Source organism: Mustela lutreola, chromosome 14 (assembly GCF_030435805.1).
Source record: "Mustela lutreola isolate mMusLut2 chromosome 14, mMusLut2.pri, whole genome shotgun sequence".
Lineage (NCBI taxonomy): Eukaryota > Metazoa > Chordata > Mammalia > Carnivora > Mustelidae > Mustela > Mustela lutreola.
In genome coordinates this window covers 16,497,898-16,740,881 of record NC_081303.1, presented here as the reverse complement: position 1 = coordinate 16,740,881, position 242,984 = coordinate 16,497,898, and the positions used below count along the sequence as shown (strand labels likewise).

Sequence of the window (242,984 nt, the reverse complement as noted above, 5' to 3'; positions counted from 1 at the left end):
GCCTAATTGGCTGGTTCTGCCTGATGGGGAAGTGCACCTGTCCCCTGGCCTCCCCCCAACTCCCACCCCACAGCTGGTGGGCTCACCTCATACCTTGCTTCTAGCTTCTTCCCTCCCTAAAGTAGCCTCTTCTCTCCCCTCCCCGTCGGTCCCAGTGTGTCTGTTTTGTCTCTTTAATTCATTTTCACTGAAAATGATTGTTACTTTGTTGTTTTTTCAACAAAGATGACTGAAATGCCAGTGATAAGCACCACACTAGACTCTCTGTGACAGTTACTCCCTCCTGCAGCCAAGCCCAGGAGGTGACAACAGGAATAGGGAGAACGATTTACGCAACAGGCTGTGGCAGTTGTGCTGACCCCAAGCAAATGGACGTGGGTCACCAGAGCGTCCCTCATTTCTCACTGTGAGTGTTTTTTAATGCCAGTAGAGATGATTATTCATAATTTATTATCTAATTGACTTGACCAAAAGGCCATGAGGGAAATAACAAGCATATCCAGAAGGACCCCCCTTCCCTCCCATCCCGTGTCTTCCTTCCTTCCTCCCTTCCTTTTTTTTTTGTTTTTTATCAAAATGCATTCAAAATGGGTTTGCCCTTTATCTATAACTCCAAGTCCTTACCTCACGATCTCATTCTTTGTGGCGCAACCCTTCCCAAACTGCTTCTCCGATCTTGTCTGAGTCAAGGGGAGCTCCTGGGCCACAGATGGTTCTGCACAGTATTTATTTCAATTGCAAGCAGTTTTGTCAGCAAAGTATCATTAGTGAGGAGGAAGCCTCTTTGCCAGGGAACCTGGAGTGGTGTCTGTGCACCTAGACAGTGACACCTTTCCTGGGGCCTTCACTCTGCTTTCAAAATGTTGTGTGTACAAGCTTTCTGTATTCCTGCCCCTCCCCCACCCCGCCATTTTCCTCCCAGGTCTCCACGACCAGTATCCTTTCCCCTGAATGTACTCTTTTGTTTCACTCATTGTACTTCTCCTCACCTTGATACTCTCAGAACTATCTCTTTAGAATCTTCTGGTCGTTCTTCACCGTCAACTCCACAATAGGCACAGCTGTTCCAGGAGGTGAGAGGAGCCGTCCCATCTCATATTTTGGAGATAATTTCGAGATTTTACCCAAGAAGAGGTATTGAGGAAGGTCTTGAGATGGACCACGTGGTGAAGATGAGATGGAAGAGATAAAACATTTGGGCATGAGGAGCACCTTTGTGTCCTAGGACTGCTGTAACAAAGTGCCACAGACTGGGGGACTGAAAACAACAGAAATTTATGGCCTCAGCCCTGGAGGTTATAAGTCCAGAGTCTACTTAGTAGGGCCCTGCTCTCTTTCTGAAACCTGTAAGGGAGGATCTTCCTTGCCTCTTCCAGCTTGCGCTGGTTTGCAGGCCGTATTCAGCATTCCTGGGGGAGCCCTCCCATCTCTCCCGTTCTCTGCCTTCCTTCGTTGTCACACCACATTCTATTTGTGTGTCTCTGTGTCCATGTGACTATCTTACAAGGACACCAGTCATATTGGAGTAAGGGTCGGCCCTACTCCAGTATGACCCCATCTTAACCAATGATATCTGCCATGACCCTAATTCTAAATTGGGTTACATTCTGAGATACTGGGGGCTAGGACCCCAACATATCTTTTGGGGCAGGGGACAAAAATTCAACAAGGAGCAGGACCATTTAGAAAAAAGTCGGTGGTTCAGCTTGGCTGAGAAGTTGACTTGATTAGGGAGTAATGGGAGATGAAGACAACCTAGCCACTAAAATCATTGGAGAGCAAAACTAGGGCTTGTTAGTTTCATTTAATAAGAGAAGTTTTCTCCATCTCTCATTCCAGTCCAGCACCTTACAGTTTTTGCCATTGGTCAAAAGAATCATAGAGAACTACCGTGTAGGTAAGCCAATAATGTCTTCTCTATCTATTGGTCATTCCCTTGTTTATTAATCCAATAGTATTTTGGGGGCATCATGTGCCAGGAGCCATCCCAGGCAATGGGGATTCAGTGGCCACCAAGACAAACCTAACTTTTGCTCTTCTGGAAAAACAACTCAAAGTGGGATCTTACTAGTCTTCCCCTATGACACTTTTCCATCAACATGTAATCATGTTTCAAGGGAATTCCAAGGAGAGAAATTAAAAATGGGCAGGCGGCAAAGTGCAAAACGAAATAGGAAATCAATTAAAAAATAGAAAATAAGTAAATATAGTTGAGATAGGTAACAAGCATGTGCAAAGCTCTTTCTACGCCAAGGCCAATGCCCTTAACATACTATAAGGTATCAGATAACTAATTCTTCCAAACTGCTAAGGCATGCTTGTCACTGAAAACAGAGAACTTTCCACTGACCCTCCTGGATGGTGATGGTGTAACACATTGACCAGTACTTAGCCAACTATTGAAGTCTGAGAGGCACAGTGGAAAATACACAGCTATTTCTTCTATGCATTAGGGATAATTGGGCCGTGCCTTGACAAACACAATGAGTTGGAAGCAAGCCTTCAGTACTAATCTGGCAACACACTTGTTGATAAGTTGCAAAATGTCTCCCGGTTTCCATGGAAAAAAGGAAGATACTGCAGACATGTGATTCAGTGCAATTATGTTCACTACAGCTAATAGTTTCCATAAACTTACAGATGGTCTCTGAATTGGGCAGTATTTGCAGAAATTGTATTCTAATACTGTAAAATACTACATAGAATGTATTTTCAAAGGTATAATGTGCATGAGGTAGCAAATCTCTTATTCAGTGAGTGACCCTACACTAGCGGGGAGTTTTTCATTAAATAATATGTTGTCACAAAAGGTAGGGAAGAAGAAAGGAAAAAAAAAGAGTAAGGTGGTGAAAGTCATTGGGACATTCATGAATAGTCTAGCATTCATCTCTTTCCAAGAACATAGTAGGATTGTACCTCTGCCCCCTTTGAAGTTAGGTTATGACCACGTAACTTTGGCTGATGAAATGGGTTAGAAGTGATTTGTCACTCCTGAGTGAAACCTTTCAGAACCAGGGCACAATTTTGTAACTTTCTCCTTTATTGCTGCTTTAGAAATTGTGGAAGAAGCTGTCAAAATGGGTCCTGTCAGAATGGGTCTCTGATGACTCTGCTGAGCAGAGAAACAGAGTGTGGGTAGAATCACAGATTTATGGGATAAAGTCATTGAAGTTTAGGGGGTTTTGGTACTGCCATATAACCTATCCTGTTCTAATTGATATCAGCAGTAAGTTCTCCATGTCCAGTCCTACTAACAGACTAGCTAACACCTTTAGTGTTAATGGGGCAGAGTTCTCTGATGGATGAATGGTGCCCCCTAAGGGGAATTCTTTTGGGGGTGCACCTGCCAGGGTAGATCTGTCAGGAAGGCCAAGATTGGGCTCCAGATAGATTGTAAAGGCTTTCGTAGGAAGCTACTAAAATACATTTATTTTAATTACTCAGTTGTAATAGATGCTTTGGATAACTATGAAATACTTCAATATATTTTAGGTTAATATGATTTTATCCTAGTCAATAGTTAGCCGTGAAGTCCCAAGAATATTATGATGAACAAAAGGAAAAGAGAGGAAAAGGAGGGAAAACCATGGTCAGCAGAATGCCACGTCAATAAACCGGTTATAGCCATTGACTTAATTTCAACTTCATCCATTTCTCTCTACTCTCAACTCCCTTCATTAAGCCAATCTAACCACCCATTTTTGATTCAGAATTCCAGTCTTACATTTCTACAGTGATTGTCATATCTACCTAAGATTAGTTCTGGAACAAAGCAGGGTACAAATCGAAGAAGAGACCCTTTACCCTAGGGAACTATGAGGTTTGTTTTACCCCTCACTTTCTTTCTTTTTTTTTTTTTTTAAGATTTTTATTTATTTATTTGACAGACCGAGATCACAAGCAGGCAGAGAGGCAGGCAGAGAGAGAAAGAGGGGAAGCAGGCACCCTCCTGAGCAGAGAGCCCAAAGGTGCAGATGCGGGGCTCGATCCCAGGACCCTGGGATCATGACCTGAGCTGAAGGTAGAGCTTTAACCCACGAGCCACCCAGGCGCCCCACCCCTAACTTTCTTTCTCCCTCCCTGCTTCTCAATCAATTTCCTTTACCCAAACCACTGTCTTCCAAGTGTGCCATATGGCTTTCCTCACATGGTTTCACTCACCAGTAGAGCCCTTCTTGCTGTTTCCTATTCAAATCTGACCATCCCTTAAGGCTCAACTCCCATCTTCAGGAAGCTCTGGCAGCTTCTGATGTCTTTGCTGACCTTTCTCTTTTCTGAATTCCTCAGTATATTATTTAGTGCTCTATTATATAATGGTTCACCTCTCTTTTGTGTGCACCTTTCTTGTCCTCCAGTCCATGTTTGGGGTTGTGTGCAACTCAAGACTTCTCTCTCTCTCATCCCTTCTTTCTCTGTCTTATGTCTATCCATAAACAACTCACCCTGTACCATGCACAGAAACACAAAATGAAACAGACCTTATTATTAAAAGCAAAAGAGCATGACAACTTAATGTAACCAAAATAATTCAAATATTATCTTTACTTATGACTGATAATATGCCCTTGCAAAAAAATTATGGTCTATGCAAGGTAACTATTACATGAAAGCTATTTTATGGTTTAGAAGTCAGAAAAGAACAAATTACATATTTAGGATAAAATATCACAAATAGACTTTATTTTTACCTTCTTGATATTTTATATGAAATTGAAGTTCTTTGAATCATTTACAAAGCCTGTCAATTAAAAAGAAAATTGCAGGAAACTTCTGCTGATATGTTATGCTTTTGCTTATACTCAGCACAAATATAGGCTCAACGCCTTTGATGCTTCTATATAGCCTTACACTCAGAAAATCAGAAATGGTAATTAGCATGTGATCAGTTGTCAATAAATTCTTGCTGATTGTTCACCTTCACTATAAAGTGCTCTGATTTTTTTTGACCGAACCTTTCGGACCTGAGCTCTGGATTTCATATGCCAATATATGTATAATACATATATATCCGTGTATTTTAGCTTTTTTAAAAAAGATTTTATTTATTTATTTGAGAGAGAGAGAGCATGGGTGGTGGGGGGAGGCAGAGGGAGAGGGAGAAGCAGACTCCCTGCTGAGCAAGGAGCCGGGTGTAGGACTCAATCCCAGGACCCTGGCATCATGAGCTGGGCTGAAGGCCAATGTTTGACTGACTGAGACACCCAGGTGCCCCAGGTGTTTTAGTTTTAAGTAATTTGAGCATATGTGTGTTTAAAGCCTTTTTGGAAAAAAATGGGAAATTTTGAATACAAAGGACTACATGATTATTGATATTTCTTCATTTTCTTAACTATGATAGTGGCATTATGGTTTTATACTGGAATTTTCTTATTTTTACAAGATTCATACTATAATACTTAGGTTTTGAAGTACCACAATGTCTGTGACTTATTCTCAAATGGTTCATCAAAAAATCATAGATCATAAATAGATAAAGCAAATTTGGAAAACTTTTAATAATTGTTGAATCCAGGGGATAGAAAGTTCGGTGATTATTTACTATTCTTTCAATTTTCTGTACATTTCAAAATGTTAATAATAACAATTATTATAATTGTCAATAATAAACAATTGATTTAAACAATCAATAAACAATTGATTTAAAAAACTTTTGCCATCATGAAAAAAAAATCAGAAGCAGGAACATCAATATTCAGACCAACTATAAGCTCCAGTGACATGTCTGTACATACACAAGTGTATGATGGAATCTTGTTAGTAAGGTTTACAGTGCTGCTATTTCTGAGCAACACGGATGCACTTTAATAAATAAAGATTGCGGGGTGCCTGGGTGGCTCAATGGGTTAAAGCCTCTGCCTTGGGCTTAGGTCATGGTCTCAGGGTCCTGGGAAGGAGTCCTGCATCGGGCTCTCTGCTCAGCAGGGAGTCGGCTTCCTCCTCTCTCCCTGCCTGCCTCTCTGCCTAGTTGTGATCTCTGTCAAATAAATACATAAAATCTTAAAAGTAAATAAATAAAGATTGTTATTTGCTTGACTCATTTTGGGGATCAGGAAGAGAGGTTTAATTCTATTGTCAGAATAATGGCCTAAAGGTATACACGGTCATTTGACATTTCAAGAGCTGGAAATTAAAAACTTACAATCTTGGAGCATCTGATGGCTCTGTCAGTTAAGCATCTGACTCAATTTTGGCTCAGACCCATGACCTCAGGGTAGTGGGACCAATGTCAAGGTAGAGAGCAGAGTCTGCTTGAGATTCCCCCTCTTCCTTAGTCCCTTCCCACCGACTTCCCACCACTCACAAATAAATAAATAAATTGTAAAAGAAAAGAAAAAAAGAGAACCTACTTGAATGTTATTCTCTATTTTAAGGTAATATAAACAAAACTGTTTAATGTGATTGTGTCTGCCTGACCAGATTTTCTTGATGATGAAACTCATTCTTGGTTTTTGATTACTAACGTCTTACCAACTCTTTCAAGCATAAATGGCATAGAATTCATCAAAGTCACAGTTTCTTTCAAAGTGATGCTCAGCTGTGAACACTAAGATCAGCAACAGTGGGATCTATTGATAAATGTAAATGTAAAGAAAATGTAGCGTATGAAAATTCTGATTTTGGTACATTTTCACTTCCTGAGTCTTTTAAACTGTAATAAACATATACTAAATATTTATCTTTTATTGTGTATTTTAGAATGTCAATTTTTTAAAAAAGATTTTATTTATTTATTTGACAGAGAGATCACAAGTAGGCAGAGAGGCAGGCAAAGAGAGAGGGAAGCAGACTCCCTGCGGGGCAGAGAGCCTGATGTGGGGCTCGATCCCAGGATCCTGGTGTCATGACCTGAGCTGAAGGCAGAGGCTTTAACCCACTGAGCCACCCAGTCACCCCAAGATTTTTAGAATGTCAATTTTTAAAGGTTCTATTTATTTATTTGACAGAGATTACAAGCAGACAGAGCTTATTTATTTGACAGAGATCACAAGCAGGCAGAGCAGCAGGCAGAGAGAGGAGGAAGCAGGCTCCCCACTGAGCAGAGAACCTGATGCGGGGCTCAATCCAAGACCCTGAGATCATGACCTGAGCCAAAGGCAGAGGAATTAACCCACTGAGCCACCCAGGCGCCCCATAGAATGTCAATTTTTAAAAGGAGTTTGGCCTCTCTTTTTTATTTTTTAAATTTTGAGAGAGAGAGAGAGAGAGAGAGGGAGAGAGAGAGCAGAAGGGAGGGGCCAGAGAGAGAGGGAGAGTGAGACTCTTAAGCCCGCTCCAAGGCTTGTCCAACAAGGGGTTCGAGCTCAGGATCCTGAGCTCATGACCTGAGCTGAAATCAAGAGTCTGATGCTGAACTGACTGAGCCACCCACGTGCCCTTAGAATGTCAATTTTAACCTTAAAGTTCCTCCAAATATTTGGAAGAACAGGGTGAGGTGCAAAAAATTTTTTCTTCAAGAAAAGAAAATTCAACAAAAGCAATAACAACAACCAACAACAATCAAGAGGGGGTAGTGACATAGATTCAGAGCTAAATTTATCTTGCTCTACACTCTATAACCTCTATTTCTTTTTTTTTTTTTTTTTTTTTTTTTATTAAAGTTTTTTTTTTTTTTTTCAAGATTTTATTTATTTATTTGTAAGAGACAGAGAGAGAGTGAGAGCAAGCACAGGCAGACAGAGTGGAAGGCAGAGTCAGAGGGAGAAGCAGGCTCCCTGCGGAGCAAGGAGCCCGATGTGGGACTCGATCCCAGGACGCTGGGATCATGACCTGAGCCAAAGGCAGCTGCTTAACCAACTGAGCCACCCAGGCGTCCCAGTATAACCTCTATTTCTTATTGTGACATTCAGAATAGCAAGTGTACTTGTTAGAACATTTTTTCTAACCAAGCACATCTTAACAAAGCCTGTTTTCCTCTTCACTCTCAGTTCTTGAGTTCTAAGTTCAAAGAAGAAACAAAATTAGGATTTAGCTTCTGTTTAAAATAAAGATATAATTATATAAACAGTTGTTTCATTCTTTGTGCAAGATGCATGTCTTTCCTAAACAGGAAGACCCAAAAGACAAAGGTAATCAGCAAATTTGTCACGCTGGCTGTAAAGAAACCTGGCTCTGTATTGCCATCATGTGGTCAATGTGTATATTACACCTCCACTCCACCGGTGCCCTGCAAGATGACTGCCACCTGGAATCTTACACCACCTACGGATTGGTCTAAGTAGTTCAAACCCACAGGCCACATCCATCCATCCATCCATTTCCTTCCTTCTTTTCTTCTTTCCTTCCTTGCCCCTCCCTCTCCCTCCCTCCCTTTCTTTCTGATATATTTATTTATTTTAGAGAGAGATCATGATGGGGGCGGGTGAGGAGCAGAGGGAAAGGAGAGAGAAACTTTTTTTTTTTTTTAAGATTTTATTTATTTTAAAGAGAGAGAGATCACAAGTAGAGAGGCAGGCAGAGAGAGAAGGGGAAGCAGGCTCCCCGCCGAGCAGAGAGCCCAACGCGGGGCTCGATCCCAGGACCCTGAGATCATGACCTGAGCTGAAGGCAGCGACTTAACCCACTGAGCCACCCAGGCGCCCCGAAGAGAGAGAAACTTAAGCAGACTTTGCAGTGAGCTTGGAAACCGTCTTGGGTTCCATCCCATGACCCTGAACCGGAGCTAAGGCCCAAATCAAGAGTCAGAGGTTTAACCCACTGCGCCCCCAGGTCCCCCAGGCCTCATTTTTCATATAAAGAAGTTACATTCTATGAAGGCACAATGTGTTAGTTATGTTTTTACTTTCTGGACCCTTTATTCTTCAACCCAGTAACTGCGCCCAGGAAAAGATTATGGAGATGAATAAGAAAATTTCCAGTTTTTTAATTTCAAGTTCAGGGATCCTTTCCAAAAAACGATCTCACTCAAATAGTACAAATTAGTTTCTGCCAATTGACTAATAGCTCCCTTTTCATTTAAAGAATACTGAGCGCTGTGTGTTTTAGTAGATAGAAAAGCCCCAGACTACAGCATTGTGTGTCAGTTAAACCTTAATAAAAATAAACAGGTGATACATACATCCGTATTGGGAGACCTGTGTGATGGAGCCACTTGGACACCCACCTGAATATACAAGGTTTCACACAAGTCATTCAGTGTTTAAAAGGCTCCTTCTGGAAAATAACAGAGCTCAACTAAAGACTTTTATGGAAAGGATATCTAGCTAAAAAAATCCCATTGTTATTGCGTACCACAAGATTTAGTACTTAATTTTCCTGTGTTATTTAATTTTCTAATTTTTCTCATGAGTCCTAATCCTATTTCTCCAACTAAAATTTAAATTATTTGATTGTAAGAATGATAGCAGACTCCCTGGCCTGTGGACTTTTTCTTGTATTACATGACCTAAAATGTTAATAAGTCAGCATTTAATAGTTCATTGTTGATTAATTTTCAGCAAGTCAAAATAACAATATGACTTTTAAAACTTCTTCGTATTTACTAATATATAATCTGCAGCACCATTAATGTATTTGCTAATAAGTTAACAAAAACAACAACCAAAATGTTTCACCTGTGGGGCAGAAGTGAGCCATTACTGCCTGCTTACTTGAGTCTGCTGATTTTTTATACTGGTCTTTGGTTCGTTTTATCAAGCACAGTGGAATCTCTTCAGGACTAATAACTAAGAGTATACTAGGCTTTAATTATTTAATCCTATTTTGCTTTATGGCATGTGATTTGCCCTTGTATTTGAATCCGTATAATGATAAGCAGCATTACACAAGATTCTACCATTAAATCAATTTCTAAACCCACAAACATTTCCCCAGAAATCTGTTACTTAGATAAAGTTAAGTCCATACAAACAGCCTCTACAAAGGTGGGGGTGGGAGGTGTCTCAAAATTAATCACATCTTTCTTAATTTTTAGTTGGAAATATCTAACTTCTCAAGAACTTGAGGACGTGGGGCTTTTTTTCCATTAAATTTCACTCGTTATATAGATTTCATAAAGACTCCAAAGTCAGGGTTCTGATTTCTCTGTCCTTCTTTTGGTGTGTGTGTTCAGTATAATTCTGCTAGTTATTGTATTTGAAGGTGGGCAAATGAACTTCAAGATTATGCAAATTAGATAATATAGTCTAATATCTCTCTCTACATGCTTATCTGCTTATGTGTCAGGATCCCACTAATGGGCTTAAGGAGTTGGATTAAAGACCATAGGTTGCCTAGAAGATTATGTCCTAGGTAAATACTACCAATTTGATTAGTGACATACAAATAAGCCGCTGAGCTATAAGAGCTCTCTTCTTTTAAATATTTGCAAAATAATGCAGTCTTTGTTAAGCAAGGTATTCCATTCAGGAGTGGGTTAACATATGTTCCAACTTTTAGCTTGTGTTGGTGAGAAAAAACAGCTAATTACCCTCTGGTGTTTGTTTATTGAACCTTACTTATTATCAAGTGAAAACAAGCAATATTGCTTGCTATTTTTATACCCCTGTGCCTTTACTCATGCTACTTCTTCTGTCTAGCATGACCTTTCCATATCACTCATCCATAGTAATGTATTATCGCCTTTATTCATTTACTCCCTAAGGCCTTAAAGAACAATGAATGGGTCTTTTATGCATTCACTAACTTATCTATTCAATAAAGATTTCACTACAAGCCAGCTCTGGGGAATACAGCAGTGATAAAAACACACAAAAATCCCTGCTTTCCTGGGACTTATATAGAAATGATATAACAAATGAGTAAAATATATTGCCAGTTAGCAATAAGTGCCAAAGAAGTGGGGTAGAGGGGTGCCTGGGTGGCTCAGTGAGTTAAAGCCTCTGCCTTCGGCTCAGGTCATGGTCCCAGGGTCCCACATCAGGATCTCTGCCTGGTGGGGAGGGATCAAGCCCCACATCAGGCTCTCTGCCTGGTGGGGAGCCTGCTTCTTCTTCTCTCTCTGCCTGCCTCCCTGCCTGCTTGTGATCTCTGTCTGTCAAATAAATAAATAAAATCTTCGGAAAAAAAAAAAATGAAGTGGGGTAGAGAGTGTTGGGAGGATGAAATTGTAATTTTTAATAAGGCTGCCAAGGAAAGTTCAGCTAATGCAGTGATTGAGCAAAGACCTAAAGGAGGTAAGGACAAACCGTATAGAAATCTGGGGATAGAGTGTTCCAGAAAGAAGGACTAGTAAGCACAAAGGTACTGAAGTGGGAGGGTGCTGGGTTGGAAGAAGAGCCGCAAGGGGGTCCACAAGGCTGGAGTAGAGGTAGAGGAATGATATTCTTGTTTATCCATAGGATTTATTCCTGTGTCTGAAACATATCAGGACTTCATATCTTTGATGAATTAATGAATATTTTGATGGTAATGTAAAAAAAGGCCAATATTTCACAAAACTTGATTTGTGCTAAATCCAGTTACTTTTTTAACAAAAATATTTTCTTTGCATGTCCTGACTTTAGCTTTGTCGTCGAAACAGGTATGACTTTCATTAATTCAGATTTTAGGTCTGTTCAGGATGTCGTGTTGCAGTATATTACAATCTTCTCTTTGCATTTTTTTTTGTTAAAATCCTTACAAAGAACTGTAACCTGCAGTGAATATAAACACTGGAAAATACCAGCAAATACTGTTGGGTAGTATTTTCATAACCTTCAGATCTCTTAGCAAAGTCAGCAGCATTACTTAGAATCACTTAAAGAAATTGCCAGTTTAAGGACTTACTCTGCCTCCAAAACTTATTTCTCAGAACATCACTTGTAGAATTTGTGTAAAGTGTACTATGCATATAATCTTATTACTATTTATTTATTTTTTAAAAATATTTTATTTATTTGACAGACAGAGATCAGAAGTAGGCAGAGAGGCAGGCAGAGAGAGAGGAGGAAGCAGGCTCCCTGCGGAGCAGAGAGCCTGATGTGATGCGGTTCATGATCCAAGCTGAAGGCAAAGGCTTTAACCCACTGAGCCACCCAGGCGCCCCTACTATTTATTTATTTGCAAGAATGATTCATGGTTAGCAGCAGGTGGGGCCACGAGCACATGTACACCGAGGCAACCACCACCAGCAAGACTGATTAGTTCTTAACAATTTTCTCCTGACTGCTCCTTCCCTGCCTCACTTTGGAGTCCAGGTGTTAGCATTCCCAGTCTTGCTTTTGACTTGTCAGTGTATCCCTTTGAATCAGTAACCTCTCCATATTCGTTGTTAATCTTTAATACTGATTGTTATACTTTCATTCTAATATTTTCTCCTCTCTTCCTGATATCTTGGCTGATTTTTTTTCTTGAGATTCAGAAAAACATATCCAGTTCCCTACAGTACCCAAGAAATGCTTGAACGGAAACACCCCTTGTAAAAGATTTATTTTCTCAAAGTTGCCATATCCTGGTAGTTTTGGAGTTTTGATAGAATCTTGGAGAAATCAAACCTTCTCAAGTATTAACCCCTTTAGCTAGAGACCTCCAAGAAGTCAGCTGTAGTCAACTCAGTTGTATTTAATTCTTGTTGCAGCAAGGAAAAATACCACATGGAACTATGGGCTTCCTCAGTAAGAAGGCGTTCAGAGAGACCTGTTACAGGATTTGGGCTTCCGTTGGTGGTTGGTGCTTGGTGCTTGAGGGAGAGTCTAAGGTAGCAGGGATCTGTTTTCAATTGGTTGCAGTCAGAAAGCCAGAGCAATTCCATGACTGGGCATCTCAATAAATCTTATCTATAGGGAGAGAAGACTAATAGGAGAATAAAGTTGTAATTTGTAAAGAAGTAGTAACCATTCATTTTGGCCAAGAGAAAGGGTGTTTAGTATTTTGTAGGCCAGAGTGATCTTGTTTTTGTCTGTGTTTAGACAAATTCATGAAGTGATTTGCCTTGTCTTGTCTTATCATGGTTTTACAACGACCTTGTCCGAGGTTGGGATTTCCTGAGATTATTTCTAACGGGACAATAATATGGCTTAGCTGTGAGTGCCAGGCCAGCTTCCCAATGTCGGGGGGCTCTTCTTGTTTTTCTTTTTCGTGTGTTTTTAATCCTTTCATCCAAGTATAATGTACATACAGAAAAGTATAATTTTTTAAAAAAATTTATTTGAGAGAGAAAGGGAGATAGTGCGAGAAAGCACAAGCAGGGTCATGGTGGGGAAGGGGGACGCAGGCTCCCTGATGAGCCCGCTAAGCCGAGAGACCAACTCGGGGCTCCATCCCATGACCCAGGACATCCTAGAATCTCAAGGAAGGTTTCTTGAATCCCGACCCAAACTTTGACCCTTCTCGCCTTTCTTCTCTCCCCTGTCCACCCGGAGACAGGTCTAACCCCACAGGGTCAGGAACCGCTTCTGAGAACACTTTCTTTGCACCCATCTGATGGTGCTCGTTACTCTGCTTTGAGTACTAAATGAACACCGTGTATTTTGTCTACACCACCCGGGACATAATCATCGCTAAGTGAAACTTAATGGTTACAATCGCGCCGCAGTTCTCGGGTAGTTCGGGCAGAACTGTGTCAGACTTTTCGGCCTCACTTGTGTCGTCAACACACAGTGGCAGCGGCCCTGTCAGAGGAGAGTCGCGCTAAAGGCCGGGGCCCGGCGGCGGCCCCGCACAGCCCGGACGTGGGGGCTCCACAGGCGCCCAAAGCCAGACCCGGGCTGAAGCGGCTCGACCAATCACAGGGCTCGGGCGGTGCAGGCCCCACCTCCCAAACGTTCACCCATTACTCAAGTTAAAGCAGGGATCCGGGGCCAGTCTGGGGGCGCCGCGGACACAGCATCCGCGGAGGGGGCGCAGGCGGAACCTTCGTCCTCAGCTCGGTGTTTCCCGCGACTCCGCTCCTATCGCTACACTACCAAACCCACGGCCTCCTTTCCCGCCCCGAAGACCTATTCCGAGAACATGTTCCAGACTTAGGGATTGGTAATTCCAGCGAAACGATTCGTGGACATCCCAACGACTGAGTACAGTTTCTCCGTGCGACATCTCCCTAAAGGGACCCCGCGGGTTCTCCTAGAGGAGGGCGCCCCACGTACGGCCGCCCACGCTCGCCCGCCCACCGCGCAGCTTCCGCCCGGCCTCGCCTCGTGCGCGTGCTCGGACGCGTGCTCAGGCGCGTACGCCGCCCCGCCCCGCGAGCACGCCGCCTCCGCCCCGCCCCGCGCGCACACCGCCCCCTCCCCGTCCCGCCCCGGCCGCTCTCCCTTCCGGATCTCTCGGCTGCGCATCCCCGAGGACCGACCGCCGACCCACCGCCTCGCGGGTGGAGGAACCTGGGTCGGGCCCGAGCGCTCTGTTAGCCAGAGGCAGGCGGAGGACCGGCTCGGCCGGGGGCGAGCCGCCGCGGGTGCCCTGCGCGCCCGGGAGAGAGGAGGGAGGGAGGCACAGTTACGCGAGGCCGCGCGGAGTAAGTGAGCTTGGGTCCGACTCGAGGTCGGGCTCCCGATCGAGATTGGTGGGCCAGGCCCGGGAGCCGGCGGTACCCTCGCTCCGAGGAGCACTGAGCGGACACAAGAGGGACGGGCCGAGCGAGGACACATGGCCTCGCCATTCCTGCCCGCGGGGGCTACCACGGGCGACAGCGGCGGAGAGCTGAGCTCGGGGGACGACTCCGGTGATGTGGAATCCCTCCAGAGTCCCGAGACCGAGGCGTCCGGGAGTCTGACAGAGCTCTTTGAGAAGGCTGCGGCGCACCTCCAAGGCCTGGTGCAGGTGGCCAGCAGGGAGCAGCTCTTGTACCTGTATGCCAGGTACAAGCAGGTAAAATCCTGGGGAAGGGGTGGATGCGGGAGAGCGGCAGGAGACCTTCTGTGTCCTCCAGAATGGAATAGTTACCGTGCTGGGTTGATGGCTAGATGCAATGAAGTTTGCCTGTGTGTGTGTGTGTGTGTGTGTGTGTATAATCATCTGCTAAGAATTAGAATCCTGAATATGCAAAGGGCCTGTCTGCTATCCTGGAAGTGATATTTGGCTGGACACCGAATGACAGCTTTCCATGTCTTCTTTGACTTGCACAGTGACCTTGCACTTATGGTTTTACCAGCTTCAGAACCTTTACAAAATGAGGATGATAAAATAGGGTTTTTCATTCAGTCTTGCTGAAGGGTCATATGGAGGTAATTATGGAAGTAATATGGTCATATGGAAGTAATGTTAAAGAAAATTGTGAGATCTGGGAGAATTATATGATCGTAATAAAAACGTGATGCAATGCAAAATAAGGTATTATAATTTTGTCATTGTATTTTTAAAATCCTAAGCATGTTAGACTTATGTTTTGATTGGATGGGCTTCTGACTGTTAGATGCTATTATAAAGATGCTGCTTAGAGCTAGTAAACACCAGGTGAAATAATCCCCTTCTTTGGCTGGAAAGAAAAGGGAAACCCAAAGAGAGTAGATAACTTCCTAGGGTCATACAGACAAATCAGTCAGAACTGGAACTAGATTGTAACTCCTGACTCTAAAGCTCTGAATTTCATAATCGTAATGTCATTTAAGACATGTTTAATTTATCATTCAAAGAGTCGAAGGTACCAGAAGGAGAAATAATTGCTTTATTTTAATATACCAGTATTGTATAACATCTTTTCTGTGCAAAACACTTGGGTGTTATGCCTGCTGCGAGTGGAAAGAAGAAAAAGCATCATGGTATTTGTCTTCGAGAGTCTTGGAAAGTTTCTTGAGGAGTCTAGATTTAAACACGTGAAAAATTGCTAACAAGGGTTAAATAACATTTTAGGAAAACTCCAGCTCTTTGGAACACTGGAAACAAAGATGTTCTGGGGAATAGCCCATTTTATTTTACCAAAAAATTTTAACCTTTCTTTTGCTTCTTGGTATCTGTTTCCTCCTGTATTCTTTTTTTTTTTTTTTTTTTTTTTTAAGATTTTATTTATTTGACAGAAAGAGATCACAGGTAGGCAGAGAGGCAGGCGGGGGTGTGGGGGGAGAAGGAGGCTCCCCGCCGAGCAGAGAGCCTGATATGGGGCTCGATCCCAGAATCCTGGGATCACGACCTGAGCTGAAGGCAGAGGCTTGACCCACTGAGCCACCCAGGCGCCCCTCCTCCTGAATTCTTTAAAACAAAACAAAACAAAAGTTGTAGGGTCCCTCTGTATTCTTCAACTGAATATACTGAATAGAGATGAACCTTCTTTTGAAGACTGATGAATTTCAGTTATGAATACTGGTTAAAGTGACTTGAGAGACATAGCTATAGATATATAGGGTGCAAATTACAGTGTTGAATGAAAACTGCCCCTAAATTGGCCTTGGAATTTGCTTTCTTGCAGAAGTTCTGGATATCTTTTTTTCTCTTTGGTTATTTATCCTGTCCCCATAACATTAAAATGAAACTTTCAGGTATTTAACAAGAGTTTATTGAACATTGTGCTAGGACCTTTAACATGTCTGAGTAATAATTCTCTGGGCAGCGCTAGACCGTTTGTCTCCCAAATTCCCTCGAGAACATTCTTTTTCTTTCGAGGACATAATTTTACTTACTGATAATAGTGTCATCATTATTAATATCTGATTTCTGAGTTATCAGTGAACTCTAGTCACTGTCAACTGGTAACCATTCTGTCTCATGAGGCCTCACTTCATCCAGATATTCTGGAAGAGGTATGTCCCTCATCCTTTCAAGAACTCGTTAAGGTATTTAGAAATAGTCTGTATCTGGAAATAAAATTCTTTGTTGTTACAGAATAAGATTATGCTTACTTAGATAAGATATTAGGACACAATTTTTATCAATCTCTTCTAATTTTTTCTTTTTCTTTTTTTTTTGAGAGTGAGAGAGAATCCTAATCAGGCTCTATGTCCGGTGTGGAGCCTAAGGCGGGGCTCCATCTCATGACCTCGCTGACCCTCATCATGACCTGAGCTGAAACTGAGTTGGATACTCAACTGATTGATCCATCCAGGCCCTCCTCAATATTTTATTTATTTATTTTTTTAAAAAGATTTTATTTATTCGTTTGACAGAGATCACAAGCAGTCAGAGAGGCAGGCAGAGAGAGGGGGAAACAGGCTCCCTGCCGAGCACAGGGCCTGATATGGGGCTCGATCCCAGGACCCTGAGATCATGACCGGAGCCGAAGGCAGAGGCTTAACCCATTGAGCCACCCATGCACCCCTCGATATTTTATTTTTAGAAGAATTCTGAGGGACGCCTGGGTGGCTCAGTTGGTTAAGCAGCTGCCTTCGTCTCAGGTCATGATCCCAGCATCCTGGGTTCGAGTCCCACATCGGGCTCCTTGCTCGGCAGGGAGCCTGCTTCTCCCTCTGTCTCTGCCTGCCATTCTGTCTGCCTGTGCTCGCTCTCACTTCCTCTCTCTCTCTGACAAATAAATAAAATCTTTAAAAAAAAAAAAAGAAGAAGAAGAAGAAGAAGAAGAATTCTGAGATAGTGTTAAAAATAGCGTCTTTGGGGCACCTGGGTGGCTTAGTCCATTAAACATCTGCCTTCAGCTTGAGTCATGATCCCAGGGTCCTGGGATCGAGCCCTGCATTAGGCTTCCTGCATAGTGGGGATCCTGCTTCTCCTCCTTCTGCCGCTCCCCCTGCTTGTACTTGCGCTCTCTCTCTGTCAAATACATAAATAAAATTTTAAAAAATAGCATCTTTGAGAGGATGATAAGGTTGAAATTCCAATATAATTGATGCATGGTAGACCAGAATTTCTCATGAAACAATCACATTTTGTATTCAGAGTAGCACTGTATTTTGGAGGCTGAATGAAATAAAGTTGTCCCCAGGAAGATAATAAAAATAAGGTAAGCTGTGGACTTTCTTTTCTTAGGCAGAGCCCTAAATTTACCTAACATCATAGCTCTTTCAGTCTCCGAAAGCCTATGGCTCCAAAATCATCTTTTAGTGAGGTTTCAAAAACATCACACCCGTGAACAGTTTTTTGGTCCTCTGCATTAACCTACACTTTCCCAGCAAAAGATAACTATTTGACACCTGTGAAAACTCTAGGACAATGAACATTTCAAACCCCTGTTAGCTTCATTTTACAGGAGCCTTCAGCACCAGCACAGCAAGGATACCCAATATGTTCTCCTACTTTAACCTGGCCACACATGATTCACTGGCATTTGCCATTGGCCCTCTTTGCTAAAACATTCTGTTTGAAGGGTGTTGGCTATATCATATATATATCAGAACAGGGTTTAAGTGTTTTGTTAAAGTGGCACATTTTAGAACTCTGCTTTATAGCTTATGATTTGGAAACTATTACTCATCATGTCCTAAAGTCCTGTAGTTGTATTTATCCAGTCTTTGCTGATCCAGAACTATTGTTTGAATTTGGGAATGCAGAAGCTTCTGTGTCAGTTAGAATACAGGGTCAGCTGCTGAGCTTTTATTTTCATCACATATAATGGTCTGGAGGTAGGTGACCTAAGGCTGGTCCAGTGATTCTGCTTCATGAGATCTCCCGGGGCTCAGTCTTTTTCTGTCCTGTAGTTCGGCCATTCCCCAAAGGCAGCAGTTCTCAAACTGTGGTCTAGAGATCCCTGAGAATCCCTGAGACTGCCTTAGGAGATCTATAAGATCAAATAATAATACTAGACATAATAATACTGGGACAGTATTTGCCTTTTTTCTCTTTGATAAAACTGCTGATGCATCAGCATAAATCTAGACAGCGGCAAGCAAACTACTAGTCGTCATATATTTCACCACCATATACTCAGAGTAAAAAAAAAAAACCAAAAAACCAATTTAACTTAAAAATGTCTTTGATAAAGTGGTAAAAATTATTGATTTCTATTAAATATTAACTCTTGAGTACAAGTCTTTTTAATGTTGTGTGTGATGAAATGGGGAGTGCACACCAGGCCGTTATCCACACTGAGTTATGTTGGCTCTACTGAGGACAAGCACTTGTGTAATTTTTGAGTTGCAAACTGAGCTATCCACATTTTTCATGAAACATCATTTTTCCTTAATAAAACAACTCACAGATTAACTATGCTTATTCAAATTTGAGTATTTGGCAGATGGTCTCTTCAAAGTGAATGAAGTGAGCCTATATAAGAGATCTTTCCTTTTAAGGAAACAGCTGACAGTACTTGTTTCCAGTGGTCACATTTGAGCCTTCAAGTGAAAATGAGAGGTTTGGAAAATCTGTGTCTGTCACATGAACCTGACAGCTGCCTAATATTTAAGAACTTTTTTGATGAGATTGGTGGTGATTTTAATGATTGTAAACTTCAGCTCTTGTGTCAACATTTAGGAGGAATGCCTAACTCAGTGAACCCTATTTTCCAAATGTTGTGTGGAATGTTACAGATTCTGTCTGAGTAAAAGAGCCATTCACATTGCAAGTCAGACCAATGGATTTTAGTGTAGCAGTAGGAAAAACTCATATGACATCAGAGTCCATATTGCATCCAGTGTTAAACTGCTACTTGTGGTATCAGAGAAGACTATCCACAGTTATCTGAAAAGGCTACTAAAATACCTCTTTCTTTTGTAATAGCACGTCTGTGTGAGCATTTTCTTCATATACTTCAACCAAAGCAACATATTGCAATAGATTGAATACAGAAGTAGATATGAGAATATAACTGCCTTCTGTTAAGGCAGACATTAAAGAGATCTGGAGAGTGTACAACAATGTCACTTTTCTCACTAAGTTTTTTGTGCTTTAGAATATACATTTATTTTTATAAAATTGTTACTTATATTAACTTGATGAGTTATTGTTTTTATTTTACTTTTTATTGAGCGGTAGTGAACTTTATTGAGTGATAGTACAAAGCTCCGGAAGAGGGAGGGGACTGAGAGGGTTGCCCAAGTTTATTATTTTTAAATGAGTTAATACATATTTTAAAATGTCTTTTAATTTTTAATATGGTACATATTGATAGATATAATCCACATAAACAAAGCTCCTTGGGGGTCCTCATTTTTTAAGAATGTAAAGGGATCATGAGACCAGAAAGTTTGAGAACTGTTCCCTTCGGATCCTCTTTGCGTGCCCAGAGATGGCTGATCATCACTGCATGCATGTGCTAGTCAGGGCTCAGGGAAAGGGAAATACAAGTCCCCCAATTCTCCCCCCCTTTTAAAAAAAGATTTTATTTATTAATATGAGAGCAAGAGAGAGCACAAGCAGGGTGAATGGCAGAGGGAGAAGTAGACTCCCCACTGAGCAGGGAGCCCCACGTGGGGTTTAATCCTGGGACTCTGGGATCATGACCTGAGTTGAAGGCAGACACATAACTTAGCCACCCACGTACCCCCCTTTTCTTTTTTTTTCTTTTTTAAAGATTTTATTTATTTGCCAGAGATAGAGAGAGAGAGTACACACAAGCAGGCAGAGAGGCAGGCAGAGGCAGCGAGAGAAGCAGGCTCCCCGCCGAGCAAGGAGCCCGATGTGGGACTCGATCTCAGGACCTTGGAATCATGACCTGAGCCAAAGGCAGTGGCTTAACCAACCGAGCCACCCAGGCGTCCCCCCCCCCCCTTTTCTTTTTAAGGAAGATGTTTATACCACCTTCACACATATCCAGTCCCCTGAACCTGGGCGGAAGTTGCATAGTCACATATAAAGTTTAGCTGGAGGACCATGTGTCTCGCTGAGACTTCCATTACTGTAGGAGAAATGGAGAATAGGTATTGGTATTTGTTTCTGCCACTGGCTGGTGTCTGGATAAAAAACAAAAATAGTAATGACTGCTGTTTTTATGATATATCATGGTTTCATCTTTCTTTTTATTATTTTTTAATTTTTTTTAATTTTATTTTTTTTTAAGATTTTATTTATTTGACAGAGAGAGAAAGATCACAAGTAGGCAGAGAGGCAGGCAGAGAGTGAGAAAGGAGGAAGCAGGCTCCCCGCAGAGCAGAGAGCCCGACTCAGGGCTCAATCCCAGAACCCTGGGATCATGACCTGAGCCGAGGGCAGAGGCTTTAACCCACTGAGCCACCCAGGCGCCCTTTTCCTTCTTTTTAAAGATTTTATTTATTTGAGAGAGAAAGAGCGAGAGCACAAGGGGGCAGGGAGAGGCAGACTCCCTGATGAGCTGGGAACCCAACATGGTGCTCAGTCCCAGGACCCTGAGATCATGACCTGAGCCAAAAGCAGATGCTTAACTGACAACCACCCAGGCACCCTTTCTTTCATGTTTCTAGCAGTCTAGTAATTGAAGTGATTTTGGAGATGCCAGAACTGAAGCCTAGATTCAATGTGGCATGTAAAACAGTGCTATGGAAAAGGAATATTGGGCTTTGGAGTCAGATAGTCCTAAATTCACATCCTGACTATTAATTCGGGATATGCTAATGTGTGAGCTCAGGCAACCCTCCTCAGGTTCTCTGTACTCATTTGTAAAATAAGTTTGGAATAGCAGACCTGACAGGATTGTTGTGTGGCTCATTTGCCATAGCATATATGAAGCTTTTGGTTTATGTTGATCAAGAAATGCAATTTCTGCTCTTTCACTGTTTCTTCCCTTGGTCCCCTTATAATAGGGCTGCTCCTGTATAAGTGAACATTTTAATATTCATCAGAGGGCCATGTGATTAATAGCTAAGCAGTTGATGGAGATGATACTTGTAATGAATTCAGAGATGGATGAGATCATTGTAGACTGAAAGGATTTTTACAGTCTGAACCTTGAGTGAGACTGAAAGGTGTGAAAAGCTGAAGGAAGAGGAAAGGGCATTTCAGGCGAGGAGGGTAACAGAAGTGAAACTCAGGGTGAAAATCCTTAAAGCAGTGTGTAGATCAGTCTAGTTAGCAAGTAGATCATCAGTTTGATTTTAGCAAAATTCAAGTGTATGAAATGAGTAGATGGCGAGAGGGTCTCTGAGAAGTAGATGGGGCTTGGATTGTGGTATTAGGAAAAGTAAGTATTTGGTTGAACATATGCCTAACATATTCATTCCACATTCAAAAAACATTTCTACTGTAGGATAGGCACTATATAAGGTGCAGTGAGTGAGTTAAGAATGATTTCCTAGAGGCTGTGTTCTGATAGAAAGAAGAGACTTTACAAAAAACTTTGTAACACCCGGTAAAAGTGGAAAGTGCTGTCAGAGGTATAGGAGTAAATGCTGTGAGAGTTTATCAGAAAGAGATTATTTTTGGCATTGGGAATCGGGGGCTGTATAGTGAATTCTGCACTTATGTGAATTTCATTTATGTTTACTCACAATGAAAATATATAGCTTCACTACAAATGTTATTTGAGGGTTACAAATAAGTATTGACAAACAAGAAAAGATTATTGTGGAGTAGATAGAATTTATATTGTTGAAAAACCCTTGAAAGTTTTTTGCAAGGCTGTCAGCATCAATATTTATGTCAATTAGTTTCATAATAGGATACTTTACTAAGAGTATGCATTTTCCTGGAATTTGGGAGAGGTAAAATGCTGATAGTGTAATTAGAATGAGGCTAAATAAACAATATTATGAATTCTGATAAACTACTTTAAAGCTTGTTTGTTGCATGTTTGAAAATTCTTTTATATGATAATTGGTAATAAGGATTACATAATTTATATTTATAATTTGCCTTTTATATATAATTTGCCTACTAGTTTAGGAGTGCAAGTGTTTTCACTCATATTTTTTTATGTATCACAGAATTAGAAACTGATTTTATACAGTAAGTCAAAGCAGCTTGTATTTAAAATTTGTTCTTTTGTTTGCTTTTGCAAAGAATGTTAAATTTTGTTATTCTATATAGATGCAAATATTTTCTAACCTGTAGTTACTGAGTATACATAATAAATTTGAAAAAAAAAAAGTTTCTCTGGCAATTCTTTGAAAAATAAGTTCTTGATGTATTTTTTCCCCTCCCTTCAATTAGGTCAAAGTTGGAAATTGCAATACTCCTAAACCAAGCTTCTTTGATTTTGAAGGAAAGCAAAAATGGTAAGAAATTCTTGGAATCTAATAAGGTTGTTGGAAATGGTTTAGGTGTTTAGGAATTAGAAAGTAGTGAGCAGATTAAAGAATTATTTTTATATTAATCTCTCTGCTGAAGACTGTGCTAACAATGTGCAGTTGGGAGAGAGATTAAAAGAATCCGCTTTCAGCTAAGTCTACTAAAGGATTCTCATGCCATGATGTTGGTATACACATAGTTCATGACAGACATACACTCCTTCCATATGACTAGCTTCTTAGAGAGTGATGGTAGGAGCTATTGCTTGAGATCTTCCTGTCCTGTCATTCAGCCCCTAATGGATCACCACTTCTGCCCTGCGGAGGAATCTTGAAAGGATAGGAGGATGGGAAGGGAGAAGAACAGGATCAATCCCGTTACTATTCTGTGTGTATACATATGTGTACGTATGTGTGTGGATGTATATATATTTTATATATATTTTAAGATTTTATTTATTTACTTGACAGAGAGAGATCACAAGTAGGCAGAGAGGCAGGCAGAGAGAGAAAGGGAAGCAGGCTCCCCGCTGAGCTGAGTGAGATCCTGATGCAGGGCTTGATCCCAGGACCCTGAGATCATGACCTGAGCCAAAGGCAGAGGCTTAACCCACTGAGCCACCCAGTATTATTCTTCTCCCCTGCCCCAATTTTATCTTCTTATCTCTTGTGCTCTTCGGTACCTTGCCCCACCCACACCACAGTGAAGTGCTTATAATAACTGCTTGGGAAGAAAGGTGGGAGGGGGGAGATTCTGAGTCCTGCTTCTTTTCTGAATCCATAAAAAGATTATCCCCTTCCCAGTTTTTTTACTCCGAATTCAGAGGTTCGTCATCATGACAATTGGTAATTGGTCTTATTTACTCTTACCCTAAGTGAAAAAAAGAAAATGCATATAATAGAGACCCTTAGTTATAGGAGGAAGAACTTTGCAAGCATCAACCCTGAATTAAAAGTATAAAGGGTGGGGTTTAAAAAAAAATGAAATATGGTTGAAGAGAAGAGCGCCAAAAATGGATTCTAACTTTACATTCTAAAGCAGTGCTACTCAAGGTGTAGTCCCCTGACAAGTTGCCTGTCTACAAACTGTTTGCTACCCAGCTGCAAAGAGATGCACATTTTAAACTTGAGTGTAAATCAGTTACGTCATTAAGCCCATGTTTAGTTCAGCCGCCTTTTTTTGTGTGTAGGACCTTCTCGGTGAAGGAAGCAGTGCTTTGAGTTCCGTTCTGGCAGAGCTCTCTGCTGATGATAACCAATAGGTCTCTGACACTTTATTACTGTTGTGGAGAACACCTGATGCAACTTTTATTGTGTTTTGTTTTGTTTTGTTTTAATTTCTGAAATTTCATAACTTCAGCATTACTTTTTCCACTGTGCTTGCCTGTTTTAACATTGTTTCTTAGCAATTTTGAAGTTTTGATTTTACAACCACTATAATAATTCAGGAATATATAATATATATATAATATATAATAATTCAGGAATGATTCAGGAATCATCAGGGGATGCTAAAACCATTAGATGAAAAACTACTGAGGAGCATATACACAATCTGATCCTCAGTTAACTTTTTAATTACAGGGAAGATGACAGGAGAAACTGCTTCTACCAAGTCCTTAATCTTATCTTTGGTGATGGGTGGGACAAAGTGATGTCCTGTGCTGCCAATGGGATACATTGTGAAGGACTTCTCACTTGTATATTGCTTTTTTTTTTTTTTCTCACTTGTATATTGCTTTTGCCAAAACCTTTAACCTGACTCTAATCATGATTATTCATTTTTGGGGAGGAACACCGTGTAGGTGAGGAAACAGTCAGACAAATCCAAATTGAGAGATATCTTATAAAATTGGTGTGGACTCTTAAAAAATATCAGTATCATGGAAGACAAAAAAGGCTAAAGATACACAAAACTCAACGCTATGTGTGAATCTTGATTGGCTCCTGGTCTGGGAGAAGAAATCTACAAAGGACATTAGTGGGAAATCAGGGAAACGTGAAGGTCATCTATGTTTATATAATAATATTAATGTTAAATTTCCCATTTGATATATGCTGATATATTTAGGTGTAGATGTTAGGATGTACACAGGTAACTCTCAAGAGGATCAGTAAAAATAAACTTGGAAAATTTCAAAAAGATGTTATATTCATTGTGGGAGCAGGATGGTAGTGAAAAACCTTGGCACTGAATTATATTTTACAGTGAATCAGTGGATCTACTTCCTGGGTGAAAGTAGAAAGAATTGGCAGGGCAAGACCAAGAAGGAGCCTATCTAGGCAGCTGGCAGAAAGAAGGAAAGGATGACTCCGAAGGGGCACAGGACTAGAATATTACTCTTGATATTTATCCTGCAGAGTAGTCCCTACCTTCTTACTAATTAGAATTCTTACCTCTGTCCTTAACACCCCTCACTTTTTGAAGTCCCTGTGTGGGACTTGAGAGAACAACAAGAGGGGAAGGCATATTTCTCCCAGCTTAAATTCGAAGTTCAAAGTATTTTCCCAAGGGATATTGATTTGTGTGATTCGTTCCCATGTTACCAAAATACTGTAGAAGGTGGAAACTACTTTTATTGGTCTGTAGATCAGTAGGGATGAAAGGTGGGTTTGGGGGAGTTATAAAATCTTGGATATTACAGTTGTTTGTGGTCTTCTAAAATTCATTCAATATGCAACATATCTGTGTTATAAAATTTCATGGGGGAGGGTGATTAGGGAAAAAAATGTCTAAAAAGTCTCCTTAGGTCGTGGAGTGTAATCTGTGTTGGTATAGGCCATTGTGAATGCAAAAAAAGAGCTACTCATCTATGGCTTCTTCTGTCTATATCTCACATCCTTAAAATGTGCATGCCAGTTTTTGCTTTTTGGATTTTTCAATTTTTTTAATAACATATAATGTACTATTAGTTCCAGGGGTACAGGTCTGTGAATCGCCAGGTTTACACACTTCACAGCATTCACCATAGCACATACCTTCCCCAGTGTCCATAACCCCACCACCCTCCCTCTACCCTCTCACCCCTGGCAACCCTCAGTTTGTTTTGTGAGATTAAGAGTCTCTTATGGTTTATCTCCCTCCCGATCCCATCTTGTTTCATTTATTCCTTTCCTACCTCCCCAAACCCCCCTTTCTCTGATTGATTTATTTTGCTCAGCATAATACCTTCTAGTTCCATCCACGTTGTCACAAATGGCAAGATTTTATTTCTTTTGATGGCTGCATACTATTCTGTTGTGTGTGTATGTATGTATGTATATATATATATACATACATATATCTCACATCTTCTTTATCCATTCATCTGTTGATGGACATCTAGGTTCTTTCCATAGTTTGGCTATTGTGGACATTTGCATGCCAGTTTTTGTTGTTGTTGTTGTTGTTGTTGTTTTGCATGCCAGTTTTTAATACTAAAAAGGAATATGCCATTTATGTTACTTCCATAGATAATGATACATCATTTTGGATATTCTTTACTGTAGGGAAGCATGGAAAGCACTTGGTGATTCAAGCCCCAGTCAAGCAATGCGGGAGTATATTGCAGTAGTTAAGAAATTAGATCCAGGTTGGAATCCTCAGGTAAGATTTGATGATTGGTAAATAATATTTTCCAAAATCATAGCATCTTCCTCTCAAATAAAGGCTTAAAACTAAGCCTAAGCTTAAGTATCTTTTTTTTTTTTTTTTTTTTTTTTTTTAAGATTTTATTTATTTGAGGAGAAAGCATGGCGGGGTGGAGAGTGGGGAGGGGCTGAGGGAGAGGGAGAGTTATTGTAATATTTATCTACCTCAAAATTTGCTTAAATATTGCTTAAATATTAGCCAGCTACAGATATTGAGAACTTCTCTGAATTTTGTAAAAAAAAAAGTTCATTTCAGATTTTGAAAGAGCTTAACTTGAGATCATCATTTTCTTGAGAAATGGTAGGTTTCTCTTGGATTTTTTTTTTTTAATGAGCACTTCTGTACAAGTACTAAATGCTTTTTGATGCGGATAAAATATAAAGATAGGCTTTCTGCCATTACATAATTTAAAGCATATTAGAGAAGATAAAATATACAAAATATGATTATAATATAAAATGGTGATGCAAGTGCTAGGGAATCCAGTGGAAAAGAGAGATTACTTTGGACCTTGGAGATACTGGGTATTGTTCACTTAAATGTACCTTCTTTTCCTAGTATACTTACTGGAGAACATCTAAAAGACTTTATTAAAGGTGGGATTGGAATTTTATTTCAAAAAACTTTTTTAAAACATTGGTGACAGGTATTTAAATGGGATAAAGTGTCAGTACCATGTCCAAAATGCAAATTAAGTATTAATTTTCATTAAAAATATTTAGGCCAAACATTTCAGGGATGAATGAATATAGCAATTTTCAGATGTTTTGGTAGTAATTAAATTATTTCATAGGTATGCATGTTTCACCAGCTGGAAGGAATTTTGTTTAATAATCGTGGTATCATAAAATGTCAGTTGTAAGGTACCTTAAAGATTATGTATTATGACGTATGAAAGTGTATCTGAATTGTGAGCACAAAGAGGGAGAGGTAACCCATTTAGGATATCTTTAAAGATAAAACTGCCTTTCTGAAGTCATTGAAACATTTCGTGATGTTTTTGATGTGCATGAATATTTTCAGAAATAATCCATTTTGTTAGTATCTTTTATGAGACATCAAGTTTGCATTGTATCATAAAGGTCCTAAGGACTTTGTATCTGAAATTAAGTGGTGAAAACAGCCTGAACACATATGCCACAATGTTTAAAAAACCAAACAAAACTTGAGTTTGAATGCGTTTTGGTGAGTACTTTGCTCTTCAGTCTCTGTGGGTCTTAGTTCTTCCTTATTGATTTTACGTGATTGTTTCTGATGCCTGGCCTATGTAGGCATTTGAGTTTATAAGTTCTGATAAATGACATAATTTATTATTCTCCTTCAGTATCTTAATTACTAAATAAAATTCCATTAACCACCATTCTTTTTTTTTTTTAAAGATTTATTTATTTTTCCTAGAGAGAGAGAGAGAGAGAGAGAGAATGTGTGTGTGTGTGTACTTGTGTGTGCGTATGTAGGAGGAGGGGAGGGGCAGAGGGAGAGAATCTTCAAACAGACTCCTCGTCAAGCCTGGAGCCCAATTTTGGGCTCGATCTCACAACCGACACATGAGATCATGACCTGAGCTGAAACCAAGAGTGGATGCTCAACTGACTGAGACACCCAAGTGCCCCTGTTAACTGGAACTCTTACAAATGGTTGCAGAGTCCATGTGGTCAAGTAGTTCTCCCTTTTAGAAATTTAAACAGGTGGTAAGGATGCTTTTAAAAGAAATAGTTTAAAAAAAAAAAACCTGTAAATCTCACCTATTGAATATAAATTTGAGTAAACTAAGCAGAATCAAAGGAACTTTCAAATAAAGATAATTTTCTCAGGGTTGTGAGATCAGCCCCCTGTGGGACTCCGTACTGGATGTGGAGTCTGCTTAAGATTCTCTCTCCTTCTGCTTTCCCCCCAACACCTGTGTCCTGCACATGCTCTCTTTCTTTCTCTTAAAAAAAAACGAAGATCATTCTTAATACATTGTTCTCAAAATGTTTTGACATCTGTAATCTAGTTGTAAAGAGGAATTTTATGTTTTGTTTAAATTTTTAATTTTTTATTATGTTTAATTTTTTATTTTTGTTTAAATTTTAATTTAAACACTCTGGTCTGGTCCCCTTTGACTCCGCTTTTTTTCCCCTTTCTTTCAGACTGGTATGAAGTAGTTTGTAACTGCAATCTCAAGCCATTTGGTATTTCATTAATTATCTTTTAGGTAGAGAATCATTTTCTTTTGGTACTAGTTTTGGAAACCAGTGAAATAATAATAACTCTTATTGCTGAATGTGCTAAGGTCTTTACATGTGTTGTCCTTTGAAATCTTCACACGAATTTTAAGATTTTTTTTTATTTTTAAGTAGTCTCTAAACCCAGTGTGGGGCTCAAACTCATGACCCCAAAATCAAGAGTTGCATGCCCTACTGACTGTGCCACCCAAGGGCCCCCATAAGAATCTTAGATTAGAAACATTATTGTCTACATTTTAAAGGGAATCTTTTAAAAAAAATTTTTTTTTAGAATTATTTATTGAAAAGAAAGAGAGCACGAGGAGGGGGAAGGAAGGGAGGAAGGGCAGAGGGAGAAGCAGACTCTTAGCTGATCAGGAAGCCTGATGTGGGCTCCCTCCCAGGACCCCGAGATCATGACCTGAGCCGAGGGCAGATGCTTAACGAGCTGAGCCACTCAGGTGCCCCTATTGTCTGCATTTTAAAAATGAGGAGATTCAGGCACAGAGCGGTTTATTGTCTTGCCCAAGATTAGCCAGGTTATCAGTGATGGTACTGGGATTTAGACTTGCCTGTATAGGAGTTCAGAGCCCCACTCTTAATCTCTCTGTTTTTCTTTTCTATATCTGACATTTTATATTTACATGTATTTACACACATATACATCTATATATGTATAAAACATATGTATAGCATCCATCTAAACTTATGGGTGTGTATGTGTATGAAAAATTCAAGTAAATGTAGTTTACTGTTTTAATCAAAGCTCCATGGAGTATGAAGTAAAGTATAAAATGAACAATAACTTAAAATGTAAACCCTTGTCTGTGTTTTCTCTTATGTTTCATCTTATTTCAAGAATGTGCTGTCCAGTATCTAATCAAGGCAATTCTTTTGCCTTATTTGTTTTTTTTTGCCAGGGAGAGGTGTTAAGTTTTTATTTTGGTATAACTTATTTTCATGATTTTTGACAAATAAAAATTGTATCCATGTAAGATGTACAGCATGATGTTTTACTCTTTGATACATGTATACATTGTGAAATGATTCTCACAGTCAAACTTATGAACATTTTCATTACCTTTCATGGTTACCATTTTTTTTTAAAGATTTTATTTATTTATTTGACAGACAGAGATCACAAGTAGGCAGAGAGAGAGGCAGAGAGAGGAGGAAGCAGGCTCCCCGCTGAGCAGAGAGCCCGATGTGGGGCTCGATCCCAGGACTCTGAGATCATGACCTGAGCTGAAGGCAGAGGCTTAACCCACTGAGCCACCCAGGCGCCCCTCATGGTTACCATTTTTTACTGGAGCTGAGAACCCTTGGTATCTACTCTCTTAGCAGATTTTAAATAATAAATAATATTTAATAAGTAATTATGAATTAAATAAGAATATTAAGTAATGTATTAATATAATATATTATATAATATATTATATATTATATAATGTATAATTAATGTAATGTATTATTTTAATATATATATTATATATAATATATATTATATAATGTATTAATAATAATAATAATGGTACATTATTAACTAATTATACATGATATAATTTTTTTCAAGTTTCAGAAATAGTGCAAGGAACTTCTGGATAGTCTTTATTTAAGATATACCAATCGTTTATTTTTATTTTTATTTTTTTAAAGGTTTTATTTATTTGAGAGAAGAGTAAGAGAGAGTACCAGTGGGGGGCAGGAGGCAGGTGGGTGGGGAAAGGGAGCAGCAGGCTCCTCACTGAGCAGGGAGCCCCATGTGGGGGCTCGATCCCAGGACCCAGAGATCATGACCTGAACTGAAGGCAGCCGCTCAACCGACTGAGCCACCCAATTGCCCCTAGATATACCAGTTGTCTATATTTGCTTTAGCATTCTCCCTATTTATATGCACACTCAAATTTTTTCTGAACCATTTTACATAAGTTGCAGACTATTTTAGATAAGTCACAGATATTGTGTCCCCTACTCACTAAATACTTCATTATTTCTTAGAACAAAGACTTTGTTATTCTACCATCATTATAAAAATTTAGACTTTTTTTGGTGTCATGAGTTCTTTTGAAATTTCTTTTCTCTTTTTTTTTAAGACCCTCTGGGCTCAGAGTTCCTGCAGGGCATTCTGTATACACACACACATCAGTTGTGTACATATAGATAGATGTACATATAGTGAAATGGTAACTATAGTCTAACTAATATATCTTCTTCTCGTATAGTTATCTTTTTTTTGTGATGAGATTACCTGATTTACTCTCTCAGCATATTTTCAGTATTCAGTACAGCATTATTTATTATAGTCATCATGCCTGTATATTATTTTTTTTAAATTTTATTTATTTATTTGACAGAGATGAGAGGCAGGCAGAGAGAGAGAGGAGGAAGCAGGCTCCCCGCTGAGCAGAGAGCCTGATGTGGGACTCGATCCCAGGACCCTGGGATCATGAACCAAACCGAAGGCAGAGGCTTCAACCCACCTAGCCATCCAGGCACCCCTATTATTATTTTTTTTTAATTTTTAAGAATTTTTTTTTAAAGTAAACTCCATGCCCAGTGTGGAGCTTGAACTTGTGACCTGGAGATCAAGAGCGGTTGCTCTACCAACTGAGCAAGTCAGATGCCCCTATCATGCCTGTATATTAGATCTCTAGATTTATTTATCCTGCATAACTGCAATTTTGTACCCTTTGACCAACATCTCCCTATCTCCCATTCCCCACCAGCCCCTAGTAATCACCTACTCTATTTGCTGCTGCTGTGAGTTTGACTTTTTAATTTCATTAAATTCTACATCAAAGTGAGATCATTTAATATTTGTCTGGTTTATTTCACTTAGCATAATGTCCTCCAGGTTCATCTGTGTTGTCAGGATTTGCTTCTTTCTCATGGCTGAATAATATTCCATTGTGTGTGTATGTATATATGTGTGTATATATACACATACCACATCTTCTTTATCCATTCATCCTTAGGTAAACACTTAGATTATTTCCATATCTTAGTTATTGTGAATAATGCTGCTGTGAACATGGGAGTGCAGATATCTCTTTAAGATCCTGATTTCATTTCCTTTAGATATATACCCAAAACTGGCATTACTGGATCACATGAGAGTTCTAATTTTTAATTTTTTTGGAAGATTTTATTTATTTATTTGAGAGAAAGAGAGTGCACACACGGGTGTGTGCCCATGTCTGGAGGATGGGGCAGAAAGAGAGGGAGAAGCTGACTTCCTGCTGAGTGTAGAGCCTGATGCAGGGCTGGATCCCAGGAGCCTGAGATCATGACCTGAGCCAAAGTCAGACACTTAACTGACTAAGCCTCCCAAGAACCCCCCCCATTTTTAATTTTTTTGAAGAACCTCCATGCTGTTTCCTATAATGGCTGTACCAATTTATATTCTAACCAACAGTGTACAATAGTTCTTTTTTCTTAAAATCAGAAATTTTAATATTGATTCAATATTCTTGAATCTATGATCCATATTCAAATTGATCATTTATTTAAAAAATCTTCATAGTCTTTGAAACATTCTGATCTATCATCCAGTCCAGGATCATGCACTGTATTTAGTTGTTTCTTTAGCCTCCTTTAGTCTGGAACAGTTGCTTAGCCTTTGTTTTTCTTTCTATACTATGTATGATAGGTTTGAAGAATATAGGCCAGCTCTTTTGTAGAATGTCCCAGTTTGGGCTGTTCTGATGTTTCCTCATAATTAGATTCAGATTATACATTTTTAGGAGAAATACCACAGGATTATGCCCTTCTCAGTGCATTATACCAGGAGATACATGATGTCTATTTGTCCCAGTGTTGATTATGTTAACTTTGATCACTTTCTTAATGTGGTGTCTGCCAGATTTCTCTACTGTAAAATTTCTGTTTTTCCCTTTGTAATTAGTAATTTGTGAGGAGATACTTTGAGACTATGTAAATATCCTTTTCCTCATCAAATTTTATTGACTAGTTTTGTTTTTAAGATTTTATTTATTTATTTGACAGAGGGATAGAGAGCACAAGTAGGCGGAGCGGCAGGCAGAGGGAGGAGAGGCAGGCTGTCCGCTGACCAGGGAGCCTGATGTAGGGTTAATCCCAGGACCTCAGGATCATGACCCCAAGCTGAATTTCACCACTTAACTGAATGAGCCACCCAGGTGCCCCTACCCACTAGTTTTAATATCTATTAATGATTTTCCAACTCCCATCAATTCTTCTACATTTATTATTTGGCATTCTTCTATAAACATGGGCTTTCCCTTCTCCCCTGTTTATTTATTTATTTATTCATTGTCAAGAACTATGAAAGATCTAGGATTGTACCCTACTTGTAAGCTAATAAGTTAGTCTGTTACTGTTTCTTAGATACTGGCAGAGGTTTGACTCCTGGATCCGGGCCAAAGGCCTTTATTATTCATGGTATGCCAAACTGCATGAGATTTATTTGATTTGCATTGGTTTCTCGAATCCCCCAAGTCCCAGAGGGATGATGCAGGTGGGCCTGGATGGATTCCTGCATATGCAGTGGGTTGTGTTACAGCGAAGGAGCTTTGGAGATTCACCACTTTCATAGCACATGGAAGCAAGCTTGCTCTTTGTCAGGGTTTGGGAAAATATCCCTCATCCCTGAGGTGCTTGCTATACACACAACCCTGAGAAATGGCCCAGGTAGAGAGTAGTCAGAGCCGGACATACCCAAGGAGAATGCGTAGAGATGCTCAGGGTCCATGGCTGATTGCTTCTCCCAGCATCCATGTCTGTGTATCTGTACTGTATATACTCACAGATTTCTGTTTTTTTCAATGGGCTACAGTCCATTACTATCATTATTTGGTCACTGGGAGCTCCTTCAAAATGGCTCTTGTCTTCTTTTGATATGTCCCCATCAATCTTTGAGCCGTTTCTTACTTTTTGTCACAAAATGTTATAGGCTATATCAGTTTCCTAGAATTGCCATAGCAAAATATCACAAACTGGTACTTTGTAGTATAAAACACAGAAATTTATTCTTTCACAGTTCTGTAGGCTCAAGGTCCAAAATCAAGTGTTAGCAAAGCCTTGTTCTCATTGAAGGCTGTAGGGTAGAATCCTCTCTTGCTGCTACCAGCTTCTGGTGGCCCCGGGTATTCTTTGACTTGTGTCAGCGTAACTCCAGTTTCTGCCTCTGTCTACATGGCCTTCTTCCCGGCATGTCTGTATCCAAATCTTCCTTTCCTTTTTCTCACATAGACACTAGTTATTGGATTTGGGACCCACCTCAAACTCCATTTTATCTCTTCCCCACTCTGATTTTTTTAGGTCAGTTGATATAGAACAACATGTAAATTTAAGATATAAAAAGTGTTGACAAATGTTGGGGAGATGGTGGCAGAGTACAAGGACCCTAGGCACACTTCCTGCCACTAATACAACTAGACAACTATATCCTAAATACCCCAGAACTGACCTGAGGACTGTCACAACAAACTCAACAACTAAAGGCAGGAAAGAGGCCACATCCAAGAAGATAGGAAGTACAGAGACTCATTTTGGGAGAGAAACAGAATGTGGCTGCTGTAATGGGGGAGGAAGCCATGATTGTAGAGAGAGGTGAGATACAGATTAGCACACAGGAGAGCGCATGGGGAAAACGAATCTGCATAGCTGTTGGCTTAGAAAGGGCTTCAACAGGGGCTGAATTTCATGAACTCTCGAAACCAGCAGGGTTTAACATCTGGCCTTAAAGGTCAGTCGGCTTGGCTTAGGAGAGCCCATAGGCATTGAGACTGCCCTTGGAGAGAAGGCAGGACAAACATCCTGCAAACATATAGGTTAGACACAATGATCTAAAGAGCATCTGTGGCACATAGTGGGAAGGTTTTTTGCTTATCTCTGAGTGTGTCCCAGAAAATCAGAGTTCACAGAGCGATCGCTTCCGGAACAGGGAGCTGGCAGGTGCCGTTTCCCTCCCACGCACCACAGCATAAGCAGTACTGTGGGAAACAGTACAGGGCCAACACTTGCTACCTAACTTGCTTATAGCAAACCCTGCCCTGTGCTTTGATGGAGTTGTTCTTCCCAGTAAGACTTGCCTTGGTCCCAGCATGGCAGGGCCCCTCCCTTAGGAGACCAGCCCAAACCCATCTGTACCATGTCTCCTGACTGGGAGTTTTGCAGAACCTTGGTTCTGGTGGTAGTGGTGACAGGTGTCATTTCACAAGCAGACCAGAGCACGCCTATTTAATACCACATTTGGGCCAAGGACCAAACATTGCTCACAATAGGCAAGGAGAGCCTCTGCAGACAACTGGCCTGAAAGATAAAGTGGCCAAACACAACAGCAGAGCACATGCAGCACATTTTGGAGTCACTCCCTGGGTCCTGGGAAACACACTGGGGAACTATAGTACAGCACACTATAGGACCTCTTCATAAAGCCATTCCATGGAATAGGAGACATAGTTGACTTTTTTTTTTTTTTAAAGATTTTATTTATTTATTTGACAGAGAGATCACAAGTAAGCAGAGAGGCAGGCAGAGAGAGAGGGGGAACGCAGGCTCCCCGCTGAGCAGAGAGCCCAGTGTGGGGCTCGATCCCAGGACCCTGTGATCATGACCTGAGTCAAAGGCAGTGGCTTAACCCACCATTCCACCCAGGCGCCCCTATAGTTGACTTTCTTAACACACAGAAACAGGTATAAAAACTTAGACAAAATGAGATGGCAGAGGAATTTGTCCCATATGAAAGAACAGGACAAGGCCATGGCCAGAGATCTAAGTGAAATTGGTATAAGTAACATGCTTGATAGACAATTTAACATGATGGTCATAAAGATACTCATTGGACTTGAGAAAAGAGTGGAAGACATGAGTGATAGGATTACGAGATAAGGAATATCAGAATATTTGAATAAATGGAATGAGCAACATGCTTGATGGAATGAATAGGAGGGTGTAAGAACTAGAGGAATGGATTAATGACCTCAGAAGACGGAGTAATGGAAAGTAATCAGGTCAAATGAGAGAAAAGAGAGTTATGTGGAAGGAGAATAGATTTAGGGAACTCAGTGACTCCGTCAGATATAATAACATTCCTATTACAGGGGTCCTAGAAGCAGAGAGAAAAGAGGGTAGAAAAATTATTTAGAGAAATAGTAGCTGAAAACTTCCCTAATCTGGGGAAAGAAACAGATACCCAGATCCAGGACTCACACAGAACCTCCAACAAAATCAACAAAAGCAGATCAATACCAAGACATATTGTAATTAAGATGGCAAAATGTGATAAAAAAAAATTAAAGCATTGAGACAAAAGAAGGAATTTACATACAAGGGAAACCAAATTAAGCTAACAGGGGACTTTTTAATTTAATTTTTATTTATTTATTTGACAGCAGGAGCGTATAAGCGGGGGAGCGGCAGGAAGAGGGAGAAGCAGACTCCCTGTAGAGCAGGGAGACTGATGTGGGACTCGATCCCAGGACTCTGGGATCATGACCTGAGCTAAAGGCAGACGCTTAACCAGCTGAGCCACCTAAGTTCCCCTGACAGTGGACTTTTAAAACAGAAACCTTGCAGGCCAGAAGAAAGAGGCATGATATGTTCAAAGTGCCAGATGGGAAAAATCTGGAGCTAAGAATACTCTCTCTGGGAAGGCTGTTATTCATAATGGAGAGATAAAGGATTTTCCAGAAAAAAACTAAAGGAGTTCATGACCACTAAACCAGCTCTACAAGAAATACTAAAGGGGACTCAGAGGAAAGGAGAGACCAGAAGTGACGGTATGAAAGTATGAAGCACAAAAGCAATAAAAATAAATGTTTCTCTATAAAAGTCAAGGAAATCACAAAAGGATATAAAATTAGACATCATATACCTAAAATATGGGAAGGAGAGAAGAATGGGTTCAAGCTTAAATGACCATCAACTTAATATAGAGACTGCTATATGCAGAAGATGTTATATACAAGCTTAATGGTAACCACAAATCAAAACCACTAGTAGGTATGCAAAGAACAAAGAGGAAGTCAAACGTATCAATAAAGAAAACCAGCAAACCATGAAAGAGAAAAAGAAAGGATCAGAGAAAAACTTGAGAAACAACCACAAGACAAGTAACAAAATGGCAATAAATACATATTTATTGATAACTACTTTGAATGTCAAAGGACAAAAATACCACAATCAAAAGAGAGGTGACGTGGATAAAAAACAGGACCTATCTGTAGGCTGCCTACAAGAGACTCATTTCAGATACTGGATTGAAAGTGAGGGGATGGAGAAACATTTTCCATGCAAATGGATTTTAAAGCTGGAGTAAAAATACTTAATAATGCACAAAATAAACTTTAAAACAAAGTCTGTAAAAAGAGACAAGGACACTATATAATAATAAAGGAGACAGTCCAACAAGAAAATATAACAATTATACATGTACCCAACATGGGAGCACCCAAATGCATAAAACTGTTAATAACAAACATCAAGGAAATAGTTGATAGTAATACAATGATAGTAGGGGACTTTAATACCACACTTACATCAAAAGACGGACGATCCAAAGAAGAAATCAATAAGAAAACAGTGGCTTTGGGGCATCTGGGTGGCTCAGTGGGTTAAAGCCTCTGCCTTCGGCTCGGGTCATGATCTTAGGGTCCTGGGATTGAGCCCCGAGTCAGGTTCTCTGCTAAGCGGGGGGCCTGCTTCCCCTTCTCTCTCTTTGCCTGCCTCTCTGACTACTTGTGATCTCTGAATGTCAAATAAAAAAAAGAAAGAAAGAAAACAGTGACTTTGATTGATGCCCTGAACCAGATGGATTTAATAGATACATTCAGAACATTCCATGCCAAATCAGAATACACATTCTTTTCAAGTGCATATAGAATATTCTCCAGATTAGATGACATATTAGATCACCAAACAAGTCTCAAAAATTTCAGAAAGATTGAAGTCATATCATGCATCTTTTCTGACCACAATGCTATGAAATTGGAAATCAACCATAAGAAAAAAAAGCTAGAAAGACCACAGATACATGGAAATTAAATAACATTTTCCTAAACAATGGATCAACTAATTAGGAGAAATCAAAAAGTACTAGGAAACGAAAATGAAAACACAACAATCCAAAACCTTTGGGATGCTCCAAAGTAGATCCAAGGGGGAAGTTTACGGCAATACAGGCCTACTTCAAAAAGCAAGATAAAATTCAAATAGCCTGATCTTAAACCAAAAGGAGTTAGAAAAGACAGGAAACAAAGCCCTTCTGCTGAAGGAAGGAAATAATAAAGATTGAGCAGAAATAAATGATACAGGAACTAAACGAATAGATAAATGAAACCAGGAGCTGGTTCTTTGAAAAGATAAAATTCATAAACCTCTAGCCAGACTCATCAAAAAATAAAGAGGAGAAATAACAACCAACACCACAGAAATACAGTTGTAAGAGAATGTTATGAAAAACTATGCCAACAAATTGGACAACCTAGACGGAGTGGATCAATTCCTAGAAACATAACCTACCAAAGCTGAAGCAGGAAGAAATGGAAAACATGAGTAAATTGATTACTAGCAAGGAGGTGAATCAGTATGCAAAACAAACAAACAAAAAAACCCCACTCCTAGTGAACACAGAAGTTAGGACAGGATGGCTTCATTCTATCAAATATTTATTCATTGATTGATTTTACTTTTTTGAGAGAGAGCACACAGGCGCATGATCAGAGGGAGAATCAGGCTCCCCTGTGAGCAAGAAGCCCAACCAGGGCTCCGTTCCAAAATCCCAAGATTATGAGCCAAAGACAGGCACGTAATTGACTGAGCCACCCAGATGCCCCTCTGTCAAACATTTAAAGAAGAATTACTACCTATTCTCAAATACTACCTATTCTCAATACTATTTCAAAAAATAGAAGAAGGAAGCTTCCAAATTCATTCTGTGAGGCCAGCATTTCCTTAATACTAAAACTGATAAAGACACCACAAATGAAGAGAATTACAAGCCAGTATTTTTGATGAATACAGATGCAACAAAATGCTAGCAAAAAGAATCCAACAGTACATTTAAATCATTCACTGTGATCAAATGGGATTTATTCTCAGTGTGCAAGAGTGGTTCCATATTTGCACATCAGTCAGCATCAGTAAGATAAAGGATAAAAACCCTATGATCATTTCAGGAGACACAGATAAAGCATTTGACAAAGTACATGATAAAAGCCCTTGACAAAGTAGGTTTAGAGGGAATATACCTCAACATTATTAAGGCTGTATTTGAAAAGCCCACAGTGAACATCATACGTAATTAGAGAAAAGCTTTTCTCCTAAGAGCAGGAACAAGACAAGGATGGCCACTCTCACCACTTTTATTTAACAGTACTGAAAGTCCTAGCCATAAAAATTAGGCAACAAAAGAAATAAAAGGCATCCAGATTGGTAAGGAAGAGGCAAAACTTACATTATTTGTAGATCACGTGATACTCTATATCAAAAACCTGAAAGACTCCACCAAAAAACTTGAATTCAGAAGTAAAAAATGAATTCAGTAAAGTCACAGGATATAGAAATCATTGTGCAAAAACCTGTTGCATGTCTATACACTAATAACGAAGCTTCAGAAAGAGAAATTGGGAAAACAGTCTTATTTCAATTGCCCTCAAAATAGAATACCTGGGAATAAACCTAACCAAAAAAGTGAAAGACCTGTGCTCTGAAAACTATAAAACTCTGGTGAAACAAATTGGAAGAGACAAGGAAATGGAAAGACACTCCATGCTAATGGATTGGAAGAACAAATATTGTTAAAATGTTTATTCTACCCAAAGCAGACTATACTTAAATTGCAGTCCCCATCAAAATGCCAACAGCATTTTTTGCAGAACTAGAACAACAACAACAAAAAAATCCTACAAATTATGTGGAGGCACAAAAGACCCCAAATTGCCAAAGCAGTTTTGAGAATGGAAGACAAAGCTGGAGGTGTTACAATTCCAGAGTTCAGGTTAAATTGTAAAACCATAGTCATCAAAGCAGTGTGGTACCAGCATAAAAATAGACACATCAATGGGAATGGAATAAAAACCCCAGAAATCCACAATTATATGATCCATTAATCTTTGACAAAGCAGGAAAGAATACCCAACGGGAAAAAGACAGTCACTTCAATAAATGGTGTTGGGAAAACTAGACAGCTACTTGCAAAAGAATGAAACTAAATCATTTTCTTACACCATACCCAAAAATAAATTCAGAATGGATTAAAGACCTAAATGTGAGACGTGAAACCATAAAAATACTAGAAGAGAACACAGGCAGTAATTTTTCTGACATTGACAGCAGCAACATTTTTCTAGCTATGTCTCCTGAGGAAAAGGAAATAAAACCAAAAATAAACTCTTGGGATTATATTAAAATAAAAATCTTCTACAGAGGAAAGGAGATAATCAACAAAACTAAAGAACGATCTATAGAATGAGAGAAGATATTTGTAAGTGATATCCTGTAAAGTGTTAGTGTCCAAAATATATTTGGACAATATATTTGGGGTCAAACCCCCCAAAATAAATAATCTATTTAAAAAATGGGCAGAAGTAATGAACAGACATTTTCTCCAAAGAAGACATCCAGATGTCCAACAGATACATGAAAAGATGCTGAACATTACTCATCATCAGGGAATTGCAAATCAAAACTAGAGTATCTCATGTGTCAGAATGGCTAAAATAAAAAACACAAGAAACAGCAAGTATTAGCAAGAATGTGTAGAAAAAGGAACCCTCGTGTACTCTTGGTGGGAATTAAAACTTTGTAGCCACTGTGAAAAACAGTATGGAGGTTCTTCAAAAAAATTAATAATAGAACTACCCTATAATCCAGTAATAACAGTACTGGATATTTGCCTTCCAAATACAAAAACAGTGATTTAGAACACTGATTTAGATACATGCACTCCTGTGTTTATAGCAACATTATTTATAATAGCCAAGATAGGGAAGCAACCCAAGTGTCCACCAATAAATGAATAGATAAAGAAGATACGGAATGTATACACAAAGGAGTATTTTCAACCATAAAGAGAATGAAATCTTGCCATATACAATGACATGAATGGAGCTATAGAGTATAATGCTAGTGAAATAAGTCAGAGAAAGACAAATACCTATGATTTCACTCATGAGGAATTTGAGAAACAAAATAAATGAGCAAAGGAATAAAAAAGTGAGAGACAAACCAAGACAAACTATAAACTGAGGGTTGTCCGGGGGAAGCAGGATGGAGGGATGGGGGAGATCGGTGATGGGGATTAAGGAGCGCCCTTGTCATCATGAGCACTGGGTGACGTCTGGAATTGTTGAATCACTGTATTGTACACCTGAAACTAATTCTGTGTGTTTATTGGAATTTTTTAAAAATGTAAAATGTATTAATTTGGTTTGATACACTTATATTTTGAAAATGATTACCACCATAGCTAACACCTTCATCACATCACATAATTACTATTTCTTTTTGTGGTGAGAACAGTAAGATCGACTCTCTCAGCAACTTTCAAGTATATAATGTGATATTATTATCTTTTCTTACTAGAGAGGGAGGGGTAGAGGGAGAGAGAGGGAGAGAGAATCCACGCCCAGTGCAGAGCTTGATTCCACAACCCTGAGATCATGACCTGAGCCAAAATCAAGAGCTGGACACTAACTGACTGAGCCGGCATCCCAGTATGATATTAACTATAATCACCATGCTGTACATTAGATCCCTAACACTTACTTGTCTTTTAACTAAAGGTTTGTGCCCTTTGACCAACATTTTCCCCCAACCCCCAAGTTCCTGGTAACCGCATTCTACTCTGTTTCTGTGAGTTTGGTTTTCTTTGATTTCACAAATAAGTGATATTTGTCTTCCTTTTTTTTTTCCCTAAGATTTTATTTATTTATTTGATAGAGAGGTGGGGAGCACAAGTAGGCAGAGTGGCAGGCAGAGGGAGAGAAGAAACAGGTTCTCCACCAAGCAGGGAGCCCGATTCGGGGCTCGATCCCAGGACCCTGGGATCTTGACCTGAGCCGAAGGCAGCTGCTTCACCAACTGAGCTACCCAGAAACCCCGATATTTGTCTTCTTTCTCCGGTTTTTTGTTTTGTTTTGTTTTGTTTTTGTTTTTACTTAGCATTAAGCTCTCAAGGTCCATTCATGTTATTGCAAGTGGTGGGTTTCCTTTCTCATGGTTGAATAATATTCCATTGTGTATGTATATCACATCTGTATTCCTCTGTTGACAGACACTCAGGTTGTTTCCGTATCTTGGCTATTGTGAATAACTCTTCAGTGAACATGGGAGTGCAGATACTTCTTCAGGATACTGTTTCCATTTTCTTTGGATGTAAAACTAGATGTGGGATTGCTGGATTATATGGGAGCTCTATTTTTAGTTTTTGAGGAACCTTTAAACCATTTTCCATAGTGGCTGTACCAGTTTACATCCACCAACGGTACATAAGGGTCCCCTTTTTCCACATTCTTGCCAAAGCTTGCCATCTGTCTTTTAGATAACTATTCTAACAGGAGTGAGATGATACCTCATGGTGGTTGTGATTTGCATTCTGCTGGTGATTAGTGATGTCAAGAACCTTTTTGTGTACTTGTTGACTATTTGTATGTCTTCTCTGGGAAAATGGCTATTCAGTTTTGCTGCCCATTTTTAAATTGGATTGTTTGGGAGTTTTGCTGTTAAATTGTGTGAATTCTCTATATATTTTAGATATCAGCCCCTTGTCAGAAATATGATCTCCAGGTATTTTCTCCTGTCCTGTAGGTTAACCTTTTCATTTTGAACTTTGTTTTGCTGTATGTAAACTTGTTAGTTTGCTGAGTTCCACTTACTAATTTTTGCTTTTGTTGCTTGTGCTTTTGGTGTCAAATACAAAAAAAGTCATTGCCAGGACCAGTGTCAAGGAGTTTTTTCCCTATGGTTTCTTCTAGGAGTTCTACCGTTTCCTTTTTTTTTTTTTTTTTTTTTTAATAACGATTTTATCTATTTATTTGCCCTAGAAAGTACATACATGCACTTGCTGGGGGAGCACGAGGCAGGGGTAGAAGCAGGCAGAAGGAGAAGCAGGCTCCTCTCTGAGCAAGGAGCCTGATTCAGGACTTTATCCCAGCACTCTAGGATCATGACTTGAGCTGAAAGCAGACATTTAACTGACTGAGCCTCCCTGGCATCCCGAGAGTTTTACAGTTTAAAGTCTTATGCTTAAATCCTTACTCTATTCCAAGTTAATTTTTGTTATGAGTGTAACTTAAGATAGGGGTCCACATTCATTCTTTTGCATGTGGTTTTCCTGTTTCCTCAGCACCATTTACTGAAGAGACTGTTTTTTTCCCACCAAGGGCTCTCTTGTCAGATATCAGTTGACCATCTAGCTCATCTTAACTTGATTATATCTGCAAAAACCATATTTCCAAATAAGGTCTCATTTGCAGGTATCTGGGGTTAAGACTTGGACATATTTGTGGGGGGGACAAAATTTAACCCACTAAGCAGACTTATCCTTTTTTTTTTTTTTTTTTTTTTAAAGTAATTTCTGTGTCCAATGTGGGTCTCGAACTCATGACCCTGAGATCAAGAGTCACATGCTCAGGGCACCTGGGTGGCTTAGTCCATTAGGCATCTCTTTGGCTCACGGTCCTGGGACCTAGCCCCTCATTGGGCTTCCTGCTCACTGGGGAGTCTGCTTCTCCCTCTTCCTCTGCTCCTCCCCGGCTCTCTCTCTCCCTGATAAATAAATAAAATCTTAAAGAAAAAGAACCTGGAAGGAGGACCGAATGGGTATATGGCAATGGCAGTTGGGGGGGGGGGCATGTGCAGAGAAATAGGAAGAAGTAGAGTGGGGCACATGGAATAGTCTATTATAAGAATTATAGCTTTTACTCCAAATAAGGGGAATAGACTCGTTGATTAAAACTTGTAAAAAAAAATTAGGTATTTTTCTTGTTTTGTCCAGAAAACAATATATATGTTTTTTGTTTAAATTCAGTTAGCCAACATATAGTACATTGTAACTCTCAGATGTAGTGTTCAACAATTTATCAGTTCCATATAACACCCAGTGCTCATCCCCTAATTACCCCATCCCCCAGCCCATCTCCCCAAATAATATATATATATATATTTTTTTAAAGACTTTTTTAAAATATATTTTTTAAAGATTTTATTTATTTATTTGACAGAGATCACAAGTAGGCAGAGAGGCAGGCAGAGAGAGAGAGGAGGAAGGAGGAAGCAGGCTCTCCGCTGATCAGAGAGCCCGATGCTGGGCTCGATCCCACCACCCTGGGATCATGACCTGAGCCGAAGGCAGAGGCTTTAACCCACTGAGCCACCCAGATGCCCCCAAATAATATATTTTTAAAGATTTATTTATTTTAGAGAGAGAATGAGCACAACAGGGGTGGAGGGAAGCAGGGAGAGAATCTCAAGCAGATGCCCCACTGAACATGGTGCCCCACTGTTACTGAATTCGAGGACCCTGAAGTCATGGCTTGAGCGTAAGTCAGGAGCTGGGCACTTAACCAACTGAGCCACCCAGGCTCAATATTAAAATAATATTTGAATTAAAGTAATATAGGCACATGGATTGGGGCGCCTGGGTGGCTCAGTGGGTTAAAGCCTCTGCCTTCGGCTCAGTTCATGATCCCAGAGTCCTGGGATCGAGCCCCACATCGGGCTCTCTGATCAGCGGGGAGCTTGCTTCCTCCTCTTTCTGCCTGCCTCTCTGCCTACTTGTGATCTGTCTGTCAAATAAACGATAAAAAAAAATAAATAAAATATCTTAAAATAAATAAATACATAAAGTAATATAGGCATATGGAAATAAAAATTCAAACTGGAAGACCCTAAAATGAAATTCTATAAAGTTCTTTGCCCACATGTCATATACTCATTCAGTTGTATTTCCCAGAAGTATCTATCCACTTGTGACTGTGATTATGCATGACTGCCTTTATGACACTCAACTCTAAATTCTTTCTTTGAAGAAAGTGGCCTTCGTAAGTTCAACATTTATTTGTCTGACATGTAGATGAAGGTTAATCTGGGTAGTTTCTGCAGTTGTATTTCTGTTTGCCATCTACCTTGTCTCCTCTAGCAAAGCCTCTAGTGGCCACCAGAGGGAGCAAAGTTCATTATAAATAAGATGGTGATTCCACTCTTAGAAATTTCTAAGGCTTTCAGTCTGTTTCATGGTATTGTTAATACCTTGCTTCTCACTAACCATCTAGTCTCTTGCCATTTTTTTTTTTTTGAATCCTTAAACTTCTTAAACTTTTATGTTTACTTGGAATCTTATTAATAACCGTACTTCTCTTTGCTTTCCTAGTCTGATGACTTTTGGACTAGCATCTGTTGTGTTATATTTGTGTATTGTCCAAGAGGATGAATCTCATAGGTGGGAGAACTGACATGCTCTTTTGTTTGGATAGGTAAATAAGTGGTTATCTAACTGTCCAGTAACCATATAGCCTTTTGTAAAACTTGCTATTATTCATCTGTGGTTTTTATAGCATTATCGTACTTCTCAGTTAATTGAACATCAGAGTACCTAAACTCATATGTGTTAAGTACACTTACCTGTAAAGGTAATCATAACTTTTGAAATTTAAATTTGAAAAATTACTGGGCAGTTATGTTCATTTTTGCCAAAAATTTATCTTCTTTCATCTTGTCATTCAGATTTAGTTTTCGTTGACTACCAGTTATTGGTATTGAATTGGATTTCCTTTCTTTAGTTGCCTTATGCTAGATAATTGTGCTTTAAGCCACAGTTTCTCTTATATTAAAACTCTCATCTTAGAACCTCATCTAACCTTTTTTTTTTTTTTAAAGATTTTATTTATTTGATAGAGACACGGGGGGAGAGGAAACACAAGCAGGGGGAGTGGGAAGGGGAGAAGCAAGCTTTCTGCTGAGTAGGGAGCCTTATGCAGGGCTTGATCCCAGGACTCTGGGATCATGACTTGAGCCGAAGGCAGACGCCCAGTGACTGAGCCATAGTACTACATCAAAGCCTGGGATCCTGTTGGGTTCATCTTTGTATCCTGGTCATACTGCCTACAAGGTGCTGCCATAGCAAGGAACCTAGTAAATAGTTTTTAGATCATTTTAATTTTCTTCTCAAATAACACTAATCTCTGTACATGCTTAACCCACTGAGCCACCAGCCGCCCTGGAGGATTACTTTATTTAAGTAAAGCGTTTATAGAGCATGAGATATGCATGTTGTTATTTTAACTCCTGAGGAAAAAAATCTACCTGGAAATAAATAGAAAACTGAACGTTTATGTTTAAGATTAAGTGTTGCTGAAGAAATTAAAATATGCACACACAGGTAAGTGAATTTTTTTAAAAAACTCTATTCATTTATTTGAGAGAGAGCATGAGCATGGGGAGGAGCAGAGGGAGAGGGAGAAGCAGACTCCCCACTGAGCAGGGAGCCCCAGTCTTGGGGCTCAGTCCCAGAACCCTGCGATCATGACCTGAGCTGAAGGCAGACGTCTAACCTGCTGAGCCACCCAGGTGCCCCAGGGAAAGTGAATTTTGAATTAAGGTGTGAATGTGGTAAAGGCCATTTTTGAGTTGATAGGACTATCATAAAGCACGAAGTCTGTATGATTAAATATCATTTTGCCCAAGGATTCGGCTTTATGTTGATGTTTCTCCCTACTGTTCTTGTAGTTTTTAATTATGACCTGTGTTGAATATAAATTTGTTTTTTAGCCCTAATCTTTTCTGTGTTCCTGATTAGAGCTTTTTAGCCACAGGTCATAAAAAGGAAAAGGAAAAGGGAAAAAAAGAAAAATGCCTAAAGAGACAATGCCATTAGCATAAGAGAATAAAAGAAGGAAGTGGAATTGAAATTTATATGTAGTTGTGGGATTATGGTTTACAGAGGTGTGCAGGCTTTATTTAAACAGGGAAATTGGACCTGAGCTTCATCCAGTTTTTGCTGTGAGTGCCAGATGGGGTATGAAATCTAGGTTTTTATGTGTCATCTTTTGATTTTTAAAATAAATCTTAAGAAAAAGTAAGCACAATGTGAACCAAATCAACACGTCTACAGGCCACATTCCACTTGAGGGGCTCTACCTTTTTACTTAATTTTAGTTTCACATGTTGAAAATCTTGCTGAGCATTTCTAGAAATGTTCCAGTGTTGCAGTAGGGCTTCAAACTCAGTGAATCCAAGGTAGAACTCATTAACTAGCCACTCACCTGCCTTCAGCTGTTGTCTTCTCTTTTATTCCCTTTCTTACTTAATGGTGTTGCCATATACCTAGTTAATTCACATGAAAAACCTAGGAGTAACCCTGTATCTTTCTTACTACTTCTTAGTGGCCCATTACCAAGTCTCACTAATTTAATCTTCTAAATAGTTCTAAATATTTCACACCTAGCATTTTCCTTCCTAGTTTATGCTCATCCTTTGAGACTAAGTTCGGCGTGTTTTCACCTCTAGGAATCTTTTCCTCATTCCTTGAACCTTAGTTAGATAGACAGAGTCCCTGTTCTCTGTGGCCCATACTTTCATTGTACTTGGCTCTTTGCATTTAAATTTTCTTTCTCTTCTATGGTACTGTAAATTCACCCCAAATTAAGATTATATTTTACTTATACCAGGACTGTGTCTGAAATAGAAGAGGATCAGTTCAACAGAACAAATGTTATGAACTGAAATGATCTGGCAGTTGTGTCATGTGTAGTGATGGGGAAGGGTTGTTTTTCCTTTATAAAGCTTTCCCGGTCGTGATTGTGCCAAGTTAGTAGAAAGTCAACTTAAGGCCCTGTATGCCTTGAGTTTTGAATGCAGTGTTCTTTATTCCTTTTTTGTATGGCTTATGTCCTTGTTTTCTCAGATATGTTATATATGGATTAATTGAGTTAGATGTTAATTGGGTTAAGTACTGTATTCTTTATGCAGGAACATGAAAGTTAATATCTAATTAACTGCACATTGGAGTTTTGGGTGGGTCAGAGAGGAGGAGAAACTCTAGTAAGAGGTTGAAATATATTTGAAATAGGCATTTACGTAGGATAAGCCTGCTTTTAAAAAGAGCATTAGGTAGTGCGGAAGACACTTGCTTTAAAACAAGTCAGGAGGGGTGTCTGGGTGGCTCAGGTCATGATCTCAGGGTCCTGGGTTCCTTGCTCAGCTGGGGGCCTGCTTCTCTTCTCCTTCTGCCTGTCACTCCCTCAGCTTATGCGTTCTTTCTCTCTCTGGCAAGTAAATTAATAAAATCTTCCACCTCTTCCCCCCCACCCCAAAAGGGGCAGGAAAATCCAAAATTCCTTGGCTGAACTATGTTGTGGTTTAGAGAAAGTGAATTGTCTTTTAATTCAGTGGACTGTAGAGGGCAGTGTTTGACAGTTTAAAATTAACGGTGACTGTCTGAAAGTAAATACACTGACATTGTGCTTATTTTGTGTTTTTGTTTCTCTTATAGAAACACATTACAGTAATTGTAGGGTTAGAAATTTTTAAAAAATTTTAGCTGTATTTAATATATCAAAATGTAATGTTTCATGAAAAGTAAAGATAGAGTTTCAATAAAGAACATTCTAGCCTTGGAATAATAGATGAGAACTAAAAATGAGAAAAGATTTTGTTGTCCTATTTAATTCATATGAGAAAAATAAGCAATATAAATTTCATTTGGTAATCTAAATTTGTTGGAAAATTAGTATCTTGTGTAACTAAAACTTTTTTTTATAAAAGAATTCTTAAGACTTTCCTTTGTGCAATAGATTGGGATGTATTTCTTTGTGAGTAAAGCAATTATGCATTTGAGTAGACTAATTCAATTATGATATTACTTACATGAAATAGTCTAGAATAGCTCCTTTTGGAATGAGTTATTTCAGATTTATTTTAATTAAAAAACAACTTATATGTATTAATTAGGAATTAGTAATTGAAACTGCACTTTATCTAGTTTTCAGATTATGAAAAGATTATTTTTTCTACTGAAAAACCATTTGTTCTAAAAGCAGAACTCTATTGTAACACGTTTTGTTATTAGGAACAAATATTGAATATATTTTTTTGTTTCTATATACAGGTAATTTCTGATACAGAAAAGCATGATGTATTAGTAAAAATGTAAAATGCTCTACCCTACTGATTTGTAAAGGGTTGCGCAGTATGGAACTGTAGAATTCTACATGCTTGTGTGAGTGTGTGTGCTTGCATTTGCCAATTTAATCTAGTGGTCCATAGATTTGTGGTTAAAAAATGTATAATGTTTTGGTTAGTTTTGGGGGAATTGACAAATAGAATAATCATCTGAGGTATTCATTGGGTATTTTCACATTGCTTCATGCATTTACTTGTCCTCTCCTATTATATTTGCCAATTGAAGAAAGGAGGCAGTATGTGTCTATATGCCTGTATGTGTGTGTATGCAAAAACTTTGAGTGACGTGTTCATTCTTCATTAAAAAAATAATTTAGTGGTATAACTTACACATTAACTTACACATTAAGTTATTTCATAACTTAAATGAAACATGTGAGTGCTTTTAGGACTCACATTCTGTCTTTAAATAGCACTGTAGTTTTGCATCATAGGTCTCTTATAAAATTACCTTGGGATAAAATTCTAATGTTTTTATTGATATTAGTGGGATTGGATTGCATTGGAACCAGATTCTGAAATATAAAGGGTATTAGTTTTGGTATTTCTTCTTGCAGTACCTGGACATAATAAATAAATGTTGTCATCCTCCACAGTTTTCCAATTTCTCCTTATGTTCAGTATTTCATATATTTGAAGAAAACTTTAGTGGAATGCCTAGTCATTTATAATTTTAAATTAGATAAAATGGAAATATACTTAAGGAAGAGAAGTTTTGGGGATTTTTTTGTTTTTTTTTTTTTTTTTTTTTTTTTTTTTTTTTTTTTTTTTTTTTTTATTTACTTGAGAGAGAGACAGTGAGAGAGAGCATGAACGAGGAGAAGGTCAGAGAGAGAAGCAGACTCCCCATGGAGCTGGGAGCCCGATGCGGGACTCGATCCCGGGACTCCAGGATCATGACCTGAGCCGAAGGCAGTCGTCCAACCAACTGAGCCACCCAGGCGTCCCTGTTTTTGTTTTTTTAATGAGATATATCCCACTTATTCTTTCTAACATATAATTAAATTTTACCATATAGCATTTTCCCGTCAAATACATGGGCTATTTTACATTTAAGGCTTGAAAAATGTATTAATTTGGATTTGGAACCCAGTGAAGGAAGATAATTTTTTCTTCCCCTTTTGTTTTAAAAATAAAGTGACAAAAAATTCAGTGAAATTATATTCTGCAAACTTAATCAATGTTTTATTACTATCCTAATATATTCTATGCCAAAACAGTATTTATATTTCATAAAAATTTATTTGCATATGCATATATATATATATGTATTTATATATGTAAGATTAAAAGATTTGGGGCGCCTGGATGGCTCAGTGGGTTGGGCCTCTGCCTTTGGCTCAGGTCATGATCTAAGGGTCCTGGGATTGAGCCCTCGCATTGGGCTCTGCACTCAGTAGGGAGCCTGCTTCCTTCTCTCTCTCTGCCTGCCTCTCTGCCTACTTGTGATCTCTCTCTGTGCCAAATAAAGAAATAAATAAAATCTTTTAAAAAAAAAGATTAAAATATTTTATTAGTCTCAGTCTTTTTATTTTTAGTTCCGTAGGCTAGTTATTATTCTCCTCTCACAGACAAGGAATCTAGGGCTCACAGAGATTAAGTCATGTAACCAAGACATTGACCTGCTGAGAGCTAGAAAGTGCAAAAGCAAGAGTTGCAGACCTAGGTTTCCTTAACTTAGATAGATGGCATGCACTATTTTGTCCATAGACCGTGTTGCTCTTTTTTGAAGACTTTAGCTTTTTGTGGGTATATTTCATTCTATGTTGTCTTTTCCTTAAATATTCATCGGATATTTGACCCTGTTATCTTAGAGCCTGATGCTCTTTTCTAGGACTGTCTACCCTTTTAAAAGCAAGTTTAGATTTCAGCCATATTTTAAGCCAGTTTAATAACTCCATTTTTTTTTTTTTTACTTTTAAAAGAGAAATACACACACTAGATTTGTTTCAAGAGGCCTTTATAGCTTTGTACTCTTTTTTGACAATATAGTGTTACTTCTTGTATTTCACACTGAATATAAGTGAATCTGAACAGAATCATTAGTAAATTGGAAATTGTAAAATAATTGAAAAGTGATCTTTCTCTTTGTTCTGAAGCTGAAGTCTTTGTAATGTTTTTGGTAACAACTTACAGCATTTGAAAGTATTTAGAAGTATTCTATGTTAGATTTACAGTGAGGAGAAATCTTAACATGGACAGAATATTACAGTTTCAGAGTTTTAACCTTATGTGTTAGAACTGTATATGTGCTTATAAACTGATATCAACATAGACATAATTAATCTCATAATACAGTTATAAAATTATGAGTATTTTGATCAAGTGAATCTAGAACTTCTATTTTGGTGGTGATGGTTTGTTTGTTAGTTTTTTCCGTGTAGATATACAGGTCTTATATGTGTTGTTTAAATTTCCTTCATACCACATGCTGTCATTTAGCATTCAATATCAGTAATGATAGCAAAGGAGTTTGGTGGTATTACTAAGAAATGAGATACATTACAGGCTCAAAAATAGCAACATTGTGTTTACATATGGTATTAACATTGCATCCCAAATAACTATTTATATTAGGAACTTAAAAAAAAAAGCTTAGAACTGTCCCCTATCTAAAGTTTTTTTTTTTTAATTCTGAACATTGTGTTGGTTATTAAAATTTTTTTAAACTAGAAGGATAATTTTTTAAATTTAATTTTAATTCCAGTGGGGTTAACATGCAGTGTTTTATTAGTTTCAGGTGTACAGTGTAGTGATGCAGCAGGTCTGTCTATTACTCAGTGCTCATCAAGATACGGGTATTTCCCATCCCTTCCACCTACCTCATGCATCCCCTCTGGTAACCCAGATGGATAAACTCTAAGGTTGGTTTCCCTTCTCATTCCCCCCAAATTTGGATCATGTGCAGAAGGTTTATATATTAAGAGATTGAATTTTTAAAATGTCTAGTATTTGTACAATAGCTGACAATCATTTTTATCACTATTTTAATCTTTGTGTTCCTTCTACATATTAATTTTTATAGTTCACAGAGGGTTTCTCTTGTGTCTTTTATTCTGTGGAATTATTATTCTGGAATAATTACTCTGGTACTGTACTAGATTTCTGTATTTGTAAGCTCTATAGTCTTTGTTTTCTTTTCAGATCTATTTGTGTTGTAAAACTAGGGGTGACTGTGTTAATTTGTCCTTTGAGATTCAGTTTAGCAACGATTTATTGAGCCTTTTCAGGCTGCATTACTTAGCATAAACTAATGCTGTAATCCTGCTGAAATCTTATAATAATAATGATTAATTATATGTCATCTTCTGAAATTTTTGAAGAATTGACGCACTTTGGAATGTGATTTTCTCAGTAAACTCAAGATCATTTATTCTACCTCCTTCCTCTAGGATTTCTGTAATCTGTGTAAATTCATGAAATCATCAAATTCAGTTACTGTGGCATTGGGTATGACTTAAAAAAAAAAAAAGAAAATAGAAGATTTTATGATTACACACACCCATACATATATACACACACCTTTGTGTCCATATTATCTCCCAGGGAAATTTAAATGGGGGATGCTTCCTGTTGGACCACCAGCTAATCTCTTTTGGCTTTATCCTGAGTTTCCAGGGATGCCCGATGGGGTGCTTCAGCTGAGTCTGCACTAAGTCATTTGCTGTCACCTTCTGATACAGTCATTCCTGTCTATCTGTAAGGTGTGAGCATTCTTCCAAGTATAGCTTTTTGCCAGCTGTCACCTTACCATATGAATCAACCCTGAGTAATTAAGTAATGGAAGACTTAACATATTTTGTACACAATCCTAGTGGTGGATATGTTAACTTAAAGGTTTGACTCTAGTTGGAACCCCTCGGATCAGGCCTTGTCCTATTTTTATATAATTTCCTAAAATTTCAGCACATCAGATACAATTAAGTGCATAATTTTAGTACTTGGAGATATAAACATTTTTCTTTGTTTACAGATGTGTGTATATGTGTGTGTGCGTGCGCGCGCCCGTGTGCACATGTGAAGGAAAATTGATATGAATCTCTGCTGAGGCTGAAAACCATATATCTTGAATAATTTGAATAATTTGCTATACCAACCTCAACTGCTTTTTTCTTTGATCATTTTTATGCTTAGGAAAAATCTGCAGTCTTTTAATTACCTTATGCTAGTTGGAAAAGAATGAAGTGTCAATTATCTCTTTCCTTCCAGGGTGACAGATTAATTTTTAATTATTTGTATCATTTAAGAACAAGAAAATATCTATTGTAAAATAAGCAGGACAGTAGCTCTTAAGTTGCAAATTTCTGTTTAAGTTATTTTCACAGGTTAATGCAAAAAGCTCTGAAATTTGGGAAAACTTAGAATATACTTCATTCAGTTAACACTTGTAAGAAATGGGTTTAATAAAAAACTGAATAGTTAAGTAATTTTATCCATCTCCACACAATGGTAGTTGGTTTTAATGCTGCTTCAGTCATGTACTTAAAAATCAGTTCAACTTCAGGGTACCTGGGTGGCTCAGTCATTGGGCGTCTGCCTTTGGCTCAGGTCATGGTCCCAGGGTCCTGGGACCTGCTCTACAGGGAGCCTGCTTCTCCCTCTCCCACTCCCTCTACTATGTTCCCTCTCTTGCTTTGTCTCTCTCTGCCAAATAAATAAGTATAATCTTTTTAAAAAATCAATTCAACTTAACTTTATATATTTTTACATATTTTATATTGAGCACAAGCAACATGGCCTCCTAATGCCTGGATATGGTAAGATGTTATAGATGTAGCATTTGTTTGTATGAAAATAGTAAAAGGTGTGTTCTTGCCTTTTCTAGGCCTTTTTTGGTTTGTTTTAATTTCTGTATACTGGTGTTCTTCATCAGCTGTATAAATATAGAATCATAAGAGGCTCAAGATCTTCTAGGTTTTTAAAATATTGTAATATATACTGTAGTTTAAGTGTGTGCTGTTTTACAGATAGCCCTCATTTCAGGGAGAGTCCTGTATTTAAATAATTCATATCATTGCTATTCTAAGAAGTGCTTTTGCAGTCCAACATCTGAAAGGTGATTGACTTTTTTCCCATAGCTCCATAATTTATAAGAAAACATAAAAGACTAGACCAAGATGATTTGGTGCATGGTTATAATTTTAATATTAGTACAAAGAATAAAAACTAAGTCTGTTTGGAATAGACTAGATAACTAACTGATCAACTTGAATTTTATATAACTCCTTTTCATTGTGTTTTTGCATTTAATTTGTAGGTGGTGGGTGTCTTTGATTTTATGTCTTTTGAGAAATTTATGATCGGGTGCTTTATTTATGACATTGTAGTCTCAGCTTAGGCAATTGATTGAAATACAATATAGGGAAATTTAGTATTTTTTAAAAGCTTAAATTGGGAAAATGAACCAACAGTGCTAATGTGGAGTTGTTTTGGAGTAAGGTAAGAAGGGAATGGTAGGTTATTTTCTTTATATATCTATTTGTCTTTTATTGTTAAAATCTTATTTATAATATTTGATATGATTTACTTTTGGAGCTTTGTAGTATATTGTCATGTTTTAAAGTATAGGAAAATGATAATTCATTCAGATTATATATGTAGAAAAGTGTTTGTAAACCCTAGAGTGTAAGGCAAATATAAATTATTATTTATACCAGCTATAATATTTAACAGAGGCAAGAATTATATTAATATGCTACCAAAAAATAAATGTGTTGCAGTGTCCGTGTTGCTGGGGAAATTAGTGAAAATGTAGCGCATGGTAGGCTATGTTGAATAGATGGCTGGGTTGAAATTATGGAGGAATTATTCAGAGGGAAAAGTTAATTCATTTCCTCTTTGTGACTGCAAACCTTGAATCATATAGGACTGGTTTAGTTAAGTCTAAGTCATATTCCTTTTATGTGGAATTGGAACATACACTTTTTCTCCATATATATCCAATCTGTCAGCTGTGTGAATTAAATTTTATTAATCAAGTTGAAAATAAATACCTTCATTTTAAAGAAAATATTACAAAGACAAAAGATGTATGTGATCTGAAGAGAAGCAATAGATAAATGGATAAGGAAGATAAGGTGTGTATGTAGACACACACACACACACACACACACGCATGTGCAATGGAATACTACCCAGCCTTGAAAAAGAATAAGATCTTCACATTTGCAACAATGTGAATGGATCTAGAGGGTATTATACTAAGTAAAATAAGTTAGAGAAAGATAAGTATCATATGATTTTACTTATATGGGGAATCTAAAAAACAAGATGAACAAAACAGAAACAAACTCATACAAAGAACAAATTTGTGGTTGCTAGAAAGGAGGGTATTGGGGGTTGTGAAAGAGGTGAAGGGGATTAAGAGGTACAGACTTCCATTTATGCAATAAATAAGTCATGGGGATGAAAAGTACAGCATAAGGACTACAGTAATATTGTAATAATGTATGGTGACCGTTGGTGACTACACGTAACAGTGAGTGTTGAGTAACATATAGGATTATTGAAAGACTATGTTGTATACCTTAAACTAATATAACATTATACATCAACTATAGTGTAAAAAAAAAAAGGAAAATATTACAAAGGCTTGGATTTGAAACACTGCCTGAAAACTGCATTATTTTCAGCCTCACTATAGAGTCATCCTCTTCTGGAGACAGTGCTGTTTATTCATACTGCAGTGTATGAGAAGTCAGACTTCTAGCTATTTGACACAATTTCTAACTTGAAAGCAAAAATACTACTAACTTTTGGGTTTATAGTCAAAGCTACCATATGTTTGTTGGTTTTTCAGTTTTTAGAATATGGCAGAGGTGAAAAGGGATAAAGTGAGGTCATGGATTGACCCTTAGATACAATGCAGAAGTAAATTAAAAAAACAAACAAACAAAAAAACCCCAAAACCCAAACCAGGATAATTCTTGAAAGGGAAAATGATCATAAGAGGAAACAGATGTTATCACAAATTGGGATCTGAATTTCTTGGTAGCTGTGCTTGTATGGGAAAAGTTTCTGTATTGCAGATGATTATCTTCTGGTCAGAACCCTATGGTGATAAAAGGACATTTAAACTGGAGACTGGCAAGAAGTTTGATTGGTTGTGAAACAGCAATGATGGCAGCTGAGGTTGTTGTCCTGACTGACAACTAGAGCATTTCTGGCCTCAGGACAAACTCAAGGCTATATGGAAACTGAATGGAAATGCAAACTTTTCTTAAATGCCAAGGTTTCCCTAAATGGTGCAAAATGTAATTATGGAAAGGGGGAATAAGGGAGTGGTGTTCTTGCCTTGTCCTCTTCTGTTAAGGCTATGGACAGAATAACCTACAAAGATTTTTTATGGTACTGATAGTCTAGCTGCAGTCTATCTGATAGTCTAGCTGCAGTCTTAAGTGTCTGATTTATAGGTAATCTGAACTAATTTTAGGGAATAGGGTAGCACTGAGAAACAGAATTTTACAGTCTAATTATAGTCTCATAATGGAAGGGTGAGAAATGGCACCTGAAATTTATAAGAATAAGCCATCCCCATACAAATATCAATAAATAGTGAAATATGAAAGATGCTCAACCTCACTAATAATCAGGAAATGTAGGATAAAACAGTGCATGATACTTTTCTGTTGATAGATTTAATTAGAAGACTCTGGCAGGGCACGAAGCAGTCAGCACAGGCTTGCACTTGTAGTGAGTGTAAATTGGCAGCAGTTTTCTAGGAGATAGTTTCTTTGCCTCCTAAAACCACCCGCCTGCCTACTTAACCTTCTTTGGGATGAGGACCACCTGATGTAGCAGGACCTCCTACCCAACCAGACTCAAAGAGACTCTGCTTCCTTCTGCTTCTTCTGGATGCAGGTGATGGGGTGGGGTGTGTGTGGCAGAAACTCTATCCCAGCAGCTGTTTGGAGGGCTATGTAGCAAGTCCAGAAGTTCAGGAGACAAAATCTGACCAAGTAGAAACAGGAAATGGGAGGGAATGGACAGTTAAATTGCTTTTCTTTTCTCACTTTCTTTTTTGCCTGTTGCAAGACAGGATGTGCATTTAGCCTGACAAGAAGACATCTTCTCTTACCTAGGTCAGCGAACCCAGCTCAGTAACAGTATCGTGTTTTATTTGCTTTTCTTCCTTACCTGTCTCCCCTCCTTTTCCTTCTCATTCTTCATATCCTGGGATTTTACCTCCTAAGAATTCCTTAGTTTGGATGCCTCAGGTTGTGTTCTTGAAGGAATATAGGCCAAGAAGCTAACAAACCACTTCCGAGACTCAATTTCATAAAAATTCTGCAGTTTCTAGAAGATACAAGTTTGTGGATGTACATTACAGTGTTGTTTGCCTTACTGAAAAGTTGGAAACAATATTAATGGTCATCAGTACAGAAATGGTTAAATAACGATATATAAAGGGATACTATCCAGCAATAAAAAATGATACGGAAATATGTCCATGATATATGAGATAAAGTACCGGTCAGTTTGATCAGTATGTTCAGTTTGATCCCATTTGGGAAAGCTCAGCCCCCAAATGAATCTGGCACAGGCATATTGAAAGAAATGATGTCAGATTAGGGAAGAAAGTAAGGAAAGGAAAGTATTTTAACTTTTCCTTGATATACTTACGCAAAACTGAATTTTTTCCACATGAAACATGTAATAAAACACTGGAAGAAGAATTTGCCTCTTAAATTATTTAGACACTGGGGTAATTATTAGGAGATAGAAAATGTATCAGTGCTTAGTTCATCAAACTTAATGTTTGGGGACATGTAGAAACTAACTTCTAAACTTTATTGTATAGGGGTGTGTGTGTATGTGTGTGTGTGTTTGCTTAATATAAACTGGAGCATTTTTCTAAATGCTTTGTAGATACTGTCTTACTGGTCACAACAACTGTATGAGCTAGGTGCTAATATTACTTCCGTTTTACAGATGAGGAATCCAAGATGTAGAAAACTAAAAAAAAGAAAAAACCCACTTAAAACAGAACCTTGCTTGATGTTATGTAGATTTAACCGTGGTGGTTAGGAAATTAATCTTGTTTTGCCTGACTCTAGAGTCTGATGTTTTGACTATATTGTTTCTGTCGAATTCAGTCTGATAGCACCAAATAAATTATCACAGCCCTTATATGATCTGATTGTAAAGTTGCCTGCAAACTGCTTGACATAGATAGCCAGGTTTTATTGTCTTTGCTGGATAAGAACAGATTTTTTTTTTTTTTAAGTCAAAGTGGAAATAGCTTTATTTTTTCTAGTTGTAAAAAATTTTATAGAAACTTGGAGGCAGCACAGAAGTTTTTGGATGAAAATAAGAATTGTTTTGAAGAGAATCATTGTTAATATATGGCATTTGTTTTTTGAAAAAAAAATTTTAAAGATTTTACTTATTTATTTGACAGAGATCACAAGTAGGCAGAGAAGCAGGTGTGGGGTGGGGTGGGGGGGAAGCAGGCTCACCACTGAGCAGAGAGTCCAATGTGGGGCTCGATCCCAGGACTCTGAGATTATGACCTGAGCCAAAGGCAGAGACTCAACCCACTGAATCACCCAGGCACCCTTTTTGAAATTTTTATGTGTACATTTACATACACATATAGTTAGAATTTTAAAATTTTTATTTTTTCCCAAATGGGATCATACTATTCAAATGAGTTTTAAAAATCTACTTTACTTGCCAATTATAGTGATCTTTCCTTGTGTGTGTGTGTGTGTGTGTGTGTGTGTGTAAATTTCTAATGACTCCATTGTATTGTATGGATAAATCTAATTAACTTAGGCAGTAATCTATGATTCTGTGTTTGACTCTTCAGCTGTTTCCTTTCCTTTTTTTTTTTTTTTACTTTTATTATAGATAATGCTGCAATAAACATTTTTCTACTTTTACACACTTATCTAATTATTTCTTTAGAATGAATTCCTAGAAGTCAGTAGCCAAGTTTTATAGTTTCAGTTTCTGATTAATGTCTTAGAATCATTGAACAACACATTATTTGTCTAGGAAGAAATACAGTCTCATGTTTTAGTCACTTGTGACTTTTCATTAATGGTTCATAATCACTGAGTACTCACCATGCATATTGAGTACCCGCTGTGAACATGGCTCCACATTACTGGGTGTTATTCTTCTCTGGGGAAATCTGTGACTACAAACTGTGAGGCAGAGTTGCTTAAGAGTGAAGAGTGGAAGCAATTTATGAGAATATTATTCCATAGGATTTGGAGGAAAAAGAACGAGATATAACTTTAAAATCTTAATGTAGATTATGCTTTTCCTTTACCTAGCATATGTCTACTTATATTGTCATTGACTGTTAATACTTGTCTCTTCTGTTCTCTCAACTTTAAGCTCCAAGAGGTAAAGAAAACATTTATCTATTTAGGTCACCATTGTACTCCCAGTTAGGGGTAACTGTAAGTTGAATTAATGAATAAATGTGAAATAATGTATTTATACAGTGAAATATGACATCTATTTCCTAGGTTATTTGTAGAATTGTGGCTACTAAGCTTTTAGAATATATATTATGACTGCTAAATATAATGTTTTAAAGCTCTATAGGTAAAACCAGCATTCTCAATTCATTTAATTAAATCATTCCATTTTATATGTCCATACCCTTTCATAAAGTGAGATGGTGAACCACCATTCTGTATCCACATTATGCAGCCTAATTATAAACTCAGGGTCAGACCAATACTGGGAGGCAGCAGACTAATAAATCACTATTACAAATGATATGCCCCAAAGGAGTGTTTACTGGTTACTTTAGCCAACTTATAAATGAATAGCTTCAGACCACAAGTAATTAGATAGGGTCTAGAGTGAAGAATCCTATAAAATGAATGGCAAGTTTCTTGGTATTTGAGAGTGTTACCTCCTTTATGCTGATTTTTATTCTCAGTTATCACTGGTGTTCTCTATATAGGTTTTTCAACTTTCTCTTATAAATAGTGAAAGCTAGATAATCTTTAACAACTAGAAGATACGAGTAAATCACTTAGAAGCAGCACATTTTCTAGACCAATTAGTATTTCTTAAGAGCTCTTGGCATTCAGTCTGTTGTTTTTGTGAATCGGCAAACTACTAATTAAAGGTAAATTTTAATGAAGATTCATCATTATCATTTTAATAGTTAAAACAGTATTTTGTTTACCTTTAAATATGTCCAATAATATATCTTTTAAAGATTTTATTTATTTATTTGACAGAGAGAGCACAAGGGGGGGAGTGGCAGAGGGAGAAGGAGAAGCAGCCTCCTCACTGAGCAGGAAGCCCGATGCCAGGCTTGATCCCAGAACCCTGGGATCATGGCCCAAGCTAAAGGCAGATGCTTAACCAACTGAGCCACCCAGGTGCCTCTTAATTTCTTTCTTTTTTTTTTTTTTAACAAGTGGAGAAACCCAGCAAGTGTTGGGGAAGTGTCAGGCTCTTATTGAATGAGCATTATAATCAAACCGCTAACCTACAGATCACTTTATAGATTGCCAGTAACTGCCAAAAGCCTATGAACCTTAAAAATTTTGATTTAGAAATCAAATACTGTCTTTATTATAATACTGTCTATAAAATACTGTCTAAATTAACCCAAATTAGGTAGTAAAACTATCATCTGCGATAGACTTAGATAAAAGAGTATTTAGGAAAATTAGGTTGGTATTTTTGTTACTGTATAAAATAAAATGATGCCTCAACTTTGAAAAGTTTGAAAATGGCTCAGTTGGTTAAGCATCCAGCTTGGGTTTCAGCTCAGGTCATGATCTCGTGGTCCTGAGATCGAGCCCTGCACGGAGTCCCCCTGAGATTCTTTCCCTCTTCCTCTTCCTTCCCTTCTGCCCCTCCCCATGTGTGTGCTCTTCCCCCGCCCAAAATAAGTGAGTATAAATAAAATCCTTTTAAAAAATGAAATGTTTGAAAATGGTTAAATGTAGAGACATGGTATAAACTGTGTATTAATCAGTGTTTCACTTTTATTATTTACTCTTTATTCATTATGTTAATAGTTTTTTTCTAAATATTCTTCTAAATCATGAGATTATTTAATTCAGTGGATTTCCTGATTTAGATTGCATAGGAAAATTACAGAGCAGTAAATGGGTCTAAGACCCTTAAACTTAAAATATTTTAAAATTCTGAATGTGATATGTGAATGTCACGTTCTAATAAAATTCTGATATATACTCTGATAGTAACAGTGTAAGTAAAAAATGCATCCTTAAATAATCATAAAATATTTAAAATGTTTATTTTTTATCCCACTGATTTAGTACCCTTATCAAGATATAAAAATAGAAACAGTTCTGTCAAGGATGTTTTCTTTTAAACTTATAATTTCAACTGTGTTATTTTTATTTTACCAGTTTCTTAAGGATTCTCATTCCTCAACTTTTGGCATCCAATACAGTCTATTGCCTCAGCTCTGTTTTGAGATAGACCTTATTTACTAGATTCTTCTAGAGCTTCTATTAGCCAGGATAGAATGTCAGAAGGAACAAGTATCACTGTAGTGATAGGAATAATTGTTGGCAAATTCAGGAAAAGGGAAAACCCACTTAGGTGAAGATATTCTGAAGTACTTGGTACTTTAGTTTACCAGTTTTACCTTAAGTGTTGAATGTTGACTATACTAGCTAGACAAAATTCTTCCATAGTAATGTTGTGTTTTTTTTTTAATTAGTGTTTTTAAAAAAATTTATTTATTTGACAGAGATCACAAGCAGACAGAGAGGCAAGTAGAGAGAGAGGAGGAAGCAGGCTCCCTGCTGAGCAGAGAGCCCGATGCGGGGCTCCATCCCAGGACACTTAGATCATGACCTCAGCCAAAGGCAGAGGCTTAACCCACTGAGACACTCAGGCGCCCCATTAATTACTGTTTTTTGTTTGTTTGTTTGTTTGTTTGTTTGTTTTTTAGGATTGTAGAACTCTTGGACATTATTTGCTATAGCTTTTAAGTATCCTTCCTTCTGACAGTTTGGAAGTGATAAAATAGACCCAGATTAGGCTTGCTATTAATAATAACTTAAGAAATAACCTAATAAGTTGCCTTTTGCAATTACGATGTTTTGGCCAATGCAGTTTAAAAATCACTATTTTATAATACCATGCTTCTGGGGCACCTGGGTGGCTCAGTGGGTTAAGCCACTGCCTTCAGCTCAGGTCATGATCTCAGGGTCCTGGGATCGAGTCCCGCATCGGGCTCTCTGCTCAGCGGGGAACCTGCTTCCCTCTCTCTCTCTCTCTGCCTGCCTCTCTGTCTACTTGTGATTTCTCTCTGTCAAATAAATAAATAAATCTTAAAAAAAAAAAATAATACCATGCTTCTTATTTATATTTAACTACATTCTCTCTGAAAGTTTTTTAAAAAAATCACCAAGTAATATAAGTACTTTGAAAATAAATGACTCCAAATTTATTAATTGCTATGGTGGTTACAACTCCTGTTGTGAGAGACTGCTTCCAAGTCACACGTGTAGTAAATATTTTTATAGAAATACGGTCATAAATAGTCCCAGGAAATCCCTCTTGAATATGCTGTATTTACATTTCAATTTTATGTTGTTGGTTCATTACTTTAAAATTGAATATAATTAGAATAAATAACATGCTAATGGCTTCATTTTACATTTTGAGTCAAAGCTTACTATATTAAACCTTTAGCCCCCCAAATAACATCTTGAGTAAAGACATGCAGTTTACCACATTTAAATGTTTTGAGATCATGTGTGTTTGATTTTTTCCTTTTAAAATTTAAGAGTGTTGTATAAATACAACTAGATGTGTAGCAGTCTTTTCCTTGAACAAGCATCCCTCATTTAAAAGAATTCTGAAGAAGAGCAATTCACGAATTAAATAACAAGTTGGCTTAAATTTTTCCTTTTCCCCATGGAACTTGAGGATCTTAGCATTGCATGTATATTTTCAGATGGAGTGTCAAAGTCCTCTTACTGTGTATGTTATCGTTAAACTAAAATGAATGAATGAGAACACTTTTTAAAAAAATGTAGTAACAGCTATTAGCGAGATCCTAGTCCCTGGTAAAGAGACCTTTATATTGGGAATGGAATAGTCACAAGGACCAGTCTTCTTATTTACTTATCATCGTCAGGATATCTGGTGCTAAACTGTGCATCGGCTGTGAGTCCTAGCTCATTCAAGCTGAGTCTCCTTAGCTAAACTGGGGTTGAACAGTTTAATCTCTGGCTTTATGAGCTGCCATTTCCTCACAGCCAGGAATATCCTTAACAAACTGTAGGGATATAATTGAGGCAAAATATTAGGAAATGGAACAGTAAGTTATACTTATAATGGAGAAAGTACAAGTAAGTTACGTTATTGATCATGGTTTCAAAATCAGAAATGTTTAAAGCAGGGGTGCCTGGGTAGCTCAGTTGATTGAGCATGGACTCTTGGTTTCAGCTCAGGTAATGATCTCAGGGCCTTGCTCTGAGCTCAGTAGGGAGTCTGCTTCTCTTTCTCTTCCTCTCCCTCCATGTGCCACACCCCCCCACCCTTGCTTGCTCTCTAATAAATAAATAATTATTTAAAAAAGAAAATTTATTTACTTATTTGACAGAGAGAGGGAACATAATGAGGAGGAGTGGGAGAGGGAGAAGGAGGCTACTTAATGTAGGGCTCAATCCCAGGACCCTGGGATCATGACCTGAGCCAGAGGCAGACCCTTAACAACTGAGCCACCCAGGTACCCTGAAATAAATAATTATTTTAAAAAAAAAGAAGAAGAAGAAGAAGTTGTTTAAGGCAAACTTGAGCCAGATTGCTGAAATACTAGAGATTTCTCTTGAAAAATTGGAATATTTTAAGCTCTCTCTTATATTACCAAATTGTCTGATAAGGTTGTCACTTTCAGTATATTAATACTATAAATGATTTTAAGGGTTATAATATAATTATTTATAGTGGTTTATACTACTGAGGTCCTGAAAAAATCATTACCTTTATTAGGACATTTAAAACTGTATGTTTTTTAAAAATAAAAAATTATAAAATGAAAAAAAATAACTGTATGTTTTAAAATTTCATTATGTTCTTTTTTTTTTTTTTAAAGATTTTATTTATTTATTTGACAGAGAGAAATCACAAGTAGGCAGAGAGGCAGGCAGAGAGAGAAAGGAGGAAGCAGGGGCTCCCCGCTGAGCAGAGAGCCCGATGCGGGACTCGATCCCAGGACCCTGAGATCATGACCCGAGCCGAAGGTAGCGGCTTAACCACTGAGCCACCCAGGCGCCCAAAATTTCATTATGTTCTAAGTGTGATTGTATTGAGTGTGGAGAGGAACAGTTTTATACTGGAACATGTGTTCGTCTTTATAATGCAGGTTAACAGGAAAATGACAAAAATTTGTTTTAAACTAAAGTTCTGAGGGACCATTAACTCAAATATAAGTTATTCTTTTTTTTTTTTTTTAAAGTTATGTTTTTTGTTTTTGTTTTTTTTTTAAGAGTTTATTTATTTATTTGACAGAGAGAGATCACAAGGAGGCAGAGAGACAGGCAGAGAGAGAGTGAGGAGGAAGCAGGCTCCCTGCCGAGCAGAGAGCCCGATGCGGGACTCGATCCCAGAACCCTGAGATCATGACCTGAGCTGAAGGCAGCGGCCTAACCCACTGAGCCACCCAGGCACCCTCAAATATAAGTTATTCTTAATTTTCAAGTCCTCTGTAACCTATCCGTGGCATTGTGAATCCAGACTTAGCTTTAACTTTATGTACTGTAAATTTGCTTCCATCTGTCGTGCCTTCTCATCGTCCCTCAAATAACAGTTCATTTAGTATGCCTTTCTTTACTCATACTGTTTTCTGAAATGCCTTATGTTCTGTTTCTACTACGTGTGTGTGTGGTTTTTTTTACCCCCTGATCAGTAAGTACTTTTTAGCCCTCCACAAGCTTCTAGTTCAAACTAATTTTCCCCTCTCTGTGAGTGTTACATTTATTGTTATAGTGTACATTTTAATATTTGATCTTATTTGTCTTATTTTGTTTCTTACCTGTGGCAACATATCTGCTTCTTACGGGGCAGTGTATCCTAAATCCCTGGTAGTACTAAATGTCTTGATAGCAGGTACCTTGACTAACATGCCTTTCAATGATAAGCTTAGTTTTTAAGAGAGGGACTGCTTCAAAGTTCTTACTGTGCTGTAGAAGAGATATTTAAACTAGAATGTATATTACCAACATTGAAAAAAGTGTTTACAGTAGACTTTTATGGAATGATACATTTAGTGTCCATGTGTGTCTGTATGTAACATTTTATTGCATCCAAGTTTTCTTTATTCCTTTAATTTTGCCTCCCTCAAAAGAAGCTACTCATTCTGATTCAACTTAGCCTCTTTCTCAAACGATTGTAATTTTTGTCTGACTACAGATCATAGTTTTCCATAGCACCTGTGTGTGTGATTATTCAGGTCTTGTGAGCAGTAATGGACTGACAGGCAAAGGCAGCTGTAATCTTTTTTCAAGTCTGGTGGGCCAGTGAGCTAGCAACCTCTGATCTCTCACTGAGATGAAGTGAAATGCGGTCATTGAGACCTTTTTTTCTGATAGGACTCTGCAGGTGAATGCTGAAAATAGGTAGGTCCTTCTTAGCAAAGGAATTGAGGGTTCAGCCAACCAGGATATTTAGGACTTCCCAGAGTAAGCATATGTAGGACCATATATAGCATGTGGTGGGTATGACCCCTTCTGCTTGCTAAGAGAATCTTTTTTTTGGGCGCCCTGAACATTCAGGTTTTACCACCAGATTTTATTCTACCATCTTCCTATTATTTTTCAGATAAGTTTGCTGTTCCTGCTGTCCAGAGTCTCCAGAATTCCAAGGCTCTCTATTTAATGTAATTTCTAAATACCGAGTAGGCTTTTGTTACAGTGTGGTATTATGCATTTATCTGGACTGTGCTAAAGATCAACATTTAGTCATACTCACTGTGTGTGAGTTTTTCTGGTATTCTTCATAGTTAATTGTAAGATAAAGGTAGAAGTATCTTTTAGAATTGCATGTTGTTCCTGTTTCATGCTTTATCAGTTTCTTATCAATGGAACGTTCTGCATTCTTGCTGTGCCTATAACCAGTGTATTCATACTCTTCATGTGCGTTCTTAGGGCGGAATTCCTGGACCAAATGTATCCAAGGTGAAGTTTGCCATGAATTTTCTGAGCTGACCCTCAATAGTAACAGAAAATACCAGAGCAATTACTGCACACACATTAATGGTCCTCTAATCTCCAACCTTGCATGTAATTGCTGCTGTCAAATACAATTACTGTCTGCCCAAGTTTCTTCCCCTGGGGGCAGTCGTGCTGTACCTTGTTATAGAGTTAGAAAATGAGAATAGAGTTTCTGAAACTTTTTGAAGGTTTTGCTTATAAACTGATCTACTTTGAAATATGAAAACTATAAAATTACCTTTAAAATTTTTTTATTTTGACTTGAATAAATCTGACAGTAATAAGAGAATAACAAAAGAAGATTTGAAGGTTCATCGAGTGTAATTATATTTCTGAAGAATTAATTATGAATACATTTCCTTTATGGATTAGGACCATGTTGGCCACAGTTCAGGAAATGTAATTCTAAGCTGGTGTTACTTTTTTTTTAACAATATATATACTAGCTAAAACCCTACATAATCTAGAGTTCCTCAATTTTGTGATTGCAGCAGTAGGACAAGCTGATAATGTAGTAGTTCTAGATTGGAGATTGCCTCCTTGATTGTAGGTTTGGGGAATGAACTATGCAAGTGAGCTTTTCAGCTAACTAAATGTATTCTTTTAGTTAAGCTTTTTTATTTTTAGGTGAAAATTCTTTTCATGTGGTCATAAGTTTCCTAGCTTCTTTAATCATAATTTACTAAACACATTTTATCACTTTCCTTACCTCCCAGGTTATCATTGTTTGAGTAATCATTGTGACAATGTAATGAGCTTGTAGGTTAGTTAGGTTATAGATGGTTTATTCCTTCCCCTACTGTCTCAAAAATTTATGCTCTTTTAGGTGCTTTTTTTTTTTTTTAAATTGTGGCACCATAATTCACACACTCTACAGTTCACCCATTTGAATTGTTCAATTTAGTGGTTTTTAGTATGTTCACAGAGTTGTATAGCCATTACCACAGTCAGGTATGAACCTGCTAAAAACCCTAATGTCCAATAATAGATGAACAGATACACAAAATGTGGTATATCCATACAACAGAATATTATTTGGCTGTAAAAAAAGAATGCAGTACTGATTCATGATGCAATTTGGAAGAATCCTTGTTGTTCCTTGCTAAACTATGCTAAATGAAAGAAGCCATCCACAAAAGACCACATATATTATGACTCCATCTATTTGAGGTGTCCAGAATAGACAAATCTATAGAGACACAGATTAGTGGTTGCTTGGAGCTGGGGGAAATGAAGAGATTGAAACTGATGGCTAAAGAGTATGGAGTTTCTTTCTGAGGTTTTGAAATAACCCTTTAGCTGTCAATTTCAGTCTCCCCATTTTTATTGCCAAGTAATAATCTGTTGTATGGATACACCACATTTTGTGTATCCATTCATTCACTGGTGGACAATCATGCATTGATGACATCATTGATGGATATTTGTGTATCATTCATCCATTGATTGACATTAATGGACATTTTTTCCACCTTTTGGCTATTACAAATAACGCCGCTATGAACAGTGGTGTGCAGGATTTTGTGTGGACATATATCTTCATTCCTCAAGGTATATGCCTAAGAGTAGAATTGCTGGGTCAAATACTAACTCTGTTTTTAACTTTCTGAGGCACTGCCAGGCTATTTTCCAAAGTGGGTACAAATTCTGCATTCCCATCAACAGTGTATGAGGTTCTGATTTCTCTTCATCTTTGCCAACACTGGTTATTTTCTGATTATAGTCATCCTAGCAGGTATGAAGTAGTATCTTATTGTGGTTTTCATTGGCATTTCCCTGATGTGTAATGATGTTAAGCATTTTTTCGTGTGCTTTTTGGCCATTTATATATCTCTTTTAAAAATCATACTTCTATTCCTGTAGGACTGCAATCTTGTATTTAGAACTTTAGTGGTTGTCTGTACTAATTTTCTGTCTCCAAGTTGTTCCAACACAGACTTTTAGCTTCTATTAGAAGATTCCTAATGATGCAAATATACAATTTGTGAAGTCAGCCCAACTTTTTTACTCTGGTTATTAGAAGCTTCTTTCTATATGAGGTCAAAATCTATTTCAATGTTTTATTTTTATTATTGTTGTTTTCTCCTTTGTTCTGTTTTGTAGCCTTCTAGGCCTAAATCTCAATTCTTTACCTACACAAGAGTCCTTTATTAATAGTTTTAAAACAGCTTTTAGGTTTCCTCTTCTTCAGGCTAGGTATCTGAAATTTCTAAAATTGTTTTCCATTCCCATTGCCATCAAGCCTTACCACTATTCCAGTCATTCTGGTGTGAACAAGTTTCGGTTTCTTAGCATCTCTTACAGAATGTCTCTTGGAATTAAACAGACTATTTGAGATATAGCGTTACCACTATAGAATAGAACTTTTCTCTCATTTGAGTTCTGTATTTCTGTGATGTAGCTTAAAATTACTTTAACTTTTTGGCAGCCACATTAAAATGTTAATTTTTTTTTTTTTTTTTACACTTTCAGAGAACTACAATCTCGTCTTTTTTTTTTTTTAACAGATTCTGTTATGCAGTGTCTATTGTGTTATGTTCAGTATTTTATGTGTCTTCATATTAAATTACATTTATTTGTTTCATTATATTCAACATTAGGTTTTTTTCAGATCATGAGTGTGTCATTTATTTATGATGTCTTTTTCATTGATCCTGTCGTCAGGAAATTTGATTAGCATTCTTTTTTGTATCTTGAGTCAACTATTGATGAAGGTGGTATATAGGATAGGGTCAAAGACTGACTTTGCCTGGAGAAACTTAACTGGAGATTGATATTGATCCATTTATACATGCCTCTTGGTTAAGACACTCATTAGTGATAAAAATAATAATTAGCTATATTTACTCTGACTGTGCTGTGAATTATGTTAAGTGCTTTAGATATTTTATTTATTTTTTAAAAAGATACTATTTATTTATTTATTTATTTGACCGAGAGAGAGAGAGAAGGAGCAGGAACACAAGCAGTGGGAGTGGGAGATGGAAAGCAGGCTCGCCGCAGAGCAGGAAGCCCGATGTGGGGCTCGATTCCAGGACCCTGGGATCGTGACCTGAGCCGAAGGCAGAGGTCTAATGACTGAACCATCCAGGAGCCCCAGATTTTATTTAGAGAGAGGGAGAGAGAGCATGTGAGCAGGAGGAGGGGCTGAGGAAGACCTGAGCTAAAGGCAGATAGATGCTTAACAGCTGAGCCACCCAGGTGCCCCGAGAGTGAATTTTAGTTATATATTAATTTTAGAGTGAGACATATTGTATTGAAATACTACTCTGCCACTTCTTAGTTATGTAACTTAAGGAAAAATTATTAACTTCCTACCTTTCAGGGGTTTTTCTTCCAGAAAATGGAAATAATAATCTTTGCTTTATAGGGTTATGGTGAGAACTAAATAAAATATCTGAAGGAGGGTGCCCTGCCTGTGTGGCTCAGTTGGTTGGGGAATCCAACTTTTGATTTTGGTTCAGATCATGGTCCCAGTGTCATAGCATCAAGTCCTGTGTCAGGCTCCAGGCTTAGTGTGGAGTCTACTTCTCCCTCTCCCAGTACTCCGTTTGTATTCCCTCTCTCACTGTCTCTCTTTATGCTAATTAAATAAATTTAAAAATCACTCTCATGTAAAAATCCACCTTCTTTGAAGCTGTGGCTTGTTTTTCTTATCCATTTATTCATGTACCCAGCAAATATTTATTAAGTGTCTTCTGAGTACCAGACACTGTTCTAAGTTCCTCGGATACATCAGTAAGTAAAAGTAGACAAAAACTTTTACCCTTGTGGGGCTTAAATTCTACACAGGAAGACAAGGGATTGAAGTATAATATAGAGCATTGGGTTATAGCTCTAAGTAGGATGGTCAGGGTACGATGAATTGAGAAGGACAATACTTGAATAAGGATGTTAAATTGGTAAGGGAGTGAAGTACGTGGGTAATTGGTAAAAAAGATTCCTACTCATTCCTCCTTGAAGCTGTTCTGCAATATAGTAGGACCAAAGACAGTTACTTAAGATGCTTTTTGATTATTCTAGAGGATCTAAAATACAGAGTCTGGGGAGATGCTTGTGGAAGTGCTTCTTTATTAATCTTTCTATACCGCAGGTACTACAGCTTTACCTAGATGTCTGTCTTTAGCTTATATCTGAGTAAGAGGAAGGGCCTTTTAGAGGCCAAGGAAATTTTTATTTTTAGCCTTTTCTTACCATTCATCAGTTTTTCTACTTTTTTTTTTTCAAATGGGAAGCCAGAGAATCCACTAAAAGTTAAGAATATTTCTAGATATTTATCCTCAATAAGTTTCTTTGAATGAATTGTAATTCCCAAGAGGACATAATGCTTTAAGTTTGCATTTCAAGAAGCTACGGAAAGAACAAAAAATCAAATTTTTTTTTTAAAGATTTTATTTATTTATTTGACAGAGAGAAATCACAAGTAGATGGAGAGGCAGGCAGAGAGAGAGAGAGGGAAGCAGGCTCTCTGCTGAGCAGAGAGCCCGATGCGGGACTCGATCCCAGGACTCTGAGATCATGACCTGAGCCGAAGGCAGCGGCTTAACCCATTGAGCCACCCAGGCGCCCAAAAAATCAAATTTTAAAAAGTAGATAAGTGGAGAAGCCAATAAAGTAGAAAACAGATGTGTGCAGGAAAAAGATCCTTAAAGCCAAGAGTTGGTTCTTTGAAAAGATTGATAAAACCCTAGTAAGAATGATCAAGAAAGAAGAGAAAAAAGACAGATGGTCAGTGTTAGGAATGCAGAATGGACACCACATATGTCGAGGAATCAAAAAATAAGTAGATCTTATGAACAGCTTTAGGCAAATGAATTGATGATTTAGAAAAAATGGACACATTTTTTAAAACATCTCAAGTAAACCACTAACTTACCAAAGCTGACTAACTATGAAATGGAACATCTGAATAGTTCTGTATCTGTTAAGACATGGAAACATTCCGGGCTCATGGACTGGGAGAACAAATACTGTTAAAGAAGGTGAGTTTTAAAGAACTTACTGCAATGAAAACCTCTGGCCCGGATAGCTTAGCTGGTACATTCTTTCAGTTGTTTAAGAAAGAAATAACTGCCAGTCTTATATAAATTCATCTAGGAAATAGAAAAAGGGGAAACACTTCTCATTTCATTCTTTAAGACCAGAATAAACTTGACACCTGGCAAGAACGATACAAAAAAGGAACAATACAGATCAGTTATTCACATTAACATGGGTGAAAAAAAAATTAAAAATATATTAGCAAATCAGATCTAGCAGCGAATAAAAAGAATAACACAGCGTCATAGTAGAGTTAATTCTAGGGATATAAGAGTGGTTTATCTTTTGAAAAGCAGTGTATTTTGTCATACTGGCAGAAGAAAAGAAATCATACGATCATCTCGACAGAAAAAAGAAGAGTCAACAAAATTTAATACACATTTAGGATAAAAACCATTAATAGCTGTTAATAGAAGGGAACTTTCTTAATCTCATAAAGGATATTTATAAAAGCCTATAGCAAACATCAAACTCCAATACTTCTAATGTTTGGATGTTTGTTAAAGGTTTTCAGTCTGTAAGTTTGCGCATCTGATGAGTTCATAAATATGTGTTTTAAAAGTAACAATCACAAAACAATAGATGCCATATTTCTTGAGAGCTATCCATCCATAAGGTAACATTAATTCAGGGCTCCTGGGTGGCTCAGTGGGTTAAAGCCTCTGCCTTCGGCTCAGGTCATGGTCCCAGGGTCATGGGATCAAGCCCCACATCGGGCTCATCAGGCTCTCTGCTCAGCAGAGGGCCTGCTTCCCTTTCTTTCTCTCTGCCTGCCTCTCTGCCTACCTGTGATCTCTGTCTATCAAATAAATAAAATCTTAAAAAAAAAAAAAAAGTAACATTGATTTCTACTTGTGAATTTCCTGATAACATTAATTAATATTTTCCTATGTACTTAAAATTAAAATATGAATTAATATAAGTTGATTTAATTACTTGAATTCTGCTTGTATCAAACATACTACTTTGGTTGATGGGATCATATCAACTAGATTTTGAGCTGTAAATCAAGAAGTATAATTTGTAGCAGTCAGTGACATGTAACTCCATTTTATATCCAACTGGCTTGTTTGTGCATTTGAGTAATGGAATCTAGGTCATAGGCCTGCATATGGTTGCTACAAGGTAGTCTTGAGAAATGAGGTTTTTCAGGTTTCTGCTTTGGAAAGTTGAGATCCACAACATGGAAAGTTACTAAAATGTTGAGATAGTGTTCAAAAGACTTTGGTAAGCCACAAATAGCAGATGTTCGCTAAACTTGTCTTGCTTTGGGATGCCTCACTGGCTCAGTTAATAGAACATCTGACTCTTGACCTTGGGGTCATGAGTTCAAGTTCCACATTGGGGCTAGAAATTAGTAAAATAAACTGGTCTTGCCTTATCAATCTCTGTACTTCTCTTTCAGATATCATCCATTCATCCTATTAAGATAGTTGGTTGAATAGAGGTAGAAGTAATGGAAAAGAGAATGGAATAGAAATACACCCAGTTTAAACTTTAAAAAAGGGGAAATAACCTAGTTTAGTACTAGTAACCTATCTGTTTGTATATTCCCATTCATGTATTCCATAAAAAATCACTTGCGGCTTTTGGAATCCTGGGAAGAATGGCAGTGGCTGTAGCATAGTTTTTGAATATTCCCGAATGCTGCCTTAACAGAATAACCAGAATAGCATAACCAAAAGCTCTTAGGCAATATCTCTCTCTAAGAACTAGTTGATTAGATAAAATTAGAACAAACCATCAAGATTAGTGTAGCATTGGGATCTCCATAGGAGGAAGCAGTAGGGAGTCTGACCTGAGAATGGCGTGATCCTAAAATTGCCAGCAGGTAGTTTATTTTACTTTTTTGCTAACAGGTAGTTTAGAGGATTTTGCACACTTCATTTCTGAGTTTAAAAGGTTCATGGTAAGGTTCTTTAGAGCTGTCTGGGCACTGTTCCAAAATTGCCAGCCAAATTTCCCTTCCAGTATAAAACCCTACACTGAGAGTAATCTACTGGGAATTTAATCACAACCAAGCAGGATAATGATAATAAAAACAAAAGGGAAAAAAACCAAAAAAACAGATAAAAGGGGGAAAGGGGACCGGAGCCAAGTACTCTTGAAAGTATCTCAATGGCCAGATTTTTAAGTACTTTTTGAAAATAACAGAAAGGAGTGGTATAGCCTCCCCAAATCTTATCCCAATCCACATTTCAGTGTTAAAAATTCAAGAACATTAATTTCAAGTAAAGATGAGTAACAGGATTGTGCTTGAATTCTACAAATCCTACAAAGGTACTGTAATTCAGGATTGTCCTTTTTGTTTTATTAGAAGTTGTATTAGTGGTGGAATAAATGAAAGTACGCTAATATTTTTATGGGCCCTAGGAAGATTGCAGTATTGCATTCCAAAGAGTAATACCGTATTACAAGGTCGAGTGCTATTAGTAGTATGAGTACCTGTTTCACTATAGCTTTACCAAATTGGATGATTGGTTATCCTAATGCAATTAGTTTAAAATTCATTGCTCATTGTTTTAATTTGCAATTTTAATTATTTAAAATATTTATTTTAATTCAAGTATAATTAAGATGCAGTATTCTATTGATTTCAGGTGTACAGTGATTCAACAATTCTATGTATTACTCAGTGCTCATCATAACAAGTGTACTTTTTACTCCCTTTACCTATTTCACCTACCTGCCCTCTGGCAACTACCAGTTTGTTCTCTATATTTAATAGTCTGGGGATTTTTTGGTCTCTTTTTTCTTGTTTTGTTTCTTAAGTTCTACATATGAGTGAAGTTATATGGTATTTGTCTTTTTCTGACCTACTTACTTCACTGAAAACACTATTTAAGAAAGGTAGATGCACCCATGTTTATTGCAGCATTATTTACAATAGCCAAGAAATGGAAGCAACCCAAGTATGCATCCACACAATGGAATATTAGTCAGCCATAAACAAGAATGAAATATTGCCATTTACAACAAATGGATGGATCTAGAGGGCTTAGTTTGTATTTTTTTTTTTAAATGGTAAGACGTGTTGAACATTTCTCCAAGTGTTGGTATAACATGGTCTGTTTAACCTTTGGGTCCTAATGTTTTTCTTACATTTGTGATCATTTGGTTATATTGCTTATCATATTATAGAAATAGTAACCATTTGCTTAAAATACAGTTTCTTCTAACTTATTTTTACTACATTATTACAGAAATGTTAGTTTAAATATTTTAATGTTGATCTTTTATTATTTTCTTTGATGCTTAAATTCTAAAAAAGCTCTAATTTCTGAACAGATATGATATGATATGATATTCAGAATAATTTTCCAAAGAACATTTAAATATTGATCATTGTTACATTTCTATAAACTCATAATACCCTGAGGTTAGTTTTCTATGAGAGACCTTTTAAAGTAGCATTATTTTGAGTAAAAATACTTCATAAAGATAAGTGTTTCACATATAGTGCTTTATATACACTGGAAAGTGGGCATGTGTACAAGGAAAAATCTTTTGTACCCTTATTATTGTTTGTCTTAGAGAGGGAGAAGGGGTAGAGGGAAGAAGCAGAGAGAAAATCTTGAACAGGATCTCATGACTGTGAGATCATGACCTGAGTGGAAATCAAGAGTTGGACACTTAACTGACTGAGCCCACCCAGGTGTCCCTGTCCTTTGTTTTAAAGTTCCCTAGAACCGAACAGTTGACAATAGCCAGGAAATTAAGAAGACAAAATTAATATATTTATTCTTAAATTCCATTATAGAGTGGTAAAAGAACAACTTATTTTTTGTTTTGCTATACAGTGATGAAATTTGTTTGGTGAATCATAAGGATTCTCTAAGAGTCCTATTGACCATATTAATTATCTGGAAAAATTATCTCCTATATTTTGGTGGTAAAAAATACTTGGTTAAAAAAGTTTATTTTTAAGTTTTTTAATATTTAAAAAATCTGCATCACTTTTTAAGCTATTATATGTAGTCTATAAGCAAAAAATTGTAGGGAATGCTGAAATTTGGAGGCTTGGCTAGAATATCTACTTACACATATTATTTCTGCTTTCTTTGGTCTAAAAATTATTTTCTAATTATACTTTAAGCATTTATGTAACAGTTCTAGATTATTAAATTGACATCCTTATTAAGTGTCCATTGTAGTTAAGGGTTTAGGAGTTGATTTTTTTTTTTTTACTATACTGTTTGTAGTTTTAAGAGGGACTAAGGTTAATAGATTCGGGCATCTGGTAACTCAGTTGGTTAAATGACTGCCTTCAGCTCAGTTAATGATCTTGGAATCCCTGGATCAAGTCCCATATCAGGCTCTCTGCTCCTTGGGGAGTCTACTCCCTCTGACTTTCGCCCTTCTCATGCTCTCTCTCTCAAATAAATAAATAAAAATCTTTAGAAAAAATATATGTATTTATGAAGTTTATCTTTCTTGTGAAAATTTTTAAAGTAATTATTTATTTTTAAAAGAGATTCACTTGTTTATTTTAAAGAGAGACAGAGCATGAGCCCTACTGGGAGGGGCAGAGGGAGAAGGAGAAAGAATCTCTGGCAGACTCTGTGCTGAGCATAGAGCCCAGCACAGTTCTGGATCTCTTGATCATGACCTGAGCCAAAACCAAGAGTCAGACGCTTAACCAACTGTGCCACCTTGGCACCCCTCTTGTGAAATGTTTATCTATTTTTAAAGATTTTATTTACTTATTTGACACAGAGAGAGAGATCACAAGCAGGCAGGGAGAGAGGGGGAAGCAGGCTCCCTGCCAAGCGGAGAGCCCGATGCGGGGCTTAATCCCAGGACCCTGAGATCATGACCTGTGCTGAAGGCAAAGGCTTAACCCACTGAGCGACCCAGGCACCCCCCACCCCCAATCTTGTGAAATTTTAGAATTAGTACTGTTACAAATAACATTTTCATGGTAGGTTTTTTGGTTTTTTTTTTTTAAGATTTTATTTATTTGTGGGAGAGAGAGAGAGTACAAGCAGGGAGAGGGAGAAGCAGACTCAGCGCTGAATGTGGAGCCTGATGCAGGGCTCTATCTTACCCCTTGGAGATCATGACCTGAGTTGAAATTGAGAGTTGGATGTTCAACTGACTGAACCACCCAGGAGCTCCTCGGTTTTTGTTGTTATTGTTGTTTTTAACACTCATGACAGATACTAACTGAGATGAGATTAATATTCTTATTCTGGTATGTGGAAATGAATATTCATGTTTCAGGAAAAAATTACAGTGAGTATTTGTGAAGAATTATTAGAATAGTATTCTTTTTTAAGGACTATAGTATTAGTCTGTATAATTGATTAAATTTTCATAATTTATCATAAATCAGCCTCAAAAAATCTGTTACATGTTTACTCTTGAAGTTTGCTTCTGAACCAAGTACTTAAATTTTTTTTTACATTACACTTAAGAAACTGAACAAAATTTTAATTCAGAGTATTGTCAGTGTATAATAATGGTTTCTGAAGTTGCTTGAAGAAGTAGCATAGTTTAACAAAGAACACAGGCTTTGGACATCAGAAGAGCTTGATTTGAATCTTGATTTTGCCACTTACTATGTGGCAGTGGGTACTTCATATTTCTTATCTTCAGCTTTCTAATCTATAAAATGGAGATATATTTCATCAAATATAAGACAGTTATTAAGTTCTTGAGATTTTTGAAAAATTCTGGATGTGTCTTAAAATTGATAGTGTATTGATAGTGTATATGTTTTTTGTTTCTTAGCATTACAGAAAATAATGGTACTTTTTATAGTTGATGTTAAGTGAAATGTAGTAAAAATGCCAACTTTCCAGAATTGTTTTGAAGTTGGAATTGGATAGTATATATAAAGTGCAGAGCACTTAAGTTTTATTTTTATTTTCTTTTTTCTTAATGACAAGAGTTCTGGTAAGTTTCTTGTTTGGTTTTGGGATTGGTTGCTTTAGCAAGAGATTCTGAAATTTAAGTGTCTTAGATAAAGACTTATTGTTCATTATTATAAGTCCCCACATCAAAGCATCTTGCTATCTTTATTACTGAAGCACTTTTGCTTTGGAGAAATGGCTGTGTTTTTGGCTCATAATTATTATTACATTAATTAACCCTTATATAGTGTCCTCTTTGGGCTGGGCACTATTCTGTTTTACGTACATATTGTATATCTTCAAACACCCACATAGGATGGGTAATAATATTCTATTTTTACAAAGGAGGAAAGAGGGGCAGAGAGTTTAATTTACCCAAATGTCTACAGCTAGACCTATAAGCAAATTAAGCAAACAAACTAATAAAAGAGAAGCCAAAAAAGGTAGCACATGGAAGCAAGAAACCCCCTCCATGCATATATTAGCCTGATAATCTTTGGAATAGTTATTTTTCAGCTGGAAAAGAATGCTTCACAAGGTTTTAAATCTTGACTCTGCAACTGGCTAAGGTAGAATCTGAATCAAGTGATAAAGACTCAGCCAACAACTTATCCTTTCCCCTTTGAGTGAAGGAGCATTTCACTGCCTCAAATAATACAGTCTGAGGCAATGTAAGAATTGGCAAATTTTATCCTGTTGGCTGCCAAATTGGAGGCTCTTTCTTTAACTGCTGATGTAACATAAAAATAACCTAATGGATTTTGAGTAGAGAGAAATGGAATAAACTTTTTAAGCCTCTATGAGAAACCTCTCATTGGAGTGGAAATGGGAGGGTAAGGTAGCCAAAGTTTACCGTTCTTGTAGATGAAGTACATGGAGAGCAAAACTAATGCATCTTTGGCAGCTTTATTCTGAATTCAATCTGATAATGGCAGATTATTTTTTAAATATTATTTCTGCTTAAGACATAATCTCTCCCCTCCTCCTCCAAAAAAGTTGTTACCAGCATTCTACCATGCACAAAGCTTTAGAAAGAGAAATTAATCCCAGGAAGAGGAGATATTGTTAAAATACACTATCAATCAGATTATGGAGCCATTTTTTGCTAAAGATTTTAATTAAAGCTATAGTATGCTTTATATACAAAGATATTCATCATCTTTGTTTATGAGTGAAAAATTGAAAATAACCTAGACAACTATTAGATAATAGTTAAGTAAATTATGCATGGAATATTATACTAGTTTTTTAATTAATGTTTATGGGACTTCTCCTGGGTGCTGTGGAGTAATGGGGGTGAGATTTACTCTTTTGCCTGAAACTATAAGAATTCCAGGCACAATAGATGAAAAATAGTGATTTTTCAGACATAATAAAAGTAGTATACAACTTGTAAAGAAGGGAAACAAAATGAGCCCTATATATTGCCTCAGCTTATGGCCTGGAAATAATTTCCAGGCTACAGTGCAGGGAAGAGGCACCCAGAAGAGTCTGGCTTTCTCAGTAATTTGAGCTGGAAAATGGAAGCAGACTACTAGAGAGCAACTTCTTGCACAAAAAGAGAGAGCGTTCCATAGATGTGCAGAGGGGTCCCTTTGCCTGAATGCTAATACTGTGTGAGAGAGGGAACTAACAAGCCGAGGAAAGAAATGCAGGGAAGCAGTAAGCCAAACAATTCCTGGAATTGAGGTAGGACTGAGAATATCTCATTTGCTACTAGTCAGAGTGGGGAGAACATGTGGTACATAGAACATAATACTGTAGAGGCCTCAGAAGGATTTCACTTTAGTAGTGAGGTTAAGTGAAGCTCTGGACCAAAGGCTGTTCTGTCCCCATCTTAACAGAACTCTGAAAGTGAGTCTTGAAAGGATCAAATTGATTCCGTGTAACTGAATTCATGCCAAAACAAAGTCTAACATAATTTAAAGAATACAAAATAGCAAGTGAGCCTAATAAAAATGAAGGACAGAGCATAAAAAGACTATAAAAAAAGAACAGAGCCCCTGTCAACTGTGGGAAAATATCAAGCAATATGGTATGTATATAACTGGAGCCCCAATAAGAAGAGGAAAAGTAGGAAACAAAGGAAAAGATAGAAAAAAATTAATATATTGTTGGCTGAAATTTTAAACATTTGATGAAAACTATAAACCAAAGTTTTTCAGCCTTTGCACCATTGATATTTAGGGCTGGGCAATTCTTTGTTATAGAGGGCTGTCCTGTGCTTTGTAAGATGTCTAGCAGCATCTCTGGACACTACTCACTAGACCACCGACTTGTGACAAGTAAAAATTGCCCCAGATGGTTGCCAGATATCTTTGAGCAAGGATGGGAGGCAAAAAACATCTCCCCTAATTGAGAATCACTGCCATAAATTCATAGATCCAAGAAGTTCAATGAGTCCTAAGCAGGAGAAACAGAAAACCTTAGTAAGATGTAAGATAATCAAATTGTTGAAAACTGGGGGAACAAAGAAAATCTTAAAGCATCCAGGCAAAAAACAAACAAACATGATACAGAAGAGCAAAGGTAAGAACTACCCCAGACTTTTTCAGAAGTCTGAAGCCAGTAGGGACAATATCAGAAGGAAAAAAAAATCTATCAACTTTTAATTCTATACCACTTAAAATAGGTTTCAAAAATGAAGGTGAAATTTACTGACCATGTTAATGGGCATTAGAAAAAACCCACTGGTAACATTACACTCAATGGTAAAAGACAAAAAGCTTTCTTCTTCAGATGAGGAATAAGATAAAGATGTTTGTTGTTACCACTGCTACTCAACATTGTACTGTAAATTCTAGCCAGAGCAATTAGACAAGAAAAAGATGAGTAGCATCCAAATTGAAAGTGAAAAAGGAAAACTCTTTCTGTTGATGAATAGCATGATTCAATGTATAGAAAATTTACAAGAGTTCACAAAAAACCTGCTAGAGTTAATAGACAAATTCAGCAAAGTTACAAGATACAAGAGTGACATATACCATCAATGAACCCCCCAAAATGGAAACTAAGGAAACAGTTCCATTTATAATAGCATCCAAAAGAATAGATACCTGGGAATAATTTTAACCAAGAATGGGAAAGATCTTACACTGAAAACCAAAAAACATTGCTGAAACAAATTAGCAAAGAGCTAAATAAATGGGGAGATATCCCATGTTCACAGCTTGTGAGATTTTATTGTGTTAAGATGGCAGTACTACCCAAAATACCTGCAGAATCAGTGTGACCTTTATCAAAATTCTAACTTCCATTTTTGCAGAAATGAAAGAACCAATTCTCAGATTCGTATGGAATTGCAGAGGGCTCCAAATGAACAAAACAGTATTGAAAAAGAACAGAATTGGAGGATTCACACTTGAATTTCAAAACTTGATAAAAAGCTACAGTAATTAAAACAGTTTGGTATTGGCACAAGAATTGAGTGTGTAAATAAACCCTCATATTTATGATCAATTGATTTTCAGTAAGGATTCCAAGACCATTCAATGAAGAAGGAATAATCTCTTAAACAAAAATTGCTTGAGACACTGGATATCCACACGCAAGAACATGACGGTGCGTTTCTTTCTCACACTATGTACGAGAATTACCTGAAATGGGATCAGTGATCTGAGTAACAAGTTAATAAAACTCTTTAAAGTAAACATAGGGATATATCTTCATGATTTTGGATTTGCCTATGGGTTCTTAGACACAACAACAAAAACACAACCAGAGAAAAAATAGGAAAGTAGAACTTGATCAATATTTAAAACTTTACTGCTTCAGAAGTACTCAAGAACCTGAAAAGACATCCTATAGAATGGGAGAAAATATTTGCAAATCATATATCTGATCAAGAGCTAGTATCCAGAATACATAAATAACTTCTACAATTCAGCAACAGAAGATAATAACTAATAAATGGGCAAAGGACTTTTATAGACATTTCTCTGAAAAGAAGAGTCCACAATCACATGAAATTAGTTATTAGGGAAATGCACATCAAAAGACCAGGATAACTACTTCACATAGACTAAGATAACCATAATGAAAAGATAGTGACAAGTGTTGGCAAGTATGTGGAGATATTAGAAGCATCCTACGCTGCTAGCGGGAATGTAAAGTAGTGCAGCTGCTGTTGAAATAGTTTTGATCGCTTCTCAAAAACCAAAAAAACAAGTTGGGGTTGCCTTTTGGGGAGAAGGAACAACGGAGTGACTGCATGGGGTTTATGATTTTCTTTTGGGATCATAAAAGTGTTTGCAGACTAAATAGAGGTAGTAGTTGTACAGCATTGTCAATGTACTAAATCCCACTCACTTGTACACTTTAAAATGGTTAATTTTGTTCTGTGCATCTATCTGATAATACAAAAAAAAAAGGGTAAAATAAACACTTTCACACAAATAAAAGATAATTCATTGCTGACTATAATAAATACTATAATAAATAAATACTATAATAAATAAATACTGTGTTCTTGCCTCTAGTCTTCCCCCCTGAAATATTTTAATGAGCCTTCAGCAGAGACCACTTAAATTTTCTAACATTCTAAGCATACATTTCTAATATTCTAACCATACCCTCACCACAGGGCCTTTGTATATTTTATATTATTTATATTATATTATACGCTCACTTCTTTATTTCCCTTATGTCTTTATCCGAATGACCTTCTCTGTGAGGCCCTAAAATTGTAATTCTCTTCCCCACATTTTTTCCATAATACTGATCACTTTTTAATATTAGAAAACTTACTTATTTCTCTTTCTCTCAGGCATTACATGATTTCAGTGTGTATCCTACAAATTTGCTCTACTTGTTCATTAGTTGTGTCAGTTTCTTGTATGTCTGTATGTGTGTATGTAGAGTGGATCTTTAGGTATAAGATCATGTCATATGTGAATGGAGATCTTTTTACTTCTTCCTTTCCAATTTGGATACCTTTTTTTTTTTTTTTTTCTTGCCTGATTGGTCTGGCTAGGACTTTTTTTTTTCAGTGTTCCAAGATTCATTGTTTATGTACCACACCCAGTGCTCCCTGCACTAGGCTAGGACTTTCAATACTGTGTTGAATAGAAGTGTTAGGAGTAGGCATCCTTGCATTGTTCCTGATCTTTAAGGAAAAGCTTTCAGGTTTTTTTTTACTATTGAGTATGAGGTTACTATGGGCTTTTCACACTTGGCCTTAGTTATGTTGAAATAGCTTCCTTCTATTTCTAGATTATTTAATGGGTTGTTTGTTTGTCTGTTTTTTCCTTAATCATGAAAGGGTGTTGAGTTTTGTCAAATACTTTTTTTCTGTACTAATTGAGATGATCACACAATTTTTCTCCATTTTGTTAATGTGGTATATTCCACTGATCAGTTTTCATGTGTTGAACCATACTGTCCGTAAGTTCACAGGAATAAATCCCACTTGGTCATGGTATGGTATATAATCCTTTTAATGTACTGCTGTATTCAATTTGCTAGTATTTAGTTGAGGATTTTTTCATCAGTATTCCTCAGATATTGCTCTATAGTTTTCTTCTAGTTTCTGTGTCTGCCTTCGGTATTGAGGTAATGCTGGCCTTATAAAATGAGGTTAGGCATGTTGCCTCCTCTTAGTTTTTTGGAAGAGTTTAAGAAGGGAGGGAAAAATGAAACAAGATGAAAGCAGAGAGGGAGACAGACCAAAAGAGACTCTTAATCTCAGGAAAAGACTGAGGGTTGCTGGGTGGGGGGGCGGCGGAAGGAGAGGGTGGCTGGGTGAGGGACATTGGGGAGGGTATGTGCTATGGTGAGAAAAAAATATATATTTGATTTTATTCTAATTTACTAAAAAATACACATAGGAAATTTTTAAAAAAGAAGGATTGATGTTAATTCTTTAAATGTTTGGTAAAATTCTTTAGTGAAGTCTTCTGGTCCTGGGCTTTTCTTTTTTGGGAGATTTTAAGTTTCTGATTCTGTTATGCCCAAGTTTTTGTGTCCGAGAGACCACCAAGGAGCCATCACTGATGCAGTCACACGAGGGTTTATTCGACAAGCTAAAGCTCGGGCCCAAGTATACCTGACACAGCGGAATATGGACTTGGACCCTGAGCTTAGTTAAGGCAGAGTTATTTATGGGTCATTACAAGAGGTTTGGGGTGGGGGGAGGTAAAATTTCAAACTTTCCTGTAGCAAGCTGATTAGCTTTTGCCAGGCTGTTCACAAATTTCAGATTTTCCTGCAGCAAGCTGATTAGCTGATTCGGGGCTGTTTACAGGGTTGGGTACTTTCCTGGAACTAAAGCAGGGTGGGGTTCTAGAACTAAGGTAAAGTAGGGGAAAGTTCAGCCTTTGGTCGCAGGGGCCTAAGATGGCTGCCAAAGCTAAAACGGCTGTACTTGTGCTAATGCTAAACTCGAGGTGGGATGCCTTAATTTTCTTGGCCTCCACAATTCAATCTCTTTAATGGTTATAGGTTTCTTCAGATTTTTTTATTCATAATTTAATCATGGTAGGTTATTAATGTGTAGGAATTTATGCATTTCTTCTAGGTTATCCAACTTGTTGGTGTATAATTATTCATAGTATCTTAAAAATACTTTTTTAATCCTATGTTACCAGTTGTAAAATCTCCTTTTTAATTAATGATTTTAGTTGCTTACTGTCATTTTTCTTCGTTAATGTAGAAGAGTTTATTTCATTTTTTCAGAGAATAATATTCTGTTGTACAGATGTTCTGCATTTTATTTGTTCACCTATTGAAAGACATCTTGTTTGCCTCTAGGCTTTGCCAGTTATAAAAAGAACAACAACTGCTTTAAACATTGATGTTTTGTGGATATGAATTTTCAGTTTTGGTGGGGTAAATACATAGAAGCAAGATTGCTCAATCGTGTATGCATAAGACCGTGTTTAGTTTTAGAAGAACTGCCAAACCACCTTCCAAAGTAGCTGTTCCATTTTGCATTTCCTCCAGCAATGAATCAGAGTCCCTGGTGGTTTCATGTTTTTACCAGCATTAGGTGTTTGTATTTTAGCCGTTCTGAGAGTTTTTTAGTGGTATCTCATCATTGTTTTAATTTGCACTTCCCTAACAATGTATGATGTTGGACATCTTTTCATTTGCTTATTTGCCATCTGTATCTTCTTTGGTAAGTTGTCTGTTCAGATCTTTTGCTAATCTTAATTTTCTGCTTTTGGGGAATATTGAGAGTCAGGGCCTCTTGAATATTTGATTTTGGAAAGTCTTCCAATAACAATTTGTTTCTTTTTTCATTTATTTTAGATCATAACCTCCTTTCTTCTCTCTCTTCCACCTTCTCTCCTTCCTTCTTGCCACCTAAAAATATTTATTTTTATTTTTTTTCTATTATTTACTTATTTAACTTACTTTTCTTTATGGTTGAGTTTGAAGTTTTAACTATAGTTTAATTTTTTTCTTGGAAGTTTTAGTTTGCTAACTAGATTTTCATGATTACATTTTTATCTGGTATGTATAAGTCATATTTCTTTTTAATTTTTCTACACTGATCATCATTATTTTCCACAGTGAACAAAGCTGACATCTTATAAGCAGCTAAGGGAATGGTGGACTTGAGGTGGCTCCAGAGCGCAGTAGTGAAATGACTTCGGTTTGCTAGTGGGGACTCATTCCATTAGTCTGATGACCTGAGGGTCATCTTGCCTTTTGGATACCATCTTGAAATTGTTACTAGGGCCTTAGAAAAATGGTGGACCTCAAATCTTTAGTATTCATTAGAAAAGTAGTATTTTGTAACTATTTAAAATACACAGTGCCTTACCCCATGTGTCTTTTTTTTCAACTTCTGTCCTCCTGCAGTCGCCAGAGAAGAAAGGAAAAGAAGCAAATACTGGTTTTGGTGGGCCTGTTGTTAGTTCTCTGTATCATGAAGAAATCATCAGGTAATTTCTCTTCTAGTTTTTGATAATAGAGATACATACATCTAAATGTGTGTATGTGTGTGTGTGTGTGTGTGTGTGTGTGTGTGTAATTCTGAAAACTTCCATCTGTGAAGAACTTTTTTTTAATATGAAACTAATTTGTTTGTATCTCTAGTTATATAATAAGTAGCAGGAAAAAATTTTAGATTTGAAGTCAATAAGCGTCTAAATCAGTGCCAGATAGTAACTTTCCCCACCACATAAGTAGTTGGTTGGTAAGGCAAGGTTTTGTGTCTCACACAATCTGAAACCATGGGGTTTTGTTGGTGGTGTTAGTTTTCCTCAGAATACCTTATTTCTTTGTGTGTGTGAGTGTGTGTATGTATATGTCTAGGTTTATTCACAGTACTGATAAAAATACCATTTTTTTTTTAAAGTATGGCTTCAGTCTGAGCTGAAGTATGTAAGGGGAAGTATTGATTCAGTCCCATGAAGCTTATACCATTTCTAGAAAATATTTATGTTCTTTTTTAGAAAAAAAGTTTTAAATTTGTTGTTGTCATTGTGAAATTAGCATTATTTCTTTTAAAGATTAAAAATCATGTTGAGTATAAAATGGTACAGTAAAGAGAATATTGCAGAGGATTCTCAAAAAAATTAAACAAAGTATTACTGTATGATCCAGCAGTTAAGCTTTTGGTTTTATATACACAAGAATTGAAAACAGGATCTCAGAGACCTATTTGCACACCCATGTTCATAGCAGCACTATATTCATAATAGCCAAGAGGTGGAAGCTACCAAAATGTCCATCGACAGAAGAATGGATAAACAAAATGTGATATATATACACCTAATAGAATCTTATTCAACCTTAGAAAGGAAGGACATTCTGACATAGACTGTAGAACATGGAGGAACCTTAAAGATATTATGCTAAGTGAAATAAGCCATTCATAAAAAGATAAATACAGTATGATTCTTCTTAAATGGGGGTATCAAGAGTATCAAATTCACAGAAACAAAAAAATAGTGTGGGAGTTGTCAGGGGCTGGAGGAAGTGGAAAAGGAGGAGTTGTTATTTAATGGGTGAAGAGTTTTAGTTTTGCAAGATAAAAATTTCTGGGGATTGGTTGTTGGACAATTGGTTGTTGGACAATACCATTACTGAACTGTACACTTAGAACTGGTTAAGATGGTAAATTTTATGTTATGTGGGGTTTTTTTTTAACCACAATTAAAAAAATTCTTAATGGTCATCTTGTATTATTTAACAAGGATCTTACATTTTATATGTTATATATAAAATTTCTTGGATAATTTTTTTTCTTGCAGCACTATGTGGAAATCAGGAAAAGGATTTTGTTCTTCTCTAAAGTCATGTGACACATTCTTCTAAGATTTTTAGTCTTGGCCTTTTTTTTTTAAGTCATTTAAATTTTAGTCTTCTTATATATTCTGGAACATATTTTAAGATATGAAACAGTAGGAAACATGAATGTGAACCACTGAAAGCCTTTTAACTATTACAGACATTAATTTTGTCATTGCTAATAGCAGAGCAGAAATAACAGCACTTAGTTATTTTCTTATATTTGAGAAATTATTTTGTAATTAAACTGAATTCCACTATAATAAACTAGGTCATGATAAAAATTACTGTAAACTGAAATGTTGGATTGTTTCAATAAAGGATCATATGTGGCCCCGTTGTTTCTAAAGTATAAGAATGCAGTTGCAACAAAGAATATAGGCTATTTGTTTAAGTTTATATAATCAAATTTTGTTTTTACTTAGGTGATTTTGTTTTTACTTAAGTGAAATATACCTGGTGTTTTATTTTTCCAAAAGGAAGTTGTGCTTTAACTGAAATTAATTGCAGTTTCTTGGCAGAATTATGTTCAACTGAGGTGAAAGTGACAAGTTTTAGAAATGTTAAATGGTAAACTTAGGTGAACGAAAAAGTTCTTTTCTGTAGAACCAATTACCAAAAAAGGAACTAGAAAGTATTTTGTATTTGTTTATTTATTTACTTACTTTAGAGAGTGGGGAGGGAGAGAGAGAGAGAGAGCATGAGCAGGAGGGGCAGAAGGAAGGGGAGAGAATCCCAAGCTGACTGCACGCGCTCAGCATGGAACCCAACTGGGGCTTGACCTCATGATCCTGAGATCATGACCTAAGCTAAAATCAAGAGTCAGATGCTTAACCAACTATGCCACCCAGGAGCCCCCTAAAAAAGTATTTTGAAGGTTTGTTTTGGATATTTTAATATATATAGTCTTCTAAAATTTTTTTAAAGATCAGGAAAAATCAGTATCTAATAAAGTCATTTAATAAGGCTTGGGCTCCATTATTCTGGCAACTTTCCTGATTAATGTGCATTGTAAGTGATAAGTTAAGGCCCATTTTTGTTTTATTGTAAATGTTCTTTTTTTTTTTTTTTTTTAAATTTTATTTACTTATTTGAGGGAGAGAGAGCACAAGCACAGGGGTGCAGGGAGAGGGAAAGCAGGCTCTCTCCTGAGCAGGGAGCCTGATGCGGGACTCGATCCCAGGACCCTAGAATCATAACCTGAGCCGAAGGCAGACACTTAAGTGACTGAGCCACGCAGGTGTCCCTATTGTACATGTTCTAGAGCCAAGGGCTGCTAGGGCCAGTTCTGAGCCTGTTTTGGTTCTGATCCTTATTTCTACTCTGTCACAGAAAGTGACAATATAATGTCATAGGCACAGATCTGTGTGTTAATATTCTAGAGCGCTGACATCAATTTTTAAAAGATTTTATTTTATTTATTTTGCGGGGGGAGGTGCAGAAGAGGGACAAACAGACTCCATGATAAGCGCAGATTTGATGTGGGCCTGGATCTTATGACCCTGAGATCATGACCTGAGCTGAAATCAAGAGTTGTCTGCTTAACTGACTGAGCCACCCAGATGCCCCCCGACACCAGTTTTCCATCATGAAGCTGGTTAATTGTTCTGTAGGGAGATATAGTGTGACACTAATTAAGTATAAAATACTATGAAGCCAAACTGCCAGCACTGAAATGTTGGTTCCACCACTTATTAGCTCTGTGACCTTAGACAAGTTACTTTATTTGCAAAATGGGGATAATTATACTACTTTTCTCATATGACACTTACATGGATAGTATCAGTATGTATGCCCAGGCATCTTAAGAGTAGTATCTGGCACAAAATAAGTTACTATGTAACTGTTAACTTTTCTTGTTATTCAGCACAGAACCCCCACAATAGGGACCCAGGGCACAGGGCTTATGTTAGCTAAAACCACATGTTAGATTGATTATAGAATTAAGTACAGGTTGTTTGGTTTTGTAAGAGAAAATGGAAAATAAGAAAGGAAGAGCCAGGGGCGCCTGGGTGGCTCAGTGGGTTAAGCCGCTGCCTTCGGCTCAGGTCATGATCTCAGGGTCCTGGGATCGAGTCCCGCATCGGGCTCTCTGCTCAGCAGGGAGCCTGCTTCCTCCTCTCTCTCTCTCTGCCTGCCTCTCCGACTACTTGTGATTTCTCTCTGTCAAATAAATAAATAAATAAATATCTAAAAAAAAAAGAAAGAAAGAAAGGAAGAGCCAGTACTATTAGAATCTATGTTTGGAACTATAGAAACAAGAGAGTGACAAATCTTTTAACTCACAAGACAGTTGCTCTAGTCTTAAGATCAGATGTGTTTCATTTATACTACAGATAGGTAGAAGAAGCTCTGATTAATAAGCATAGGGTTTTGCGAAAAGTCAAATGCTTCTGCACTACGTACACTGACTCACTTAACAAGAAATCACTTTTAGTGACTTGTATGCTTAGAAGGTTTTATCTAGAAGTTGGCACGTAAACTGAGAAATTAGGGCAAGAATTAAAAAAAAATACAATAAATGAATCATGTACAGTGTCCATTCTACCCTGCAATAAGATTTGGTCTTCCCTGTTGTATTTGTAGTTTGATGCTATGTAATCTATCAGAATTTTATTAATCCCACTTAGACAGGCAGCCATCTGGACCTTCTCTAAGCAAGACCAGACCAGTATACAACTAAGATGATTGATGGGCTCTGGAATTGATTAGTTGTTCTGTGAGACAAATGAACTGTTTTGGCAGAAAATACCAGAGGTCACTGCTGTGGTCAAACACAAAAGCCTGTAGAATTTTAAAGAGATGCTTTCATCATTGACTTATAAAGTTAAAAATTTTTAAACAACATTGGATTTTGAAAATATTTTAGAAATATCTTTTGATTGGCTGCTCTTTAGTTCTGATTACAAAGTGGCATAATAGTATAATAAACTACAATGAACGTGATTATACTTTAATTTTGTATTTTTGGTAAAAAATACGAACTGGAGTAAAAGTGTAAAAGCTTATCCCTTACACGTAAATTGTACTCTAAAATGTTCCTGAGAGAGGTGTATTTGCAGAAAAAGCTACAACATATATTGTTTTATTTTTAAGTGATTTATAAAATCAGGTGGTATGAAATTCCATTCAGTTATTTATTCAAAGCTTCACATTGTTAGATAGCAATCTGTTTGGACAAATCCACGTAAGACTTCAAAGTTTCAAGAGTATACATATACAAAATAGATGTATTTTATGTTTTAAAATTTGAATATTTGGATTTTTTTTTGCTTTCAGTTGGCTAAGTCATTCTGGGATGCTACCATACCGTTGATACCACTGTCCTCAGCTCCAAAAAGATTATCCTGCTTCCCTACATCTGTTTGGCTGTAGTAGTGAAATCCTTCTGTATTTCACTGTGTTGCCCATGATCAACATTGTGTTAACACTTTGGTGATAGGTGATAAATTGGATGACATATGTCTTGTTACATTCTGGTTATTCTTTGAGGACTACACAAGTGTGTATAGGCAAGTGGGCAACTCCCCCTTGAGAATCTGACTGCTCAGAATGAACTTGAGTTATGGATTTATTCAGCCTGTAAAACCTCAGCTGGCATAAATAATTGAGAAAGCAAAGGTTTTTCTGTGGCGCATACCTCAGGGACTCCTGGCTCCCTTCCTCCTCTCTGCCTCCCTTTCTTATGAAAATGATCCCAGTTGCACTCCTAGATAATAACACACCAAGCAATTAAAAGCCATGGGTGGCTGGAGAGAGGAGAAAAGGTTTAGTTAATGAGCTTTTCCTCTTCCAGTGCCCAGGAGAGCCTTAGGAATGACAAGGCGATTAAAGCGAAGAGATAATTATAGATTATGTGAAAATGGGTCCCTTGGGACAAGCAGGTCTTGCCATAAACAGTAACTGTTGTAAGAGTCTCCTGGCTCTCATATTCACCCTTTTCCTACGTGCTTTATTTAGCTCCTGTCTGCTCAGCGTCATGATGCCAACCAGGCATATAGGTGGATCCACCTGTTTGTAGATCAACAGCCCTTTCTGAACAGGGGGTCATTCCTCAGCAAAAACCATCATCATCGCCTGCTCTCACCTTTTCTTCTTTCATTTTCTTCCCTCTCTTCCTTTTCTTCCCTTTGTCTCTTTTCCATCTTAGAGTTACATTGTATCTGTGAAATGCTAGACACTTAGACTCCTTTACCAAGTTTTTAGTGTATACCTGTGTGTGCACATGTAAGATACACAAAGTTATGGGTATACTCTATCCATTATAATAAAAGGTATGTATATTATACATATACATAATATACATAATATAAAAAAATTTGTTGAAATGGTTTACAGATATATTTAAAGGAAGATATTTTAAAAGTGTAGCAAAGATGCTAGAATTGTAAGGCATCTTAATTCTCATTTGTTATCAGCTATTTGCTTAATACTGAGAGCAAGAAATTTCAGCTCATTTCTTTGTCTTTCAATTTATGAAAACTTTGCTAATTGCACTGTGTATGGTAATAAATGCTTGGTGTTAGTCGAAGTTGGAATTCTATGTGAAAAAGGCATCACAACATTAATTACATGTTTTTATTTACAAATTTTACCCATAATAAGATATTATATATGTATTAGGTAAGTATTTTACCAGTATTTTATGTAAAGTATGTCATTCTTGGGTCTCCTATGTCACATAGTCTACTCTCTCTCTCTCTCCCTCATTCCTTAATATATCAGAAATTCTGTTTCTTCATGTTCCACAATAATCCAGATTTATCTAGTTTTCATCATCATCACTATCATGCCTTTGGCAAAACTGTCAATATTCTTGGGCAATCATCATCTCTTGGTCAGGACACTGCAGAATGGATTCCTTCTTCCTTTACAGTCTCCTCCTGGATTTATAACTCATATCATCGTATTACTTTCCTGCTTAAAGCCCTTTAATGGTTTCTCATAGCACTTAGGGTAAAATCTAAAATTCCTTAACCTGTCTTACAGGGTCCCTCATCATCTTACCTAAGGCCATTTCCCCCTCCCTCCTTATTGATGCTGTTTCATCCACATTGGCTTATTTTCATTTCCTTAAAGGTCTAATTAGTAGTTGTTAGTTGAATTGATTGATAGTGTTATATAAGGGTATATGAGAAATGACCTGACATACAACATATGTTGAAATCTTAAGGTAATAATACCAACTAACATTTACTGACCTTTAATTATAAGCTAGTTACCATACTACATGTGTTATATGTATTATTTCACTTGATCTTCAGAATAATCCTGTGAGTTGGAAGTGTTAATATCCCTATTTTATAGGTAAGGACACTGAGACTCAGAGAGGTGAGGTTACTTGCCCAAGGTCACATGACTAGTACTCTGCTGTTGCTCTACCATACGGCTCCTGATATGGTTGAGGAATCCTTGTATTCTGCAATTAGTGAAAATAATTTTGATAGTTGTTGTTATATGAACATAGTAAATATCTTCCATTTAAATGTTTAAATCCCTTTCCATTTAGTGTTTTTTAAAATGTGCTTTACTGGTAAAATTACGAACTATAGTCTTTCATTTATCAGTGTACTGATGATGATGCTTCTTTTGGATTAATTGAATTTATTGATTTTAGACTTACCTTAATGCTTGAGAATGTAACTCAGCTCTATAGAGCCTGTTAGCCAAGGGATTCTATAGATTTTTCTGATGTGGCCACTGGTTTTCCAGAGGTTGATCAGAATTGAAATACATTTTTTTCGTACAGGCATTTAAAGTATCAGAAATTTTCAGTCAACTATTTTAGAGCTAAGCAGGTTTTAAGAAGTGAAAATGCATTTTTAGTAACTAGTGTCTATAAATAATGGCTAGCTAACTTTTCCAGAATATCAAGTTATGTACAAGAAATATTTGGGGCACTGATCATTCCTTTGTCATTGCTTCCTTGCAAAAATATGAGAAAAATACATCAACAGCATATTAACAACATAAATAAGATAATAAATAGAACTTTTTATTTGAGGCTTTTAAGAATTTTCTAGGGGCACCTGGGTGGCTCAGTCGGTTGAGCATCTGTCTGCTTTTGGTTCAGGTCATGATCTCAGGGTCCCGGGATCGAGCCCTGCTTTGAGCTCTCTGCTCAGCAGGGAGTATCCTTCATTTGCTCTTCCTCTCCCTACTCATTTCTCTCTCTCTCAAATAAGTAAAAAAATTTCTAGACCTAGAGTTAAGTATGATATATATGTAACCCAGTCGAAAATAGTTACGATTTGATGGAGAAGACATTGCTATTATTGCATAACAGGAAGAGGGAAAACTCACTGGTTATGTGCTATAACTGTCTGAAACCCATTGTAGATATAGTACACTCTGAGTGGGAAGATTATGATTCAATATATATAAATTCTTTCAGTCATTCACCAGTCCATTTGGGACTGTGTGTGTTTTTTTAAGATTTTATTTATTTGACAGAGAGAGATAACAAGTAGGCAGAGAGAGAGAAGGGGAAGCAGGCTCCCTGCTGAACAGAGAACCTAATGCGGGGCTCAATCCCAGGACCCTGAGACCGTGACCTGAGCTGAAGGCAGAGGCTTAACCCACCGAGCCACCCAGGTGCCCCGGGACTGTGTATTTTGAACCTACTTTATTACTTCATTGACTCTAAAACATCCCTGGTTTTAGAATGCTACTATTTAAATACCATTAAGAAAAAATGCGCTGATTAATTGTAAAATGTTACAGATTATAGGATTCATCAGAAATATTAAAATATGAAAAAATTTGTGTTTTAGAATCAAGGAAATAGGGTAACTTAACAATTTCTAAATGTCTTTTTGCCATTTAGGATTACAGGAATTATGTTAAGAACAACGCTACAAAAAGCAACAACAAAAGCCTTTTCTTAAGTGCCTGTGTCTGAATGACAGGCTTCTTGGGCATAGTTATTGGTTCAGCGTTGTTTGCCTCCTCAGGGTATACGACCGAGGTATCTCAGAAAAGAGGTACTATTTATAAGATTTTACCTTGCAGTCATAGTATAGATTCTCATTTATGGTCTTTGTAAGATTGAGACTCGAAAACAGTGTTTTACAAGGTGAAATTTAACATCCAAAATTTTAATTAGATACTCATCGCAAGTGGGGATTTTTGATGTGCTGAGTATGACAACTCTATTTAATTCTTGAGTTAGGAGCTGACTTTACCTGTTTGCTTCTCCCTGATAAGCCTTACACCAGGTTTGCTAAAAATCTTTGGGTAAGAACAGATTTGTCCTGTTCAGGAGAGAAGCAAGTATAAGCAAAAATAAAATATGCTTGTATAATTTTTTTTATATTTGTAATTTTAAAAATACAGAGTGTATCTTAATTTCTGTGTAGACTTTTTATCTTAGCTCCTAAAGTATTGATAGTTTAGTCTTAAAGGTTATATATAGATATATATATATATATAAAGATAATTTACATACAAAATATACATAAAGTCAGTATAAAAAAGAATCAGCATTAGACTTTGGGCTTTGTATTTGTTATACCATGATAGAATGTTTGTAATCTAGTCAAAACAAGATCAGTGAGATGACATCATTATTTTTCGACATTATATTTGGACAGAATAGCAAGTCTTTACCTTTCAGATTGACAACTTTTTTTTTTTTTTAAGATTTATTTATTATTTTAGAGAGGGAGGGAGCAAGCTTGGGGGAGAGAGGAAGAGGGAAAGAATCTTAAGCAGACTCCACACTGAGTGTAGAGCCTGACATGGGGCTCGATCTCACAATCTGAGCCGAAACCAAGAGTTGAATGTATAACTGACAGCGCCACCCAGGTGCCCCCCCAGATTAACAGCTTCTGACCATACATTTGTCAGATAAATTAGGAACTTAAATTCCTGCAAAGAAGTAGTATTCAGCAGTAGTACTCCTGAATTTTGTAAGACAGCGAACAGGCTTTCATTTCAGAAAGACTAGCTCCCAAGGAGCTTCATAGTGTCTTTCTCTAGATCTCTTCAATCTCAGAGATCTAGAGAGAGATACATACTCCAGGGACAGAGTAGCAATAATAAAGCTCATTTGAAGCTGAGATGTAAACTAAAATACCAAAGGCTGTATCTTAATAGTGAGACAAGTACTTAGGTTCCCTGCATACTCTCTGAGTATTGAGGAACCCAGACAGACAGATTAATAGATGATTATTTGTGAATATGTGAATAGAGAGAAGGTGAGCCATTTCCTGAGAGTCGCTTTATCTAAGGTCCTATTTGAGGCCTTTTGGACAAACTCTCCCAGTAGAGAGATAACCTCAGAATGCTTTTTTTCTTTTTCTTTTTTGTGCCTCAAATTAACTGTTTCTTTTGGTCAGAGTTCATAATTGGGCCTCACAACTTTTCCCCCTACTATGGTTCATTGCTAATTATACCTCCTACTTGTGAATAGTGGCCTTTCCAGGGGTTTTGTTTGTTTTAGATATGCTGAGGTCACTGTCTGGATTAAGTAGCTCTTTGGATCTGTGTCTCTCTAGTTTATCTCCCAACACCCTACCGTAGTCAGATCCCTTGAGCACTTCTTTTTGTTGATGCTTTTTCCTTTTCTTTCTATTCTTGGGAATATGCTTCTTTCTATTCCTTCATAACCCACCTGGGTAGTCAGTTCATTCTTCAAAGTTAGCCCATAGTATCAGCTCTTCTATTGTGCTTTTATTTAATCATCCTTAGTTGATAAGCACACTCCTTATTTTGGGCCTCTACTTTATAGAATTTGGGGCTAGTTTGACACTGAAAGCAACATTTTGCTATTGTGGTCCCTAAGAGAATTTTCGAAGACTATGTTCTCCATTATAATCTTACAATAACATCTGAAATTCTTGTTTAAAAGCTTAAGTATATTGCAAAGACCATAATTTCTGGTATTTTACAAAATGATATTTTAAAATCTTTTAGATGAATCTAAGCTTTTTTTTAAAAAGATTTTCTATTTATTTGACAGAGATCACAAGTAGGCAGAGAGGCAGGCAGAGAGAGAATGGGAAGCAGGCTCCCTGCCAAGCAGAGAGCCCAATGTGGGGCTCGATCCCAGAGCCCTGAGATCATGACCTGGACTGAAGGCAGAGGCTTTAACCCACTGAGCCACCCAGGTGCCCCTAGATGAATCTAAGTATTTTAAATGACAGTCCATTTTTTAGGGTGCCTGGGTGATCTCTCTCTCTCAAATAAATAAATTAATTAAATCTTAAAAAAAAAAAAAAAAGCATGAATATACTACCACTGAAAGAAACTGGGAAAATGGTACCCAAGGTCTCTCTCTGTAATATTTCTTATAGTTGCATGTGAATCTTCAGTTGTCTCAAAAGGTTTAACTAAAATAAAATTCTGATCTTGATTTAAAAATACATGAGCAAGGGGTGTCTGGCTGGTGTGGTCAGTTAAACATCTGACTCTTGGTTTCTGCTCAGGTTGTGATCTCAGGGTCCTGAGATTGAGTCCTTGTTGGGCTCCATGCCCAGCACGAAGTCCGCTTGAATTTCTCTGTCCCCCTGACCCTCCCCCACTCAGACTCACTCTCTAAGTAAATAAATCCTTTAAAAAAATACATGAACAAGGTCTTTAACAGAAATTTTTCATTATTTCTTTTTCTCTTTTTCTTCTAACTCTCCTTCACAATTTTAAAGTAATACATTTTTGTGTAATCTTATCATAACGATCATAATTCTCTGTAACAAAAATATGTATGTTAAGTTGGACTTTTTTAAATTCAATTTTCTATAACCCCAAACTTTATGCATTATGTCTTTTCCCATGAGTTATCATTGTAATTGTTTCTAATCAGCTAATCGATATACATCATAAGTATTGTCAAATAATTATTAAACATAAGTAAAATTTAATTGAAAATGTATCTTAATGAGATGAATGAGGCTTTTAAAAATAGTTTATTTAACAGATGAATATTATTTTTCATTAAAATGAGACAGTACAGCATCAAGTCTGTTTTTTGTTTCATTTCAACTCTCCCATCCTCTAACATTAGCTCTAGAATGTTTCCTAACACCAGTTTTTCACAAGAATTGTCCCTTTATTTGGTACCAAGGAAGGTTTTATATCTTGGGGTAGTCAATGTAGGATTGATTCCCCCCCCACAAACCGTTCCCAGTATATTAGTAAATGGAGTGTTTCTAAGCAAAAGAGAACAGGTTTAATTAATAGTCATTTGCTAAGTCTTAGCAAAGTCCTTTATTTTTTTCTATATATTTCCTAGAAATATAGCATAATAAGGAGAGAGGCATATGCCTTTCTGATACAACCTATGAGTGGAGTGATCAGAACCGAGGGAAATTTGAAAAGGACAATGGTGGTGAGATACTTACCACAGGAGTCTCTTCAAGTAGATCAGTTAAGAGAAAAATGCATTTATTTGCAAGTTGAGCTGAAAATTGATTCACTTAAAATTATAATTTTTTTCTAGCTTAAATTTTTCATACCTGCATAGTCCTTTAAAGGTGTTTGTGTACCCCCATGAGGAATTAATGACATGTGCTTGTATTTGTGTAGGTATTGGCTTATTCTACTTTGTGTTTTCCTTCATTCAATAAAGAATTTTTCATTGTCTATTTACTGGCATACTATTTTTTTCTGAGAGTTTTATATATATATATATATATATATATATATATATATGTAGAAATATTTATTGAATGTATCTCTTGAATAGTTACATATCTGAGCTAGTACCATAAATGCATTTTTTTAATTCTAGAAGGGAGGTGAAATAGTAACTAATGGACTCTGGGTGGCTTACTAGGAAACCTGTTGGAAATACTCTTTTGATAGGAAAATGCAATCTTTGTTGAAAGTGGTACAGATAACATTTTTAGGAGTATGCAGGGATCTGTTCTTCCTGTGATTGGTGCATGATACCATACTTAAACTCCTCCCTTCTCTTCCGCTCTTCTTTTCCATAGGACTGTGTCTTCATATTTCAAAGGAATTTCAAAGAAGACCATTCATTCCCTGCCCCCCTTTGGATATACAATTGTATTTTCTGTAAATTTTAGAAAATTTGGGAGAGAGAGAGACTTTCTGTCTTTCGCTAGGGATAAAGTGGGATATCTTTAAAGGTAGTATCTTGGCCATAACTCTTGCTTATCCATAGAGACTTGATATGGTAATTTTAGCACTCAAATTCAGCAAAGAGAAGGAAAAAGATAATTGGCTGAGACTTGTAAGAGAAAGGAAAATAAAGTGAGAAGATGTGAAAGAGCACTTAATTTGTTTAGGCTCTAGTCAGTTTGGTAATGGTTGAATTCATATGCACATGTTTTATTTAAGGCAAGTATGATTATAGAGGGAAAGATTGCCTGCAGAATGCTGTATTAACAGGGAAATGTAGACGGGAAAAGAATTGTATCTGTGAACTGTACATAGTCTTGTTGGAAGCAAGAAAAGAGATGTAGAAAGATGTTGCTCCAGATGTTTCTCCATTTTGGACACTAGGTGGTGGCATTGTATAAAGACAGCTTGGTTGCTGGCCAGTAATACTGTCTATCTTCCAGTGGGGATAATTCTTAGCAACTGACTAAGCCCAACTAACTAAGCCCCATTTTCTTTTTTGTCTTTTCACTTATCTTTGTGGCACATTTGTGGTATTTTACTCAATTTCTTTGTGATATTTAATTTACATTGTATATTGTACCTATAAGCATTTTGTAAGTCCTCTATGTGCCTGACGATTTTATGGTGATAAACAGCAGATGTCAAACTGGTGTTCAGATGAAAAAAACACCTCTGCCCTCCAAAACATGCCCCAACAAAAGTAATTTATGTAAGTGATGCATAATAAACATTGAAAGTATAAAATATAGTAAATAAAAGTTTAAATAATTTTGTACTGTATTTCCTCTTTCCTCTTTTACTGGTGAAGGCCCAAGTATACATACACATTGGGGTTCAGGAAGAAAGACCTCAGAGATTGAGAACGGTCCTCTCCATCTGTGAATAACCCTTATGCATTACGGGGTATGGGTAACCTGCATCCTAGGGGTCCTCTTTACCATCCTTCCTGTGCCCCACCACCAGTTCTCCATTGTTTTCAAGTTCGAAACAGCCGGGGAGTAGTGCATTTTTGGTTATGATTCAAAATGATACAGTCCTTTCTCTCGTAGTTAGAGTTGCTGCCTCTTGAATTAGAGGGGCTTTTCTTACTGGATTCAATGAAAATAGTGGGTCCCTATTATTCCCAAGTCAGAATTTTTAATACGCTTGCATAGAAACAGTGTTTTCTGCGAGAGCTAAGTATAGCTAAAGTAGATTACATACAGCCTTAATTTTAAAAGTCATAGTTCTCCATTCCGGGATCTTGGCCTCAGACTTCTCTGTTTTCTTTCAGAGTAATGATCTGGAAGAGCATTTTTCTCCTCTGCAAAGTGGACCTTTTTATATTCCTTTTCATACTCCTTTTAAACCTGTTTCTTCCTGGAAGTCTACCTCATTTTCTCCAGCTGAACTCTGTACTCTTACAGGCCTTTTAAAAAATCATCCTTACCTTATGTTAGTCGTATATAGATTTTCTCATCCCAGCTATGTATTGAACTTAAAGTTTCTTGTTTATCCTTATGTCATCAACAGTCTTGCGCAGTGTCTTGCATGTAGTAGGTGCTCAATTAAATACATCACATGCATACGGAAGGCTTAGATGGTTAATGCCAGAGTAGGGTGTTTTAAGTTAATTACCTCTGAGTTAAAATAGCTTTTTATAGGGTATAAAGTATTTAAATTGGTTTTTAAGATAGAGGGACTCCTAAGGCCAGTTGCTTTCATTTTTGGTGGATGGAACCTATGGCCCCACAGGTTATAAAACATACTAGTATAGTTTTTGGAACTCAGATTTCATTCTTATATGCCTGTCCAGAAAATGTAGTCCACATATAGAACAGTTTCATTGATAATATTCCAAATTACTTATCCTTTTGCGAATTAGTGATTTTTTTGAGACTCTTTATTGAAGCTCCCATACCCCCACATACACACAACACACTGAGAAAAATGCATACACATTTATACAGTTCTGTGTACTATGTTTGAGAACTCATAGACCTCATGTTAAGAACCTAATAATAATTTTAATAACTTAATAATAGATTTTAGAATAGGCCCGCTGACTAGTCGAGATGTAGCTTGATATAAAAAAAAAAAAGTACTATTTACAGAATCAGTTGATCTGAGTGAATTCTAGTTCTTGTTCTGCCTGTAATAAATGTGATGCCATTTGGCAGGTCATGTGATCTCTTTTTACCTTTTTCTTTGTGAAGTTGTTGGATAAGAGTGAATTAATTTAGTCCACCAATTTACTTAGAATAGTGCTGGGTATAATATGCATCCCAGTTTTTGTTCTTAGTCTTTGTTTCTAATACTTCATGAAAGATTTCTGAATTTTGTGATGCTCTGTCTTTCCCTTAAGAAAATTGCTTTCTGTCTTTAAGAAAATTACATTAGTGTATATGTGTATGTGTGTATACACACACATGCACACGCACACACTTTAAACCTGGGTAGCAACAAACTTGTTATGTTATCCTGTAAGACAGGTAGTAAGCTGTGTCCTGATCTTTTGAGACCTCTATAAAGACAATAGCAAATAACCTCATTACTGCAGTGCTACTATTGAAAACTCTGAGTCAGGAAATGTGTGCTTGTCAGCATATAGAAGGACCTGCAGAGAGAAAGAGGGCCGAGAAAATCTACTTAAGGTGTTATATCATTATACTGGTGTAACTTGTTAAAGTAGATGAAGCTTTTCCCTATTATAGTTGCTAAGAACTTTAGTCTTTAGAGAATGGATATATCATGTCTTAGGGAAAATCCATTATTATTCATATAAAATTCTTTATGAGAGCAGATTCCATTGATGTTTGTCAGCAGTAAACAGGTTGTGTTAAAAATATGTGACTTTTATGTATTACCTAGTGAGACACTTTTTATTTTTACTCTAATTAGGGAAGAAGACAAAAACATATTTGATTACTGCAGGGAAAACAACATTGACCATGTAACCAAAGTCATCAAATCGAAAAATGTGGATGTGAATATGAAAGATGAAGAGGTATGGAAAACATGCCTTAATTATTTTCTTATGCTTTGTTGTTCTACCCCGGTGCTTCTTTTCCAAATGGCCTATGAACTACAACTTAAAGTATAGTATGGTTAAGATTGTATCAGAATATTTATATGAAATGGTGTTTCCCAGTTAAGATACTTTCTGTGTCTGTATCCATCTATCTGTTGATATTGTCTAAGTTATTAGCTGAAACTTGCTGCAGTCCAGTAACTTCTGTTTCTTCACGATACAGGGAGAGACTGTTATTAAGTGAAATCAATAGGTAATTTAAAAATATTTATAAGTAGTTTTGGTGTCTTCTGTCATTACACTTCAAATAGATATATTGTCCTTTCTCAGTAAATATATTTCTAGAAAACAGTGTGTCAGAATTTTGATAAATCCAGTCTCTTTCTTCTTTCTTTCTTTCTTTCTTTCTTTCTTTCTTTCTTTCTTTCTTTTTTGAAGAGAGGAAGACAGACAGATGGGATGGGGAAGGGAGGGGCAGAGGGAGACACTCTGAAGCAGGCTCCACACCCAGCTCAGATCCTGATGTGGGGCTTGATCTCACAACCCTGAATCATGACCTGAGCTGAAATCGAGAGTCGGCCCAACTAAGCTACCCAAGCACCCTGGTAAATCCATTCATTTAAATGTGGGCCTGCTATGCAAAGGGATTCTATACTAAATTATTTTGTAAAATTATTGTTTTTTAATTTATTTGTTTGGTGAATAAAACTGTTCATATATTGAGTTTAAACTTTCCTGGATTATAGTTGTTAAATGGGGAGCAAAATTTACTGAGTTTTACTCATTTTACTCATTCTTTAATAATGCAATGAAGGATGATCAAAATGACTGAAAGATAATAATTATGAGGAAGAAGACATGCAGTGATCATAGATAATGTGTAGAGTAGATAAATCAGTGTACATATTGACAGCTCTTTATACAGGTTAGCCTTTAATATTATCTAATTGTTAGGCAGTGTCTTTCCTGTAATACGTTGTCAATGATATCAGGAAAGACTATAATTCTGTAGTACAGAGGGACCAGTAATATGTTTGTTCTCCCCTAAGTAATGAAACAAACAGCTAAGAAAGATGTAGCTAGAGAAAAGTAAAAGCCAGGTTGGGAAATAATAAAACCAGGTCTTTTGATCCAACTAGGGTGTTTTTTTGCCTTTCAGGATTAGAATACCCTCCCCCCCCCCCCCCCAGTAAATCAGATGTAACTGCTCCCCTCGATTTTGTTATTTTTTGGTTTTGTACTTGGGAGTTAAGATTTTTATAAAATTAATACATGTAGGTAGTTCAACAAAAATCAGTACTATAGGGCGCCTGGGTGGCTCAGTGGGTTAAGCCGCTGCCTTCGGCTCAGGTCATGATCTCAGGGTCCTGGGATCGAGTCCCGCATCGGGCTCTCTGCTCAGCAGGGAGCCTGCTTCCTCCTCTCTCTGCCTGCCTCTCTGCTTACTTGTAATTTCTCTCTGTCAAATAAATAAATAAAATCTTTAAAAAAAAAAAAAAAAAAAAAAAATCAGTACTATAAATCCTCTAACAAAAAAGTATTCCCTTACCTGAATCCTTCTCACATTAATTCTAGCTCCCTTGAGGCAAAAACTTTGTTTTTTTCATTGTTTCTTTTGCAATTTACCTGCATATTTCTAAATAGCATGCATGTATCTCTTGATTTTCCAACTTTAGCCATTATTGATTTTCTTTTCTGCTATATTAGGATTTAGCTCTTTTGCTTGTATTCCTCTCTCCTCTTCCCCCCCCCAAGAGTTATATCACAGCATTTAGTTTCATTTTCGGATTGAATCTCTACAGAATCGATGTTAAAATATTATTATTTTATAAGTGATTATAATGTAGGTATAAAGTAGTTATATTATTGTTTCTGTGTAAATTATGCACATTGCTGAGCTTAGGTGTACTGTGTGTACTAGTCAGCTTTTGTGGTTAGCCGCATTTCAGTGGCTGATAACTACATCTATTTCTCGCTCACATTTCAGGAGGGTTTTGTATCAGGCTCTGTCTCCTATGTTAGCTAGCGTTGTTTGGGCTCAGTTCATTTCAATTTCATGTATGTTCTCATTCTCATTCTGAGATGTGGATAGACACTGGGGCAGAAGTAAGGACAGACAGAATCAGACCCCACAGATACATTTAAAGCTTTTGTATAGATGTGGCATGTGTCATATCTACTCACATTCCTTTGGCCAAAACAAGCCACAAAGCCAAAGCTTTTCTGATGACAGGGAAGCAATGCACAGGTGGGAAGGAAATAAATAATTATATACTTAGGAGTAGCATAATCTACATGCCATAGTACAACATTCTGTTTTTCTAAAGGCTAATCATTGCTTTTTTTGTTTTGTTTTTATATCTCCTATGTTTCTATCATTAAATCTTTCCTCAAATTGCCCAACGGAGGTCTTCTCTGTGCAGTGACGCACATCAGGTAATCAACCCCGTACCGTTTTAGCGATCCCCCTTCTGGAGCTCTCCTTCCTTTTTCTCTGTTCTCAGCTGGGTGCTCTCTAGGCCGGCTGTATAGATGCCATCCTGGGATTACGCTTTACCACTGTCTTAGGAACACCCTTCCCTTCTCTCCTGGAGTCTTCTGTTTCCTGGATCCCAAGTCTTTTATTGTTTACTTCCTTGTTTAGATGAGTGTCTCTTCCAGTAGCTTTCGTTTTTATTTGTTTCCTGGTTTTGATGGAGCATTTCCTCTAGTAGCTTCCTGAGAAAGGTAAATATTTTGAGATCCTCCATGTTAAAAATGTTTCAGTTAGAGTTTTGGGCATATTCCATATGCTCAATAAATATTTGACAAACTAATGAATGATTGAATGAATAAGTAGGAGCAGTGTATTTTAGGGGCATCTGGCTGGCACAGTTGGTTGAGTGTCTGACTCTTGGTTTCAGCTCAGGTTGAGATCTCGGAGTCTGAGATCGAGCCCCACGTCGGGCTCCATGCTCGGTGAAGAGTCTGCTTGAGATTCTCTCTCTCCCTCTCCCTGCCCCTCCCACTTGTGTGCTTGCTCGCGCACGTGCTCTCTCTCTCTCTCGCTCTCTCTTGCTCTTGCTCTCCATTATAAATAATCTTTAAAAAGAAAAAGAGAAGCAGTGTAATTGTGATGAGCTAGACTACATAGGTTCAAATCTTTGCACTGTCACTTTCTAGCTATATGACGTTTGTCAGGTTTATTTTGTGTCTCAGTTTCCGTGTGTATAAAATGGAGATTACCGTAGTCCCTGTGTCAGCATTGTTTTGAGGATTAAATCAGTTAATATATATAAAGCACTTAAACAATACCTGACACACACATAACAAGCACTCAATAAATTTTAGCTATCTTGATTATTTTTAATGAATAATATGAATGTGATAATATGAAGAAATGAATGAAGATCACTTAACTCTTTAAGATTTCACTCATCTGTTTATTTTAGAGAAAGCGGGAGTATATGCATGTGTGCAGGGGGAGGGGCAGTGGGGGAGGGAGAGGGATAAGCAGACTCCCCACTGGGAGCCCAGTGCAGGGCACAAGCCCATGACCCTAAGATCATGACCCCAGCTGAAACCAAGCGTCAGACACCCAACCAACTAAGCCACCCAGGCGCCCTGACTTTTTTCTTCAAAGGCTTAATTTTTTTAGAGAAGTTTCAGGTTTACAATAAAATGAGAGGAAGGTGCAGAGACTTCCTTTCCATGTACCCCCGGACCTCCTACATGTGTGTAGCCAACCCCATTGTTAACATCACTCACCAGAATGGTACATTTTTTTACCAAGGATGAACCTACACTGATACTTGTAATCACCCGAAGTCCATAGTTTATCTTAGGGTTGACTCTTGGTGTGGGTTTGGACAAATGTAGAATATCTATCCATCATTTTAATATCATACAGAATATTTTCACTGCCCTTAAAATCCTATGTGCTCTGCCTAGTTATACTCCCTGCTCTGCTCCAACCATTGATCTTTTTCTTATCTTTTCATTAACGTGGTATATTTTTCTCCAAACATTTACTTTTACTCTATATGTGTCATTATATTTAAAGGGGGTTTCTTATATTTAAGGGGGGTTTCCCACATTAAATATAATGTGTCATTATATTTAAAATGGGATCATGTTTTTAATCCACTGAGACAATCTGTCTTTTAACTGTTGTATTTAGACCACTAACTTTCAAAGTGATTATTGATACAGTTGGATTAGTATCTATCATTTCTGTTACTGTTTTCTATTTGTTACACTTGTTCTTTGTTCCTATTTTTGTCTTTTCTTTTTCCACTTTTTGTGGTTTTAATTGAGGATTTAATAGGATTCCATTTTCTCTCCTTTCTTAGCTTATCAGTTAGGCCTCTTTTATTTTATTTTATTTTATTTTTTAGATTTTATTTATTTATTTCACAGAGAGAGATCACAAGTAGACAGAGAGGCAGGCAGAGAGAGAGAGAGAGGGAAGCAGGCTCCCTGCCGAGCAGAGAACCCAATGTGGGACTCGATCCCAGGACCCTGAGATCATGACCTGAGCCAAAGGCAGCGGCTTAACCCACTGAGCGGTGCACCCAGGCACCCTCTTTTATTTTTTTTTTTTAGTGGTTGCTCTGGAGTTTGCAATATACATTTATAACTAACCCAAGTCTATTTCTTTTTTTTTTTTTTTTTTTAAAGATTTTATTTATTTATTTGACAGAGAGAAATCACAAGTAAATGGAGAGGCAGGCAGAGAGAGAGAGGGAAGCAGGCTCTCCGCTGAGCAGAGAGCCCGATGCGGGACTCGATCCCAGGACTCTGAGATCATGACCTGAGCCGAAGGCAGCGGCTTAACCCACTGAACCACCCAGGCGCCCCCCAAGTCTATTTCTATTACCATGATAACATGATACCATTTCATGAATTATCTTATAAGATAATAATAAACTATTAATTTATCCCTCTAGTTCCTTGTATCTTTGCTGTCACTTGTTGCACTTACATATAAGCATACAAAATTGAACACAGTGCTGCTGTTTTTTGAACAAACTGTTATCTGTTAGATCTGTGAAAAATAAGGAAAATGGAAAGTTTTTATTTTGCCCTCCCTTATTCCTTCTTCTCTGTTCTTCTTTTCTTACGTAGATCGAAGTTTCTGACCTGTATTATTTTCCTTCTCTCTAAAGAACTTCTTTTAACATTTTTGCAAGTTCTACTGGCAACGGATTTCTTCAGTCTTTGTTTGAGAACATCTATTTCTCCTTTGTTTTTGAAGGAGAATTTCTCAGGATACATAATTCTAGTTTGGTGGAGTTTTTTCAAAACACTCTCTTGCTTGCCTGGTTTCTTTCTTTCTTTCTTTCTTTCTTTCTTTTTTAAGATTTTTATTTATTGAGAGTGCAGGGGTGGGGGCAGGGGTAGAGGGAAGAGAGAGAATGTCAAGCAGGCTCCACGCTGAGCACATGGAGCCTGATGGAGGGCTCGATCTCACCCCAAAGATCATGACCTGAGCTGAAATCAAGAGTCAGAGCTTAACTGACTGAGCCACCCAGGCACTCCTCTTGGCACGGTTTCTGAGGAGAAATTAGATATAATTCTTATCTTTGTTCTTTATAAGTAAGGCATTTCTTCAGCTTCTTTCAAGATTTTTCTTTGTCTTTCATTTTCTATAGCTTGAAAACAATATGCCTAGGTGCAGGGGTTTTTTTGTTTGTTCGTTTTGTTTTGTTTTTGGCATTTAACTTGCTTGGTGTTTTCTAAGCTTCCTGGATCTGTGGCTTGGTGTCTAGCATTAATTGGGGGAAATCCAGTCGTTGTTTCATATACTTCTGTATCTTCTTCTGTTTCTTCTGCTTCTGGTGTCCCCATTACACATATGTCACACCTTTTGTTTTCCCACAGTTCTTGGGTGTTCTATTCTGGGTTTTTTCAGTCTTTATTCTCTTTGATGTTCAGTTTTCATGGATTCTGTTAGGTATATCCTCTAGCTCAAAGATTATTTCCTTAATCATATCCAGGCCACAAATAAACCCATCAAAGGCATTTTTTATTTCCATTACAGTTTTTTTTTTTTTTTTAATCTCTAGCATTTCTTTTTAGTTCTTCCTTAGAATTTCTATGTCTTTGCTTATGTGGTCCATCTGTTCTTACACACTGTTGATTTTATCTCTTGGAGCCTTTGGCATATTAATCATAGTTCTTATAAATTCTTAGCCTTATAATTTTAATGTCTTTGCATATTTGGGTCTGATAATTGCTTTGTCTCTTCAGATTATATTTTTTTACCCTTGGTATGATTTGTAATTTTTACTAATAGCTGCACATCACATACTGGGTAAGAGGAACTGCTATAAATAGTTCTTTAGTAATATGGTGGTGAGGTGTGGTAGAGGCAAAGTGCTCTATCGTGCTACGATCAGGTCTCAGTTTTCAGTGAATCTGCGTCTGGTTTGTGAATCCCACTAGTGGTTCTGTCTTTTTTCCTCCCTGCTTAGATGGAACAGAACGGCTAGAGTGGGCTGGAGTTGGAATTTCCCTCGCCTCAGGTCAGGGGGCTCAGATAATCCCCTAGCAGGTTAGGCACTGGTTAACTGGTTTTCCCCAAAGGCAGGCCTTACTAAGAACAGTGCTCTCATATATTTCAAAAGGATTCGTTTCCGACTTCAGAATCAGGAGGGGTTTTCTCTGATAGTTACTTTGGGAAGCTGGCCAAACTCCTGGAGGTAAATCTTGCAATGTTGTGCAGCCTCCCCACCAGGAGTAGATTCCCTTAGTTTTTAACTCTCAGAGTTGTCCACACTGAGCCTTCAGCAGTTTGTCAGTTTTGTCCATTGTAGTCAGGTTTTTCTGCCTCGCAGTTCCTGGGGCGGTTTTCACTTATAAAGTTCTGCTATAGAAAGTTGAGTTCACCTGTCTGTCTCTCTAGTCTTGAGGGCACAAGGTTTGCCTTGTGTCTTCCCCTCTCTCTCTCTCTCTCTCTCTTTTTTTTCCAAAAATTTTATTTATTTGAGAGAGAGAGAGTGCACGAGTGAGAGAGCGAGAGAGAAAGTCCGAGTTGGTGGAGGGGCCGAAGGAGAAGCAGGCTTCTTCCCTTCCCCACGCAGCAGGGAGCCTGGAACAGGACTGGAACCCAGGACCCTGGGATCACAACCTGAGGCGAAGGCAGACGCTTAATTAACTGAGCCACCCAGGCACCCCATGTCTTCCCCTCTCTTATGGATCTAGCAAGAATAGTGAATTTTTCAACCTGTTCAGCATTTTGCTTGTTGTTAGGAAGGAGCAGCAAAATCCAAGCTCCTTATATATGGAATTGGAAATTGGAAGTCCACTTACCTTTCGAAGGTCACTTTTACCCTGGAATGTATTGTGCATATAGACATTCCCTATTAGAATTTTCTGTCTTTCAAATAATAATACTTTATATGGTATGTGTTTAGGTTACAGAGTACTTGCACTTACTGTCTTCCCAACAACCCTGCAAGGTAAATGCTATCCTCATTTTACAGACAGGAACTAATTCAGAGACGTGCTTTCACTTACTGAAATACACATAACTGCTAAGTGGAAATGCAAGTCGGAGGGACTGTTCTTTTTGCCTTTGGATTTAAGAAGGATATACAACTTCCAGTTGGCCCTGCTAGTGTTATTCTCTGGTTTGCAGCATTTCATGAAAGCAGTGATAGGAATAAAACATCTAGAACACAGATAGCTTACACTGACGCAGTTTTGTTTGTTTGGTTTTTTGCAAAGATAAAAGAAACTTGTAATATGTAGTGCTTCTGTCATTCCGTGACTTTGATGTAGTGCAGCTTCCCAGGTCTTCCAGTTTGTTACCCATGCAGCTACCTTTACCCCCGGCCTGCCAGAACATTGTGTTTCCAGGAACAGATGAAGTGCTTACACATTCATAGACTGAGACGCCAAGAATTCAGTTGGGTTCTCTCATTGCTCCAAGCAGATTTCTGCCCTCTCAGCCATGACATCTCAGGCTGGGCTTTGAATACTGATGGCAAGCCTTTTATTATTAATCAGGGATTTGTATGAATTAATTTAAGAACATGAGGGAAATGAGAGCTTAAAATTAGAGTCAAACTTAACATCCTAAATAAAATAAATGGTATTGCTTCATGACTTTTAAACCTCTCGCAGATAAAACAACAACTTGGTAAGCCTTAGTGATGGACTAAAATTATGAAATGTCAGAATTAAATTGCTAGCTAAATATTTTTAACCCCTTTATGAGAAAAAGACATTTCTCTATGATAATAAGTTGGGTGACAATTACAGTTTTGAAAGGACATCCAGTTCTTTGTGTCTGTCTAGCTGATATTTGAGCTTGAGAGATTTCATTACTGATTGCCTAGGATTCTTTGGGATTGTATATGACTTTATTTAAAATGTTCATCCAACAAGTTCAACCCAATTTCAGTTTTGCCCTTAGATGACTAAAAATTACATTTATTGCACTTAAAATTTGCTGTAAGCACATAAAGAAATTTAATTATAGCCATAAAAATAAGTCATAGTAGAAATTTAATTTATAGTCATAAATGATACGCTTGCATTTCTACATATTGAAATAAACACAATCGTATATTGCTGGAAATGTATATATTAGGACCTATAACTACATGAACATATATATATAAAATGCTTTTAAATAATTCATATTTCATTATGAAGTTATTTTATCATGAATAACTATAGTTCCTGGTATATATCTTATATTTATTCAAGTAATTACTACTAATATAGTAAGACATGTATTTCTTCTTTTTTTTTAAGACACATAATTCTAATTGGAGAAAATTACATGGTGTTTCCAGATGATATTGTAATTAGGACACTGTATTTCACGTAACAGAAAAAAGTTTTATTAAAAAAAAACACAAGTTTTGTAGTTATATGCTTACCATACCATTCTCCATGTTTGTTGATTCTTTCAAATGCTTTGAGGAAGTTACCTTTCTTTTCATCCCTTCCCCTTCTTCGCTTTAAATTTGTAGCTCATGTCAGAATATAATTTGCATGTTTTTGCCTTGAGAAACTGCTGCAGAATCTGGTGAAACTGATGGTCTTAACCTAACAAAAGGTTTAAGACTCAGAGTCACTATATTGAGGCTTGATTTATGCTTTTATTTAAGATTTGAGAAAGAAAAAAAAAAAAGGATTTGCTTAAATAAATTTCCGCAGTTGAATATGTGTTATTTTGATTGTGTATTTGATTAAAATAGTAATTTGAAGGAACTCATTGAATCACACTAATAATTGGGAAATGCATTCTAAACTGTCACGTTATTCTCATTTGCATTAATGTAGCCAGCACCATTTCAAAATCACGCCTAACTTTATATAAGAAGCTCATGTTTAATACAAAATCAGAAAATAGTAAAAGTAGGTTAAATCTTATGAGCTTGGGCACCTTACCATTATAGCCATTTTGAACTGTATAGTTTTGTGGCACTAAATGTATTCACTTTGCTTTGCAACTGTCACCACCATCCATCGATAGAATCTTTTCCTCTTCCCCAAACAAAAGTCTGTACTCATTAAAGTCTGGCTCCTCATATCCTCCCTCATTTCCACCCCTCCTCCCTCCACCCCCGACAACCACCATTCTACTGTCTGTCTCCATGAAGGTGACTACTTTAGGTATCTCATGTAAGTGGAATCGCAAGTATTTGTCCTTTGTGCCTTACTCCACGTAGCGTAACATTTTCAGATTCATCGATGTTACTACATCTGTCAGAATTACCTTCCGTTTTAAAATAGTATTACATTGTATGCATATACCACATTTTGTTTATCTGTCTTTGGACACTTGAATTACTTTCATATTTTGGCTATTATGAATAATGTTGCTATGACTGTGGGAACAAATTTTTGTTTGATTTTTTTTTTCCAACACTTTACTATGAAAAATTTTAAGCATACAGCAAAGTTGAAAGAATTTTACAGTGAACATCTATATCCCTATATATACCTAGATTCTACCACTAATTTTTTACTGTGCTTGCTTTATCAATATCTGTCTGTCTATCTGTCCATCAGTCAGTCCTGTTTTAGATGCGTTTCAGATTATTTTGCGGACAGCACATTTCTAGCATCATATCGTTTACCAGAATTCACTACTAGTTTGTTTTTTCTTTTGAGATAGCAGTTTACATACAGTGAAATGCCCAAATCTTAACTACACATTCAGTTAATATACCTATGTAAGTGAAACTCCTGGCAGGATAGAAAACATTACTGTCACCCCAAAAAGTTCCATCCTGCCCCTTCCCAGCTGGTTCGTTCTTCTGACTCCACAAAGGTAACCATTGTTCTTATAAATTTTCTACTATAGATTGGTTTTGTATGTTCTAGAACTTTATGTAAATGGAATCATAATATGTACTTTCTGTGTTAGTTTTCTTACATTTAGCATTATGTTTTTGAGATTCATTCAGTTTGTTCTGTAAGTCAGTTCTTCCTTTTTTTATATTACTGAGTAATATTCCATCATATAAATATATCATTATTTACCCATTGCCTTATGATGGACACCTGGGCTGTTTTCATGGCAACCTATTTTTACTTACTTTGTACAGGATAAGGTAGTAACTCCCCTGCTTATTTCTTCATCCTGAAGTCACTAACATTATGGCTTAGTAACCCTTGTGAAGAAATTTTTTTTTAAGTAGTAAATTTAAAATGCTTCTCAGTTCCCTGATAACTCAGCAACATCATTTCTCTTTATCTTAGATCTCAGACAGTGAAAGAAATCAAGTAGTTGCTGATTTAAATGTGTATCACACATATGGGTATGTGGTACTCTCTTTAATGCTAGTAAATAAATATGCTAGGAAACAAACTGTCCTACAGGGAGCCACTGCCTTCCATGATAGGTGCATCTAGACTCCTTAAACGGCTTCCCAGTCCTACTCCTGTCTTTAAATTTTTGAAACAACATTGTCGGTTCGCTTTTGAGAGGGAGGTGTGAGTAGGAGGCATTCTGTAGTTCCTGGTGCTGAAGGTGATGTAGTTGTCACTGCAGTCAGCCGCTCCAGCAGCAGCAGCAGCGAAGGGTAGAAGATAAGGATGGATGGAGGAGACGGAGACATGCGTGGAAGGTTATCAGTAGCTGAAGTCGGTCTCCATCACAATGGTCAGTTTAAACCCAGTTTTTTTACAGAGAGAAATTCAAGTCAATCTGTTTTCAGTGTATTTCTTTTGCACAGAGTAGCAAGGTGACAACTCTCATAGATTTAAATATCCTAATTTTGCTATGTTTTTGTCTACTGCATTGATGGTGTATGCTTGTATGTGTTCGCAAAATACCATAAGAACATTAAGACTCATTTTGTAATGCATTCTCTTTTCATTTAATTTGTGTTATCAGGAGAAAATCTAGTTTTAAAAAATTCTACAGGTATAAGGACAAGTAAGTAAGTAAGGATATCAGAAGAGCATTTAAGATATTAAGACCCGCTCTGTATTTTCAGAAGGTATGAAAGTAATACCACTTAATAGGTTAGCAGCCACCCTGCACTTTCAAAGCACTTAAGAGTCATTCATCTGTCTGAGGTAGGACAGTATACGCACTCTCGGTTAACAGATGAGAACTCTTTTTTACCCCCTGTGGTTTCGCTGTATTTGAATTCCAGAATTTATCCAGATCCCTCCAAATAGTGCTTCTTAGTTTTCTTGTGGCCAAGGATTCCTTTTAATAATGGTTTTCTTCCCTAGACTCCTAAATACTCGTAGGATATTTTTTCAGGAGAGTTGTTAAAACTAGAAACAAAGAATTGTCAGCTTTTGTGGTATAGTAAAAATACATTTAACTTGAAAATTTGTAGGAGATTATATCATTCATAGAAAATAAAGCAATTATATAAAAAATAGATGAACTACTTTATGAATTTGGATAGCCCTTAAGAAACTATAGTGTGTACCTAATTAATGGTTTTTCTTTTAGAGGAGAGATTATGAAATCCTGTATCCAAAATAATGTAGTAATTGCATTGTATTGGTTGAGATGTTTCTGGTTAACAAAGAGAAGAGGAAGAAAACACAGGTGTTTACTTCCTAGTTTTATCCTGAACGGTTATGAGGATAGCATCTCTGCAAGTAACATAATCTCTGATTATGTTACCACTTGAATTAATAATCTTGAATTAGAGCATGTTCACAGGAACTTTATAATTTGAAATAAATAGTTATCACATTCAGAATCACATTCAGACACCTGGTTGTGCTGGTCTTTCTTCATTTAAGTATAGAACATTTTGAAAGCAAAATTCCGAAGCCTGATTTATTTTATCTTTATTTACAGGTATGTTTAATCTTGCTCTTGTTTTGAGCTTCTTAATACTGTGTAAAAATATTAATCATTAGGTGGTCTTAATGTAAATATCTTCAACACTTCTACAGAAAGTCATTGTCAGAGAATTCATTCTAATTCAAGGTTAATTAGTGTACCATTAAAATAATGTGTTACAAAAATTAATTACATCACAGGTCAAAAAACGTATTAAAAAGCGTAGTGTTCATGTCTGAGAACACATCATCCTCCTTAAAACATTGCTAGACTAGTGCTACCGCTCTGGAAAATATATCTCCAGTAGAAATCAGTACTGAGGTCCAGTCATAGGTGTTTCCCCTAAAGTAAATTTTTGGCACCACATATGGGAAATTTAAAATATAACTCCCATTAACAGTAAAATGTGTTGCTAGTCTGCTTTCCCATCGCAACAGCTAAGGATTTATATTTTATCATTAATCGATATAACCCTACTGGGTTAAACCTAAGGAGAAATCAGGAACCTGGTTGAGAAGTAGAAATTATCTGTATATTTTGAAGTAAAAGTATTAGATATATTAATAGTATGTTTTCTTATTTAACTGTTAGGTACTTTGGTAGGTGCCCTCGTGTAAGTATATCACACATTATTTTAACTATGTAGTAATTCTTGTTAATAGTTTAACTTAATAGCCGTAAAATATACACTTAAAATTAGAATGAGAAAAGATAGGGACTTTGAAATCCTGATTCTTTTAATGTGAAATCTGTGAAACAGTTAAATAGAACTACAGAATATTTTATACATTGGTATTTTCCCCAAGAGTCCTATTACAATATCTGATTGTCCATATGAAAGGTTTTGGAATTTGTGCCTTAGTAACAGCAGGTCAATACACATTAGAGCTACAGAAATTTTAACATGGGAAACTCTTTTCTCCACTCAACAACACATTTTTTACTTGGGTTTTAGAACTGTCTCCATTAAAAGATATTCTTAGTGGGCTCTGAACAAAATAGTTTTGCTGCTATAACAAATCTTGTAAAGAATCTACCCACATTTTAAAATTTTCTGCTTTTCTTCCTCTTTGGATTTTATGTAAGCCTGTGAGAAAACCTATTCATAAGTAAATAAATTAAGCAAATGGAAGAAAAAGAGAAGAAGAATTTGTAGGGAAGAGATTGTCTTTGTTTCTTTCTTGTTGTTTTCTTCAGGAATAAATCCTGGTTTAATTAACTGAACTTCTAGGTGCATGAAGAGATTCTGAAAGATAAAGAGTATAAAGTGGGTTTAGAAAAGCTTTCTTGAAAAGTGCTTTTTACTTTAAAACCATCTTTGTGTCCCTGCTTATAGCTTCTGAAATCTTTTCTAAAATGACATAAAGTAGGGATTTCAACTTAATGTAGAAAAGCATTCCATTCTTCAAAAATGACAACATCACTTCTACCCTCAAAAAATAGGCTTAAACTATATACCACTCATTTCTTCAGAAAAGTCCTTGGCTTCTGGGGTATTTTTTAATTGTTTGGACCAAGTGAGCGTCTTTAATTAACTAAATCAAGATTTTCTGGAAGTGGAAAATAGAATTAACATGTTGATAGTAACTGTGAGTCTTTGGTAGACAGTTGTTAAATGTTTCATATTTAGTACTTTGACTCCTAACAATCATCTATTCTGTTTTGCAAGTGTAACATTTGAAGATAGATATCAGCAGACTTTATTAGTGTTTTTTTAGATATTTCAGAGTATAAATTTGGGATATTAACAGGCAATGCTTAGTTTCAAACTGACTTAATTCTCTTACATTGTGAGGCATATGTGAGTTAATTTAGATACACTGATTGTGATTTCTACCTAAGTTTAAATACTCATATTTTATCGGTAAGATTTCTTTCACCAGGGCACCTGGGTGGCTCAGTCATTAAGCATCTGCCTTCAGCTCAGGTTATGATCACAGGGTCTGCTCTACGGGAAGCCTGCTTCACCTTCGCTCACTCCCTCTGCTCATGTTCCCTCTCTCTGTCAAATAAATAAATAAAATCTTAAAAAAAAACAAAAAAAGATTTCTTTCGCCAGAAGAAGTGAACATGATAATTTAAGAAAACTATATTTTAAATTTATAAAGTACTTTAAAATTAAAAACACATTATCTTATAGTTCATTTATTCAACAAATACTGTTGGTATTACGGCTGTTAGTATTATCCTTTTCTTCACTTTGTAGGTGAGGAAATGGATCAGTCTGAAGTAAGTCATTGGGCTAGTACATAATGGATTCCAGAAGTAGAACTCAGGATTTCCAGTTGATTTAGAAAAGTCTGTTCCCTTTCCTATAGAGCATTTTTTAAAATTTAAAAAAAAAATTTTTTAAAGATATTATTTATTTGACAGAGAGATCACAAGTAGGCAGAGAGGCAGGCAGAGAGAAAGGGGGAAGCAGGCTCCCTGCTGAGCAGAGAGCCCGATGTGGGGCTCGATCCCAGGACCCTGAGACCATGACCTGAGCCGAAGGCAGAGGCTTTAACCCACTGAGCCACCCAGGTGCCCTATCGATAGAGCATTTTAAATCAACTAGTTTTAGAATAATTAACCTGCAGTTTTACATATTACTTTGTTTTTCTTAAAACATTATATCTTTTAGTCCATACCTACTAAAAATTACTTGAATGGCCTAAATGCTCCAATCAAAAGATACTGGCTGGCAGAATGGATAAAAAAGACCCATTTACATGCTGCCTTCAAGAGACTCACTTCAGGTCTAAAGACACATACAGACTGAAAGTGAAGAGATGGAAAAACATGTACCATAAAAATGGAAGCAAGAAACAAGCTGGGGTAGCAATACTTATATCAGACAAAATATACTTTTTTTTTTTTAAGATTTTATTTATTTATTTGACAGAGAGAGATCACAAGTAGATGGAGAGGCAGACAGAGAGAGAGAGAGGGAAGCAGGCTCCCCGCTGAGCAGAGAGCCCAATGCGGGACTTGATCCCAGGACCCTGAGATCATGACCGAGCTGAAGGCAGCAGCTTAACCCACTGAGCCACCCAGGCGCCCCAAAATAGACTTTAAAACAAACACTGTAGGGGCGCCCGCATGGCTCAGATTGTTGAGCATCTGCCTTTGGCTGAGGTCATGATCTTCAGGTCCTGTAATAGAGCCGCTTGTTGGGCTTCCAGCTCAGTTGGGAATCTGCTCCTCCCTCTCCCCATGCCTCTTCCCCTGCTTGTGTTCTCTCAGTCTCTCTCTTTCAAATGAATAAATAAAATCTTAAAAAAAAATAAATAAACACTGTAGCAAGAGACAAAGAAGGGCATTAGATAATGATAAAGAGATCAATCCAACAAGAAGATACATTGGAGCACCTAAATATATACATAAAAAGAGAAATTTATAGTAATTCAGTAATAGTAGGGAATTTAATATCCCACTTACATCAGTGGATAAATTTAGGCAGAAAATGAATAAAGAATTGCTATTGTTGAGTGACATATTATACCAGATGAATATAACAGATACATATAGAATGTTCCATCCAGAAACAACAGAATTACCTAGGAATAAACTTAATCAAGGAGGTGAAAGACCTATACTCTAAAAACTATAAAACACTGATGAGAGAAATTAAAGACAACACAAACAAATGGAAAGATAATTCCTTGCTTGTGGATTGAAAGAACCAATACTGTTAAATAGTTCATACTGTTCAAAGCAATCTACAAATTCAGTGTAATCCCTATCAAGACACCAACAGCGTTTTTCACAGAACAAGAACAAATAATCCTAAAGTTTGTATGGAACCAGAAAACAGCCTGAATAGCCAAAGCAATCTTGAGAAAGAAAAGGCTGTAGGTATCATAATTCCAGATTTCAAGGTAACCCTATAAAGCTGTAGTCATCAAAGGAGTATTGTATTTGCATACAATAGGCACATAGATGAATGGAACCTGAATTGGCGCCTTAAAAAATTAGAAATAGAAATACTTGGGGCACCTGGGTGGCCCAGTCAGTTCAGAGTCTGCCTTTGGCTCAGGGCATGATCCCAAGGTCCAGGATTAAGCTCCACATCAGGCTCCCTGCTCAGCAAGGGAGTCTGCTTCTCTCTCTCTCTGTGCCCCTCCCCCTGTTCATGCTCGCTCGCTCTCTCTCTCTCTCTCTCTCAAAAAATAAATAAAATCTTTAATAAAATAGAAATACTATATGATTCTTCCTCCCCTCCCCCAAATACTGTAGGATCCGTTAATTTCACTACTTGGTATTTACTCAAAACAAAAACACTAATTTGAAAAGATAAGTGCACCCCTCTGTCTATTGCAAAATTACTTACAGTAGCCAAGATACGAAAGCAGCCTAAGTGTCTATTGATAGATAAATGAATAAAGAAGTTGTGATATAGCCGTATGTATACACAACCCCCCCCACACACAAATGTGTGAACAATTATTACGCTCTTGTAAAAAATGATGAGATTTTGCCATTTGGCAAGACAATATGGATGGACCTAGAGGATATTATACTAAGTGAAATAAATCGGACTAATAAAGACGAACACCATATGATTTCACTCATATGTGGAATCTAAAAAAAATGAATAAACAAAAGCAGAATCAGATCTGTAAATACACAGATGAAACTGATGGTTGTCAGAGGGAAGTGTGTTTTACTTGGCCTCATAACAATAACAAATTCATTTCTTTTTTTGTGTTTTTAGGGCAGAGCTCTACTCCATTGGGCATGTGATCGAGGACATAAAGAACTAGTTACAGTCCTGCTACAGTATAGAGCTGATATTAACTGTCAGGTAAGACTGATGAAGAGGGGACCTTTTTTTAAAAATGAAGGTAAAAGTCACGCAACAGAAAATTCACCGTATTAACCACTTTAAAGTGTATAGTTCATTGACATTCATACAGTGAACAGTATTGTGTGACCGTCGCATTTTCATTACCCCAGAAGGAAACCTTGTCTTTGCTAAGCAGTCCCCTCCTATTTCTCCCTCATCACAGACCTTGGCAACAACTAATCTGCTTTCTGTTTCAATGGATTTGCATATTCTGGATATTTCATATAAATGGAATCTAATCAATGGTTTCTTTTTTTTTTTAATGTTATTTATTTATTTGACAGAGATCACAAGTAGGCAGAGAGGCAGGCAGAGAGAGGGGGAAGCGGGCTCCCTGCTAAGCAGAGAGCCTGATGCACGATGCACAGCTCGATCCCAGGACCCTGAGATCATGACCTGAGCCAAAGGCAGAGGCTTAACACTCTGAGCCACCCAGGTGCCCCTAATCGGTGGCATCTTTTACTTGGCATAATGTTTTCAAGGTTCATCCATGTAGCATGTAACAGTACTTCATTCTTTTTTTATGGCTAAATACTATACCATTGTACGGATACACCTCATGTTGTTTATCATTTCATCAGTTGATGGACAGTTGAGTAATTTTAGTTTTTGGCAGTTGTGAATAGTTGCTGTGAGCAATTCATGTATGTGTTTTTGTTTGAACACTTGTTTTCTGTTTTCTTGGTTCTGTACCTAAGAGTAGAATTTTGGAGTTGTATGATAATTTGATGTTTTTGAAAAGGAACCTCCAAACTATTTCCACAGGAATCACACCATTTTACATTCCTACCAGCAATGCATGAGGGTTCTAATTTCTCCACTGCTTTGCCAACATTTATTTTCTTTTTTAATAGGCATTGTACTGGGGGCAAAGTGTTAACCATATCTTGCTTGATTTTGATTTGCATTTCCTTAACAGCTGGTGATGTTGGTATCTTTTTATGTACTTATTAACAAAGTCTGTATCTCCTTTGGAGAAATGTGTATTCAAGTCTTTCACCACTTTTGAGTTGTTTGTCTTTTTGCTGTTAAGATGTAAGAGTTCTTTATGTACTCCATTGTCAGACACATGATTTGCAGGTATCTTCTCCCTTTCTGAGAGTTTTCACTTTTTTTTTTTTTTTTTATACTTTTTTTATTTTTTATAAACATATATTTTTATCCCCAGGGGTACAGGTCTGTGAATCACCAGGTTTACACACTTCACAGCACTCACCAAAGCACATACCCTCCCCAATGTCCATAATCCCAACCCCTTCTCCCAAACCCCCTCCCCTCGGCAACCCTCAGTTTGTTTTGTGAGATTAAGAGTCACTTATGGTTTGTCTCCCTCCCAATCCCATCTTGTTTCATTTATTCTTCTTCTACCCACTTAAGCCTCCATGTTGCATCACCACTTCCTCATATCAGGGAGATCATATGATAGTTGTCTTTCTCTGCTTGACTTATTTCGCTAAGCATGATACGCTCTAGTTCCATCCATGTTGTTGCAAATGGCAAGATTTCATTTCTTTTGATGGCTGCATAGTATTCCATTGTGTATATATACCACATCTTCTTGATCCATTCATCTGTTGATGGACATCTAGGTTCTTTCCATAGTTTGGCTATTGTGGACATTGCTGCTATAAACATTCGGGTGCATGTGCTCCTTTGGATCACTACATTTGTATCTTTAGGGTAAATACCCAATAGTGCAATTGCTGGGTCATAGGGCAGTTCTATTTTCAACATTTTGAGGAACCTCCATGCTGTTTTCCAGAGTGGCTGCACCAGCTTGCATTCCCACCAACAGTGTAGGAGGGTTCCCCTTTCTCCGCATCCTCGCCAGCATCTGTCATTTCCTGACTTGTTGATTTTAGCCATTCTGACTGGTGTGAGGTGATATCTCATTGTGGTTTTGATTTGTATTTCCCTGATGCCGAGTGATATGGAGCACTTTTTCATGTGCCTGTTCACCATCTGGATGTCTTCTTTGCAGAAATGTCTGTTCATGTCCTCTGCCCATTTCTTGATTGGATTATTTGTTCTTTGGGTGTTGAGTTTGCTAAGTTCTTTATAGATTCTGGACACTAGTCCTTTATCTGATATGTCGTTTGCAAATATCTTCTCCCATTCTGTCAGTTGTCTTTTGATTTTGTTAACTGTTTCCTTTGCTGTGCAAAAGCTTTTGATCTTGATGAAATCCCAGTAGTTCATTTTTTCCCTTGCTTCCCTTGCCTTTTGCGTTGTTCCTAGGAAGATGTTGCTGCAGCAGAGGTCGAAGAGGTTGCTGCCCGTGTTCTCCTCAAGGATTTTGATGGATTCCTTTCGTACATTGAGGTCCTTCATCCATTTTGAGTCTATTTTTGTGTGTGGTGTAAGGAAATGGTCCAATTTCATTTTTCTGCATGTGGCTGTCCAATTTTCCCAGCACCATTTATTGAAAAGGCTGTCTTTTTTCCATTGGACATTCTTTCCTGCTTTGTCGAAGATTAGTTGACCATAGATTTGAGGGTCTATTTCTGGATTCTCTATTCTGTTCCATTGATCTATGTGTCTGTTTTTGTGCCAGTACCATGCTGTCTTGATGATGACAGCTTTGTAATAGAGCCTGAAGTCCGGAATTGTGATGCCACCAACGTTGGCTTTCTTTTTCAATATCCCTTTGGCTATTCGAGGTCTTTTCTGGTTCCATATAAATTTTAGCATTATTTGTTCCATTTCTTTGAAAAAGATGGATGGTACTTTGATAGGAATTGCATTAAATGTGTAAATTGCTTTAGGTAGCATAGACATTTTCACAATATTTATTCTTCCAATCCAGGAGCATGGCACATTGTTCCATTTCTTTGTGTCTTCCTCAATTTCTTTCATGAGTACTTTATAGTTTTCTGAGTATAGATTCTGTGTCTCTTTGGTTAGGTTTATTCCTAGGTATCTTATGGTTTTGGATGCAATTGTAAATGGGATTGACTCCTTAATATCTCTTTCTTCTGTCTTGCTGTTGGTGTAGAGAAATGCAACTGATTTCTGTGCATTGATTTTATATCCTGACACTTTACTGAATTCCTGTATAAGTTCTAGCAGTTTTGGAGTGGAGTCTTTTGGGTTTTCCACATATAGTATCATATCATCTGCGAAGAGTGATAATTTGACTTCTTCTTTGCCGATTTGGATGCCTTTAATTTCCTTTTGTTGTCTGATTGCTGAGGCTAGGACCTCTAGTACGATGTTGAATAGCAGTGGTGATAATGGACATCCCTGCCGTGTTCCTGACCTTAGCGGAAAAGCTTTCAGTTTTTCTCCATTGAGAATGATATTTGCGGTGGGTTTTTCATAGATGGCTTTGATGATATTGAGGTATGCGCCCTCTATCCCTACACTTTGAAGAGTTTTGATCAGGAAGGGATGTTGTACTTTGTCAAATGCTTTTTCAGCATCTATTGAGAGTATCATATGGTTCTTGTTCTTTCTTTTATTGATGTGTTGTATCACATTGACTGATTTGCGGATGTTGAACCAACCTTGCAGCCCTGGAATAAATCCCACTTGGTCGTGGTGAATAATCCTTTTAATGTACTGTTGAATCCTATTGGCTAGTATTTTGTTGAGTATTTTCGCATCTGTGTTCATCAAGGATATCGGTCTATAGCTCTCTTTTTTGGTGGGATCCTTGTCTGGTTTTGGGATCAAGGTGATGCTGGCCTCATAAAATGAGTTTGGAAGTTTTCCTTCCATTTCTATTTTTTGGAACAGTTTCAGGAGAATAGGAATTAGTTCTTCTTTAAATGTTTGGTAGAATTCCCCCGGGAAGCCGTCTGGCCCTGGGCTTTTGTTTGTTTGGAGATTTTTAATGACTGTTTCAATCTCCTTACTGGTTATGGGTCTGTTCAGGCTTTCTATTTCTTCCTGGTTCAGTTGTGGTAGTTTATATGTTTCTAGGAATGCATCCATTTCTTCCAGATTGTCAAATTTATTGCCGTAGAGTTGCTCATAGTATGTTCTTATAATAGTTTGTATTTCTTTGGTGTTAGTTGTGATCTCTCCTCTTTCATTCATGATTTTATTTATTTGGGTCCTTTCTCTTTTCTTTTTGATAAGTCGGGCCAGGGGTTTATCAATTTTATTAATTCTTTCAAAGAACCAGCTCCTAGTTTCGTTGATTTGTTCTATTGTTTTTTTGGTTTCTATTTCATTGATTTCTGCTCTGATCTTTATGATTTCTCTTCTCCTGCTGGGCTTAGGGTTTCTTTCTTGTTCTTTCTCCAGCTCCTTTAGGTGTAGGGTTAGGTTGTGTACCTGAGACCTTTCTTGTTTCTTTTTTTTTTTTTTTTTTTTTTTTTTAAAGATTTTATTTATTTATTTGATAGAGAGAGAGATCACAAATAGGCAGAGAGACAGACAGAGAGAGAGATGAGGAGAAGCAGGCTCCCTGCTGAGCAGAGAGCCCCATGCGGGACTCGATCCCAGGCCCCTGGGATCATGACCCGAGCCGAAGGCAGAGGCTTAACCCACTGAGCCACCCAGGCGCCCCTGACCTTTCTTGTTTCTTGAGAAAGGCTTGTACCGCTATATATTTTCCTCTCAGGACTGCCTTTGTTGTGTCCCATAGATTTTGAACCGTTGTATTTTCATTATCATTTGTTTCCATGATTTTTTTCAATTCTTCTTTAATTTCCCGGTTGACCCATTCATTCTTTAGAAGGATACTGTTTAGTCTCCATGTATTTGGGTTCTTTCCAAACTTCCTTTTGTGGTTGAGTTCTAGCTTTAGAGCATTGTGGTCTGAAAATATGCAGGGAATGATCCCAATCTTTTGATACCGGTTGAGTCCTGATTTAGGACCGAGGATGTGATCTATTCTGGAGAATGTTCCATGTGCACTAGAGAAGAATGTGTATTCTGTTGCTTTGGGATGAAATGTTCTGAATATATCTGTGATGTCCATCTGGTCCAGTGTGTCGTTTAAGGCCTTTATTTCCTTGCTGATCTTTTGATTGGATGACCTGTCCATTTCAGTGAGGGGAGTGTTAAAGTCCCCTACTATTATTGTATTATTGTTGATGTGTTTCTTTGATTTTGTTATTAATTGGTTTATATAGTTGGCTGCTCCCACATTGGGGGCATAGATATTTAAAATTGTTAAATCTTCTTGTTGGACAGACCCTTTGAGTATGATATAGTGTCCTTCCTCATCTCTTATTATAGTCTTTGGCTTAAAATCTAATTGATCTGATATAAGGATTGCCACTCCTGCTTTCTTCTGATGTCCATTAGCATGGTAAATTCTTTTCCACCCCCTCACTTTAAATCTGGAGGTGTCTTCGGGCTTAAAATGTGTTTCTTGGAGGCAACATATAGATGGGCTTTGTTTTTTTATCCATTCTGATACCCTGTGTCTTTTGACAGGGGCATTTAGCCCATTCACATTCAGGGTAACTATTGAGAGATATGAATTTAGTGCCATTGTATTGCCTGTAAGGTGACTGCTACTGTATATGGTCTCTGTTCCTTTCTGATCTACCACTTGTAGGCTCTCTCTTTGCTTAGAGGACCCCTTTCAAGATTTCCTGTAGAGCTGGTTTGGTATTTGCAAATTCTTTCAGTTGTTGTTTGTCCTGGAAGCTTTTAATCTCTCCTTCTATTTTCAATGATAGCCTAGCTGGATATAGTATTCTTGGCTGCATGTTTTTCTCGTTTAGTGCTCTGAAAATATCATGCCAGCTCTTTCTGGCCTGCCAGGTCTCTGTGGATAAGTCAGCTGCCAATCTAATATTTTTACCATTGTATGTTACAGACTTCTTTTCCCGGGCTGCTTTCAGGATTTTCTCTTTGTCATTGAGACTTGTAAATTTTACTATTAGGTGACGGGGTGTGGGCCTATTCTTATTGATTTTGAGGGGCGTTCTCTGAACTTCCTGAATTTTGATGCTCGTTCCCTTTGCCATATTGGGGAAATTCTCCCCAATAATTCTCTCCAGTATACCTTCTGCTCCCCTCTCACTTTCTTCTTCTTCTGGAATCCCAATTATTCTAATGTTGTTTCGTCTTATGGTGTCACTTATCTCTCGAATTCTCCCCTCGTGGTCCAGTAGCTGTTTGTCCCTCTTTTGCTCAGCTTCTTTATTCTCTGTCATTTGGTCTTCTATATCACTAATTCTTTCTTCTGCCTCATTTATCCTAGCAGTTAGAGCCTCCATTTTTGATTGCACCTCATTAATAGCTTTTTTGATTTCACCTTGGTTAGATTTTAGTTCTTTTATTTCTCCAGAAAGGGCTTTTATATCTCTCGAGAGGGTTTCTCTAATATCTTCCATGCCTTTTTCGAGCCCGGCTAGAACCTTGAGAATTGTCATTCTGAACTCTAGATCTGACATATTACCGATGTCTGTATTGATTAGGTCCCTAGCCTTCGGTACTGCCTCTTGTTCTTTTTTTTGTGTTGAATTTTTATGTCTTGTCATTTTGTCCAGATAAGAGTAAATGAAGGGGCAAGTAAAATACTAAAAGGGTGGCAACAACCCCAGGAAAATATGCTTTAACCAAATTAGAAGAGATCCAAAATCGTGAGTGGGGAGAAAGGGGATAAAAAGAGGTTCAAAAAGGAAGAAAGAAAAAAAAACAAAAACAAAAAGAAAAGAAAAAAAAAAGAAAAGAAAAAAGAATTTTTAAAAAAAGAAAACACCTAAGAAAAATGTAAAAAAGAAAAAATATATATATTAGATAAACTAGTAAAAAATCGTTAAAAAAGAAAAAGGTAACAGTTAAAAAAAAATTTTACCCGAAGGCGAGAAAAAAAAAAAAATGAAAAAGAAAAAGTCAAATTAACTGCAAGACTAAAAAAAAATCCCAGGAAAAAAGCCATGAGTTCCGTGTTTGGCTTTCTCCTCCTCTGGAATTCTGCTGCTCTCCTTGGTATTGAAACCGCACTCCTTGGTAGGTGAACTTGGTCTCGGCTGGATTTCTTGTTGATCTTCTGGGGGAGGGGCCTGGTGTAGTGATTCTCAAGTGTCTTTGCCCCAGGCGGAATTACACCGCCCTTACCCGGGGCCGGGGTGAGTAATCCGCTCGGGTTTGCTTTCAGGAGCTTTTGTTACCTGAGCGCTTTCCGTAGAGTTCCGGAGGACGGGAATACAAATGGCGGTCTCCTGGTCTCCGGCCCGGAGGAGCCGAGAGCCCAGGGCCCCACTCCTCAGTGCGCCCTCAGAGAACAGCGCCCAGTTACTCCCGTCTGCCTGACCTCCGGCCGCGCTCCGAGCTCACCGAGCCTGCGACCGGTTCAAGGTAACACCGAGCTGCGAGCTTACTGTCGGCTCTGTCTCTGTAGCCGGCTTTCCCGTTCCAATACCCGCAAGCTCTGCGACACTCAGACACCCCCGATCCTTCTGTGACCCTGCGGGACCTGAGGCCACGCTGACCCCGCGTGGGTTTCGCCCCGGTTTAGCCTCTGGAGCGATGTCCCTCAGCGGAACAGACTTTTAAAAGTCCTGATTTTGTGCACGGTTGCTCCGCTGCTTGCCGGGAGCCGGCCCCTCCCCCCGGGGTCTATCCCGGTTTGGATTCACTTCTCCGCCGGTCCTACCTTTCAGAAAGTGGTTGTTTTTCTGTTTCCAGAATTGCTGTTCTTCTTCTCTTCGATCTGCCGATGGATTTTCAGGTGTTTGCAATCTTTAGATAAGCTATCTAGCTGATCTCCGGCTAGCTGAAGCAGTCTCAGCTTGCTACTTCTCCGCCATCTTGACTCCTCTCCTCGAGTTTTCACTTTTTGATAGTATCTTTTGGTGCACAGGTTTTTAATTTTGATTTAAGTTCAGTTTATCTATTTTTTTCTTTTGTTGGTTGTGCTCTTGGTGTCAAACCATTGTCAAATATAAGGTCATTAAGATTTACCCTTGTGTTTTCTTTCCTTTTTGTTTTTATTGTAGCGAAATATACATAACATAAAATTTTTACCATTTTAACCATTTTTAAGTGTACAGTTCTGTGGCATTAAGTATGTTTAAGTTGTTCAGTCACCACCACCATTCATCTCCAGAACTTTTTCTTTTTCCCCCACTGAAATTCTGAATTCCTAACTAACTCGCCGTTCCCCCCAGCTCCTGGCAACCGCAGTTCTACTTTACGCCTTCATAATATTTTCAGGGATCATCCGTGTTGGTAGCATGTATCAGGATCTCCTTCCTTTTTAGAGGCACCTGCTTGGGTGGCTCAGTTCATTAAGTGTCTGCCTTTGGTGTGGGTCCTGATCCCAGGGACCCAGAAAGTCAAACCCCACGTCAGGCTCCCTTTGGGAGAAGTGTGCTTCTACCTCTCCCTTCGCTCCTCCCCTGCTCCTCCTCCTCCCCCACTCGTGCTCCCTCTTGCTCACTCTCAAATAAATAAAAAATTTAAAATTTAAAAAATAAAATAATTTCCTTTCTTTGAAAAACTAGATAATATATCATTATATGTATATACCACATTTTGTTTATCCAAATAGCCATCTCTAGATACTTGGGTTGCTTTCTCCTTTTCACTATTATGATGAATCCTCCTATGAGTGTAGGTAACAACTGTTTATTTGAGTCCTTGCTTTCACTTCTTTTTAGTGCATAACCAGAAGAATTGCTTGATCACATGGTTATTCTTTGTTGAATATTTTGAGGAATCACTATAGCATTTTCCACAGTGGCTACACCATTATACATTCCCATCAGCCATGCACAAGTGTACGAATTTCTTCACATCTTTACCAACACTTGTTATTTTCTGTATTTGTGATAATAGGCATCTTACTGGTGTGAAGTGGTATCTCACTGTGGTTTTAATATGCATTTCTGTGATGACTGGTGATATTGAACATCTTTTCATTTGTTTATTGGCCGTTTGTATATCTTGTTTGTATCCTTTGCCCATTTTTAAATTGAGTTGTTGGTATTTTTAAGTTAAGTTATAGAAATTCCTTATATATTCTGAATGTCAGTCCCTTGTCTGATAAATGATTTGCAGATATTTTCTTCCATTCTGTGAATTGTCTTTGATTGTATTGATAGTGTCCTTTGATGCACAATAGTTTTAAATTTTGATGAAGTTCGCCTTACCTATTTTTTCTTTAGTTGCCTGTGCTTTTGGTATCATATGCAAGAAATCATTGCCAAATTCAGTATTTTAAAGCTTTTTCCCCTATGTTTAAGAGTTTTATAATTTTAGATCATATGTTAGTCTTTGACCCATCTTGAGTTAGTGTCTGTATATGGCCTAAGGTAGGGGTTCAACTTCATTTTTTTGCACATGGTAGTCTGTTTTCTCAGCATCATTTGTTGAAATGTCTTTTCCCCATTGAATGGTCTTGGAACTCTTGTCAAAAATCCTTTGATCATATATGTGAGGGTTTAGGCTTCATATCTATTCCATTGATCTTTATTTCTGTCTTTGTGCCTTTACCACATTGGTTTGATTACTGTAGAGTTATAGTAAAATTTGAAATCGGGGGGGCACCGGGGTGGCTCAGTGGGTTAAAACCTCTGCCTTCAGCTCAGGTCATGATCTCAGGATCCTGGAGGCGAGCCCCGCATCGCATAGGGCTCTCTGCCCAGCAGGGAGACTGCTTCCCTGCCCCCCCCCCCACCTGCCTCTCTGCCTACTTGTGATTTCTGTCTGTCAAATAAATTTTTAAAAAAAAAATTGAAATCTGGAACTGTGAGACCTCCAACTTTCTAACCCCAAGATTAAGAGTCACATGCTCCTCCGACTGAGCCAGAAAAGATTGTTTTGGCTATTCTAGGTTGCTTAATAAGATGGAATTTATTTATTAATTTATTTATTTATTTATTTATCGCAAAAAATGTCATTGAGGTTTTTTGATAGGGATTGCTTTGAATCTGTAGATTACTTAAGGAAGTATTGGCATCTTAACAATGTTAAGTCTTCCAGTCAATGGGTTTTTCCATTTATTGGTTTCTCTAATTTCTTTAGGCAGCATTTTGTGATTTTCAGTATAGAGTTCTTTCACCTCCTTGGTTAAGTTTATTTCTAGGTATTTTACTCTTTTTGATGCTATTTTCAGTGAAATTGTTTTCTAAATTTCTTTTTTGGACTGCTCATTGTTAGTGGTTAGAAACACAACTGATTCTTGGATGTTGATTTTGTATCCTACAACTTTGCTGAATTCATTTATTGGTTCTTAAAGCTTTTATGAAATCTTCTGGGTTTTTTATACATAAGATCACTTTTGTTGTGTGTAAACAGATAATTTTACATCTTCCTTGGCAATTTGGATTCCTTTTCTTTTTCCTTTTTTTTAAAAAGTAATCTGTGCATTCATCTGTTGATGGACATCTAGGTTCTTTCCATAGTTTGGCTATTGTGGACATTGCTGCTATAAACATTCGGGTGCACGTGCCCCTTTGGATCACTACGTTTGTATCTTTAGGGTAAATACCCAATAGTGCAATTGCTGGTTCATAGGGCAGTTCTATTTTCAACATTTTGAGGAACCTCCATGCTGTTTTCTAGAGTGGCTGCACCAGCTTGCATTCCCACCAACAGTGTAGGAGGGTTCCCCTTTCTCCGCATCCTCGCCAGCATCTGTCATTTCCTGACTTGTTTATTTTAGCCATTCTGACTGGTGTGAGGTGATATCTCATTGTGGTTTTGATTTGTATTTCCCTGATGCCGAGTGATAATGGAGGATCAAGAAGATGTGGTATATATACACAATGGAATACTATGCAGCCATCAAAAGAAATGAAATCTTGCCATTTGCGACAACATGGATGGAACTAGAGCGTATCATGCTTAGCGAAATAAGTCAAGCAGAGAAAAACAACTATCATATGATCTCCCTGATATGAGGAAATGGTGATGCAACATGGGGGCTTAAGTGGGTAGGAGAAGAATCAATGAAACAAGATGGGATTGGGAGGGAGACAAACTATAAGTGACTCTTAATCTCACAAAACAAACTGAGGGTTGCTGGGGGGAGGGGGTTTGGGAGAAGGGGGTGGGATTATGGACATGGGGAGGGTATGTGCTTTGGTGAGTGCTGTGAAGTGTGTAAACCTGGTGATTCACAGACCTGTACCCCTGGGGATAAAAATATATGCATATAAAAAATAAAAAATTTAAAAAAAAAGTAATCTGTGCATCCAGCATGGGGCTCAAACTCACCACCCCAAATTAAGAGTCACATGCTATACAAACTGAGCCAGTCAGGTGCCATGGGATTCTTTTTTTTTTTTTTTTAAAGATTTTATTTATTTATTTGACAGACAGAGATCACAAGTAGGCAGAGAGGCGGGCAGAGAGAGAGAGGAGGAAGCAGGCTCCCTGCTGAGCAGAGAGCCCGATGCGGGACTCGATCCCAGGACCCTGAGATCATGACCTGAGCCGAAGGCAGCGGCTTAACCCACTGAGCCACCCAGGCGCCCGTGCCATGGGATTCTTGCTTGCTTGCTCCGACTAGGCATTCTAGTACTGTGTCAAACAGAAGTAATATAAATGGGTATCCTTGTCCTGTTCCAGGTGTTTACTTTTTAATTTAGGATATTAGATATAAAATGCTTTTCTTTATGTAACATTGATTGCCATATATATCTATTCCAGTCCAGCCCTTTAGGCCTTATGAGATCATCCTGGCTCTTTTCATTAAGCCTGAAATTTTTTAGTTCTAACTATACTCTCCATTTCACTCTAAATTTCTTTTTGACCTAAAAGAAATCTCTGGTTACTTTACTGATCTACCTTCTCCCATTTCAGCTCATTTTATCCATTCTCATACTGTTATATTCATCCTCATCTCCATTCTTTCTGTTTTTCAACTATTACAGCCACATGGGAAAAGCCTAATTCTGATTAATCCAGTTACCTGCCATTTACACATGTACACCTAGTCTCTGGGCAAAGCCAGAAAAAAGATACAACTCATATCTGGTACGATATTATTATAAATTATGGTATCCATCTTTAATTTTGCCTGAAAAGTCTTAGGGTGCTTTTCATTCTCAGATTATCTCTCTTTTCACAGAGAATAGGAGAAAGCTTTATCCCGAACCCAGATTTCAGCCAGTAGGTCCAAAAGCATAGATCTCTTCTTGGCTATCCCTCAGACACTTCAGAGTCACGGTAGCTTCCACTGAACCTACCGTCTCTTAACAGCTGCCACTGTTGGATGGTGCCTCACTGCAATTGGCACTATCACCCAACCAGTTTTCCAGGGGCCGACCTTGATTCTCCTCTCATTTTCATACCCATTCCAGTCCTGTAGGTTCTGCCTTCTAAGTATACCTCCAAGTCTACCCACTTCTCTATTTCAGCATTTCTTGTACACGAGTGCAGCAGCTCTGAACTCTATTTCTGCTTCTAATCTTGATATCCTTCAATATATTTTCCATTTTTCATCTGGAGAATATTTCTAAGATGCTAATTTGCAAATGTTTTCTTGTTTACTTTTGTTTTTCTAAGACATAATCTTAATTTCTGTGCCCTGGAAAACTCTTCAAGATCTTACACCGCCACTTATTTCTCAGTGAGCTCCTTGCTCGTACCCCATCCCTGTTGTGCTAAGCTTCATTTTGTTGAAGGACTTGACATGCTACTCACCTCTTGGCCTTTTTATTTGCTGTTTTCTCTCTTCCTCATTCTCCTTCCTGTGCCTCAGCTTTTACATCACTTCCTCCAGGAAGCCTTCCTTCGCTTGACCACTTAGACACACCCAGTAGTTTATAGCTCCCTGTTCTCAAGTTCCTCGGAGATTTATTACATTGCAATCACTTTGTATTATTATTGGCTGATTTCATGTCTGTATTTTCAACACTACCATATACAGGTACTAGAGTTTGGTTATATCACCAGTGCCTCATATAATATCTGACATATAGTAGATGCCCAGTAATTATTGAATAAAGTAGTACTGGCTTGTAAAGAAGTTGACAAATTTTAGAAAAAATAGAAGTTGAGTACCAGAAAGGACCTAAGCATTTACCAGAACTTTTTGGGTGTCCTTGTTGCTTCATCAGAAGAAATACTTCTTTTCCCATTAGGTATGTATGCGTTCTTCTTGGGCCAGTTCCCTAGCTTGAGTCATTGGTCATATCATAGCCTGCCACCATAATTTGCCTTGAAATATATATTTTTTTCTTTCTTTCTTTTTTTGTAGGTACTGTGTGTTTAAAAAAACCCCTCGGGGTACCTGGGTGGCTCAGTCGGTTAACATCTGCCTTTGGATCAGGTCATGATCCCAGGCTCCTGAGATGAGCCTTGAATTGGGCTCCCTGCTGAGCAGAGAGCCTGCTTCTCCCTTTGCCTGCCACTCCACTGCTTGTGCTCTCTCTCGCTCTCTCTCTGTCAAATAAATAAATAAAATCTTAAAAAAAAAACCTCAAAAAATGCAAAAGGCTTGTTTTTTTATTTATAATTTATTTGACAGAGATCATAAGTAGGCAGAGAGGCAGGCAGGGGGTGGGGGGCAGGGAGGGGAGCAGGCTCCCTGCCGAGCAGAGAGCCCGATGTGAGTCCCAATCCAAGGACCCAGGATTATGACTCAAGCCCAAGGCAGAGGCTTTTAACCCACTGAGCCACCCAGGTGCCCCAAAAGACTAATTTTTAAAAACTCTTCCTCGTCGTTGTTTCCCAGCCACCCAGTTCCCTCTTCTGGAGACAGATCTCTTACTAACTAGTATATATCCATGCAGGATATGTTATATATATATATATATATATGTTATATATGTTATGTTATTTTTATATATATATATATACACACACACACACACACATACATATATATATGCATGTACTGTAGCAATATGATGCAAACTACATACACCATTCTATATAACTTGCTTTCTTTATCTCAAAGATTGTTCGATATCAGTACTGATAGTGCTGCCTTACTCTTCTTAATGTCTGCATAATATTCCTTTTTGGAGATGTTTCATAATTTATTTAACTTGAGCAGTGTGTTGGGCTTTCTTTCCTGTAACCAAGAACCATCTGTATTTCATTTCTGTGAAGCATCTGCTCATATGTTTTGCTCAGTTTCCCATTAATGTTTTCTTCTTAATTTAGAGGAACTTTTTTTTAAAGATTTTATTTATTTATTTGACAGAGAGAGACACAGCAAGAGAGGGAACACAGGCAGGGGGAGTGGGAGAGGAAGAAGCAGGAAGCCTGGTAGGCACTCAATCCCAGGACCCTGAGATGACGACCTTAGCAGAAGGCAGATGCCTAATGACTGAGCCACCCAGGCGTCCCTAGAGGAACTTTTTTTTTTTTTGAACTTTTTATATATTAAGGAAAATTAGCACTTTGTGATAAAAATATTCAAGTTCCCCCCATGTTTCCTTCTCATTACTATGATCATTTCATGGTTTCCTTGATCCATGTAGAATTAATTTGTGTCCCATGTATGTAATAGAGATTTTATGTTTTATCCAGATGGTGCCAGCTTTATTTTTGTATGGATGACTAATCATTTGTTCAGTAGTGTTTATTGAATAATCTTTACTGATTGGAAGTATCTTTCTTTTTTCCATATTCTCACTTCCTCTGTATATTTCAGTGTATTTCTGGTGCTATTTCCTATTCCATTGCTCTGCTTTTCCATTCATGTACTTGTGCTATGATGTTTTAAGGATGATAGCTTCAAAATATTTTTTAATATCTGGTAGGATATGTTCCTTCACTACTTACTGAGAAATTTTCTTGTGATTTTTACTTATTTTTCTTTATGAATTTTAAATCATGTTTCCATCCCTTGCTTCTCCTATCCACTACCATAAAGTTAAGTCAGTTAAAAAACAAAACGAAGTAGTGGTGCACTCATGGCTTTTATTTGGCTTGTGTTGTTAGGGGGTATTTTGGAGGGAAATGTTCCCAAGTTAGCAATAGTGTGAGGTTTTTGTTGAGGTTTTTCTTGTATTATGTTTGGTTAATATAAAAAGACAAACAATCCAAAAACTGCCTTATGTGGCCTTATGGAATACTCCTTACAGAACGCCAGCTTTAATGCAAAGTAGAAGTTCCGTCTAGGCTTTTAGATGGATATTTAGGACTATGTACAGGCAGTTTTTTCCTTGATGTCTTTGTATTCACAGGACTATATCTTTATATTGCGTCTAACCTCGATTTTCCTTTGTTATTGACAGTCCTAATCCATACGACCTAGCAGTTAAGGGAATGCTCGTGGCTTTGTCAGTCTGGATTGCTAACATGCTTCCAAGTCACAGAGCTTTTGGAGATGAGCTCTCAGAATAGCTTTCCCCTTGTAATATCTTCTTTGGTTTCGTTATTGAAAACTCTTTTCAAATATAGACAATACAAACATAATAAATGGAAAGAAGGGTTCATCTCCCTCATGATTCAATCTTTCTTAAACAACATTATTATTGACTGGCCTATTGGTTGCCAAAAAAGAAAATCAATTTTATTAGAAGTATTTGCTTGGCCACAGATCTTGGTACTAACCCAGCAGAGACAGGCTGATGTTATCAACTATCTGAAGACTAATTTTTACCATTAGCCTGAAACAGAGTCGTTATTAGAGATATGTCAAAGTCTGCTCCGTGTTTTTCTCTCATTTTTTACCCGTCAGTATATCTCCTATGTACTTTTATTGCATTGCAATTTCTATGTTCTGTGACTGATGGAATTGGAACTTTTTATTTTATTTCTAAGGAAGATTCTTTATAGATTTCATTTGTTATCTGGCAGTATTATGGACACAGTTTTGTCTCTTCCACTGCTTGGTATTGATTTTTAGTTCAACTCTGGAAGTTAGGTTCTTAACCATATTTGAAATTAGGATATGGGTTGAATACCCCCCCACACACCCCACAGACCTCTTGAGCAATTTTGGTCTTCGAAGCCCTGGAGAATGATTAAAACTACTCCCAAAGCGCACTGAAAGTATTTGAGTGCTGAAGACTTATTACTAGATTTTTTCAGATTTACTGTGAAGTAATGTTAAGGAACTCAGCAGGGTTGGGGGGAGAAGTGGGAGCATCTGTGGTGTTAGGTGTTTACACGGTATACTAGGTGTTAATGCAGTTCCAAGTGGAAAATATTTTGAGTTGTACTGAAATGTTTGAGACTTGGTGATTTATAAATTACATAAACTTACGGTTTGCGTAATGGCAGAGAGCACCATGCCCTCTCTGTGAATGCCTCGGTGACTATGTGTTGTAAAAGATTTCAAAAACATGAGATTTCGGGGGTACCTGCGTTGCTCAGATGGTTGAGTGACTGCCTTTGGCTCAGCTCGTGATCTCAGTGTCCTGGGATCAAGCCCCCGCATTGGGCTTCCTGTTCGGTGGGGAGTCTGTTTCTCCCTCCCTCTCTGCCACTCCCCCTGCTTGTGCTCTTGCTCTCTGTCAAATAAATTTTTTTTTTTAATTAAAAAGGAAAAAAAAGATGTTAACTAAAGTTATTTTGGTGATCATTTCACAGTATGTACAAATATTGAACCATTATATTGTATACCTGAAACTAAGATAATGCTATATGTCAGTTACATCCCAGTTTAAAAAAAAAAAAAAGGTACTGTGAAATGAACGAATAAATGAATGAATCTGAAAAAAAGAAAGAAATTCTATCTTCGTAGTATGAAATTCTATCTCCTCTTATGTAGCTTTGTGAAATAAATAGAAAATGTATTTTTTAAAGAAGTATAGCAGTAATGACAAGTGTAGATTTCATAGGGTGTTGTGGGTCTTAAATTAAGGACAGTAGCCTCTCCACCTCAAGCTGTCTCGCTGCTCCTGACCACCAAGAATATTACTGCCAAAGAGACTTCTCAAGACTGCTGTTCATTATGTCACTGACCCTCAAATTCTCTATGACTGCATTGAACATAAGACAAATTCTAAACTTTCTAGATCTGAATTCAGAGTTCTTCATTATCTGAAAAAAAGACAGAAAACAAAGAAACAAAGTCATAAGAAAAGTATAAAGCAATAAGTTAAACTATCAATAATTCTGTTATGTGTGTGGGTTGGGGGAGGGGTAAACTATAAAACAGTTTTTGGTTTTTGTTTGTACTAAGCATTTTATGTGTTTTGTCTCTTTTAGTCATTGCGTCAGTCCTATAATGTAGGTGTATTGTTACCTGCATTTTACTGGTGAAGAAACCGGAGGTTGGGAAGTCCTAGAACTAATAAATGACATAGTTTAGATTTGAACATGTCATTCTGACTCTAAAGAAAGCCCAAACTCTTAACCACTCCACTGTAAAGTTTGAGTACATTTTATTCTCATCTTTATTTTCTCTGCTTACTCATATATAACATATTTTAAAGCTATTCGGTTTGGGGCACCTGGCTGGCTCAGTGGTAGAACATGCAACTCTTGATCTTGGAGTCATGAGTTTGAGCCCCATGTTGGGTGTAGAGATTACTTAAAAAAAATAAAATAAATAAAAATAGAAATTATAAAAAGATATACTTGGCAAGTATTATACTAGCTTTTCTTTTTTATTTAAAAGAATTGACATATAAAATACATTTAGTGAGATACATACAGTACAAAATTCTTAAGGACACAACTTAATATACACACACACCACTAGTGGGTTTCTTTCCTTAAGCAACTTCCTATCAATAACAATCCTCCCACTCCCACTCTGAGGGAACTATTATTCTGACTTTTATTGCCATCAACTAATTATGCCTCTTCTTGTAATTCAAATATTTGTAAGATACATACTATTTTGGATCAGGTTTACTATGCTCAATATAACACATGCTCCACATAACATACATACATCTTGTTACATACATCATTTGCTCTTTATTGCAGTATAATTTTTTTATCATGTTCATGCATATACCACAATTTATTCTCCTGCTGATGGACATAGAGTTTTTTTAGTTTTTGCTCTTCAGTTTAATGAATATTGGCTATTATGCATAAAGTGGCTATAAACATTTTACATGGGCGTACAGACATGTGTTTTCATTTCTCTTGGGTATATACTTGGTAGAATTGCTGGATCATACGTTAACTCTGTGTTTAACTTTCTGAGAAATTATTTATGGTTTTAAGAGAGACTGCCCCATATTACAGTCCCACCAGCAATGCTTGAGAGTTCCAGTTTTTCCACATTCTTGACAGCATAGCCATTTTAGCATATTTCACTGTGGTTTTGATTGTCATTGTCCTAATTGTTAAAGACGGTGAGGATCTTTTCCTCAGCTTATTCGCCACTTTTGTATGGTCTTTGAAAGGTAAATGTCTTTTCAGATCCTATGCCCACTTTTTTTTTTTTTTAAATTGGGTGAAAAAAAGGCCACAGAAAGCACAATAAAGGTTTTTTAGAAACAAAATCTATTGAGGGATATCATGGACTCAGGGCCAGCCCTTTTGAGGTGAATCATCATTTGTGTCTCCTGTTTCCATCCTCTCTTCTGAGATATTAATCTGGGTGAAATTGCTTTGAAAGGACCAGTATTGGTAACCTCAAAGGGAAAATATGTCATAACAGAAGCCTGAACGGTGTGAGTACAAGGGAGTAGGTTGGGGACCTTGCTTAGGTGATGGTATTAGTAGTAGGATAAATGAGGTAACTGACTGAATCAGACCTTTTATTTTGTTTTTGGCAGTTTTCTTTTAATCTCCCTAAATTCTGCAGCCATCATTCAGAGGGACCCCCCCCCCCAAAGAAAAGGGACTAGGTTAGTTTCTATAGGTAGTCTCTATACCTCAAACAGCTAGAGCAGATTAATATTAACTATGTCTAGAGGAAGGGAGGGAAAACTGAATGAGAAAAAAAATCAGAGAGGGGGATAAACCATGAAAGTCTATTGACTCTGGGAAACAAACTGAGCATTGTGGAAGGGGAGGTTGTGTGGGGAGATGGGGTAACTGGGTGATGGGCATTAAGGAGGGCACAAGATGTGATGAGCACTGGGTGTGGGTGTTATATGCAACTGATGAATCGTTGAATACTATATCTGAAAATGATGTAGTATATGTTAGCTAATTGAATTTAAATTTAAAAATCCATATGGAAAAAAGTTAAAAAAAAAAAGTCCCTATTTTAAGAATTTGGTTGTCTCTTTATTATTGAGTTGTGAGATTTATTATATATTATGAAAGAAAGCCCTTATCAGGTACATGATTTGCAAATATGTTCTTCCATTCACTGGATTGTCTTTTTACTGGCATAATAGTATCCTTTGAAACACAAAAAGTTTCAATTTTGATGAAGCACAGTATATCTAGTTTTTCTTTTGTTTGTGTTTTTGATGTCATTTTAAGAAACTTGTTTAATCGGGGCGCCTGGGTGGCTCAGTGGGTTAAAGCCTCTGCCTTCAGCTCAGGTCATGATCCCAGGGTCCTGGGAGCAAGCCCTGAACCGGGCTCTCTGCTCAGCAGGGAGCCTGCTTCCTCCTCTCTCTCTCTGCCTGCCTCTCTGCCTACTTGTGATTTGTTTGTCAAATAATAAATAAAATCTTTAAAAAAAAAGAAAGAAAGAAAGAAACATGTTTAATCGGAGATCATAGTGATTAAGCCTTTTTCTTCTAAGAGTTTTACATAATGTTATCTCTTACATTTACGTTTTTGATTAATTTTGAGTTGCGTATGATGTGAGGTAGAGGTCCACCTTTACTCTTTTATATGTGGATCTCCATTTGTTTCATTGTCATTGGTTGAAAAGACCATTCCTTTCCCCCCATTGAATTGTTGTAGCACCCTTTCCAAAAGTTGTCAGACCATAAATATGAAGATGAATTTCTAGATTTTCACTTCTCTTCCCTTGGTTGATATGTCTATCCTTATGCCAGTACACTTCTCTTGTTAGATTTATTCCTTTGCTGAGATTCCTTTTCTCATGTATTTCAAGAATGCTCATTGAAATATTTTATGACTACTACTTTAAAATCCTTGTCAGATAATTCTAACATCTGAGTCACCTTGTGTTTGGTGTACATTCATTGCCTTTGCTCATTCAAGTTCTGATTTTCTTGGTTCTTGATTACTATGGTTTTGTAGTAGGTTTTGAAACTGAGAAGTGTAAGCTCTCTGACTTTATTCTTTTCTTTCAAGGTGGTTTTCGCTATTCTAGGCCCTTGGATTTGCAATGAATTTTAGAATCAGCTTACTTATTTCCGCAAAACAAAAAGCAGCTGAGATTTGTATAGGGATTGCATTGAATCTGTAGATCAATTTGGGGAGTAGTGCCATTTTAAAATATTAAGTCATCTCATCCATGGAATGCCTTTTCATTTACTTAGGGCTTGTTTAATTTCTTTCAGTGATGTCTTGTAGTTTCTAGTGTATAAGTCTTACACGTCTTTTGTTAAATTTATTCCTAAGCAAAGGAATAGAAGATATAAAAAAGAACTAAATGAAAATTGTAGAACTGAAGAGAAAATAACTGAAATAAAAATTCACTGAATGGGCTCAATACCATAATGGAGATGACAGAGAAAAGAATCCATGAACTTGAAGTTCTATCAGTGGAAATTATCTAATTTAAAAAACTAAGAGAAGATAGATGGAACAGAAATCAACAGAGTTTCCAGACAGTTACAGAAGATTTAGGATTTTTTTGTCATCTGAGTCCCAGAAAGAGAAGAAAAACACTGTGAAGCTGAAAAATATTCAAAGAATAATGCAGAAAACTTCCCAATTTGAGGAGTGACATTACAGATTAAAGAAGCTAAGCAAAACCAAACAGATAAATCTGAAAAATTCTGTGCTGAACATGTCAAAATCAAACTTTCAAAAATTAAAGAGAAGAAAACATTGAAAGCAGCTAGTAGGAAAGAATATGTTATTTCTGTAGGGAAACAGTGATTCAGATGGTTTTTCGTGGAGGCCAGAAGAAATAGGCAATACATTTTTCAGGTGCTGAAAGAAAAGCTGTCAACTCAGAATTCTATACCCAATGAAAATATCTTTTAGGAATAAAGGTGAAAAAAAGACATTCTCAGATGAAGAAAAATGCAGAGCAAATATTTGTCACCCACAGATCTACTCTAAAAGAATGGCTAAGTGGAAGTTCTTTAAAGAGAAAGGGAATGATAACAGAAGGGAACTTGGAACATAAAGAAGAGAAACAACAAGGGCACCTGGGTGGCTTAGTTGGTTAAGTGACTGCCTTTGGCTTGGGTAATGATTCCAGGTCCTGGGATTGAGCCTTGCATTGGGCTCCCTGCTCAGCAGAGAGCCTGCTTCTCCCTCTTCCTCTGCCTGCTGCTCTGCTTACATGTGCTCTGTATCTCTCTGCCAAATAAAGAAAATCTTTTAATAAGGGAGAGAGAAACAACAATAGAATGTATGAAAATAGGGGTAAAAATAATATACTATCATTTATTCTTGATTTTTTTATCTCATTGGATCAAAAATTTTTAACATCATGTGATGTTAAAAATCCTACTGATCCATAGGAAATATTAAAGACCATTAAATTGGAGAGGGGAGCATGTCTAGTTGCAGCTCCAAAATTAAAGTACATGGAAATATCAGTCCTTACAACAACAAAAATAATAGTAAAACATATTGACAAGACCGATGTCAAGGAGTTTACCCCCCCATGTTTTCTTTTGAGGTTTTCTGGTTTCAGGTCATTAATCCATTTTGAGTTGATTTTTGTGTGTGGTGTAAGATAGGGGTGTCAGTTACTGAGAGATTGTCTTAAAATTTCCAATTATGATTTATTTATTTTCTTTCTTTTGATTATGTTCCTTTTCATAAACCTTCAAACTATGTTATTAGATAAAAATTTAAGAACTTGTTGAATTGACCCTTTTATCAGTAAGAAGTAGCTATTTTAAATTCTAATAATTTTTAGTGTCTTAAAATATACTTTGTTCAGTGTTATGTAGTTATATCAATTTTTCTTTGGATAGTGTTTGCCTTACATATTTTTTCTGTCCTTTAAATTTTTTTTAAAGATTTTATTTATTTATTTGACAGAGAGATAGAGATATCTGGAAGTATAGTTTCTCTGGAGGCTTGTAGAGGTCTGACACAGTTGGTTTCTAGTGTGACCTCTAGTAGTGGATTGCAGAAAGTTGTGTCCTCACATTTGTCCTCACATGGCCTTTCTTCTGTGTGCTCACAGAGAGGTCTCTGGTGTCTCCTCTGCTTCTAATAGGACAACAGCCCTGTTGGATCAAGGCCATGCTCCTGTAACCTCATTTAACCTTAATTACCACCAAAAAGGCCCTGCCTCCATACAGTTACACTGGGGATAAGGGCTTCAACTTAACAAATTTGAGGGGAACATAATTCAGTTCATTAACACTATGTCTGTATATTTAAAGTGTGTTTCTTGTAAATAGCATGTAGGTCTTGGTTTTTATTCAGATCTTTATCTTTTAATGGCAAAGTTTATTTACATTTAATGTAGTTAGTGGTATTACTCCATTTAATTTGCCATCTTTGTTTTCTGTTTCACCTGCTTTATGTTTCTCTGCTTTTCCATTCCCAAATTTTTCCGCATTTTTATGTATGTATGTTTTTATGATTTCATTTTGCCTTGTTTAATGGGCATTTGCTATTCCTTTTATGATCATTCTTTTAGTGGTTGTGCTAGGAATGACAAAATAGTATCTTATTACAGTCTGCCTTAAATTAATGCTTTTGCCTCCTTGTGAACTATGTAAAAATCTTAAAACAGTACAATTCTGTTTATTTTTTTCTGCTTATGTTGCTATAATTGTGATATATTTTTACTTCTGTATTTGCTACATATGTCACAGGATACAGTTTTGGCATTGAACAGTCAAGTCTTTTATCTTTGTGCACATAAATGATGCTTTTTCATTACTTCTTTTTGATTTTTTTTCATTCCTTCTTGCACTTTCCTGATTTCATCTGGTATCATTTTTCTTTTGCCTGCAGAACTTACTTTAGTATTTCTTCTAATATTGACTTCTAATGATAGGTAACCTCAGCTTTAGTTCTCTGAATATGTCTATTTCACTTATTGTTTAAAAAGATAATTTTGCTTGATAGAGAATTCTATGTTGGCCACTTTCTTCTTTCTGCCCTTCAGAGCTGTCATTCCATTTTCTGCTAGCTCTCATATTTTCTTCTTAGAAGTTAGCTGTAACTCTTACTGTTCTTACCCTGTTGATGATGTCTTTTGGTCTGACAGCAATTAAGATTTTCCCAATATATATCATTTTCTAGCAGTGACTGAGTAGGTGCCGTTATTTAACTCTGCTTGAGGTCCACTGAACCTTTTGACATATCTTTTCTTGATTTTGCAAAATTTTTCACTGTGATGTCTTCAGATATTCTGCTCCATTCTTTTCTCTTATCTGGAAGTATAGTTTCTCATATTTGGGACCATTTGGCATATATTCTAAAAATCATATATTCTCTTTTATTTTTATTGTTTTATTTTGCTTCGTAGTTCTCTAAGTGCTCCAGTTTGGATAATTTTTGTTGACCCATCTTTGCCTTTAACAATCTTATCTTCTGCTGTTAAGTTCTTAATTACATTGAGTTCTTAATTAAAAACATTGTAATTTTCAGTTTTAGAATGACCATTTGATTAACTTTACCTAATCGCTTTTTATGTTGAAATTTTACATCTTTTTTTCTTTTTTTTATGTATTTGCAATAATTATTTTAAAGTTATTTTTCTTAACTTAAATAGCTGAATCTGGGGCACCTGTGTGGCTCCATTGTTAAGCGTCTGCCTACAGCTCAGAGGGTCATGATCCCAAAGTCTTGGGATTGAACCCCACATCAGGCTCCCTGCTCAGTGAGAAGCCCCTTCTTTCTCTCCCATTCCCCCTGCTTGTGTTTGCTCTCTTGCTGTCCCTCTCTCCCTCTTGCTGTCAAATAAAAAAATAATCTTTTAAAAATAAAGAATAAATACTAGAATCATCTCTGAGACTGCTGCTTTTGGCTCTTCTTTATTGTTTATGGATCACAATTTCCCACTTGTCTCCATATTTCAATAATTTTTTATTTTGAAACAATCTAAATGTATACAAACAAGAGTGTGTTTGAACCTTAAACCTTGAACTAGAAGAGTATTTTGCCAACATTATGCCCTATCACGCCTATACAAACAAGGACATTCTGCTATATAACCACAATACAACTGTCATGATTGGAATGTTATTACCGTCATCTAACCTTGATATATTATTTAAATTTTGCCAGTTGGCCCTTGAGGGTCTTTTTTTTTTTTTTTTAAGATTTATTCATTCTATTTTTGATAGTTTCATGTGCTTTAATAGCAAACTTATAGGAATAGCACAGAAGACAGACACATTAAACACTACATGTACTTGCATGTGGGACAACTCAGAAATGTATAACAAATGATCTGTATGATAAAAATGCTACAAACACCATTTAGTTGCTGTCAAAAAGAAATCTACTTGTTTTTAAAAAATCCAAATGCTGGCATTATCCAGAAAAATTTAACAGATTTATTTATAATTGTTATAAAGTTGAACTGAAACTTTATAAAACAGAATGTTTTACTGAAACATTTTGACTTGCATTAATGCTTTATGTCCCTGCATTTATATTAAAAATTGACACACAATTGAAAATGGAAAAACCACCGATACCTCATTTCTGTCCCCTATTTTTCCGTTTGCAATCATATTCATAGTTACCTTTTGACCCTATGCAAAAAAATACCTAACATTCAGAACTACCAATAACAAGAAGAAGATAATTTTTTTTTTTAAAGAATGACATGTTTTCCATCATAGTGGATTCTTAAGCATATTCTGCATGTGTGTGGTGTGCTAGCTGGAGGTCTTCCAGTGTGACCATGACACATTTGGCATGGATAGCACACAGGATGGTGTCTTCAAAGAGGCCCACCACATAGGCCCCACTTGCCCCCTACAAAGCACCACTAGCTGCATTCTGGAAGCACAGATGTGTTTTGAAATCATGAACAATTACATACACCAGACGCTGGAAAGGCAATTTGCCGATCAGGTCAGTGGACTTCTGATAACGTCTAATTTCATGGATTGCCACAGTACCAGGTCTGTACTGATGAAGTTTCTTCACCCCTCCAGTAGAGGGCGCACTCTTGGGAGCGGCTTTTATAGCCAGTTGGTTCCTCCATGCTTTACCATTGGTCAATTTGCAGGCAGTCTGATTTGTAAAAGCCATGGTACAGAAACCTCCTTACTTACCCCCTTTTCCTTGGGCTGGAGCTCAACGAGCTAGAGGCAGTGCTTATTCATTCTGTTTTAGAGAACAGTAGAGTGGGGAGGGGCAGAGAGCGAGGGAGACAAGCAGACTCCCAGTGGGCACAGAGACCAACTCAGGGCTCCATCCCAGGATCCTGAGATCATGACCTGAGCTGAAACCAAGAGTCAGAGGCTCAACTGATTAAGCCACCCATGTGTTGCCCTAGAGGGTCTTTTATAACAAAAGCATTCAGTTTAGAATCACACAGACCAATTTTTTTTAGACTGTTTCTCGTTGGGATTTTGTCTGATGTTTTCTCCTGGTTATGTTTACGTTATGCATCTGTAAGAGGGGTATTGTAGAAGTGATACTGTATCCTTATTGGAACCTATCTGATAGCACATACTTTCCATTTGCCCCATTACTGATGTTTATTTTGATCACTTGGTTAGGGTGTTATGTGCCACGATTCTCCATAGTAAAGTTACTTTTGTCCCTTTGTAATACATTACTGTTTTGTTGGAAAGATACTTAAGGATACATAAATATCCTGTTGTCATCAAAACTTTAACTCGTGCTTTTATTTACATCAGTTTGGATTCATAGTTCCCTATTCTATTTAATATTATAATATACTGTTATCATTTTTTAAGTTTATACTCAAATTATTCCAGGTTTGTCCAGTGAGAGCCCTTTAGTCTGGCTCCTCTTTTTTATATATGCTCTTATAATTCATTGGGAATTTTCACACTTTTTGGCATAACAAGAATTCCAGTTCACCTTGAACTTCTCCCTTCCCTAGCCATGGAAACAGCAGTTTCTCCAAAGATATGTGGTTCATTTTAGTAGAGAATGGTATTTAGAAACCAAGATCTGAGTAATAGGTGTGCTCATTGCTGTTGGGCTATCACTCGTCCCAGATCCTCTTACACACACACACACACACACACACACACACATATCTATGTTCATTTTTCTTTGTGTGCTGTGTTTGTGTTTACCATAAGTTCATGCCAATACCTCTATTTCCAGTTGAATACCACAAGATTCATTCAATTTTTCTATATTTGTAACTCTCTTTCTCTGACAGTGAGATGTTTAGCTCTTGTTATCTTCTCATAATTACTTACTTAATCAATCTCCCAGTGTGTAACCAGTCTCTCATTGCTCTTGCCACCCCCTGTCCTGCATGGGTGCCCTCATCATACTGAAGTTCTGAGAATTTGCTCACACCACTTTCCTGGAGGATGATCGCTGACACTCTGAGATGGTTTACTTTCCCATGTGAATGCCTTCCTCAGTCAGCTTAGGCTTCAACATCCAATACCTTGCCAACCTTTTTTTTTTTTTAAGATTTTATTTATTTATTTATTTATTTGACAGCACAAGAGAGCACAAGTGGGGAGAGCAGCAGAGTGAGAGGGAGAAGCAGCTCCCCTCTGAGCAGGGATTCCTGAGTGGAAGGCAAGTCCTTAACCGACAGAACCAGCCAGGCCCCCCTCTTTCCAATCCTTTTAAGGATATCTTCTTCATTCCACTTGGACTCTGATACTTTGTCCCAGACCATCTTTTGTCTGTACATCTTCCTCAACCCACATGAGCCCTGATACCTCACATTAGGCTGCTGCCATTCCCAGTGGTCACCCTCATCATCCTGGTTAGTCTCTAATACCTTGCTCTATACCATGACTTCTCTCCTCTTCTTTACCTTTCCACTCCTATAGACACCTGCTTCATTCAGCCTTACCTATGGTCTTAAAACTGAACTATTCACTAAAAGAAAAGGAAAAGCTATATCTCATAATTTTTTTATGGTATGTTGCACATTGTGTATAAAGAAGAATGAAGACTGAAGTCAGTGTTATTTTCCCCCAAGAGAGGGCACTCCTGATCCTCCCTGAGATACTGATTGAGGAGCTGATCACCTCAGGCCAATGAGGAAGTAAGCTGGGTTGGTGCCGTGTTGTAGCTCTAGTTATACCTCTGCTTTCCTACATATCTGGGGAAAGCTTCTTAGGCTGTTGCTTGTGAGCCTATGGGTCTCTGCCTGCCTGCCTTGAAAGACTGATGAAGACTTAATCTGATTGTGTCTGCTTTGAGCTTTTTCTCTAGCATCCTGTCTCACACTGCTTCCAAATTTTGGCAAATGTGTTTATGCTGAGATTTATTGTTTGAGGTAGGCCCCCTTCCTCAAGCAGGGCTGTCTCTCTCAAATATTGCAAGATAACAGATTCCTATGTGTTCTTTTAAAAACTATGATTTCCCACACGGCCTTTGAATTCAGAAGTTAAACCATGTGGGAAAATAGCACTTTGTATTTGGGACTTTTGAAATTTTTCATTTGTTGAGCCAATCCCAAACAACCTCCAAAAGTTTTGCTGATTTTATTTTTCCCAGTGTCATCATTTTATTTGAGCCACTCTTAATCTTTAGCATTTACACAGAATCAACAAATACCCCTAGGTAAGAAAGCATCAGGAGAGAGCTTGTTCTCTCTCTCTCTCTTTTTAAATTTTTTTTGAGAACCTGTTCTCTGAGTAGCTCTCTGATTTAGTTCATTCAGTCCTTTTTACTTCCATGACTCTTTATAAGTACAGCTTTTCAGTTTACCTAACCTTTTAAAATTGTTACGTTAGAAAAATTACATCTTCTTACATCTTATTTGGAACCAAAAAACAGCCATACATGTGGTTTCTGTACTTCTTTTTCAGTTAATGTTCTATAATGAAAATTTTACCATATCATTGAATTGTTTTAAAGTTTTTTTATTGTTTTTTTAATGGCTTATCAAACTGAGGGCCTTATATCCCTGGCAACAGTGGCATACATGATACATGCAAGAAAACCTGAGAAGCCCAGAGTGCCTGGGTGGCTCAACTGGTTATGCATCTGACTCCGGCTTGGATCATGAATTCGGGGTTCTGGTCAGCTCCATGTTCAGTGGGGAGTTTGCTTCTCCCTCCACCTCTTTCTACCTTTCCCTCTGCCCGTCTCCCTGCTCATTCTCTCTCTCTCTCTCTCTTCCCCCCACAAATAAATAAATCCTTAAGAAAGTAAAAAAGAAAGAAAATTAAAATTTAATAAAAAAGAATATATGAAAAACCATAAGATGAATATGGTGCATCTAGAAGTAGCTCTAAAAATCATTTTATAGGTAAACAAACATAGATATATAATTGTGAAATAGGATATAAAATGTACACACATTACTTAGATAAAACAAGATCTCAAGGAAATTTCTCATTTTCAGTAAGTCTGTATAGTCACTTAAGATATTCTTTCATTTTTTTGGACAAGAAGGCAGCTGGAGTTGGCAAGGTCATCAAATCCACCCAGAAAACTCGGAAGGCTAAATGAATATTATCCCCAATACCTGCCACCCCAGTGTTAATTAGTGATGAAAGAACAGTCTCAGAACTGTTTGTGTCAATTGGCCATTTAAGTTTAATAGTAAACAATTGGTTAATGGTTACAGTGTATCATAAAATTTCCAGAAGGAAAGAAGAATGTTTTGTGGACCATTTGTTTTTTAACATTTTAACATTTTTAAATTGAGGTATGTGTTAAAATCCCTGTTAATCATTAAATAATGTAGTTGTTATTGCCTATGTTTAAATAAAGTTAGACTTTAGTTATTAACATTGTCTCTTCAGTTGGGATACATTCAGTGTATGATATGATTGTGTTGCAGATTTTCTCCCAGTTTTTTCAGTTTTCCTTTAATTTTCTTTATAGTATCTTTTGCCACATAAATTTTTTTTAATTTTTATGTAGTCAAATTTATCAGTCTTTTTATTGCCTGTGGATTTTTAGTCATGGTAAGCTTTTTCTTACATCAAGGTTAAAAGAGGAATTCACCTATGTTGTTTCCTGGCATGTGTGTGGTTTTGTGTTTTATAATCAGATCCCTAAATGTATGGTGTGAAATATGAGCCCAATTTCATTTTTTCCTAAATGGCTTCCCAGTTGTGTTAGCATCATTTATTTACAAGACCATCCCCCAGTGACCCAAGGTGCCACCTTTGTCCTGTACTAAATTTCCATATGTGTTTGAATTTGCTTCTAGGTTTTATAGTCTATTCTTATAGTCTCTGTGTTCACTTATCGATACTATGCAATTTGATATAGGGGCCTCATAGTAGGTATTGGTGTCTGAAACAGCAATTCCTCCCTTATAGCTTTTCCTTTTAAATGTTTTCCTAGCTATTTTATACATTTATTTGTTTGTTTTATATGAACTTTTTTTTTATTGTATCATGTTAGTCACCATAAAATACATCATTAGGGTCTTTTTCCATTTATTTTATTTTCTTTCTTTTCAGTGTTCCAGCATTCATTGTTTATGCAGCAGACCCAGTGCTCCATGCAATATGTGCCCTCCATAATACCCACCACCAGACTCACCCAACCCCCACCCCCTTCCCCTCCGAAACCCTGTTTGTTTCTCAGAGTCCAGAGTATCTCATAGTTCGTCTCCTGCTCCGATTTCCCCCAATTCACTTTTCCTTTCCTTCTCTTAATATCCTCCATGTTATTCCTTATGTACCACATGTAAGTGAAACCATATGATAATTGACTTTCTCTGCTTGACTTATTTCACTCAGCATAATCTCCACCAGTCCCATCCATGTTGATGCAAAAGTTGGGTATTCATCCTTTCTGATGGCTGAGTAGTATTCCATTGTATATATGGACCACATCTTTTTTTATCCATTTATCTGTTGAAGGACATCTCAGCTCTTTCCACAGTTTGGCTATTATAGACATGGCAGCTATGAACATTGGAGTACATATGGCCCTTTTTTTCACTACATCTGTATCTTTGGGGTAAATACCCAGTAGTGCAATTGCTGGGTCATAGGGTAGTCTGTTTTTAATTTTTTGAGGAATCTCCACACTGTGTTCCAAAGTAGTTGCACCAGCTTGCATTCCCACCAACAATGTAAGAGGGTTCCTGTTTCTCCACATCCTCTCCAACATTTGTTGTTTTCTGCCTTGTTAATCTTTGCCATTCTAACTGCTGTAAACTGGTATCTCAATGTGGTTTTGATTTTATTTTCCCTGATGGCTAATGATGATGAACTTTTTTTATGTGTCTGCTAACTATTTGTATGTCTTCATTGGAGAAGTGACCGTGTCTTCTGACCATTTTTTGACATGATTTTCTATTTTGGGGGGTGTTGAGTTCAAGAAGTTCTTTATAGATCTTGGATATCAGCTCTTTGTAGTGTCATTTGCGAATATTCTCTCCCATTCTAAGGGTTACCTCTTTATTTTGTTGACTCTTTCCTTTGCTGTGCGGAAGCTTCTTATCTTGATGAAGTCCCGAAAGTTATTTTCACTTTTGTTTCCTTTGCCTTTGGAGACGTGTCTTGAACGACGTTGCTGTGGCCGGTTTCTGCCTATGTTCTCCTCCAGGATTTTGATGGATTCCTGTGTCACATTGAGGTCTTTCAGCCATTTTGAGTGTATCTTTGTGTTTGGTGTAAGAGAATGGTTGAGTTTCATTCTTCTACACATAGCTGTCCAATTTTCCCAGCACCCTATATTGAAGAGACTGTCTTTTTTCCACTGGATATTTTTTCCTGTTTTGTCGAAGATAATTTGACTATAAAGTTGAGGACCCATATCTGGGCTCTCTACTCTGTTCCATTCGTCTATGTATCTGTTTTTGTGCCAGTACCATGCCATCTTGGTGATCAGAACTTTGTAATAAAGCTTGAAATCAGGCAATGTGATGCCCCCCAACTCTTTTTCTTTTTCAGCATTTCCTTAGCTTTTCGGAGTTTTTTTTGGTTCCATACAGATTTTAGGATTGTTTGTTGTAGCACTTTGAAAAATGCCTCTGGTCAATCAATGTAATAGAACAAATCAATAAGAGAAAAGAGAAGAACCACATGGTCCTCTAAATTGATGCAGAAAAAGCATTTGACAAAATATAGCATCCTTTCCTGATTAAAACTCTTCAAAGTATAGGGATAGAGGGAACATTTCTCAACTTCATAAAATCCATCTATGTAAAACCCACAGCAAATACCTTTTTTTTAATTATTCAGATTTTTTTATGATTTATTTTTTTATTTTTTATAAACATATAATATATTTTTATCCCCAGGGGTACAGGTCTGTGAATCGCCAGGTTTACACACTTCACAGCACTCACCATAGCACATACCCTCCCCAGTGTCCATAACCCCACCCTCCTTTGTCCAACCCCCCTCCCCCCGGCAACCCTCAGTTTGTTTTGTGAGATTAAGAGTCATTTATGGTTTGTCTTCCTCCCAATCCCATCTTGTTTCCTTCATTCTTCTCCTACCCCCTTAACCCCCCATGTTGCATCTCCACTTCCTCATATCAGAAAGATCATATGATAGTTATCTTTCTCCAGTTGACTTATTTCGCTAAGCATGATACCCTCTAGTTCCATCCATGTCGTCGCTAATGGCAAGATTTCATTTCTTTTGATGGCTGCATAGTATTCCATTTTGTATATATACCACATCTTCTTTATCCATTCATCTGTTGATGGACATCTAGGTTCTTTCCATAGTTTGGCTATTGTAGACATTGCTGCTATAAACGTGCGGTACATGTGCCCCTTCGGATCACTACGTTTGTATCTTTAGGGTAAATACCCAGTAGTGCAATTGCTGGGTCATAGGGTAGTTCTATTTTCAACATTTTGAGGAATCTCCATGCTGTTTTCCAGAGTGGTTGCACCAGCTTGCATTCCCACCAACAGTGTAGGAGGGTTCCCCTTTCTCCACATCCTCGCCAGCATCTGTCATTTCCTGACTTGTTAATTTTAGCCACTCTGACTGGTGTGAGGTGATATCTCATTGTGGTTTTGATTTGTATTTCCCTGATGCCGAGTGATATGGAGCACTTTTTCTTGTGTCTGTTGGCCATCTGAATGTCTTCTTTGCAGAAATGTCTGTTCATGTCCTCTGCCCATTTCTTGATTGGATTATTTGTTCTTTAGGTGTTGAGCTTGCTAAGTTCTTTATAGATTTTGGACACTAGCCCTTTTCTGATACATCGTTTGCACATATCTTCTCCCATTTTGTCAGTTGTCTTTTGGTTTTGTTAACTGTTTCCTTTGCTGTGCAAAAGCTTTTGATCTTGATGAAATCCCAATAGTTCATTTTTGCCCTTGCATCCCTTGCCTTTTGCGTTGTTCCTAGGAAGAAGTTGCTGCAGCTGAGATCGAAGAGGTTGCTGCCTGTGTTCTCCTCAATGATTTTGATGGATTCCTTTCACACATTGAGGTCCTTCATCCCTTTTGAGTCTATTTTCGTGTGTGCTGTAAGGAAATGGTCCAATTTCATTTTTCTGCATGTGGCTGTCCAATTTTCCCAACACCATTTATTGAAGAGCCTGTCTTTTTTCCATTGGACATTCTTTCCTGCTTTGTTGAAGACTAGTTGACCATAGAGTTGAGGGTCTATTTCTGGGTTCTCTATTCTGTTCCATTGATCTATGTGTCTGTTTTTGTGCCAGCACCATGCTGTCTTGATGATGACAGCTTTGTAATAGAGCTTGAAGTCCGGAATTGAGATGCCACCAACTTTGGCTTTCTTTTTCAATATTCGTTTGGCTATTCGAAGTCTTTTCTGGTTCCATATAAATTTTAGGATTATTTGTTCCATTTCTTTGGACAAAAATGGATGATATTTTGATAGGAATCGCATTAAATGTGTAGATTGCTTTAGGTAGCATAGACATTTTCACAATATTTATTCTTCCAATCCAGGAGCATGGAACATTTTTCCATTTCTTTGCGTCTTCCTCAGTTTCTTTCATGAGTACTTTATAGTTTTCTGAGTATAGTTTCTTGGCCTCTTTGGTTAGGTTTCTTCCTAGGTATCTTATAGTTTTGGGTGCAGTTGTAAATGGGATTGACTCCTTAATTCTCTTTCTTCTGTCTTGTTGTTGGTGTAGAGAAATGCAACTGATTTCTGTGCGTTGATTTTATATCCTGACACTTTACTGAATTCCTGTACAAGTTCTAGCAGTTTTGGAGTGGAGTCTTTTGGGTTTTCCACATACAGTATCATGTCATCTGCCAAGAGTGATAATTTGACTTCTTCTTTGCCGATTTGGATGCCTTTAATTTCCTTTTGTTGTTTGATTGCTGAGGCTAGGACTTCTAGTACTATGTTGAATAGCAGTGGTGATAATGGACATCCCTGCCGTGTTCCTGACATTAGCGGAAAAGCTTTCAGTTTTTCTCCATTGAGAATGATATTTGTGGTGGATTTTTCATAGATGGCTTTGATAATATTGAGGTATGTGCCCTCTATCCCTATACTTTGAAGAGTTTTGATCAGGAAGGGATGGCTGTACTTTGTCAAATGCTTTTTCAGCATCTATTGAGGGTATCATATGGTTCTTGTTCTTTCCTTTAGGTTGTATCACGTTATATAATGTGTTGATTGATTTGCAGATGTTGAACTAACCTTGCATCCCTGGAATAAATCCCACTGGGTCGTGGTGAATAGTCCTTTTAATGTACAGTTGAATCCTATTGGCTAGTATTTTGGTGAGAATTTTCGCATCTGTGTTCATCAAGGATATTGGTCTGTAGTTCTGTTTTTTGATGGGATCCTTGTCTGGTTTGGGGATCAAGGTGATGCTGGCCTCATAAAATGAGTTTGGAAGTTTTCCTTCCGTTTCTATTTTTTGGAACAGTTTCAGGAGAATAGGAATTAGTTCTTCTTTAAATGTTTGGTAGAATTCCCCTGGGAAGCCATCTGGCCCTGGGCTTTTGTTTGTTTGGAGATTTTTGATGACTGTTTCAATCTCCTTACTGGTTATGGGTCTGTTCAGGTTTTCTATTTCTTCTGGTTCAGTTGTGGTAATTTATATGTCTCTAGGAATGCATCCATTTCTTCCAGATTGTCAAATTTGTTGGCATAGAGTTGCTCATAGTATGTTCTTATAATTGTCTGTATTTCTTTGGTATTAGTTGTGATCTCTCCTCTTTCATTCATGATTTTATTTATTTGGGTCCTTTCTCTTTTCTTTTTGATAAGTCTGGCCAGGGGTTTATCAATCTTATTAATTCTTTCAAAGAACCAGCTCCTAGTTTCATTGATTTGTTCTATTGGTTTTTTTGTTTGTTTCTATTTCACTGATTTCTCCTTTGATCTTTATGATTTCTCTTCTCCTGCTGGGTTTAGGGTTTCTTTCTTGTTCTTTATCCAGCTTGTTTAGGTGTAGGGTTAAGTTGTGTACCTGAAACCTTTCTTGTTTCTTGAGAAAGGCTTGTACCGCTATATATTTTCCTCTCAGGACTGCCTTTGTTGTGTCCCACAGATTTTGAACCGTTGTGTTTTCATAATCATTTGTTTCTTTGAATTTTTTCAATTCTTCTTTAATTTCCTGGTTGACCCATTCATTCTGTAGTAGGATGCTGTTTAGTCTCCATGTATTTGGGTTCTTTCCAAATTTCTTCTTGTGGTTGAGTTCTAGCTTCAGAGCATTGTGGTCTGAAAATATGCAGGGAATGATCCCAATCTTTTGATACTGGTTGAGACCTGATTTAGGACCGAGGATGTGATCTATTTTTGAGAATGTTCCATGTGCACTAGAGAAGAATGTGTATTCTGTTGCTTTGGGATGAAACGTTCTGAATATATCTGTGATGTCCATCTGGTCCAGTGTATCATTTAAGGCCTTTATTTCCTTGTTGATCTTTTGCTTGGATGATCTGTCCATTTCAGTGAGGGGAGTGTTAAAGTCCCCTACTATTATTGTATTATTGTTGATGTGTTTCTTTGATTTTGTTTTTAGTTGGTTTATATAGTTGGCTGCTCCCACGTTAGGAGCATAGATATTTTAAATTATTAGATCTTCTTGTTGGACAGATCGTTTGAATATGATATAGTGTCCTTCTTCATCTCTTATTATAGTCTTTGGCTTAAAATCTAATTGATTTGATATAAGGATTGCCACTCCTGCTTTCTTCTGATGTCCATTAGCATGGTAAATTCTTTTCCACCCCCTCACTTTAAATCTGGAGGTGTCTTCGGATTTAAAATGAGTTTCTTGTAGGCAACATATAGTGGGTTTTGGTTTTTTATCCATTCTGATACCCTGTGTCTTTTGACAGGGGCATTTAACCCATTAACATTCAGGGTAACTATTGAAAGATATGAATTTAGTGCCATTGTATTGCCTGTAAGGTGATTGCTACTGTATATTGTCTCTTTTCCTTTCTGATCTACTACTTTTAGGCTCTCTCCTTGCTTAGAGGACCTCTTTCAATATTTCCTGTAGAGCTGGTTTGGTGTTTGCAAATTCTTTCAGTGTTTGTTTGTCCTGGAAGCTTTTAATCTCTCCTTCTATTTTCAATGATAGCCTAGCTGGATATAGTATTCTTGGCTGCATGTTTTTCTCGTTTAGTGCTCTGAATATATCATGCCAGCTCTATCTGGCCTGCCAGGTCTCTGTGGATAAGTCTGCTGCCAATCTAATATTTTTACCATTGTATGTTACAGACTTCTCTTCCCGGGCTGCTTTCAGGATTTTCTCTTTGTCACTAAGACTTGTAAATTTTACTATTAGGTGACGGGGTGTGGACCTATTCTTGTTGATTTTGAAGGGGGTTCTCTGCACCTCCTGGATTTTGATGCTTGTTCCCTTTGCCATATTAGGGAAATTCTCTCCAATAATTCTCTCCAATATACCTTCTGCTCCCCTCTCTCTTCTTCTAGAATCCCAATTATTCTAATGTTGTTTTGTCTTATGGTGTCACTTATCTCTCGAATTCTCCCCTCATGGTCCAGTAGCTGTTTGTCCCTCTTTTGCTCAGCTTCTTTATTCTCTGTCATTTGGTCTTCTATATCACTAATTCTTTCTTCTGCCTCATTTATCCTAGCAGTGAGAGCCTCCATTTTTTATTGCACCTCATTAATAGCTTTTTTAATTTCAACTTGGTTAGATTTTAGTTCTTTTATTTCTCCAGAAAGGGCTTTTATATCTCCCGAGAGGGTTTCTCTAATATTTACATGTCTTTTTCGAGCCCGGCTAGGCCTTGAGAATCGTCATTCTGAACTCTAGATCTGGCATATTACCAATGTCTGTATTGATTAGGTCCCTAGCCTTCGGTATTGCCTCTTGTTTTTGTTTTTTTTTTTTTTTGTGGTGAATTTTTCCGCCTTGTCATTTTGTCCAGATAAGAGTATATGAAGGAGCAAGTAAAATACTAAAAGGGTGGCAAAGACCCCAGGAAAATATTCTTTCAGAAAGTGGTTGATTTTCTGTTTCAAGAATTGCTGTTCTTCTTCTCTTCAATCTCCCATTGGATTTGTAGGTGTTTGCAATCTTTAGATAAGCTATCTAGCTGATCTCCTGCTACCTGAAGTAGTCTCAGCCTGCTACTTCTCCACCATCTTGACTCCACCGCAAATATTCTTAATGGGGAAAAGTTGACAGCCTTCCCTTTGAGATCAGGAACAGGACAAGGATGTCCACTCTCACCACTGTTGTTCAACATAGTACTAGAAGTCCTAGCAACAGCAGTCAGACAACAAAAAGAAATAAAAGGTATCCAATTGGTAAAGAAGTCGTCAAACTCTCTCTCTTCGCAGATGGCATGATACTTTTTGTGGAAAACACAAAAGACTGCACCCCCAAACTACTAGAACTCATTCAGCAATTCAGTACTGTGGCAGGATACAAAAATGAATGCACAGAAATCAGTTGCTTTATTTTCTTTTCTTTTTTGTTTTTAATTTATTTAATAGAGATCACAAGTAGGCAGAGAGATAGGAGGAAGCAGTCTCCCTGCTGAGCAGAGAGCCTGATGTGGGGCTCAATCCCAAAACCCTGGGATCATGACCTGAGCTGAAGGCAGAGGCTTTACCCCACTGAGCCACCCAGGCGCCCCATCAGTTGCTTTCTTATACACTAACAATGAAACTGTTGAAAAGGCAATTAGAGAATCAATTCCATTTACAGTAGCACCAAAAACCATAAGATACCTTGGAATAAACATAACCAATGAGGTAAATGATCTATACTCGAGGAACTACAGAACATTCATGAAAGAAGTTGAAGAAGACACAAAAAGATGGGAAAATGTTCCATGCTCATGAATCGGAAAAATAAACGTTATTAAAATGTCTATGGTGCCCAGAGCAATCTATACTTTCAGTGCCATCCCAGTCAAAATACCAGTGGCGTTTTTCAAAGTGCTGTTTTATATGAACTTTAATACCGGTTTGTGTAACTTAATAAAATAGTTTCTTGGTGTTTTTAATGAGAGTATATTGAACTTACAAATTAGGGAGAACTGATACATTCATAATGTTGAGTCATCCTATTCAGGTATAGGAGATGTCTTCCCATTAAGTCTACTTTTGCATCTTTACAGGAGTATGTAAAGTTTTTCTTCACATAGTATTTGAGCATTTCTTGTTAAATTTATCCTTAAATTCTTACTCTTTCTGCTGCTATAACCTGTCTAGTAAATACTAGACATAATAATAATGTTTGAAATGTTTAGGTTTCTGATTACTTTAATGTAGTTCCTATACTGTTTTTATGATGTTAAGCCATTGTCTACATTTCAGATATTTCAACTAGAAGGGAAGGTGTAAATATGTTAAATTTTCCTGGTTTCCCTCACATATTGTCCTGTGACCCTAATTAAGGGTCATTTGGAAAGTCTGGGCTAATGTGTTAAATCACCTGTATGATTTGCTAGAGAATTGCTCTAATCCCAGTTAAGAATATGCAACTTAATGAAAGTCAGGTGTGAAAACAGAACTTCTTTGCCGTAGCACAATGCATTTTGTTATTTAATCTTTTCCTGCTGAGTGGCTCATTATGAAAATAGCCTTAGCTCTCAAATTATTTCTTTAATCCCTTATTCTCTTACACATTGTAAAGAGTCCAGTCCTCCTACCAGTTTTGTTTTCTTACTAGATTACTGATAAGTTTTGGGTGCTAAAAAAGAAATGTTTAGTAGTGCTTGAGCTTAAAACCTTTCCACATGGGAAAATAGAAAACTCTAAAATGAATGAAGTTCAACATAATCTACAGAACCTAAGTGAGTGTGTATAGTAGTGAGAGAGGAGAGGGTGAATGGAGATTAAATCCATTTGGTGTACTTTTAAAAAATATAATTGTTTTATTTTTCATTGCAGCAATCACTTTCATGTGTACCTATCTTTCCTGCGAGATTATTTGATAAGAACACTTCCATTACTAAAGGCTTGATAAATCACTGATTTATAATCTTATGTATGGCATATCCTTTTGTCCTCAGAATGTACCTTCCAAATACACATGGAATTCTCAGCATTTTGAGGGCAGACTTTGTGCTATAATTTTGCATTGGTTTTAATATTGATATTACTATTAGACTTAGCCTTTCTAATTAAATCTTTCTTTTATGTTCCCTCGACCTAATCAAAACTCAAAATTTCAGTAATTGAAGTAAAAGGGTTTTTGCTATGTCAGAAACATCAATTGAAAATGTATAGAGTTTTTAGGATTCCTTTTATATGTTCTAAAAATCTTACAATTTCTGTATCAAATATTAAATACTCATCCCAGAATGTGAATTTTCTTATATAATATTATTTACATTTTAAAATAATTTTTTATATTTAGGTGGTAAATCATGAAGTTATAACAGCATATTTCACAAATCGTGATTTTGCTGATTATTGTTGATACCAACATGATTTAAACTTCTCATTGGCCAATATGTACTCTCTCCCAGTAGATTATTGATTAAAAACAGATGTATTTGTACATTCTTATTCTTTGCAACATTTGGATATTGCCTTCTTGGTGACATTCTGATTTGTCTGCTTTTAATGCTTTAACCAGCTATAGGAAAAGTACATTTAGCTTAAGACTAGTACCATTCTTAGATGATGGAATGGTTTTTTTTCCTTGATGCTCTGAGATTATTTAATGTTTTTAAGTTACGTTCTTGCAAGTGATTGCTTTGATGAGTTACTCTCTAATAAAACCCTAAAATAGCACCAAAGTGTTAAAATGGCAAGCACTTTCGTTTTTAAATGCAAAGAACATGTTTAGAAAGCTGAAATAGAAGGGAAAACTCTAATGAATGAAAAGAAATAAAAAGTAAATGAGGTAATCAAAGTCAGAGAAATTGATATTGGCAGGTTCTGAATGATGTTCCTAGATGAGCAATCTTTCAAAATACATCTTGTACATTGCTGCTATTCTTTTATTTATTATTAAAATAACATGATCCATGAGGAGCTTGGGGTGACTCTCGGCCTAGCTAATTCTAATTAATCCAGTCGGGGAGAGCAGTAGGGTAAGTGGAGCAGTCTATCGGATTGAAATTCATAACTTAATTGAGGTCAAAGTCCCGGTCTGGGAGAACAAAAGTCTTTTGCTAGGACCAGGCAGATCAATAGCAATAAATATCTGGCTTGGATACAAGTAGCTTATAGTGACAGATTATCTGACAGTGGCCAGAGGTCTTGGTTCTGTTCAGGGCAAAGTCTTGAGCATACCATGGTTCTTGCTGATGTTCAGTCCACAACCATGACTCTGGTAAGGAAGTGATGCTCTCAAGAACTCTTAAAAGTCTTCTGGAAGCACTATGTGTGAATCTCCAAGTGACTTCTCTTTCTTATTATCAAATGAACATTCCTTAATGATACTTTTTTTTTAAACAAGAAGAGTTTCTATCACATTGCCAGTTAAGATCCAGAGGATTTGCAAAGTCTGTTTATCTAACTTTTCCATCAGTAATGCAAAAAGAATATATAGATTGCTTTGGGGGAGGAATGTAACACAAGCCCACGTTGTCTTGATTTGTATATAACCGTAGAAGTTAAGAGCACCATGTTACATTAACATTTATGAGTTAGTATTGACCATGTTAAGTGTGATAATTTTATTTTTTATTGTGTAGGGTTTTTCCTTATTGTTTTTAGGTGTACACTGATACATTTAGGGACAAGATGTCATGTTGTCCATAATATCTTTAACCTACTTCAAAAAAAATGGCAAAATGTTAATAGTGTTTAAATATGAATAATAGGCCTCTGCTTTTCTCTATATATGTTATTTTCATAATAAAAAGTAGCCACCAAAAAGAACCATGTGTAATAAAACCATTAGGCTAATGTGTTACTAGAAAAGGTTTCTTTCTGTCCCATTCTGCTTATACTTTTAATTAATTTCTACTTAGTTGTCAAAGCTTGGCTTCTTTTATGCATTATATTATTGTTTATCCATAGTAATAATATTTGCTTAATTAGTATAAACCTTTGGCATTCCACTCATCGTTTAATAACATTATTGCTACTCAGGCTTAACTACCATCTGACTATGGGAAAGTGAACTCTTGAGATCCACAGTTGTTGGCTGTGTAAGGTATGGAGAGCTACATAGTATAAATGGTTGGAATTATCATTCCTTCGTAAGGGTAATATTGTAGCAACTTATTAAAGGGACTTTTTGATCCTCTATAAAATTGATACATTAGTCTTCCTTAAATATCGATATCTAAATGCTACTTCAGTATCTAAATGATTCTATGATCAAGAACCTCTGGTGGTTTCTTATCTATGAATCAGTCCTCAACTTTTCTGATTGACTCTCAGAGCCCCACTTCTGTGTTATCCAGGGTTCCTTGCTTTATGAAGTTGTTGAGCTCACTTTGTGTATCCCAGAAGTTTCCAAATCTGGATCACCAGAATCAGCTATAGATCTAATTTTTAAAAAATAAAATAAATAAACCTCAATTCCAGAAATTATGACTTAGGTGAGTTGGGGATGGCAGGTATTGGGAAGATGAGAATCTCAGATTTATAAAATGTCTGCAATGTAATTCTGTCATGCCAGGCTTCTCTGTATTCACCTGCCAGTTCTGTGCCATCTATCTTAAGTAGGATAGAATCCTTAGGATTCTTAGGATAGAATCATCAGATTAAACTGATTCATTGCTGTGATGAATCACTAACAACTGTTTAGAATTCCTAGATTTTTAAAGGATGGATGCAAATTAAGATATAATCCTATGGGCTGAGCACTTGTGATATTTTTTAGATTATTGTGTAAGCTATGTCTACATATTTGTTCTTTTTCTTTTCTTCTTATAATCCTTAAAGGGAATTTTTTCCACATAATAATCCAGTCAGCTGCAAACTCAAGAGTCAGATTCAAGTTTTCCACTAACAAATGCTGCTGGCAGGTAAATTTTCAGTTAGTTTATCAAAACAACGTGAAGACATCAAAGCTTTTTAGAAAAAAAAAAGTGTGTGTGTGTATAAAATATGTATACATATATATTTAATGTCATATATAATATATTAAATATGTAGTTTATATGTATATAGTGTGTGTGTGTTATTTATTTATTTACTTACTTACTTACTTATTTATTTTAGAGGGCAAAGGGGGAGGAAGGTGGAGGGAGAAAGGGTCTTCAGCAGACTTCCTGCTGAGCATGGAGCCCAATGCAGGGCTCAGTCTCACGAGCCTGAGATCATGACCTGAGCCGAAACCAAGAATTGGATGCTTAACCAACTGAGCCACCCAGGCACACATAGAGAATATATTTTTAAACAGAATAAACAAGGCTGTCCAACATGAGGTCATTTTTCAGTGTGTTTCTATAGTTTCAGCCCTTTGTTCATTTTAGAACTCACATATTTTCCATAAGTGCATGTACACACCAGAATAATACAGCAACAATATGGGGAACAAGGTTGTGTTTTGTTTTGTTTTTTTAAGGTTGTGTTTTTTTTAATGGGTCGTTTGGGAGGCAAATATAGTCAGAGACTATCTACCCTGACTGAAGTCAAGACAGCATTATAGAAAAATTCCTTAACCAAGGAAGATAAAATTAAGGAAAATCCTACTATATATGTGAGATATTTTTCAGCTGTTTTATTTAACTGCTGTGATTGCCTTAATTGTATTTACTTTATTGTTCACCTTTGTTGTCTTTCCAGGATTGTAAGTTCTTTGAATGCAAGGATCACGTTTTCTGTTTCTTTAATATTCCTAGTGGTCTCTTGCATAGGGTTGAACATACAGCACACATTCAGTAAATATTATAAAATATTAAAAAATTATTGTTCATTTGTAGATAAATACTCCACCAGCTGGAACACACACATATATGAGTGTATGCACTCGTACATGCTCACAAAATCCTTTTGCCTGTGATTTCTTCATTTCCATGTCACTTCTTTTTCTCCAGCTGCAACTTCCTGTTACATCCCCTCTTTTGCACTCCTGTAATACATTTTGTTTACATCTGTGATGGAATTTGTCATTCTTTATAATAATTATCTCCATTCCTTAGACTCTAGGCTCCTTGAGAGTAGAAACTTTGATATTTTTCTACTCCTGACTCCTAACACATTACCTGACATACCACTTAATACGTGTTTGAAATATACAATGAGCAAAGATTTAGACTAAAAATAAGAATGCCCAAAGAAACAGTATCTTTTAGAAACTTATGGAAAGGTTTGGTCAATATGCAAATTCTGTAGAGTTCTGTAGAGTGCTCTGAGGACAAATTAGATGTATTTGTAAATGAAGGGTATGCATTATGAGACCCATGTTGAAGTGGCTTAATGCTCTTGACAGGTATCTTGGCAGTGAACTGTTTTTGTTTCATGTTGCTATTATTTATCTTTTTCAAACAGTTCTGTATTTTTTAGAACCTCTGTGTTTAATTTTAGCATTTACTTTTTTAAAAAATATGAATGAATTGAAAGAAATGTAGAGAATCTCTTAAAACTGTGATAGAATGTATTAGTTTATGACTAGAGTAGGAAGAAGAAACAGGTGTGGTATAAGATAATCATACCTCTTATTTTTCCCTTCCCAAATGTAAAATTTACATTCACTCTATACCTTCACATCACATCTTCCACCAGAAATGCAGTTGGCTTTTATGGAGACCAATTGAACCCAATCCAAGGGCAGTTCATTCCCAGAACCCAATCCAAGGGCAGATCTTGCTGCCGGCACGTGCCCCTAGGCCTGAAGGATGGGCACAGGGTAAGGGAATGGATATGGAAGGATGAACTGAGCTTCAATATGGTCTCTGAGGTGTCTCTACTCATGCATGTGAAGCCCTTTGTGATGTTGGATGGAGCCAAGAGTTGGCAAGGAAGGGGTTCTAGAGATCTCCATTTGTATTCTTGCCCTAGGCACACTCAAAATGTTGGAGGGAGGCTTACCTACCAGCTTCATGGTTTTCAGAATGTTCTATAAATCTGCAGAGGTACCTAGAAGTTTCCCTCCCTACCTCAGTTTTTATGTATTTTAAGATTATCTGCTGAATATGATTTTATTTTAAAAAAGAGGTCCCCTGTAAGGATTATGAGATCAAGTCAGGTCCTCACTGTGTACCAAGCGTTAGTATTATTTAAGTCCTGGGAGTTTTGGAGGCTTTTTGTAAATATTTTTTAATAAAACAAATGTATCATCCTTTTGTGCAAAGAAACCTGTACATCTCCAAAAAATGAAGGCAGTTTTCTGGGTCAACAGAGAAGGATGTATTACTGCAAAATAAGTCTGAAAATTGTGAACAAAGATGATGAAACTAATACTAAATGATCAGATCTTTGTATCATTTTTTCCATTCTAATATATATATAAAAGCTCATTTTATATATATAATATATATATATGCTCACATATATATAATTTATATATATGTGAGCGTATATATATAATATATATATCACTTATATATAAGCTAATATATATATATATATATATGGGCTCATTTTATCCCTACAAGAGTCCTGTGTTGCATTGTCCTCATTCCACAGTTGAGAAAACTAAAGTTCAAAGACATTATGTGGGGGCACCTGGGTGGCTCAGTGGGTTAAAGCCTCCGGCTTCGGCTCGGGTCATGATCCCGGGGTCCTGGGATTGAGCCCCGCATCAGGCTCTCTGCTTAGCAGAGAGCCTGCTTCCTCCTCTCTCTCTGCCTGCCTCTCCACATGCTTGTGATCTCTGCCTGTCAAATAAATGAATAAAATCTTTAAAAAAAAAAAAAAAAGACATTATGTGAATTGCTTGAGGACGCAAAACTAGTGAGTAGGATAGCCGGAGTTCACACTTCTGTACTTTAACTGCAGATCCCGTGCTGTTTTCCTGCGTTGTGCTGTCATCATTCTCTTTCACACTGACTCAGTGCTTTTAGAATTCACAGCCATCTGATGCATTTTGTGAGGACTGTAGTAATAAGTTCTTCGTGTCCTTAATATTTCCTTATTTATAATGAAATTCTTACACATAGACATCATTTCATTCAGCGGGTGTTCCCCTTCAGTGTGACTTTTAATCCATGTTCCTGTTTTCACAGCTCACAATTTTCTTTAATAAGTTTTTTTCTGTCATTTTTATACTGAATAATCACTTCTTTTGCTAAGTTTGTGCCTGAGAATGTACAACCGGCTCATAGCTCAGTGTGAATCAAGTTCAAATTACTTTGAGTTCAGAGAACACCCAGTGTCATCTTATTTTTCCATCTAACTGAATTATAGGACACTGTCAAAGTGTTATGACCTGGTATAGTAAATTGCTCCTTCTTAATGGTCCCCTGGCTACATTCTTTCTTGCTATTGCTATGAACCAGAAATTGTTGACATCTTACAGTCGTAAGCTTGAAAACAAAAGAACTGGTTTTTAGCCACAGGCAGTCAGCCTTCTTCACCATAAAGATTTCTGAACTTCTTAACTACTTATAGTTGAATCACAACATTCTGACACTTTAAAGTTGATTGTGCCCTCAGAAATGGGCTAATTCTGTAATTCTGTAACTTTTTTAAAAAGTCAAACTGTTGTTCCTCATTGACCTCAAGAAATGGATGAGTCATCTGCCTTAAAAGAACTAACTTGTTTGAATGTTGAATCGTGGCTCATTGATGATTTTGAGGTTTATTACTTAGATGTATACATGTTATAAAATTTATTTGGTTGTTTGTGATGTTACTGAGTCTGAAATGTTCTTCTAAATGTCCCTCTAAGAGGGAAGACTAAAGATGAAGGAATTACATGAAGTAACAAAATGCTCCCAAATGAGGCAACAATAAGGTCTAGAAATGGTCAAGCTTGCTTTTTTGAGGATCAAACTGATACATCCATAGAGTGGTTAATAATGCCTGAAAGATGGGCATAAGGTAATTCAAGAAAAAAGCGACTCTTCGAAGAAATGGTAATTTGTCTATAAGTGGTTTTAGAATATTTAGGGACACATATCCATAGACACATGTAGAGATTGATTATGCACAAATATCATGTGTAGAAAATTTGACAGTTACTGTGGACCATACGTGAACCTTGAGATTGCATTGTAGTGTTGATCTTGCAAAGCCAACAGGAATATAATCTATAAAATCCAGAGCAAATTACTTATATACTTAGCAGACTATAATCAATATAAAGCACAAATTTTAGATTTTTTATATTTCAAAAAGACTGTTGATAAATTTGAAGAATCCAGAGAGGGATTTTTAAAAAATCAGTAATTGTATTTGGGGTTTTTGAGGAAGGTCTCTTGGTCAGAAACCAGCATGGGTCATACACAGCCCAAAGATCAATTTTTGTTTAGCACTAGTAGTGTATCACAGTTTATTTACAATTCACTGCCAATAACTGCCAATTAATTTCACATAAAAGTATAAGATTTAGGATTCTCTTGAAAAATCTACATATATGGCAGTCCTGGGCACATTCCCACAGAGCAGCAATAGCTAGACCTTGAGTAGCTACTGCCCTCTGATTGATAGGCCTCTCCAGTTCCTCATCACCCCCACTGTTGCTCCCCTGACCCAGTTAACCTCACTCTTCTGTTTACTGTCTGAAGTACTGACTTTTGAAGGGTTTGTAACCTCGTGTTTAGAAAGACCTTAAGTTTGGAGTCAAGTTACCTAGATTCTAGTTTCTGTTCTGCCATTGACTTGTGGCCCTGAATAAAGTCTAATTGTGAAATCTTAAAGCTAGAAAGGAATTTTTAAATTATCTGGTTCCGTCTTCCTACCCAATGCAAGAATTCTCTCTGCTAAATTTCCAAAAGGTTAAGCCATGTGTTCTCTGTTAGAACATTTCTGTTTACTTCACATAGTAGACTATTCCAATTTCAAAAGCTCTAATTAGAAATTTCTCTTTGGTTTGAATCTATGTCTGCCTACATGTAATATTAAAACTATATTATATAAGATACTTCTCAGTAGTACAAAACAGAATGGAACTATAATCACTTAATAGGTGAACTATAATCACTTAAAGACGAAGTATCTATCTTCTTACTTCCTTGTATTCAAAAGTGTAGTTTGTGATAAAATGTGCTAGGCCATCAAATGAGTGGATGATTTTTATAGCAAAGCAGTATACAGATGTAAATATTAATAAAATATTAGTCAGATTTTAGCCAGATCAGTTATATAGTTTAATTGTAGACTTAGTAACCAGTCTTTACGATATCATTGTTTATGTAAGTATTTGCCATCTCTTTAAAAGAAAAAAAAAGGAAAGGAGTAAAGATTTAAAGGTATCTTGTATTCTTGTTGGTATAATGGCATTTATCAGTGTGTTCATACTTTTTAATTTTCCAGGACTTGCAGACTTAATCCCATGAGCTCACTTCTAATATCAGTAAAGGGTATGAGCTGTCTGTGTGGTTCAAGCTGCCACTTGAGGGTTTCTCCTTCCTGTGGAGCTTTCTAATGGAATTCAAGGTTCTCTCTAAGGGTAAGCATTATGAAGCCTTCCCAGGCTGCTTGAGAGGAGGAAGTGCACCAGAGGTTCAAGGACACACGCAAAGTTTAATGTGCACAAACATGCTCCTGCTCCTGCGCCTGCTCCTGCTTACTCTGATTGGCAAGGTTAACTCTGAGAGCCGCAGCTTTTTACAGTGATTTGATTAGCCCCACCACTTTATTCCTTTCACTTTCCCCCTCCCCTTCAAGCATCAGACCACCACCTTCTTTGTCTTTGTGGTCTTTGCCTCGCCAGTTGCCTTTTCTCTCTTCTATTTTCCTGATTTTGTGTCAATTTTGGCATATTAGAGAAAGAGAATAGGAATTGTAAAAGTAAGGTAACTTGCATCATTGAAAGTTTTGGTGTGAAAGATTTCCATACTTATGTTCTCTACACTTACGTTTTCTGAAATTCTAAATCCCTTACCTTCTCTTCGACTTACCTTATGACATAAGGAAATATAGAACTATCACTCACTTTGGCAATTCACTTAGATTGTTAGATAGAATTCCACAGTCCTCTCTCAAGAATTGGTCTGTATACATTTCCTTTCATAACAGTTAAAAAAAATAATCTTTTGATTATAAAAACTTCAACCACATGCAGAACTAGAGGGACTAGTATAACAAACTTCATGTACCCATCACCTGGTTTCAGCAGTTACCAATTCATGGCCAATCTGGTTTAATCTGTACTGCTACTCCACAACAGTGCTCTTTAACATTTTTAAGAAGACTATTAGGGAAGCTGTGAACACCAGAGAAAGGACATGCATGTAGAATTTTTACAAACAATTTTAGTAGGTTCATACACTTGTTGAAACCCTCTCACAGGTAGCTATGAACTAGAGAATCCAGAGTAAGAATTCCTGCATTGCAGCCAAGAGAACACTAAATTTTCTCAACATTTCTGTTCACCTGAATGTCTAGTTTCGGGACTAGCATAGGTTCTCCTATGAAAACAATAGTAAAGTTAAGCGAGTAGTAGGGTCTTTTGATGTTTAAAAATTCATTATAAACTCTCTGAATATATTCCCTTACTTCCATGGTAAGCTTCCTTTCTCTTTGATTGCTTATTGGTTTGTCTTTTTATAATCAGTAGTTCTTTTATCAATGTTGACAGATTTGGAAGACTTTCAACAACTCACCTTCCAGGTTCTGACAACTTAGAATTTCATCTAGAGCTTCTAAGTTGTTATTGCTAATAGCTAAAGAAGGAAAACCTACCTTCGACTACATGTATAGAATGGAGTGACTAATGCCAAAATGTGTTAACTTGTTAGGAACTTAAGTAATAAAGCGGAGTTCCCATAGAAAGAAGATACTAACTTTTAAGTACTAAGCTTAATTAATAATTAAAACCAATTAATTGAAAATGTACGGATAGCTGACTGTACATGACACAAATGTAATCTTTTTCCCAGCCTGCTGGCCATTCTTTTTCAGCTAGCACTTCACTGAGCCTCCCTTTGGAACAGCTGTGGTCACAGGGTAGACTCAAAGCACCAGCAGTTCAAGTGGTACTAGCACTGCCCTGCCGAACTGTCTCAGTGTTGAACCCCACATCCTCTGGCGCTGACCTGACCTGAAAGTATATTTTAGAGGCAGGGAATAAAAAGGGGAATAGTCGACATAATTTCATTATTAATCATTACATTTTGAAGTACTCTAGATGTTTTGTCTTTGGCATAGTTTCCTACCTTCTCCCCCACACCCCACTCTTGGGAATCGAGTAAGACGTTCTGTTTAAGCATTTGAGTATGGTTAAAAATAGTTCTACCAAGGTGATGATTCAGGAAGGGAACTACACTCATTTACAGGTAGTCATTTTTATTTTTTTTAAACTCCTCTGTTCTGGTATTCCTTTTGTAACGTTTTTGTTTGTAAGTACTTTTAATACTTTGTTGAAGAGGGGGGGAAATCAACTAGAAAACATAATATTTAATAATATTTAATGGTTAGATCTATTCAAAAAATACACCGAAATATATGATCATAGAAGCTAAATATAGACCACTTTATTATTCTTTCTAAAGATATATGCAGTCCATATAACATACACATCAACTACTTTTTTTTATTAGTTGGTGTGTCTGTACTATTTTGAAAGTTATAAAAGGTGGGGTTTTACCCCATAACAGGTTGGGAATAGTGTTGCTCTTTGCTGTGTAGCCCCTCTTTCTGTTGGAAAACTTGAAGGCCTAATCTCTGTGCTGTCCTTTGGGGTTTGGCTTTGTTCAAGGCCACATCCTTTAAAAAATTTTTCAAGAAGCTCAACACAAAAATATCACTTATAGGGGCACCTGGGTGGCTCAGTGGGTTGGGCCGCTGCCTTCGGCTCGGGTCATGATCTCAGGGTCCTGGGATTGAGTCCCGCATCGGGCTCTCTGCTCAGCAGGGAGCCTGCTTCCCTCTCTCTCTCTCTCTCTCTCTGCCCGCCTCTCTGCCTACTTGTGATCTCTCTCTGTCAAATAAATAAATAAAATTTTTTTAAAAATCACTTATAAAAAAATTTACCATCATTTTCAATACATTTTAAAATACTTTCTTTTTAAAAAATGTCCTTACAATTTATTTCAGATATCTTACAGATTCCATTATTATTCATTTGTTTGCTATCTGGACTGAAGTTGAGTTCTCTGCTGTATGAGGTGGTGCCCCGACCTCTCTCTATAGAGAAACCTAAGCATGTCTAAGCACTTGTTTAAAAAAAAAAGTTGCCTGTAACAAAAACTATCCCCACCTACAATTTATTAAACCTTGACATACTGCATTACTTAAGAGTTCTCAGAGAAAATTAAAACCCTTTTGACTAGGTTTTGCAATGCAGGGAAATTTTTAGTGACATTTAAAAGGTTTCTCTTGTGTTCCTCTAATGGGATAAATAAAAAAGGCTTGTTTTAGCCCAGCAAATGGGGGGACAATCCAATTTCCTTGATTCCATCAAGACACTCTTAAAGCATTAGCCTGTGCTGTAAAAAAAATTCAACTGACCCCCTTTGCCTGATGGCTTTGAAAAGTGTCCTGATGTGGAGGTATTTGCCCACCACAGCATACTTGGTTATTGCTCTTCCAACACATCCGTTGATGGAAAAATCTTATGAGAAGCTCCAATAAATGTCAGTTTATGTTATAGAACTATAAAAAAAAAGTGTACCAGACTATAATGGTGTCTTTGATGGACAGCCTTTCACTAGAAAATGAAAAGAAATCCTGTCAAGTATGTTTAAAGTTTAAAAATTAAGGAAAAGACAAATCGTCTAAAATAACATTTTAATAAACTTTTTATTGCATTTAATTTTTTCACTTTGGTTTGTAGTTACTTCTGTTTGTCCAAAAGATGGTGCTCCTTTATAGTGAATATATGTACTAGTAGTGTAGGACTGTGGTCCTCAAATGTTGGCTAACATTAGAATCACCTGGGACTTGTTAAAACAAATTGTTAGGTCAGGCTGCAGAGTTTCTGGTTTAGTAGGTCTGCAGTAGGAGCCTAATAATTTGCATTTTTAATGACTTTTCCAATGAAACTGATACCACTGACCTGGAGCCCACACTTGGAGAACCATTGGTCTAGCGGATCAGTGAAAAGAGGTGCTCACTTCTGAATCAGTGGTTCAGAGTTTGAATCCAATCATTTAGTCTGAAAGTCATTACCATCTGAGAGCACTCTGAATTTGAAAAATGTATCAGTGGATATCAATATAGTCTTGACTGGGCAGGTGTGTATTTGACGTTTGGCCTCCTCTTTGGCACTCTTTAAAACCCATTCTTAAGAAGGAAGGAAACCAGAAAGACAGAGCTTTCATTTCAAAGACATACAGATGAGAAAAGTGTGGTACCTGTGTGTTATTTAAAAGAATAGAAACTGTGATCATAAGTTTTTATGACCCGTTGCATAAAATGAGGCTGTCTTCTGTTGTGTCTTGATGTTTGAGATTTTCTTTTTAACAAGAACTCTCCCTTTTAACCATGTAAAAACCCAAAGTACTTTCTTACCCATTAAAAAAAAAAAAAAGTAAAGTTATATTTGATATTCTGGTTCTGTGAAAATTGGTCATATTTGTGTAAGAAGTGCAGTAATTATGTTATCCAGAATCTTTCATCTTAGAATATCAACAGAATTGTCTTTGAAATACTTAGAATTGAGGCAATAGCCTACTTTTACTCTAGAGTCAGAGACTTAGATGCTATCTCTTTACTCATCCTTCAGATGCACCTGTGAGGTAAATAGGATGCTAAACAAAATAAAATAAAAATAAATCACCTTTTTGACAAGAAGAGATTATAGCAGATATTTGCTGGTATCCCAAAACCAGAGAAGAAAAATTAGAATGAAAGAGGCTTAGGAACATCGGATAGACCATATTTAAAGAAGGTGGTCCAGCACCAGGTCTCAGTGTATCCTGGTGGAAGAATAGATCTGATAATAAGTACATGTGTATCTGGTCTTACAATGTTTGGACGCTTCCATTGATTCATAATGTTCTTCTGTTTCACAGTTCTGTTTTCTTCTAGAGTCCAACTAAATTCCATCTGAAATCCTTTTCATAAAGTATTTATATAGTGTTGGCATAACACCTTATATTTTTAAAAGGACTTCTAGGGACATTGATTTCACATCATCTTCAAAGCTATTGTTTTTCTGATTTTTAATGGTTTCCTTTTTAAGTCATGGAAATACCATATAATAGAGATACAGAGGGGACCCCCCCAAAATCTATTTGACTGAAAGAATGCTGTTTATGATAAATATTCTCCTTTTATTCATTGGCACTGTCACCCTTTAAAAATATCTTTTGAATCTGTGGCTACTTTGAAACAAATATTAGTGTTTTTAAAGAGTTATCAGTTGCCTTATTCTTCCTTTGGGAGTAAGGGTCCTATCTGCATTACTTAAAACTCAGTTTGAAAATAATTAAAGGTGACTTTGAAATTGCCACAGGTTACATGAATGGAATCAGATAATCAGCACTTTCCCAGAACCCTCCTGCATTTCCCTAGAGTCCTCTGAGCCCTGCGTTTTTTTATTCCCTTCCAGCACCAACTTTCTTATTTTGGTTTGTTTTGCTCCCTCGTCTCAGGATAGGTATCCAGGCAAAGGAGAATGCCCCACATTGTAGCAGGTGCTGTTCTGCGAACCTTTTCCTGATGGCGCAGTGAGTACTGCAGCTGGAGTCCAGAGAAGAGTGCGTGGCGGGTCAGGGCAGAAGTGGTAGCAGTTAATCTCTGCTGCCCTGATATCCGACAGCTGGTCTCACGTGGGCCTGCTGCCAGCAGTGTCTTTACAGGCTTTGTGGCTGAGATTATTTAAAGGAGATTAATCTCCCTAAACCCCTTATATTTTAATTATTTCTGTATGTATTTATAAGACCTGCAGTCTGCTTGTTTCGGGGCACAACTGTCCAAGCCCTTGTTTTTAACCTGGTTTCCACAGTCAGACAGGTCTGTCTCTGTTACCATGGAGGATACACCATGGATGTGATTTTCCTTGTTATTAAAAATGGGGGGTTGTTTGGTTTTTGTTTGTTTCTTAGTTTTTAGTTGGTTTTTGCTTCTGAAACTGAAAATATGGCTTATTTTAGAATATCTGCCAAAACGCTGTTTTATATTACATTATAGGAATCTGAAGTTGTAGACATGAAAATATGAAAATCTGTGGGGTTTTCAGGATATTATTAAAACAGTAGGACTTTCAGAATATTATTTTTTAAAGTTGGGTTAGTAGACATGCCTACCATGGTAAACCAGCCTTGTCAGCTAACTTTGTGCTTGATCATGGAACCCAGAGCAAAGACTTCTACCTCCCCAATTTCTTTTTTTTTTTTCTTTTTTTTTTTTTTAAAGATTTTATTTATTTACTTGAGAGAGAGACAGTGAGAGAGAGCATGAATGAGGAGAAGGTCAGAGAGAGAAGCAGACTCCCCATGGAGCTGGGAGTCCGATGCGGGACTCGATCCCGGGACTCCAGGATCATGACCTGAGCCGAAGGCAGTCGTCCAACCAACTGAGCCACCCAGGCGTCCCATACCTCCCCAATTTCTGTTAGTGAGGGCTATAAAAATTTCCTCTGAATTTAAGAACTCACACAGTATGAAGGAACGAAAATCACAAGAGTTTATGAGCTGTTAGTCTCCATGGCATTAAGTACTATGTCCAGCCACCGCGGAAGTGCTCACAAGCATTTAACTTTCAGGGCAGCAGTTCTGCTTCCTCATGCACTCTGTTGCCCCTTCTTCCAGAAAACTGGGGAAAGAAATTTTTTGTAGGTCATCCTCCTGGGTGTCTTCCAGCTTCTAGGGAACCTCTAACAGGACCTGTCTTGATTCAGAATGTGTTCCTGATATTTGTACCTTCTAAACACTTGTTTTAGATTGTTTTATTTTACGGGTGCCTGAGTGGCTCAGTCAGTTAAGCATCTGCCTTCCACTCATATCATGAACCCAGGGTCCTGGGATCGAGTCCCTCATCAGGCTCCGTGTCCCTCTTCCCCTCCCCTCCACTCATGTGCATGAGTGTGCTCTCTCTCACTCTCTCTTGCAAGAATAAATAAATAAAATCTTTTAAAAATAGACTTTTATTTTAGTATAAAGTTATTTTTAGTTACTGAGACTGTCCTTTTTCTCCTCTTTGTTGGATTTCTTCATGCTTAACCGAATGAACGACAATATATTTGGAGATGGGAGGAGGGATCTTGGTTGGCCAAAATATTAGTAGGTGATGTTTTATTATTCAGAGTCAGTGATTACTGTTACTTTGGGTCTAAAAGTGGGAATTAGACCTTGAACTTCCAAAACTTGCCATTTTTTTTACTTGTTCCATTTGTGTAGAAGATGCAAGAAGATAAAAGGTTCAGTCCTAATTCTGTTGTTTGACTTACTGTATCACTTTGAGCAAGTCATTTAACCCTGCTGAACCTTAATTTCCTTATTTATAAAATGAAACCGCTACTGCCTGTCCTGCTCACTTCAGGACGTTACTTTCAAATAAGTTGGTCTATATGAAAATGTTCTGTAAAATAATATGCTACTGTAAATTTTTGTTTTCTTGAAAGAAAAGCATGTCTGAATTAAGAAAGCTTTGTGGGAGGCTGGGTAGTAGGAAGATCTTTTACACCATCATATTTTGGAATGGTTTTTTATTGGCATTAGTTGAGCTTTTTCCTTGTCTCCTTCCAAAAATATATTCTGTTCCCTGTACTTTTTATTTTTCAAAAATGTCCTTTAACCTAATGGCTATTATGGAAACATGTATTACCATGAAGAATTAGGTTATAATCTAATGTAATATTATGATACTAATAGTATGAACAATCGATATTCATTATGTAATATGTTCTCATATTTGTACTGATCTAAACTTCCTACATATACAAGGTTAATTTTTAAAACCATGACAATATGCCAAATTCTGTTCAGAGCTAGGGAAAATCCTTAGTTAGAAATTCTTACCTGACTTGAAGACAATTAGAATATGTTTCAAGGTTTTAAGTAGAAGAATAACATGCTTAGGACAATGCTTGCAAAAGGAATAGAAGACCAGATAAATTATTAGGGAGACTCTTGTAGGAATTAGTGGATTAGGAGGTTAGGTTAGGACCTGGATAGGATCCATTACTGTGGAAAAAGAATCAGAGATACAGTGCAGAGGAAAATTCAATCAACCTCACTTGATGAAAGACACTATAAGACATAAATAAAAAAAGAAGTTAAATATGACTCCAAAACCATGACATAAAAGATTTCTGTTTTGACATGGCAGATTTTACGTGGCTATCATGAAATCCTTGAAAAAAATGTCCTAAAGAAAAAGAAAAGCCAGTAGAGGACATTTGTACAAATAGAGATGTTTTCCCAAAAGAATAATAACAGATTCTAAGAGATGGCTGAATTGTAATTTTAACACCTCAGACTCCATATAAATATGAAGACATACAGAGAAACCCATAAAAATCCCAGTAGTGTTTAAGAGCATAAGCTTTGGAGCCAGAGACTTAATTTGGCTCTACCACTGACAAATCATGTGACCTCAAAGTTACTTAACCTAACTCAGCTTCAGTTTCTTCATTTGTGAAATGAGATAATTTAATACCTACTTCGTAAGCTTGGGTAGATTAAGTAAGAGAACACATGTAAATTGCTTAGTACAGAAACAGATTACCTACTACCGTCATTGTTTTTATTCTCAACTGACTGTTCCACAGTTCTAATAGGTGACTTGATTGAAGTCTTGTTTTTCTTATTTTTAAAAAAATCAGAATAATATCAGAAATAAGATCTTTTTTATTTGATTCTTTGTTGTACAGCCGTACACAAAAATTATTAAATTACAGTAAGGGCTGGGAGGTAGAGATTGAGTAGGAGAATAAACTAAAGCTAACATCTAAGAGCTCTATTCCCCTTAATGCAATCATTCATTCCTCTTAATAAAATCAGTCGGTTATTCCAGAAAAATTGAGTTCAAAATGGTTTTATCTTTCAGTATGTGGATTTTGTTACTTTTCTTCTCATATACTTTGTCCTATTTTATGAAGTCCCCAAAGAAAGCAGTTTATTTATTATTTCCTTAGGAAACCCAAGAAAGAATTGAGGCAGCAGGACTAAGGTGGGCAGTGAAACTGAAGGAAAAATCTTACCATGTTTTTAAACATTTTCTAAAACTATCCTAATAGAGGATGAAAGTTATGTGGTTGATGATTAAAACCACCATTTGATGATGTTCACAGGCAAATAGTTCTGAAGAAATATTAGTACTAAAAACTGAGATTGTCTCTTCAGGGCAAATAGAGGGTTAAATCTCTGAGCTGTAGAAGCAGATTGTGTTTTCCTTTTGTGATCTGGGCTGACAAGACATCAGTATTCTATTCATCTGTTGGGAATTAGGCTGTTAATCCAATCAATGACTCTTGAGTGAGCTGTGGCCTGCCTCCCCCACTGGGGAACAATCGGATCAAACTGCAGATTGTTTAAGAGCACAGTGTTGTCCTCGTGTCAGGTGGAATTCTCAAATGTTCCCTGGTGAATTGGGGATAGGGAAAGCTGTCTTGGCCCATTTATCCTGCTCCTTAAATAACCAGGTATCTGCTGCATCCATAGAAAAGCATTTGGCAATAGTGACAACAGGAATGCAATAGAAATCCATTAACTTGAACTCACAAAAGTGTGGGTGAAAGGAAGAAATGTTTTCAAACACCCCACAAAACAACTTATATAAAAGTTTTTTTCACTTTATTCATATTTTTTGCTACTCCTTAAACGCTAAATCACTTTTTCTTCTGGGCCCTTTTTTTTTGTTTTATGTCATTGAATTTTGTTAACCGCCATGAGCTCTTTCTGTATATTTATCCTGCCCTGCCTATGTTTTTATAAGTCAGCAAGGTACAAATAAATTTTAATATAGATTATGGGAACACTAATTAAATAAAATTCTAATTTTAAAATATCTGTCTCTGAGGAATGCTAATTAAATAAAATTTTAATTTTAAAATATCTTAGTCTGAGCACACATAATTTTGACATCTTTTGCAGCGTAGCAAAATTTGATTTCTAATTACTGATTTAATAGTCCATTAAGTACATTTGGAAATTATTATTGAACTGATTAGATAGACGTTGTGAGTTGCAGTTACCTTCTATGAAATGCTGTCCCAAATTTTTCCATTTAAACAGCAAGGTGACTGAGCTATCATAAAGCAAAATACCCAAAATGTCAAAGAGAGGTTCTCAAAGAAGACACTTACTATAGCAGTCTCAATGACAACAAGCTTTAAAGGATAATTTTATTGTTTCCTATCTACATTACATAAGCATGTCCCCCTCCCCCCAGAATTCCTAAATCTCCCAGATTTATCCACCCATTCTGTGAACATTTAGTGTGCATCTTTTGTAGGCCCAGACCTCTCCTAAGCATTGGAATTAGCACAGTGAACAAGAGAGACAAGGTCCACACTTTGGGAACATAAATTATAGTGAGGGAAACATAACAGAACAAAGAAGTAAAACAGTACCAGCCATGTGTTAAGAAATAAAGCAGATTGGTGACTTTGAATGGAGGAATCAAGTAGGACTTCGAGTAGTTAAAGTGAAATGTCAGGGGAGAAAAGTGGCTGTAAGTCAGGACCCAAACCCCTGAAACAGGAATGAGCTTGAGCAAGACCAGACTACTTATATGTGTGCTCTTCTCCAGGCCTGGATTTCAGGCCTGGCAGAACATCTGAATTTCCTCAGGAACTTTGGGGAAATAAAGGTATCTGAGCTTGTATCTCCAGAAATGCTGATTTAGCAGGGCCGAGGGGGCTGGGACCCGTGTATACCGTACCATGACCATATTGAAAACCTACCTCTAGCAGGTGTCAGTAGTTTCTTCCTTTGAACACATCACTTACCGATTTCCATCTATGCCTTTGCTCTTGTTTTCATACCATAATATCTGTCCTTACCCTGTCACACATGCATCCATTCCCATCCCCTCAAATACCATCTGCTCTTCAAGACCCCTTTTCAATAGGAAGCATGGAGTACTACTTATGAAGTATTCTTACCAAAAGATGTTGAACCCAAGTCTAATAAAACCTAATTTAAAAAATACTTGTGATAATGACATGACTGACATCAAGAGAAAGGAAATTGGCAAATCTAAACTGTGGAACATTCTGCTGAACGATTAACTCTGTTACAAGTCAGTGGCACTTAAAAAAAATGAGGCCAGCTCTAGGTGGAAAATTAAGAAATCTAACAGTCAGATGTAACATGTAACTTTGTTTGGATCCTCATTCCTATAAATCAGCTATGAAAACACAATTTGAAAACAATCAGGAAACTTTGCAGTTGTGATTATAGGAGTACCTTCCCATGGTTTTTAGAATTTCATATTGAGATATCTAGGGGGAAATGACATATCTGGAATTTTTTAAAATTATTTCAGTAAGATAAAAGGAATTAGTGAAACAAACAGTAAAATCATTGTGGTTGTTGAATCTGGAAGATGGGTACATGGAAGTTCATATTTTCTGTTTTTGTATATGTGTACAGTTTTTTAAATAAAAACGTTTAAAGGACATACAGTCTTTATCTGAAGGGGGTGTGAATATTTAAATGTTGAGAAATATAGTGCTGTGCCATTTTGCCTTTCCAAACTGATAAAGGATACTTGGTCATACCATAAAAAGATACTATTGTCACTTCTCAGCCTTTTGGCTAAGATTAAGTGTAAAAAGATACTGCTCACAAAGATTTATCAATGAGTGCCGTAATTCCCCATTGCATTTAGAGTGTGATTTGACGTGCTCCTGACTTTTCAGGAATAAATCTTTTGCATAAAATGAGGCAAACCTCTAATTCTCAGGACACTATTCCACAGTTTTAAATGCTGTGCTCCATGGAAGGAAGTCTTTGCTTAATCATTAGAATTTGTCTAGCACATAGAATAGTCACATTTTTAGAAAAATACTGATTATCTGGCCTCCAAATACAGTGAAGTTTAAAGCAAATTTTATCTTAAAGTTTAGTGAAACAGAAAAAGATGTGTGTGTGGCGGGTGAGAATCGATCAAAGTTCTCTAAGGAAGAAACTTGGGCCTGCTAGAAGCTCTAGAAATGCGGTAGCTACTGCATAGTTAAATAATTTAAAATGGAAATTAACATAGTGTATTCATAATAAGATCATTAGGGTTCAATGAATCTGGGTTCTATTATCTGTGTGTTATCTATAAGTGTATTTGCATCCGTGGGGCGAAGGACAGTTGCATTCTGGTAGAATTTGTAAGGCCAATGAATGTAATGATGTGACAGTTACCAGTAATACTGTTATTTTTACAGTGACTTGTTTCTTGCTAAAGAATCTTCTCCCTTGCTCAACCAGTCAGCATCCAATATTGCTTCGCAATATATAGCTCTCCAATCTAGCATTTAAAGCTACAGGTGAAATAGGTCAGTCGTGGCCGTGAGAGTCAGAACCAGGAATCCAGCTAAGCAGAAGAGGTTCTGCCGGGTAAATGACACGCAGGAAGGCTAAGAAGTTAGCTAAAGCAGAGCCTCACAGCCAGGTATTTGGACTGTCAGCTGGAGTCTTATCTTACCCTAAAGCAGGGACTCCATTTTCTGTCCTGTGTAGTACTACCTCCTAGGTTTAAGTAGGCTTGGACTCATTGATTCTGGTAGCATTTCAGCAATGGCTCTAGCTAGACTCTGATCTACACCCTGGGGGTAGTTATATGATTAAACCCTTCCTGGACTGTAACTGCACCTCACTCTGGAATGACAGACACCCATCATGATGCAGGGGGACTGACTGCCCTCAGAGAAATGCACATGAAGGCATGTGGCTGCCTGAGTGGAGAAGACCATTTGTCCCTGCCTCTTGCTTCTCAGGAGATCATACTTGGGCATACCTGCTGGACCTTTTTGTAGTACCGGCCACGCTTGCCTTGACACGCTCTTGCCTTGGCTTCAGGTTTGATTCTTCACCCACTTTCTTGGATCATTCCTTATCAGGCTCATTTTCTTCCTCGTGCTCTTTTTTAAGCAACAGGTTCAACTTTCACCCCACCTCTCACTATGTACTTTCTCTGGACTATCCCATTAATGCCTGCAATTTCAGTTACTCCCTCTGGTCTGATGTTTTTCAAATCTTTATCTGGCTGGGATCTGTATTTCCTATTAGCCTTTTGGATGTTTCCATATGGGTTTGGGGATAGAGAGATGTAGGTTCAAATTAAGATTGTACTGCTTAGCGTATTGTGTGACTTAGGCAAATTATAGAACCTCTCTGAGTCTCATTTCCACTTTTGTAAAATTTGGATAATAACCTAATGGTTTCTGTGCAGATTAAATTATATATGTGAAAATACCTAGCATAGTTTCTGCCACACACAAAAAAAGGTATAAAAATACAAGTTTTTCTTTCTAAATTTTTTATCCATCCCTGTGTTGTGAATATAAGTAAACAATAACAATTACACCTATAAAGATATGATGGTTTATTGAATAGAATTTTTAAAAAGCCGTTTTACTGAGGCTTTGTTGCTAGTACTGTTGGACTAAAGGCACAGATCACTTTAAAGCCAGAAAGTCGCAAAAGTGCTTCTAGTTAATGTAGGGAATTGTACAGTAGCTTCACAATACAGGTGTACTTCATTTTATTGCCCCTTTTTTTATTGCACTTTGCAGATACTGTGTTTCTTACAAATTGAAGGTTTATGGCATTGAACAAGTCTGTCCACACCATTTTTCCAACAGCATTTACTTCCCTTGTGTCTCTGTGTCATATTTTGGTAATTCTTGCAGTATTTCAAACTTTCGTTATATTCATTGTAATGCTCTGTGACCAGTGATCTTTGATGTTGCCACGCCCATATACAACAGCAAACTTAAAAATGTTGTATGTGTTCTGACTGCCCCACTGACCGGCTGTTCCCTCATCTCTCTCCTTCTCCTTGGCCTTCCCCATTCCCTCCTTACTCCCTGAGACCCAACAGTATTGAAATGAAGCCAGTTAGTAACCCTTTAATGGCCTCTAAATGTTCACATGAAAGGAATAGGCACGTATCTCACACACAGTCATATCACGTTAAATCAAAAGCTAGAAATGATGAAGCTTAGTGAGGAAGTCATATGTTGAAACCTGAGATAGACTAAAAGTTAGGCCTCTTGTACTGGTTAGCCAGAGTATGAATGTGAAGAAGTTCTTGAAGGAAATGAAAAGTGCTGCTCCGCTGTACCCACAAGTGATAAGAAATCAGAACAGCTCTATTGCTGATGTAGAGAAACCTTGAGTGGTCTGGAGAGATCAAACCAGACAAACCTTCCTTTAAGCCCAAACCAGGACAAGGTCCTAATTCTCTTCAATTCCATGCAGACTCAGGTGAGGAAGCTGCAGAAGGAGCAGAGGTTGGTTCATGAGGCTTAAGGAGAGAAGCCGTCTCCCTAACATACAAGTGCAAGGTGAAGCAGCAGGTGCTGGTGTAGACGCAGCAGCAAGTCATCCAGAAGGTCTAGCAAAGAGAGTGCAGGTAGCTACACTAATCAGATTCTCGAGCAGATAAAACAGCTCTGAATTGGAAGAAGATGCCTCCTAGGACTTGGAGAGCTAGAGACGAGAAGACTGTCTGGCTTCAAAGCTTCAAAATACAGGCTGACTTTTTTGTTAGGCTCTAATGCATCTGGTGACTTCAAGTTGAAGCCATTGCTCATTGACCATTCCAAACTCCTAAGGCCCTTAAAAATTACACTAAACCGGGGCGCCTGGGTGGCTCAGTGGTTTAAGCCGCTGCCTTCGGCTCAGGTCATGATCTCAGGGTCCTGGGATCGGGTCCCGCATCGGGCTCTCTGCTCAGCAGGGAGCCTGCTTCCCTCTCTCTCTCTCTGCCTGCCCCACATCTACTTGTGATTTCTCTCTGTCAAATAAATAAATAAAATCTTTAAAAAAAAAAAAAATTATACTAAACCTACTTTGCCCGTGCTCTGTAAATGGAACAACAAAGGCTAGATGACAGCATATCTATTTGTAACCTGGTTTACTGAATATTTTAACCCCACTATTGAGACCTGCTGCTCAGGAAAAGATTCCTCTCAAAATATTACTGCTCACTGACAGTGCACCTGGTCACTCAAGAACTCTTGATGGAGATGTATAAGATTAATGTTGTTGTCATGTCTGATAACACAACATCCATTCTGCAGCCCGTGGATGAAGGAGTAATTTGAACTTCCAGGTCTTATTATTCAGGAAGTACATTCCATAGGGCTGTACCTGCCATACTTCGTGATTCCTCTGATGGATCTGGGCAAAGTAAGTTGAGTAGCTTCTGGAAAAGATTTGCCATTCTACATTCCATTGAGAACATTCATGGGAAGAGGTCCAAATATGAATATTAACAGGAGTGTAGAAGAAGTAATTCCCACCATCATAGATGACTTTGAGGGGTCCAAGACTTCGGTGAGAGAAGTGACTGAAGACATGGTATAAATAGCAAGAGAACTAAAATTAGAAGTGGAGCCTGAAGATGTGACAGAATTGCTACCATCTCATGGTCAAACTCAGATGAGGAGTTGTTTCTTTCTTTCTTCCTTTCTTTCTTTGACAGAGATCACAAGTAGGCAGAGATGCAGGCGGGGGTGGGGGGTAGGGAGGGGAAAGCAGGCTCCCTGCTGAGTAGAGAGCCCAATGCAGGGATCGATCCCAGGATCCTGGGATCATGACCTGAGCCGAAGGCAGAGGCTTTAACCCTCTGAACCACCCAGGTGCCCCGAGGAGTTGTTTCTTATGGTTGAACAAAGAGCATGGTTTCTTGAGATGGAATCTACTGCTGATGAAGTTGTTGTGAAGATTATTGAAATGACAACCAAGTATTTAGAATATTAGGTAAACTTAGTTGATAAAGCAGTGGCAGGCCTGGGGAGAGTTGACTCCGAATTTTGAAAGAAGTTCTGTGGGTAGAATGCTATCAAAGAACATCGCATGCTACAGAGAAATCATTCATAAAAGGAAGTCAGTCAATGTGGCCACCTTCATTGTTGTCTTATTTTAAGCAATTGCCAGAGTCGCCACAACCTGCAGCAGCCACTACCCTGATCAGTCAGCAGACATCAACACTGAGGCAAGACCCTCCACCAGCAAAAAAGATTGCAACTCACTGAGAGCTCGCTAATGATTAACATTTTTTAGCAGTCAAGTGTTTTTTAATTAAGGTATGTGCATTCTTTTTTAGATATAATGCAGTTGCACACTTAATAGACTACAGTGTAAACTTAAGTTTTATGTACACCGAAAAGCTAAAAATTCATTTTACTCGCCTTATTGTAATATTCACTCTATTGCTGTGGTCTGGAATTGAACCCTCTATGTCACCAAGGGTATGTGTGGTTGAAAAAAACAAACCTAAAGTCAATTACTAAGAGTTAGAGTACAGCTTATTCTCAAACATCTTTGTAGTAAAAGACAGGAAGGCCACTGGAGTTTCATTCCACTTGTATTTGTATTAATATAGACATTTCAGAACTAAGTCAAATTTGAGAGGAAGTTTAAAGTCATAAAAATGGCTCTTCAAAATAAAAAGTGAAAAGGAATAAAGTAAACAAAGAAAAGAATAAAAAGAAAAAAATAAAAAGAATAAAATTTGTGCCCTACAAATAGATTTTGGGGGGCTTTGTAGGTTTTTAAAATATCTATTACCAGGAAAAAAATTTTTTTAGCAAAATTCACATAGCACAAAATTAACCATTTTAGCCATTTTTAAGTAAACAGTTCAGTAGCATTAAGTATATTCATCTTGTGCCTTCGTCACTACCATCCATCTCCAGAACTTCCTCTTCCCTGCCTGAAAGCTATACCCATTAAACATTACATTACCTCCCCATACTCTACCCCCCACCCCGGTCTCTGGCAAACCATCACTCTACTTTATGTCTTACGTGAATCTGACTCCTATTGATACCTCGAGTAAATGGAGTCATACCATATTTGTCTTTTTGTGCTGGTTCATTTCATTTAGTATAGTGTCTTCAGAGTTAACCCATGATATCCTGTGTGTGAAAATTTCATTTTGTTTTAAGGCTGAATAGTATTCCATTGATGAGAGAGATCACATTTTGTTTTTCAAGTCATTTGTTGGTGGTCATTTAGGTTGTTTCTGCCTTTGGGCTATAGTGAGCAGTGCTGCTGTGACCACTGGTGTACAAATAACCATCCTGAGCACTCACTTTCATTTCTTTTGGGCACAAACCCGGAAGTGGACTAGCTGGGTCAAATGGAAATTCTCTTGAATTTTATGAGCAGTTGCCCTACTGGTTTCTGCAGCAGCTGCACCACTTTATATTCCCACCATCAGTGTACCGGGTTCCCAGTTTCTGTGCATCCTTGTCAACATTTGTTATTTTCTGTTTTTGACACTAGCCTTCTTAATGGGTGTGAAGTGGTATCTCATTGCATTATCAGGAAATTTTCATACTTAGATTACTTTTTTTTTTTTTTTTTTTTTTAAAGATTTTATTTATTTATTTGATAGAGAGAGAGATCACAAATAGGCAGAGAGACAGACAGAGAGAGAGATGAGGAGAAGCAGGCTCCCTGCTGAGCAGAGAGCCCCATGCGGGACTCGATCCCAGGCCCCTGGGATCATGACCTGAGCCGAAGGTAGAGGCTTAACCCACTGAGCCACCCAGGCGCCCCCATACTTAGATTACTGACAGAATACCCAGATTAAAGGAAGGCCTGACAAATAACGTAAGCCATAGAAAGATGCAGAGATGTCTACACTAAGAATAAACCTATTTATTATTTTCAGTCTTATATGGGAATAAATATCTACAAGTCATTTATATTAAATTTCACGGAATTGTATATCATGGTTAAGAGTAATTACTAGAAATTTAGCACACAGACTACCCAAGAAATAAAATACAAACATAAGAAAGCAGTGCTTATTAAGTTTAACTTAGATATTTTTATTAAATACTTACTCCATGGCCCGGATGCCAAAGTTGTATAAGCTGTGGTCCCAGCTAACTGTGCTAACTGGTGAGACAGTAAAAATTCATTAAGTAACAAGAACAGTTATAAGCCAGAATGTAATCAAATGCCATAATGAGAGATACTCTGAAAGTACTTTTTGGAGAGGTAATAGAGGAGAAAGGGGAGAGATTGGTAAGAGCCACAGTAGTCAGAGACCTCTTCAGGAGGTGATGACAGACTCCCTCCTGAAGTCATCCCTCCTGGATGCTAGATGACATTTGATGGCCACAGAGGTGAAAACACATGCAGGTAGCAGAAACCTAGATCTGTGTTTATAATGAAGAATAATCAGTTAAAGTGGAGCCAGACCATCAAATAAGGAATTTCTGTGTGTATTTAAAAGGAGTAACAAGGCAGGGGAGGGGGTTGGGGGTGGGTCTGGGAGGCTCAGTAGGTTAAAGCCTCTGCCTTCAGCTCAGGTCATGATTCCAGGGTCTGTATCGAGCCCTGCATCGGGCTCTCTGCTCAGCGGGGAGCCTGCTTCCCTTCCCCTCTCTCTCTGCCTGCCTCTCTGCCTACTCGTGATCTCTGTCTGTCAAATAAATAAATAAAATCTTTAAAAATAAATAAATAAAAGGAGTGACAAGGGGTACCTGGGTAGCTCAGTAGTTAAGCGTCTGCCTTTGGCTCAGGTCATGAACCCGAGGTCTTGGAATCGAGCCCCGCATTGGGCTCACTGCTCAGTGGGAAGCCTGCTTCTCCCTCTCCCACTCCCCTTCCTTGTGTTCCTTAGTCTATTTCTCTCTCTCTGTCAAGTTAATAAATAAAATCTTTAAAAAATAAAAAATAAAATGAGTGACAATACATATTTTTTAGAATGATTAATCTAGTGAGAGTATATTGTTACTAGGGAGAAAGGCATTTGGGAGAACCACCAGTAAAGATAACAGTGTATTAATTCAGATATGAATTGATTTGTGTTTGGGTAACAACAGCAGAAAATATTAATAAATTTCCCATATATCAAAAGGAAATCTTGAACTAGGGTCCCTTAACAGATTGGGTTAAGGAGTGCTGGGAGGAAACATTAAAACTGGGTGTCACCTAAGAGGGTTAAAACATCTTGAGTTGCACTGTTACTATCATATAGCCTGATCATATCAAAATTATTCAGTTGCTGGGGAGAGGGAATGGGAATATGGAGAATGCAAATAGAACAATATTTTATATAATTTTATGATAGCTTAAGGAGCTGACTGAAAAAGTAAAAATCAGCTTACCAGTGACATTCAGAGGCAGAGCTGAAGACTGAAGGGGTTTTTTTCCTAAGATTTATATATTTATTAGAGAGGAGGGGGAGGAGCAGAGGGATAGGGAGAGAGAGAGTCTTTTTTTTTTTAATATTTTATTTATTTATTTGACAGAGAGAAATCACAAGTAGACGGAGAGGCAGGCAGAGAGAAAGAGGGAAGCAGGCTCCCTGCTGAGCAGAGAGCTCGATGCGGGACTCGATCCCAGGACCCTGAGATCATGACCTGAGCCAAAGGCAGCGGCTTAACCCACTGAGCCACCCAGGCGCCTGAGAGAGAGAGTCTTAAGCAGACTCCACACTGAGCGTGGTGCTGGAGGCAGGGCTGGATCTCATGACCCTGAGATCAAGACCTGAGCCAAAAGCAAGAGTTGGGTGCTTAACCAACTGAGCCATCCAGGCGCCCCGACAGTTTGAAGTATTAATAAAACTTTGCAAGGGATAAAAAGAGGAGCTAAAAAGAATACAACATGGTTTTATTTCAGGGGAAAAGGAAATGAGAGACCCACTAATAAATGAGAGGGTATGAACCCCAAAAAGCCTCATCATTAACTGAAGAATTAAACACATTTTTAAAGCTGACTTCACATGAGGAATGAACTAGCTAAAATAAGATAAAAAGTATAAAATAATTTGTTAAGTGGGAGTGACATTGCTCTAGCAATGTCTAAAGTAAATAACTCAAGAAACATTGTGCCTCTTAACCTATAAATGATACTAAGTGAACAGCCACCTTAGTGAATAAAGGTAATTTTCAAGTATATTTTTGATCCCCAGTATAATTTGTTCTATTAACTTGAGTATTAAAAAAGGGAAAAGAGGGGCGCCTGGGTGGCTCAGTGGGTTAAGCCGCTGCCTTCGGCTCAGGTCATGATCTCAGGGTCCTGGGATCGAGTCCCGCATCGGGCTCTCTGCTCATCGGGGAGCCTGCTTCCTCCTCTCTCTCTCTCTGCCTGCCTCTCTGCCTACTTGTGATCTCTCTGTCAAATAAATAAATAAAATCTTTAAAAAAAAAAAAAAAAGGGAAAAGAAAAATTATGAGAGCAAAAAGCCTATTTGGATTTTATTTGTTGATATATTGTCCAGTCAGTCTGTCATAAGTTTTTAGTAAAAGCAGTGGGATAAATGTAGAAAAGTAAATGTTTCCAAGGCTATGGACTACAGAGCCGACAAGAAATCAGCAGTATTTGCATATCCAATATATATATGCTGTCTAGAAATTAATAGCTTTTGGAATGAAGTTTTTCATTAACAAAAGGGTAAGAACTTGTCACAGTTCCTGTCTTCGTTCTGCTGCACGTGGGTTATCCACGGGCTTCGGTGACACGTGCTGAAACCTGCCAGTCTTGGTCTGAGCTCATGGAACCTCTCGGCCCGGCACCCCCCGTTTGTGCTCCGTAGTGACTTACTGGCACACAACCTTCTTGGATCATGCTTCCTTTAAGACTTCAGATTCTGGGGGCGCCTGGGTGGCTCAGTGGGTTAAAGCCACTGCCTTCGGCTCAGGTCATAATCTCAGGGTCCTGGGATCGAGCCCCGCGTTGGGCGCTCTGCTCAGTGGGGATCATGCTTCCCTTCCTCTCTCTCTGCCTGCCTCTCTGCCTACTTGTGATCTCTGTCAAATAAATAAATAAAATCTTTAAAAAAAAAAAAAAAAAGACTTCAGATTCTGAAATTTCTCTAGATCACTCATGCTTAACAGCTCCCACTCCTCAGTCCTGACCCTACACTTCCTGCCTTAGCCTGCCTCCCAGCTCAACGTGAAGCCCGGCAGGAAATGCTTCAGTTAGCCTCATGGACCAGGCACGGGAGGGCGCCGCCAGGACCCAAACTGGATCGTCAGCTCACAGAGCTCTATCAGTTTCTCTTTGTGGGGGGCCTTTTTGCTAGAGAAAGACACCATTATTTCTCCCAGAGATAATTGCGCCCTCACTCTCATCAAGGGCTTATTTTTAATATACCTCACCCCCCACACTCAAATTGAGAGGTAACTTAAGTCTTACCATATTCATATCTCCATCCCTTTCCTTTGTTAGTTTTTTTTTTTTTTTAAGATTTTATTTGTCAGAGAGAGAGGGAGAGAGAGAGCACAAGCATAGGCAGACAGAGTGGCAGGCAGAGGCAGAGGGAGAAGCAGGCTCCCCACTGAGCAAGGAGACCGATGTGGGACTCGATCCCAGGACGCTGGATCATGACCTGAGCGGAAGGCAGCCGCCCAACCAACTGAGCCACCCAGGCCATCCCAGTTTTTTGTTTTTATGCATTTATTCATTCAACAAATGTTTACCTTCTACCTGTAATACACCAGGCAGCAAAGTTTTCATGCTCTATCAGAAAGTACTTCTTTATTCACATACAATATTCAAGATGCAAACGTCTAAGAAAGAGGCAGTCTTTAGGTTACTAATCAGACCATCTAGAAATACCTAGGTTCTCTCTGTGAGGTCTCCCTGTCAGCTTTCTAAGCTTGAAACTTCCTGGGATGAGGAACTCAAGGACTGAAAAAGCTTTTGTTCTGGTTCACCTGAGTGGCTCAGTCAGTTGAGCCACTGACCTACGTTTGGCTCAGGTCATGATCTCAGGGTCCTGGGATCAAGCCCCACATTAACTCGCTGTTCAGCAAGGAGTCTGCTTCTCCCTCTGTCCTTCCCCACTCCCCCCCGCCCCCCGCTTGTACTCATGCTGTCTCTCTTTCTCTGAAATAAATACATTTTTAAAATCTTTTTTAAAAAGCAGTGTTTTATGTTTGGAAGCATTTTTCTATCAGAAAATTAAGTATCTGATTCCCTGGAATTTTCTCATATTCTTCCAAGTTCTGCAGTATAGCCATGTAGAAGCAAACATAATTCCTCTGTTTTCAGATATTTTCTCTTTCGTGCCTAACATAACATAATTTAAAATTACTGTACTATCTCCCTGAAACCTTTCTCAAACTTTTTATATATGCCTTTCATAACGTTTTTCACCCAAAATCAATACTACTAACACTGCAGGAATCATCCGATCAAACAGAATAGCACTGTATTTTATTTTTTTATTATATTTTACTTTTATTTATTAATTTTTTGCTGCATAACATATTGCCACAAATTCAGCAGCCTAAACCACTACCTGTTTATTATTTCTCGGTCTCCACAGGTCAGGAGCTGGGGCATGGCTCATTTGGGTCTTCTCCTCCGGTTCCCAGAAGGCCACACTCTCATTCAGCGTGCTAGCCATGATGTGTTTTCATCTAGAACTTGGTGTTGTCTTCCAGATTCATTCATGTTATGGCCAGAATTCAGTTACTTGTGGTTGTAGGACTGAGGCCCCCTCCCTTAGCTAGAGGCCGTCCCTCTCCATGGGCAGTTTACAGCCTGGTCAGCTTGGCTGTTTGCTTTAAGGCCAGCTCTTTCCAGGTCATCTCTGCCCTCCCTAATGGAAGTTCCTGATCCGCAGTTCCTGCGCATGCCCAAGGGGAAAGGATGATACAAGGGCATGTGTCATCGGGGGTCATCCTAAAATTCCACCTGCCACAGGCACTGTCGCTTTCCTCATTTTAACATTGTCCAGCCAATAAATTTTAAATAGTATTTGTTTTTGAGTAGCTACATCAAACTGACTGACCTGTTCCTGCTGAAGACCCAAATCTTCAGTATATGCTTCTCCTGAGATACTTCCTCCAAACTGTGGTTCATGACTATTTGGCCCTTAGTACAGAATCTTGTATTTATCTCTGTCAGATTTCTTCTTGTCAGATTCAACTCATCTGGCCTGTCAACATTTGAAACCTGTTTCTCTCACCCAGTATACTTAGAATATCTTAACCTCGAATGGGTTTCTAAAACTTTAGCTTCAGAATTCTAAATTTCCAGCAAGTACTGCTAGTTTTCAGGGAGCTGCTACAGGCCGGACTAGTGTATTGTGAAATAATGTAACTTGGAAAAATTCAAGGTGTTTTATTTTTCCATTGTAATGGTAGTATCTGCTCGTAGAATATATAGAAAAATAAAACAAAATAACTGCATAGATGTATATTTACTGTTTATAATGTAGATTTTTAAAAATATGTTTTCAAAAATACCGTATTTTCTTGTTTCACATAGTGGAGAGCTTCTGTAAAAAACATTCTTGATTCTTCCATTTTATACTAATATCGTGATTTTCTAAGTTATATACTTTATGACCATTTTTAATTGCTGCATAATTTGCTCAACACTGTATTATTAACTTTTTCTATATTGGGGAGCATTAAATTACTAAGTTGTTCACAGTTTCTTGCTATTCTAGGTAATACTAGAATAAACTTTTTTTTTCACAAAGCTTTTAAAATATTTGAAGTATTTTTTAAGATAAATTCTAGAAATACTAAACCAGAGGCCATGAACATTTTCTGAGTGTTGTACTTATTTATTTTCTCACCAGCAACAAATAAAGTGCTATTTCATAGCACCTTCTGTGGATGGGGAACTGTTTTGTGGATGTAACTGACTATGAAAATTTTCATTGTGAAAGTACCGAGTAACCAGAAATAGTCATTTCTGGGATTTCTCTGTTGTTGTCTGATTATTTACCATACAAGGGATTTAGAATAGAGTGGATTGAGGTATATTGAGCTTTTAACTGTATAGTATTAAAGAAACAATAACACAGTAACCAAAACACCTTTCAGAAAAATCAGCTTGGGGGGCGCCTGGGTGGCTCAGTGGGTTGAGCCTCTGCCTTCGGCTCAGATCATGGTCTCAGGGTCCTGGGACGAGCCTCACATCGGGCTCTCTGCTCAGCAGGGAGCCTGCTCCGCCTCACCTCCCAGCCTCCCCCCGCACCCCCCGCTGCCCCGGTCTGCCTCTGTACCGACTTCTGATCTCTCCTTCTCTCTCTGTCAAATAAATGGATAAAATCTTTAAAAAAAAAAAAAAAAAAAGAAAGAAAAAGAAAAGAAAAATCAGCTTGGGTCTGATATCTTATGTACCTTATGTATGCTAGATCAGCTTAGAAAGCTAATTTTTTAAAATAAGCTAAAATAAGCTACAGCTTCCCAAAATATGAATACTTCAACAAGAACAACAACCAGCTGAGGAGAAGTCAAGTTGAGTGTATAGTCCTGAGTGTAAGACTTTTCACTCTCTGAATGTGATAAACGGTCTGGCTGAGAAGAATTACACAAGCGTGCTGTGTGTGAGGCTATAACCTCGGTTACCTATTGTCTTTAACCTGCAAAAGGAAAAAAATGTAACCACTAGTCTTCTTACTTGTATTTATTTTTGTTGATTCCCCTTTCTCCTTAACAGTATATTTGAGAAAACATGGATTTTTATGTCAGACGAGCCTGGGGACCTTGGGCAAGTTCTGTATAATCTCTCTGAGCCTTATTTTACTGAGCGTGGAAATGGGAATAATAATGTTTATGTGATAGGGCTGTTGTGAGGGACTGAAAGAAATGTTTGTCAAGCTTTCAGCGTCTGATAGGTATTCAGCCAGTGTTCGTTCCTTTTTCTTTCTTTACTCTAATAAACCCATAACTGTCTAGTACCCTTTAGAAAGTTAAACACTTTAGATTAGTATTGGTTTCAAAAAGCCGAAAAGTTACCTTCTGCTTTTTATTTTTTTAGCTGGTTTTCTAGAAAATCTTTTTTCGGACATATTCTATACCTTACAGCGTCCTCTTAAATTGTTGTGCTATACCATGGGTATTTATAGATAGTGTGAAGCATAGGGCTAAAAAGCTTCTTTTTCTCTCTTGAGATTGCTAAAATCTACTGGTTGGCACACAGCCCAGCCCACTTTATGGCTGGCGGTTCTCTGTGGTCTAAAATGTCTGCAACTTGCCACCCCGTCACAGCTTCTCGTTTCTGCTGGCTGCCACTGCTGCTGCCCCCATTCTTTCTCCTAATTACTGGCAGGCTCTGCTGGCTCTTATCATTTCTCTTCTCCTTGTTCTCCTTCCCTTTACACTGTCCAGATCTCTTACTTTTCGTGTTGCATCTCATAATTGTAGGCAAATTAACCTTTCATTGCTTTCTCAAACTAGGTAGAAGAATCCTTCTATCCAGGGAGCCAGCTGGTCACAGTGTGTTTAATGTGGTCCTTCTCAGCATTTTTCCTCTGTCCTGTGGGCCCTATTTCAGGGACTTGCGAGTGCTAGAGAGCAAGCCCTCGGATCAGTGACCTAGAACTATATTTGGTTTTCTTACAAGTCGTTATTTTTCTTTAGTCTTATTTAACTTTAACTTTATGCAGAGTTTTCTGCTAGATATGAAGGATGCTGGTAATGGGGGTCTCAGAAGTTAAAGTAGGTCAGGGTCCTTACCTTCAAAAGAGCAGGGGCACACGTATTCACAAAAAATACAAGATAAAGGAGGGATGAGAGAGACAGTTTTAGTTAAGGGTTGGGAAGCCTCGGGGTTCTAGCGAAAGTTCTAAAGGAGAGTAGCTGCCTTGGAGTCCAGTCTCAAGGGGGTGGGTGATAGTTCCAAGTCCCTTCAAGAGTCAGAACAGAAACAGACCAGATGGAGGGGAGCTTTAAAGGTAATGGTAGAGAATCAGTAAATGGGAATGTGGACATATTTTTCCTTTTCTTATTTGAGAGTCTGGGTCTTTAGATTTCTTGTATTATTTTGTCATTCATTTTTATTCCTTATGAATTTTTATTATTGATTTGGAAACAGAAAGGACATGGGGGTATAGTGGAGGAGTTGCACATTTCTGTGCTTTTGTAGCCTGGATTTTACAAAAAAAAGCATGGCTGAATTTTCCTATACTCCAACTTTACTATGTGATTTTGTTTATTTTAATTCAGCTGAGTATTTTTATTTTACTCTAATGTATAATCTATTACAAAGATTTCAAATGTATAACCAATTTTAATTTATTGGAATTGTTTTTGCTACTGTTTATAACAGCTCCATATTTATTAAATTTGAACATTTCTTTTAAGCTAAAACAGAAAGGAAAGGCATAAATAACCATGACAAACAACCCTTTTCTGGTGTGGCCATTTGAAATGAAACAACCAAAAAATTTAATCAACTTAAATTTTAAAAAATTAGCTGATATAAGTTGTAAACCAGATGAGTAAAAGCTTTCACTTACTCATTCTTGACATTCAATTCCATTTATTCTTTGTAATATATTTTAAAACAGAATGTTTATAAAGACTAAGGTTTGGTTTCCTATATCTTATTTTGAAGTTACCAAGAAAAAAATGTTTGGAATCATATTCTTGCTTCAATACAAATACCACTTAAACACACAAAGAGGAATAGTAGAGGTAAAGATTTTGTAAATATAAGGTAATATGTTTTATTAAAGCATCATAATCATAATAGTAAGAGTATTATAATATAGTAGTTGATTTAAAGTGATTATTAACTATGATTAAAAACTGAATAGGCTTTATATTAGTCATTCATTACCATCAAGTTCATTGATTGAACCTTTCCTAAGTGCTTTTAATGTACTAGGCATACAAAAGGTGAATAAAAGAAGAATTTGCATTTGGGTCCCTAAAGACTGATTTGATTAGCATGTAATTTAAAATAATCGTCTTTGTTTCAGCCAGAAACCTATTCTTTAGACATATCGAGGTACTTAGACATACAAACAACCCAGAATTGAGGAAAATTCTTGATTTCTTTTTAAAGCCTATTCCTTTTTCTAGTACTCTTGGAAGACAGGAAAGATAATAGAATTAGAAGATAAGCTGGTTGTCCTCCTGTCTTTCTGTTCCCAACTTGCCAGTCAGTTCTGTATTGGAGTCATGGTTCTTATGTTCATGTCCCTGTTCTAATTGATTTCTGGGTGGACATGCTCTAAGTCGAAAGATCAAAAAATCTCAACATTTTACATTAAACACGGAACACTTCAGCCCACACCATGTGAACTCGAAAGCCCTGAATTAGACATGGTGATCTGAGGAACACAGCAAACCAGAAATAGATGGATAGATAACCCTATCATGCTCTTAACTGTGAAGAGCCATTTTATAAGTAGCCATGGGTTTAATTTGTTTGATAAAGACTTTATTTATTTGAGAGAGACAGAGAGCAAGAGACCGAGAATATGAGCAGGGTAAGGGGCAGAGGGGGAAACAGGTTCCAGCGAGCAGAGAGCCCGACACAGGGCTCAGTCCCAGGACCCTGAGATCATGACCCCAGCCAAAAGCAGACGCTTAACTGATTCAGCCACCGAGGCGCCCCGGAAAGAGCTTTGGAAAGGGTTTTTATTGGAAAGAGCTAAGTAGTTATCGCTGAAAAATGTTTGTAAACATATAGATGGCATTCAGGTTCAGAGAAAATACAAATGAATAGTAACATTTTCTTGTTTTATTTTTTTTTTAAGATTTTTTTTTTTTTAAGATTTTATTTATTTATTTGACAGAGAGAAATTACAAGTACACTGAGAGGCAGGCAGAGAGAGAGAGAGAAGGAAGCAGGCTCCCTGCTGAGCAGAGAGCCCAACGCGGGACTCGATCCCAGGACCCTGAGATCATGACCTGAGCCGAAGGCAGCGGCTTAACCCACTGAGCCACCCAGGGGCCCCCATTTTCTTGTTTTAAAATTAATAACAATAGATGTAAGACATTTCATAAAGATGCAAGTAAGTATAAAGAAAAAGATTTTCATCATCTTTAGTTTCAACCTTGAGATAATCCTTTATCACTTTTGATGCTTTCCTTGTCTTTTTTTTCTATAGGTACATAACACATTTCAAAAATAAAAGTGGGGTCATCCTGACCATAGTTTTTAACCTACTTTATTTATCATGAATATCTTTTCTTATCCATAGATGGGTGCTTAGTATCCCGTCATGCAGGTGTATCAGACTGTATCCAGACCACTGGTAGGATGCTCGGGTCGTTCTCTCTTGCAGTGTATTAGCAAGAATGCAAACTCCATGAGCTCAGACTAGAACTGGCTTATGTATCATTGTGGCCCTCACATAGAGGCTTTCCAAAAGTAGGTGTTTAATTCTCATTCTTCCTTGTCTGTACCTGTGCAGCTAAACATGTCAGGAGAAAAATACACAGCTGCACTCTCCTCAGTTAGGACCATCAATGTCAAGTGCTGCCCAGCATTCACAGTACGTTTCCTTACTTCATTAACTCTTCTACTCCACTAGATAACTCCCGGTAACTCTTCTCTCCTGAAAATCCAAACACCTCCTTCCTCATCCTCATTTCTGCTGATGACGTTTCTTCCCATTTAACTGAGGAAACACGAGTCACTTTAAAAAAACTTCCGCAAGTTCTCACTGTCCTGTCTACCTACCTCCCTGCCTCTGTGCTTATGTAGATCTCCTATTCCTCCCTGTGAGCATGTATGAACTGAATAGGCCTCCATCCCTTCTCTGAGTGTGTATGAACTATCTGTGCTCCAAAATCCAGCCCCTCTCTCTTTTTTTTTTTTTTTTTAAATATTTTATTTATTTATTTGACACAGAGAGAGAGAGACAACACGAGAGGGAACACAAGCAGGGGGAGTGGGAGAGGGAGAAGCCAACGCCCCGCTGAGCAGGGAGCCGGTGCGGGGCTCGATCCCAGGACTCTGAGATCATGACCTGAGCTGCAGGCAGAAGCTTAACGACTGAGCCCCGCAGGCGCCCTAGCCAGCCCCTCTCTCACGTCCAGTCCCATCCACTCCTCCTCAAGCATCTAACTCCACATAATCCTTGTTTGCGTTATCAGTCTTCCCTCTTCCCTAAGTTCCGTAAGTTCCATGAGCATACAGGTGTGCTTCTGTCTGTGTCCATTTAACTGTCCAACTGCCACCCCATTTCATTCTTTAAGGCAAAATTCCATGAAAGAGTTGTTTATGCTCCAACTTCTCCTTTCTCATTATCTCTTGGACCCAGCTGACGTAGGTGTTCACTTCCACCCTTCTTCCAGTTCCTAACAGTAAAACCACTAACTAACATTGGTTAAATCCAATGATCACTTTTAAGTTCTTACCATACATGACTATCAGCAGTGTTTGGCACAATTGATTACTCCTTCTCGAAATACTTTATATTCTCTTAGGTTTCAGGACATTACACTCATCTGATTTTCTAACTACCTTACTGGCCTCCTCAGTTCCTTTGGCTTATTCCTCTCAGTAGTTCCTTTTCGGTTCCTTTAGTTTCCCTTTTTCCTGTCCTCTTGTTTTGGGAGTCTCTAGAGCTCAAACTTCGGTTCTCTTTTTTTCTCTATACCCAGTTCTTTGGTGATCTCATCTAGTCTCTGGGCTCTAAGTATATCCTCACGAGTCTCAAATTTGTATTTCCAGCCCATACCTCTTTCCTTCAGACCACCTCTCTAACTGCCTACATGACATCTGTCTTAGATGTCTGATAGACATCCCACACTTAATCTGTCCCAAACCAGACTCCTGATCTTACCCATGAAACCTCCTTTACCCCAAGTCTTTCCTGTCTTTCTTAATGGCAGTTACATTGGCAGTTATATCCTTGTTGCTCAGGCCAAATTCTTGATGGAATCCTTAACTTCTCTCTTTTCTTGGTTAACACACAATCTGTCAGCAAATTCTATCCCTTCTAGCATCATAATATGACCCGAATCTGACTACTTCTCACCTTGCCTTCTGCTTGCACTTTGGCCCAAGTCCCCATCATTTCTTACCCAGATGGCTAAAATACGCTTGCTGTCTGGTCTGCCCATTTCCCTTCAGTCTCGTCTTCACCCAGCATCCGGGGTGATTCTCGTAGCCACTAAGTGAAGTCAAGTTACTCCTCTGCTTAATACCCTCCAGTGACCTCTCATGGAATTCAAAAATAAAGCCAGAATCCTTGTAATGGCCTACAAGGCCCTATGCCATCTGGCCCTCTGTTACTTCTCACACCTCATTTCCTATGACTGATCCATACTGGCCCATTTTAGTTCCTGAAACATGCCAGCATATGACCTTTTCGGAGACCTGTATTTGCTCGTCTTGCTCCCTCTGTTGCTCTCCCCGATACTCATACAGCTTGTTCCCTCACCATTTTCAGGTTTTTCACCACCCCCACCCCCATAATTTTTCCAGTAAGGTTGTGTAGACTACTTTATTTTAAGCTGAAACCTACTCTACCGTACCTTCAGCATCCTCTATCCCTTCCTGCTGTATTTTTCTCTGTATTGTGTATTATAATCCAACATATTACGTGTTTTACTTCCTTAGTTTATCTTCTGTATCCCCCTCCTCCAAAACTAAGGTGGAGATTTTTGTCTGTTTCTATTCCTCGTACTTAGAACAATGCCTGGCACATAATAGGTACTCAGTAAATATTTGTTAATAAGTGAATGTAAGCAGCAACATCCTTGGCAGATAAATATTTGTACAAATCCATGATTCATTTATTCATTCACTCGGTAAAATGTTTGCATGCTTACTGTGTCCCAGATACTGTCCTAGGGATATAACAGTCAAAAGGTCAGACAAGAGTGCTATCCTTATGGAGCCCATAATCAAATAAAGATGACAGATAAATGTGTTTTTAAACTATAAATTGTAATAAGTGCTATGAAAGAAACAAGCAGAGAATTGAACTGAAGAATAACAATAGGAGGTGACCTCTTTGAAGCAAGTAGTGAAGGAAAACTTCCTCTACCTGATGAAAGCGAGGCTAGGACTTGAAGGATGCGGAAGGATCCAGCCACGTGGAGAGCAGGAGGAACAGCGTGTATGAGATCAGGTTAGAAAGTTAGGCAGGGGTAAATTATGCAGGGTTTCCTAGGCCCCATGGTTCCCAAAGTAGGAAATGGGAACCCCTAGGAGTCCTGATCTTTTTAAAACTATTTTCGTAACAACAGTAAGACACTAATTGCCCCTTTTTACACTCATTCACTCCTGTGTATGCAGTGACATTTTCCAGAGGCCTCGGGACACAGCATCACAACAGATTGAATGCTGAATGAGACACAAATATCTGGTTATTTTCTGCTTAGCCAGGCGTTAAGGAGATTTGCAAAAATGTAAAACAATGTCAGTCTTCTCACGGTGTTTTCTTCTCCTTTGGAAAATATATTTGCATTTAAAAAATTAAGTTACTTCTGGGGCACCCGAGTGGCTCAGTCAGTTAAGCATCTAACTCTTGATTTCCGCTCAGGTCGTGATCTCAGGGTCTTGAGATTCTCTCTCTCCCTCTATTCCTCCCCCTACCTGCTTGTATTCTCTCTGTCTAAAAATTAAAAACAAACAAAATTTTTAAATTAAGTTACTTCTAGGTAACAGGTAATGATTTTTAAATTTCTCAACTTTAATTTCTAATATGGCAAATATTGACAGATTTAAACCATATAATCAAAAACCCTTGGAGTCCTCAGTAATTTTGAAGACCAGAAAGTTTAAGAACGGTTATCCTAGGACATGGTAAGAGTTTTGCACTTTATTCTAAAAGAGCAATGGAAAGCCACCGAAGGATATTAAACCAAGGTGGCGATGTGCTAATTTAACTTTTGAAAAGGCCACACTGTCTGCTGTGTGAGGAATAGACCGCGGTAGGTCAGCAGTGGGAGGGGCCGGGGCGCAAGTATGAAGGCAGCGCATTAGCCCAGGTGAGAAGGACGGAGGATTGGACTGAGGTGGAGCTAGAATTGCTAGAATTGCCGTAGGGAAGTGCTGCAAACTGAGTGGTGTAGAAAAATAGGAACTAATTGTTAGTAGGGCGGTCATTCCTCTGAGATCTAGGGAGAGTCCTCCCTGCAATCCCTGGGTTTCCTTGGTGTATAGATGCATAACTGCAGCCTTTTTCTGAATAAGGTCCCAGTCCGGGGGACTGAGAGTTGGGATTTTAACGTGTGATGGGAGGTGGGTAGGCCATGAGGATGGAGAGAAATGAAGACGGGTGTTTTGGAAGTGGAAGAAGGAGTTGCTGATTGAATAGGTGTATAAAGATGAGGAAAAGAGAAGGCAAGGATGGACCTCACATTTCTGGCTTGAGAAGCTAGATAAACAGTAGACGCGAACAACATGCCATTTATTACCATGAACACTTGCTAATAGGACCGTGTTTCTCGGGGGTAAATTTCCAGAGATGGCATTGCTAGGCCCTCGTTTTCTTAAGTATGCTCATGCGTTTATTCTTCTAGATGTGCTTTAGGATTACTAGTATTGTTTTGGCTTTATTTAGTATTATCCTATCAGATTCTCCTGATTAAACGACCAGCTATAGTAAAAATTGTAGCCCAATTCACCTAGGTATTCAGAGAATTTAGGCAAAAAGAAAATAAAAATAGGAAGGGAGAACACGTGCCCTGAAAGAAGTTTTCATGGTCAAAGTGACATAGTTTGAGTTGGCCAAGTCCTTTGAGATCCAAAAAGTATTTCATATTAAACTTCTTGATGGGCATTCTGACTACGTGTGTAGTACCATATGGTGATAGGTGATACTTACTACAGTTTCCCCTGCTGGATGAAAAGCTGGCGTCAAGTAAAAATGTTTAAGTTCCCTTAGTAACCTGATGACATTAAAGATGTCAGTTATATTACTAGGCAACACACATATAAAAATGACCCTCTGGGGGTGCCTGGGTGGTTCAGTCCATTAAGTGGCTGCCTTCAGCTCAGGTCATGATCCCAGGGTCCTGGGATCAAGTCCCTCATCGGGCTCCCTGCTCAGCAGAGAGGGAACTGATCTGTCTGCTTCTCTGCTGCTCTGCCTGGGTGGCTCAGTGGGTTAAGCCTCTGCCTTCGGCTCAGGTCATGATCTTGGGGTCCTGGGATTGAGCCCCACATCGGGCTCTCTGCTCAGCAGGGAACCTGCTTCCCCCCCCCATCCCGTCTCTGTCTCTCTGCCTACTTGTGATCTCTGTCAGATAAATAAAATCTTTTTGAAAAAAAACAAAACAAAAACAAACAAACAAAAAATGACCATCTGATTATAAATTGCATCTGGGCTGGGAGGACCTGCAAAGGAGAGATGAGTATTTGGTGGAGGCACTGTACTTTGGACTGTCCTGAGTTTCTTAGAATCCGCATAGCCGCTGTGCAACCCTGGATGCTATTGTTTCCAAGACCGTGGCTCCTATAAGACAGCCCGGCTTCTAAGTCCGGGTAGATTCCGCACCCACTTTTATGGATTTCTTCTCCTCCCACGTGAGCTGTATCTCCTTAGAAAAGAGGTAACTCCTAGATGGCTAGGCGAGCTGTCACGTGAATTATGTGAAGCCGCCATCAGACGCTGCCCTGCTAGCAAGTTCTGAATGGTCTCTCTGAAATCCTGAATACACTGATGCCAGGTGTGCTCCGGTGTAGGCGTCTGAGCATTAGGTGAACCTAGGAGGACCACCTTGTGGTGCGGCAGATACGTCGTCCTTCCCCTCCCCTCAGCCGCTCCTCGCACTCTGCCTCTGCCTCCCGTCCGTCTCTCTAGCAGCTTCCCTAGCAGAGGAAGTCAGAGCACTCCTCTCCGCTTCAGTTCCAAAAACACACCTGTTCTCAAGAACATTTGTGTAGTTGTGAATCCGTGCATTTGCCTCACAGGGGATGAGTAATCAGTACGCTCTGCCTTTGCTTGTCCTTTCCGTCATGTTCTCGTCACATTCCGCCATTGTGTGCAGGATTAGATGAGTGTCCAGAGGCAGGAAGAGAGCAAGTCAGACAGTGACACCTGCCTTCTCCCGAGGCTCCTGAACCCAGCATCCTCAGGTCTCTAGAAGTGGCTTTCAGGGTCCGCCTGTGAGGTCCCTTCTGGTGACGGCACTGGCAGCTGGTGCCAAGTGTTCAGGGGCTCCAGGTTGGTCCCCTTCTCAGCCAGAGCTTTTCCGTTGGCCTCAGTTACTTCCACTGCAAATTCCCTGCACACAGACCCCCTCAGAGTATGAAAAATACACATACAGTGAAAATCACTGACCAAGAGAATGTAGCTGGACACTCAAGATAAAATGGAATATAGAGATGTGTGACAGAGTCTACAGCAGGTCATGTAATACCATCACCGGTCCCGTGCTCAGAGACCGCTTCCGAATGTTAGACACCACTTGAACTCACTGATCTGATCACCAGCCCTCGGCGGAAGCAGAAAATGGTAGGAGTTGAGGCACATTGTCAGTAATAAAGGATATTTGATAATCCTGTGACAAGGAAAAGCTGTTAAAAAAAAGAAAAACACTAAGGTAAAAATAGGTGAAAAGCAAAAGTAGTCTGGGGTCATTTAATGAAAGTCCAAATAGATTTCTATAGCTTCATGTCCTAAGAAGGCACCATTTATATAATATCATGTATAATAAATGATGTTTTTTCACTAACTTGGAAAGATATATGCACCCCTATGTTTACTGCAGCATTATTTACAATAGCCGTGATAGGGAAACAACCCAGGTGTCCATTGATACACGAATAGACAAAGAAGATGTGGTATATATGTGCAGTGGAATATTATTCAGCCACAAGAAAGGAGGAAATCCTGCCAGATGAGCAACAGGGATGGACCGAGAGGACGTGACACTACATGAAATAAGTCAGAGAAAGATGAATGTCACGTGCTATCACTCATGTGTGGAATCTGAAAAAACAAGTGAAGAAACAAAACAGAAACCGATGCATAGATACAGAGAACAAGCTGACAGTTGCCAGCTGCGGGGAATGAGTGAAATAGATGGAGGGAATTAAGAGGGACACACTTCTGGTTTGAAATAAATCAGTCACTGGGAAGAAGAGAGCAGCATAGAGTAGTCAGTAATCCTGCGATAGCATCATGTGGTGACGGGACTTCATTTGTGATAAACATCTCATAATGTATGTAAATACAGAAACACTGTTCTATACACCTGAAACTGATTACGTATCAACTAAAGTTTCTTTAAAAATGGGGGAAAAGGATGTTTTTGTTTACTCGTATTCCCAGATGTTTACTTGCTGCCAGACATCATTGAGGGCCATCATGCATTTATGACGATAACTCTAACTCAAGAGTAGGTTCAGTTATCTTCCGTGTTCTTCACGCAGAGTGATAAGAAGTAAGGTACTCTAGAAGATTTATAGGGGTGGTGTTTTTATTTTACTTATTTATTTTTAATTCAGTTCATTAATATATAATGTGTTACTGGTTTCAGTTTTAGAGGTCAGTGATTCATCAGTCTTGTATAACACGCACAGCTCATTACATCACGTGCCCTCCTTAATGCCCGTCACCCAGTTACCCCATGCCCTCACCTACCAGCCCTCTAGCTATCCTCGTTCTGTTTCCTATGATTAAGAGTCTCTTGTGATTTGTCTCCCTCTCTGGTTTCATCTTGTTTTATCTTTTTCTCTCTTCTACAGGTTGTATGTTCAAAGGGTAATATTCCAATTGTTTGAAAAACCTCCTGACAGGTTTTTCACTCTGTAAAGATTCTGGTTAAATGAAGTATTACTGTACCTACTTTTTTTCTCCCAGGAAAGACAGGAGGATACCCATCACCTTCAAATGAAGCCTTAATTCATGTATCCAGAAAAATTCTTAGAAAAATAATCATCAAATACATTTTCAATATTCTAAATTGTCAAATTACTTTTAATCATATTCTTTTATAGAGTCACAGATCTCATAAAAAGAGGTAGTACAGGGGCGCCTGGGTGGCTCAGTAGGTTAAAGCCTCTGCCTTTGGCTCAGGTCATGATCCCAGGGTCCTGGGATCGAGCCCTGCATCGGGCTCTCTGCTCAGCAGGGAGCCTGCTTCCTCCTCTCTCTCTGCCTACCTCTCTGCCTACTTGTGATCTCTGTCTGTCAAATAAGTAAATTTTTTAAATCTTAAAAAAAAAGAGAGAGGTAGTACATTCCAGCTTAGAAATATTAAAAATTACCCAAAATTAAATTACTAACTCGTAATTTTTATCACTACTTCTGATTTTTCACTACTAATTTTCTTGTGTGCATCCCTTACTATGTATTCACTTGAAATACTATTTTTAAAATAAAATTTATATTTTAAATATCAAGTTACTGGATAAGAACCGCATGTCTCATTAGACACATGGGAAAATCCATCCCTTCTATGTAGCTCTGATGATTCCAATGGTTTGTGCTGCCTTACTGCTGTATCTTTAGAACTATTATTGGTAGAGATGATAGATCAAGCCTGAATTGAATTAGAATATCAATATCACTATGGTCACAAAAATAGAAAAATAGAAATCTGCCTATAAATTTACATCTTATTTTTTTATTTTTTTAAAGATTTTATTTACTTATTTGACAGACAGATCACAAGTAGGCAGAGAGGCAGACAGAGAGAGAAGAGGAAATAGGCCCCTGCTGGGCAGAGAGCCCAATGTGGGGCTCGATCCCAGGACCCTGAGACCATGACCTGAGCCAAAGTCAGAGGCTTTAACCCACTGAGCCACCCAGGCACCCCACATCTTTTATTTTTTATTATATTCCCTATGCTGTACTTTTCATCTCCCTGACGTTTTGTTTTTTTTGTTTTGTTTTGTTTTTTAACTGGAAGTTTATACCCCTTAAGCTTTCTTATCTATTTGACATGTTCCCCACCTAACTCCCTTCTGGCAACCACCAGTTCTCTGTATTTAAGAAGAGTTTGGTTTTTTGTTTGTTTGTTTTGCTTTGTTTTTTAGATTCCACATATAAGTGAAATCATACTGCATTTGCCTTTCTGTGATTTTTTTCACTTAACATAATACCCTCTGGGTCCATCCATGTTGTCCCAAATGGCAAGATCTCATTCTTTTTATGGCTGAATAATACTCCCTAGTATGTATGTATGCATGTATGTACATATGTATATGTCATATCTTCTTTATCCATTCATCTGTCAGTGGACACATGAGTTGCTTCCCTATGCTTCTGTAAATAATGTTGCAAAAATACAGGGGTGCACATATCTTTTCAAATTAGTGTTTTTATTTTCTTTGGGTAAATACCTAGCAGTGCTATTACTGGATCATATGATATTTCTATTTTCAATTTTTTAAGGAACCTCCATACTGTTTTCCACAGTGGCCACACCAATTTACATTCTCACCAGCAGTGCATAAGGGTTCCTTTTTCTCCAGAACTTTGTCAACACTTGTTATTTCTTGTCTTTTTTATTCTAGCCATTCTGACAGATGTAAGATGATATCTTATTATGGGGTTTTAAAATTTTTTTAATTTATTCTTATTATTTTATTTTATATTTTTGAGAGCAGGGCAGAGGGAGGGGGAGAGAACCTTAAGCAGACTCTGTGCTGAGTGTGGAACCTGGTGTGGGCCTCGATCTCACAACCCTGGGCTCATGACCTAAGCTGAAATCGAGAGTTGGATACTTAACCGACTGAGCCACCCAGACACCCCTTATTGTGATTTTTGATTAGCATTTTCCTGATGATCAGTGATCTTGAGCATCTTTTTCATGTGTCTGTTGGCCATACAGGTCCTTTGTCCATTTTAATTGGATTGTTTCAGGGGATTGAGTTGTATAAATTCTTTAAAAAAAAAAAAAAAAACTACTCTTGTTTTCCAGCAAAATGTCAGGGGATTTTGTTTGTTTGTTTTTGAGTATAGTTGACACACATGTTACGTTCGTTTCAGGTATACAACACAGTGATTTGACTTCTCTACCCTCGCCACAAGTGTAGCTACCATTTCTGTCTGCCCCCTGCAATGATATAGCAAGGTCATTGACTCTGTTCCCTATACTGTATCTTTTATTCCTGTCTTATTCATTCCATGACTTTATTTTTTCGGGTATTAATCCCTTATTGGATATATCATTTGCAGATATCTTCTCCTGTTCAGTGGGTGCCACTTCACTTTATTGGTGGTTTCCTTTGTTGTGTAGAAACTTTTTATTTTTATGTAGTCCCAATAGTTTATTTTTGCTTTTGTCTCCCATGCCTGTAGAGAAATATTGCTAAGGCTGATGTCAGAGAAATTACTGCTTGTGTTTTCCTCTAGGAGTTGTATGGTTTCAGATCTCCCATTTAGTTGTTTAGCCCATTTTGTTTGAGTGTGGTATAAAAAAGTTCTTCAGTTTCACTCGTTTGCATGTAGCTGTCCAGTTTTCCCAGCACCATTTATCAAAGACTATTTGCCTCCTTTGTCATAGATCAATTGGCCATATAAGCGTGAGTTTATGTCTGGGCTTTCTGTTCTGTTCTGCTGCTCTATGTGTCTGTTTTTGTGCCAGTACGATACTCTTTTGGTTTCTACAGCTTTGTAGTTTATCTTGAAATCTGGGATTATGATACCTTCAGTCTTGTTCTTTCTCAAGATTGCTTTGGCTGTTCATGCTCTTTTGTAATTCCATATTAATTTTGGGATTATTTGTTCTCACTTTGTAAGAAAAAATGCTGTTATTACTTAAGGATAAGGATTACATTGAATCTGTAGATTGCTTTGGGTCATATGGACATTTTAACAATATTGGTTCTTCCAGTCCATGAACATGGAATATCTTCTCATTTGTTTGTGTCATCTTCAATTTCTTTCATCAGTGTTTTATGGTTTTCAGAGTACAGATCTTTCACCTCCTTGATTAAGTTTATTCCTATGTATTTTATCCTTTTGGTACAATTATTATTCTTTTTTAAAGACTTTATTTATTTATTTGACAGAGACGCAGCAAGAGAGGTAACACAAGCGGGGGGTGGGGGATGGGAGAGAGAGAAGCAGGCTTCCCGCCTGGCAGAGAGCCCGATGTGGGGCTCCATCTCAGGATGCTGGGATGATGACCTGAACCAAAGGCAGACGCTAAACGACTGAGCCACCCAGGCGCCCCCTTTTGGTATAATTATTAATGGGATTGCCTTCTTAATTTCTCTGTGCTGCTTCATTATTAGTGTATAGAAATGCAACAGATTTACATATATTAAATTTATATCCTGCAACTTTACTGAATTCACTTATCATTTTTAGTAGGTTTTGGTAGAGTCTTTAGGTTTTTCTGTAGGTAGTGTTGTCTGCAAATAGTGACAGTTTTACATCTTCCTTACCAATTTGGATGCCTTTTATTTCTTTCTCTTGTCGGATTGCCGCAGCTAGGACTTCTAGTACTATGTTGAATAAAATGGTGAGAGTGGACATCTTTGTCCTGTTTCAGATCTTAGAGGAAAAACTCTGTTTTTCACCATTGAATATGAAGTTAGCTATAAATATGTTAGCTGTAAAATATGTGTATCTTGACTTAGAAATATCACTCTTAATTCAGTTTAATAAACTCCTTTTAGCAGTAAGAAAAAAAGCAGACTCGGCCACAGAGTTTTATTTATAGGAAACAGTAGTGTTATTAGTGGCTTAATGTTAAAGGGATAAAATAAAGATTCCAGCATATCAAAATATTTAATATTTTCATTAGTACCTCATTTGGTGAAATTAAATATATTTCTTATATTTGATAGGGTACAGAGTCTGGAGATAGAAGAAAACTAAGTCCTTAAAGAAATAATCATTAATAAAATGGAGATGTGATCAAAATAAAGTAAGAAAAGATTAGTGCAGAATACATGTAAGGAGAGAAATAATCTAATAAAATTCAAGAGAGGCCAGTTTGCTGTGTACACATATGGACAAAAAAGAATCTAGAAATCAAACTAGATATAGTAGTCATTTAGCACTTAGTTAACTGTCAGCTGAGTCTCCTGTTCATCATTGGTTAGTCCCTCATTGTATTACTTTATCTGGTATTATACATCACACTATAGGAATTATGTGGGGACTCACTTTTTAATTCAGGTAAAAGAAAAAAGGTAGGTCAAAAAATTAAAGAATAAATGAATGAGGAAATATTAAAGTAGTATATTCATTCTCTCATTTCATGAACATTTATACACCCCCTATATGCAAGATACTGTGATAGAAACTGGTAAAAGACATAGTACTTGCCTGCAAGAAGTTTACTGTCTTAGTGGAAGAGACAGATAAGTACATATAGTGTGCTCTGCCCAGTAGTAGAAAAGTGCCCCCTAACCCCACCTGAGGAGTTGGGGAGGTTTCCTGAAGAAGCTGAACTATGTCTTAAAGGTTAAGGGATTTCCTTTTCCTGTAAGATTCTAGACTAAATAATCTGAAAATTCTCCCACCACAAAACACCCAGCAATGCAGAATAAAATATAACAAGCATCCCTTTAAATTCATAGCAGAGCTTATTTAAAAAAAAAAAAAAAAAAAAGGCAAGATAATTCTCCAGGAGCCCAAACAAACACAGCTAAGAAACAAAATTGTAAGTCTTAAAATAAAACTTTAAAAAACCCAAAGTTTTAAAAGGAAAGTGGTAAGTTGCCCTGAAGGAATTTGCTGGTCTCAAAACCCATGACACAGAGATCTCAAAGAAAATATGATAGGCCATAATATCACCCTTTCCCAGGTAGTCACAATAATTAAGCATTTATTCTTAATTACCAGGGGCACAATAGTGGCTATGCATATTACTAAGTGAATATCAAATTGACTGCTAAATTCTACTTCTTGTACTTAATCCTGATTTATTTGTTGCTAATTAATATGATCACCTGCTCTCAAGAGGCAGCATTGCTAAAAGGTACTTAATGTTGTGCTATAATTAGTATATATAGTTAGAATATCTTGGTTTTAAAAGAATAAAAAAGTGAACTGAACTATTGGAATTATCTGTGGGAACTTTTGACTTTCTTAACTTTTAGGACTTTGTGTGCTTTGAAATCACATTTCTTTATGATAGTTGATCTGGTGATATTTGATAACATTACAAGCCTGGAGTTTGTGACTATTTGAAAGGGGATTAAAAACCTACTAAGTTTTTTTTAAGATTGTATTTATTTATGAGAGAGAGAGAGTAAGAGAGCATGAGTGGTGGGAGGGGCAGAGCCCGAGGGAAAAGCAGACTCCCCGCCAAGCGGGGAGCCCGATGCAAGACTCAGTCCCAGGACCCTGAGATCATGACCCGAGCTGAAGGCAGCTGCTTTACTGACTATGCCACCCAGCTCCCCAGAACCACTAACTTTTTATGAGAAATTCACAGACTTCTTAGATTTGGCGGTAAATTTAGAAAAAACATTATAATACTAACCAAGATAAAGGATATACAGTGTCAGGTTTTTGTTTTTGTTTGTTTTGTTTTTTTACCACTAATTGAGTAACCAGGCTGCCAAGAGGTTCCCTCTGGTTTCATATCTGCAGCCTGGTTGTCCTGGGACTGCTGTAGCCACTGTGATGCTCGGGTTGCCATTCAGCAACCTTCTCTTCTCCACGGTAGAAAGCTTGTCAGACGTCACCGGAAGGCTTACAGAACTGTGTCTGATAAACCAGAGCTTCAGCATGTCGGATATATTTGCTGTAGCTTATGTACTTTCATACTTCTGTAATAATGTAGACTTCTAAACTGTGTTATTTGTTTCTTTTACAGGATAATGAAGGTCAAACAGCTTTACATTACGGTAAGATATTTCCAAATTATTAATAATCATAGTAGAAAGTTTTCTCTATTTGTTTATTTCAACTTCGTCCAACCCTGTGTAGTGCTTAGAAAAATGCCTGGTCAGTTGGTACAACCACTGTGGAAAACAGTATGGAGGTTCCTCAACAGAGGAATAGAATTAGAATTTTAGAAATTTATAATTTTAGAAAATTAGAAATAGAGTAGAAATAGAATTAGCATTTGATCCAGTAATTCTAGTACTGTATATTTACCCAAAGAAAATGAAGACAATAATTCAAAAAGATATGCATCCCTATATGTACTGCAGCATTATTTATAATAGCCAAGATACAGAAGCAACCCAAGTGTCCATTGTTAGGTGAATGAATGAAGATGTGGTATATATGTGTATTATGCATACACACACATACACACTAGGAAATACTACTCAGCCACAAAAGAAGAATGAAATCTTGCTATCTGCAACGACATGGGAAAACCTACAGGTATAATTCTAAGTGAAATAAGTCAGAGGAAGACAAATGCTGTATGATTTTGCTCATTTAAGAAACTAAGAACTTAAAGAAACAAATGAACAAAGGAAAAAAGAGACAAACAGACTCCCGTACAGAGAACAGGGGCACCTGGGTCCCCAGTCCGTCCAGTGTCGGACTCTTGATCTCAGCTCAGGTCTTGATCACAGGGTCGTGAGTTCAAGCCCCGTGTTGGACTCCATGCTAGGCTTGGAGCCTGCTTCAGAAAGTAACAGCTGGGAACAAACTGGTGGTTGCCAGAGGGGAGGTGGGGGTTGGTGGGGGGTTGGTGAAATGGGTAAAGGAGATTCAGGCTATACTTACCTTGATGAACACTGAGAAATGTACAGTCTTGTTGAACTGTCATATTGTATATCTGAGACTAGTATAGCACTGTTATTAATTATACTTGAATTTTAAGAAATAATATAAAAACAAATTTAAAAAGGAAAATGGTCACTAGCAGAAATGCAGTAATTTTTTGTTTAAAAATATATTAATAACTTCTAAAGTTGGAGATTCATAAAAATTCTTAAGGGAACATTCATAGTAAATTGAGCCTTTCTCCCTTTGAAAATTCATTATTTCATTCTTGGTGTTGTCGGTGACAGCAGAGGTGCTAGTTGTCATCACTGTAGGAGCTCTAGGCTCTCCTACAAGAAATACTTTCTTGATGTAATTGAAGTGAAGAAAAATAGATTTGATTTTTTAACTCATTTCACTTACTGATTAGCTTAGTTGAGTAATCTTCACTTAACTTACCTATAAAATAGAAGATAATATGTAAGATGGATATAATATGGCTCTTATAGAATACTGGGTAGATTCAGTGAGATATAAGATATTGAGGTATTTTGTAAATAAAGCACATAGTAAAATATCCTTACTTTTATTCTATTTGGGTGTGAATATGGTTGAGTAAAAGACAACCATCAATATTTAAATCAGATTAAGGATCAACCACTTTCAGACTTCGGGAAACAGAATACAGTAGGCTCTTTTGCCAGTTTTGCCCATCCTAGACCACTATTCAGTAGTAAATGACCCAGATGCCCCTGGACATTTTTGTTCACTGCTTATTATCATTTGCTTGGGTGTCAGAAACCTCACTAGATTGTCTAGGAGTCTAAACTGTTGTGCTAGCTGTTAATGCTAACTATATTTGTCAGCCTAATAATGAAGATGGAATATCACCAAATGCATGGCCCAACTTATCTCTGAGTTTAGCTAGTATAACCTGGGTATCAAAACCAGCACAGTCAGTCTCACATTTGAACATATATATAAAAATCCTGAATAAAATATTAGAAAATGAAATCCGTCGTATTTTTTTAAAGATGTGGTCGAGTTGAATTTATCCTGGGAATTCAAAAATGATTTAACAGTTTAAACATTTATTAATGCAGTTTGCCACAACGAATTTTTTGAAAACCATTTGGTCAAATCAGATGCAAAGGGACGCCTGGGGGGCTCAGTGGGTTAAGCCTCTGCTCAGGTCATGATCTCAGGGTTTTGGGATGGAGCCCCATGTAGGGCTCTCTGATCAGCAGGGAGCCTGCTTCCTCCTCTCTTTCCTCCTGCTTCTCTGCCTACTTGTGATCTCTTTCTCTATCAAATAAATAAATAAAATCATATGCAGAAAAAGCAATTGAGGAACTTCAGTACAGAATGCAATATAAAGAAGCAATACACAAAAGTGATTAAGACCCCAGGTTCTTATGCCAGACTTGTGGGTTCAAACTCTAGTTCTGCTACTGAACTTGGACAGATTATTTAATAACTTCAATGTATCTGTTTACTTATGGTGAGATAGGAATAATAATAATAACCTCAGAGATATATTATAAACATATAATGGGCTAATCTATGTAAAGTGCTTAGGACAATGTCCACCACCTTGTAGGTACTCAGTAAATGTTAGCTAATATGATTGTTTATGATTAAAACTCATAATAAACTAGAAATGCAAGGAAACGTCTGTGGCCTGATTATGTATCAGAAAGCAGAACAAAAATATAAAGAGCTAAGTCCTGGGCAAGTGCAGTCAGGAGATGGAGGCTCCCTTATTCTGTCCATCATCCTCTCATAAAATGGAGGCTTGGGTGTGGTACGCTGACGGTACTGATCACCCTTGCCTTGGCTCGCAAGCTATAATGGCTCCATGCTGCAAGAGGCACACCAGGCTGCCCCGACAAAGCCACCAAGCACCAACTCCTAGAGCAGGGGGAGGAAGGGTGTCACTCAAAGAGAAGCTTGCTGCTGTCCCCACTCCCAGCTCTAGAATCTGGCTCAGAGATTTTGCCTAGGGGGAGAAGCACACTATGAAACAGCTCCTAATCTCTTCCCAAAGGAACTGACCTCATTTGCAGTGGAGCCTGGAGAAGTTCAAGGCGAAGGGTAGTTTCAAGAGTAGTGGAGAGGATGGGAGAACACTAGATCGGGGAGGAGCCTTCGTCAGTACGAACAAGTACCAAACATGGAGCTTTAAAGAAGCCACAGTTTGGGTTGGTTTGTAGGATAATTTATGCCCCAGTTGAGTGGTTTCTTTTGAGCACTTTCAATATGTTATCCCACCGTGTTCTGACCTTGAATATCTATTTATAGAAACAGAAGGAATCTATATCTAGCAAAGCTGTCTTTCAAAAATGAAGAGGTCTTTCCCACATAACAAAAACTGAGAGCGTTTGTTGCTGGCGGACCTGTCTGACATGAAGTCTAAAGGAGAATATTCCACTAAAAGCAAATGACCCAAAACATAATTCAAATCCATATGAAAAAATAAAGAACACTCATAAGTACAATTGTATAGTTAGAAAAAAAAAAGTATACATGCACACTTTTTTCCTCCTTTCTTTCTTAAAGAGTAATGTCTAAAGTAATATCTAAAATAATTAGTAAAAAGTAATGTCTAAAATAATATGTATATAATGTATTATTGGGCCCATAACATATACAAGTATAATGTATTTGCCAATAACTGCCCAAAGGAGATGGATGAGAACAAAGTAACAGTGGGTTAAGGAAGGGGCTACAGATGTTAAAGTAATTGTAATAATGTCTTGTTGGATTTGTAACATTAATAGATGTAACAGGTATAACAACACTACCACCAAAAGAAGGAAAATGGAATAGAGATATATGGGAGTAATGTTTCTACATATCACTGTAGAAATCTGAAGCTGGACTTAAACCACTTATGTGATAAACCCTAGAGCAACCACTAAAGAAAAAACTCAAAACAGACATTTCAAAAATAATAGTTGGAGATTCCCCACCCCACTTTCAGTAATGGATAGAACAGCTAAACAGAAGGTGAACAAGGAAATGGAAGACCTGAACAACGCTATAAACCAACCAGATCTAACAGACTTGTAAGAAACACTCCATCCAACAACAGAATATATATATCCTTTTCAAGTGCACATAGAGCATTCTTCAGGATATGCAATATGAAGGCCATGAAACAACTCCATAAATTTAAAAGAATAGAAATGGTGCAGTGTATGTTCTCCAGCCACAGTGGAATGACATTAGATGTCAAGACATGGAAACTCACAAATCTGAGGAAACTCATCAGCACACTCTTAAATAACAAGTGGGTCAAGGAGGAGGAAATTAAGAGAAATCAGAAAATACTTTAAGATGAATGAAAATGAAGTAATACATGCCAAAACTTACGGAGTGCAGCTAAAGCCGTGCTTGCAGAGAAATTTATAGCTGTAAATGCCTATGTTAAGAAAGAAGAAAAATCTTGAATTAGTAACTAACTTAATCTTCCACTTTAAGACACTAGAGAAGAAAAGCAAACAAAGCCTAAAGAAAGCAGCAAGAATAATAGAGATTAGAGTAGAAATAAGTGAAATAGAAGATCAAAAAACAATAGAGAAAATCAACAAACTAAAAATTAGTTCCTTAAAGCAAAAGAACTAGCTGTTCAACCCACAGAATTATGAAAAATAATACATTGTTGTATTTAACCCACTAAATTTTGAGTAGTGTGTTACACAACAGTAGATAACCAAAAAATGCACCCCATAGACATCAATCAGTTTTAGGTGAATTGAATGCATATAGAAAGAAAAGCAAAATTAGAAACTTTTAGATGAATGGGATAAATAATGGCTTATTGGGGCACTGGGGTGGCTGTTCGTTAAGCCTCTGCCTTCGGCTCAGGTCATGATCGAAGCGTCCTGGGATTGAGCACCACATCAGGGCTCCCTGCCCAGCGGGAAGCCTGCTTCTCCCTCTCCCACTCCCCCGCTTGTGTTTAGTCTCTTGCTATGTCTCTCTGTCAAATAAGTAAGTAAAAAAATCTTAAAAAAAGAAAAAAGAAAGAAAACATTCAGGAATACAAATCATAATTTAAATTTAAATAAATACATTAAAATTTTAAACTTCTATTAGACAAAAGATAGTATGAGCAAAGTAAGAACACAAGGCACAGACTGGGAGGAGCTATGTGAAATGCAAATAACCTGCATAAGATCGTTATTCTGATTATATCAAGAACATATACCCAGCCAATAAGAAAGACGATCAGGGGCGCCTGGGTGGCTCAGTGGGTTAAAGCCTCTGCCTTCGGCTCAGGTCATGATCTCAGGGTCCTGGGATCGAGCCCTGCATCGGGCTCTCTGCTCAGCGGAGAGCCTGCGTCTTCCTCTCTCTCTCTGCCTACCTCTCAGCCTACTTGTAATCTCTGCCTGTCAAATAAATAAATAAAATCTTTTTAAAAAAAAAAAAAAAAAAAGGAAGAAAGACGATCAAATAGAAAAATAGACCCCCAAAATGGATAGTTCAAAGATGAGAAGAGCCAAAATCAAATAAACAGCAAGAAAAGATCCTCAGCCCACTCATCACTCTCAAGAACTATGACTGATCTGGGATTATACCCTGCTTACAAACTCACAAGTTAGCCCAGCACAGTTTCCTGGGTTCTGGTAAAAAAACACAAGACTTACTCACAGTACAGCAAGCAGTATGAGCTTGATGTTTGTGTCACTTCCTTTTGAGTTCCGTGGGAGCTAAGCAGAACAGCTCAGGTAGATACTACATACACAGTATATCATGTCTTAGGAATCCTGAGCTTAGGGGCGCCTGGGTGGCTCAGCTGGTTAAGTGTCTACCTTTGGCTCAGGTTGTGATCCCAGGGTCATGGGATTAAGCCCTGCGTCGTCCACCTCCCTGCTCAGAGGGGAGCCTGCTTCTCCCTCTCCCTGCCATTCCCCCTCGAGCTCTCTCTCTCTCTCAAATTAATAAGTAAAAATCTTAAAAAAAATAAAAGGGAATCTACCCTGGAAGAAACACTACCTCTGTTGTCCAAGGCTGTTCACTACACACGCATCCTTGAAAAAGAGTCTGGAACAGAAGCTATGTTTACCTTTGTTCTCAAGAGGTACAGAATCACCAAGAGTCCCGTGGAGAACCGTCTCCCAGCCATAATCATGGGATGCAGATTATGACATTTAGATGTAACTTGACACTGGTCAGACTGGCAACAAGTAAACAACTATAAATACTAGTGTGAGGACGTGGAGCAACAGGAACACTCACACTTTGCTGATGAGGAGTATCAACTGTCACCACCACCTGGGAGATCACTTTGGCGAAATCTAGTGAAATTGAAGGTACGCATACCCAACCCAACACTTCCACTTCTCTTTATATAACCTAGAAATATTCCTGGACACGGATGTGATGAGACATGATTAAGAATATTTATTGCAACATTACTTGTCATAGCCAAAAATTTGTTTTATTAGCCTTTATATTCCTCTCTATGCCATACTTAAAATATTTGTTAATTAAAATTACACACACACACACCTTGATACATATATATGTATTTTATGTTATCAAATGCCTTTGAAAGGTGAACCATTAAAAATGTACATATTAATGCAGTAAGCTCTAGGCCCCCTCTGTAAGCAGCCTTCTAAAACAGGGTGTGGTGGGGCACCTGGATGACTCAGTTGGTTAAGCTTCTAACTCTTGGTATCAGGTCACATCATGATCTCAGGGGCCTGGGAGTGAGCCCCGAGTGGGGCTCCACACTCATCAGGGAGTCTGCTTGAGATTCTTTCTCTCCCTCTTCCTCTGCACCTCCCCCTGCTTCTGTGTGTGCACTCTCACTCTCAAATAAATAAATAAATAGATAAATCTTTTAAAAAATAGTGCTTTGGCTTCCCCATTTTGTAAATGAGGAAAAAGTTAATAAACCTACTTAACGGAGCTGGAAATTCAAATCCACATCTCTAGATTTACTAGGAATTGAGACAAAAGCAAGTCCCTTCCCTTGCGTCTTTCCACAGCACTTACCGCTCACTCCTCAAACACATTTATGTGATTATTCTGGCATTTAGCGCCTCAAGTATCACCAAGCGCTGGCTCTTCTAAACCCTAATTTTTGACCCAGGAAAAAACTTTTCTTAGGCACATCCACAGTTGTGATGGCAGTTTGGGACAAGCAGGCCTAAGTCAGACAAGCCCAGATAATTAGGGGAAGGAAGAAACTTCACAGTGATTGGTATTTCAGTGCGAAGTTCAGGGCTCCCCCTTTTTCCTGATGTCTGATTTCAAGAAGCAAACTTCTTTTACTCCAAAATATTTGCCATTAGGTCAGAGTTCATTGCTTTGCTTTGAGAGATATTCCCTGCCAGCGTAGCCACATCCTCTGCTAATAACCCAGTTGTGATTTCCATCCCCTTCTTTCCTGTTTCACCCACCATTCAGGTATTTTTAGTGCCTTCTCTATGGCATGGGTTGTGCTTTCCTTCTGTTCTCCATCCAGAAACTGTAGACACAGCTAAGGCCGACTGAATGCGCCTCTGAAAATGTAGACGAGTCACCCATCATCCATAGCTAACCACGCAGGGTGAGCACCTCTGTGGAGGTGGGAATGTGTCCATTTAAGCTTGACATACGCAAAATGCATTTCTAGATAGCAACAGGTTTGGAATTTTCCCAAGGTCTTCCTGATAGGCTTCAGAATAAGCTGTATTTTATTTATATACTAATATGGGAAATTTTCTAAGATACATTGTTAAGGGATTAAGGTGCAGAACAGTGTATATAGTGTGCTACTGTAAATATATCTATGTGTATTTGCTAGTAACTGCAGAAGATACCTCAAAAGAATACACAAAAAGGCATTGTTGCTTGCCTGAGGGAAGAGGAATTGCAGGGCTAGGATACGATACAAGCATAGGATAAAAAGGTTTCCTATAAGCCCTTTAATAATTTCTCTATTTGGAGATTTTATACACACACACACACACACATATGGAAGAGACATTGAGTGTTATATATAATTTATCTGAAAATTAATTTTAAATTGCTTGAAATCATATCATAGGCTCTATTAGTATTGTGACTATGACTTATTTAATTATATGTCATTCATTCAACAAATATTTTTGAGCACCTACTGTTGGCTAGATAAAATACACCAAAAATCTTCTTTAAAGGTGAAAGAATGTCCCCAGACTTTGGGTGTCTTGAACTCCCACCCACAATGCGAGGATGAGACAGTCATAATGGTAATTGTTTGAGCTGACACCACATCTTAGTGGGAAAACGATGGGCTTGGGTTTCAGTGGTGCCGCTGGAATGGATGCTCCTGAATGAGAAATAATGAGGCATTGGAATGGAGACCCTGCACATAGGCCAGGACACGCAAAGAGCTATACCCTCCATTAAAAAAAAAAAAAAAAAAAAATTGGGGCTCCTAGGTGGCTTGGTTGGTTGAGCATCTGCCTTCAGCTCAGGTCATGATCCAGGGTCCTGGGATTGAGCCCCTTGTCAGGCTTCCCGCTGAGCTGGGAACCTGCTTCTCCCTCTGCTCCCAGCTACTGCTCATTCCTGCTCTATCACCCTCTTTGTCTATCACCCTCTCTCAAGTAAAGAAATAAAATCTTTTTTAAAAATTAATTACATTAGAAAAAGTTGGCCCAACAGTGTAAGGAAGGAAGACAAAGAAGCTTACCTGCCATTCATCAGAATTTTGAGTTGGGGATAGAAAGGCCCCATCTCATGTGAGTTTGGGGTTTAAATTTATACTCTGTCTCATAAATCCATCAAGTGAATAAATTCACATAACCTATGCCATAGGATATAGGCTGGTACCCATGAGGGACCTGGGAAAGCAGATGCTAAACTTCTCTTGAGGGACACCCTCTCAACCAGGGCAGCACAGAAGTCCTACAGAAAGAAGCCCTGCTGAAAATGAGCTTATACTCTAAAACTACAAAATCTACTTAAGTGGTTGTCAGCAGACATAGTAAACCTCAGGGTTAGACTTTTAAGAACTTCAGTGGAACCACTGGACAGAAGTTACCAGAAGTTGTGTAAAATCAGTGGATGAAAAACATACAAACAAGACTTTCCCAGAAAGAACAGATAAATTTGCAAGAGAACTATATGAACTTTGATAAATTAAAAAAAAAAAATTTTACAATGTATAGGTTAAAGTGCAGAATTGGCAGAAGTTTAAAAAAGAAATGGTGAACAAAAAGGTGGTTCTAAAGGCAGTACAGAAGATAAAGGGAAATGTGGAAGAGACCAGGAGTATAAAATAATCAAGTCCAGCATTTTTAAGTAGGAGATCTAGGAGAAATTAGGTAAGAATCAATATTTGAAGATCTATCTATTGATAGTTTGTGTAATTGATGAAACACTCAAATCTTCAGATTCAGGAATTACAAGAATCTGATCAGGTAAAATATTCATCCAATGGAAATCTATACAGCAATAAAAAAGACTAACTACACGCAACACCTCGGATGAATCCCACACTCTTGAGTTCAAAATGCCAGACACTAGAGTTCTAAGCATCCACTTATATAGGTCAAAAACAGGAAAAACTCATCTCCAGCATTAGTAAATGGGATCCTGGTTTCCTTGGGATAATAGATAGGTGATATTTGGAAGGGCTTAACAGGGCAGCAGTGCTTCTGAGATTCTAATAATGATCTCATTCTTCATCTGTGTGCTAGTTATAAGGATAAATTTATCTTAAGAAAATTTGTATGTATGAGTTTGGTCCTCTTCTGTATTTGATTTATAAATATTCTAATAAAATGCTTAGACACAGAAGAGGCCCAAACCCGGATAGATATAAGGTGGTGGTAGTGATACTGTTTTCATATACATAATCTCTTAACTTTTGCAACAGAATCTGACCTTGGCCTTGTTTTCTGCATTCGCAAGTGAAAAGCTGAAGTCTGGAGGGGCCAAGTGACCTTGACAGGGTAATACAGGTTGTAGTGGCAGAGCCAAGGCACTTGTCCAGGTCTTCAGATTCCACTTGCAGTTCTGTTTTCATAATTTCATAAGTAATTACAGTCCTGGTAAACTTTTAAAGTAGTCATTATTTTCTGGGTGATAATCCTTTGTAGAAATAAAACAAATTAAAATTCTTTATCATTGGTTGCCTTAGTGAGTCAAGGCTATATTTCTAAACTATACTTTATCCATATCTGGTCCATCCATGTGCTTTTATATTCTTGCTTCTGTTCACTGAGAGTTGTGACGTTAATAAAAATTATCTCTGATTCAAGAATCCTGCCCAAAATTGATCTAGTAAAACAACCTCTATTTCTGTCTCTCAGATTATATTATTCGTTGTAGAAAGAACAAAACAAATACCATGTATATTATAATCAAGATAATTAAACACTAAAGTAATATCATTAGTTAAGAGGTTTTGACATTACAAATATATAAAACTAAAATATTCTGACAACTCAAGAATATTTCATGAAATTAAGATTTTAAGTTTCATTAATAATCACTTATAGGAGTGATTCATTTTTAATTAAGATTTTTTTTACTAGGTCACTAGACTTTTGCCAGTTTTTAAGGTCATCAAAGAGGAGTTGGGCATGTAATAATAACAACCATTTATTAAACTCTACGTGCTAGAGAGCTGCTGGGCATATTTTATTCATTTAATCAGTTAGTATTGTTTAACCTTTTTAATTTAATAGGTACTCCATAGCTATTTTTTTTTATTTGATCTTATTTGATTTTAGGACCCTTAGCCTATTTTTGTAACTTTCATAAAACTGTAAGTATAGTTAAATCCAGTAAGTACAGACAATGTTGGGGATATCTTAGGGGCTTAGCTATTATTTTTTATGAATTACAGTTTGGCTTGACAGCTGTCCTTGTGTTGACAGCTCTTCTGATTATAGCAGTTGTCAAACTCCATCCTTAAGCAGGTTGTAAATCCTGGCTTCTTCCGATTAAAACTGGGTCAGAGCCAATGGCAGGTTAACTAGAGGCCAGTATTCGACTACTGTATGTCTTCTCTAGTTCATTCTAACTAGGCTTTGCATAACAGCATACTAAAACCCTTACTTGCCTCTATTTCACTTTGGTGTTTTTTAATCTTCACATATCAGTCCTCCTGTTGTTATGTGATTAAACACGGTTCTTGCTGAAGAGTATATTAGGGTAAGTGTGGTCTTCCTTGTAAATGGCCTGTTAGCCTTCCCCCCCTTTCCCTCCGCTGGGAATACTAACATCATTGCATCTGTGTCTCCCAGGGGAAATCAAGGCTTTTCCTTGCACGTGCAGTCATGTGATTTCAGAGTGGGCAGGCTTTGTATCCTCATGAGCCCTCGGGCTTCCACGTAAAGCACCATCTGTTCTGTTCCTTCCACACTGTTACAGGGCAGTGGGAGGAGGCATTAGAGTGAAAATAAATAAAATAAAAAAAGAAAGAAATTCATCATCAAAACCCTGAGGATTAATGGAGTCAGAAGGCTCGCTGCTCTGAATGAAAATTCATCTTCACCTGTGCCAGTGTCAGGGCTGCCTCTGTGGCACTTGACAAATAGAGGTTCCCAGGGTGCTATAAATTCTGCAACTGTTCTAATCCCTGTAGACTTGCTCAAGCTTTTCCGAGACAGGCTTGTGACTGGTTTTGTATTTCCCAGCACATTGTGGGCACCAATATATCCCCTCATTAATTTGGCAAAATGTTAGCACCTTCTCATCCCTCTCTCTTCTCCTTTGCCTTTGTCCGTTTTGAGGGCTTGGGCAGCTCACACGTTCCTGAAAAGATGACTCTGCCTTGTGAATTGTGCTTTACTGAAGATGCCAAAGGCGGAGAAATCAATTAACTAATGAATTTTGAGCAAATACTAAGTTCCCAGCACCGTGCTGGATGGAGAGGAGAATCTAACAAAGCATGTGACCAAGTAGCTCACCAGCGAGGCGGGGGGACAAAGCATATTTTTTTTCAAAAACGATTTGTTGGGCGCCTATCTTTGCCAGTTGGCAAAGCCTTGGAACACGCAACACCTTGTCTGTCACAGACATAACTGATGCCGTCTTCTTACCAGAATGTGGTTCACCTGTGTGGTGGTCTCTTGTCCTTGAAATGAGTGTTCCTCTTCCCTTTTTTTCTGTCTGTTACAACTTCCTGATTGCCTGTGCTCATGTCGGCCTGTCTCCGCATAAATCCCAGGCCTTTGTTAATAAAACTCCTTTTCTTAATGGACACCCTGTCCTTCACTCTGAAGTACTGTTCTACAACCCTGAATTTCCGAATTTATTATTTCTTCTTTTTTTTTTTTTTTTTTTAAGTAGGCTCCACACCCAGTGTGGGGCTTGAACTCATGACCCCGAGATCAAGAGTGGCATGCTGTACCGACTGAGCCAGCCAGGTACCCCCTGAACTTCCTAATTTACTTTATAGTTAAAATTCCCTTCACATTGTTTGGGGTAGGGGATTGTCAGATGGCCACCTTAGCCTTTTATCAGCTGGTTGGCTGTGGTCCTCCACATGTGGAACTTAAAAATGTAAGCTCTACTCCTGAGTTAGTACTCATACCGTTATATCAAATCTCACAGCTGGAAAAGTCACTTCACAATATGGCATATGTGAAATTAATGCTTCTTTGTCTGAGACAGCCGGCTTAGTGTCTTCAGCTGTAGTATACATCGAGTTAGCCTTGATCTTCATGCTTAGGAGTCTCAAGTGTTGGGTTAGACTTGAGAAGTGTGATCGGACAGTGGTCATTATTATCCTGTATTACAGATTTATACACTTGGAAATTTATTCCCCTGATACTGCTTTAAAAGTTCCAATTTTAAAACCCAACTAAATGTTTCTTACAATAAGTTGAAACTGATAGCTGCGGCAAAAAGGTTAAATGATTATTTCTCAAAACATAAATGTCATGTAGCTAGTTCTATGCAGGATAAATACCCTCTTCTCTCAACTACTTGACACTAGGCAATGTGTCTTTAACTTTGTTATATTTGGTAAGAGACTGCCTTCCATTGGAATCTAATTTGGTGTACAGTGATTCATGGTAAAACCTTTCAGAAATGTAAAATTAAAGTGTCCATTATATTATTTGGGAGAGATTATTTTAAATTCTTCAAGGGCTGTTATAATCCTATATAATTTCTGTTGAATCCTGGGCCTTGGTAAAGATATTCTGTCTGTGACTTACGTGCAGAATGTAATCTTAGCTCATTAACGCCTGTCCCAGGACTGGAATAGGCAATTCTTGCCTTTTTATACCTTTTCTCCCACTCTCTATTTATTTATTCATTCATTCATCAAATGTTGATTTAGCATTGATAATCCTGGTAGCCCTCTAAGAAATCCCACACCCCTGGAGGCAGAGATAGCGTTCAGCTCAGAGTAAAATTCTGCCCTCCACCTCTAGCACACAGAACTCCCTCTGAGCCTGTGCTATTACGTAGTAGGGTTTGGTGCCTGAGTTTGTCAAGGCAGGTGATCTAAAGGCTGGCCAAAGCTGTCCCAGGTTTATAACTCATCACAACGTGATTTTGGCTGCTGGCTTTATGCCATTTAACAGCTTACAGCAGGGAGCCCGGAGGAAGCAGCCACCAGCAAAGAAGGGAGCCAGAGAAACTGTCTTTATCTGAGTAACAACAAAGAGCAAAAGAAGAAATATCATTACTAAATCATTTAAAACCAAACTCCCAGGGCGCCCAGGTGGCTCGGTCAGTTAAGCGTCCAACTCTTGGTTTCAGCTCAGGTCATGGTCTCACTGTCATGGAATCGAGCCCCGTGGCAGACGCCATGATCACTGCAGATTCTTTCTCCCTACCACTCGGCCCCTTCCCACTTGTGCTCTCTCTGTCTGTCTCTCAAATAAGTAAAATCTTAAAAAAAAAAAAAAAAAAAATCAAACCTAACTCCCATAGTGTTCTACTTCCACTTGAAAATATTTTATTCATCTAACAGAGAGAGAGAGCACAAGCAGGGGGAGCAGCAGAGGAAGAGGGAGAAGCAGACTCCCCCCTGAACAGGCAGCCCAGTGTGGGCTCGATCCCAGGACTCCAGGAACATGACCCAAGCCAAAGGCAGACACTTAACCAACTGAGCCACCCAGAATTCCTACTTCCCCTTGAAATGGAGAGAAATGCAAGAGAGTGATGCTCCCGTACTAACAAGAAGAAGAGGATAAATAATCTACAAGATTATTAAGTAAGTTCTCGAACCCTTCAGATAGCAGAGGTTGCATGGCAGCAAGGTAAACTGGATTCCAAAGAATGACAAGCCCCAGTGAGACACACAAACTGTTTCACCTTTGATGGAGCATCCCAGGAGGAGGCAGCCACCATAAAAGCAGTACAGAGATGGCTAAAATTAACAGATTCTTAAAGTAAGCTAGTGTGACATTCTATAGTAACCGGGAGTCTCAGACCCCAGAGGAGTGAGTCCTCATTCACATGCCCCTTTTTTTTTTTTTTAATATTTTATTTATTTATTTGACAGAGAGAAATCACAAGTACATTGAGAGGCAGGCAGAGAGAGAGAGAGGGAAGCAGGCTCCCCGCTGAGCAGAGAGCCCGATGCGGGACTCGATCCCAAGACCCTGAGATCATGACCCGAGCCGAAGGCAGCGGCTTAACCCACTGAGCCACACAGGCGCCCTCACATGCCCCTTTTCACCGACTAGGAAAACCATGGAGGAATTGAGAAGAGAGAGAGCCCTTCTCAGTGTCAGCCAGGCCTGAAATCCTGCCACTTCTCTGATTTCTTATTTCATGTGAAGCAAAATGCCTTAAAAGCCTCTCAGGGAGAGCAGAAAACTTTTCTGTCCTCTTCTCCTGTCCCTAGGTCCGGGCAGATATCCTCTGCTTTGGGAGGGGGAGTAAAAGCAAGCTTTCTGCCACTTGGGAAAGACGGGGAGCCCTGCGCTGACCCAAAAACAGATCTCTTGCCACCGAGAGCAGGGCACAGAACTCTGTCCCTCCTCAGACGTTGTTCCCTCACACAGGGTGGTGTTTTGTACGTTTGGGGGTGGGAGGCAGGAATGCAGGAACACTGAGAAATCCCCACCTCTGCCTAAGACTGAGACCAGCCCAGAAGGACAAAAAAACTCTATTCCACTCCCCTCGGGAGACTGAGCAGTAAGCAGCAGCACTGCTGCCGATGGGGAAGGAGCTCAAGTGCAGAGAGATGCCCTCTGTAGCAGATGCGGAGTCTCCTAAAGCTGAGGGTGGAGCAAGAATACTGGAAAAACAAACAAACAAAGCCCCCATCTGTGGCCACACACGAAACTTAAGGTAGCAGCAGCCCACAGCCGGAGGAATCTGAAGTGTGTGACGCCCTGAAGTCACCTCTAGCAATGGCAAAACCCAGACCTGGTTCAGCTGTGGACCAGACTGATTCAGCACCCATACCAACCACATGACAGCAAAAGAGGCATAGGTTTTTCTGGGTGTGAATACTGTTATTTAGTGTAGTCTCCACTGCCCTGCGACCTTACAGGGTTCTGCATTCAGTCAAAATTACAAGACACAGAGTAGCAAGGAAAAAAAACCTCACTGTCAGGCTATAAATCAGTAATGGATAGAGCAAGTGGATAAAAATTCAGCAAGGATATGGAAGAATTGAACAATACAGTCTACCAACTTGACTTAATTATCATCTTCAGATCCGTAGGCCATCTACAGAACACTCCCTCTAAGAAACAGAATACTTTTAAGTACACATGGAACACTTGCCAAGATAGACCATATTCTAGGCCATAAAACAGACTTCAACAAATATTTTTTTTTTTAAAGATTTTATTTATTTATTTGACAGAGAGAGATCACAAGTAGGCAGAGAGGCAGGCAGAGAGAGAGAGAGGAGGAAGCAGGCTCTCTGCTGAGCAGAGAGCCCGACGTGGGACTCGATCCCAGAACCCTGAGATCATGACTTGAGCCGAAGGCAGCGGCTTAACCCACTGAGCCACCCAGGCGCCCTCAACAAATATTTTTTAAATCATACAAAGTTTGCTCTGTGATCACCACAGAATTAAATTAGAAATCAGTAACAGACACGTATCTGGAAACTGCCCTGCCCCCACAATTGTCAGAACCCTAAACACACTTCTGAGGAACTCATAGGTCAAAAATGAAATTCCAAGGGAAATTACAAAATATTTTAAAACTGAATGAAAAGCAAAACACGCTATCAGAATTTTGGGATGCAGCTAGAGCAGTGTTTAGAGGGAAATTAAATGCTTTTATTAGAAAAGAAGAAAGCCCTCAAGTCAATGAGCTAAGATTCTACTTTTCAAAGGTTAGAGAAAACAAATTAAGCCCAAGATAAGCATAAACATAAAATAAGATTAGAACAGAGACCATTGAAATAGAAAACCAGAAATCAATGAGAAAATCCATGAAATCATTGAAAACCTTTGAAATAATAAAACTGATAGACCCCTAGCCAGAGCAATAAAAAAATAATAATTTTAAAAAAGAAACAAATTATCAATTTCAGGAATGAAAAGGAGACATAATAGATCATACAGATATTATGAAGCAAATAATAGGACATTGTAAATAACTTCATAGCAATAAATTAGATAACTTAGAGGAAATGAACACATTTCTTAAAGGCACAAACTCAAAAGAAATTGATAATCTAGGTAGCCATATATCATGTATTAAAGACATTGAATTTGGAGCTAAAATCTTTCCACAGTAAAATCACCAGGCCCTGATTGCTTCACTGATGCATTCTACTAGATGTTTAAGGAAGAAATAAAACTAATTCTACACATTAACTCTATCAGAAAATAAAAGACGGAATGCTGTCCAGTTCATTCTATGAGGCTGACATTACCCTAATACCAAAACCAGAAAGACTCTAGAGGAAAAGAAAACTGCAGGCCAGTATCTCCCATGAATATAGATGCAAACATCTTTTTTTTTTTTTTTTAATTAATTCTGAGAGAGATCATGAGCCAGAGGGAGGGGCCAAGGGAGGGAGAGAATCTCAAGCAGCTCTCCTGCTGAGTATGGAGCCCAACTGCAGGCTCTATCTCATGACCCTGGACCTGAAACCAAGAGTTGGTTTGCTCAACTGACTGAGCCCACAGGCACCCCAATGCAAACATCTTTAATAAAATATTAGTGAAGTGAACCCAGCAATATACAAAAAAATAATAAATCATACTCCAGTATCTTTATCCCAGGAATGCAAGGTTGGTTCAGCACTTGAAAATCACTGTATTTCACCATATCAACACATCAAAACCAAAACAAAACATATGACCATCTCCATGTATATAGGAAAAACAATTGATAAAATTCAACTTCCCTTCATGATTAAAAAAAAAAAAAATGCAGGAATAGAAGGAGGAATAGAAGGGAACTTTCTCAACCTGAAGTAATTGATAGCTAACATCATTCTTAATGGCGAAAGGCTGAATGCTCTCCTTCTGACTGGGAACAAGGCAGAGAGGTCACTTCCCCTTTGATTCAGTATCATACTGGAAGTCTAGCCAGTGCATTAAGGCAAAAGAAAGGAGTAAAAGGCAGATGGATTTAGAAGGAAGAAATAAAACTTTATTCACGGATGATGTGACACCTATGTAGAAGACCCCAAAGAATCTGTTTTTTAAAAACCTATTAGAATTAATGAGTTGAGTTCAGCAAGTTTGCAGGGAAGAAAATCAATATACAAAAATCAAGAAGCTTCTATACACGGGTAATGAACAATTGGAAATTAAAAGTCAAAAACCAGGTCAGTATACAGATATCAGTTGTTTTCCTTCATACTTTCAGTGAACCAATTAGAAATTGAAATTTTTTTTAAAATACCATTTATAAGAGCCTCAAAAAAATTAAAAGCCAAGGGTAAATCAAATGCACAGTTTATATGCTTGAAAACTCCCAAACACTGCTCAGAGAAACTAAGGGAAATCTAAGTGAGTGGCCAGACATACTGCTGTTCATGGGCCAGAAGACTTAATGCTGTTAAGCTCTCCGCTCTCCCCAAATCGATCCATATGCACTCCCAATCAGAATTCCAGCAGGACTTTCTGAAAAAAATTTACAAGCTTATTCTAAAACTTGTATGGAAAAAGAAGGGAACCAGATGGAGGACATACCCTTACTTCAGAACTTACACAAACATCAAGACACTGTGGTATTAATATAAGGATAGGTGTGTAAATCAGTGAAACATGATAGATAACCTAGAAACAGACCCAATTACAAGTGCTTGGTGGGTTAGGACTTTTAGAGCAGTTGTAGGTTCACAGCAAAATTGAGGGAAAGGTACAGAGATTTTCCATCTACCCCTCACCCCATGGATAACCTCCCTCTAAAGAACAGAGACACTCCCTGTGTGTCTTTCCTGTACCCTCACACCACCACACTTCACTTCTGGTCACCATGTGTGAGAGTTTTTCCTCACAACAAGCAGTTCTCATGCTCTTTCATTATCAACATCCCTCATCAGACTGGTATGTTTGTTACAGTTGATGAACCTACATACCATAAAATTATTATCATATCGTAATATAATCACCCAAAGTTTACATTATGATTCACTCTTGGCATTGTGTATTCTGTGGGTAAGTATAAAGTGACATGTATCTGTCATTATGATATCATCCAGAGTATTTTCACTGCCCTAAAAATCTACTGTGTCCTGCCTGTTTGTCCCTCCCTTGCCTCCAGCCTCTGGCAACCACTGATCTTTTAACTATTTCCATAGTTTTGCCTTTTCCAGAATGTTCATATTGTTGGAATCATACAGTAGGTAACCTTTTCAAATTGGATTCTCTCACTAAATATACACATTTGAGGTTTCTTCATGTCCTTTGATAGCTTGATAGCTCATTTCCTTTTAGTGTTAAGTAATACTATACTGTCTAGATAGGTGTACCATAGTTTTTATACCTATTCCCCTACTGAAGGACATCTTGGTTGCTTCGAGTTTTGGCAAAGATGATTTAAGCTGCTATGAACATTCATGTGCAGGTTTTTGAGTGGACATAGGTTTTTAGCTCCCTTGGGTAGACACTAAGGAGCATGGTTACTGGATCACATGGTAAGGGTGTATGTATTTCATTTTGTAAGAAACTACCACACTGTCTTCCAAATGGCTGTACCCTTCTGCATTCCCACCAGCACTGAGCGAGTTCCTGTTGTTCCACATTGTTACCAGCATTTGGTGTTGACATGTCCCACATGTTGGCCATTCCGATAGGTGTGTAGTGGTATCTCATTGTTCTTTTAATTTACATTTCCCTGATGTGTTGTGGGATACCTTTTCATAAGCTTATTTGCCATCTGTGTATCTTCTGTGGTGAGGTGTCAGTTAAGGTCTCTGGCCCGATTTTTAATCCAGTTACTTATTTGCTTATTGTTGAGCTATAAGAGTTACTTGTATATTTATTTTTTAGATTGTATTTATTTATTTGAGGGGCGCCTGGGTGACTCAGTCAGTTAACCACCTGCCTTCAGCTCAGGTCATGATCTCAGGGTCCTGGGATCGAGCCCTGCATCAGACTCCCCACTCAAGGGAACCTGCTTCTCCCTCTCCCTTTGCTCCTCCCCTCTGGCTCTTTCTCTCAAATAAATAAATCTTTTTTTTTTTTCTTTTTTTTTTTTTCTTTTTTTTTTTTTTTAATTTGAGAGAGAGAGAGACAGAGCACAAGTCTCCTCGACTAAAAACATGGGTGTCATCTTTGGTTCCTGTAATTCTTTTGCCCATTGTTCTTTTTTCTTTTTTCTTTTCTTTTTTTTTTTTTTTTAAGAGAGTTGGGGTAGGTGCAGAAGGAGAGGGAGAGAAAGAATCTTAAGGCGGCTCCACGCCCAGCATAGAGCCTGACATAAGGCTTGATCTCACAACCCCGAGATTATGACCTGACCCAAAATCAAAACTCAGGTACTTAACCTACTGAGACACTCAGACAACCCTGCCTGTTCTTTTGATTTGTTAATGCTTTTTAAATATTAAGGTTATTAGCTCTTGTATGTGTTATATATGTGAATGTTTCCTAGTTTATGACTTACCATTACATATCATATTTTGTGTGTGTATGGTATAGCTGTTTTAAATTTTTATGTGTTCAAATTTATCAGTTTTAGGTTTCTATGAATTCAGATGTATCAGTAAATTTCTTTATGGTATCTGAGTTTCATATCAAGTATAGAAAAACTTGGGCCATTTTATTCAGTAAGCATTATGATCACAAGTGGGCTTTTCAAAAACCTCTAAAAATGTTTGAAACCTAAAATAAATATTTCTTGTTTCCCCCCCCCCCAAAAAAAGAAAGAAAATTGCAAAATAACAAATGTTTAACTGTAAATATAACATTATATCAGCTTCATTAATTATTAAATTTCATGTTCATGGACATTTTTTCAAAGTCTGCCCAGTACTTGCTGTGTCCCCTCCACAAGAATTTCAGTGGCTCTTGTTCAGTCCCTTTATATTCATGCTGACGCTGGCAAATTTCAAGCCTCCTAAAATAGTCATAGTCTCCTAGGTCATCTGCCTGCCACCAATTTCTAGGCTGCCCAAGTCACTCTTTTTAGAATTATCACCCGTGCACAGAGGCCAGATCACGCCATTTCCTTCCTTAGAAATGCAGACAAAATCACACTTCTCAGCATGGCTTCCTAAGGCTCTCACAGCCCTGCACGGTTGGACTCAGGTCCGCCCCCTCTGATTTTCCCAGGCCCTCCCTCTGTCCCTCTGTCAGCGATGCTTTCTCTCTACGATGCCTTTCTGTCTCCGGTTACCGGGAATTTTACTCTGTCCTTTAGAGCTCAGCTTATGTACCACCTACTTGTGTTTTTCCTGATCCCTCAACTTCTCCACCCACTGGAACCCCCACGTCTTTGCAGGAGGGCGTGTGTGTGTGTGTGTGTGTGTGAGTGTGTGTGTGCACATGCACACGCGCGTTACTCTTTTGTGTTGAGTGCCCGATTTACATATTAGCCTCACAGCTTTTTCATAAGTTCTGCAAAACAGGAATCTTAATGCATCCTTGATAGGACAGCTGTCGCATGTGCTCAGTAAAGTGACCTTTGAATCAAATTCCTTACCCTTCGTTCCCTGTTTTTCTTTTCTTTTTTGACTTTTTGCTGTTGCCATTCTATCACCCTAGGTGAAAGAGTATATAAAATGTATATGAAAAATTTAAAATGTAACTTGAAAAAAAATGTATCCACCACCTAGCTTAAGAAATGCAACATTGCCAGTATCTTTGGAACCCCTGGGTGTGCCTCTCCGGTCACATGACCTTCTCTCCATCCCCTCTCCCCAAGATTAACACTATCCCAAAGTTTATATTAATGATTTCCTTTGTAGTTTCACTGCATATTTGTCTTTCTGAACAATGGTGTTTAGTTTGGTCTGTTTTTTAATTTTTGTTTAAGTGGAACCACACTGCATGTATTTTTCTGACTCACCTCTTTCCTTCAACGTTATGTTCTGGAGGCACTCTCATCAGTAAAACTATTGTTCATTAGTTTTCAGTGTTGTATAGTATTTTATTGAAGAAGTAAACAGTGTTTTATTTTCACATATTATTCTTTTTTTTTTTAAGATTTTATTTATTTATTGGACAGAGACACAGCGAGAAAGGAAACAGAAGCAGCAGGAGTGGGTGAGGGAGAAGCAGGCTTTCCTATGAGCAGGGAGTCAGATATGGGGCTCGATCCCAGGACCCCGGGATCACCACCTGAGCCGAAGGCAGAGGCTTTAACCCACTGAGCCACCCAGGTGCCCCTTCCCATGTTATTCTTTTTTTTTTTTTTTTTTTTTTTTTAAGATTTTATCCATTTATTTGACAGGCAGAGATCACAAGTAGGCACAGAGACAGGCAGAGAGAGGGAGAAGCAGGCTTCCCGCCGAGCAGAGAGCCCAATGCGGGGCTCGATCCCAGGACCCCAGGATCACGACTTGAGCCAAAGGCAAAGGCTTTAACCCACTGAGCCACCCAGGCGCCCCTCCCATGTTATTCTTAATGGGCATTTGGGTTGTTGACCTTTGGGGTCTATTACGAATAGCGCTGCTACACACATTCTTGCAAACATCACCTAGAGAGCACGCGTACAAGTTTCTCTAGAGTATGTAAGTAGGAGAGGGATGGCTGAGTGCAGGGCCCACGTGTGTTAGGTTCAGCACACAAACTGTTGTCCCTAGTGACCACACCAGCGTGCACTCGGGCCATGTGGAGGGGAGCTTCCCTGCCGCAGCCCTCTTCTGTAGCTCCTTGTTGTCTGTTCTTAATTTCCACCTCTCTTCTGGGTATGAAGTGGTATCTCCGAGTTTTAATTTTAATTTCCTTGACTACTAATGTGGTTATTCATCTTTTCATATGTTTATTGCCATTTCTGTTTCATCCTGGATAAAATGCCTGTTTTTGCCTTTAGCCCAGTTGTGTCAGTGCATAATGAATGCATCTTTGTCTCCTGCTGATCCGCGATGCCAGCATTGTCATAAATCAGGTTTCTGTGTATGTGCGAAAGCATAGGTGGCTGTCCGTTCTAGCCCTTTGCTCTGTGTGTCCTTCCTGGACACATGCCATCTTCATAGTGAATCTCCACATCTGTAGGTCTGTGTCACCTTCCTGTGCCTTGTGTGATTGGAGTCATTTGTTTTTGTTTTTTTTTTAAATAAATGAAAGTTCTGTAGAGGGATGGTCTGATGACTAGGCCAGATATTTTTTTTCATTTGCAAATTTTAAAGGTTAGTTAATTACCCATTTAAGCCCCTCTTCAAAGATAAAACGAAATCTTTCCTTTTACATTTACAACATTTTTAGCCTTTTGACCTAGCCTATAAACCTAACATTATTCTGATCAAAGTCATACATTAGCGCTGTTTTTGTTCTTTCCCTCTTCTCATTCTTAAGATACTCTAAAAACCTCACAGTTCTGAAAATGTGTTTGTTTGCTTCTGGGCATTGAAAAAAGATAGACTCGATTTTCCTAACACTTGAAAATGCACTTTCATGGCCCAGTTCTTTTTTTTTTTTTTTTTTTTTTTTTTTAAGATTGTATTTATTTATCTGACAGAGATCACAAGTAGGCAGAGAGAGAGGAGGAAGCAGGCTCCCCGCCGAGCAGAGATCCCGATGCAGGGCTCGATCCCAGGACCCAGGGACCATGACCCGAGCCGAAGGCAGAGGCCTTAACCCACTGAGCCACCCAGGTGCCCCCATGGCCCGGTCACCCTCCAGCCCCTGTTAACATTTCTCATTGTTCAGGATCTCTCCCTGCTCTGCACTTGCCTTTCCTGCTGGAGTACAGTCGTTTCTCTTTGTCTCACGGTAACCTTGTTTTCCTGTTTGTCGATTTTCCTGTCAGCTGCTGCCTGTGAGTTTTTGGACATTGTGGAGCTGCTGCTCCAGTCCGGCGCCGACCCCACCCTCCGAGACCAGGACGGCTGCCTGCCAGAAGAGGTGACAGGTTGCAAAGCTGTATCTCTGGTGTTGCAGCAGCACACGACTGGCAAGGCTTAATCAAAGACTGGAAAACCACAGTCTGTAACATCAGAGAGCTTCAGTGATGAAAGAAAACGGCAAAAAATAGTACTTCTTTTACCACCATCTTTGGTATACATTGGCTAATAAAACCAGTTCTGAGGAACTAGGATTTTGAAGTCTCAGCAGTTCCTTCTCCTTGCATCCATCCCAGCGAGTACAGTTTGGGTGATGAACATGTGTGCTGTGCATAACACAATCCAATTCTGCCGAGCGTGCGCTGAGATTCATCACTGCTCTGCGGGGGGGCAAGGAGGAGACACGTCGTATTTCACAACATTGAACATGGCTGCTCTTTTTAAAAACCTGCAGAAGCAAAATACGACTGACAGTGCTACACTGACAATTAGGGAAAGTTGCATGAAATCCCAGTGTGGTAGAGAGCAAATGCTTCTGTGGCATTTTCACGGCTGCTCTGAAGAGGTAACTGTCTCCTCTTTTTGGCAGATGGAATTGAGAAGATAGAGAAGAAAGGGGTGTTAAGAAAAAGCAAGCAAGGGACGCCTGGGTGGCTCAGTTGGTTAAGCAGCTGCCTTCGGCTCAGGTCATGATCCCAGCGTCCTGGGATCGAGTCCCACATCGGTCTCCTTGCTCAGCAGGGAGCCTGCTTCTCCCTCTGCCTCTGCCTGCCATTCTGTCTGCCTGTGCTTGCTCTCTCCCCCTATCTCTCTCTGATAAATAAATAAAATCTTTAAAAAAAAAAAAAAAAAAAGAAAAAGCAAGCAAAAAAGGGTAGAATTTTTACCTAAAAGGGGTCTAGAAATCAGAAGGTTAACCAGATTTACTGAAAACCTCAAAATCTTGGGCATTTTAGAATAAGATTGAACACCCTCACTTCAGGATCAAAGCACAGATTCCAGAGACTTCACCGTTTAGGTCAAGGTTCCTTAAACTCACCTTCATCAAATGGGGAGGGGTTTCCCTAGCACCCTTTTAATTGGCTCTAATGTCCCCCCTCCGCCCCCCATGGCCTTCAGCAGTAGCCTCCGGAAATGGGCTCAGACCCAAACTGCGAGGCCTGTTTGAAATGTGAAGCATAATGCCCTAATGCTTAGCTGTGATTGTAGTTATTTCTGGATACCAGGATCTGGGTTTTCCCCTTTAACCCTCAAGAACTCCATCTGGGAAATTCCTTGACATCTCTCGTTGTATAAGGAAAGTAGATAGTTGTCACAGGAAGAGAAATGAAGTAAGATGATTTCAGATGCAAAGAGGACTGTTTAAAGATAATTTTTCCAATGTGTCAATATTAAGAGAAGTCATAAACCTGCTTAGTGGAGCCCTGGACAGTGGACACAGTCCTCATAGCTCCACCTAAACTGTCCTGGAACAAGCCCCTTCAGAGCAGAAATGAGGCACATGAATGCTGCTTATTTTGTGATTTTTCTAAGGTGAGTTCTTATTTTCCGAGATGTAAACCAAAACCATTCACCAAGACTATTCATTCTTTAAATGGTTTCTTAATTATCTGTGGAAGTGATGTGCACGTTAGTACATACTGAAACATTACTGTGATTCTGGTAGAACTTTCTATTCATTATCTATCTGTTCTTTTCCCATAATCTCAGCCACATTGCAACCTGCTATGAAGCAAAACTCTCGTGTTCCCCATTAGTTGTGTTTTAACAAACACTAGTAAAAGTGACCAAGATGTTGCATACAGCTTTCATGAATAGTGCTTTGTGCATTTTTAGGATATTAACAAATCAAAAAGTCATTTCAGATTTACAGAGTAGTTATCTAAGCAGGAAGCTATCAAGGAGCTTCTTTTCTCATTTCTCTTTTGTAACTTGATCTTAATTTTTTTTTTAAGATTTTATTTATTTATTTGACAGAGAGATCACAAGTACGCAGAGAGGCAGAGAGAGAGAGAGGGAAGCAGGCTCTCCACTGAGCAGAGAGCCCGATGCGGGGCTCGATCCCAGAACCCCGGGATCATGACCCGAGCCAAAGGCAGAGGCTTTAACCCACTGAGCCACCCAGGCGCCCGACCTTAATTTTTTTTTAAAGATTATTTTAGGGGCGCCTGGGTGGCTCATTCGTTAAGTGTCTGTGCCTTTGGCTCAGGTCATGACTCCAGGGTCCTGGGATGAAGCCCCAAATCAGGCTCCCTGCCCGGCTGGAAGCCTGCTTCTCCCTCTCCCATTCTCCCTGCTTGTGTTCCCTCTCTTGCTGTGTCTCTGTCTGTCAAATAATAAATAAAATCTTTAAAAAAAAAAATCTTATTTATTGTAGAAAGAGAACGAAAGAGTGCAGAAGGGCAGGGGCAGAGGGAGGGACAGAGGGAGAAAGAATCTCAAGCAGACCCCCCGCTGAGTGCAGAGCCCAACTCAGGGCTTGATCCCGTGACCCTGAGATCATGACCTGAATCAAAATCAAGAGTCAGACACTCACCTAACTGAGCCACCCAGGCGCCCCGACCCTAAAATTTCTGAGACAAGTTTTTTGTAACCTGTTTCCGCACATCAGAAACGATGCAGAATGTTTTTACTCAAAGAATATAGCTTGTTTTTTATTAATTTTATTTTGAGGATTTCAAATTTACATTCAAAGCTGTCACTAAAATCAGTCATCAGCTTTACATTTTCAGGTGCATTCTAGAATCGTTTGCCCAATTCTCTATTCTTTTGTCACTGGTACTGGAATTTTCGAAAGCCTCCCTGTCGTGACAATGTGTGGTTCATCTCCCTGTGGCTTGAGGGGAAGATTTCATGCAGAAATGTCAGAAACCTGGATCTTGGTTTGTTTTCATTCCCCTTAAATTATTGGGTTACTATGTAGTGCATCACACGTCAGCCAGATCATGTGTTCCATTGGCAAAAGCTGCAATAATTCCCACCAAGCAAAGAACACAAATTTACCGGAGCAGAAAGCAGCCATCCTCCCAGATAACATGGCAACCCATCTCTTCATACCGTTCAGCAGGATAAAAGCAGTACATAATTTAATTTAGCATAACTTTGGTTCTGCTACGCATAACTTTTTTTTTTCCTAGACAGATTAGTAATGTTCAAGCCCATTAGTAATTTAAAATAGCATAGAAAACCTTTTCCTGGAGGTTCGTTTCTAGTCATGACACAGCAGGTATTTCAAAATAATTGTTGCTTATTTTTCCCTAAAATTTACAGGGATTGGAACTCGATTTACTTGACCCATTGTTGAAACTCTTTGATTTGTTATTTTTATCATCCATGGTATTTTAAGAATAGAGTCTCCACTGTGTTCTCAAGCTGGAAACTAGTTCAGCTGGAGGAGAGGTCGTAAAGCAGTGGGATAACTAAAGACATTTGTCTGAGTTAGGAGTGGTTTCATTTTGCTACTTTGCACTGGAATTTTCTAGACTGTTTATAGATTGCCTTTCTACTCTTACCTCACTCTCAGTCCTCAAGAAGATAATTCTTCCTATCTTCAGGCCACCTCTGTAGATGTACGTCTACTCATAAAAACTTAACCTAGTCCCATTTTCCTATGTCCCTAAAAACTGCAAAAGGAAATTTGTTGCTTTTTTTCTTCTTTTCCAAAGATACTGTGATCAGAACAACACTAGCGACTCTTTCTTTATTTTTTTTCATGACCGTCATTCACTTTGGTCTCCACCAACTAATGTAAGAGGCCTGATTGCTTTCACAGTAGTTTGTTTGTTTGTTTTTAAGATTTTATTTATTTATTTATCAGAGAGAGAGCACAAGCAGGGTGAGCCGCAGGCAGAGCAGGCAGAGGGAGAAGCAGGCTCCCTGCTGAGCAAGGAGCCCCAAGCAGGACTCCGTCCCAGGACCCTGGGATCATGACCCAAGCCAAAGGCAGACGCTTAAAGACTGAGCCACCCAGGCCCCCGTTTCACAGTAGGTTTGGTACATGCTAGTGAAAAATGAGGAATAAAAAGAGAATCATGTAAATAATCCTTAAAGAGGAGACAAAAACACTTGAATCATTGGTATCTTTCAGAACGCTTGCTTGAGTCTACAAAATCAGTGTTTTTCACTCTTGGGGAATTCCAGAACACTTTGAAAAACTATGAACCTGTTCCCTACAATATAGTGTTGTGTGTGGAATTTTGAAACGTTGACAGATCTGAAGCCCGTCTGTGGACTCCCCGTGGGTCTGTGGATCCCCCTGAGAGCCTTTTTCCTGACTACTTGCTACAGTATCTCAAGAATGAGAAATCTTTTGTTGATTGACCCTGTTTTCATAGTTCTAAGTGCTCCTACCAACCATGCCTATCTGAAAGAATGAGAAGAAAAGCTTTTTTTTTTAATTGTTTTTTGTTTTTGTTTTTTGGGTTTTTTTTGTTTGTTGTTTTTTTTTTTTTTTTTTTTTTTTTTGAGCCACTGACCAAGTCTTTGGTATCCAGCAGTTTTATCACTGATCACCACGTGGCAAAATTTTTAAAGAGACAGTGGCCAAAAAGCTGGACTCTGACCTCTTTGATTTTGCTGCAGGACAGAAATGAGCCCACACGTGTTCAAGTCTGTGTGACTAGTGATGTCTTTTCACATGCAATCAGTGTTTTTGAGTTTCAGAGGCTTCACGAATGTTATTTAATCTGTCATCCCTCCCTAGTAATCCTGTCAGGTAGGTAGCACAGGTGTTTATTTAGGCTGTTTAAATAAGAGTGAATTGAAGATACAAGCAGGTTACTTAAATTGCCCAAGATCACAGAAGAGCAGTAGAGCCACACTTAGGACCAAGTCTACTGTCTGTTAGACCACAAAACTCGTGTAAAGTTTGAAAGCTCTTCCTCCATTCAATCCATAGATTTTTTTTTTTTTTTTTTTTGAGAGACCGCTGAATGACAGACACTGTTCTAGGCCACTGTCATTCCCTTTTCCAGTTATCATGGATATTTAGAATTACCTGAAGTTATCTCAAGATATTGCGTGAGGTATCTTGAAAAGTCTCATAGAAACTCAAAACTAAGCTTTTTTAAAATATTTTTATTTATTTATTTGATAGAGACACAGTGAGAAAGGGAATACAAGCAGAAGAACCGGGGGAGGGAGAAGCAGGCTCCTTGTTCAGCAGGGAGCCCAGTGCGGGGCTGAATCCCAGGCCTGGGCGTCTGAGCCCAAGGCAGACGCTTAATGACTGAGCCACCCAGGCACCCCAGGAAAACTAAATCTTTTAAACCTCCTCAAATAAAGATATAAGGAGTCAGCCAATTGGCCATATCTTGTTTTCTCTTAGGCTTATGAGGTAGAAGGATAACAACCAAAATATAATACCTAGAATTGTACCTATTATATCTTTTTTTTTTAATGTTTCAGCATTTTCCAGCTATAAGGTTGCTATAATCAAATGAACCTTTCTATGAAGTAGGTACTTCTTAGCTTCCTGCTTAGCTAACTGCTTGGCTGCGGATTATTACTCTATGTACAGTGCAGCGTCTCTGGGGATTAATGAGCAAGGAACATGGTGACAGGAGAGCTGAGCTCGGGTGGCAGAAGGGGTTAGTGCCCAGGCTAATACCTGCTTCAGCTGAACATGAAGACTTTCCAATGTTTATTTAACATTTAACATTGAAACATGAAAGTTTTCATCAAGCTTCAAGTATCCCCAAAACCCCCTTCATAAATAAATATTTATCACAGAATAGGTATGTAATCCACCAGCCACAATTTAGCAATAAACATACTGAGTTTAAATATTTGTGAGTGAATCTCAAATCCCAAATCCTAAGGTATTTTTGGATGAAATGCTTTAATAGTTGTTAGCACACTGTATTTGATTCTTTCTAAGGCACACTTTTTTTTGGTTAGGGATACGTAAACTGTGTCTTACAATCAATACTTCTTAACTTCTAGGACAGAACAGTAATTACAACTTTTGTACAAGATTCTGCACAAGCATCTTAACCTCAGGATAATTGTAAAAGTAGAAATAATTGGCATTTTCTCTGTTTTGCAAATGAGGGAACTGAAACTCAGAACTGTTAGGGAAATCATCTGAGGTTCTGTAAGTAGAAATAGTAAGAATGTTCATCTTTTTATAGGTAAAGCACTTCAATCTACGTGATTTTTTTTTCCCCCAGAATCAGGGTAATTGTCCAAACTCTGTGATACCAGGCCAAAAAGTTTTCCCTGTACCACGTTATCAGGATAAATCACTGTGGAAACAAACAGCCATACTCACAGGTACATTAACAATGCAGCCTCTTCGTGAATCTTGTAGCTACACATCGGAGTTTGTCCTTCTGACATAAAAAGCATTCAGTGCAGTCTGTTGTAATCACGTGACTTGAAAATTACGATCCTTATTGGAGCTTAACCATAAGCATTTTCAGTTATTTTAGTATCCTTTCGCAGCTCCTTCATCGGGGAGATTTTGGATCAAAGCACAGTGGTTATCGGGCTGATAATAGTAATCAGCTTCCTTGTTCTCATCACCTGATGTTGCTTATGCACCAAGTGTGACCAGTTTTTCCAATACGCATTAGTAGGCTGTACACTAGAGGACTGAATGGGAAAAGCTAGCTAAGCTCATCTTCATTCCCTTACCCTTGAAATATTGTCGTGCTCCTCCCTGGAAGCAGAACATAACGGTCTGTTCACCGGTAGTAATTGGGAATCTGTGGCTCTTTATTTCTTACTATTTTTACTTTTATATATAAATTCTTCGAAACTTTCTTTCCTGTGTTTTGTTATATCACTTTTCTTGGCACAATTATAAATGTCATTATCTTAACATTTTTTACTGTCTGTTCCTTGGGGATTCACGTACTGAAGTCACTTCCAAAGGTGTGTCCCTTCCTCCAGCAATAGGGCCCTCCAGGCCCCCAAAACTAGATCGGGCTATTTATAAGGTACGTGCTAGTTTATACTCAAGACAGAAACTTCCTTTCTGATATTCTTCCTACATGGCCTTAGAAGGAAAGAACATGAGTTTGCGATAGAGCTGTGAGGTTGAAAACCAGATGGGAAACATCCCAGGAGCTGCCCCTCACCCGTTCATTTGCCTCGTGGTGGAACTCAGTGCCCTCTGTGTGGGTGGGGATATGCCCTGTGGAGCCTGGAACTCTCCTGCAGTGGCTTCCTCCGGGGCTCTGTGAGAGCACTGGGACTGGAGCACTGCGTCCCACGGGGCTGCCCGAGGCAGCGACAACAATGTCATCCTCCGCCCCGCAGCCAGGATTTATTTTCCCCTCACTTGTGTAGCAATCCCGGCTTCCATTTTCATATTTAGAAAGTGAGTTCGGGGGCGCCTGGGTGGCTCAGTGGGTTGAGCCGCTGCCTTCGGCTCAGGTCATGATCTCAGGGTCCTGGGATCGAGTCCCGCATCGGGCTCTCTGCTCAGCAGGGAGCCTGCTTCCTCCTCTCTCTGCCTGCCTCTCTGCTTACTTGTAATTTCTCTCTGTCAAATAAATAAATAAAATCTTTAAAAAAAAAAAAAGAAAGTGAGTTCGGTTGATGGACACTTTGTGTAATAAAAAGCTCTCAAAGTACGCGCATAGGCGCACACACAGGACAGAGAGTGGCAGCACCCCTGCCCGTGGCTTTCACGGAACTCATTTGTAGAGCGCGGAGCTCAGTCCTGGATATGTTTATGGCACTTTAGCTCCGCTTGTGAGTTTGGAACCCTTCCAAAAAAAGAAGAGAAAGACATATATTATTGTTTATAATCTGCTTTATTCCGCCAAACCTTAACTGAGCAGACTTGTGGATTGCTGTTTAAATCCCTCAGTGCCTTTAACTACCGATGCAGAAAGTGGTTAATGCGTGTTCTAAACGGAGCTTGGCATCCACTCCAGGAAATCACTTTAATTGAGAAGCATTAAATGTTAAAATGAGTCTAAAAAAATACTAAAGCCAGCACACATACTGAGTATAAAAGTCCTGGCGCATCAGTAATATAGGTTCCTGGTTATCACAGCCCTCTAGCCTGGGTGAGTCTAAGCCACGCCGTCGACAGGTGTCGAAAAAGTGACTTTCAATTCCCTAGGTCGCTATCTGCAGCAGCCGCCCCTGAGCTGGCAGGCCAGCAGCCAGCCTTCAAGGGGTCCACTTTAGCTGTCAACTTTATAGATGTTTGGTTTTCTGGAATAATAAGCTGGTCCCAGGTGACTAAAATATGAGATTTAACCCTGAAGTCCTTGCCTGGGTTTTCCATTGCTATGTGGAAGCCATCTGTTGAAACCTATTTACCATTTTAATGACCTTAAAAAAAAAAAAAAAAAAACCTGCATATTTCCAGTTCTAAGTGTGTGCCAAGACCACTTTTTTGGGTCTGTATTTTATCTTTCAGGAAGTAATTCCCAGCCTTTCCAAAATCCCCAAACCCCTCCCAACAAGCCGTAGATCCTGGTCTAGGGTTAGCAGGGAAGTGAGAGAAAGACAAAGCCTAAAAACAAAAACAGAACTTTCCCGGCTCTGGAGACAGCCCAGCCTGTGTATCAGTCTTGAAAATCCCGGCCAGTTCAGTGGGTGCTGAGCAGCCTGAAGAACCAACAAGGCTTGTGGGCACCTTTTTCTCCGGGGAGTCCCCCCCCCCACAGCCCTTCAGGAAAGGAGGAACGTGTATCCTTCAGGGGTGTCCTGTGCCTTATTCATTTACTCTCCGAACAACATACCAGTTAACAGCATACCAGAGTCCACTGTTGCGCTCACTGAGGGAGATGGCCAAAGGAAAGATCGCCAAAGGAAAGGGTTCTAAAGGAAGATCCTGAAATCCCATTGGACAAAAATGAGAGAAGAAAATGAATGCAGAAGTCATCCAGGCACGTGTGTTCCATGCAAAAGCCCCACCCACCGTCTCTAAAAAGATGTTAACCCCCTGTCCTAGGGCAGGAGTGGATCGTCTAGATTTTTATTCAACATTTTGGGTGGCTTATTTTTATTACTCCTTTCAGAAATATAATTTTTAAAAGAGTTCCTTTTCCTACTGACTTGGCCCCTTTTAGAAACACTGGGGTTTTTTTCTGCAGCAGCAGTGGCCACTGCCTACTTCCCCAAGGCAGCAACCGTGCACACAGCCGAGCAAGCAGCCCGCGCAAGCCCTTCACTCACAGCCCCCTGCGCAGCGGGCAGAGGCCGTTAGGAAGAAAGCACCAGGAGGTGCCAAATGATAAAACTGAAGTGTCATTCTTCTAGGGAATGCAACAATTTTCCTTTTAGACTGTAAAGGACGATTTTGAAACGATGCCTCAAATATCAAATCTAAGGAAATACATCCAGACACGTGAAGGACCACCTCTCGTGGTTTTCTTCTAGTTTGGCAATCAGTTAAGTTTACAACACAGTGATTAGCCTTTGGTCTCTTATTAGCCTGTTCTGTTTTGACTGAGTTGAATCCTACGCCCAAGGAGAAAGAGAGAAAAGCTGTGAAAATACTGAGTGTTGAGCCTTCATTCATCCTGGGTTTGTGTCTTATTTTATTCTGGCCAGTGATTTCTTTCCTATATTCTTCAACCAGCCGTCTTTTTGAAAAGCCACTGTCAGAAAATCACACTGCTCAGGGGCTGGTTTCTAGTGACCACCAAGAAAAAAAAAAAAAAAAAAGTCAGATCCCCTCTGCTTCCTTTGTGAGCTGAGAACACATTTCATAATTCCAAAAGTTACTAGACTGGCATTGTCCCGGCAGCTGTGTGCGTAGAGTACAAAGTGGAAACGGTCTAGTGACTGTCAGCCTGATATACTCAAAAGGATTGCCAGCGTCCCGAAGGCAAAGTTCAGTAGTGCCCCAGGGATACTCGGATGAGTAATTAAATTGAGGAGCAGCAGAGCCCTTCGTAGCCGCTTCGTGACCCTCCCTCGCAACCACGCAAGGGACTGGGCTAGTGAAGGAAACCGTCCTCGCGTCCAGCACCTCCCGGTCCCCCGCCAGCACCCCCACTGCCACGTGACGCTCTCATCGTCACCCACCCTGGCCGCCTTTCTCGGCCTTACGAAGTATTTACCCTAATTCCCCCTCCTGATAGCAGAGATTTGGGTCTTCACTAAAAGACTTTCAAGCCCCCCAAGAATCTCGCTGGATGTCGCTGCGGTGTCGTTCCTGTGTGACGGCACAGACTACAGACCGTAGGGCACAGTACGCACCCAGGAGCTGCGTAGAGTCGGGACGAGCTGGCAGCAGAATGGGACTGAGGACTCGGGAGTCCAGAGCCCTGCCCCCTTCCCTTGTACCCAGGCAAGTTGTTCTTGTGGGCAGTGCTGCTCACACAATAGGATGACAGAGAAGCCGGCACTACCACTGTCTAAGGAGTCTCCAAATAGGTCACCATGCGCTCCAGGAGAGCCAGGGGCTAACATGACGAATGCGTTTGGTCTGCCCAGCCTCAGCACACCCCAGCAGCACCGTCCGTACAACCCTCTGCGGGGACTGACGTGTTCTGTGTCTGTGTGTCCGAGTAACGGTAGCGACTCGCCACACGTAGCTGCGGAGCACTCGAAACAGAGCAGGCGTGAGGAACGGAACTTGCGGTTTTACTGAGTAGTAACCAGTTGAAGTGTAAACAGCCACGTGTGTCTAGTAGCCGCCATGTGGGCAGTGCACCTGTTTGGGATCTTCTCTTCAAATAAAACTCATCACTAATGGGAAAAGCACTAGTTCTTCCTAGATGGAAACCCAGCTCTAAAGAAATAGGAGGACTTCAATTTTTTTTCTTTCTTTTTCTTTTTTATGAAAGAAGCTGTGTTGCTTTTTCCATTCCAGCCAACCTTCAGGTCCTGCACACTAATAAAGCCTCTGGCAGAGGAGAAACCGGAAGATTCTTCTAGAAGAGCTCATCGAGGAGCCCGGATGACTCTGATGAGTGTTTCTATCCTTCTGTCCACCTCTCGCCCAACCACAGATGTTTGCACATTCTTTCCCTGGGGAGAAAATGTTGAAGTGGGAACGACTTTTTAAAAAATGCACCAGGACAAACATTAACTAACATTATGTGGCCAATGGGTTTTCTCTGCCCATTCCCTAAGTTTAGAAGCAGAGAATTGGAATCCAGAAAATTGCTGTCAGCAAAGCCAGAGCACTTCCTCTAATCGAACCCTTACTGGGCACTTCTGGTATTCATGGCTGTTAGTCGTTCTGGCATTCAGAGTTGTATTTTGGGTCTCTTTCCAGTGGTGAAAGGACCCCATGTCAGCTTGGCTTTTTGTCCTAATTATATCAAGAGAAAAAACATCCAGAGAACCAAAATGAAAAGCAAGACACATCCGCTTCTAAAGAATGTCCATATTTATTTGACATAGTTTTACCATACACATCTCATGCCAACACACAGGAGGCGTATACAAACAAACGCACCAGCTTCTGTGTTCCAAAGTCACACGGCAATAAATAAGGATGGGTGGGTCCTTTTTTTGTTCTTTTTTGTTTTGTTTTGTTTTTTCCCCAGGAAATGAGACTTCATTTCTTTTTAACTGTACAAAATTTACACTGCCAAGGGTGAGGGCCACAATCCAGAGCTTAGGGGATCTGGGGCTTTGAGGTCTGAATGCAAGTTCAGAGCAGCTTCTGGGTCCCTGCAGCCCTGAACCCACACGTTTGGCTGCACACAGTCCTCGAGTGGGGACATACACATGATTCTGGTCTCTAGGTGGGCCGCAGACGAGAGCGGGGGTGTCCTCCCCTGTCCACCTGTGCTCTGCCTCCCTAAGGAAAGGAATGCTTGGCACACCTCCCAGACCTGCAGCTGCCTCCTCACCAGAGCTAGCAGCATGAAACTGTGCTTTCCGTGGGGTCCTACCAAGCAGTGTGTGGATGGGATGACTTTGCCACGCTCTCTTTTTTTGGCTCCGGTCACCGTGTTAGAGCAGTTAGAGCAACTACTGCAAAAAGGGCCAACTGACCAATCCAAGAAAGAGAGAGCCAGTGATGTGCTTTTTTATTTAGCTTTCAGCATGCCCAGAGCCCGTCAGCAGCAGCCAATAAAACAAAACTCATTTCCGCTTAATTGAATTTTTCTTCATGTCACGGTTTCCAATTTTTAAAGTGCAGTGTTTAAAAATGAGCCTCCTCAGGCCTTCCAGCTGCTGCTGGCTGAGGAGGTGTGGTCATTATTTCCGCGGATATAACAGAGATGTCAGTCGGGGTGCGTGGGAGGGGTCACGCAGGAGCCTGGGGGGCCAGACGTGCACCGTCAGTGGGCACTTCTGCTCGGCTGAGGCCTTACCGCCCGTCCTGCAGGGAGGCAGTTATCTCAAAATAACCAGCTTGAGCTTCAGAGACGTTAATGTCCTTTGTTCTAGCTACACTTTCTGCAACGTGAGCTTCAGGATGAAGATCTAATGGCCCCAGTGATCTTACTAGTTTTCATGTTTCACGCTCAAAAAAAACAACCAAAAAAAAAAAAAAAAAAAAAAAAAGACAAAACCAGAAACAAAAGACCAACTTTTAAAGACACTCCAAAATGCTTGTCTTGGGTCTTGTTCTCTTTCCCTGGTGTTTACTGGTTCGCAGGAGTAACGTGATCAGTACGGTCGCTGATTTTCATTCGACATTACAGTCCTGACTACCAGCTGGGGCAGGAAAGAGAAAGGACGAAGATGGAGCGGAGCTGGCCTTCAGTTTGCCCAGCAAGTCCCTGAAAGGAGCCAGGCTCCCCGGCAACGTGATTTACCCAGAGGGCCGGCTTAGCGCTTGGATTTGGGGTTTCCTCTACGCTTTTCTTAAACATCTCCGCAAATGTAGATTCTTCCATAGCCACTTGGGCCCCGTTTTTGCTCATACCAGTTATCCCTGGAAACTGGAGAGGTGGGGAGTTTGTTTTCCTTTCTGACTTTAATTGGCTCCGGGATTCCGAAGCCACCTACCCTAAGGTCTACCAGCCAGATGACGGTCGCTAGCTCATTGCCCTCTTGGAGCCAAAAACAGATCCAAATATTGTAAATGCCTGTAGAAGTTCTCGTTTCATTTGAAAAATTCATCCATATCGTTTTAGCAAGGAGGAAACTGCTCCCATGTAGCACTTACCCTCGGTAATAGAGGGTTACTAGGGTATTAGTCTATGAGCACAGTGAGCACTAGGTGAGTTCCTTTAAGAGAATGTCAAGGCGATTAGCCATGGAGGAGCCAAGGAATCGTCTTGGCTTGCGGTGGCTCCGTGGGGCCCTGGCCCAGGCACGTGCCAGCCTCCTGTGTGAGGAGACACGCCTCAAATCGGAGGCCTCTGGGGGCTGTACTTCTAAGTGAGGCACCAATGCTGCTGCTTTCCAGGGAGGGGGCTGTAGGGAACTTCATGCAGTCTCCCCGGCTTTCTGGCCGGTGCTCTCAAAAGGGCTCTTCAAGCCAGCCGACCCCCCCCCCCAAACCCAAGAGGCTGCTACTGCCTTCGACGGTGCTGCCGTCTGAGTGCAGGAGACGTTATGTTCCTGGCGGGAACCAGGAACCCTTCTCCCACCACCGAATCGGGAATGAGCACGAGGAAGTCACTTACAAAACCCAAAACAGATCAACTTCAGTTGATCTTAAAAAACCAGCGACACACACAGAGGGCGCCTGTCTCTCCAGAGAGCGCACCCTCCCTGCGCTGTACGCGCCCAACACGGGAAGTGGCTCTGAAGTCCTGGGAGTCCCTGGGCCAGTCAAGCCGAGACGCTGGCGAGGGTGGGACAGTGGGTTGCTGGTCCACAGCCCAACACCATCTCTGTCCTGCGTCCCGTGAGCAGCCTGCAGACACTGGCTGGAAGAAGCTGTCCTCCAAGGGACAGCTGTGTCTTCCTTCCCTTCACACAGCTAACCGTCTTCTGTGCATGTCCCCGTTCCCGCTCTCCGCGTTCCCACTACTGTGGAATCGCCAGGAGCAACCTGGCTCGGTGTGACCCAGCCCCACCCCTACATCGGGAGCCTGAAGAAGTCTAGGCTTGCAGATTCTCCAGGCAAAAGTCACAGCAGTTGCAACACACCAGAAAGTAAGGGGACGATCCCAACTGATGAGAGCCAGGGTGGCCAGAAGGCTGATCCCAGGAATTCACTGACTACGCATTTCAAAGCCTGACTGACCTCATTTTAATCGTGGGAAGGCGCCTGTAGCAGATGCAGCAGCCAAAGTGGTGTTTTAGGCCTTCCTTTAGCCTGCCACCACGTGCCTGAATCCCGGGGACCTCAAAGTGCGACGAAGCACGGGGCCAGCATCCTTACGCTCCTGGCCCGTCACTTCATGTGAAAGCGAGGCAATGCCTACTTACCTCTTCCTACTCTCTTGTTTAAAAAGATGGAGGCCAGAAGTTTCCCAAGGGGACCGGACTGCTACCTAGCTCCCTCCCCGTGCTGTGCGCTGCAGAACTCCCTGACGGACAGATGTGAGGGGTGTGAAGGAAGACTTGCGGCAGCAGCCCAGAGAAATGCAGCCCGAGAACCACCTGGAACCCTTCAGGCGATCTTAGGGCTGTTCCCTAGTGATCATCTCCACCAAGATGGGCCAAAAACATGTTACTAGTTCTTGGTAGACACCAACACTGTCCAATTGAGTCAGCTACCCCAGAGAAAGCTCTCATTTCTCAAGGGCTGGGGTGGGCTGGCCAGCTCGTCTGCACCACCTCCT

At 38.2% G+C, this 242,984-nt stretch overlaps 1 protein-coding gene and 1 pseudogene across 2 annotated transcripts; one reads left to right on the top strand and one right to left on the bottom strand.

The window, feature by feature from the left end:
* The first annotated feature begins 14,140 nt into the window (after positions 1–14,140).
* ACBD6 (acyl-CoA binding domain containing 6) lies at positions 14,141–228,636 on the top strand. 2 transcript variants are annotated; one of them, XM_059146832.1, is made up of 8 exons: positions 14,141–14,724; positions 22,798–22,862; positions 26,364–26,460; positions 84,751–84,833; positions 100,150–100,255; positions 117,235–117,324; positions 205,195–205,225; positions 228,336–228,636. In XM_059146832.1, the coding sequence occupies exons 1-8, from the start codon at positions 14,503–14,505 to the stop codon at positions 228,488–228,490; spliced, it is 849 nt and encodes a 282-aa protein (XP_059002815.1). In that variant the 5' UTR covers positions 14,141–14,502; the 3' UTR covers positions 228,491–228,636. The 2 variants fall into 2 exon arrangements, with proteins under 2 accessions (XP_059002815.1, XP_059002816.1); XM_059146833.1 differs by lacking the exon at positions 117,235–117,324.
* Positions 142,024–142,431, bottom strand: LOC131815188 (histone H3.3A-like; annotated as a pseudogene).
* Positions 228,637–242,984: the final 14,348 nt, after the last annotated feature.

What these genes read in the sequence shown, in the direction of transcription:
- ACBD6 (XM_059146832.1), top strand. Translation starts at nt 14,503, where the DNA reads ATGGCCTCGCCATTCCTGCCCGCGGGGGCTACCACGGGCGACAGCGGC. An exon ending in TGTATGCCAGGTACAAGCAG is followed by an intron (nt 14,725 to 22,797) that starts GTAAAATCCTGG and finishes CCCTTCAATTAG; the next exon opens with GTCAAAGTTGGAAATTGCAA. An exon ending in ATCCAGGTTGGAATCCTCAG is followed by an intron (nt 26,461 to 84,750) that starts GTAAGATTTGAT and finishes GTCCTCCTGCAG; the next exon opens with TCGCCAGAGAAGAAAGGAAA.